The sequence below is a fragment of the Girardinichthys multiradiatus genome, chromosome 18, assembly GCF_021462225.1.
Source record: "Girardinichthys multiradiatus isolate DD_20200921_A chromosome 18, DD_fGirMul_XY1, whole genome shotgun sequence".
NCBI lineage: Eukaryota > Metazoa > Chordata > Actinopteri > Cyprinodontiformes > Goodeidae > Girardinichthys > Girardinichthys multiradiatus.
Genome location: NC_061810.1, coordinates 44,261,580 through 44,549,937, shown reverse-complemented (window position 1 = coordinate 44,549,937; position 288,358 = coordinate 44,261,580). Strand labels below are relative to the sequence as shown.

The 288,358-nt window shown below is 41.1% G+C and overlaps 5 protein-coding genes and 1 long non-coding RNA gene across 10 annotated transcripts; 4 read left to right on the top strand and 2 right to left on the bottom strand.

The window, feature by feature from the left end:
• The first annotated feature begins 63,111 nt into the window (after positions 1-63,111).
• Positions 63,112-106,929, top strand: cdon (cell adhesion associated, oncogene regulated). Its single transcript, XM_047391996.1, has 19 exons — positions 63,112-63,604; positions 82,440-82,578; positions 83,190-83,468; positions 83,962-84,108; positions 86,595-86,738; positions 86,826-87,110; positions 87,198-87,467; positions 91,120-91,391; positions 91,677-91,851; positions 93,706-93,825; positions 94,360-94,563; positions 94,667-94,848; positions 96,498-96,603; positions 99,541-99,663; positions 99,749-99,940; positions 101,790-102,082; positions 102,173-102,252; positions 103,985-104,214; positions 105,785-106,929. The coding sequence occupies exons 2-19, from the start codon at positions 82,506-82,508 to the stop codon at positions 105,922-105,924; spliced, it is 3,315 nt and encodes a 1,104-aa protein (XP_047247952.1). The 5' UTR covers positions 63,112-63,604; positions 82,440-82,505; the 3' UTR covers positions 105,925-106,929.
• A 37,809-nt stretch (positions 106,930-144,738) lies between these two features.
• bcl9l (bcl9 like) lies at positions 144,739-182,429 on the top strand. Of its 3 annotated transcripts, XM_047391315.1 has the most exons (10): positions 144,739-146,309; positions 155,788-155,925; positions 167,221-167,294; positions 167,365-167,748; positions 172,867-172,986; positions 173,250-173,400; positions 173,486-173,570; positions 176,136-178,473; positions 178,554-178,808; positions 180,846-182,429. In XM_047391315.1, the coding sequence occupies exons 4-10, from the start codon at positions 167,439-167,441 to the stop codon at positions 181,973-181,975; spliced, it is 4,389 nt and encodes a 1,462-aa protein (XP_047247271.1). In that variant the 5' UTR covers positions 144,739-146,309; positions 155,788-155,925; positions 167,221-167,294; positions 167,365-167,438; the 3' UTR covers positions 181,976-182,429. The 3 variants fall into 3 exon arrangements, with proteins under 3 accessions (XP_047247271.1, XP_047247270.1, XP_047247272.1); XM_047391314.1 differs by lacking the exon at positions 155,788-155,925; XM_047391316.1 differs by lacking the exon at positions 155,788-155,925 and having other exon boundaries at positions 144,739-146,354.
• On the bottom strand, positions 164,713-166,608 carry LOC124883878. Its single transcript, XR_007042343.1, has 2 exons — positions 166,033-166,608; positions 164,713-165,581 (listed from the first exon to the last, which is right to left on the bottom strand). It is a non-coding gene; the product is annotated as an uncharacterized LOC124883878 (long non-coding RNA).
• On the bottom strand, positions 182,244-187,734 carry LOC124883877 (C-X-C chemokine receptor type 5). The gene is made up of 2 exons (XM_047391317.1): positions 187,661-187,734; positions 182,244-184,570 (listed from the first exon to the last, which is right to left on the bottom strand). The coding sequence occupies exons 1-2, from the start codon at positions 187,691-187,693 to the stop codon at positions 183,527-183,529; spliced, it is 1,077 nt and encodes a 358-aa protein (XP_047247273.1). The 5' UTR covers positions 187,694-187,734; the 3' UTR covers positions 182,244-183,526.
• A 10,174-nt stretch (positions 187,735-197,908) lies between these two features.
• ddx6 (DEAD (Asp-Glu-Ala-Asp) box helicase 6) lies at positions 197,909-211,869 on the top strand. 3 transcript variants are annotated; one of them, XM_047391141.1, is made up of 14 exons: positions 197,909-198,060; positions 198,740-199,303; positions 199,727-199,790; positions 199,895-199,999; positions 202,290-202,419; positions 204,300-204,446; positions 204,725-204,819; positions 204,921-205,043; positions 205,136-205,264; positions 205,439-205,555; positions 206,235-206,298; positions 207,168-207,269; positions 207,354-207,533; positions 208,913-211,869. In XM_047391141.1, the coding sequence occupies exons 2-13, from the start codon at positions 199,107-199,109 to the stop codon at positions 207,527-207,529; spliced, it is 1,449 nt and encodes a 482-aa protein (XP_047247097.1). In that variant the 5' UTR covers positions 197,909-198,060; positions 198,740-199,106; the 3' UTR covers positions 207,530-207,533; positions 208,913-211,869. The 3 variants fall into 3 exon arrangements, with proteins under 3 accessions (XP_047247097.1, XP_047247099.1, XP_047247098.1); XM_047391143.1 differs by having other exon boundaries at positions 207,354-207,537; XM_047391142.1 differs by lacking the exon at positions 197,909-198,060 and adding an exon at positions 198,136-198,266.
• Positions 211,870-211,974: 105 nt separating this feature from the next.
• treh (trehalase (brush-border membrane glycoprotein)) lies at positions 211,975-232,306 on the top strand. Its single transcript, XM_047391144.1, has 15 exons — positions 211,975-212,102; positions 221,406-221,506; positions 221,586-221,733; positions 221,810-221,897; positions 222,800-222,900; positions 222,989-223,081; positions 223,224-223,340; positions 223,429-223,551; positions 225,951-226,000; positions 226,515-226,715; positions 226,802-227,019; positions 228,760-228,878; positions 229,513-229,624; positions 229,703-229,756; positions 231,897-232,306. Exons 1-15 carry the CDS (start codon positions 212,017-212,019, stop codon positions 232,032-232,034), a joined length of 1,749 nt encoding a protein of 582 aa, XP_047247100.1. The 5' UTR covers positions 211,975-212,016; the 3' UTR covers positions 232,035-232,306.
• The last annotated feature ends 56,052 nt before the right edge of the window (positions 232,307-288,358 follow it).

Sequence of the window (288,358 nt, the reverse complement as noted above, 5' to 3'; positions counted from 1 at the left end):
TCCCAGCTCGGAGTGTCAGTGAAATGTGTGGCACAAAGGAAGATGTGGGCGTCCATATGGAAATAAGCTGCGAGGCACAGTTTACACTGGCCAGCCTTCCCTCTCACCAGCAGCTTCCCGAGTTATTCCCTCCATCTTGCTACCGCTCCACGTTTTTGATGCACTGCATGTGGCTCATTTCTTGGACAAGAGAAACACTAAAGATTCCTGCCCCTCAAACTCTGCATCAGTAAAACACAAGCGTATTGAATGAAGTTTATTTGCTCTAGAAGTGGGTAATTTTTCTCTGAGAAGAGTAACAAATATCGTTCGTTCGTTCGTCGTCTTCCGCTTATCCAGGACCGGGTCGCGGGGGCAGCAGACTCAGCAGAGACGCCCAGACGTCCCTCTCTCCAGACACCTCCTCCAGCTCCTCCGGGGGGAGCCCAAGGCGTTGCCAGGCCAGCCGAGAGACATAGTCCCTCCAGCGTGTCCTGGGCCGTCCCCTGGGCCTCCTCCCGGTGGGACGTGCCTGGAACACCTCCCGAGGAAGGCGTCCAGGAGGCATCCGGTATAGATGCCCGAGCCACCTCAACTGGTTCCTCTCGATGTGGAGGAGCAGCGGCTCTACTCCGAGCCCCTCCCGGATGGCCGAGCTCCTCACCCTATCTCTAAGGGAGTGCCCGGCCACCCTACGGAGGAAGCTCATTTCAGCCGCTTGTATCCGTGATCTCGTTCTTTCGGTCATGACCCAAAGTTCATGGCCATAGGTGAGGGTAGGAACGTAGACCGACCAGTAAATTGAGAGCTTTGCTTTTCGGCTCAGCTCTCTCTTCACCACAATGGACCGGCACAGCACCCCCATTACTGTGGCAGCTGCACCGATCCGTCTGTCGATCTCCCGCTCCATTCTTCCCTCACTCGTGAACAAGACCCCGAGATACTTAAACTCCTCCACTTGAGGCAGGAACTCCCCTCCAACCTGAAGAGGACAAGCCACCCTTTTCCGGTCGAGTACCATGGCCTCGGACTTGGAGGAGCTGATCCTCATCCCAGCCGCTTCACACTCGGCTGCGAACCGCCACAAATATCGTAAACAATATAAATGAAAGATGTAGTTTATTATGGGGGCTGCATGGTGGTGCCGTTGGTAACACTGGTCTTGCAGCAAGAAGGTCCTCGGTTCGACTCCTGGCTAGGAGTCTTTCTGCAGTTTGCATGTTCTCCAGGTGCATTCGTGGGTTCCTTCCAGGTACTCCGGCTTCCTCCCACAGTCCAAAAACATGACTGTTAGGTTAATTGGTCTCTCTAAATTGCCCTTAGGTGTGGATGTGTGTGGGCATGGTTGATTGTCCTGTGTGTCTCTGCGATGAACTGGTGACTTGTCCAGGGTGGACCCCGCCTCTCGCAGTAGACTGCCAGAGATAGGCACCAGCTCTCCGTAACCCTGAACAGAAGAAGCGGGTATAGAAAATGGATAGATAGTTAATTATGGTTCATTGAAAGCAATTATGACATTTAAAGTGCATTACACTGGATTTCTCATCATAGCCGGTGGTGTTAGAATTAATGACGCTTGTAATGATTCGTCCTGACTGAAGGAATCAGAGTGTACAGGATGAAGGTTGAGGGCGCTTCGGTGGAACATACCGACATGATTTTTCTTGTCTCGTATTCCTTTTCAAATGATAGACGAACTTCAGAGGCAGAAATGCATTCCCAAACAAGAAAGACATTTTGTTAATTTTTCTAATAAAAATAAAAGGTACTTCAAAAGCATTCATATGTCCTGAACTTTTGCACATTTTGTCCAGTTACAACCACAAACTTCAGTGTATTTTAATGAGATTTTATTCTGTAAATGAATACAAAGTGCCAAATGCTACATTATTTCTGTGTATTACACCCCCTCTAATACCCATAAACAGAAACAAATACAACCAACTGGAGGCCTCAGAGGTTTATTTGGAGAACATGAGTGGAGAACACCAGACAGCTCAGGGATAAGGCTTTCAAGATGTTTAAAGCAGGCTTAGGTTATAAAACAACATCCCAAGCTCTGATCTTCTTACAAAGCACTTTTCACAGCTGAAAACATACCAAGACATGGCCGCCAACCTAAACTGATAGGCAGAGCACGGAGAGCATTAATCAGTGGAGCAGCCAGTTGGCCCATGGTAAGTCTGGAGACCAAAACAGAACTTTTTGTCAATCCAAAAGAATGTGTTTGGAGGAAAACTAATACTGCACATTACCCTAAAAACACCATCCCTGTTGTAAAACATGGTGATGGCAGAATCATGCTGTAGGGATGCTTTTCATCATAAAGGAAAAGGAAGCAGGTCATAGTTTTTAAGAAGGTGAATGGAATGCAATTCTAGAAAATCTAAATCCTCATTTGTTTAAAATAAAAAAATAAACTTCTTAAAACAGTTTTCTATTTGTCAAATTGGAGATAGTTGAAAATAAAGATTGAATTTCTCACGTTCAATAAGGAAAGTGGCTGAAAAAGACAGAGTGGGCATGCATAGAAGATGAAGGAAAATAAATTTAGTGCTTCAACTTCAAACTGAAATGTGTGAGAAACATTTTCTCCAAGCAGCTGTTTGCCTTTCAATTGATAAAAACATAATTTAAGTATGTCATATTTAGGCTCTATTTTGTACGGTGCAGCCAGAGGGTGTTGAGTCTGAGCGGTAGGTTCCTGAGTAGTTAGGTAGTGCACTTGCTGTAACAGGGTGTCACTGTGAAACATAGTGATTTTTGCCTCGGGGGACACCACATCATGGAAAATTGAGCACAGAACGCCGTCTGTGCATAAAGTTTTCAGCAGCCTTGTCGGAAATTAGTCAACAAATCGGGTTTGCCGCGCCCACCGTCGTGTCTGCACTCATGAGGTGCTCGGTCCTGTCATTACACCCTGCAGTGTGGGAGAATGCACAGGTGCAGCCTGCAGCTTCATGCTTTTGTTGCATTGCACAGAGCTGTGTTTCTAGTGCTCCTGCTGGGTTTGTTAACCAAGGATAAAATACAGATTTGTGGGGTAGGTTCTGGGCGGGGAAGGTCTGAGCCCCCCTGAAGAGAGAATACATGAGGGGGACAAACCTGCAGGCTGGATTACTATGCCCTTTCCTCCCCTGCCCTGTCTTAAGGTAGCGGATTATTGTCTGTATGAGCAGTGAAGCTGGTGAGACAGCATCTCATGAGTTGAGCCTGTAGAAATAAAGGTCATGCGAGAAAACACAAAGTCAGAGGGTTATTGTCCATGCTGCGTCTTTGCAAGTGGTTCAAATTATCCTCATCATGGTTGGCTGGGCCATGGTTGCCCAGATCCCTTCCTGTTCAGTGAACTGACTGAATCAAACATGAGCCTGAGCGGGTCAGATATGTCACGACAAGTTACAGAAGAAAGGGGAGGTTCTGCAGATTTTTTTCACCAATAATAGCAGCAAAACAGGAGACATGTGGTGATGTTGAATGCAGGTTTGTTAGAACCCCTCCAGCCCAGAACACCCCCCTTGCCCCCTCACACCGTCCCCGGTTCCCTCTGTTTCTGCTGGGCCTTTGTTTGTGAGTCCCCGTCTTCCGGCTGGGATTGAAGTATTCCTCGATGGCCGCAAACCGGATTAGGAGCTCCCATGGCTGTGGTCATTCTCTGTGGATTTGGGAGAGTTACTGCAGCTTGGCCAGGCTATGGTGCTTTAATTAACCTGCCACCAGGGGGCCTCAGAACAGCCCTGCGGGTAACAAGCTGGGAACGGCGGGGGGGGCCTTCTGTCTTTGCATGGGAATAATCTCAGAGACCCTCTCATCAGGTCAGCTCACACTAAGCTCTGACAACCATTTTAACCTTGACTGCACAGCTTTAATACCATTTGCGCTGCAATTTGTTCACTTGTTAAAGCAACTTTATTTCTACATATTTTTAAATCCTGTTTTGCATTATTTTCAACACAAAGATTCTATTACCACTTTTAGACCATATCGGGCAACATGGACTTCACTGATCAGCGGAATTCATGCACCTGGAAATATTCCTAGATCTTTACAGCCAACAGTTACGTCACAACCAAGTCAATTTAATACATTTTATGATGTATTTTTCATATACAACTAGGAGCGAAAGGAATAATATGGCCCAAAGCGCAAACATCTGGACTCAGCCTAATCCTCCTGATTGCCATGTGTGGGACTGCATTTGTGTGTCTCTGAGAGTGTGTGACGGCCGCTACAAAAATTAGAGAGTGTGTGTGTTTCTCGGAGAGCACGGGTACAGACAAAGGTAGGCCTGTGTGCCCCTTCCACTGACGACCTGTGGAAAATTCCCTGTCAGCAGCGTGCCAAGGCGCCTGGCCCTACGAGGCGGGACTCTGGAGGAATGCAAAAGGCAGACGTGATCGGGAGAGCCAACATTTATCCAAGGCCAGAGAGGGTATGAGGGGGTGTTGATCAGTGTATAAATTGCCAGGTTTTCTTTGCAGTTCATTTTGGAAAGAAAAAATGCAAAGCGAGTCTAAACTCCATTAAAAAGGCAGGTGGTAACATCTGGCTTTTGACTGCAATGCGTAAAGGAATGAAAGATGCCAATGTAACTTGTTGTACATGCTAATTGATGCCCTCTGGACCGCCTGAGCGGTCACAGCTCAATATATTTGCGCATAAACACACAGGTAGGCTCCGACATCAACAACAACATAGCATGACAACATTTACTGCTTTCTGAATGACATCTGGTAGATGACTCTGGCTTCCTGCTGTGTGGGCTGTCTCCTGTAGCTCAGGCAAAAATAATAAACCAGTCTAATTATCTCCAAAGTTTCCTGGAAGCAACTCAACTTCTGGAGTGGGAGAAACAGTTACAGGGTTTACCTGGTTTTGCTGGATGTACCTGCTCTGTCTTACTTTAGTTGCACAAAGATCAGTTTTAGCAACTTCTTATGAGTTTATCTAGCAAGTAATCCACTTTATTCTGTCCTGCATAGTTTCCTTAAGCAAACTGAAGAATCACAAATTCTTCAGTAGGTAACCAGTATATTTCCACAGACCTCCAGGTATTAGGTGTGTTTTAAACTGAGAATGTCATCATGAGGGTTGCACAGTGGACATGGGGAAGTGACAAATGGAAAACTTGTGCCCCCTCTTAAGAAACTAATCAATAACAGTTTACCAGCTTGAAACCGACCTCTTCTCTGTCCATTCTACCATTATGGCCTCATTTTAGCCACCTGTCCTGAGGCAATTCACCTGGTTGCCTGGCCTCAAGGTGTCATTCTAGACCAGGTGTCCTCGTCCTCCAACTGCCCCTCTGTTGAGGCATGTTTGACCCATGAGAAGTTGTCAAAATATCCAGCCCCACCTGCACTGGAGGCCTGCAATTCCTCCAATTCCTGCTGATGGCTTGGAGACACGCTACAGTGATTGTAAACATCCAGGAACGGAACTGCCGCAACGTGCAGCTCAGCTAACGAGAATGAATTATTGCCATGGATGGACATTAATAATGAGTAATGATCAATTATTATAGCAGCAGGGTGGCACAGTGATTAGGGAGCCTGTCAGAAGGCTGAAAATTGTCCTATCTGCTGCACTTCTGCAGAGACTCCACTGGAGGTTATCAAGCCTCCTTCAGTCAGGCCCGGGAGCTGGCCCTTTGCATCTGGTCCTGCTTAGAATGGCCCCCAGCCTCCTCCAAACCACCTAACAATCATTTAGTTCCAGGTTTCTGCTTTGGTGATGCTCCAGAAGGGTGCTAAGAAAAACTGCTAGGTGTGCTACTCTTTTGCACAAAAAACAGCCAGCGTTCGGAGGCAACACATGGTCAGATATGTAAATAAACACACTCATGTTCACAATAGCAAAGGAAACAGGTCAGCTCTGCATTATCGCCTCTCTTATAGACATTCCTGCAGCACCTGCACTCACTTAATACTTTGGCAAGAATGGAGAAAAAAAGCTCTTCTGCTCAGCGCCTGTCATGTTTGTTCACTGAAGGAAACAAGTTTGGTTTTAATTAGAATCCCTGCCAAGAGCTGAGATAATTGCCACACTGTATGTCTAGCTTTCTTTTTCAAGATCTCCTCTCTTTATTGTAGTTTCATATACTTTCAAACATAGCTGAACTTGACTCACGCCTCAACAAAAAACAAAAAGCTTTTTAATCTGAGAATGATTTCATGCTTGAAATGAAAATACAGGAAAAACAGAATGTTGGCAGAAATGCTGTGAGGACAAACTTGGATGGTCAGGACACCAAACATCTCATGAGCAACATGGTAATTTTGGATAATTGCTCTTGTGCAAGCCCACCTGCTTGCATCTGTATGGTTCTGACAAGATTTTATCCTGAAGGGGTCCAAGGATCTCAATTCCTTCTCACAGCCATGCATCCACCCAGCTTCTCCACACCTGGATTCCAGCTGTAGCTCTGAGCAGCTCATGAAAACTCCCACCAAATTATTCAGACAAAACTTCAACATCTGCTGCAGGGAAACACCCTCTACTTTTAACACATAAAGTCAGTCTGATTTAACTTCCAATTGAGTTGTTGGTGCACATTCAGATTTATTTATCAAAGGGATTATTTAGACAAAACCCAAAGCTTGGCCTATTATATTTGTTCTAATATTATTATAAACTAAGAACCTCTCTGCTGCTTCCATAGGGTTTTAATAGGGGGAGGGGCAGCCAGAGATTTCTCATTAAATGGATTTGATTAATGATTATCGATCTGGAACACAGTGGCAGGATGGAAAATCATCAGAAATTACCACAGCAAAAAAATTGTTGCTATTTATTCATCTATAGGCTGGGCATGTCCAGGCTACTTGAAGTCCATGGTTCTACAGTAAGAAAGATTACACACCACCAAAAACATTCAAGAAAGTTCTCCATCTTTCCAAGAGTGAATGTGCCAACAAACTCACCCCTAAGTCTGATACAAGAGCCCCATTATAAGAACGACAGATCATTCATGACAGGAGAATTTAAAGAAGACTTAACAAGTATGGTTTGTTTGGAAGGGCAGGGGGAAACCTCTTCTCTCTAAAACGAATATGGCAGATACATTTTACAAAGCTGCATCTGAATGAACCAAAGGGATTTGTAGAGCATTGCCATTTGGGCATCTGAGACCAAAGTAGAGATGTCATGTCATGCCTGGAGCACCATGTTTGAAAAATATAAACAAACACAACATTTTAGCACAAACAACTCATAAAACCGACCAGGCATGGTGGCGAAGGAGGGGTGATGTGGGCAGTGTTTTGCAGCTATCAAGTCCTTTCAGGAGTGGATGGCCCAGAAGATTTACACCGTGCAACACTCTTGAGAGAAAAAAGAGCTCCGGTTCAGATTCTACAGCCCTCTGTTAGCATGTTAAAAGCTCAGGTTCATAACAGGGCAGCAGGAAAAAGACTGAACAAGGTTGGGAGGGTTGTGAGGAAGAAGCCTCTTCCCTCTGAAAGGAACATGACAGCAAAACCTTTATACATCGGCAACTAAATGAACCACAACACATCTGGTACAATGTTCTTTGGACAAAAGATACCATACCACTTTATTTATAAAACACAAAAAAACTGCAACAAGGCCAACCAAAGTGATGTGAAATAAAATGAACAAGCTGATAACGAATTAGAGATGTTCAAACCAAATATCAAACACGGTGAAGAAGGGGTGATGATTTGGAGTTGTTGGGCAATTGTTAGGCTTGCTTTGCACAGTTAAAAGCAACTGTGGTTTTGTTGTAGCTTACAAAGCTTTAATGTGTTGATGTTTTATACTTTAATACAACAGTCATGCTTCATTGCACCTTCACCACCATGTAATTGAAGAAGTGTGCTTCATACAGTGTGGCAGTTTTGATTTGTCGACCTGTCAATATCTGGATGAACCTTGGGCCCGCAGTTTCTCTCGGTTTATTCTTGATAGAGCCTCGGATGATTTGAGCACATGCTGGGCCGTTCAGAAGGGCTTTTATTTTTTATTTGCACCAGCAGGGGATGGAATGGAGCCTGCTTGGTCTCCATCCAGGCCCCTACAGACCCATTAGAATGGATCTGCAGTCCACCGGTGAGACGCCACAGAGCTGATTTACTACTCAGAGGTTATTCATTGCCTGTGGATAAAAAAAAAAAAAACACAATTGAATTTGGCTGCTGGAATAGCAAAGGCTTGGCCAAAACTTTTCAGGAAGTAGGATCTGCCTGAACTGAGAGTGAAGAATGGAAAAAACAAAAAGAAGAGACAACTGATCAGTCTGATTGTTCTGCCTGGTTCCTGGTTTCTCTGATCGGGTTTCAGAGCAGATCAAAAACAGCTTTCAAGCCTGATGATTTTCTCTCAGATAGTGACGCAAAGCTCAAGGTCAAAGTGAAATCCGAGCTTCATCAGCATGATGGTGGTTCGGGTTTGGTCTACAGAATGTTTGTCTTGTAATGTCTGGTAACAAACAAGGTGAAAATGCATTAAAGTAAAAGTACAGTTTGACACTCATGTAATTTTATTGCAGGTATCTTTATTATCAGTTATTGTTAGTAATTGTACTAGTTACTTGGACAATTACTGCGCTCAAATCCTGAAAGCGATTGCAAACGACCCCCTCAGTGACCACTCTGGAGGGAAATGAAATAGAAGTGGTTCAGGAGGATAAATACCTTGGTTTATTTTGCACTGTAACAGCAACATTTTTAGCTGTACTGGATTATGAAGATCTCTTCTATATGGCTGCCTCTGCTCACCGTCTTCCTATGGTTGACACTGCTTATCATGCTTCTGCCAGGTTCTTCAGTGAGATTGTGATTGTAATGTGACGAAAAGTGAAAGGCACTGTAGCAATATTTCTTTAGATTAAGGTTTTGTTCCTCTATTTACTTTGTTTTATTAGTGCATTTAGATTTCACTTTTTGTAATTAGAAGTGTAGAAATGCGAAATGCAAAATCTTTTTAACTTTTCACCTAAGTTACTGTTGCTTTTTGCAAAGACTAGGTTTAGACGTGCCAACACGTTGCACACAGGCTGCTTATTTTCTGTTTACATGTCATTTTTGTAAGCTGTCCAACATATATACTGCGCTTGCTTCTGCAATGATGCAGGAATGACGTCAGGTCTGAAAACCTACAACGTGGGTTAAATGCCCAGCTTTAAAAGAGTTTCTTAGAGCCTTATAATGATGTCATAATGTCTGTGTTTTTTTTTTTTTTTTTGCTTAAATGAAGCAATAATTTGCAGCTCTACTTGTTTGTTCATGAGATGGGAGACAGTCAGTCTCTGCAGGATCTGTGACCTTATTCTCCAACTGCTGCAGAAATGTTTATGCCAGATGAACGGAGGTGTTGGCAGAACATCGCTCATCATTGAAGGACGGGGATGTTATACCCATTTCCCGTCACCTGCGTGAACTCTGTGATAATAAATTCAAAATGGACATTGAAATCGTGGGACACATGCAGGCTGCAAAACAAAAATTTTAAAACATCATCAAAATGGAAAAGCATTTAACAGCACAAACCTGTGTATCCAGAGTCCATTGGGTGGCCTTTTGCTTGGGGGTGGCCCACATTAGGAGCGTGGATCGTGTATGATGTGAGTATCAATTGTAACGCTCCTTGCTGAACATGACCCCCACCCTCCGCACCTCACATCCCAGGACACAGAAGGTGAGCTGGACACCAGCCCGTGTCAACGTGCTGTATGTTCCAGCTGGGGTTGTGTCAGGATCTCCTGGGCGGTGCAGAACAGGCTCTTCTTTGTCCTACGGGAGCTGCGTGTGGTTCACTATCTTAAGAGAGTCATAATCACATTGGTGATTGGAGTGTTAACAGGCCTCCACAGCTGTTGGGGAGCAGTGGACTATGGGAAAGCATGACCAACCGCTGGCCGGTTACAGTATGTGTTAATCTCTGCAAACATGCAGAAGGCTCATGTGTGTTTATGCCTTAGTTTCTTACTGCATTCTGACCTTTGGTTTGTACAGCGGAAATTTATAAAGTGGCCCTAGTCAAGGTTTGGCTGATTTTTAGTCCAGTCCAGTCCATTTCTTGTGGTTTGGGCGTTTCAGGTCTCAAAGACTGTCTCCTGCAGAGAGGATGCTTCTGAAAGTCATCTCTTCAAGAAATCCAGAACTGCATCCCACATTTCGAACTAATACTTAGAGTGCCTTCATTCATTAAGACTCCTTAACTTTTTCACTTTACAGCAACAAACTATGATGTATTTTGTCTGGATTTTAATTAACCCACTAACACCACGTTCTGTATAACAAAGATTTTATGTATATTTTTTACCTTTGGCTGCAGTTACATCTGCAAGTGTCAATTTCCATATCTTTTCTCAAATCAGACATAAAAAGCCAAAGGACTGCGGTCGATATTCGGCCCGTAACATATTTTCATCTTATTATTAATGGTCCCCCAGTATGGTGTTCACACCAACCACACCACATATCCCATAATGCACCAATAGTCAGACCCAGAAAAGAAACATATGGCTTACAGCACATTTTGCACAATACATTCAGACAGCACTTCATTGACTTTAAAGAGTAAACAATAAGCAGGAACTGTTCTGTCATCGTTCACTTTTTTAAGTAGAGAGAGCTACTCTAAAGATCTAGATGGAGCTTAACTGCAGGAGCCCAGTAAGGGCAAGGTATGACTCTCTAGGTCCCCTTCATTCCCGATATGATACCCCAACCTCAACTTCAGACCTCTGGAATGCTCTGCATGTTTGGTAGTATGTATTGTAACTGCAAGAAACTGTTTTCAGTGATGAAGTAGAGTGAGACGGCTTACAAAAACCGTCTTACGTCTGAGGCATTACAAGAGTTTCACACCAAACAATTAAAATTTTACTATTTATAAAAAAACATGCCAGGCATTCTCTTCAGACTATCACAGCAAAATTGTTACTGTTGCATTTCTTGCATTTTTCCTGCAAGATTGGGACATTTTTTTTTTTTTATCATTAAACACTTTCATGTTTTCTCCAACTGAAACCAAGAGGTATTTATTTGTAGAACACGAAAAAGGCATTTCCAAAATGTAGGGTTGTCGAGGTGAACCTCTGCCTCACTCTCAAGTCTTTTGGAGCCTCTAACAGGTTTTCTTCCAGGAGTACCCTGCATTTAGCTCCATTCATCTTCATAAAGCCTGGAAACACCTGATTAAGAAAAGATTACAGCATAGTCTGACTGCTTGGAAGGGAAGTACAAAAGAAACTCAAGCAAAAAGTATTTTCAGCTTCATTTCAGATTTTCAAGGTCTTTTGACTGATAAAAAATTAGCTGAGCAGATCTGGAGGCCGTTTTAGGGGACAATGTTCATGACTTGAGCTGAATTCATGAGCAGGGGTCGGCCCTTCAGAGTAAATATCAGGTTCTCAGTTTGTTGCTTTTAGCAGCTATTTATGTATTTAGAGGACCCAACAGTCTCACTGCATGCATGTAGGAAGGGGTTTATCCTAAAGAGCCCAAGTGAGGATGAGGAAGAGAAGGATCTTCACTGTGATGTCAAAGAGGTGATATGGCTTGGCCTGGCCCAGGCTGTTTCCAGGCTTGCTGGGGAGGCAGCGCAGGCTTGGTGGTCCAGCCATGTTTACCCCTCAAGCTGCACGCACAGGCTTGTTTAAACAAAGTGGGTGCCTTCCCTCGGCCCGCGGACGTCATCAGGGCCGCAGAGCGTTGATGTGGCCTTTCTCTGGAATACCCTCAACAGAGAGAGCAAGAGAGAGATGTTGGCAGCTGAGAAAATCAACTCTCAGCAGCCCTCTGTCCCAGTTGTTGGAACAGATAGATGTGGGCCAAAAAAGATGGTGGAGCTGCATCAAAATCCTCCTGGCAGGCCTGACCGGCATTTGGATCCCAGAGACGAATCCTGCTGCCAAGGATTCAGCATTCTTCCTTTCCACAGCTTCTTCTGTTTTTCTTGTAGATTTATCACCTGTTGCCTGCTCTGTGCGAGTAAACTAACTGAAACTCAGCTACACCACAGTTTATGAAAATCTCGCCCAGTCAAACTTCAGAAAAACATTTATTTTATAAGATAAATCTGTAAAATTGCTTAACAATATGTTAAACTGTCTCTTTAAATGGAAGAAATATCTATTCTGTTGCTATTACATTAAGTATTTCATCTTTGATTTGTGTCCTCTGAATTTTTCTTTTTGCATGACTTTGGTTGTGTCAATAGCACAAAATCCAGCTTGCTGATGAACTTTGGGGTAAATTCTTTTGTTTTTCAAATCTTTCATTTGCCTTTCAAACTAAATAGAGTAACCTGTATCCTTTCTGCATTTTTTTACCAGTGTATCCCATTCAAGATGCATTTTTAAACAGACTACTGTTACAATTGTTGGTACATTCTATATACATTCTATTTGTGGGGTAGGGTTAGGGTTAGCAGCAGCAGCAGACATATTGGATACTAAACTTGGGGCTGCTCGGTCAGCTTCGACTTTCCCAATCCGACCTTTGAGGGGCTGTTTTTGTTGTATTTATGACTGGTAAGTTGGGAACAACTTTCTTACCAGTACAAAGATAACACACCTTTATTCCAATTGAATTCTGTTTAGTCCAATCAAAAAACCTCCCATTAAAGTTTTCTACAACCCAGATAACCAAATAACTGATGGTAAACAGTTGCCTGCTTGAACAACCTAACAAATTAACATTGCTTTCCTCCTTTTGCTCCTCTAAAGCAGTGAATTGTTGTGATTTCAATCTCACCTTGAACTATGATCGCATGTCCTCTTTAAGGCATTTAACAAGGAATTTAACCTTCAGATAATCACCTTGCAGGCCTGTACTCTAACTGATACAGACCTCATCAATCATCAGTCGAGAGAGGTTGATTGACTTGTTAGTTGGTGCCATGAATGGCACTTAGCTTTACTCTGTCATTAATCAAAGTTCAGCTTCCCTTAATGGTGAGCAGCAGAGTGTAGCAAGCAGTGTTATCAGAGTGCTTTGATCAAGCATCTGCCTGTTGTCTATTACCCGTTTGGTCCCAGGTGACCCCATGTGGCCTGGTGGCCCTGGCCCAGTCAGGTCTAATGGGACTGGTTTTTAAAAAGGTGGATATCTCAGATGTTCTTCCCTCCTCCTGCTTCTCCAGCACATGAAAGCCAACAAAGGGCATGCTGGTCTTATCCCAGCCACTGACATGAATTTTTGATCAGTGGCTGGTGCCTCTGAAGGGCCTTTTCCAACACTGCTGCTCTCACCAGCCTCCCCCCACTTACTCCTTCCCATCTCTCACTCTAAAGCCCTAAAACTCCAAATGTCAGTGATGTTAGTTTAGCCATTGTACATGGCTGACCGCATCTGAATGGGTGACTTGTCCCCAGGCCAGCCCCCTACAATGGCCTCCTTTCTCAGGCTGACTTGTTCTCAGCATTTTTCCCCCTCCACGAGGAGAGGTCTCCCCCTCTGCTCTCATAGCTATTTGACTATCCTGAAGCTAAGGCGGAGGAGAAAGAGCTCAAGATCAAGAGAGAAAGCCCAGAAAGAGAGATGGAGAAGGTGTGACAGAGCTGAAAGAGTGGGGTGGACAGCAAACAAGCAAGGATTGCAGGGCCTTCTGACAATGATAAATCTGGCTTCCACACACAGGCAAAACCCAGTGTGCCTAACTGAAGATGAACAAGTAAAAACCATGTAGCAGGACATAAAATAAATAATCTGGTCTTCACTAGGTTTTAAAATTTAAACAATTTATTTAAACCTTGATTGTATAAAAAAAACAAAACGGACTCTTCACTGTCGCTATTTATTAAACAAAGAGGAGCCGAAGGGGAAAACCGTGTGTGGAAAAACTAACTACACCCCATGAATTAGCAGCTTTTAGAGCTACCTTCATTAGCAATAATGAAAAAGTTAATGGCTTCATCACTCTCTGACCTCTGCATAAAGGACGTTTTGGTCATTTTCGATTCCTTACATGTCGCTTTTGTAATCAAGCTTTAGCTTTATGAAGCTAAAATACTTTGCTATACTGAAGAATTCATGGTCGACAAAAGGGCTGCAAAACAAGCCCAAATCATCAATCCTTCACCGCCGTGTTTGACAGTTGGTATGAGCTGTTTATGCTGATATGCTTTGTTTGGTGTTTTCCAAACATGGCGCTGTACATCATAGTCAAACATCTCTTCTTTGGTCTCATCTATCCGAAGGATATTGCTCCAGAAGTTCTTACTAGTCTAAAAAGTGTTCTAAGAAGCAATGGTTGTTTTTTTTTTCAATTAATATATAATAATGCTTTGCAGCCATTGTCTGGTCGACTTTAACCATCTCCCACAGGTGGTATGAGGTGTATGTGCTGGTATTCTATTTGTTGGTTGAGGCAGATAGTCACTCATACTGTCTGAAACTGCTTCCAAAGCAGGAGGGATTGCTGCAAAGTAAATGACTTAGTGCAGTCCCGTAGTGTTCTTACAGAGATTTAGTTTTCCCATTTAGCATTCTAAATTGAATTTGACTGCACTGCATTACTTAATTTTATAACTGAACTTGAATCTGTCTATATGACAGGGTTGTATTGGACTAAAACATTTATGTAAATAAAATCCATATCTGGTTATCTTGAAAAGTGCCTTCCGATGATGTTTGTTGTGTATATAAAGAAATCGGATTCAATATGCTCTGTTTGGTTTCGACAAAGTCATTTGAGGTGATTGGGGCATCTGATCCGGATGTGTTCTGGGTGCATCCCTTCGGAGGTTTTCCGGGTTTGTCCCACTGGGAGGAGACTCTGGGAAAGAACCAGAACTCGCTGAAGGGATCATGTATTCTGAAGAGGGACGTCTGGGTTTCCCTCCTTGACTTGTGCCCCCGTGACCCGATCTCAGATAAGTGGCAGACAATGGATGGATGGATGGATGGATGGTTACTTCTCTCCCCTTCAAATCCAAGGAACGCAGAAAAAAATGTTCCACTGCTTTTACTTTGTGACTGAAACATTGCTTAATAAATACTGAAGTACAGTGTAGGATTTGTTGTGTTTCTGCATGCTTAAGGTTGTTTTAATTAATTGTAGATCCTGAGGAAGAATATGTTTTTATCTGACTTGTCAAACCCTAGAATTAAAAGGTGTACTTCATTTAAACACAACGTTAATAACAAGAGTTTAGAAAAGCACAACTCATCTAGTACGTTTTATACAAAGTGTTGATTCCACTTTGATTTTATGATAAAACATAACTTAGATTTATTGTTTCAGATGAGAAAAATATTCTCAGAAACCCTAAATCTACAGCTAATGAGCAGCTTTTGTATTTCTTTTTCGGAACATCTTGTCTGTGAAGTTATATTTTGTTCAACAACCATGTTTTTGCACTCTTTATTGTAACCACTGCTGTTTATCCCCTTTCTGTGCTACATCCCATAACAAGGATGGAGTTTACATATTCTGTTGCATGTACCAATGAGAAGTGATTTATGTACCAGTGACTTTTTCCCCTGACCCGGAAATCCCACTACATCATTATGCAGGAGCAAAAGAGAAATGAGGCCACTGGAAACAGTGCTGTGTTTCTCCTAGAATCTCCCTGGATGGTTTTAATTATCACAATGAGCCTCTTTGCCTCCTTCGCTCATCCCGTTCTATTGCATTTCAAGGCTTCACAAAGAAAACTGTTGAAGGGCTGTAACTTCTCTCTTTCAGCTCCTTCACAGGCACATTTTGGGATTTGGATGCTGCTTGAAAGGATATATTTTAGTGTCTGCTGTCACTACCAATTTAAAGATGTTGACAAAGCAAAACAAAACCTGAGGAATCAATCAATGAATCAATGAATTCAGTTTCAATTCAATTCAGTTTATTTATATAGCGCCAATTCACAACACATGTTGTCTCAAGGCACTTCACAAAAGTCAGGTACATACATTCCAATTAATCCTAATCATTGAACAGTGCAGTCAGATTCAGTTATTTATTCAAATTGGATAAAAAGTTTTTCTGTCTAAGGAAACCCAGCAGATTGCATCCAGTCAGTGACTTGCAGCATTCCCTCCTCCTGGATGAGCATGTAGAGACAGTGGACAGTCACTGGCGTTGACTTTGCAGCAATCCTTCATACTGAGCATGCATGTAGCGACAGTGGAGAGGAAAAACTCCCTTTTAACAGGAAGAAACCTCCAGCAGAACCAGGCTCAGTGTGAGCGGCCATCTGCCACGACCGACTGGGGGTTTGAGAGAACAGAGCAGAGACACAAAGAGAACAAAGAAGCACTGATACAGGAGTACTTTCTATGGGAAGGAAAAGTAAATGTTAATGGATGTAGTTCCTTTAGTCGTTTCACCTAGAGAGAAAGAACAGCTAAGAACAGATAAACTCAGTTTTCAAGGTTAGAGTCTGATAGAGAGCAAATAGAGTTAGTCACAGTAAAAGCTCAGTCAATCGCCTAGGAGAGAGAAAGGGTTAAAACACTGAAAGACAGGGCCATGTGGATCATCGGTAGAGGGTGAGCATTAAGTTGTTGCCAGCAGAAGCTCGGACGATGCCCCTCTCCAGAAAGGTAGACACAGAGCCAGGCCAGGTGTAGCTTCTAGGAAGAGAAAAGAGAGAACAAAGTTAAAAGCTGAAATAACAGCAAATAATGCAAAATTGGAAAGAAGTGTGAGAATGTAGCGAAGAGGGTGAAAGTGGTCATTATGTCCTCCAGCAGCTAAAGCCTATAGCAGCATAACTACAGAGATAGCTCAGGACAACTCAAGTCAATCCAACTATAAGCTTTATCAAAAGGGAAAGTTTTAAGCCTAGCCTTAAAAGTAGACAGGGTGTCTTCCTCACAGACTAAAACTGGGAGCTGGTTCCACAGGAGAGGAGCCTGATAACTAAAGGATCTGCCTCCCATTCTACTTCTAGAGACTCTAGGAACCACCAGTAAACCTGCAGTCTGAGAACGAAGTGCTCTGTTAGGAACATATGGAACAATCAGATCTCTGATGTATGATGGAGCTAGATCATTAAGGGCTTTATATGTGAGGAGGATAATTTTAAATTCTATTCTGGATTTAACAGGGAGCCAATGAAGGGAAGCTAAAATAGGAGAAATATAATCTCTCTTTTTAATTTTCATCAGAACTCTTGCTGCAGCATTTTGAATCAGCTGAAGGCTTTTAACTGCATTTTGTGGACATCCTGATAGTAAAGAATTACAATAGTCCAGCCTTGAAGTAACAAATGCATGGACTAGTTATTTAGCGTCACTTCTGGATAGGATATTTCTAATTATGGCAATGTTTCGGAGATGAAAGAAGGAAATCCTAGAAACCTGTTTAATATGGGATTTAAATGACATGTCCTGGTCAAAAATAACACCAAGGTTTTTTACTTTATTACCGGAGGTCAATGTAATGCCATCCAGGTTAAGTGATAGAGATAAGCCTTTATTTCTGAGGGAAATAAAGGCAATACTTTTTTTTAGCATTGGGACCAGCTCTAGCTCAAGAAAAGCCTATAAAGTGCAATAATACACTGAAGTAATGGACCTAATGGCGTTTTATCAGTCAGCCAAACTGGCTTCTAATAACAGCTAGTCTGAAGTGATCTCTGCATGTCTTTGATGACCAAATCAATCAGTCTTGGTTGTCCTCACGATTCACTTCCAATGCTTTCCATAAAATTCATTACCTGTTCTTGCATATTGCTCAGTGTTTTACTGTGGCTGCATGTCTACATAATAAAAGGCTAAATAGTTTAAAAAGAAAAAGGGGCATGCTCAGTAGTACTTTGATCAGCAGACTTCCACCTGTTTAAAGTTAAAGGTCTTCACCCAGCTATATTTTTCACCACAAAACAAATATAAATGATGTCATGGAATGACTAAACCTATGTTGCTTGCAAAGTGAGCTGCATGGAGGGGTTATGATTTGTTTCCTTACTATCTGGAAAAATATTTTTTTAGTTTGCTTGCTTGCTTCATTTATTGGGAAATAGGCTAAAACGTTCTGCTGCTGAGCTCTTGTCTGAACATTAAAATTGTTCTGAATAAACATGAACCCATTATCTGTCACACCTCCTGGTACAAATCCATGTTAAGCAGACAAACATGCTCCAACTCCTCTAACAGAGGCAAATAACCCTTCATGTTACCCTCCATTGAGTATGAAGGGACAGAGCAGCAAGTGACACAGAGCCACATTAGCAGGACAAAAAGCAGCGCTGTGCTCTTAATTGGCCAGCTAACAGCTATGTTATCAAGTACATTTGTTTACGATCACTTCAACAGAATTTATGAGCAGGCTCCAGGTGGCTTAACTATGGTTGTTTACATTAGCATGCATTGGTAAAAATTATCAATCAAAATAATAAGGAGGTCTCTAAACATAAACCCACCACAGAAAATAAATTGACCTTATAAAAGCCAGTAAGAAGCTCTTTCTGTTTCACATATTGACCAAAATTACTACAAATGACAACAAACATTAATCTGGGTAGCCAGGAGATGGCTGCTCATTCGGCTGCTCAGTAAGCTCGATATTCCTTTTTCTGTGGCTCATTCACCCCTTCATTTTTTTCAGACAACATTAACATCTTCTTTATTGCTCCCATGTCTCTGTAAAATATCCTTGTGGTACTCTGGTTGTAGTTAGCCTCATTGCTTACTTTCTAGTAGAAAACCATTTTATTCCCGTGGGCAAAGCGGAGCCTTCTTCCTCCCGTCATGGTGGCAACCTTGTGTACCAATGTTATTTGTTAATTTTTCTCCAGAACCAGTGAACTGACTGTTTAGATAGTATCACAATTGTATTTGTTGGTCAAAAATACACAAATATTGAAAGAGAAGATATTTATTTACAGCAAAATGGCTAAACAAATAGAAAAACTGGCCATGGCATGATGTGTTTTCAGAATTAAATTTGTTAAAGTGAGTTTGGTCACATAGCCCAGAAAGTCTGGTTTGTACCTTTAATGTTTAATGGTACATTTTATAATACATTAAAAGACATTTAGTTTTTTTTCCTTGTCTTTTAGATATTAGCACACCATTCAACATCAATCTGCATTTGTTTCTCTGTTATTCTGGTTACCTTGACAGAACCAGACCTGCACCAACCAGAGTGAACTTCTCAGTGAGGGCATAAATGTTGCCACCGAGGCTTTGGAGGAAGGACACCACTGTGACTAGTGTGGGAAGAGTTTCAGGGATCTTTCCACTCTGAATGCTTGCCCATGTAGGAAAAAGAGCTTTTTCTCTGTAACCATTGTGGAATTTCTTCCCTGTGAATTTAAAAGCTCCGAAGTCATACGTCTGTCCCCAATGTGGGAAATATTTTACTTGTAAAGCAAGTTGAACCGCCACCAACGTATCCACACTGAAACAAAAGACTCGTGTCTGTGCCCAGTGTTGGAAGAGTTTTGTTGGGAAGACAAAATGCCGCCACCTCATCTACACCGAAGAAAAGCCATACATCTGTGATCAGTGTAAGAAGAGTTTGAAGACTTCAACATCTGAAACCCTAAAGGAGGAACAGTGTAACAGCATTTCATAGAAATGGTCATGATATGGTTTCAATAAAGCTAAAGTGCATGCAAGTAAAAAGTTTTTTTTTTTAAATCACCAGAAATGATACAAAGAAACATCATTTATCGCAGCTACACTTGGTTACTGTCGTTTCTTCAGTCATATTCTAACTTTGTCATGATTTGGGGGTGTTTAGGTTTTGGGTTCTTTTCTGATTATGTTCTTCAAGTTGTATTTTGGATCTTGTTTCTGATCATATTCCAGGTTGTGCTTTTGTTCTTTCCTTAGGTTTAGTTTTTCATGATTATTGTATTCTGTTTTGAGTGCATTTAAGTTTATGTTCTGTTATAGCTTTGTTTCTTATGTTTGATTATGTCCTTGTATTCCTGTTTTAGTTCCAGCCATGTTTTGTGTTCACTCCTGCTACAGCCTGTAATCAGCTTCATCTGATCCACCTGTTTCATGCCAATCTGTTCCCTGTTTTCACCTGTATCTTCGCCATACATGCTCTGCTGTTCTCACGGAAACATTCAGTCTGTTTTAGTCTGCTGATGCCAGGCCTGGTCTACTAGACGTGTTCATTTTTTTATGCCTGCCTTTGCTACCACTTGTGAGTTTGTTAATTAAAACGTTTTACTCACCACCTCTGCTTGCTGCTGTCTGCATTTAGGGATCCACTCCGAACACCACGGCCGGACATTTGTTAGCAAAGAGAGTGGAGGTAGGAGAGTAGCATATTTCTTATTTCTGACTTGGCTAGTTTTTAATAAAATCGAAATGTTTATCTTTATGGGTCATTAAGAAAATGCTTCTCATTTACCAGGTTAGTATTTAGATAGCATCTAATGGTTGCTATGAAAACCTTCATGTCTCTTCCCATGCTGCTCTCTGTATGTGGTGGCCAGATAAATTTGGTTCTATTTGCTGGCTTGTTTGTTACAGTTGCAGTTGTTTTAAACCTGTGGTGCATTCAGGGACCACAAACATTAAAGGTTTTTTGACACATGGTCTTTTAATTAAATAAAATTGTATGATTTTTGTAGAATAGGGAACTGTAAATCATTGTAGATCCAGATGTTTTGAGTCGGTTGTTTTCTACCTCCTTGGTCTATAAAAGTTTTGGGTCTATTCTAAGCATCAACAAAAGGACATGGGTCACACTTTTTTTTCCCCCCGAAAACACTTATTTTAAAACGCTATGTTCAAAGAATGGGACGCCCAAGTCTGCTGAGTACAAGTACCTCAAACTTTGTGGTCCTATGAAGTTGGAAAAATTCCAAAAAACTGGGTTAATAGAAGATGAATACTTGTTTTGTCCCAAACATATTCAATCTAAATTTTTCTGCATCCTGGGGAACGTGTGTCATGATTGCTCTCACTGTACATATGGGCAGGTTAAGGGAAGTAGATATTTTCTTGTTGCCATTTCCTAATCTACCATTTTTTACACAATTGCCTTAATTAACTGCCATGTTCTCTTGTATTTCCCATTTTTACCTGTGGCCGAGAAAGACAGACCAGCCTGTCCTGTCAGATTTATACCCCAGGGAAATAGGAAGTTATAAATTACTCATCAGAAGTTCCTTGATGTTCATTCCTATATGGTGACACTGATCATTAAAATTTTGTTTAATCTTATTCCGTGTATGTACAGTACAGACCAAAAGTTTGGACACACCTTCTCATTCAAAGAGTTTTCTTTATTTTCATAACTGGACTGCAGAGTGAAGGCAAAAGGGCCAACAAGTGCTAAGCATCTGGGAACTCCTTCATGACTGTTGGAAAACCATTTCAGGTGACTACCTCTTGAACCTTATCAACAGAATGCCAAGAGTGTGCGGAGCAGTAATCAAAGCAAAAGGTGGCTTCTTTGAAGAACCTAGAATATAAGACATATTTTCAGTTGTTTCACACTTTTTTGTTCAGTATATAATTACACATGTGTTAATTCATAGTTTTGATGCCTTCAGTGTGAAGCTACAATATTCATAGTCATGAAAATAAAGACAACTCTTTGAATGAGAAGGCGTGTCCAAACTTTTGGTCTGTACTGTAAATAAACTGAATTTAATTGAATTATTATGTCATCTCAAGGCACTAGACAAATACAAATTCAATTACATACATTTTGATTAAAATCTAGATATAATAAAATAAAAGGCCAGTTATTGTGCCAACTGCCAGTTTTCTTTCAAACTATCCAAAATGACTATAGAGCCGTTCAGTCCATGTTTGCTCAATCAATTTTCTGAGCTTTACGTGCTTGTTTAAGTCCAATGGGATCTTAACGCTAAAGAAGCAGTGAAAATGTTACTTTTTACAAATACAATAAAATTTTTAGTTATATCTTAAAGAATCTATAGTCAACTTTAAACTGTTTAGTTGAGGTCTACTTAAAACTAGAGATGGTTAGATGCACCCCTTTAAAAAAAACAGAAAACAATGTTTTTTTCTTTGCATTGTTGTCCCCTCTGCCATCCCTCTGCCCTGTGGTACTGTCGCCCTGGCCAAGAGCCATATCAAATACATCTAAAAACCACTTCTGACTGCTTGGCCCCCTTCTCAAAATCCCCTCCTCCACTTTCTAATTCTAAGTTTTGTGACCTTCATCCCCAGGTGCAGAGGTGAGGGGTCAGGGCTTTTATGGTGCAACGGGAGAAGGTCGGGACCTCAGCTCTGAGGAATTCTTGTGTCACTATGGCAATTACAATAGAGCACTGAGGAGGACAGGTATCCCCCAGGGGCTGTATGTAGCAGATATACTCTCATACTTATGAGGGAGATAAGCAGGGGTTTGTTGATTCTCTGGTATGGCTTAAAACAGGAAATTAGCATATAAGGGAAAACAAAAACAGTCAAATGGGAAAAGATAATTGCATTTAAGGAAGAAAGGAATGCTACCAGCAGGGGATCAGAATCTCATATCCAACTCATAAAGTCCTGCTAAACCACCTAAAGTCAGACGTTTGCAGGGACATTAGCTTTCTGATAGTGTCTGGTTTTGTCTTATTAGTTTCTTGAACAATTTCACAGCTTCATAGAAAACTGTTGCACATTGAATAGATAGAAACACACATAATAAAAAGTTCAAGTGATTTTAACCGATCAGTCTTATCCCATCCACCCTTTGAAATCTGAACTCAAAGACAGGCTCTTGTCTGAAACTCTTCAGTCTTTCGACAATGAGAACAAGGTCTTCTCGGTCCCTCCAGGCATCTCATGGAGACACGGTCCTGACACAGAGCCAGCGGTACAGCAAACACATTGATGGTCTGGTTTGTTAAGAATGCAAAGAGAGGAGTGTGGAGAGAGAGCACGTTGTTTCAGAAACACAAGGACAAACCGAGACAGCAGCACTTTGAGCCAAGAGCAACAGAAAGTTCCACTGCATACAACAAAATATACAGTAGAGTAAAAAGGTTTTAAACTGCCTGAATGTTTTGTCCTATTTCTTTTTGCAAAATACTACAATCAGTTATGTTTGATACTTGGCATCTGTGAACATCATTTGATTCAGATTTATATTAAATTTAGGTCTGAACTTTGACTAGGCCATTCTAAAAAATGACTATGCATCAACCTCCAACCCAGTCTTAAGTTTTTTTGGAGTCTTTAACAAGCTTTCTTCCAGGATTCTCCTCATCATCTCTGCCCAGCTTCCATGTCCCTGCTGAAGAAACATCCCTGCAGTATGAAGCTGCCACCTCTATGCTTTACAGTAAAGATGGTGTGTTCCTGGTGATGTGCAGTGTTTCCTTCACATATATAGTTTTCCATGTTGGCCAAAAAGTTAGATTTTGGTCTGTTCTGACCATAGCTTCTTCTTCCACATCTGCACTTATATTGACCCACTTTACTCCAATAACCCTAAATAAAATCCATTGCAACTAATCGTCTTCACAAGTTATCTTATTAGTAAACAGAGTCCACCTGAGGGCTAATTTAGTTTTGGTGTTAATTCAGCTGTTCGGCGAGGGCTTCAGAGTAATTTTAGACAAAATGAATGAACAAACAGCATCACGAAGACCAAAGGAAACACGAGAAGGCAGAAATAAAGGTAGGGATAATGATTTAGAGACATTTAAAGCAGAGGTAGGTTTTACATATCTCAGGAAGCCCTGTTCAATCCATCATCTCAAAATGGGAAGAGTACAACTTCAAACCTACCAAGACATGGCCACCCACCTCAACTGATGGTAACTCTGGAGGAGCCAAGATCCACAGCATAGGGCAATCTGGCGACAGGACCACAAATAGTTGTACATTCGACAACTCTGGCCTTTGAGAGAGTGGCAAAAAGAAAGCCACGTTACACTTTTTGGCTTACATGTAAAATCCATTATGTTGCAAAAAAACAGCATTGCACATCACCTTGAACACACTTTCCGCACTGTCAAACATGGTGGTGGCAGCATCAAACAGTCATGCTGTGGGGATGCGGTTCTTCAGAGGGGACATGGACTATAAATACAGCCAACTATGTCCTAGTATGTCCTACTTTGTGTCTCTGTGTTGGTCTATCACATGAAAACCTAATAAAATACGATGTTTGTGGCAGTAATGAAACAAAATGAGAACAAGTTCAAGGAATATATAGGAATCACCTCTTGGGTGCTAATATAAATTTTTCATTTGCCAAATTGTTTTATCTTTAGTATTTTTCAAAAACGTAATTAATTCAAATTAAGACTGACAGGCCCCTGGTAACACTGGTTATGTTTTTAGTTCTGGAACCGTTTTATATCTGAATGACAAACAGATCATCACTACATGATTCAAAATGAAAATGTAGTAAAACAGGCAAGAAAAGCTCTGGAACCTCGGCAGAAAGCCCAGAAAACTAGTCTTGCTATTTGAAAGCAGATATTTAAAAAATGAGGGATGACTCAAGACTTTTGCACAGAATTGTACAAAGTTCTAGTACCATGGAGAGAGGAGGAAGGAGATTTGTTGAAGTTACTTTTGGGAATGAAAATGGCTTCTCCAACCTCATTTTAGTAACTATATTGCTCCAAAGGCAAAGAGATGAATCTTAGAAATGATTTTCTTTACATGGGTTTGAGTTGTGATACAAGATCAGACCTTTGAAAAACATTTCTAAAATGTTCCCAGTTTTTACCTTCCACCATCACAATGGATCCATGCAGCTTATTGATCCATCTTAAGGATCCAAAACAGAGGCGGAAACTGGATACAGGAGCTCTTTTATGCACTCTGTCAGACAATCCCGGAAGGAACAAGGGACTCAGGTGTATACAAAATAAAGAAATGGGCAGGCGCTTCCCATATCTTAAGGAGGGATATGAGGAAGGGGAGGATGGAGGTCCCGCAGTCACCCCTAGGGCAGGTCGAAGTCCCTGACCCTGTGACCTCTCCCTGAAAGAAGGGAATTTTAGGGAGGGAGACAGAAACATGTCTGAGCAGAGCGAGGAGCGGGGGGGGGGGGGGGGGGGGGGAGAAACGCTGCTCTCAAGCAGTATGCCATGTATATTTAAAATAATGATGACAATCCACAGACCAAGAGAACAAATAATTTTTCCATATACTGTGGATAACGCAGCACAGGGCAGCACAGATGAGCTACTTGGACTGGTTTTCTCTCTTTTTCCGCAAACATCCTGACCTGATAGCTGCAGATCAGACGCTCCTTCTTCCCTGGAGCCACTCCAGAAGTTTGTTCATGTCTGTTGTTCTTCACTTTTCATCTTCAATCTGGATTAAAGAACCAGGATGACCCATCACCCCTCATGCATCTGTCTTCACAAACCATGTGTCTTCCAGATGTGGAGGTATCTGGCCCCGCCGCTGCCAAAACTCAAACTGCTCAGTAGATGGCAGCACCCCAGGTTGACCCACACACCAGATGTGTTATCTGAAATACATCACAGTGAAGAAAATTCCTAAGAGTCATTAAATTACATTTTGAGCTTTATAATTAATCTAAATGAATACAGAGAAATGAGGAAATGCAGAGACAGATTTTTCTTTAGTGATACCCGGACTGGCCCATAAAAGCGACCCTAGGATCCCAGTCCAGGAGCACCACAAACAGGATCTGACCAGTAGCAGCTGAACCTGACTGCATTGCTTCATAACTAGGATCTAATTAAAATGCATGTAATTTTTGCTGGGAATTGCCTCAACCTACAGTACAGACCAAAAGTTTGGACACACCTTCTCATTCAAAGAGGTTTCTTTATTTTCATGACTATGAATATTGTAGCTTCACACTGAAGGCATCAAAACTATGAATTAACACATGTGGAATTATATACTGAACAAAAAAGTGTGAAACAACTGAAAATATGTCTTATATTCTAGGTTCTTCAAAGTAGCCACCTTTTGCTTTGATTACTGCTCCTCACACTCTTGGCATTCTGTTGATGAGCTTCAAGAGGTAGTCACTTGAAATGGTTTTCCAACAGTCTTGAAGGAGTTCCCAGAGATGCTTAGCACTTGTTGGCTCTTTTGCCTTCACTCTGCGGTCCAGCTCACCCCAAACCATCTCGATTGGGTTCAGGTCCGATGACTGTGGAGGCCAGGTCATCTGGCGCAGCACCCTATCACTCTCCTTCTTGGTCAAATAGCCCTTACACAGCCTGGAGGTGTGTTTGGGGTCATTGTCTTGTTGAAAAATAAATGATGGTCCAACTAAACTCAAACCGGATGGAATAGCATGCCGCTGCAAGATGCTGTGGTAGCCATGCTGGTTCAGTATGCCTTCAATTTTGAATAAATCCCCAACAGTGTCACCAGCAAAGCACCCCCACACCATCACACCTCCTCCATGATTCACGGTGGGAACCAGGCATGTAGAGTCCATCCGTTCACCTCTTCTGCACCGCACAAAGACACGGTGGTTGGAACCAAAGATCTCAAACTTGGACTCATCAGACCAAAGCACAGATTTCCATTGGTCTAATGTCCATTCCTTGTGTTCTTTAGCCCAAACAAGTCTCTTCTGCTTGTTGCCTGTCCTCAGCAGTGGTTTCCTAGCAGCTATTTTACCATGAAGGCCTGATTCACACAGTCTCCTCTTAACAGTTGTTCTAGAGATGTGTCTGCTGCTAGAACTCTGTGTGGCATTGACCTGTTCTCTAATCTGAGCTGCTGTTAACCTGCGATTTCTGAGGCTGGTGACTCAGATGAACTTATCGTCCGCAGCAGAGGTGACTCTTGGTCTTCCTTTCCTGGGGCGGTCCTCATGTGAGCCAGTTTCTTTGTAGCACTTGATGGTTTTTGCGACTGCACTTGGGGACTTTCAAAGTTTTCCCAATTGTTCAGACTGACTGACCTTCATTTCTTAAAGTAATGATGGCCACTCGTTTTTCTTTGCTTAGCTGCTTTTTTCTTGCCATAATACAAATTCTAACAGTCTATTCAGTAGGACTATCAGCTGTGTACTGTATCCACCTCCTGCACAACACAACTGATGGTCCCAACCCCATTTATAAAGCTTGAAATCCCACTTAATAAACCTGACAGGGCACACCTGTGAAGTGAAAACCATTTCAGGTGACTACCTCTTGAAGCTCAACAGAATGCCAAGAGTGTGCAGAGCAGTAATCAAAGCAAAAGGTGGCTACTTTGAAGAACCTAGAATATAAGACATATTTTCAGTTGTTTCACACTTTTTTGTTCAGTATATAATTCCACAAGTGTTAATTCATAGTTTTCATGCCTTCAGTGTGAAACGAGAAGGCGTGTCCAAACGTTTGGTCTGTACTGTATATGTATAGTGCCAATTCAAAACACATGTCATCTGAAGGCACTTTACAAAGTCAATATCAATCGAATCATATAGATTTCAAGTCGGGTTCATACATTCCAATTAATCCTAACCATCAAACAGTGTAGTCAGATTCAGTTTTTTATTCAAATTGGTTAAAAGGTTTTACTATTCATTGACCTCCAGCAGAATAAGGCTCAGTGTGAGCAGCCATCTGCCACGACTGCTGAGGGAATTGAAACAACACAAAACATCGATTCTTAAATTGCTCAAAAATATTGCCAAAAACAGTCTATCTACCCATCTGAATATCTTATTAGATAAACGTTTTAGTTATTAATGTTTTTGATAAGTGAGGTAGATGGAACCAGGGGCTTGCCCAGGGGCCTATTTCTGCAAGAACCACCACCACAAACAGACACATAAAAAATAATAGCCTGGAGACACAAATGTTCCTCACCTTCTTCATGTCATACTCACCAAACCTGTAAAAGCACTTAAAACAGTATCAGAGTTCTGAATACTGCATATCAATCCAAAAGAAGCTACATAGCTAAAAACAGACACTGATTCAAACTTTTTTGCTAAAACAAAATTCCCCAGCCATGAAGAACATCATCCGAAAACGTCTTGTTAACACAGCAGCAGATTGCCGTTTACCGTTTTGGTTCCTCCTATTTCTAAAACTGATCACATGCCTGGCTGTTATTATAGAAATAAAAACCTCTGCACTCTCAGTCATCGTGGAAGCAGACTTGCTTCCAGCTTCCTAAGCTGCTTAAATCCATAATTACATAGTTTTATGTTTTTATGCACATTTAGCCATGTAATGATCCAGCTGGTGTTTTAGTGTAACTGAAGAAGGTGATCTGTGTGTGCAGAGGGGAGGCCACCTTTTTAAACTGACTAGTGAGAACAGAACAAATGCATTTAAACTAGATTTCAGAGAGTAACCTGTATCAGTAAGGCCCTTTTGTTGTTTTTACTTCTCTTTAAATTCATCCATCAGATACTGGATTCGCTTTCATGAATTAAGAGCAATGATCTTGAGGCATTAATTATCACAATTTGAATTTCCCCTTTTTCTGACATTTACATTGTTAAATAGACACATATAGCGCCTTACAAAAGTATTTATACTCAAACTTTTTTTACATTTTTTCATGTAGTAACCATAAATATCTATGTATTGGGGCTTTTATATGATAGACCACAAAATTGTGCATAGTTGTGACATGAAAGGAAAAGGTTTTTAACTTAATTAGGGTTCACCCAAGAATCTTTTTATTCTGACATCCCTAAATACATAAAGTTAAATGCAACCAAAGCCTTCAGAAGTCAATTAAACAGTAAATAGAGAACAAATTCAGCTGTTTTGTGAAGACCTGAAAGGTTTATTTGACAACATTATTGGAGTTATGGAGAAGTTTAAAGCAGGATCAGGTGATAAAAGAATAACCAAAGCTTTGAACATCTCACAGAGCTCTGTTCACCCCATCATCTGAAAATGGAGAGGATGGTACAACTGCAAGCCTACCAAGACATGGCGGTCCACCTAAACTGACAGGCTGGGCAAAAAGAGCTTAAATCAGAGAAGCAACAGAGATGCCCATGGAAACTCTGGAGGAGTGGCAGAGATCCACAGCTCAGGTGGGATAATCGGTCAAATCTTGCACACCACAATTCTGGACTACATGGAAGAGTTAAAAGTAAAAAACCTTTGTGGATAAAAAGGTTTGCCACAAACCAAGTATGAAATATAGAAAATGTGTACAATTAAAATGCCGTGTTGAAAAAACTTAACGTATCATCAAACATACGGAGCCCAGCAAGTGTCAGCGGGTAAAAAATAACACGCTTTTACTAAACTGTGCGCTCAGTGCGCCCAGATTACTCAGTGACATCTGTCGAGAGTTCGGACGCATGGCCAACGCCTGCGAGGTAAGTTCAGTGGATCTGTTGTCATATATAAACTTAAAGCTCCGTAGAAACAGACCATTTCAGCAGCATCAACCTGTGGGAAGGCTTTTCTTCAGCAAGTACAGGGAAGCTGCTAGTAGTTGATGGGAAGCTGGATGGAGCTAAAAACAGGACAATCCTGGAAGAAAACATGTCAGAGGCTGCAAAAAACATGAGTCTGGGGCAGAGGTTCACCTTCCATCAGGACAACAACTCTAAACATACATAGAAAATCCCAATAAAGGGGACGGTTATGGTCGTAAAGCGACAACAATTTCAATAGGCATAAATAATTTTGATAGGGCACCATGAGGTCATCATAATGAAAATTAAAGACATAGTACTAAAGTTTGTGACATATACCATGGGAAACATATATTAATTTGCTATTACTATGTTTCACAAGACAGGCAGATCATGTTTGCATGATATACTTGTATATTCTTTGCATTAACAAACTTTCTGATTCCAAGCAGAAACATTTTAACGGCTTTCTCCTGACTGGTTGGCCTTCTGGTTTTCATCTAATGAAGCAGACGTTGTTTGCTTTGCACCAGTCGGACTTTATGTGCTCAGATGCCAGTTTGAACCCTCTGCTCCTGCTCTTCACCTGATTTTCTTCCTGGCAGGAGCAGCAGTCCTCTGAAACGCCCACCTGTCCATCACTGTTTATTTGCCTATCCTCTGGCCTGGTGGCTGTTGGGCCAAACCACACAACCATCTGCCCTCCGCCTGGCCCCCGGCCCATCTAACTGTTATTGAAGTGTAAACCACGGGAACCCCGGTGCTCTGGCACACTTATGCATTGTGTCGGAGATGTGAAAAGAGCTCAACTGGACCAAAGATTCTCTTGAAGGCTTCAGGGCAAGCAGGACTGTCAGGACAGACAGCCCTGAATGAATACCCCACTCTTCTTACAAGAAAGACAGGATCTGTATGTTTGTTGCTTATTCTTTTCCATACAGAACAGACTTCCACCTTGATAACATGAAAAAGGGGAGTGTTCTTTATTTTTGCACTGCTGTCATGGGATATAGCTGTGTGCTTAGGCTCGTCATCCTGCTGGAAGATGTACCTCTGCCTTAGTCTCAAGTCCTCTGCAGTCTCTAATCGGTCTTCTTCCATGATTGTCCGTCCATCTTCCCATCAACTCTGAGCAGCTTCTATGTCACTGCCGAAGAAAAGCGTTCCCACAGCATGATGCTGCCACCACCGTTTTTAAGGGTGTGAATGGTGTGTTTAGAGAATGAGGAGATGCGTGTGTTATTTAACCAGGAAAAAAAATCCTTGAGATTTAAAATCCTGAGTCAGAGTCGTATAGGAGGACACGATGCTGGAGCAAAACAGGGCTGATTGCTGATCACTACAGCAGCTGCAACAGAAATACTGCAGCAATGAACCAATAAGACATTAGTAAATCTCACGCTACATTATGAAAATTCAATCAGCTTGTCCCGACGACAGTCTGTTTGTCCATTTGCCCATATGAAGATTTCATATCAGTTTCAACAATACTAAAAAGTTCAAGTTATTTAATGAGAACCGAAGAAGACCTTTAATATTTAATGTAAAATTAAATAAAATGAGGCGACTGTGGCACAGAAGGTAACTGTCTTGCAATCTGAAAGTTGTGGATTTAATGCCAGCTTCCTCCTACCACATGCAGATGTGCCCCTGGGCAAGGCACTTAACCTCAAGCTGCGTACCAATCTGCATGAATGTATGTGCGTTTGTGAGTGTGACTGAGTGAATGTGGCTCAAGTGTAAAGCGCTTCGAGTGGTCGATATGACTGGAAAGGTGCTATAAAGGTTCAATCCATTTACCATTTATCAAATAAATTAGGACATGCCCACATTCATTTCTACTTAAAATGGTTCTAATTATATTTAGGCATGTGACATAAGGAGCATAAGATGAAACAGAGTTGCTGGGTTTAAATCCCAGACATTCAGTCTGGATTGCTTCTGACTGTTGAGGTGAGAGTAAACATCATGGTGAGATGGACAGAGCAGCCTGAGGCCTTTAAAAAAAAGATTGTACCATCCTATGAATCTGGTAAAGGATTTAAAAAGGTCTCAAAATAATTCTGAATCAGCTATTCCAAGGAATAGTCAAAATATGAATAATTCAAAATAACAGTCCACAGGCTAAGGTTATGTCATCCAAGCAAGTTCACCCAGAAAGCAGACTCCGAGATGCTCAAAGAAGTCTCCAAAAACCATTAAATGTCATCATGGGACCTACTGCAGGCTCTTGTTACTATTGGTATAAATGTGCATACCTGTTTAATCAGAAAGAAACTGCCCAAGTTTCACTTCTATAGGAGGTGTTCAAGGAGGAAACCTTTACTCTCTGAGGAAAACATGAAGGTCAGACTCCAGTTTGTCACAGAAAACCTAGAAAAAGTCCAGGATATCTGGAATTACGTACTATGGAGAGATTAAAATTGAATTCACCAGAACCAACCAAATTCAGCATTTCAGCAAAGGAACCTCATACCAACTGTAAAGCATGGAGATTGGAGTGTCATGGGTTTGTTGGTGCTTTGCAGCAGCAGGACAAGGGTAGCTCATCGTAGAATACAACATGTGTATTAGTGGTTGTTTGAGGAAAATGTGAGACAATCTGTAGAACATTTAAAGATGAAGTTGAACTGGACTCTGCAACATGACAATGAAAAAGATGAGCAGCTGAACTGCAGCAAAAGGTGGTTCTACAAAGTATTGACTCAGTAGGGCAGAACACATCTAAATGCCATATTTGTCAGATTTTTGAAGGTAAAAATATTTCAAGACTATGTCATCAGTTTCCTTTACAGTTGTACACTACTTTGGTTTGTCGTAAAACCCCAATAAAATCTCATAATTGAATACACAAACTGAGTGTTTAAAGACTAAATAACTCACTTTAATATGAGATGAGTTCTTTTTGTCTTTTCAGTCTTCCCCAAATATACGGTTAACAGCTAGAAAAGTTGAAAAGTTAATAAGTTGCTCCAAGTTTCCTCATGATAGGTGGTGATGAACCCAAAACTTTTATATGCAGTAGGTCCAAACTGGTTTTGGTTTATCAAAGCTTCTGTGAATTACTTCTTGGTGGAAAAGCAGTATATACATACAGAAGGCTGTATGTAGAGTTCCTTAAATCACTTGGATAAACTGTGAAAATAATTTTTCTATCCTAAAAATGCAAAAGCAAAGTTAGCCTTTTCTAACCTTAAACATTTCCAGCGCCATCCTTTCACAAACTCCTCAACTTGCCTCTATTCTTTTCTTTTCACAGAGCCTGTGCTCTTCTCTCCTCACTCGTCTTTGTTTGGAAACATCTTTCAATTTCCTGGGTAGCGGCCTTCAAAGGGAGCAGGCGGGAGGGTGCTGGGGGGCTAAGTGGGATGCCAGAGGCAGGGTGACAGCTGGGAGGCAGGAGACTCCAAGCCAAGATCAGAGGGTTTGAGTTTCTGACCGCCGCAGACACGCTGTCATTCTCTGGGCTGCTGCCGCTGCTGCTTTCAGACACACACACACACACACACACACACACACACACACACACACACACACACACACACACACACACTCTTGTTTTACTATATGTAGTGAGGACCATGTGTTGACTCCCATTGACTTCCATTGATTTTCAGTCATTTTCAACCCTTTCTATGCCCTAACCCTGACAATAACCCTAAACCTAACCATTACCAGTGCATGCCTAACCCTAACCTTAACCTAAAGTCAATTCATACCTTAGTCCTAAACCTAACCGTTAGCAAAATAGGTCGTGAGGACCAGCAAAATGTCCTCACTTTGGTACAAACGGTCCTCAATTTGATGGTGAAATCGGGAAAATGGTTCTCACTATGATGCCAAGACAGGAACACACACACACACACACACACATGCACAGAGAAAGTGAAGACAAACACAACTGAAATCATGTAGTGAAGATGATCAACTACAGTTAGTATTCTGCTGCAAGAACACAGATCCTTGGTTCTGTATATGCCATGTGCATGGAGAGCAAACCTAAACAATACGCACAATTTCCATACCTCCACGTCTGCTGTTTTTGCACAAATAAAAATCAACATAAAACAACATAATCTGCAAGCATCACTTTTGATGTGGGTGCGTGTTCATGACAAATCCTGATTTTTGTGTGTGGACTTAATGTAGTTACAGCCAGCATGCTTAATGAACATACCCACTGGCATTCATTGCTGATGCTAAGGACGGTGTATTTATGCGTCGTAAAAGTTGAACTTCATCCTGCAGCGGTTATGTACATAGATTACTGAAGTCAAAATCCTTCTGGATAGGGTCAACAACAAAGCGGAGTAGAAAGGTACGTTTGATAAGATGTAGCTAGCATGTGAAGCTATAAATGTAGAGATGGAAGAATAGACATATAAACTTCAATTTTTTCCAACTATCGGATATAAAATCACACTAATGTTTTCCTGTTTTAGGTCTGTTAGGATTACAAGATTTATTTTCATTTTCTAAATGCCAGAATGCTGTTTTACTATTTTCTTTAAAGTCCCACGTTAACATGCACCAAGATTTCTCTGCTGGTAGACCAGATGATGCCAAAATGTCATGGCCGTTTAAGCTGATTAACAATTAATTGGAGGCACACTTGTGGCAAAGCAGGAAAAGTAAAGGAAATCAGGCAAAACATCTTGGTGCTTGCATTAAGGAAGTCGGAATTAGGAAGTCTGAGTTTACGTCATCTCTAAGTTGTAGCGTTCCAGTTTCCTGCTTGTTTTAGTTCGTATTGCTTGCAACTGTAACAGCAGTCTTACAACAATTACATTAACACTGTTCTAAGCAGTATTTACTGCATATATACTGCGTTGAACAATCTTGTCTTATAAACACTGAAAAGTAGTACATGTATGACTGATTAAATGTTAGTGAGTCCTGTCCAGACATGGGCTGAAAGGCCACTCACGGGGGAAGAAGCCATTGTCCAATGCAACACAAAAAAAACAGATTACAGTTCGCACTTGTGCTCAGGGGCAAAGTTTTGTAGGCATGTCCTGTGGTCTGATGAAACTAAAATTTAAGTGTTTCTCCATAATGATCATCATTACATTTGAATAAAAATGTCAAACCTGAAAAACTCATCTCAACTGTGAAGTAACGGAGGTTGCACCATCATGTTGTGGGGATGTTTTACTGAAAGGGAAACTGGTGAACTTCATAAATTCCATGGTTTTGAAATAGCACACTGAATATGTGTTCATATTCAGTGTGAGACAACTTGACTCAAGTCAAATCCAGAACAGAATTTAAAATTCTCCTTCTCACATATGAAGCCCAGGAATGACGCTGAAAAACTAGTCCATGCATTTGTTACTTCAAGGCTGGACTATTGTAATTCGTTACTATCAGGATGTCCACAACATGCAGTTAAAAGCCTTCAGCTGATTCAAAATGCTGCAGCAAGAGTTCTGATGAAAATTAAAAAGAGAGATTATATTTCTCCTATTTTAGCTTCCCTTCATTGGCTCCCTGTTAAATCCAGAACAGAATTAAAAATTCTCCTCCACACATATAAAGCCCTTAATGATCTAGCTCCATCATACATCAGAGATCTGATTGTTCCATATGTTCCTAACAGAGCACTTTGTTCTCAGACTGCAGGTTTACTGGTGGTTCCTAGAGTCTCTAGAAGTAGAATGGGAGGCAGATCCTTTGGTTATCAGGCTCCTCTCCTGTGGAACCAGCTCCCAGTTTTAGTCCGTGAGGAAGACACCCTGTCTACTTTTAAGGCTAGGCTTAAAACTTTCCTTTTTGATAAAGCTTACAGTTAAAGTGGCTTAGGTTATCCTGAGGTATCTCTGTAGTTATGCTGCTATAGGCTGCTGGAGGACATAATAACCACTTCTACATTCTCACACTACTCTCCAATTGTGCATTATTTGCTGTTATTTCAGCTTTTAACTCTATGTTCTCTCTCTGTTTTGTCTCTTTCTAGAAGCTACATCTCACCTGGCTCTGTGTTTAGCTGTGGCACCTTCCTGGAGGGGGACACTGGCTCAGCTGCTGCTGCCAACAACTTAATGCTCACCTTATACACTTGGCCTTGTCTTTCAGTGTTAACCCTGTCTCTCCTAGACATCGCTACTGGCTGAGCTTCTACTGTGACTAACTGTATCTTTGTAACATACTCATAGGCGAGACTTGAAAACTGGCTCACAGTTCATCTGCTTAGCTGTCTTTCTCACCTAGATGAAGCCACTGAAGGAGCTAATATTGTCTTTAACATTTACTTGTTCTTTTACATAGAAGGTAATCATGTGTTCCTGCTTCTTTGTTCTCTTTGTGTCTCTGCTCTGTTCTCTCAAACCAACAGTCGGTCGTGGCAGATGGCCGCACACACTGAGCCTGGTTCTGCTGGAGGTTTCTTCCTGTTAAAAGGGAGTTTTTCCTCTCCACTGTCTCTACATGCATGCTCAGTATGAGGGATTGCTGCAAAGTCAATGCAAGTGACTGTCCACTGTCTCTACATGCTCATCCAGGAGGAGTGACTGCTGCAAGTCAGTGACTCGATGCAATCTGAAAAAACTTTTTAACCAATTTGAATAAATAATTTAATCTGACTGCACTGTTCAATGGTTAGGATTAATTGGAATGTATGAACCAGACTTGAAATTTGTATGATTCAACAGAATTGACATTGTAAAGTGCCTTGAGACGACGTGTTATGAATTGGCACTATATAAATAAAACTGAATTGAATTAAATTACTATGTTTGTTGCTTTTAAAAGACTGAGTAAATCATTCCATTTGATTATCTTTTTCAATGTGGGTTGCTTTGAAGTAGACCCTGGCAGTTCAGTCATATAAAATGCTGCTGAAATTTCAATAAAAGTCTTCATCAAGTCGTTCACACGACACAAAAACTTTCCCAAGCGCACCTGTCATGACTCCACTCCTTTCATCGCGCCGCCAAATTTATTCTGAGGCAGGGCTTACTTGCAACCTCGAGCATTTATTCCCAGCTGATGATGTAAGTGTTGAGAGAAGAGTGAAAATAATCTTATTCAATTTACATAATGTGTTGACTTTGGAAGCAAAACTGTTCTGCTGGAAGGGCCGCAGAACGTTCTTTCTGGCAGTGCTCTCTCTCAACACATTTTAGTAATTAATGTCCTCAAACAGACTTGAAACATCTGTCCAACTTTCCCATCCAACTGTGTTTGGCCGCTGCATGTGGCTCGCCAGCTTTAAAAAAGGTTCAGTGTGTTTGCGGTGCCCAGGCTTCAAAGCTGGAACAGGTGATGGCAGCTTTGGAAGGCACTGGAACCACATTGAAACAGTGTCTGTGCTATGCAGCTCAGACAAATACCATTAGCAGTGGGTAAAGTGATGCCAGGCTGTTCTAACCCTGCTGTAAAGTGACATCAGCAACCACCATGCTCCCGTTTGCACATGTGCAAGTGAGCCGGGATAAACTGAGGATCTGTTTGGAAAAGCTCAGTGACGCTCTCCTCGTCTTGCCTCAGAAACCTGTGTGTTGACTGCCCTCGTACTCCCAGTGCATCTCGCACTCTCAAGGAAAAATATGCAGGAGGAGAGAGACGGAGGGGAGGAGAGCTTGAGAGGAAGGAAGGAAGAAAGGAAGAAAAAAGTGAGTGAAAGAGGGAGAAGCAGAGGGACAGAAAGGGAGAAGGGGGGAATGGTCTTTGTTAAGCCCTCCACATCTGGCTTCTATTAAGTTGTGGGGGCCGCTAAAATAATGTTTTTCACCCGACAAGCCTTTCTGTGCTATAAATTACCCAGCAGCCACTGTGCCTTCCTGACTGAAACTCTTTCAGAGGGCCAGTTTTTGTTTCTCAGGCAATCCGCTCAGCTCCAGCTCCAGCTCCAGCTCCAGCTCCAGCTCCCTCTCCCCACACCGCCCCCACTCCACCCTTGTTCTTGCCCTCTAGGCTGACTCCATTTCTAAACTCCATCTCAGCTCCACCATGCTTCCTGTCTAGTTTTCAAACTTTACTGTTCTCATATTTTGGATTATTTACATCCTTGTAGGTTAGAAGGCTGAGTTTGGTCAGCAGTAAAGCAGAGAAATGCAGCATTTACTGTTTAACAAGATTCCCCTGGCTTGTCTTAGCAAATGAACAAGGGAGTGGTAAAATCCAATGTTGCAGATTAATCGCTGACAAACATCCAACAGGGTCTGATGAAAGAAAAACTGACGTTTTGGCCATAATGGCCATCAATAAAAAGAGGAAGTCTGAAAGGTTGAGAACATCATCCCAACTGTGAAGTACAGAGGTGGCAGCATCATGTTGTGGGGGTTTTGGTCACAGGACAGACTGGCGCACTTCACAAAATAGATGACAGCATGAGGAGAGACAGTTAGTGGGAAATACCGAAGAAACATTTCAAGACATCCGCTAGGAAATTTAAGCTTGGGGACAAATGGGTCTTCCGAATGGCCCATGACCCTATATAACCATGCCACCATATTAGTTATAAAGCGTCTTAAGGACAACAAAGTCAGTGTTCTGGAGTGGCTTTCACAAAGTCCTTATTTCAGTCCCGAAGAACATTTGTGAGCAGACTTGAAAGGTAAGACAGCCAACAAACCTGACCCAGTAAACCAGTTCTGTCAGGAGAAACGGGCCGAAACACTAACAAACTGTTGTGAGACGCGGAAGATATACAAAATTTGAGTAATGCTGTTTAAAAGGCCATTGCACCATATACTGAGGAAGTGTAGTTAAACTGCTGAAAATGAAGGAATCTCATTATTTTTGGCATTTAGCAAATAGAAATAACTCTGGTAAAGTTCACTGACCTAAAACAGGAAATGTTTGTGAAATATATTGAGAGAATGCATTCACAGAAAATGCATTTGTGTGCTCTGTTTTCTCTTGCTAGTCAGATTTCACTCATATAGATCTCATCATACATGAGTGTAGTTAGGCGTGCCTCCTGCTAATGGAGTGTCACCTTAACTCCTAGTTTGAACTTTTATCTTGCAGCATTTTTAATCTACAAGAGGATAAATAAGAGACTGAAGAAAAAAGAAACACTTCAATGACATCACACAGAATAAAAATACTCTAAATCTCCCTGCTTTCATCAGATTGAGTCGTATTTCACCATCGCAGTCTGTTCCTGTCGAGTCTGATGATTACCAGGGGTGAAGCAGAGTTCAGTGTGCAGAAACGCATAAAATTAGTGCAGGTATGGAGCTGGAGCCATGAGGTCTAAGGGCCACTGAGAGGGCCAAAGCGGGGCCTTGCAAAGGAGGGAAGAAGTTGAGAGGAAGGGGTTTGGGGGGGGGGGCGGGTCAGTGCTTCTTCACCAGTAAGACCAATTAGATGAATAGGAACTGACAGCTAGGGGATAAAAAAAGATGCCTTACTGATGTGCAAATTGAAGAAGTAGCACTGACCTTACCAAACTTGATTTTGCACCCATTAACCACCTGTTTTATGAAGGCAGCTGGCTCCACATTGAGGCAGAGGCTTCCTCAGGTGATCCCCTCACTGAGGGGCACATCTGCTCTGAAACCAGAGCCCATTAGGCTGTGGTAGCCTTTCTTTTTTTAAACACCAGAGGAGTAAACCACAAGCGCTCGAAGTTTCTGTACCTTTTTCATTTTACACAGGCAAAAACAATGTTAATTCAATTCATTTCAATTCAAAAATACTTTATTAATCCCAAAGGGAAATTAAATGTTGTTATAGCTCATATTATGAACGTTTCCTTAAAGAGCCATTGTAGATGCTGATGGCTGTGGGCAGGAAGGATCTCCTGTAGCGCTCCGTCTTACAGCAGATCTGAAGAAGCCTCTGACTGAAGACAATGTGTTGTTGTAGGACAGTCTCATGAAGAAGATGCTCAGGGTTCTCCATAATGTTCATCATTTTATGAAGAATCCTTCTTTCCACAATGATCTCCAGAGGTTCCAGAGGAGTCCCCATGACAGAGCCAACCTTCTTTATCAGCTTGTTGAGCTTTTTTAAGTCCCTGGTTCTGATGCTGCTTCCCCAGCAGATGATGGCAGAAGAGATCAGACTCTCCACAACAGACTTATAGAAGATATGCAGCATCTTGCTGCAAACACCAAAGGACCTAAGCTTCCTCAAGAAGTACAGTCTGCTCTGTCCCTTCTAGTAGATGGCTTCGCAGTTGCATCTCCACTCTAGTCTGTTGTCCAGGTGAACACCGAGGTATTTATACTCCTCCACCACCTCCACTTCTTCTCCCATGATAGAAATAGTTTTTGACTTATTCTTGTTTCTCTTAAAATCTACAATCATCTCCTTTGTTTTAGTTACGTTCAAAATGAGATGATTGTTTCCACACCATGCCACAAAGCGGTCCACCACCTTCCTGTACTCAGCTTCTTGTCCATCTCTGATCCACCTCACGACTGCAGAATCATCCGAGTATTTCTGCAGATGACAGGAGTCTGTCTTGTACTGGAAGTCTGAGGTGTACAGGGTGAAAAGGAATGGTGAGAGTACCGTCCCCTGTGGTGCTCCTGTGCTGCTGACTACCTGGTTAGACTCACAACCCTTCAGTCTCACAAACTGTGTTCTGTTTGTCAGGTAGTCTTTGATCCAGGAGATTGTTGAGGCCTCCACCTGAGTCTTCTGGAGTTACTGACAAAGAAAATCAGGTTAGGGTTACCTTAAAAGGCTTGTTCTGATTTAAAGGGCTGTGCTGATTATTTTTGGGTTGTCAGTATCTTCCCAGGAGTAGAAAGTAACCAGGTGATGAGATGAAGTTATATTTTTCAGCACTTACTGTAAGTTTTAAACATGGTGCTGTCTGTTGTTGTTCTACATGAGCCCCTGTCCTACAGTGGCTAACTATGGCAAGCTAAAAGGATCAGAAATCGGCCGTATATTAACGCGTTTTTTCGAATCCGTAAATAACGGGACTCGCCGTTTATTACATGCAAATGTGCTGCGAATCAGAACATGTGGTGGCGAAAAAAACTGCGCCGCCGTGTATGATTGCAACATTGTTTTTGTAGCGTTTTTCTGTTACATTTGTTTTTGTGTTTGTGTGTTTTGTGTACTGGAAATTTGCATCTTTTATGTGTTTGCTGTGCATTTTGCCGTTTGCTGCGCCCTTGCACCTGTCAGCCTCCAGCTGATAAATCCATGAAAGAACTAAGATTACAATGTCATGTTTCCCAATAAGTAAACACAGCCTTAGAAATTAGGTCATGGAAAATCCATCAAGCTGCTCTGCAGCATAAGATCTTGCTGCAGTAACGTTTGCAGGATTTTTTTCTCAAAAATACTAAATGACGATCATCATTTCATTAATCAACGAATGCAATAAAGATGTGTCTCCTATTAAGTCTTATTGACCAAGTAGAGTTTTCCATCTTCCCATCAACCCTGACTGACCTCCCTGTCCCTGCTGAATAAAAGCATCCCCACAGCAAGATGCTGCCATCACCGTGTTTGGGATGGTGGGTTCAGGGTGGTGGTTTTCCTTCTCACATATTGTTTTACTATGTTGGTCTCATCTTGACCTGGGTACTTTATTCTACTTGTTTGCTATGTCTCCTGTTTCTTTCAAAAATGGTTTTCTGTACGCCATTCCTCCATACATACAACATTAGTGTGAGTGTGAAAAAAGAGTAATCCTTTAAACAGATTCTCCAATCTGAGCTGAGGATTCCATCACCTGCTCCAGAGGTACCATTGGTCTCCTGGCTGCTACACTGATAAAAGCTCTCCCTGCCTGGCCTCATTTCAGGTGGGTGACCATCTTCACAACAATCTCCCAGACCTGTCTGCTATGTTCCTTGGTCTTCTCGATGCTGTTTGTTCCCTGATGTTCCCAAAAAACCTTTGAGGCCCTCACACAACATTTGGATTTACAATGAGATTAAACTTCCCTCAGCTGGACTCTATTTGCTAACATCTGAAGACAGTTGGTTGCACAGGATTTTATTTAGGCATAAAAATGTAAAGGAAGCTGAAAACAACATTGCTGGCAATGCATTCAAATTTCTATTTGTAAAGAAACTGAAAGCCTTGTATTACTTTCCTTCCACTTCGCAATTTTGCACCAGTTTGTGTTGGTCTTTATCTAAAATCTCTGTAAAATAAATTAAAGTTTGTATTTTTAACATGACCAAACGTTCACTGTAACTAAGCTTTAACAGGTCAATAAACCTTCACCCCATAAAGCGTAAGATAGTCTACAGCAGCTCATCTTGACTCGTTTAGTAATATAGACCTGTTTGTCAAAGTGAACTTCAGATATTCTGAGGTGAGCAACTGAATGAAATTAACCTGTGGACACATTTCAGCACATTGTTATTCTAGCATGTCACGGGCTGTTATCTGGGCCGAGGGGATGTCATCCCTATGCGGGCACCAATGCCTTCTGTCTTTTCTCCCTGTCTGTCTGTGTCTCTATTATTCCATCCCATAATTACCTTCTGAACTCCTGCCAGATGTTGAAAGAGAGCCGTGTCATCAGCGGTTCAGATGGGCCGACAGTCTGGAAGCTGGCTCTCACAGAGCCATCTGCTCCGGTCTTAGAAACTATTTTCCACAAGTGAAATGCCTCCAACTCATAACTTTACCAGCAGTGATTTATTATGTTACATATCTGTGGTGTCATAATCTGGCACAGGAAAACAGCCGTTGCTTTGGCTATCTGCTATCAGGACGCCTGTGTATCCTCAGGCTGCCAGAGTTTATCTCGGCTTAAAGCGGGAATGTCTAGATAACAGATGAGGAACGAGATGGACAGTTTGGATACTGAGCTATCTCCAAGATGCTGGCTCAGGATCATCCCAGTTTATCCAGTTAAAAAAATGACACAAACAACCTGTCAAAGACCAGCACAGACAAATGTGCCATTTATGCCCATAGTTCTGGAGCCCACGTTACTTTTCTGTCATGATGTATCGGCTCATTTGAATGAAGACAGGGTGTGTGGGTGGGTATGAGCAGGGAAAGCTACTCCTCCATGCAGGGGTCTAAGATATCAAAGCCTGAGGGCTGAAGAGGGTGGCTGCAGCGGGAGGTTTTTCTAGGTGGTGGGGGTGAGCTTTTGTCTCCAGGTCTTCACCAGGACGCCTTGAAAAGATCACCGAACAGGCGGATTCGTCGTGGCTCCGAGCTCTCACCTCTGATTGGCTGCAACAGATGTTGGAGCTACAGTAGGGGGTTCGGATGATTCCAGGTCCTCGCTCTCACACCGCAGGACGGTCATGCAGCACCAGCGTCTCTCTCTCTCTCTCTCTCTCAAGCACAACCTGCTGGAGCCGGAGGCCCGCGGGGCTCCCAACACACAACGCTCGCTTGAGTGACTCTCAAAGACAGACGCACATTTAACACTTCTTCTTCCTCACATCAAAGATGAACATAAACGCCTCACCCCAAAGCTAGTCTGCAGCTGAATTTTATTATGTGTGTTAACTGACCATGTGTGGAGCCACTTGAAGGTCCTATTGACAGACTAAACATGTTGTCATGGGGCCACAGCCCTGTGCTGTCCCAGAAAATAGATTACAACATTACATGGAGCTACTGCCTCTAATCTTAACCCTGGTTAGTTTTATCTGCAATAAACTTAAAATACATGTAGCTTTGATTTGGAAGTAGGAGTGCCAAGTGGAGTACTGTGCAAAAATTTTAAACCACCTGAGATATCTTTATACTTTTCCACCAAGAAACCAAACCTGCTTACAGTCCTTTAAGGTGGTTTTAATCAGTAGTTTTTCAGGTTTCTTAATGTCCCTTAAAGTTTTCTTTTACTTTTGGCATGTTTATCCCTCACAAGGACAACACATTGCACAATGAAGGACAAAAGAAGAAGTATAAAACATCAAAACTATCTACAGCACACAAAGGATAGTGTCTCTGGAAAAGAAAGGTAATAAGCCCAATGCAACTTTTATGGCCTCTTCTCAAAATCCATTCGGTATACTTCTCAGATAATTTTCCTGAAATGGTACCCAAAAAAATACCAATAAGAGAATTGCAATCTCTGACTTTTCTACTTGCTTGCATGTTTGCAGCAGCCTCACCTGCTCCAGGAAAACAACATTTCTTTGCAAGCTGATATAGGCTTTTGTTTCAGTGTTGCAACATAAAGGTTCTTCAGTGATGTATGGAAGATGGCTGACAGGTTGTTGTGTCAGAGAAGCTGCAAGGCCAGCAGCTATAAAGATGGCTCAGTAGGTCCCGAGAATGCACTGAATCTGGTGCGCTTGGAGAAATAGGCATTACTTTTAGCACTGAAATCAATCAGTAGAAAGTCTTTGCTTTCATGTTTTATCACAGCAGGTTTCATCAGAAAAGTATTTAAGTCAAACTTTACCATTGTTCTTGCAGTTAAGGAATATCAAAATGTTTTTTAGGAGAAATAAATAAGAAAGATTAATGATTGATTAAAGAATGATTGAGTTTTTTTGGGGGGTTTGTGTTATTCCCCTGACGACTAACGACTAACTGGCAGAGATTAAAGGAGAAAGGATGTCTCAAGGCTAATGCTCCTGACCTCACCTCTCTTTGAGTGAACTAATTGGTGTGATTAGTGCAGAGATTACTCCTCTGTGTGTCGTTGCAGTGATCCTGTCTCCCGTCTCAGCAGCCCTGTTGCTCTTAATGCCTATCTGTAGGGCTGCGGTGCAAGATAAGAGTACAGCACGTACATAGAGGTCTTGTGATGCGGAGTCGAACAGGAGAAGGAATTGTAATTACTCTGCTTTGCATCAATAGACTGATGCTTGCTGAAGGGTCTGGAACCTTGCAAAGCCATTCCGGCTGTTCAAGAGGCAGATACGCTATCTGGAAAATCTGCAGGCTCCTGGGTTGGAAAACAGTTTCCATTTTGTCCTTTGATTAGCAAAAGGTAGAGAATAAATTCACTTTTCTGTTGAATTAACCTGCTACAAGTCTAGGACAAAATTCATTAAACATTTGTAGATTAAATCATTCCTTTATTTTTTCATACTATGAAAGGAAACAGTTTCTGGTTGTTTCTCAGTCAGATCTCCAGTCACAGTTCTGGCCATTGCTCATAAATAAAAACCTGATTGTCTGAATGTGGGGCCAGTTATTGCACAACACAAATCACAAAGATTTGGAAATTCAACGCGGGCTTTATTAAATTAAACATCAAGAGCATTATTGATCAATACACAGTGTTGCGTTTTTCTTTTGCAGAAACAAAACAGATGTGAGGCTATCGTGATGGGAAGGGTTTTATTGACATCATAGCCCACCAAACCGAAAGTATTTCAGGCTGAACTTGAAATGAGGAGCAGTAGTTTGGCTCCTTGCAGCCGGAGCTTTTGACAGATATTCCCTCTGAGGTTGATGCATTTAAGGTCTTCTTTTACATTATGCTGCAAATTTTCTTCTGCAGTGATTTAAAGCAGGAGGTGCTCGCAAAAAGGAATTTAATAGTAATATAAATTGTTGTCACTGCTGAAGCTGTGGAGGTTAAAGGGCACCGCTTCACAAAAAACAGACAGCAGTTGTCTTATCGTGTGAGGATCAGCCTGCTGTGGCTCTGAAGTGTCTTTGAAGCATGGCGCTCCCGTAGGTTCAGCATGGCGTGACTCGAGCCAAACGGGGTGAGCAGAGCCATGAGGGGGGACGTTCTGGTTGTGGTTATCGGATGCCGGCACAGCATGTTGAAGAGATAACAAACCCGGAGGAGGGAGAGAAAGTCAAGCTGTTCGTCTTTTTAAACGCTCAGCGCTTGGGCCTCCACCCTTCTTGTGGACAATTGAGGTCTGAGCCAGTAATGCACATCTGTGCCTTATTTTATTGCTGTTCAGTTTTGCATCGGTATGTGCAGAGGGCAACAAACAAAGCCCAGTTCCACCATGTTCCCACCTCCACCCTTTGCTTTACCCCCACCCCTGTGTGGGAAACCCATGTGGACTCACATAGGCATGCATCAAGGAGAATGCAAAGGTACAGATCTTATATTGAAGCTGCATTCCAGTCTCGCCCCCACGGGGTACATGACAGGGCTTTCCTTAAAAGAAAAAAGGCAGGCAAGGGGAGACTTCAAGTCTGAAGAGGATATTAGAAAAATACATTGAAAAAAGTTGCCCGTGGCAATTTCTTTCACTTTCAGAAACAATTTTGTACCTTTCCTTCAGAGGGGAAAGTGCGTTCAGATGAGAAGGGGGAGGAAAAAAAGGAGAGTTAATGTAATGAAAACCAACTGGCAGGCCGTCACTATCTATCTATCCCAGTCCAGGGGTGCATTGACATGGAGAGAAAAAACAGGCCTTTTGCTAATCCAGACAAGACTGCACTTCTCTGTTGCTTTACTCTCATCATTTTAATTTCAACAGAGAAAACATTCATAAAACTAAGCCTATGTTGTTTTGTGGATCGCTGAGGTTCTCTGCCAGCTGTCAGCAATGTCCAAAATGTTTTACCAATATATGTTTCTACAAACTTAAAGTGGTCTCTTTGCTCTTCACAACCATTCATACCCCTTCAACCTTTTCACATATTATTACATTGAAACCACAAACATCAATGTGTTTTATTGGGATTTTATGTTTTACTGTGACATCCCAAACCAATATTGTGTAGAGGACACCTTTTCACTGCAAGTCGATTGGGGTGTATCTCCACCAGCTTTGCAGATCTAGAAACTCATTTTTAGCCTTCTTTTGGGGAACAGTGAGAGAACATTTGTGAACATCCATTTTCAAGTCTTGCAACAGATGGGTCTGACTGGACTTTGACTGGAGCATTTTCACATATCAATATGCTTTGATAAATCATTCTACTGTTTCTTTGCTGTATATTTAAGGTTATTGTCTTGCGGGATCAAGAACCTCTGCCCCAGTCTTGAGTTCTTTGCAGCCTCTAACTGTTTTTCTTCCAGGATTGTCCTGTATTTAGCTTCATCCATTGCCCTATCAACTTTGACCAGCTTCCCTGTCTCTGCAGAAGACAACCATTCCCTCAGCATAATACTCCTACCTCTATGTTTCACAGACGTGATGATGTGTTTAGGGGGATGCAGTGTTAGTGTTTTGCCGTCTCATCTGACTAGAGCACTTTCTTCCACATGTTTGCTGTTCCCTCTACATGACTTGTGGCAATCAGGATTTCTCACTACTTTCTTTTTGTCCCTCTTTCAAAAAGATCTGGAGTGCGCAGCTAAAAGTTGTCTTTTCAACAGATTCTTCAACCTGAGATGGATCTCTGCAGCTCCTTCGTGTTTAGTCTAATTAATGCTCTTCTTTCCTGGTTTGCCCATTGAGTTGGACGGCCATGTCTTGTAGATTTGCAGTTGCACTATACTCTTTCCATTTTCAGATGGAGTCAACAGTGCTTCATAAATGTTTAAAGCCCTGTTTGCAGTGTTACTTGGTTGATGCTGTTTGTTCACTATTGCTGTCCTCCTCTGAGGCCTTAATAAGATACTATTATAAACAGGAGGACTATGTTTATTGATTAGGTGATGAAGGGGCTAAAATTAATACAAATGCATGCCACAGGTTTCATTTTTGTGATACTTTGTGTTGATCTCTCACATAAAATCCCAATAAGATACATTGAAAGCTGCTGTTATAAGATGATAAGATGTAAAAAGTTCACATGATGATATGATTACTGCAAGGCATTACATAAGCCCTAACTGAAGGGGGTTACTTTATTTGTGGACTCCTCTGATACACTGCGTGACCTTGGCATTTCACTGAACGCCGTCATCTGTCTGACGCTGAAGGTGTTCTTGCATTTTGGGCGCTAGTCGCTGAGATGATAAGGCCCTGAAGAGAGCTCTTTCACACCCATGTTGCTGCCTAATCCACACTGCGCCACTCGGCCCACCAAGCCCAATATTAGCTTTTCTGCAGCTGGCCTGTCCACGAAATAAACATTGGAATGTTTGTTTCAGAGTTTAAGTTACTGAGCTTCAGAACGAAAGTGACTATGAACTCTAATGCTCATTTAAAGTTAGATAATGTTGTAAGAAAAACTTCCTGTTCATCTGACAAATTTCTCAAAAGTCTGCTGCTTCCTCTCTCTGTTAGCACAGAAAATCCAAAGCTAACTGCCTTGTCTTTGGGTATAGCATATTATTTACTTCACTCCACAGTTTTTGCATTCTTTGGTTTCATTCGTATTTCACTTACGTTTTATCTTAATGAGTCCAAATTCATAATGAAGCTGTTCTCATTCTTTTTTTTCTCTTTTTAATGTAAAAAATCATGAGGAAGGTTAAAACTGTGGTTGAAATGGAGGACATTAAAAATAACAATCAACTATATTTAGATTCTTACTTTTAAGTACAGTTTGTCCTCTGACAAAATTCCCACTTTTAAAATAAAAGCTGGTATTTCCACTAAAATCTGAACCATCTTGTTGGAAGGAGGACTAGATGCAGAACTGGCTCATGTACCCAATGACTACTGACATTAGGTACATGATCTAACTACTACCACAGTGGTCATTAGTTAATAGTTAGCCATTCTCTGACTAGTTCCTTATTAGCGTTTATTTAACTAAGCAGATTTTGTGGCCTGTACTGTTAAATGTTACCTATGAAAGTGTGATTATGAACACATCATACAAAGTCTTTTCAAACGGAAGGAAGCACTGAGATGTGTGTTGTTGCCGTTTAACATTTCTGACCGCTGCTCTGTAGTTAGATGGCCGCTAACAGGCCATCCACCTCCATCCCATTTTCATCACCTAATTCCAACACACTCCTCTCATTAACCAGTTGAGTTTGACAGGTAGGGAGAACCTTTCACTCTCACCACATTTATTATTGGCTGCCTTAATGAGCACTTTGGACCATCACCTTCATGCTGTGATTTACAGCTTCTTTAGGCGAGATCAGAGGCCCTGGCCCGTTGCCACGCCTGTGAAACCGGCAGCCCTTCCTGACACTTTGGGCTGGCCTGGACAGACTGGGGACACAGCTGGCCGCAACATGGTAAAAGGTGTGAAGACCTAGGCTTTAATGAGCTGATGGGAGAGGCGAAATACAGAGGGGATTATGAGTGCTGGGACCGGGGGCCTCACAGGCATAGCTTTGATATCCATAAACCAGATTAAAACAGAAGAATTGGCGTCCTTTAAAATATAATCTGAGCAACTTCGTCAAAATTAAAATTGGTCAGTTAATGAAAAACTGACTAAGTTTGACTGAAAATAATAGTGCAACACTAAAAAGAAAATACCACGTCATTTTCTCCTAAATTTGTCTGACTTTGTGGGATCATTCAGCGACAGGCACGTTTTTAATTATGCAAGTGGTACTTTAACTGTTTGCAAAATGTTTTCAATATTTTGGTGGCAATTAAAATAATAATTTTTTTCAGTTATATTCATTTGACATTCATTCCTGTGAAAAGTATTTGCACCCATACAGATTTCTTCCCTTTTGCTTTTTTGTCACACTTAAAGGGTTCAGATCATCAAACTAATTTAAATACAAGACAAAGGAAGCCTGAGGCAAGATTATTGCCTGACGTGGGAAATCAAATCACTTTCATAGAACCTGCCTGACAACATGAAGTGGGCTGAAAGATCTCAAAAAGCATCTCATTATGTCCTGATCTACCACCGAACAGTACTAAACCTTCCCAGGAGTGGCCGTCCTACCAGTATTACTGCTTGTATTCATCTTGGTGATCCCACAAGAGTTTTGGGAAAATATTCTGTGGACCGACTCATATGATTAGTAGTGGTTATTTGGTCCTGTTTCACGAATTGACTTTGGGTTTTGATGCACATATACAAAATGTAAAAGGTAGCACTGGAGTGTTAATTGAGACATCATCTGTGATGCTTTATGACATTTAAAGGTGTTGTAAACTCAACGATGACAAACCACCAAAATGAGATGGTTATGAGGGAAGAGAGCATCTCTCCCTTGTCAGGTCAGGGTCATGTTAGCCACGCTCATCTGCTGCCCTGACCCTGCAACCAGATCCACCCTGAGCACCTGGGGCGATCCATTAGTCACTATCAAACCATTTTAGAAAGCCAGTAAGATATACACCTGCAGTGGGAGTTGGTGCCCTGCTCTGGCCCTCCACCATAAACTGCAGCAGCATCAATCCACCATGAGAGCTGTCATTGTCAGTCAGTCAGTCATTTATTGTTTCACTCAATTTATCTCGGCTACTTTGGTTGCCTTCATTTCTAACAGTCAAAACATATGTCCTTCACCTTAGGTCATCTGATCTGTTCATAAATTGTGTTTATTATCTTCCTTAACCCTTGTGTGGTGTTTGGGTCTGTGGGACCCATTTTCATTATTTACTGAAGGAAAAATGATACAATTAATGTAAATTAATTGTAAATTTGCTTCCACTCATATCATTATTTTAATTAAGTGTTTGATTGTGAGGCATAAAAAAATCACAAAATGCAACGGGTCCACCAGACACAGAAACATTGGCTGAGTAAAAACAATATGAACACCACACAAGGGTTAAAGTCAGAAATGTATACGCTAACCCTAACCCTAAGATTTCTTTGCTTTGGGAAAGACCAGACGATGATATAATTTTGTAAGTGTCTGATAGGCTAATTCACAACATTTGAGTCATTTTGAAGCACACATGTAGATGTTTATTAAGGCATCAACTCAAACACGTTGCTTCCTTGTGTGACATCATAACAAAATCAAAGAAGTCAGTCAAGATCTCAGGACTTGTGTTGGTCCAAAATGTGCCAATCAACCCCAGAAAAAAGCCAAAGCTGCTAACTAAAGCTGGTACAATGGTGTGGTCCACTGGGAAATGAGTTCTGTACCAACAAAGGCTGAAAAGCCACTGAGAGGAAGAAGCAATTACTTCAAAAACAAATTAAAAGGCAAACTAAAGTTTTTAAATGCACACATGAAAGCCTTAATTTTTTGAAGACAGGTCGTGTGGTCTGATAAAGCTAAAATAAAAGTGTTTGGTCATAATGACCATCGCTACATTTGGAGGGAAAAGGAAAACCAGACAACATTATCTAAACAGTACAGGGATGGAAGCATCGTTGTTGGTCTTTTGGTGAATAGCACAAATAGAAATGGACAGCATCATGAGGAAAGAACATTATTGGATGTATTGAAGTAACTTCTCAAGATATTAGCTAGGAAGTTAAAGCTTGTGCATAAATGGTTATTCTAAATGGACAATCACACTTAAGATACCACCACAGTAGTAACAAACAGACCTAAAGGCAACAAAGCCAGTGTTTTGGAGTGGATATCACAAATCCCTGATCTCAGTCCTATAGAAAATCTTTTGGCAGAGCTGAAAGGGTGTGCAAGAACAAGGAGACCTAAAAAAAACTTACACCAGTTCTCTAACAAGAAATTAACCAAAATTCCAGCAAATTGTGGTGAGAAACGATAAATGAAATATATGAACCAACTCATGCATCTTAAACGGTAATTCTACAAAATACATATGGTCATATTCAACAAATTAGAAAAGTTTATTATCAGTAACTCAATTCACTAAGTGAAACATATTAAGATAATAATATTTATTACACCCAGATTGATGTTTTCAAGCCTTTTTTTCTTTATTATGATGATTTCACACTTAGAAGTCCTGACAATATTTAACCACCATTTAACATTTGAATATTACATCAGACACAGAAATGTGATCTTAATGAAAGTATGTGTAATACCTGCTTAAAGGCTGATTAGATAGATAGATAGATAGATAGATAGATAGATAGATAGATAGATAGATAGATAGATAGATAGATAGATAGATAGATAGATAGATAGATAGATAGATAGATAGATAGATAGATAGATAGATAGATAGATAGATAGATAGATAGATAGATAGATAGATAGATAGATAGATAGATAGATAGATAGATAGATAGATAGATAGATAGATAGATAGATAGATAGATAGATAGATAGATAGATAGATAGATAGATAGATAGATAGATAGATAGATAGATAGATAGATAGATAGATAGATAGATAGATAGATAGATTTTTCTTTAGCTTTTAAGGGCTATGGGAATGAATGAATGAATGAATGAATGAATGAATGAATGAAATCTTTACTTTGAACATATAAACAACAGATCATGTCATAACGTCAATTTGAAATTACCTACCTGCAGGCTATATTTTCCCTGCTAAATTCAGACATTTGTCAAAAGGGTCAATAAAAACGATGATGTATGATGTTTGTTAATGTCCATTAATAACCATTACATTAAAGGTGAATAGCTATAAAACCACATTTCTAGCCCATATCTACACCTATGTTCTCCAGTAAACTGTAGACTATTTCATGGTAAGTCTGCCTCTCAAAGGTGACATGAGTTTATTGAGTTCATCCGACAAAACAATGGAGGAAGTTCAGCAAACTCATGCTGTGCTGGGATATTAACGGGAGTAACACACATACCATTAAATATATGCCTCCTAAGAGAAAGGCTTCATTTACCTTTAACAGGGCTGTAAACTGCCGTTCTGATCAGCAGACCACAAGCGCACTGTCACCAGCTTCATCAGCTTTGACCAACCAGCTCTCATCAACTCTCCATACTTCTGGCCAAAAGAAGACACTGCAGTATTACCAAGTTTTAGCTTTGAGTTAAGTTTTGTCCACCAAATGTAACTTGAAACAGGTGACTTTTCTTCTCTCACTGGTGCTGTCTATCCTGCCTTCTAAGATTTATGGAGCCAGGAGGGATGAGGAGACCTGTGGGAATGAGGAGATTGTTCACGAGAAAAACGAGGAGGTGGGCAAAGCTGGACACGATAGCATAAGTGAGAAAAAAGGGGGAAAAATAGAAAGCTTATGGAAACATCTTAATTTTCTTAATCTTAATCACATTCTGTGGTGAAGAATAGAGGATTTTACTAAACTTAACAAACACCTTCTATCCCCATTCCCTCTGATGAGATGGCATAGATCAAAATAAACTACATGCACCTGATCAAATATAAAAACAGACATTTGAGAAAGAAGAGACCTGCACAGTAAGGGCCGTCCCAAAGCAGCATGAGACCCTAAAAAATTTTTATTCGCTTCCCATCACCTTTACTATGAACTTGTGTTAGAGAGATTTGGGAAAAGTTTGATGTTTTGTTCAAGAACAGCCACAGAAAAACATATTTAGAGATACATAGATAATCATTTTGTGGTTGATTTCCCCTCCAATATTCTTTTAGGGACTATGATATAAGCAGATACAGTGCCTTCCAAAAGTATTCGTCCCCCTTGAACTTTTCAACCTTTTGCAACATTTCAGGCTTCAAACATAAAGATATAAAATTCCAATATTTTGTGAAGAATCAACAACAAGTGGGACACAATCGTGAAGTGGAATGAAATTTATTGGATGTGTCAACTTTTTTAACAAAAAAAAAACTGAAAAGTGTGGCGTGCAATATTATTCCCCTTTACTTTCAGTGCAGCAAACGCACTCCAGAAGTTCAGTGAGTATCTCTGAATGATCCAATGTTGTCCCAAATGACTGATGATGATAAATAAAATCCACTTGTGTGTAATCAAGTCTCCGTATAAATGCACCTGCTCTGTGATAGTCTCAGGGTTCTGTTCAAAGCGCAGAGAGCATCATGAAGACCAAGGAACACACCAGGCAGGTCCGAGATATTGTTGTGGAGAAGTTTAAAGCCGGATTTGGATACAAAAAGATTTCCCAAGCTTTAAACATCCCAAGGAGCACTGTTCAAGCAATCATACTGAAATGGAAGGAGTATCAGACCACGGCAAATCTACCAAGACCCGGCCGTCCCTCTAAACTTTCATCTCAAACAAGGAAAAGACTGATCAGAGATGCAGCCAAGAGGCCCATGATCACTCTGGATGAACTGCAGAGATCTACAGCTGAGGTGAGAGAGTCTGTCCATAGGACAACAATCAGTCGTACACTGCACAAATCTGGCCTTTATGGAAGAGTGGCAAGAAGAAAGCCATTTCTCAAAGATATCCATAAAAGGTCTCGTTTAAAGTTTGCTACAAGCCACCTGGGAGACACACCAAACATGTGGAAGAAGGTGGTCTGGTCAGATGAAACCAAAATCCAACTGTTTGGCCACAATGCAAAACAATATGTTTGGTGTAAAAGCAACACAGCTCATCACCCTGAACACACCATCCCCACTGTCAAACATGGTGGTGGCAGCATCATGGTTTGGGCCTGCTTTTCGTCAGCAGGGACAGAGAAGATGGTCAAAATTGATGGGAAGATGGATGGGGCCAAATACAGGACCATTCTGGAAGAAATGGTCCAACAAGACAATGATCCAAAACATAAAGCCAAATCTACAATGGAATGGTTCACAAACAAACGTATCCAGGTGTTGGAATGGCCAAGTCAAAGTCCAGACCTGAATCCAATCGAGAATCTGTGGAAAGAGCTGAAGACTGCTGTTCACGAACGCTCTCCATCCAACCTCACTGAGCTCAAGCTGTTTTACAAGGAAGAATGGGCAAGAATTTCAGTCTCTTGATGTGAAAACTGATAGAGACAAACCCCCAGAGACTTGCAGCTGTAATTGCAGCAAAGGGTGGAGCTACAAAGTATTAACGCAAGGGGGCCGAATAATATTGCACGCCCCACTTTTCAGTTTTTTATTTGTTAAAAAAGTTTGACACATCCAATAAATTTGATTCCACTTCACGATTGTGTCCCACTTGTTGTTGATTCTTCACAAAAAATTAGAATTTTATATCTTTATGTTTGAATCCTGAAATGTGGCAAGAGGTTGAAAGGTTCAAGGGGGTCGAACACTTTTACAAGGCACTGTACTCCTCAACATACCCTGACCTGTAAATTACACAGTTTATGTTAAAAAGCTCACTGCATTTCTGTGCTTCATCTGAGTTCATTTTTAAACTTTACTGGTTATGAATTTGGCTAACTTTGCGTCTGCTTCTTACAGTAACATATTCCACACCAAACAGTGGTGTTATCTCAACCTGGTAGCGCTTAGATGATCAGAAAAAGATGGGATTTTCGAATTTTCAACTGTGGCCAAAAAGCTATTACTCATCGATCTACTAATAAACACAAACAATGTGCATGTAATATTTTCCTAAGTATAACTGGTGTGTATTTGTAAACCTGTTTTGTGTACATTCAGCCACTCTTGGGACCTGACCCACTTCAGAAGGTGGCTCTAAGCAGTCACAAAGATTGCTTATACCTCAGACCAGCCCTGTGGTACTGCCCAATAACTATGAGGCTCCATGAACTCGTGTAGATCTTAATGTAGTGTAAAAAAGGTAAAGCAATACTACTCACATGGTAACAGTGTAGTCAATGTCAGTTGAAGCAGTAAAAGAAATGAAAGCAGCTGGTACTCTATCACGTCCTGCCCTTCAGTAAATACCAGCCTGTTTATCTCTGCCCAAATCCCTGAAAACAAACAAGCCGAATGGCATGCTACAAAATGGTGCAGAGATTATGCCCGAAGCCTGGGACGGTTCCACACAGCTTTGTTCCTGGATTATTGTAGCACCTGTGGGAATGCCTGTCATTTCCAGAGGCCACAATGAGATAAGTTTAAACATTCAAACATTTTGGGCATGCGCTCAGCTTCAAGCTGACAAATGTGATCTTAAAAATCTGCTCGGAGGAATGCAACTTCATGCCCTTGTCTAAAACAGAGGCAACATGATGGATGATGCGTCCTTATTGACAATGTCAGCTGGAAGATGTTTGTGTATTTGTGCATTCTGACGTACTTTGATGCATTTGCGAATACAAATAAGTTGGGGTTCGTGTGTAGATGAATGGGATGAGTTTTAATGTTTTCTCTGGAGGAGAAAACATTAAAGGTGCAGTTGCACAGATGCAGTGAAAAATGTCTTTAATTGCTTGGCTAATTGACTTTTTGTGTTCTGCTGATTGATCATACTTCCAGTTTGATAACCCTGAAAACAAAACATCAGGAAGTGGTCACTGCACTCCGCCGGAGAAGAAACAAGCTGTTTGCTGCATTCAGGCTTAGCTTAAGTGTGTGAAGGTTATATGACCAGGCGGGGTGGGAGTGAAAGAGAGTGTGGTGACCTGGAACAGCTTCATGACTCCAGTCTGAGGGCTTTAAAAATCCACATGCCGGGGCTCTTGATTGAACCCCCAGCACACCCCACTTGAATACAGACAAGGCAGCCCCAATGGGAAAAGTGATTGTTTATTTAACAACTGTTATATGGAATACTTAGGGACTGGAAGTCCTTAAAACAGCAGAAGTTAGTATTTATACAGGCCCTTGTGGAGGTAAACACTCACAGCTCCTCCTCCTTGCAGCAGACACCCTGCCGTTGAGGAATGCACCCATTCACAAACTGCTGGCCATCTTGGAAGTTTGCTTCTTGTTTCCTGTTTCCATGGCTACACTCCAGTGCCACGGGAGACGATAAGGACTCAGAAGCTTAATCCACTTCATCTGGCTCATTTTCTACATCGCTTCATGCCACTTGGAGTGAACTGGAAAAGCCAGTTAGCTTTAACAAGTGTGCGTTTTTAATTCACAGACCGAATCAAATATAAAAAAAATGGGAAGAAATGTGGCTGCAGGCTGAAAACATTTAATCAAAGCCTCAGTGTCTATGAAATAGCTGAGGCTATGCATGGGTCTGGTAAAGATAGGGTGAAGTGGTAATCTGCAGCATGAATCAAAAGGTCACTATGAGCCTCTGGGAACAGAGGAAGGACTGGAGTTAAGGAGAAATGATGTTTCATCTTACTCTATTCCCCTAATCCTCATCGCCAAGTCATGAAACAAACTGTATAAAGTGACACAGCAAGTTGGGGCAATTTTAAAATGACTCTAAAATATTTAGAAGGCATTGAAATGATGCAAAATTAGCTGAGGAGACAAATACTATAGTTGGAAAATCCTTCCTCTTCTCATTAAACTACATTGATTTAAATTTTAAGGGTTATAAACCAATAAGTCTTATAATCTAACAAAATCAATTTGGAGTCAAATAACATTAAAGTTTTCTGACTATTGAGCTGAATGTTTATGGCCCGATTCTGAATCGTAGTCTGAGGGGCGATTTCCACAAAATCAAGAAACATCATCATAAAAAAAATCTTATTTCTATTTATTGATTCAGTCATCGACCAAAATGTATTTGAATTTACTCACTGTGTCAAACATTGATGTTTGCTAAAAGTGTGATTAACTGCAATAAAGTACTCACAAAGCCTCTTATTAATTTGAATATACGTTTTATTATACGTTTTAATCCTTTTCCACCGCTACTTCCCTGGTGTGCCTGAATGTTTCCCATTTTAAGTCAGGCTGACTGGAAATAATCTTTGAAAACACTCCTGAATTATTTTCTTAAAGTAGTTTTATAATAATTTTAAGTGATCCAAAGACAAAGAAATGTTACCTGGAATTACCAACAATTCACATGTAGAATGATTAAGATGAAACTGGAAATACATACATTAAATGAATATATATATATCCGCAATAACTTAAATGATTGGATAATGTATGAAATACGTAATTAAATAAGTGAATGTGAAAATGTTTTGTTGAGATTTGTATTCATTGTGTTTTTATGTTGGAGACATTAATATATGTCTAGATATTTGTTTTATTTAATTATGTCATAGTCTTGTGTTTGCTGTTGCAGTCACCTATCGAAGTCAGTGGGCGGGATTAATACTCCTACGACAAGGTGATTGGTCTACGGTTGAGTTGCGTCACAATTTAACCAATCAATTAGGGTCTATTTGATGAGTTATAAAAAAACGCACACAGTAGGATGAAATTAAGGTAATTATCTAAATATTCAATTGTATATGTAATAAATTATTTATACTTTGATATAATTATAAATACATTTATTTATGTACTCTATTTTAATTATTACATACATATATTTATTAAAAAATAATAATAATAAAATAATACATTTCTTATTAGATTGTGACAATTTTTGCTTTCGATAAAGGCCTAGTCTGGAGTACTTTTTAAGTTTAAAATTTTTTGACAGATAAGCCTGCTTTTTTTCCGAATAAATCTGTTGAATCAACAGTAACGTATGTCTCAAGCAGTTTGACAGAGTCACCTTATATGATGCGAGACTGATGTACAGATGGTCAGAGGGTGTGCCGGGTCGCCACAAAGTCAAGAGGGATTCGGAGTGATCTACTGTCTGTGGAAAAGTTTTGGGAGACGTTTGAATAAGTGAGACGTTACAGACTGATGGAATTCCCAGAGAGCCAACAGCGGATAACGTGATACCGCCAGTGATGCAGAAAACAGATGGAGAAGGGAGCCTTGTCTTTCACACATGAAATATACAAATGTTGGTGCACAGTGAAACATAAACACACACAGACTTACACACACACACACACACACACACGGGGAGACACACACCTGTCTCAGTTGTAAGATCTATGAGCCTCTGAGGGGAAATTTGTTTAACCTATCCTGTAAAATAATGTGATTTTTCTCACCCTTATATTTGTTTCCTCACCTGAACAAAGTTTCACTTATGAAAACATAAACACCGCATTTATAGGCAGCCCTGGTGAACATTTGTAAGGAGAACTAAAATAAATTAATCTCACATCAAATTGTTTTAGAAAATTTTCCTTTTTTACATACTTCGAGGATCCTCACTCATTCAGTCTTCTTTACAGTTAACCACAGGTTTAGGATTTAGGTCCGAGGAATATGTCAGGACAGGAACTAGGTCAGTTTTGCATCTGGTAAACCATTTTTGTGTTGATTTAGATCCTTGTCCTCTTAAAAGACCCAGTAATAATCCATTTAAAATTTTCTAGGAGATGCCACCGGATTTCTATCTAAAATGTTCTGGTATCTCAAAGAGATCATGATGCAGTGCACTCTAACAAGGTTCCCAAATCAACTTGGATTTTTCAGCAAAGAATTCCTCAGTGTGAATGTCTCAACTCTCAGAATCCATAAAGGCCACATATTTGTCCCAATGCTACACAATCAATGCAACTGCTAGTAAGATGCTACCTCAGTGACCTAATAATCACAATGCTTAATTTCATGCTATGCTATACAGACACTCTGTCTGCACGGATGAAAATTCAGTAACCTTGGGATGCTTGAAAGTGAAACTAACAGCACGATATAATAATTATCTGGCCAGCATTCAGTTTTCATTGCCAGACGGTCAGTTAATCTTTAAATTTGGACAAAATAAATATTCAAGTGACCATCAGTAGTTTATTCTGTCTTGATGCAGTTGAAAACACTGTTGATCCAAATACTGTCATACCCATCCTGTGACTGAGTGTTGGGTCTGTGTTTTTGTTTATCATACCTGGTCTGGATCTCTTTTTACCTTTAATTCTGTGTCTTGTCTTGTTAATTGGTTTCACTCCCTCTGTCTCCCAGTTGTGTCACCCGGAGCTGTTTTTTCCTGGATTACCTGGTCTTGCTGTTCATTGGTTCTCACTGCATTTCCTGTTTGTATTTAAGTTCCTTAGTTGCCTTAGTTCCCTGCTGGATCCTTGTTGTTTACGTCATTAATATCCTTGTGTTGTTTGATATCCTGTGTTGCACCTCGTTGTGCCTGGTTACTCTCAGTTCTGGCCTGGCTCTATTTCTGGATGCTCCTGGTTTCCCTGCCTGCCTCTGTGAGTCTGGAAATATTAAATTCTTCTTACCTTCATTCATCGTGCTCCTGGCCTCTTCTCTGCGATTTGGTCCTGCGACAAACCCAGCATTATGACAAATACACGCACACTATTTAGAATGAGAGCACATGGGTCACACCAGTGTCAGACACGTTTTTAAATATGATGACTTACATGCCAAAACAACAAAGACAACCGCTTTAGTCTCATCCAACCAGCAAGGTTGCAGTTGATATCTGCAAAGTGTTTAAGAAACTGAAAACATTTACGTTTGTTATGGTAGGACAGAGATGGCATTTTCTCAGGATGCCTTCCAAACCAGTTGGCATGTAGCAAGGCTCTAGAGTATGTTATGCAAACTTGGTGACCCCAACAAGCCACTCTTACCAACTGCTCTTTAACAGTACACTTTGCGGATTTTTTGGGCTCCCTGACTACCCTCCTCCTGTGTGGAGGCTAGATAAACTTGGGTCCTGGTCCAGTCACATTTGTCACAGTTCCAGTTGTGTTAAAGTTTTTAAATGTTGCTCTAACTGCAGATATGAACAGGTCAACGTATGTCATCCCACAGTGGCTGTGAGCAGGTGTTTGTGTTTTTGCTGTGTCTCTCTCTGCCTGCAGGGTGTGACCGGCAGGTGCAGCCAAAACAGGTGGTCCACGTTGGGCCCAATCACTGGGGCTTCTTAAGGAACAGGAACCTGGAAGGAGGCGGCAGTCCGTTGTCTCTGCTAGCATGGTGACCTGACCATGGTCTACGGTTCTCTGCATTTTCTAAGCCTGCTTTAATCGAGTTTCTTGAGCTGTTTACAGATCTGATCATCCTGTGACAGCATCCTGGATTCCAAGCTCCTGTTCTCTGTATCCATGCTCCAGGGAGTTCTGGAAAAGACTCCCTGCCGCTCCAACCTTGAGCCTCCCTTCCTTTCGTACCTCGAGTCCTGCAGCTCTGAGATCACCTCGTAGAAACACCAAACCATTGCTCACCTGCCTGTCCACCCTCCATCACCGCGTTCTCAGCTGAAGCACAGCTCCTAAAGGATCACAAAGAGAACGTCAGCACTGTGAGTCTCCATGCTACTCCTCCTGCCGAACTCAGCCTCTGTGGGGAAGACTTACCACCTCCAACAGTAAGCTTACCCCAACCCCATCCTGCACTACTCTCCATAACTTCCTCCGAACAGCAATAACCTCTCTCCTCTCCTCCTCAGTGCCAGTCCAGATCCCTCTGGCAGCTCCACTCCATCTTCTACCTTGTTTTAAACATATTCCAAATAAACTGTCATACTGTTGTTCTGTCTCCGTAATTGTGTCCACCAACATTATGACAAAGTATCAATTTTCTTCTTGCCCTTTTGAAATATCCGCACACATATTCCTCACTTTTATCGCACGTTGTCATGTCTTTTCCATTTTGAAGAGTGGATAAAACAAAAGGGCCCCTGTGTCCCATATTAATTCACCAGGTAAACAGGAGGTCACTGTAATAAAGTTAAGTTTAACATAAAAAATGCTTCACTTACATTTATTTTATTGTTTTTGTCTGAAGTGCCAATAGTGCCAAAAGTATAGCATCCTAGATTTTAATGAAAACAATTACTTCATTAGATTTTTTTCCCTGTGTGAATAAACGCACTCAATAAAAAGACTGGATTTTTCCTAAATTTTGCTTGTGCAGTTATGCTGCAGCTATACAAGATTAATTCATTTTAAGATTTTTTTTTTACATATCTTTCCCTGGAGCATGATTGTTGTGGAGAGGGTCTGATAATCTGTTTAATTTCATGTGAAGCATTCTGAATGCGTACTTTTATGATGATTCTGTCTTTAAATAAACACAGGCTTTCATGTAATTAATAGGATCGGAGACCATAACAGTTCAGCTTTATATTATGTTCCTTTGGGTAATTAATAAACCATGAGGGGCTCAGAAAGAAGGCTGCTTTTTGTCTTATCTGAAAGAGTCAAACGTCACTCAGACCCCTGCTGTCCAAGTCAACAGATGGAGCTGTGCTTCACAGGTCATAAACACTCTGGTGACAGTGGTCAGAGGCTTATTATCCTCACACCCAGGGACAACAAGCTGAATGTCCCTACTTGAAACAATCCCAGCCCACACAGCACAAATCCCTTGTTAGCGTGACTCTCAATCAGACTGCCAGGTGGAGAAAGTCAGTATTTTACTGTAAGCTGCTTTTGTCTTCCAGCCAGACATCGACAAGTAATCTCATATTGGCTAAATGTGTTGCAATCTGTTTGATCAGGACGGAGATGTTGGAAACAAGGTCCGTATCAGTTAAATGTAGGCCAGGGGTCACCGGTGCTTTGTGTGCCGAATGTTTCTGCTGCTATCCGAAGCTGCTGTGGCTCAGCGCTCCGGATAAGTGAGCATGTACCCCAGGGGGCCAGAGACAGCCGGACTCTGAGTGGATGAGAAGTGTCTGTGCTGTCAGCTCTGGTTCCCAGCATGGCCTTTCTCCCCTCCCGCCCCCACAGAGCCCCTCCGTTGGCCCTTTGTGTGCGGACCGTGCTCCCTGTGGACTCGTCACTCTCTCTGGCCTTTCACATGCGACTGTGTCCAATCACCCTGCACTCCCTCCTCCTCTGGGTCTGGAGCCTCTGTCTCCATCTCCAATCAGCTCCTGACCCTGAAGAAGGGGAGATATTAGAGAGCTGAATACCTGCCTGAAGAAAAATGACCCACAGGTATTATTGAAGGGGGCTGTATAGCTCATATAGAAAAACACACACCTCAGAGAAAGTTAATAATATACAAGAGATTTTCCAAATAACTAGTTTACATCATTTATCTATCATACTGAATTCTATTGTGTGAATCTGCTTTAATCTAATCCACTGGATTGTAGCTCTGGCTGTTTGTTTGGAGTCGTTGTCCTGCTGGAAGGTATACCTCATCCTCAGTCTAAAGTCTTCTGCAGCCTCTTATAGGTTTCTTCCAGGATTGCCCTTTATTTAACTTCATCCATCTTCTCATCAACTCTGACCGCTTTCCTTCTCCCTGCTGAAGAAAATCATCCATAACGCATTATGCTGCCACCACCATGTGTCATCATGGGGATGGTGTGCCCAGGGTGGAGCTGTTTTAGTTTTCACACATGTTTTGCGTGTATGGCAGAAATTTTAATATTGGAAAATTAAAACTTGGTCTTAGGTGTTGGATTTTATACACCTGCATTCAATAATGGGTGGATTTTTACAATATGGAAAAGCAAACTTCACCTTACAGGAGACTCATCTGTCAGATGGTGAGCTGCACCTGCCGCCTGCAGCAGGGTGGGCCCGTGTGGCCACCAAGCCAACACTGGAACACATAATTACTTCTTCAGAGCTGATTAGGCTGTTTACTCGTGCCCATACGCACAACAGATGACTGTTTGACTCCAACTGCTCCCTCTCTCCTGCATTTCTGAGCAGGCGTCTCTCCGAGGCAGGGGAACAGTTTGCAGAACATCCAGGCTGTCTAAACAGAAGAAGATTTTTAAGAAACACAGCTTACTTTGTTGAGCTGTTTTCTAAAAGAAACTGATTAATCCACATTAAATAAAGATGACAGCTATCTTTGATAGAATGTCTTTCAACTGTGCAGAAGTCTTGAGTCATCCATTTTTTTTTTCATTTTAAATTAAAATAACGAGGCTTTCTTTTGTTTTTATTGTTATCTTTTTGGATTTTAGCTCATTTTACATGTATTTTCTGATCAGGGCCAGACCAGTTTCAGATTAAAGCTTTATTTTGTTTTTTGGGTAACTTACCTAACTTTGACCTATGAGTTATTTAGGCCTAAAACAGTCTCCAAAGGTAAATGAATGAAATTGCTTACATGGTCTTGTTCAAGGACTGAACTGTGGCTGAAAACTGAAAAGCCTCCAAAAACCTTCAAGAACTATTGATCAATAACCCTTTACAAGATCATTATAAAGTTTCCCTTGAATAATTTTTGGCCAAACAATCTTAAAGACATATTTTCAAATTTCCAAACAGTTTGCATTTTTGTTGAATCCCAAGACGAGTTAGATTTTCTCCTAATATTTACTGACTTGTTTTTAATTTGGATATTGCTTTAAAGGTAGTTTTCTTTTCAAAATGTAATAATTTTCAGTGTTGTGCGAAGGAGAATTTTTAAAGGAATGGGAAAAAGTGGATAAATGGAGCACGATAAAAACATATCACAACAATTCTGTATCGGAATTGTTTACAAAGATGGAAAAATAAGAGAGAATGATTGAGAAAAAACTAAACAGAAGTATAATTCCTATTCATTATATTCTTATAATTGATCTTTTTTAAGGGTTAGGGTTTAGGTGGTTCCTCCTTTAACGATGTCCACACGTGTGCTCAGAGGGGGGAAGGAGGAAGTTATTTTCTCGTTAGATTGTAAAACTTGTTAATGCACAGCTCCCTGCTCCCTCCCTCCCCTCTCCAGGAGCCGTGCCGAGCTGCGGGGTTGGGACATTCCTGGTTTGACGAGCAGCCTGGCCGCTGCCATGATTTGCTGAGCAACTCGACACTGACTGCCTTCAAAGATGCGTGTGTGGAAGAGGCAGCAGTAGAGACGGAGACGGAGAGCTGGAGGAGTTGCACTAACGGGAGACAAACAACCGGGAGCGGACTCCAAACTTGAGTCCAGACCTAAAGGGGAAGTTGGCACACCTTGGCCCCCGAAGCCTACGTTTGCTTTACGGGTCTTAGAAAAAAAAAAAAAAAAACTTTCCACCTCCGAGTCTTCATGTTCCTGCCGTCACCTCGCACTTTGAGCCCGTTTCTAATGGAGGGCCCTGCACGGATTTGGGATCAGAATAATGCGTTTTCTCGCTGCTGAGGGACCCGTAGCGTCGCAGCTTTCGCCCTCCTGGAAGAGAGGTAAGGGAGGCGGAGAGGGCTCGGGAGAAGGCTCGGTGTGCGCACCGGGGCCAGCTGAGCTGGTGTGGGAATAACAAAAGAAAGGTGACGCTAAAAGGAGCTGTGATTGCGGTGTTTGGTTAACTCTGGTGAACTGCGGCGCCCCTGCACACGACTCTTCGTTAATACTCAGTTTGTGTATGAAGCCATGGTGCACATTATAGACTACCTCTGAATGCATGCATTATGCTATGAGCTGGCCTGATTTTATGCGTTATGTTTGGGTTTTGGCAAGGTTTGCAACAATTGCATTTAAAAAAAAATAAATCTTTGATCCTAAAAAAGAAATAGTAATGCTGATTGGTTTGAATAAAGGAATCACTGTTTAGCTCAGGAATAGGCATTCACTCATTATAGTAACTATGGCATTCCCGAAATGCAATAAAAAAAATAATACAAAATGTGTATAAATGTAATTGCAAATACTTAAAACAGAAAAGCAAGAGTGATAATTATAAAAAAACATCAAAGAATAAAAAGTTGATATTGAACATAAATTAGTCAGGCTATCTGCTCAGGTAGCCAGCCTTCATTCCACTTGTGGCTAGCCAGCTGGAGTTTTAAAACAGTGTCACATTAAGACTGATTGATGTTCCTCTGATAGTTTACACAATATGAATGTCCATCTTTTTTTTTTTACCATGGGAAATATTTCCAAACAGAAGATTTTGTTTTCTTTCAAGCAAAGGAAATGTGTAGTTGCCAGCTGACTAGCAGTGCACAGCAACAACTGGGGAATGGTGGGAAATCTTTCTATGCTCCATATAGATAGAGAAAAATCCATGCCATCTCTGGCATCTCATTAGAAGGACTTGGAACAATATAACAGAAAGATTCTGCTACTTTGAAATCGTAGCGTTTTACCTGGATATGTTCAGCCGACTCATGCCTGATTTAAACAGAAGTAGCAAGCCTAAAGAAATATTACAACTCATTAATTTTGTTTTGTTTGACCAAATTCAGAAAAGTTAACCTTTTAAAGTTTCACTGGGAGGCTCCAGTATACAGCTCATTGCTGCTGTCTCTGAGATCAACAGAAACAAAAGCTTAAATATTTGTTCGGTAAACAATCCCAAGCAGTCCCGGAGATTCACCTAACAACCCTGTTAAAAGCACATTCCCTGCAGGCTGCTTTTCTGTGTGAAAAGATGAAAGGCCATCTATTTAAAAAGGACAAATATGCTCCCACCTGAACACATTAGTGTTGCCTTTATAATGGATCACAACAGTCTTGAAATCGTCAAACTTTCACCAACATATATACCAAGTTAACATTTGGTTGTTTTTTTTACCTACCTTCCTGCAGAGGCAGAAAACCTTTTATTGTTTCAGTTAAATGTTTTAGCTGTCGTAAAAGGTGGTTTGACAAGTGCAAAACTCAGTGCGTTAAATAGTGAGTAACTTCTGCTCATCGTTTGCTGAGCAGGAATGTATCGATCATCAGAGGAAAGGGTCAAAGCACCAGAAAAAGATTTCAAAGGATAAGAAAGTCAATAAAACTTTACACAGAATCCCTAGATTTAAATGTAAAATTTTTGAAATATCTTACAGTCACTGCGTTCTTGGATTCCATGTCTAAACGTAATGCTGTTGTGTCCTGCCCCATTTATCAATATACACAGTGATTTCTGTCCCATATTGCTGGTATTTGGAGGAAATTCCAAAAAAGATGGACACTTCAAGAATTTATCAGGGGTGAATAAAGTTTGGAATCTCTCTCTCTTTCTCTCACGCATGTGCGACATGCAGTCAGTGGGACACACATGGCTGCTCTTGGATGAAAACCTCAAGTTCAAACAATTGCACATGCATTGTTGCATCGGGTGGGGGACAAGAAGACACTTCCGACGTCTTTCAGACCCTTGCGGTGCCTCCTGATGCTCTTGAACGACGCAGAAAGGCTTGCTCTTTGGCTTAGGCTTACGTGCAGAGTGCTTTTGTTTTTGTAGTAATTTGTGTTTTTTTTTCATTTCCTCTCCTTTAGTTTTTCTCACTTTAACATAATTAAGTTGATCATTTTGGTGAATTACTGAGCCTGTCTTCCTTTCAACAGTTTTTTTTCTCGTTTTTGTGTTCAAAGAAATAAGCTTTTACTCTTCTATTATGAAAGCCTGACAACAAATTGTGATGGTTTTTAGATGGTTTTTGGCACAGATATACGTCTACATACTGCTTTTCATTGTTTTACAGGATCAAAACTTTTCAACATCTCAGCAAAATTACATTTAATTATAAAATAAAGAAAGGATACATTTAAAAGCACAAATTAATCCTAAAATCTAGTTATTTCATCAATAGCTGCCTTATTTTAAACCCATCAGACCAGCTAGTTGAGTATTTTTGGTATAAAAGACAACATTGTTTCCTCTACAGTACATCTTGTTTTGGTGATGCTGATTGAATGAGAAATTAACGATTTATTTATTTTTTCCTTGGTTTTTCTTTTTCTTTTTTCAGGGGAATTAATAAACCATTAGTGGACCTGGCTCTTATCAGACCGACCCGCACAAAGCACAACTGCTCCATTAAGAGGGCCTGAATAATCTGAGCTATTAGGGCGCTCGTTAATGATGAACACATGTTTCTGTAGGAAAACTATGTTAAGTGGGCAATTTGAATGTAAGCATGTGTAATGAAACCAGCCCCTGCTCTCATAATGGCTCTCTTGATTTTTCAGTTTTTTGGGGTTTTTTTCTGATGCGACGTTGTGTTCACACAGCCACATGCGCACCAGCAGCGACAAATAATGTCTGAACACTAACAGCTGAGCTAAAACAAAAAAAACAGTCAGGTCCCTGAGTGAGTAGTTCTGGCTTTAAAATTAGGTGTTTTTCATTTATGTAAAAAAAGAGACAATTTTATCACCCAAGAGTACACTTTTGGGTAAAAAAAAAAAAGCATTTTAAGATGATTACAATGACTTGAAATTTTTAGTTTTCAGATTGAAAAGGCTAAGCTTTTTCTTCCTTTTATCTTCTGTGATGGATTAGTGGATGAAGGACGAGGTGGGAAAGGGTGTGTCTGTAAGCCAGCAGACACATCCGTACCCTGTGGGTGTAATAATACATCCAGCTCATGAGACTAAATAAGATTTTAGCAATATTTTAGGGAAAACTAAAAGTCCATATTTTGTGGTTTTCACAAATAGTGAACGTTTCACAAATGACAATGTGTTTAAATGTTTCCATCCAGGTTTGACCAGACTATATGTTACATTTTATTACTTGGTCCTAATGCTAACAAAGCATTATCAATGCTCCCTTTTTATATTTTCACAAACAGAATAAAGATTTAATGAATCTCAAACTGTTTTAAAGAATCTTAGCTCATTGCAGAGATTTACAGTTCAAGTTTGGCCAGTCTAAGTATTTATGTTGTTGAACTAGAGATGATTAAATGCAGTCCAGACTTCTAAGAAACTGTAAAATAACCCTTCAGATGCTTACTCTAAGCTGGTGTCAGTGTTTTTTATTCTTTTACCAGGTATCTAAAAGTTTGCCAGACAAATAATTTAAAAGTTATGGCAGCTTCATCCATGTGTCTGTAACAGAGTGTTGCCTGCCAGCTCTTTGACACAACAGCAAAATTCAGGAACTACCTCCTCTCTCGCTTCAATAATACGGGTGATCATAGATACAGGGCATTCATCTTAATGCATACACCTTCATACCTGGAGCTCAAAATAATAGCTGAACCTTTTAAGATTGTGAGATCTTGTTATATTCCCAGTGAACCCACTGAGCCCACTGTTTATTGCTTTAATCTTTTCTGTTTAGAGTGTCTCCACTGTCAATGGATAAAGACTTAAGGTGGAAATAAATTAGTCTGATTAAAGATTTATCTTAATTTTTAAGCCATTAGGCAAACCTGAATCCTCATCCCAAAGTGAATGGATGTGAATTTCCCAAATCATGTTTTGTTTCTTTATTTTATCATGGCGTCAAAAGCTCATCATATTAAAATGACCATTATTTTAGGCACTTCAACTGTTCTTCATGGAGATGCACCGATCAGGCTTTTCCTGGCTAATATTGGTTTCAGATTTTCTTTATGGTCTGACCTGCAGATTCCAATTTTGCCTCTAGGGACAGTAGCACATAAAAAGGAAAAAAAAAATGCTCAAATTTACTTGACAGAGGTAGTAGTTTTGAATCAACCGGAAAATTAAGATCTTGCAATTGTGTGCCCATTTGTGTACCATAGCACTTAAATTTACAAAAAGTGCATCAAAGTACATCCAGTTGATGCGTTTATGGACTGAAAATTGTTAGAGTTCTTAGTTTTGATGCATTTAATTAATAAGAGGGGAAAAAAAACTAGATTTGTTTTCAGGATTTAACCTGTAGGTCATGGAAAAAATTGATTCGGATGTCTGGTCGAATTATTGAATCTCTACTTTTTCATCATCCTCCCAGCAATTTGACTGCTGGATTATAGTCACTACTTTCCCCGGACCTCTCTGATAGCAACTGTTTTCAGCTCAAGTACAACAAAAAGGAATTTTAGAGGCTTGTTTTATGGTTGACATTTGACCTTCCAGGCAGCCATTCCCAAACTAAAAACCTGGCTTGTTTTGAACTCCTGACACCTCTCATTGCTCTAGGATTGAGTCATGCTGAAGTAGTTTCTAATGCTGGCTTTTATTCTGCAAGCTTCAGCTCCTGTTTGTCAGGAATACACGAGAACCCGAGGGCCATTTTAGATGGACACAGGGGCGCTTTGGGCAGCAGGCCAGTGAGCGGGTTGGTGCTGATTGACAACACCCAGCAGCCATGAGCAGGGGGTCGTTGGGAAAGCTTGGTTTGTGAGGTGCCCTCCAGACTTTACTTTCCACCTTCGGTTTCCTTCTGTGAATGCTTTCTGACACAAACTGTGTTAGGTTGAAGTAGCCATGAGGGTGAAAGCAGTGCCTGGACATCCCACTTCTTTGTATGTGACTCTGTCATTAGCACCTCTTATCAGCTCAGAACTTGCAATAATTAATGTAATTATTTTAACTACACAACACATATTTCTCTGTGGGACCCCATCTCCGTTCTTTCCCCCCCTCATCCGAGTCTCGTGCTCGTTACTCCATCAGCTTTTCAGACATGCTGTGTCCGACCCCTCCTGAATGTCAGAGGTGAGTTCAGCATAGCCCAGTGTGCGTCCGGCGGCTCTCAGAAGATGGCTGGATTGAGTTTCTGAAAGTCCGGAGCCGTAAAGGACCTGAAACCATATAACGACTTTTGAGAGATTGGAGAAATGAAATGAAAAACATCGGGGCCATAATTGGTAAGACAAACAAACAGTTTTTGGAGCAGCAGAAACAGATGTTGGAGGCAGCCACCAAAAGGCAGTGGAGGGAAACTGTTCTGCTTCTTCTCTGAAAGATGGGGCGGTTTCTGTTAATGTAATGGGAATACAGGCTCCAGCTAAATGTATATGTGTCTGTGTTCTCAATATGATAAAGGAATGTAAACCAGTACCACACACAGGGATGCTATGAGGAAGAATAAACTATCCAGGCAGCTTCAGATAATGAAAATGCATCAGGAACAGTTTATTTGACACAGTGGGGGATGCTTTTTTTCCCGGTAAGAAAATATTAAAATCATGGTAAAAAGAAAGTATGTCCTCTTTCAGATCTGGGGTTTTATGAATCAGTAGAGAATATTTGGTCTTATCTAATTTCTAAAAAATTTAAATTTAACTCAAACTGAACAAAAAACAAGATTCTTTACTGTCAGTATTTATTAAACAAAGATAAAGCCAACATGGAAAATCTGTCCTAAAAACTAAGTACACCCCTGGTGCTTCCATAGGGTTTAAGATTTAAACATTGCTGGCAATCAGCTACATTTGATAAATAAATCATCATCTGTGTGACGCTCTATAAAACAAACAGTTTTGACTTTTTTGCTGGTCTGAAAAATACAGGTTTGTGTTTTAGCACAATGCCAAGACAGAAAGACATTAGGCAATGACCTCAGAGAAACATCTGTTGCTGCCCATCAACCTGGAAAGGGTTATAAGGTCATTTAAAAACTATTTCTCAAGTCCATAATTTTACAGGGATATAGATTTATTCCCGAGTGGTTTACAAGGACTGGAATAATGCCTACTTTGGTCTAATCTTTGAACAGATGACACTGGATTAAAGATGTTTTGACCAAAATGCACAAACATTCCATCTGAGCTGTCAAGCACAGTGGTGGAGGGTTGATGATATGGGCTTAATATGCAGCTACAAGAGCTGGCCACACTTCAGTGATCAAGTCAACCATAAACTCCTCTGTGTAAGTATTCTAGAGTCAAATGTGAGCTAAAGCTTGACCAAACCTGGGCCATCAACAGGACAGTGATCCCAGAGATGGCAGGAGATTAACAACAGAATGGCTTAAAAAAAGAACAAGCAAGGTGTTGCTTTGGCCCAGTCAAAGTCCAGACCTCAACCTAATTGAAATCCTGTAGTGGGGCTTGAAGAGCTGAGCAGAAACAAATGTTAGTAATGCCTACATAGTGATGGGAGAGACTAATAAGGTTCTGTGGGAAATAGTTCAAGTTATTGGTGGTAAAGGTGGTTCTAAAAACGTAATCATTCAAAGGATGTAATTAGATTTTCCACACATAGAGCTTCCATTTTGGCTTTATCTTTGGTTAATTAATAAAAACAGTCCAGAATCAGTTGTGTTTTTTAAACACTTGGGGTTCGATTTACATAATTTTGGAACCTGATAAACATTTTAATATCTACCTATATGTGAAACCCTACGAACCAAAACAGGGTGTACTTTCTTTTTCCCATGCATTAATGTAGGTCAGATCTTATGCTGAATTTTGCGTTCCTGCCAGAATCAACTTGTAGTTGTCAAACAGAAGACTGATGACAACCATTGTTCTGCAGCTTCTTCTTTTGTTATCGTAATAATTTGTCTCCACCAGGAAGGAGAACCTCTGGCGCTGAACTTGTGAACCAAAGCCATGCTGACAAAGAAGATGTGAAGAGATTTTTTCTTTCTTGTACATTCTTTGCCTTTTCCTGTTTGCAGGATTCATTTCTGTTTTGCTTCCTGTAAGTGACCTCGCTCGGTCCGGTTCGGTCCGTCACCTCAGCGCCAAGGTCCCCTGGGAGTCCGACCTCCTTCTGGAAAGCTGCTAGCTACTGCAGCTTTTTACTCTCAAAACCAATGAGTCCCATCTGATGCGGGTTTTCTGCAGGGACAGGTATGCCTGCGCTGTTTTAGAAGCCGACGCACAGATCAGCGAGACTATATTAAGGCAAAAGTAGTGGCTGGCACTCCCCTTTCAGCTGACAAACAGGCTTCTTGTTTGAAGGGCTGTTTTTCTCCCAGATCAGAGCGTGAGGCAGCATGGAGACTGCTGCTGCTGCCTGCCTCTTGGCCTGTGGTTGCGGGTGCCATTTTGGGCCTTCCCTCCACCAACATGTGGCCCTTCAGGGAGCAGCAGAAACCCCTATTTATAAAACATATTTAAAGTGAGCAGAAGAATCTAATTCAGACTGGTTCTGGTTTTTTTTTCTGCCTTGTGGATGAAACTGTTTGGCCTCTGTTAGAAGTGCTGGCACACTTTAGCAAATGCAGAGGGACCTCGACGAAGTGTTTTATTGTTTTTGCTCTGTCTTCTTTTTCTCTTCATGTGGTTGTGTTCTCCCAGAAAGCTCCTCTCACATCTGATGCCTGCAGCAACAACTTTCAAAGGAGTTTCATCTTTATTTTAAGGGCCAGATGTGTGGATTTATCGCCCCGTGAGTTTTTTTTGCGATCGCCGCACAACAAGCAAGATGTGCTACAAATAGAGACGGATAAACATTTAGACAGCCTAAATAAAGCGATCACACTCTGTTTAGGAGCGAGTATTTATCTTGAGGTCCTCAGGCTTGTAAGACAGCTGGTTTGTTTGCAAAAGATTTGGGGATTTGGGGAAGAAGACTAATTATATTTTAATCTTTTTTTTTTGTATGTTTGTTTTGGTCGAGCCGTCCGCTTGTGGGGGTTCAGTTTTTTTTTGCAGGCGAGACTTTCTGTCACATAAATCCTCCCCTCCATGGATCTACTGCAATTGCTTTATCATACTTTCCGAGTCCATTCTTCACACAGAGGAATGAAAAAGTTCTCTCTTTCTCATGCCTCTCAGTCAACAAACAAAAAGGCGACACAAAAGCAAAGAGTTTTATCTCTGCATGTCTGTCTGTCTAAGCACTGTTTGGACATTTATGTCTTTGCTTTGCTGCACGTGTTCAAAACTGCTTTATTTAATATCTATTTAATGCAGTAAATTCTAAGGTTTCCACACACCACCTTTTCAGGTTTATTGTGTTTTTGGTTGGTTGAACGATGCATTTTTTTTGCATCCTGTTTCTACTTGGAGGTCAAAATTTGCACACATTTTTTTTATGTCAGCTATTGTGTCACTCAAAGGTTTCAAATCATTAAACTAGTTTTGATATTAACCTGAGTAAATGCAAAATGCAGTTTCCAAATGATTAATTGCTCCCTGAACCTAATAACTGGCCATATCACTCTTGGCTGTAACAACTGCTCTTAAGGGTTTGTATTGAATCTTTTACATCACTGTGGAGGAATTCTGACCCACTCTTCTTTACAGAATTGTCTAAATTCAGCCACATAAGAACTTTTTGTGCAAGGTCCTACTGCAGCATCTGATTTGGATTTACTACACCTCTGGATCTTTGACTATCGCCCTTTTAAAACCTTCATTTTGGGATTCTTAACCAAAGTGCACAAGAGTTTAGGCTTACAAACTGATGGCCAGACATTTTCCTGCCTGATCTTCGTGTTGAGAGCAGATTTTGTAGCTCCATTGGTAAAGCCAAGTCTTTAAGGTCCTGAAGCACCAAAGTAGCACCAGTTCATCACACTACCACCACCGTGTTTGTCTGTCTGTGTTGTGTTCTTTGTCTGAAATGCTGTTAGTTTAATGTCTGTTGTAATGGGTCTCACACCTAGAAAGTTCCACTTTTGTCTTGTAAGATCTCAGAAAATGTTCTCACATGTCTCGGGGACCATCATGATGTTTCTAGGAAAATGTGAGCAAGGCCTTTGCGTTCTTTTTGGTCAGCCATGGTTTTCTGCCTACCAAATCTCCCATGGATGTTATTTTCACCCAGTCTCTGTCCTACTGTTGAACCATGAACACTGACCTTAACTGGAAGATTAATCCTGCTGTGCTTAATAATTTTGTTTGACCACCCAGTTCTTGTGAAGGTTCACCACTGTTCCAAATGTTCTCCTTTTGTGGATAATGGCTCCAACTGTGGTTTGCTGGGGCCTAAATCCTTGGAAACCGATTTTGTAAGACTTTCAAATGGATCAATGTTAATGACTTTGTTTTTCATCTTGTCTTGAATGGTCTTAAATGATGTGTTGCTTTTTGAGATGTTTTGGCCTACCTCATGTTGTTGAACAAGTCCTATTTACACAGTTTCCTCATTCTATAGCTCTGGTAATAATCAGTTGTAGGTGCAGCGAGTATAGTGAGATTAAACTCAGCTTTCCACAAAACTGTGGTTTGCCACAGTTAGTTTGTAATTTAACAAGGGTGGAAACATTTAAGTGTGTAAAACAAAAAAAGAGAAGCACAAACAGTCATCAGGCAAATAGTTTTTGACAGCACTGTAGTGGTGATGCCAAAATATCTTTTTATCACCATTAAAGGCAACCCAAGTAACACTAGTGGTACTAGTACCGCAGTTTAAGAACTTTGGACTATATGTATGTTGTAGTTTTGCAGTGGTTTTGGTTGGAGAGTCTGGGACCCATCAGGAGGAACCTGAACAGAAATTATTGCTGTGGACACGAGCGGGGATGGCATCCAGGAGAGCTGGTAGGGTCGGACTTTGGGGCAGTTGGATCAGATCTCTGAATACCCGCACGACTTCTCCAGACCTGCCCACCCTAGAGAGATTGGACATTGTTGGGATATTTTTTTTTATTTTTTATTCCCACCCCTGCCTCACATCAGTGTTTTCCCATCATCTCTCTAATCAGGACTGATATTACGGAATGTGAGTCTGTGGCTTCCTGCCCCGGCTGCATAGCTCCCGTCCCTCTTCCTGGGATGAATAGGGCTCTTGGCACATGTGAGAGATCAGTGTTAGAACAGACCCTGCAGGCAAGAAGGGCAGTCTTGTGCATTCCTGCGATCCATCAGAATTACCTTTTCGTCTAGTAACGTTCCTCCGTGGGCTGAAAGGCCTGTGAAATCAGCTGGAAGGGCCCAGAGAGTGCAGACAATAGCAGAGGGTTGTTAGTTACATGCGCTTTGAAAAAGGTCTTGAGGTGGCCTTGTATGGCGTTGATACTCAGAGATCTGTTTCCAGTGTCCGAGGGTGCTATTGAGTTTCCTCCCTGTGGTTAATCCCGCTGTTCAGGACCTTGGGAAACAACCATGCCTCCTCTACCCTCCTGGGGCTCCCCCTCGCAGATTCCCAGGAAAAACAAGACGTTTCAGAACAATCGCCAATTAAGATGGGGTCTTACATACTGTACTATTCAGTCTCCACTCTCTTTCCCGTCTGTCTCAATCTTTCTGTCCCCTCCCTTTCTGTGTGCTCCCAGCTCTCCTGCTTGTCTCCTCGGCCAACATGCCTTAGGGTGGAATTAGCGCTGTCTCCCAGGTCCCGGCCCTGGCACTTGGGGAGAGTCGGGCTTTGGGTGAACTGAGGCGTTGTTGGGAGGAGGTGGGGGTGTGTGTGCGGCCTTGGTAAACAGGCCTTTGTGGGATGTGACTGTCTGATCCCTGAGGGCCTCTTCTTTCATTCCTCCACTAGTCAGATACCACTCCACGGCAGTGGAAGTTGGGACTCTGGCGTCAGCGAGCTCTGGGACCATCTTGGCCTCTTTGTCACCCTGCACCTCCAGGACTGCTGATGCTCTGTCCATCAGCGCTCTTGACAGATGTGTACGGAGAGGAAATGCAGTATAAGTTTAACACCCTGTAGGAGAGTGTTAATATTCAAATTCAATTCAAAAATACTTTATTAATCCCAAAGGGAAATTAAATGTTGTTGTAGCTCATTATGAAGGTTTCTTCAAAGAGCCGTTGTAGATGCTGATGGCTGTGGGCAGGAAGGAACTCCTGTAGCGTTCCGTCTTACAGCACATCTGAAGAAGCCTCTGACTGTAGACACTCTGTTGTTGTAGGACAGTCTCATGAAAAGGATGCTCAGAGTTCTCCATAATGTTCTTCATTTTATGAAGAATCCTTCTTTCCACAATGATCCCCAGAGGAGTCCCCAGAACAGAGCCAACCTTCTTTATCAGCTTGTTGAGCCTTTTTAAGTCCCTGGTTCTGATGCTGCTTCCCCAGCAGATGATGGCAGAAGAGATCACACTCTCCACAACAGACTTATAGAAGATATGCAGCATCTTGCTGCAAACACCAAAGGACCTAAGCTTCCTCAAGAAGTACAGTCTGCTCTGTCCCTTCTTGTAGATGGCTTCACAGTTGCATCTCCACTCTAGTCTGTTGTCCAGGTGAACACCGAGGTATTTATACTCCTCCACCACCTCCACTTATTCTCCCATGATAGAAATAGTTTTTGACTTATTCCTGTTTCTCTTAAAATCTACAATCATCTCCTTTGTTTTAGTCACGTTCAAAATAAGATGATTGTTTCCACACCATGCCACAAAGCGGTCCACCACCTTCCTGTACTCAGCTTCTTGTCCATCTCTGATCCACCCCACGACTGCAGAATCATCCGAGTATTTCTGCAGATGACAGCAGTCTGTCTTGTACTGGAAGTCTGAGGTGTACAGAGTGAAAAGGAATGGTGAGAGTACAGTCCCCTGTGGTGCTCCTGTGCTGCTGACTACCTGGTTAGACTCATAACCCTTCAGTCTCACAAACTGTGGTCTGTTTGTCACGTAGTCTTTGATCCAGGAGATTGTTGAGGTCTCCACCTGAGTCTTCTGGAGTTTCTGACAAAGCAAATCAGGTTGGATTGTATTAAATGCACTGGAGAAATCAAAGAACATGATCCTCACAGTGCTGCTGGCTTTGTCCAGATGACAGTGGGTTTGTTGAAGCAGGTGTATGATGGCATCTTCAACTCCAACTCCACAGCAATAAGCAAACTGAAGGGGTCCTGATGGTTTACTGTTTGCTTACTCAGGTGGGCCAACAGGAGTCTCTCTAGGACCTTCATGATGTGAGATGTCAGGGCAACAGGTCTATAGTCATTGAGGACTGATGGGTGAGTTTTCTTTGGTACCGGAACAAGACAGGAGGTCTTCCACAACACCGGAACCTTATTCTGGGCCAGGCTAAGGTTGAAGAGGTGCTGTAATTCAGTCATCGTAATTCAGTTTGTGGATTTCATCAGTCTTCAACCAACCTCAGGCAGTCAGCAAGTGTTTAAATGCAAGTGTTGGACAATCAGAAACTTTTAGATACCATGACTCATCGCTCATTTCTTTAAATGTTGCTTCCAAGAAGCCAGAGTGTCTTGTAATCTCTTAAGGTGGTCCAGATAAGTTCTCCAGCCTTTTTGCGGTTTGAATGTTTTTTTTTTTGGACTTGTTATTTATTTCCAGTCCTGTGTCTGTCAACAAATGGTGCTAAATAACACGAAGGATGAATTGGAGATAAATCGAGACACAGCAGAAAACTGGAATCTTTTGACCAACAGTTCATTGTGTCATTGATCTACAGTGAACTTGGAATGACCTGGAATGTCTAGGAATCCTTTGCTATTAATGCAGTAACCCGAATATCGAAATGTTTTTTTTTTGAGAGACTAACTTAAGATTAAACTTGGAAATTTATCAATAAAGACCAATTTATAAAGATTACATGAAAGTTTTTAGGTTTTAGTACAAAGTGCTCTACATTAATACCCATTCCAAGTCTTGCAAGTGAAAAAGAAACGGTTCTGAAGTACTTAAAGAGTGAGATAAAACCCAGAGGAAGTTGTACTTTATATACTCTTAACTGTTCCAGTTAAAAATGCAGGGACAGACAAAGCAGCTGGCTTGCATTGTGGATCATCTAAACCCCTTGAATGTGGTCTTTCTCCCTACCTCTCATAGTAAAACAAAAATGACCCCTCTTTCTTTTCCTAATTCCCTCTTTCCAAGCCATGCCGTCTTTCTATTCCTTTCTCCTCCCTCCCCTTCTGTCTCACTTTTCATAAAGTCTTAGTCTTTAATCAGAGTTGGGCCCGACCAGAATCTCCATGTCTCGACTCATTAGTTTGCTCTGTGGCCCCAGGTTGGTTGGCAGATTCACCCATATGGATTCAAGAAGTCCATAATGGTCCCTTCCATTGAGGAGGCCCATCCCGTGTGTCTGTGCCGAGCTGCGGTAATGGCACACGTGGACGCCTTTATCTGTACGACTCTACGACTGAGCCAACTTAAAAAAGAGAGGAGAAAGGAGTCGGGGCGTGGCTGTGAATGTTTCACCTCTTTATACCCCCATCTCTCTTTTTCCTCTGCTCCCCCCTTTGCCCCCCATCACTCAGTTTTGAATTATCTGCCATCTCTTTCAGTTTTCTCTCTGTCTTCTTGTGTGCGAGTCTGTTGTTGGCCCTCTCTGTGGAAAGGAGGAATGTGTGTGCTGCAGATCCTCCGTCAGTGAGATGTGGGGCAAGTGCAGACAGGTTTGGGGTATAGCATGTGAATCAGTTTTAGCGCACGGGTCAGATTAGACCATGGTACCAGAAAAGACTTGCTCTGTCTCTTCCACCCCACTGATATCCTTCCCCTGACGTCTCTGTTTAAGCTCTGCTTATTGAAAGCTACTCATTTTTGGTTGTTTTTTTTTACTCGGGTACCAATTGCCAGCTCAGTCCTGATCGTTGTCAGTTATCAAATTTGAGAGCTTCCTTATTCTGTTTACTTTCATTCATCTGTGCATTGTTGTGAAGCAAAGGGGCCCGGGCCCCCTGCTTCAGTCAGCAGCACCAAGTTGTGACCTGTTCTTCCTCTGCCCTCCTGCTCTTTGATGCTTTGCTGCGTTGCCTTTGTCCCTGTTTACCCAATATGACAGGGATATGGGCCTGCCCCACATGCTGGGGGTAAATGGGGTTTTAAGTAGTTCCTGCAGGGTGGAGGGTAAAAATTGCAGGTGCTACCCTCCTCAGCTCAGATCCCTTTGCCTTCCCTGAGGGGATCCAGTCACTGTGTTTATTTTCTCTTGTGTCATCACCAGGGATCCTGCTTGTCCTGCATGGGCTGAGATTGTTCTGTGTTCCTGTGTTTTGAGTTTTGGCTGACTTCCTAGGTGATTGAGTAAAGGTGCAGCATCTCAATGATGTTTCTCCATCAAACAAAAACTTTAGGATTGCTTTCAAACCTTTTAACCAGGTGTCAGTCAAACATTTCCCAAACAACCCCCATGCCCTGAATACAGGAACGTTTCTGCTTGAACTCACTGACCATCTGTCCATCTCGGTTATACGCTTTTCATTATATCAATAACTCTATTGAATATAAATATTGTCCAATAACAATAGATTAGACCGCTATAAATGTTAGCTAATTATTTAAGTACCATGCATTTTAGTGACACTATTTAAAGCAAAATAAAAAGCTTTAGGTGGTCAAGTCATTAAAAAAAAATTACAACCGGGGTCTTTTCTTTGCAATGCAATCTTGGAAATAAGATGGAAATAATGAATTAAATTTATTTCAACCAGCAGCTAGATAGATTACTCATTACCTGGAGTCGGTTTGCTATAAACCCGAAGCAGAAGAAGACCGCAACACTTTTAACCTTCTGTTGATTCTGTTGATCGCAAGTCATATCGTTATCACAAACTTCACCAATATTATCACGTTTCCAATCTTTTTGTTTTTCAACTACTTGTTAAGACAACTGATGGTGTTACCCAAGACTAAAAATCTGCATCTATTAAATTAACACTGTAGTTAAGATGAGGCAGAAAATGTGTCTGCTCTGTTCTCTCAAACCCCCAGTAGGTCATGGCAGATGGCCGCTCACACTGAGCCTGGTCCTGGTTCTGCTGGAGGTTTCTTCCTGTTAAAGGGGAGTTTTCCTCTGCATTCTCTCTACATGCATGATCATTATGAGGGATTGCTTCAAAGTCAAGCAACCGTCCACAATCACAACATGCTCATCCAGGAGTAGTGAATGCTGCAAGCCGCTGACTTGATGCCATCTTCTGGACGTCCTTGGACAGAAACCTTTTTACCCAATTTGAAGAGTAAACTGAACTTCACTGCATTGTTGGATTACTGTGATTGATTTGAATGTACCTGACTGATAATCTGTCTGAATTGAATAAACGTTTTATGCTTTGAGATGAGAGTTATTGTGAATTGGTGCTATGTAAATAAACTGAATTGAAAAGCTGAATAGAGGTTGGGTTAAGCAGTGACTGGGCTGTCGTTTGGGTTCCTTTATCAAAAATCTACTCTAACTTTTGTCTTCCAAAGTGGAAACAGGAGTTGCCTTTCGATACAGCAACTGTTGCCTTCAGAGGAACGAGTCTCTGTCTCCGCCAAGCAGGAGGCTTCATGGTGGCGGATGTCACAGGAAAAGCCAAACAGATAAGAACCAGGAATGATGCCCCTTTGTTTCCTCGTTGCGGCAGATCAATGGGCCAGATAAGGCAGCTGTGTGTGTTTACATAAGGGCATCCAGTTGGAACTTCATGGCCCAACGGATGTAAGAGCTGAGACGTGAATAGAAATAAAATGATAGACAGTGAGGCAGATACAGAATCATCTCCGGTGTCTCACTGTACCTTGTGCCAATGTGTCCATGCTTGGCTGTGCATTGTTACAGCACTGTTGGTATTATTGTAATTATATATCATTATTCCGGCAGAGGCAGAAAGATAGTTTCAAATGCTGACATGGGGCCAGCGTGCAGAGCCTGTTGCAACCTGTGAGATGGAGAAACGCCAGCCTGTGTGATATGGGTTGATGTGCCTGACTGAGCATGCTTATATTCAAACCTGAGCTTCAGATGCAAAGAACATACATCCTGATGTGTGATCCTAAACCCTAAAATCAAATTTCTAGACTCTTAGTCCCTGATGATATATCATCATGGACTGACCTGTCATGCTCAGTATATAAGGTGGATTTTGTGTCCTTTATTGCCAACTCTTTTGGTCGTTTCAATGCCTTTTTGAGTAAAATATTATGTACTGTTTTGAGATGCATTGAATTATTAAAATGTTGTTCCCAATTTCCGATCTTTGGTTTTTATAAAGCTTTTGCCTTACTAATACTAATTGTTACCGATTCAGATTTCTCTTTAAGAGCTATAAAAACATTAAAAACATTCAGTGTCATTTTTTTTCTGGCCTTCCTGAAGTTGGCAGTCTCTCATTTTTCCTCTGTTGAAAGAAAAGGTGATGTCAGACCATGTGTGTGAAGGAACATTTGCTAAAAAATGCTGTTTTTCTGATTTAAGACCAAGACAAAAGGATAATTGAGTGGACATTTTAATTCCATCCTTAGCTTCTTGTGGTTAGCACAGTTAGTGCAGCGAGCATTACTAAACCTGCTGCGTCATTGTGTATTTCCTAGAGGATGTATCTTATTTTAAGTCTTTCACATAGGCTGTCAACATCGACAGGTCTAATGTGTTCAATTAGAGACGGGTTGAAAGGTCAAATACATAAAACAGAGCAACTCAGATGTACACTCTTTAGCCTTCTTGTTATCTGCTGAAAGTATTGCGCTCTTTCTCAGTATCTCACAGCCCGAATGAATATCAACGTGTCGACATATTGTGGAAAATGCTGTGGTATGTGTTAAATTTACATACAAGTAAAAAGAGGAAAACAACACATTTAGTGTTTTTTTTTTTTTTTCTAAGAGCCGACAGTTTATCTTTTAGATGCTTTCCTTGTTCTGATTCTGATTCTATTCTATTAAAATTGTATACATTTACATATCCATCTGTCCATTCCCACACAAGATGCATGTTTGTAGTGGCTGTGATGCAAAAGCTCACGGAACATGGTTGGTAGGTTGTAAGGAAAAGGCAATGAGAGTCAGGGAAAATGTGGGTTTATTGCAATACATATCAACAAAATCAGATTTTCATTATGATGATGATGATTAGAGGTGCAACTAACGATTATTTTGCTAATTGATTAATCTGTCAACAATTTTTTCAATTAATCAGACAGCAAAAGGTGCTTAATAGGCGATTTTTTTATGGAATTTGGACCAGGTGAAGCTAAAGCTATGCCACTTGAGGAGTTCTGCATAGAGCATATTTACAGATAGAGGAGGTTTTCCATCTTATATACAAAATTTTTATATTTTTTGTATAATTGTGGCCTAATTACTCCTCTGAGTGGGTTGTTCTTTCAGCAAATTACATTTTTAGTCTGAATACTCCAGGTAACAATTATTCAATTACTAAATTAGCAGACAATTATTTCAATAATCGATTAATCACGATTTATCCAATTAATTGTTTCCTTCCTAATGATGATATGCTCCAACCTGGTCACAGGTTGGAGCATATCATAATAGTTGACAGATTTAGGTAACCAACCGATGTATTTGTGCTCAAAACAGCAAGAAACAGGCTGGTTTGTGACTGAAACAGTAAGAAGTGGGGGTGACCCGGGGCCGCCAGACACCCGCTGGTTCGTCCTCTCACTCCGCTCTTCCTTGACCCCCGACCTTGGAGTGAGAAGGGGGCGTGAGCCAAGAGCTGGAAGAGTTTATTATTTCCTGTCTCCTCTCTCCTTCTCCTTCTCCTCCCTGTCAGGATGCCCTCTGAGAGCACGATAAAGAGACAGACTGAATTGCAGCGTAGCAGCAAACTAATTAGCATTATAATTCAACTGTGCAGGCTTGGTAAATAATTTGACATGTTGTTCCTGGCTTGGATAAGGATTTATAGTAGAATCGCAAAGGCAAATTTCGAAGGATTTGCATGTGTAGTTTGCAAATAAAATGTAAAAAGGTTACCACCTAATTACACTATATTATCTTGCAAATGCATGAATTATGAGTTGAGTTCCCTCAGTCACACAATCAAGAACTGAAAATAAGCTCATACTATCCATTCTGCAGGCTTGAGAGGAGGGTAAGCAAACTGACCTGTTTGATTGTCAGGTGTTTGAAACCACTTCCTAACTTCAAGAGTAAGGGTTAGAAACCTGCTCACCTTCTGCTATCCCACCCAGGTGCGATGCTTTTTTCATTTGACCCACCCTTCAGCCTCGGTTGGCCCTTCCGTTAATGTCTGTGAGCCACCGAAGCACCAGTGTGAATATCACAGCTGGACAGCCATTGTCTCTCCAGCCCCAGGCTCCAAGCCTGGTTACCAACCAGGAACATGGGATCAAAGCCTGCCTGGGATTACTCTCAGAAGGAGGAGGAGGCGCTGCCTTCAGAGGGAAGGGGGGGTTGAGTTGAAAAGGATGGAGGAATGCTCCTAATTATGTGCCCTCCACTCCTCTTGTCTCCCCGTGTGTCTGGTCTGCACTTCAGGCCACAGTGAACCAATGAAGAGGCAATGCGGTGTGACAAGAGGGTAATATTAGAAGTGAGGTGATGCTTTATGGCTGAGGGTCCACTAGTAGAAAATCCCAGTGGCCCAGTAGGAGGCTCCTGTAAGGACACTACACAGTCAATGGAGGGAGGAGGAGATCAAGGATTGTAGTGCAAGATTAATTTAAAAAATAATATATTTCTGTCTTCCTGCTGTGATAAACCTCTAAATTCGTCCTCTTGTTCTGATTTTTATTTGGGTCGGTTTTAGGCTTGTAGACGCGGTGATTCCGCAACGCTAATGTGTTTCTCCTGCTGTCTGTCTGTGTGTGTTTCAGGTTTTCTTAGTGGGCGAGGGCGTGTGCTCCAGGCAACACGGCGGCTGGTTGGGGTCAAAGGCCGCCATGGACAGTGGCCTAAGGGTCCTCCTGTCCACTGTGCTGTGTCTCAGCCAGTTGCTGATTATCAGCTGCTCATGTAAGTTCCTCCACCACAGCCTCCACCATCATAAATGCACCAATTGTACGTTTGGAGATTAAAATCTAGCAAGTTCCTGTGACCGGTTCTGACCTGGCTCAGCCGGTCAGGTAGATAAATGAATCAATCCTGGAAACTCCCACTGATTTAGATCGATGAAAAGCTGTTTCTTTCAAGGCCGTTTTTTGAATAATCTGAATAATTAAAAATCGTTATCTGAAGATCAAACTGCAAAGAAAAATAGAAATCCGAGTAGATAGAGGAAACGTCTGATCAATGCATCAAATTTGGATTTTTCAGTGTCCGATCCTACGGTTGCCAGTACATCTATAGTTTATTTTTAACCATGCAACATCAGGAATATTATTCAGTGACTGAGAAAAAAGTAATGGCATATGTCCTTAAGATAATTTAAAAACTAACTGAACTTTAAATCATCTCCAGATTGCACCAAATATTTATATTTGTGAGGAAAATGCATGTTACAGAGTATTAGAGTGTCTGTACTATTATTTTGTAATATCTCAGAAATTATGTCATGTTGCAGTGCAATGAGCAATCAGATGATTCACACTTATGGGCTTGTTTCTCCTTTCATGTTTTCTCTCCAGCTCAGTATCCCTCTCTCCGCTCTGAGCCAACCTCTGTGGTTCAGACTCCAGGTTCTGCGGTTCATCTGCAGTGCTTAGTAAACCCTCCATCAGCGGCGGTTTCCTGGCGCTTCCGAGGCCTTCCCCTGGACCAGGACACACTGCCTGGGGTGGAACTCGGCCGGGGCTCCCTCATCATCTCCAGCCTCACGCCTGACCACGCCGGCATCTATCAGTGTGTGGCACGCTTGGGGCACGGGCCGGCAGTCGCCAGCCGCCTCGCCCGTGTGGCTTTAGCAGGTACGGATACAGAGAATGACCCACTCTGCACAATTCACTTCAAAGACTATTGAAGAAAGAGAGGAACTGCCTAGAGTGAAGGAAGTCCATTTTTGTGAGTGTTGAACACGTAGAAAGGATGCCTATCCTCAGCTGCCTGCTGCCATGTAGCGCAGGGGAAGGAAGGAGTTGGAGTTTTTACTCGGGCAACTTTCCAGATGCCTCTTGACTGCTATCCTTAATGAGCTTTGGACTTTCCTGTGTGGAAGCGTGTTATGTTCCTGCTGGGATGCTGCTTTCTCTTGGCCTCCACGTTAAGTGCTTGACCGTGATCTGAAGCTGCATCAGGCATGAACTGAATCACTCTCTGCAACAATAAACAAACCAAGCGATCCAACACAAACAGCTCAGTTCAAGTAGCGCTGATCATACTCGCTCTCAGCAGCGCTTTGACTCCAAGTACTTCCAATATTTCTCACAGTAAGAGGGTGCTTTTCTTTCTCTGTTCATGCAGAAATATCAAAATATGAAGTTGGCCGACGGCGGCCCTTATCGGCAGAGGAAGGCAGCACGGTTGTTATTGAGTGTCCTCTGCCGCACAGCAGTCCTCCGGCTCGACCCAGACTGAAGATCAGAGGCGACTGGATTGAAAAGTCCAGAGGTTTGTTTAAAACTTCGTAAAACTGGACAAAATGACTTCAACAATGATTTATTTAGTCAATTTCATAGTACTGATATAGACTCTTATATGACGATTATGCAGATATGTCTGCTTTAGTGTGAAATGCTTATACTAACACAATTAATTGGCAAATATGAGAGACTTAAGAGACCTCATTATAATGTACACAAATAGATTCCTGTTTGGACCAGCTTCAGTTTAAATCAGTCAAATTTATCCCAATTACGTTCAAATAGAGTCCAGTTCCATTCAAAGTACAATGCAGTACAAATTCAGTTGATCATTTTATGGCTGTTGGTAAAAATATGTGTCCAAGAAGGTCCAAATTATTGCTTTGAGTCACTGACTCTGTAGCAGTCCTGCAACCTGAGTCAGCATGTGGAGACAGTAGGGAGGAATCATTCTTTTTAAATGGGAAGATACCATCAGCAGAGCCAGGCTCAGTATGAGAGGTTATCTGTAGTAGCTAGGAGACAGAAATGAGTCCAGGAGTACTTTCTGTGGGAAAGAAAAGCAAAATGAGTAAGCAAAGTTAATGCAGCAATAGTTCTGTTTATGGCCCTGTCCAGGAAAGACACACAGCCAAGCACAGGAAAACTGGGCCAGGTGTAAAAAAACTGAGAAACAGAACATAGAATTAACTGCAGTAATAGTCAGTTACACCAAACCTGTGGAGCACTCTGTTCCATGCCAGAATCCAGTTTCTAGAGCCAATCATGCCGGTGTGAACCCATACTGGACCCAGAAATGGACCAGAGAACTGTACCCTGGCACGGTTACAACTTCCAGTCTCTGCACGGTTTATCCGGACCCTCGGGCGGTTTGCTTGCAGTGTGAATGCATGCTGGGCCAGCATATCAAAAGCAGGAAGAGAGGATGGTAACGTAAGAGCAGCGCATTTGAGTAGAAGAAGTAGATGAAAAACAAAGTAGGAGCGCAAATCTAAAGACCAAAAAGTTTGAAAGTGTCTCGTGGAGTAGTGAAGAGGTGCAGCCGCACAATTACATTTAAACAACAAAGTAGTGACAGAAACCCAGATGAGACGGACTTTCTTCTTCTTGCTTATTTTCTTCTCGAACAGCGCAATACTGCCCCTGAAATGATCTGTTACAACTGCAGGACTTGTTTGGTCAGGTCTTAAAAAATCTCTGTGTGAAAGCAGACCGGGCCAACTGAAGGTGTGAATTTTCTCGCTTTTACTGACTCCTGGACCAGACCAGCAGTATGAACACAGAAATACTGGAGCAGGTGTACCTTCTAGGGAATGAAAAACAAGGAGAATAGAGTTAATGATAACAAAAGGTCCGTACAACACTTAATTCTGGAAAGAGACAGAGCTAAGCACAAACACTGAACAAGGGTACTTTCTATGGGGAAGGAAAATCCAATGGTCACTTTCAATATTTTGAGAGAGGCTTTTGATGACATATTAAAATCTCGTACTCGTACTCGTCGTCTTCCGCTTTATCCGGGACCGGGTCACGGGGGCAGCAGTCTCAGCAGAGACGCCCAGACGTCCCTCTCTCCAGACACCTCCTCCAGCTCCTCCGGGGGGAGCCCAAGGCGTTCCGGGGCCAGCCGAGAGACATAGTCCCTCCAGTGTGTCTTGGGCCGTCCCCTGGGCCTCCTCCCGGTGGGACGTGCCTGGAACACCTCCCAAGGAAGGCGTCCAGGAGGCATCCGGTATAGATGCCCGAGCCACCTCAACTGGCTCCTCTCGATGTGGAGGAGTAGCGGCTCTACTCCGAGCCCCTCCCGGATGGCCGAGCTCCTCACCCTATCTCTAAGGGAGTGCCCGGCCACCCTACAGAGGAAGCTCATTTCAGCCGCTTGTATCCGGGATCTCGTTCTTTCGGTCATGACCCAAAGTTCATGGCCATAGGTGAGGGTAGAAACGTAGACCGACCGGTAAATCGAGAGCTTCTCTTTTCGGCTCAGCTCTCTCTTCACCACAACGGACCGGCACAGTGCCCCCATTACTGCGGCAGCCGCACCGATCCGTCTGTCGATCTCCCGCTCCATTCTTCCCTCACTCGTGAACAAGACCCCGAGATACTTAAACTCCTCCACTTGAGGCAGGAACTCCCCTCCAACCTGAAGAGGACAAGCCACCCTTTTCCGGTCGAGAACCATGGCCTCGGACTTGGAGGAGCTGATCTTCATCCCAGCCGCTTCACACTCGGCTGCGAACCGCCCCAGTGCATGCTGTAGGTCTTGGCTAGATGGGGCCAGCAGGACCACGTCATCTGCAAAAAGAAGAGACAAAATATTAAAATCTATAACAATCTATAACAATCAAAACTGGAAAAAAGAAAGGTATCCATCCGTTATCAAAGGAGCTGAAAGTTTATTTGTGTTGTGTTTCACGTCCAAAAAATAAGACATTTTTCAAGCTGCACTGTATTTTTGGTAACATAAACCCATTAAACTATAATGGGTTTATAACTGAGATTTTCTCTTTTCAGATAACTATTTAATACTCCCATCTGGCAACCTGCAGATTATCTCTGTGTCAGCCCAGCACCAGGGCATGTATAAATGTGGTGCAGTGAACCCTGTTACTGGGGAAGCTGTTGTTCAGTCTCATGGGGTGAAGCTTTCAGTTAGACGTGAGTAAAACGAGTTAATGTGCAGATTGTTTTTTACTACTTCCTGTTGCCATCTACTAATGTGCTTCATTACATGTTTGGATTCAGGGCCCTCCTCATCTGTTCGGATAGTTTATCCCTCCGCTCCGGTGACGATTTCAGTGCAGCATTCGCAGTCGCTGACGTTGGAGTGTGTCGTGTCTGGGAGTCCTGCACCTGCAGCTAAGTGGTTTAAGAATGGCAAGGAGGTCACCCTGGGGCCTTCTCACCAGACACAGCACAACAACCTGGCTTTTGTTCGGCTGATGAGGAGCGATGAAGGAAGGTACAGCTGCAGGGCTGAGACCGAGCGAGGGACTCTGATCAGCCCTGATTACACTGTGAATGTTCTTGGTAAGAAAAATAACACACATGATATTTCACACAAAGACTTTCTGCTGCAGATGATGACTTTGTGGCGTTAACGTTTCTCTAACACAGAGCCCGCCTCTGTGGTTGATGGCCTGGACAATCAGCTTGTCCCTTTTGGCTCTTCTGCTCATTTCACCTGCGCAGCAAGAGGAAACCCCTCCCCGAACATTACCTGGCTGTTTAATGCCGAGCCAGTCGCTCCATCGCAGCGCTGTCAAATCTCCGGATCCTCGCTCGTGATTGCAGATGTGACGGCGCAGGACGAAGGAGTGTACCAGTGTCTGCTGGACAACGGGATCGGCTCTGCGCAGTCCCATGGGATCCTCACCGTACAGTCAGGTATGAATGCATCAGCTGCTTAAACTGATTCTCTTTGTAAAGATCAAAATCTGGTGACTAAGTCCCACCACTGGTGTTTGTAGCACCTTGGCAGTAGATGATCACCTAAAGGTTGATGCATCTCTAAGGTCAGATCTTTGCTGGATTTTTTTTCATGATTATTACATACGTTTTTGAGACAGTTTATCTGCTGAAGATGTTTATCTTTGGCTGAACATTTTATTTTTCCTCCACTTCTCCCCTTATCTGAAACTGCTCGCTGTACCTGTCATGGTCAGGTACAAGAACTGGACTGTAAATGCATTCAAATAAAAGCTTGAATATTATTTTAGGCTCAGTAACATAAGGAATCAGCTTATTTGGTTTTGAAAAGCATCGTCATAAAGCTCGAAAACTGTTTATTTTTGTTAATTAGTCAGAGGGCTATGCTTTAAACTAATAAAAAGGACATCATTGTTTTCCAAGATGTGTAATCTGATCAACAGGTTGGATTAAGGGTTTAAACAAACATAAAGTTAAAAAATCAGCAACTCCTCACGTGTGGAGGGGAGGGTTGTTTCTGTCAGGACTGAAGATGTTATGAAACTTCCAGCAACGCAGCATCACTGTAAGTTTGAGTTGGTCGGGGTTAAGGCATCTTACCAGATGGGATCTCTGCAGGCCTGCACATACAGTATCTGCAGGGCGTCCTTGCTCTGTGTGACTCTGTGTTTCTTTGAGTGAGGGGGTGGGGAGGGAGGCAGGCCAAGGCTGCCCTCCTCCTGAGCCTTGAACTGAGCGTGAGAGTGAGCTTTGTGCGCACCGTTGGGGATAAGCCCTGGACGCTGGAATGTAAGGAGTAGTGGTGGAGGGTTATGACGAGGAGCAGACCACCCAGCTGTCAACATCGTACACAACTGCCTTTTATTTATTAACACATCACATCCCTCCTCCTCCTGAGCCTCCTATCCTCTTCCCCTCCTCTGACTGCTCTGTGCCAAGGCCCTTCTCCTTAACTCAGCCTGCTATCTGCGGAGTGATTAATGCCGAGACACGGGTTCAAATCAGACAGGATCAGGCGGGTTTGCTGCTTCCCCTCCACAAACCGCACCAGGAAGAGTTGGGATCAGTCTCTGCAGACAACCTTTTATACACAAAAGCAGTGGCTTAAAATCGGGAGATATAGTAAACACTCTGTGGTCAGTGACCGGTACCAAGCACAGAGCCTATCAGGCCCTTCATATTCAGAGTAAACTGTTATTGTAAAGCATCAGGAGAAATAATCTGAAAAATGCTGAATTTCAGAGTTTTGTGTGAATGTTTTCCATCACCTCCCTCAGTACCTTCCTGTAAAACAAAGTGCTCTAAAATGACAAATCGCACAGCCCTAATTCTGCCAGGACTCAAAATGATTTTGGTCGATCATCAGTGAAAGACAATTCCCTGTGACTCTATCGTTGCTTTGTCAGTTAAATTGTTAATTTATTTTTTCTCCAGAACTATAACGTACGAACCTCAACAAAATCATTCACTTATTTATTTATTTTGCTGACGTAGGCGATTGTTAAGTATTTCTATCTTGAGCAGAGGCGACGTCACACCGTGTGTGTGAAAGAGCAGTCGCTGCAATACAGGGTTTTACTAACATGTCAAAACCAAGATAAAATTATGGCTGTGTTTAAATGATAAAACAGAGCAACTTTGCTCCGGGAAACCCTTGTTGTAGAAAACGGTTTCCTTCAAGAAATCTTATTACATCTCTGTGCTTCAGTTGTTCTGAAAATATCAGAAAGACATCTGACCGCAGTATGGAAAAACAATCTTGAATTATAAAAGTAACAGATCTAATTGTGGAGGAGTGAACAAAATACAAATAAACTGGAGCATAAAACTGAAGAAAATGGCACGTTAAGCAGCGCTTCCTTGTGAGACCAGTTCGGTAAACAGTGAGGTAATAATTAAGCTCCTAAGGATCTGTATAGAAATAGATGATTACTAGGAAGGCGGGAGTGACGCACAGATTTAAACCATGTTTTATGCTGGGAGTGTAACATAACTGAAGCTCCCTGGTTCTGTCGGTAATCCTCTGGGATTTACCATCACATCCACTTCCAGGTGCTTCTCCCTAACTGACAGACCTGTTTTTCTGGTGAGAACCAGGCAGTGGATGTCTCTCCAGGATGCATCCCCCCCTGGTGTAGGATGGTGAGGCTGCCTGGCCTGACCCACCTCTTTCAGAGTGATTGCATTGGAGCAACAGGCCTGGTTGTGGTTTCAGCTCTGAGTGTTGCAGTGAATGCGGGAAGGAATGGACAGAAGAGAGGCTGGATGTGGGGCTGCTGAGGTCTGATTCTCTCCGGTATTTTAATGGTCGGTGTGTGGAATGTGCGGCAGCTGGCCGCAGTCCGGGGATCAGGTCTAATGTTACCAGCTTCAGGGCCGTTTGTTTTACAAAGTGGATTGGTGCGCTCGCAACAGCAGCTTGTTACAAGACCCTGAGCCCTGAAATGTGCCCCATGTGGAAAACCTCACTCTTCTCTGAGTTTGAATGTTCAGCTCTGATGTTGCTTGACCTCGTTTGGCAAATCTGCCAAGTTCGTGTCGACTGTTACGAGTCTCCAAGCTCACGCAGTTTGCCCAAGTGGACGTGGCTCTGCATCAACATTAAGACTCCAAATGAAACTTCTGATGATGTTAAAAGCTCAAGTTCAATAAAAAATGTTCTTTTTTTGTTATTTTTTCACTTTAAAAAAAAATGTTTTCATTTTCATTTTCTTGAGGTCCAGTGTTTCCAACCCTGGTCCTCAAGACACACTACCCTGCAGTTTTAGAGATATTTTAGAGATACCCCTGCTTTAACACACCGGATTCAGATGATTGCAGTTCAGCAAAACCTGGTAATCACCCATCAAATGAAATCAGGTGTGCTGAAGCAGGGAGACATCTAAAACATGCAGGACAGTGTGCTTGGAGGACCAGGGTTGAAAAATACTGATCTAAAGGACAAAAATCTAATAATTCTGTGGATCTTACTTCATTTATATTTATATGACTCGATTAATCTTGATCAGCCTCATCACAACATGATTTTAACATTTTATCTGTCAATATTTTGGTTTTTGACTTTCTGACAATCAGAAATAAAAAAAGGATACATTCCTTTTCTTTCTCTCTATACAACTTTGAATTTGGGCTTTAAAATTGCCATTGGGGTTTTTAAAAACAAGGTAAAGCTGCCAATGTTTACAAAGTGTGATTTGTTGAATCTGTTTTTGGTGCAGGATATTCCAACCCTAATTTAAAAATCCTTAATGTGCAAAAATAGTAGAATTGGAAATGGAGGGGATTTATTTTGGTCTAGATGCCAAAACCTACATTAAAATTCCTCCATAACTCACTCTAAAAATGAAAAGCATTATTTTGTTTCATGGTTTGTGGAACCTACAGATGATAAGACTTGATTACTGTTCAAGCAGCTAAACTTTAATATTCTGTACTAAAATGTCCAGGAATTTTAAAATTAAAAATGTTAAAATCATGCAAAATTCCTGAGAAAAATTCGGCCGAGAAAATCTGCTACGTCATCCTCCACATTGACCTCGGACAGTTATGCATCTGATTGATCTGAGATCTGGTCTCCTGTGACATATATTTGATATTCTTTCATTCACAGGTCCAGATCTGGGATCCACTGCCGGTGTGCTGCTTGAAGCTTCACCGTCGCTTCAACCGATTCAAAGCGACGAAGGCGACGATACCTTCCTGGCCGAAGACGACGACCTGTTTAACCCGCCGGCCGACAGGAGTGGTGACCGCTCCACTCCGGAGGCACCAATCATCATCAGCCCGCCGCAGACTCACAAGCCGGATGTTTACGACCTGGAGTGGAGGGCGGGTCGCGACGGAGGGAGTCCCATCAGCGCTTATTTTGTTAAATACCGCAAGGTGAGACCATTTCTACTGCCATTTTTCTTCCCTCTGTTTTAATACCTTTATTGGAGTCTTGACTGAACCAAGTGACTTAATTCTGTAAGGACTGCGAGGTTAGTTATGTCCCCCTTTTAAAAAAAACTCTATTTGCTTTGCTAATCATCTCACTCACTATAAAACCACTAAAGACTGCATTGACAGCAGGACTCGGACTTGACGAATTTGGAAAGCTATGACCTAAATCTCACAGGCACTGTTTCTGCAACGGCGGTTACAGGCGTCTGTGTGTTTCTGCATCAGGTTGACGACATGGGAACGCTGGTGGGAAGCTGGCACACGGTCAGAGTCCCCGGCAGCGAGAAAACCCTGCGGCTGTCGGAGCTCGAGCCCTCCAGCCTCTATGAGGTCCTGATGGTGGCTCGGAGCTCAGCAGGCGAGGGTCAGCCAGCCATGCTAACGTTCCGCACTGGAAAAGGTCAGTCCAACAAAACAAAAAACCCGTTTAACTTTGATTCTCTGAACTGGAAGTGGTTTATGTCAAGTTGGTTATAGTGGAAATTAATCAATTTGGAGACATAAATATAAGAAAAACGACTCATGATTAAAAACAGCAGTTGTGTACACAGACAAAACTTACAAAATTTTTCATGGTTGGAGACTTTTAAGGCATTCCCAAAACCACATCAATGACCTTATGAATATTCAGAACCATTAAAAAACAGTCTTAAACTTCTGCTTTTTTTGTTGTTCACATTATGTTTTTAAGTATTTGCATGAAAATCCTATGCATATAAAAAAAATGTAAGCTCTTACTGCGCAGCTTAAAAAAAAACCCCGAAAAACCAAAATTGTATTTAATTTGTGTTTTTCCTATTTTATTCTTAACTGTGCATTGGTCATCATAAGATTCTCGCCAGATGAGGGAATTTCTTTTCATTAAATAAGAGCAAACATTTTCAAATTAAGAGCTAGATTCCTCTATTTTCATTTTCACATACTGTTGTGCTCTTTCTCAAAACTCCACTCTTACACTCAGAATAATCTTTCTTGTTTACAAATATGCTCTGCTCCTGCTCAGAAATATTGTTCTGTGTTCAAATTTAATGTTATTCTGCTATTTGATTCCTGCGCCTCATGCTGTAACTTTCTCTGTGGGGATGAAACTTTGTCCGCTTGCAGATTTTCTTCGTTCTCTCTCTGGAACAAAGCGGTAACTCTGCCTGGTAACAGTTACAGCCTATAAAGTGACAGTGTGATTTTGACAGTACTGGCCAGTTGTTAACTCCAGCGAAGAGCATATTTTACCCACTAGGACGTTTGAGCATGAGCAGGACGTAAAGAAGAAGAAAAGATATTTGTGCAACAGGCATTAAATCTGCAGAAACCTAGGTTAAAGGGAGAGGAAAGGATATTTATAAGCTAGAAATGCCTTTTTTATGTGAGAGCACAGATTTGTGAGAGTTTAGATAATATCTGAGTTAAATAAGGGATCTTACGCTCATTAAAAATACATTCTCACTGTATGATAACTTTCAGTTTAGAAGTTTAAGAATTACATAATGAGCCATGGAAGGATCGTTTTGTGCCAATCTTAACATTAAACAAATTGCTGAAATGGTAGTGAAACGGCAACACAACACACTTCATTAGCTAACAATGGTAGTTTGAAGAAGCTGCTGCTATCAACACTGTAGCCTTACTGGGGTGTGAAATATTGTAAAGTTGTCTGAAAAGTTGCTACATTTTAACTATTTTCATTAGCGGTTTTAGCTATTAGCGTTGTTGGCTAAACTGTAGCAGAAGCCTCTCCGTTTATTTTCTGGAATGTATATTTTCCTACTCTATGCTCGATAGCTTGAAAGTCCAAAGTTATGAATAAAGCAATTTCTTAACTGCAGTCTGCATCATGTTGCTGCTGAAAATGAAAAGTGAAACTTCTGCTTGCCGATAGTGATAGTGTTGCTATTTGACCACTTAAAAGCATTCTTAGAACACTGAAATTTCATTCCCAGATGATCCGTTGATTATTATATATGAAAACACAATTAAAGAAAAAGCAATGGTTACTTTATAGTAACAGTAACCTGTTTTGATGCAGCAGAACACTGTGGATTACACACCCTTGCTCCCAATAAACATGCACTAATCAGAACGGGTGTGCATCAAAAGTGGCAAACACACTTCAAAGATGGGACAATACTTGATGGTTCAAAAAATCACATTCATTTCACCACATTGAGACCCACCTCACCTGTTTTTCAAAACGTCTGCTAGTTCCTGCTGTTACTGTTGTCTCATTCCAAGCTATTTATTTCATATTTGTTTCCAGAAAAGACCAGCTCTTCCAGTAATAAGAATTCTTCCAAGCCTTCCATCATCCCAATTCCACCCAAGGTTCCAGAAGACAAACCTACAAAGACAATCTATGGAGTTGTCCTGCACGACAGGGGTAGGTGTAGACTGGATCGCTGACTGTCTGCAGATTCATATCATTCTGGATTTAGCAGACCCTGACTGGAAAAGGGAGGCTGGGGTTTCTGAAAGCCAGCTGCATACATCTCAGGCCTTAATGTTTAAAAAAAAAAGAGGTCTGCTTTTTTTCTGCATTCATCGAAGCACAAACAGTGAACCAGCAGCTGACAGCATGTAACAACTCTTTGGAAGAGAAATGCTGTAAGCAGAAAATCTGTCAGACTGCACACAGCATTAGCGTGACATTGTCTGCATGTTTTACTCACTTTGCTACCAAGCTTTCTTTGCTTGAGGGTTCGTCTCTTTCTTCAGCTAACCCTCTTCTCTTTGCACCCCCCTGCTTCTATCTCTGTGACTAAGAGCCCTGATAGTGAGTATACGTCCTCCAGCTTCTCTGTGATCTGTTCTTTCCATGTAAACATCTTGCATGAATCTGCATGCAAATAGCAAATACTGCAAATCTGTGCCCTGAGTGAGTCCTAGCTTAAAGGTTTATTTGTTTCCATCACAGTTCCTGAGGCTCCCGACCGTCCAACCATCTCCACGGCCACTGACAGTTCGGTGTACGTGGCATGGATCCCGCGAGCCAACGGTGGCTCTCCGATCACATCATTCCGTGTGGAGTACAGGCTCGGACGCATCACGGAGTGGCACAAGGCGGCAGACAATATCTCACCTCTGAAGCTGTCTGTGGAAATCCGGAATCTGGAGCCTGGTGTGGTTTTTTTTTTTTTTAGATTTGTCAGGAAAATTTAATTAACTCCACCTGATTTTTTTTCTACATTAACAGCTTGTGGATCCTTGTTTTCGTCTGCCAGGGTCCACCTACAAGTTTCGAGTTCTGGCCTCAAACACATACGGCGACAGTCTCCCCAGCACTCCTTCGAAGCCGTACCAGGTACCCCCGGCCAGCCCTCGCAAGGCCGACCGTCCGGTGGTCGGACCTCACATCTTAGCGACAGACGCCATCAGTGACACACAGATCATGCTGCGCTGGACTGTGAGTTGGACAAACCAAACCTTTTAATTTGAAACCTTGAGAAACTGGCTGTGGAGTTTATTTTAGCTTTCCCTCTTGTTAATTTAGTGGTTATCCAAATATGCTGTTACGTTTGCCCGATTATAAAACATTTGATAAATGAGGACAGGATGGAAATCTTGCTTTTGGAGGTACAGTAAATAGTAAGAAATGAGCCTGCTCAAAACCTACCTGTTCATTCTTTAGTTGCATTAGTCAAAAATGAAATACTGAGCCCCCAAACTGTGATAAAGAGACATAAGCAGCTCACTAATGTAGAATAGGCCTGAGAACCTCTGTGTTATTTTAAAATGGCACCCAATAAGGCTGCACAATATCAGCGTGTACATTATCATTATCGCAAAAGACTGTTTGGAGTGCAGTAATTGCTGGCTAATATTTTGCAGGTGTTATGAACTTGTATTTTTCATGCTAATGTAAAATTTTGCCAGTTGGACAGAGTCTCACAGCAGCAAATTCTCACATTGGACACACATGATAATGTCCACAATGCCGAAGGTCACAGAGTGACCGAAGCGCAAATGAGAAAAAGAAGAAGTCCAAATTCACGCATGGATCAACAATGATCTGAACTTTTATGTAGTCAGCAAAGGAGAGATTCAAAGGTTGTCAGTTTGAATCCCAACCATCACTGGTGCTTAATACTGTTCAACTATTAGGATACGAGTTTGTTTAATATCTGAGTTTGTTTTATAAGATTATTAAGCATCAGAAATGCACCAATAAGCTTTGACCACCCGATACTGATTTTGGATTATGATTTCACAATTTTTCCACTTTAAATTATAAATGTAACTGTTTTAAAAGATCATTATAAACAATTTTTGATTAGAATAAATATTTAGCTGTAAACGTGGGAGTGACATGGCTAACTTTAAGTTATCTTCACTTATTTGCAACTTCCACACTGAAGAGTTTCATTGTTAGCGCCTAGATTTAGCGCTCTGATCTTAAAACTACCCAATCAGGGCTTAATTATATTGGCCCACTAGACTGTTTCTCTGTTTATTTCTATTTAAAATGTAAAATACGCTTAACTTTCATCCAATCAGATTTGAGGTGTCAGGCCTAAGCTCCACCCACTTCACCAAATATGGTCAAAAGCCGGACAAACCAACAGGTGACGTCACATGTTGCAGTCTGTGTTCCAAAAATAATTTAATGCAGTAGAGAAGCAAAATATTGAAACAAGAGTTAGAAACATGACGTATTTTAGCTCAGTTGGTTTCTCTCTGTGTAAAAATGTTCACTGTGACATCACCTAAACTGGGTGATTGCTTGTGTTTTACAGCAGCATTACCTGTTTGAGCTGCTTCCTGTTGCAACGAAGACTCAGATCGTTCAATAAGTGGCTTTGCTCATTAAAGAAGAAAATTCCCCCTTTGTTCTGGTTCTGCTGTTTGAGCTGCCGATGGAAGCAGATAGTTCCCCTCATTTTCTGCGCTTAACTTCACCCAGCCTCATTATTTCCCCGAGCTTCGGGCAGACAGTGCAATCACCATCTGCTGATAACGAGGCCCGCCATTAGCTGTGGGAGAAACTGTCCCCGCTTTGGGTTGTAATTGCCCTCTGATTTTCTGTAGTCTAACAAATCTGTTTTTTCCTTCCAGTACGACCCCTCAAGTAACAACAACACGCCGATCCAAGGCTTCTACATCTACTACAGACCAACAGACAGCGACAATGACAGCGACTACAAGCGAGATCTGGTGGAAGGTGAGAGAAACAGTGAGCTGAAAGCGCACTGCAGATTGAGTTCACAAAGTGTTTGTCGACAGCCTCGTCCTGACGTACATGTAACCTCGGAGTGGGCAGATAAACAGGGAGCTGGAAAGGTAACAGATACTGGGAGTAGTGAAAGAGGGGACATCTCTGCCCCTTTGATTTATAGAGACACGGTGTCTTCTGAGGTCAGTTTTTAATAAATGGTTGCCAGCTAATGGTACGGAGCTGTAACCAGAGCCTGTCCAGAGGAAAGGGGCTCCGGTTGCTGCCTGGAATGCTAACAGTTGAGCATGGTGCAGTAAGGGAAGGGAAGGGATCTATTTACTCAACACGATTCTGCAACATCTGAGCATTTGGATTTCCACTCAGTCATCGGTGTTGGGGACAAACCTGCAGCCTGGCTGGACTTCAAAATATCAAAACAGCTAAAAATGTCAGTCAGTAAAGTTTAGGACTAAACACTCACCAAATCATTTTAATCATAAAATTTTAATGCATAAAATTGAAAGGATTTCTTTCCAGCTTATGGATGATTTCACACTTCCTCTCACTAGAGACCTACATATATTCTTTAGTTTGAAATGCAGACAACATACCAGTTTCACCAGTTTAGAGAGTGTGCTGGTCATTTTGCCCCTTCACCCCTGCACTTTGGGTCATTTTTCACCCATCCTTTTTAGGTACAAAAAACAGTAGTCTACGTTGGGGTGTTTCACCTCCAGGCAGAGGTCTTTTTTAGCCCCAGTACCAACCTGGGTCATTTACTAGGAGATATTTGCTTGTACCTGATCTGAATATAAGCTAATAAAATCAATGCCAAATATAGATGCATGAAAACCCAGTAGCTTTAATGTGCAGTAAAATAACTACATTTAATCAAAATTACATGATCTGCATTTGTACTGTGATTGTGTCCTATTTAACTCACACAGCGATGATGTCCGGATCCTGAATCATCTATTTATTGTGACAGCAACATCAATTTTGTCACTAAACGGATTACGATGCTGCTCCAGCACAGGGTTAACCTGGCTCAGTAAAGACACAGAACTTTCTTTCCCAAAACTTTCATTTACCCTGCCCCCATTTTACTGTGAAGTCCTAAACAGGGTGAGTAGAAACTCATCCTACGGCCGCTGTGTTGAGCGTGGTCTTTCTCATGGGGTCAGTGCGGGCGTCAGTCTCCTATCATTAAAACTAAAAGCTAGTCACAGCAACTACATTTCAGAACTTACTTGGAGTCATCACAAAGTCTATGGAAAAGTGTAACTGTAACTTTACTAAAGGGATTTTGCTCTTTTGAGGCATCAGAAAAGGACAGACAGCTGCAGTTGGGATAAAATCCCGGTGAACAAAGCATTTCACAGCTTTTACACTGTGAAACAATATTAAAATCACTTTGGACTTACAGGAAGTTTGTCAAATCTACAGAACTATACTTTGTTTATCTCTTTATAAACTATAAAGTATGTCATTTGAAATATTTTGCTGAATTGATAACTGTCTTCATATTGAAATGCTAACAATAAAACTAAATACTAGAAATGAACCAAAACAGTTACAGAACTATGTCTCTCTTATTCTTTCCAAAGATAAATTGATAAAAAATAATAAATCCGATGTCAGAAGGATCTAACCCAAATGTTTACTCAGGTCTTGGTAAACCTGGATTTATATAAATAAATATGGGAGAAAAACTGAGTCTCAGCTGATCAGGCAAACTGATGCACCCAGTAGTAATTTCCCCACATAAACACAGTTGTTGTTGTTTGGATGGAAAATATGGCAACAACAAAAAAAAACTGTCTAATGCTAAATTTATAAATCTGCAATCTGAAAATTCATTGTTGCCTCACACTGGTTTAAGTTATTTTATGTTCGTGCATTTGGCAGATGCTGAAATCCAAAGCAACTTATACTCAAGAAAAAGCAAGTTTTAAATATTTATGCACAAACTATACGCAATATAAATAAATTTATATACAGATTTCATTTGTTCCATCTCATTTCCTCCTTTTTAAAAGTGATTTAAGATTAAAAAAAAAAATTGGTCTGAATACCACTAATTATTAACATACATAAATATTTCTTAACATCAAGACTTCCGTGTGTAAAAACATACGTTTAGGCAGTGACAGCACATTCAGTGGGTCACTATGCCCCACTCAGACCATAAACAGCAGCTTATTTCAGCCTCATTTGTTGGAAATGTAGCGTTTCCACACGTCTCGTGTGTGATTCCACAGCGCGTCGCGGTGTGACAGTGTGTGGTTGTGCAGCCATGGGGAATGTACGGAGTGGGAATACTGGAGGCAAGCCAGAGCAAACATGAAGCGGCCATATATGGAGCTGGACCAGAGTGAAACAACTGTCTGGGTCCTGCTTGGTCTATGGCAGTCTGCTGTTGTGGTTATGAACAGGGACTGGACCGAAAATGAGAGCAGCTAAAGACCAAAGAAAATCTCTCGATTAATAGATTCTGGCTCCTTGAAGGGAGAATATGCAGAAAATTATTTGTGGTTTAGACCTTCTCTAATATACTGTATAAGGTTCCTTTGGAGCCTGGAAGTCTGAAACTGTATGAAACTGTAAGATTTAACAATTTTCCAGAAGTATGAAAAAGGCATGTCCAGACTCCTTCCTTCCTTCCTGCCTGCCTGCCTGCCTTGCTTCCTTCCTTCCTTCCACTGCCGTTATTTATTTCATTCATTCCATCCTTTCCTTGTGTCCTTCTTTCATCTGAACCCTAGAAATATCTTCCATAATTCATTCCTTTTTTAATTTAACATTAAAAAATGGTCTAATATGACTGAAAATGCATTATATTTGAGTATGGAACAGTCTGGAATCTTTACATTACAACTGTGTTGGAACCATGACTTGATTGATATGTAACTCTGGCATTCGTCATTTATTTGGTTGTTTTAGGTGTGAAAACCTGGCACATGATTGGCCACCTGCAGCCAGAGACCTCTTATGACATTAAAATGCAGTGCTTCAACGGTGGTGGGGAGAGCGACTACAGCAACGTCATGATCTGTGAGACCAGAGGTAAGAACGAAGCGAGTTTCAGCCGAGCCTCTAACATTGATAATGTGTGATCTTTAAAAGCTTCTGTTCATCCTCTCCGCTGCAGCTCGTCAGTCTCCAGGCTCGCCCAGTCAGCACCCCTTCACCCCTCCTGGTCCGCACCCTCCAGACCCCCCGAGCCCCCCTGGAGGTCTGCTGTACCGGATTGTGGGCTGCGTGCTGGGAGTGATGGTGCTCATCCTGCTGTCCTTCATCGCCATGTGTCTGTGGAGGAATCGGCAGCAGAACAACATGAACAGTGAGACTTTTTGCTATTTTTTTAACATATCTGCCACAAAGCTATGTCCACACAACAATGGGTTCATTTCTTTTAATAAACGTTGGCTCCACGGAGGCTTGTGAGTCATATTCCAAGTGTTCGTTCCCAGTGCATGTACAGATCCCGAGGTGCTTGCAAAAATCTTGGCTTGGAATTCGGTACACTCGCTCCTTGACCGTTTGGATGTGGAAATAGTTGTGGGTTTTAAAGCTTGGGAGGAAATTTGAAAAAGAGTCAGAGGTCCACACTTTCTGTAGCCTGTTTCCCATCATTCATTGGGCCTTCTCAGGTGAAGGTAAGCTTATTTACTGGAAAACATAAACTTTGTGCAGTCAGAGTGAACAACTAGATGAGGAACCTTACCTTTCATTATAGATGAATCAGATAAATACGATTGTCATCTCTGTAAACCTACATTTCTGGCTGTTGGTATTAACAATTAATCAGATCATATTCTCCAGGTTGCATAGAATAAATCTTTGCTTGATAATCACATAAACCTCATGTTTGCTTAAAAATTAGCTCAGTTTCAGGAAAAATAAGGCAAACATCAACTTACATCAATAATCAATCATTTTTGGTGAACAATTATTATTCACAGTCCAGCTGTGAGAAACAAATACTGTCACATCAGATTCTGTCGGTCATTATGAGCAGTTTCTGCTAAACCTTTTTTACCAAAAAAGTTGCCACTCATTTTTTTTTAATGAGCTACGTTAGCATCTTTTTGTAGTTTTTCTATGTAGTTTCTGTGCTGTTAAATGTCAATGAGAAATACAGGTTACCCTGATAAATTTCAGCACACATTGAAAGAAGAAAGAAAGATGCAGATACTCACACAATTATCGAAAAAATGAGCTGGAAGTAGACCATCAAACTGACTTTCTTTTAAATCGAGTTAAATCGCAGGTTTTCTGGTGTAGTTGTCAGCAGTCAGTATCTTACCTCTAAAACAAGAGTCGTTAGAGTGAGCTCAGGGCTAAATTGTCACAGAGGAGTGAAGATAAAAGCAACACAGAGCAGGAAACACTAGGAGCTAATTTCCACCAACTGAAACAACTTCAAACTAAAACATTTTAGTTTGGATTTTTCCGTTGCATCGCTTTTGCATCAGTTGCCTATTCAGAGCGGGTAAGCTCAATAGGGTCTGCTCTGCTGCCAACTGCTAGGAAGTGTTTTGAAGTTTGAGATATGAGTTGAATTAACCTTTTAATTGGTCCTTTTAGAAGTTGCTATTAACTCAACTCAATAAGAAATGCTCCATGATTCTCCAAATGTCTGCTGTCTGCTGCAGGTGAGATACTGACTAGTCATAGATACTCTCACCAAACCTTTAAAAACCTGAAATATTCCTCCAAGGTCAACAATCTCTGCAACTGATGTTGATAGGTGGCCCTACTAGATACTGCAGCATTTCTACTGCACGTTTGCGAGTGAAATCTGTTCGTGTGTGGTGTGTTGTGCTAGCCATGTATCTGGACACCACACACTGTAGGACCACACCTGTTTTACCTACAATTTTTATCATCGTGTGTGGGGTCTTAGGTTGTGAAAATCAACCGACAATTAAAAATCCTGCCGTGTGAACCAGTCATTTGCTTCTAAGAATTAATGATGAACACCCAGCAAATGAAGGTTGCAAATAGTTTAGTGGAGTTTACCAACATCTCATTAATTACATTAAAGAAAAAAATCAAGTGAAAATCAGTAACAATAACTCATTGTAACAAATATTACATTTTCCACACACAATAATTTTGACCTTCTAATAATATTTGCTTTTAAACGTTGAAGAGGCCAAACTCTCTCCCTATGCCCCACCTTGCAGAATATGACCCTCCTGGTTACCTGTACCAGCCGGCAGACCTAAACGGCCACGTTCTTGAGTACACCACGCTGACGACAGGTGGTGGTCGCATGAACGGAGGCGTCCATGGGGGCTACAGTAGCCAGATGCTACCTCAGGGGTGCCATCACCTCCACCACAAAGTCCCCAACGGCTTGGCGCTTCTCAATGGGTCCAACGGCTTCATCTCACCTGGCCACCCACACGGCCACGAAGGCTCGCCGCCTCACAGTACCCACGACTGCGAGCACTCACACTCTCACCACCACCTGAATGTGAGTCCTCTGCTGCAAACCATAACTGACAGATTTATACATTTGTTTAGTTGGAATTGGCTAAATCAGACATTTGTGTTGTCTTGTAAGGGTGGAAACATGTACACAGCTCTTCCACAGAAGGAGACGTCGGATTGTATGAGCTGCCAGAACCTCTGCAACAACAACAGGTGGGAGAATATGTTGGTCATTTAATCAGGCACTGATGGCATTGAAGTTTTTTCTCTTAAATAAAACATCCAGTTCATGTGCAGTACCTTGAAAAAGTTTATACTAAATACCACTGCTAAGTGGTGTATTATTTAAATGTGAAATTAAAATGTTACGTACGTTTTTAAAGTCTTAAATAAAAAATCTGAAAAGTGTGGTGTGCATTTATTTCAGCTCCCTTTTTAAAGTACTAAATAAAATCCAGTGCCTTAGAGGTTTGTTAGAGACAATAAGAGAACAAACAGCATCTTGAAGACTAAGGATCACACTAGAGAGGTCAAGGGTTAGATCATGGAGAAGCTTAAGGCAGGGGTAGGTTGTAAAACTTTATCCCAGGCTTTGGACATCTTTCAGAGCTCTGTTCAACCCATCATCTGAAAATGGAAAGGGTATGGCACAACTGCAAACCTACCAAGGCATGTGCAAGACTGGTCCACCTAAACTGACAGGATGGGCAAGGGGAACATTAATCAGAGGAGGAGACCATGGTAAATGTAGAGTAGCTGCAGAGATCCACAGCTCACGTGGCAGACATCTACATGTGGTGGAAGCCTAACACCACCCTCACTCTGAAATATAGTGGTGGCAGCATAATATTGTGGGGATGCTTCTCTTCAGAACTGACAGGGAAGCTGGTAAGGGTTGAAGGGAAGATGGGTGGAGCTAATTACAGATTAGTGTTGGAGGGAACACCTGGTAGAGGCTGCAAAAGGTGAGAAGAGAAGAGTTGAAGTTCGTTTTCCAACAGGACAACCACCCTAAACATACAGCCAGAGCTACAATGTAGTGGTTTAAAGCAAAGCATATTTATGTGTTAGAATGGCCCAGTCAAAGTCCAGACCTACATCTAAGGATCTGTTGCAAAAACCAAGAAGATTAATATTGAAAGAGGCTCTCCATCCAGTCAGACTGGGTGCATAGAAGAAAGAGCAGAAGCCCAAAAGTCCTGCAGCTGTAATAGCAATCAAGGTGGTTCATCAAAGTACTAGTTCAGGAGGGCATGCCACACTTTTTAGATTTTATTTGTAAATAATTTTAAAATATGTATCTATTTCCATCCCTTTTGCAATAATGCACTACTTGGTGTTGGTCTGTAAAATTAAATCTCAATAAGATTCATTGAGATCTGCAGTTGAACAAGACAATATCATAAAAATGTAATGGATCTTTCAAATTAAAATTCTGCTGAAAATATTGAACATTCCTCACATTTTATCAGATGCAGGTGAAATCAAGCGCTTACGAGGCCCAAACAGACTCTCACACACAGGCACAGATGCAGCTTCGGCCTCCTGCTTGCCTTGTTTATGTATTTAAGGGTCCCCAGCATCACAGTTTACTCTGTGTGCATCCAGCCAGCAGACCTAATGAGCTCTCGTTTATTTACCTCCAGCTGCTGAGAAAGGGGTGGGGGGGGGGGGGGTGGGTCACAATCCCATCATGTACCGATGGAGTGACGTTGAGTTCGGGGAAACTTAAGAAAGCTTACTGCGTGCAACATTCTGCTATAAAACCACAACATGTCACAGTTCTTTCAGTCTATTTGAAACCATTCCTGCAGCTGTGCCAGAGTTCTAGGCTTATTGTTGTGTTCTCCATTGTTTCTGTCAGCATAAAAGTTTACCGTTTACGGAGAAAGCTCACTCTGCATCTTATTAATCTGCATCTCCATCTCATCCCGTCTCTGACCAGATGCTACAATAAGACCAACGCCGCTCTACCCTTAATGCACCGCATGGCTCCCTGCCAGCAGGATGGGCTGGAGATGGTTCCTTTAGGCCAGGTTTCCCCACAGTGCCACGTCTCGGATCCGGAGGCTGACGCAGGCTTCCAGACGCCTGACGGGAACAGGGAGTCCTTGCCCTCCCAGCATTCCTGCTGTCTGATCCGGAACAATGAAAACTCTCCAGGGGATAGCACTGGTGCCTGAGACGCTTTTCATTTTAACGCATGTTTGCTGCCCATCAGATTATTGCCGAAAGTTGCTTTGAATCAAAAACTCATCACATTGTGTTATGAAGCAAGATGTAAAACAAAAAAACACATTTTAATGTTTTAACTGAATCACCGGATGATCAATCTATCAGACAGATGCTTGTAGCTTTAAAAGCAACATAATGAGCCAGTTGAAGTCTCTTGTCCTGAGAGTGTTGCACGCCACAGACATTTTAGTTAAGAAGTGATTGGCCTGATTCCCCTGCTGCTTTAATGCAGCTTGTATGAATTCAACATGCCTGACTGAGCAACCAGTAGCAGATTAGTTTTATCTTCTTTTCTCCACGTCGTCTCCTAACTGCTGTCATGATACCTGGCGTTGCAGACACTTCCGTGTAGCTTTTATGCGCCTCAGTTTGTAACCTGTTGTGCTCTACGAGAGTGGCATGTTGTCAGTGCTTTGTAAATCCACCTTTTGCTGCAGTTGCAGCTGCAAGCTTTTTGGAATGTGCATTTACCAGCTTTGCACGTCCACAGCCTTACATTTTTAAGGTTGAAGGTCAGGTTTAATGGAGAGCATCTGGAAACAGCAATTTTCCAGACATGCTACAGATTCTTAATTTGATTTAGGCCTTGACTTTAACTAGACCAGTCTCACACCATTCCATTGTAGGTCTGGCTGAATGTTCAGGGTCCTGGAAGGTGAGTCTCAAGTCTTCTGCAGCCTAACAGGTTTTCTTCCAGGATTGTCCTGTTTCTAGCTCCATCCATCTTCCAGTCAACTCTGACTTGCTTCCCTGTCCGCCCTGAGGAAAAACATCTCAACAGCATGATGCTGCCACCGCCATATTTCACATTAGGGATGTTCAGAATTATGTGCAGTATTAGTTATAAACTACACATGACGTATGTACATATGTAGGCCACATGTTTGCTCTGTTGTCATCATGGCTTGCAGCTAAATTTAAGTGGGACCTTTTATGGCTCTCTTTCAATGGTTTTCTTCTTGCAACTTTTGTATAAAGGCCAGGTCTGTGGAGTGCCTTACCAACAATTGGTTTGCATTCAGATATTCCTACCTGAGATTTGGATCTCTGCAGCTTCTCCAGAGTAACCATGGACCACCTGTCTGCTTCTCATATTTTTGCGCTCCTTTTACTTCTCCACACATTTTTCCCTGACCTGTCTGTGGTATTCCTAGTCTTCATTAAGCTCTTTGGTCATTAATGTTCTCTTACATACCTACTGGGCTAGATTTATACTTACATTAAATGACACACATTGTGCCCTGGATTTTATTTACGGGTATCAGGGTAAAGGGGGGCTGAATGCAAGTGCACGCCACAGCTTTTAGCTCACATTGAAGCTTGTTCTGGAGAATTTCAGAAAAAGTTTAAGGGTGTAAATACTTTTGGTTTCATATCATCAGCATTTCTCGTGTTTGCATACAAACTTTGCAGCAAAGCCACAAATTACACTGGTTAGAGCTAGTCGTTTTTTCAAGTAAAAACTGCAAAACCGTCTCATCTCTGTCTCTTTTTCTCCATCTTTTTGCAGTCGAGGAGGAACAGGAGGATCGCGTGGTTTCCTGGGACGGGCTTGGCCTGCCGGACTTGGACTGCGACGAGAAGCCCGGGTGGATCTCCAAGACCAGCCTGGTTAGAGAGCTGATCCAGGCCGGGCCGCAGGAGGCCTGAGCACAACCCGGACACCAGTGAAGAAACCGGGAGGTGGGAGGACGGCGGTGGAGGACAGTCAGAGACACTGCATGTTACGGTGAAAAGGACTCAGAACTGTTGGACTGAGACGAGATGAGTGATGTCAAGGAGTGAAAAGACTCGGAGATGAAAAGGAAACAAAAAAAACAAAAAACTCTTCATCCCACTGGAGGGAAAACTCATGAAACATCAAGAACTTTTTAGATGACTTATTTATTTTTTGTAGTAGTGAAATATTATTTCATATGAATGTATCTGTTTAAAAAAAAAGTTTTCCTTTTATATTATTTATGCCTCTTGGATGAGAAATATTTTTTATTTTTGTTGTTTTGTCCCTTGGTGTCCCACTCCAGATGGAGATTAGCGACTGTCTGTGTAAAGTTTTGTAATAATATAAAAAGAAGATATGGGAGACAAGCGGCAGTCCCCTCAGAATGTCTTTCTTTCCCTCCTTCATGTGCAGGGCCCGCTGAATTTCCCAGCTGCGATCCAAACCCATCCATATTTCTGGCAGGCCTTTGATGTGGCTCGGCAATGGGCTGTTCCACTGCAGTGACCCCTGAACGCCGGGAACACTCCCTGTACTGTTCAGATCAGGCCGGCTGCTCCGTGCTTCGTTGGATACTCGATAGCTCATCACTTTCCACAAAATGCACGGTTGCTTTGAGAGCAGCGTTGACCTTTCTGGCCCCAATCTGTTGGAGAAGTGAAGCAGTTGCATTAACACTGAACCCCAATGTCCGACCTGCCCTCTGATACTAATCTGTGGATGCTAAAGGATGTAAAGTGTGTTCACACAGCAAATCTGCAACCAAACCATGAAAAAAGATTAGCAGCAAACGAAATATATGGATTTAGACATAAACTATTGACGTTTTTGGTCTTGAAATATTTTATGTGCTGATGCGAGATTGTGATATTGGGTGGAAAAACATGGTTTTCTGGTGTCAACACAAAGAATTAAAGAAAAGCTAAATAACGTTATTTGCTTATTTTAAAGCCATTTATTTTATCCTGTAGAGGATGTTCAGTAAACCCGTCAGCTTGTTGTGTAGTTCAAAATGGCAGTTTGTGAAGAATGAGGGTCTTTATAGTCTTTCCTTTTACCCAAAACACTGCATCACATTTTTTTACATAATCAGTGGCACTTTTTTGATTATGGGATATTTGGGCAGTTGCCCAGGGCAACATTAGAAAGCAGGTGCACAGAATTTACAAATACCCAGAAGTGTGCTTTTTTTAATCTCCCTTCCAACATTAGCAACAGAGGTTTATGCAACGTGAATGTTGTGACCCAGAGGCATCACCAATGCCATTTTACCTTGTCTTCTTTGCCCCAGTAAAATTGCCCTAGAAATTTCAACAAAACTCTGTGACTGTTAAACAGCAAAGACCCTCAAATCTGCTTTACAAGAATAAAGTTCAGAACATTTAGGAAATGTATATTCACGATAAATATAGTAGCCAAAGTGCACATTTCAACTTTAAATGAGAATATAGTTTTATAAAAAGATGATGTATAAAGAAGTCTTAAACCCAATGATTTAGACCAGAAATTCATTGGGATAGCAGGTAATATTTTAGTGTTCTTTTGGCAGTGGCAGCATCATGGTTCAGGAATCCTTTTCATCAACATCTATGAGGAATATAGATGGGACTTTCTGCTGAACATTTCAGCAGTGTGAAGAAGAAAATGCTTCTGCTAACATAAAAAGTCAAAAGCTTTTTGAATAGTTTCTGATTCATGAAACAGATTTTCTAACCCTGCTGTAAAAGCCCAATCCATGTATTTGCTTCAGAGTAATCTGCCTGCCATGCCGGGTGACTGCAGTGAGCAGATGAAAAGCTTTGCTATGCTGTGCTTCACTGAGGATGACTGCGGTGCAGGCCTTCCAAACGCTTGGTAATGTCTGCGCTCAGTTCTCAGGCCCGGACCTGCCTGACACCCTCTCCTCTGCGATGGTGCATACGGTATATTCCTGGATTGAGTCTCTGCTGAGAAGGGCCCTGCCTCTTCTGGCTGTTATTTTTAGATCTGATAGCGGCAGTAGTGCCATTAAGGTTGGCAGAAAATGTTCCTTTTCTTTCTCAGGAACAGGCAGGCTCAGTCCTCTGTACTTTTTTTTAAAGGTTTGAAACAAAAACAAGAAGTAACTAAAGGTCCACAGAACTGGCTTCTCTCTACAAGGTCTCGTTAAGCTTGCTTTCAACTTTAAGTTCAATGCAGTCTCCTGTTCTTTGAAATAAAGAGGAACACAACAATGGCGTTGAAAATGAAGCCAGAAGTGAAAGAAAAATGGTCCAGGGAAGGGAGGAGAGGGGATGCTGACAGATGCAGCCCGGCCTGATGAGACCGAGATAAGGGTTAAGGCTGTCTCTTAATTGAGCTTCTCCACATCTCACGTCCGTCAGTCGGCACTCTGCTTCTGCCTTGCCCTGCACCCCTCCACCCACACGGCTACACCCCTTTAGGAAGGAGCCCATGCGAACAAGAAAGCTCATTGTCCAGCATGGAATTTTACCCCTTTTTGCTGCATATCCGACCTGTTAACGCCAGTCCGCCCACCATTCTCTTCCTCTACAGCACACCATGAATGAATGAAACCCCATGAATCAGGCAGTGTGTTGTTAGCTTTCTCGATTCAGCCTCGAGTGTTTTTTTTTTTTTTTGAGATGTCCCAAACCACAAAAAGACCATGTTGTAGTTGGATGAAAGCCAACGACCCTGTAGTTATGTAGGCTTATGAAGTGCAAATATAGAGACAGGCTGATAAAAAGAATGCATAAAGCATAAAGGTGTATCTCAATAACATTTGATTAAGCGTTTCAGAATATATGACCAAAAATAACAGGATTGTTTTTGTACAGAAATGTTTTGTTTTAGCCTAAATAATCATGGGGAAGACGGTCATTGACACACTGCATAGGAGGATAACGTCTAAAAGTTGGCTACTTACACAGGGATGTATGCAAGCATATTAATGGGGAATTAAGTGTAAAAACCTTGTAGACAAAGGTATACAAGGAAACTTGAGAATATTATAAGTAAATTCCATCCAAGAGGGGAGAGGGTCACCTGGCATAGTCCTTTGCCCCTTTTCCACTAGTTCCTACTCAGCCCGGTTTCGTACGGCTCTACTTGATTTGTAGGCTTCTCCATTAGTAACGGTTACGTGGAATCCGTACCATTTTTAGTACCTGCTTGCTTCCAAGCAACCAGACCCATGCTAAAACTCGTACAAATAAGACAGAAGACTCTCAGTCACTGATTGGGTATGGGACAGCATCACTAATCACAGCATATTTTCATAACTAATATCTTTAACCATTAAATAGTTGTATGCCTGGCTTATTGCGTATGTGACCATGGTTATCAAATGAAAAACAAAAGTGGTTTTCCTTCCTCTGAAAAGTTGAGACGTACAAGTATCTGTGTGATAGTAGGATGGAACAGGAGATAGGGCCTCGGGAAGTGTCTGGAACACCTCCTGAGGAAGATGTCCAAGAGGCATCCAATATAGATGCGCGAGCCACCTCAACTGGCTCTTTTCGATGTGGAGGAGCAGCAGCTCTTCTCCGAGCCCCTCCCGGATGTATAAATATACATACATACATACATACAGATATATATATATATATAATATATATATATAGTGTCTCTACTGAGTCTACTGCGGCCGTGACCCGGTCCCAGATAAAGCGGAAGATGACGAGTACGAGTATGAGATGTATATACAGGGGTTGGACAATGAAACAAACACCAGGTTTTAGACCACAATAATTTATTAGTATGGTGTAGGGCCTCCTTTTGCGGCCAATACAGCATCAATTCGTCTTGGGAATGACATATACAAGTCATGCACAGTGGTCAAAGGGATTGTAAGCCATTCTTCTTGCAGGATAGTGGCCAGGTCACTACGTGATACTGGTGGAAGAAAACGTTTTCTGACTCGCTCCTCCAAAACACCCAAAGTGGCTCAATAATATTTAGATCTGGTGACTGTGCAGGCCATGGGAGATGTTCAACTTCACTTTCATGTTCATCAAACCAATCTTTCACCAGTCTTGCTGTGTGTATTGGTGCATTGTCATCCTGATACACGGCACCGCCTTCAGGATACAATGTTTGAACCATTGGATGCACATGGTCCTCAAGAATGGTTCGGTAGTCCTTGGCAGTGACGCACCCATCTAGCACAAGTTTTGGGCCAAGGGAATGCTATGATATGGCAGCCCAAACCATCACTGATCCACCCCCATGATTCACTCTGGTCATGCAACAGTCTGGGTGGTACGCTTCGTTGGGGCTTCTCCACACCGTAACTCTCCCGGATGTGGGGAAAACAGTAAAGGTGGACTCATCAGAGAGCAGCCCGGCCGTGTATATTGACCCTGTGGAGCTCCTGACAGACAGTTCTGGTGGAAACAGGAGAGTTGAGGTGCACATTTAATTCTGCCGTGATTCGGGCAGCCGTGGTTTTATGTGTTTTGGATACAATCCGGGTTAGCACCCGAACATCCCTTTCAGACAACTTCTTCTTGCGTCCACAGTTAATCCTGTTGGATGTGGTTCGTCCTTCTTGGTGGTATGCTGACATTACCCTGGATACCGTGGCTCTTGATATATCACAAAGACTTGCTGTCTTGGTCACAGATGCGCCAGCAAGACGTGCACCAACAATTTGTCCTCTTTTGAACTCTGGTATGTCACCCATAATGTTGTGTGCATTTCAATATTTTGAGCAAAACTGTGCTCTTACCCTGCTAATTGAACCTTCACACTCTGCTCTTACTGGTGCAATGTGCAATCAATGAAGACTGGCTACCAGGCTGGTCCAATTTAGCCATGAAACCTCCCACACTAAAATGACAGGTATTTCAGTTTCATTGTCCAACCCCTGTAGATATGTGTATATATGTATATATATAGAATTTTTATTATTATTATAATTTTTGTTCACTCACCACAAAAATCAGCAACAGTATGTTTATTTAAGACAGTCTAATTGCTCAGGAAAACATTTTTTGTTTGTTGTGCAGCGATATCTGTCGGTGCAGATTAACTAAAAGGTTCCTAGAATTTATTTAAGAGATGGTTTAGAGCCTGAAGCAATCACTTGATTCTTTTGGTCAGAGCTGCTACAGTTCCTACAAATACAATGAAGGTTACAACAAGCAGTCTAATGCACTTAAACACATGAAAAAAACAGCGCAATACCCTTTAGGATAAAAAAGACTAATGTATGCATGGAAAACCAGAGTCTTGTTTAAAGAGTCCACTATCCAGGTGGTTTCAATAGTCAGGACAGGGAAAGGCTTTGAAATTGAAACCACAACCTGCACGTCTACATGGCTGCCGTAGACAATGGTGCAGTCTTATTTGATCAAAGTGCATCAGTATGCATTAGGGTTCAGTTGGGGGGACATTAGCACAAGTCTTCTTTAATTTTACAGAACCAAACCCATCATTGTAACTGCTTTCAGCGGTTGTGTAGACATCCAGCAGTCAGAAACTGTCTTCAGATAATAATTCAGATGATCACTTTAAAGCAAAACTTGGTAGATTGTCCCAGATTGCTACCACACCCTTAAGGAGAGCTATTTGTGAAAAAAGGTCTGCTTCTTCAGGCTTCAAGATGGTCCAAGTAAAAAATAGCAAGAGGACACGAGGAGTGACATGTAATCATTGTGTTTGGTGTTGGTTTAGAATGAAGGTTTGAAGTCTTTCTGGCGCTTGTTTGGCTTTTGAGGCAGCAAAGGGGAGAGCTGATTTTGTGTGTTCAAACAATGATAGAGATTTAGTGATGGCAGCCCAATCCTTTCCAACTGAAGCTGAAGCAGGGTGGAGCCTCCTCTGTTTAGTTTGTGCAAATTAACTTCAGACTCTACCAGAAGCTGCTGTGACATACTATTACTTATACAGATAGCACCATTAATCATGTGTGTGTGTGCAAAGTGGGCGGGGTGTGGGATGCAGAGCTACAGCACAGCAGAGAGGGATGGGAGGAGCCAACGCGTTTTATATATTGAGAGAGTATGCAACTATGTTACTGTTCTTTGTGTCACCACTTATTGACGCCTCCAAAATATTCAATGTTTTGCATCGCTATTCATGAGATTGAAAGTATAACAACTAAATGTAATTGATGAAAGGCTGAGACCTGCAAAACCACAGGTCAGTCTGGATTTTTATTGAAACTATGTCCCTACATTGAGAACATTAACAAAGCAAAGCTTGATAGTATGTAGAAATAAATAGTTAGACTCAAAATATGGTTTTATCAACAATTTGAGGGTAACAGGAACTTTTTTGCAGGTTTTTTTTTTGCATTGGATTTTGCATTGTTCTGCAAGAGATGTTTAAAATGAACATATCTCAACTAGAGGTTGAGATTTGTTCATTTTAAACACATTTAAACAAACCACATTCACCATCACACTATTACCGTGTGCTATATCTCAACTGAGAAAACACCTTTTGGACCCAGTATATGGTAAACAGTTTTATTTCAAGTGCTATTCAGTGAGACTCTGCATGCTAATATTTGGAGAGTTGGATGCATTTTTGCTGCTGTTGACGACCAAACGTGATATAGATGCAAAATACTAACTGAGAATGGTAGGGACGTGGAGATGATGCAATATGAATTGCAATTACATGTTTCTCTAATATTGCAGCCTGATACTGCGGTCACTTTCTGTATAAATTTAATTTGTTATCCTGAAATTGAAACAATATGTACAAAGCTATATGTTTCATGTTTATTTTCCAAATAGTTGCTAACAAATACTGTACATTGCAGCTACATTAACCATAACTGGGAGCTGCTGAAGGTCTATCAGGTCTATAATTAATTAAAATATTGTAAAATCCCCCTTTTTAGCCTAAAATCTAACATCTACTTCCAATCCACATTTCTCTTTATGGATTTTTTCTTGTAATTGCAGATGCCCTTTTGGTATCTTAAGCTTTTTTGCTAAGGTGGATTACACAGCAGTTCTACCACATTTTAGTTTTCCATCTTTACAAACTGCTCTTCTTTGCCATTAAAATGGTGAAAGTTTAGATTGAGATATCTGCAGTCTTATCAAATGCATTACAAAATGACCAAGTTTTGCTTAAAAATTACATGTTGGGGAAACTTATTATTCATCCTCAACTTCCAGTCTGGTGAAGTAAAAGGTTATCCTGGCTCCTTTGTCTGTGTCATACAGAGCCTGGCAGGTGTACATCCCAGTTGCCTCCTTCTGCAGCTCCTCTATGACCAAAGTGGAGGTGTTGACCTGCAGCTTGATGCTGCCCAGGCTGCTGGACTGGGACTGGACCTTGGGGCCCTGTCCATAATTGTGCGCCACCGCGACATTGTTGTCGGTTCCTGGTTTGGTGAAGCCCCAGATGTAAATGGCAGGCATAACAGAGCCGCAGTCCAAGGTGACCGAGCCTCCTAGAGTCGCAGTGGCGTTGGAGCGAATGTATTCCACCTCCTCGGGGTCAAATATCTCCAAACCTGCAAGACAAGATGACTGGAGTCAATTACTGTAATTATCAACATAGAAAGACAAGAAAACTGCCTTGGGATTGACAGGTTTATTCACTTGTGTTTTTCAGGACAAACAACATGTACTTAAACACAGTTTTCAGCCTCTGGGATCCTTGATAGATCAAATTGTATGACTCTCCCCGGCTTCACTCAGCAGTCTGACAAAATAATAATACCAATCAGGGGAAAAAAACTACCAGCCTCAGCTTGTCTATCCTGAACCTCTTTGTTAAAACCCAATGAGCCTTTACCTTGTAGAGGAAGTGCCAGACAGCAGAGGAGGAAGCAAACATATGGAGTCATCCTCAGACCCTGTGCGGTGCTACAACTGGAAATCTCAAATCAGGAGCGCTGGTAGCGTGTCTCCTTTCTGCTCCACACTGCTGTTCACACTGAGAGTTACTGAGTGGGACTCAAGCACAGACGTGGAGAAATTCTGTCAAACTACCCTTTAAATTATTCATGGGTGTTTCCACCTCCTTGCTGTTGCTCCATTTGGCCCGTCTCTCTGCTCATGACCGGGCAACCGGCTGTTTCTGAGGGAGGAACATATAGGGTGTCAGGATGATGTCACTGCTTCATCTATTATTGAAGATGCTAACTGAGAAGAGCCTTTTCATAAATTCCATCACTTCCAAGAAAATTAAAACAAAGTCCAGGCAAGGCCAGGACGTCCGAGTTTCTAAGAAACACACCTACAGGTTGTTCTTAACTTTGGGAAAGGTATGAAAACAAGAACTGAAAATAAGAGCATCACAGCCAGCAAGAAGTCAAATTCAAAGTTAGGGGCCAGAAAGAATCAAATTATCACCCAGTTCTTGACATTTTGCTTCCAAGCTGTTCAATTTAGCATAATTTAAAACATTATCTACAATGCATGCAAAAGTAATTGGACCCCTTAAATGTTTTCACATCTTGACAAGATGGAACCACAAATTCCCATGTATTAAATCTCGATTTTATGTGATAGACCAAAACAAAGTAAAGCATAATTATAGAGCTGAAGGAGCAGGGCACATGGTTTTAAAAACTGAAAAGTGTGCCTTACATTTAGATTCAGCCCCCCTCAGTCAATACTTTGCAGAACTGCCTTTAGATGCATTTACTGTTACAAATCTTTTGGGGTATGTTACTACCAGCTTTGCAAATCTAGGGTCTAAAACATTTGTAAAACAGCTCAAACTCAACTGGATTGGGTCAAAAGCACCTGTGAACATTCATTTTCAAGTTTTGCCAAAGGTTCTCTGGACTTTGAATAGGGCATGGTAACACCTGAATATACTTATAAACTTATAAACTATACATGCTGAAAGGAGAATCTCTGCCCCAGTCTCAAGTCATTTACAACCTCTAACAGGTTTTCTTTATTTAGCTCCATCCATCTTCCCATCATTTCTGACCAGCCTTCCTCTTCCTGCTGAAGAAACCCATCCCCACAGCATAATGCTGCTACCCCTATGCTTAGCTGTGAGGGCTAGTGTGTTCAAGGTGATGAGCAGTGCTATGTGTTTTGTATCTCACAAGGCAATTTACATGTAGTCCAAAAAGTTAAATTCTGGTCTAATTTGACTAGAGCACCTTTTGCCATGTTTGCTGTGTCCCCTGCCTGGTCCACGTCAAACCTCCTGTGTCTTTCTTATAACAATGAATTTCTTCCAGCCATTCTTCTATAATCTACAGTAATTCTCCCACCTGACCAGTGGATATTTGCAGATACTTGAGAGTTCCCATGGACCTCTTGACTGCTTCTCAGATAATGCTTCCTTTGGCCTACCTCTCAGTTTAGATTAAATGTCTTGATTTATTTGCAGTTGTGCCATTGTTATTCTATCTTTGGATGATGGACTGAACAAAGCTCTGTTGGATGTTCAAAGATTAGCAAGTTTTTATAACCTAACCATGCTTTTAATTTCTTGATAACTTTATAGTTGTTTGCTGTGTTCCTTGGTGTTCATGATGCTGTTTGTTCACTAATCTTGTCTACCATACCTCTTAGACCTTCACAGAACAGCTGGATTGATAGTGAGATTAAATTACAGACAGGAGGACTCTGTTTGCTAATGTGTTGATGGGATCAGACAGCTACTTTCTTTGGGTCCTTCAAATAAAACCCTAACAAAATCCATTGACGTTTGTGGTGGTAATGCGACAATGTCCAGAAACCTTTTGCAAGGCATTGTAGGTCCCTTGTTTTTTCTTGGGTCTTTTTTTTGTTGTCATTTTTGTGTCTTTCTTGCATAAGTGAACCATTGATCAAAACAGTGTATATGCGTGAAAACTAGGCACCAGATGTGTAAAAGCACAGACCTGTATGACATTTAATGGAAAACGCTTCTGCAGTAAAATCTGGCAGATTTTCGGGCCTGCAGGCTGCACCATGAGAAGTAAAGGCTCAGCCCTGCCGTCATGCATACAGTCCATAAACCTACTCTTATACTGGAGGCAACCCCAGTCTGACGAGAAACCTCTAATTAGTAACAGCTTTAAATCTAGCTTGTTTTTTCCCTCGCTGAATCAGAGGAAAGAGCTAAATTTAGGCTTCTGCTGGAAGATGAACAGATGTGATAAAAACTGCAGAATAAGACAACATTAAGGGCAGAGTGAACTGATGTGTTAAATTAAAAGACCACAGCCAAAAAGTGTGTAACTTAAAAATCTTGTTTCATCGTTTCAAAAAGACGACAAGGGTCACACTGCTATGAGGATGTCATGTGGAGGTTCAGACTGTTTACATCATCTCATTCATTTCAATATTCAATGCAGCACAAAAGAACAAGTTTGTAAGACATTGAACCATCTTGTGTAATTTTTAACTTGATGTTTCTGGAAACCACAGCTTCTGTTGTGAACATTTATGCATATATTCTCTAATCTTTTAGAAAGAAAAAATTGTCTTTTGAGTTCTCTGCGTTGATCTCTTACTCGTACTCATACTCTCATACTCATCATCTTCCGCTTTATCCGGGACTGGATCACGGGGGCAGCAGACTTAGTAGAGACGCCCAGACTTCCCTCTCCCCAGACACCTCCTCCAGCTTCTCTGGGGGGAGCCCAAGGTGTTTTCAGGCCAGCTGAGAGACGTAGTTCCTCCACTGACCACCTCAACTGACTTCTCTCGATGTGGAGGATTAGTGGCTCTACTACGAGCCCCTCCTGGATGGCCAAGTTCCTCACCCTATCTCTAAGGGAGTGCCCTGCCACCCTGCGGAGGAAGCTCATTTCAGCCGCTAGTACCCAGGATTTCGTTTTTTTGGGTCATGATCCAAAGTTCATGCACATGGGTGAGACTAGGAACAAAGAGGAAAATTGAGAGCTTTGCTTTTTGGCTCAGCTCTCTCTTCACTACAACAGACCAGCACAGCGTCCTCATTACTGTGGCGGCTGCACCGATCCATCTGTTGATCTCCCGCTCCTTTCTCCCGTCACGCATGAACAAAACCCTGAACACTTAAACTCCTCCACTTGAAGCAGAAGCTTCTCTCCACCCTAAAGAGGGCAAGCCACCCTTTTCACAAATGGCAGCCCTGCCGGAGTCCAACATGCACTGGGAACAGGTCCAACTTAGTGTAGGCAATGCGAACCAAACTCCAGCTCCGCTTGTTCTGCTTTGTTATGTTTTTAGGACTTCTGTCCTGGTTTTGTATCATAATGGAGGAAGGGAGTTATTGTTTACATAGGATTTAAAAGGACCCCCCAAATGCTGCTAATAGGATGCACTCGACTGACTAGTCAACAGCAAGTGTGAGCACCTCCGTAATGGTGTCTGCTATCTTTGAGCAAGCAGAGGTGTTTTAACACAATGCCAGGGAGAAAAGACACTAGCAATGACTTTAGAGAAGCCCTTGGTACTGCCCATTGATCTAAGAAGGGTTTTTAGGCCATTTCTCAACATCTTGAAGTCCATTGTTCTACAGTGAGAAATATTATTGCCAAGTGAAAACAATATAGAAACCTGTCAATCTTCTATGGAGAAGAACTTTCTGCAAGTTCCTCATAGGTCTGCTTAAGCAGTGCTTCACAACATTGCAAGAAATTCAAGAACTCCATCTTAGACTCTACAGTCTTCAGTTAGCAAGTAAACTGACACCAGCAATGAGCAAAGAGAGTTAATGACAATTTGAAAAATGCTCAACAAGTATACTTGTTTGGAACTGTTGCCGGGAGATAGCCTTGTTTATTGAAAAATAATATGACAGCACAACAATAACCTAAGTGTGCAAAGTTGTATCTAAATGACCCTCACTTGTGGAACAATGTCCTTTGGACAGAGGAAACAATTTAGAGATGTTTGCCCATTATGCATAGCACAGACACCTGTCAAGCTGTCAAGCACAGCAGTGGAGGGGTAACAATATGGGCTTGTCTTGCAGCCCAATGACCTGGGTGCCTTTCAGCCACTGATTTGACTATAAATTTCAAAGACAATCTGTCTGATAGCTGAAGCTTGGCTGAAACTCATCAGTCATCAACATAGCAGCTATCGAGCTACAGCTACAATGGTCCATCCAAAGTTCAAAGCTGAACCTGACTGAAATGCTGTGGGAGGACTTTAAGATTGCACAGAAACTAATGTTTGCCAATCTCAACGAACTGTAGCGGAAGTGGACCAGAGTTTCTCCACAACAATGGATGAATAAAGTCAGACTGAAAACATCTGCTGAGAGTTATTTCTACTAACGATGGCTCTACAAACTCCTGAATCACCAGGTGGAGTGAGATTTTCCCATGTCTGTTAGACAGTGATGGAAACTTTTTTACCATGACTGTGTAAACTCTACTGTTGTCTGGTTGCATGGTTTGAATAAGTATAAATGTGTTGAACTGATCTGAAAAGAGCAAAAAAAGATATTGCTGTGGACATCTCAAACTTTGAAGAGGAACTAGGTCACTAATGTCTCAAAGTCATTCTCCTTCACACTACTGTATCGTAATTTGACAAACAGGAAAACAAGTAGAAAGTGTTGTGACTGAGACCAGTCAGAACTGTTCTGCTGGAGACAGAGTTGACCACATTTTTCTCTGGTGAAGCATATCCTCTCTGAAACTCTGCAGTCCTGCCACATCTACTGGCTGGCAGCCTGATTCTCCTCAAGGAAGAGGACCAAGCGGCTGGAAAATGTGAGATGTTTGAAAAATAAAATATTTTGGATAATTATTGAAGCACAAAAGACGTTTCATCTCTTATCTGGAGCACATTTGGTCCAGTAAAAGCCTTCAGGTGTCACACTCCATTCTGTGGATCCTGCCCGGGCCCACCTCTGGAAGTTTCTTCTTTGTCCTTGGCAGCAGATGAGAGAGCAGAATCAGACCCAGATAGCTGAGGCTGCACAGAGATCTGCGTTCCACATTACTGCCACCCCGACATGTGAACCCCCCCACCACCCACCCACCCAGTCTGTGAGCTCTTGGCAGGACTGGGTTTTATGTGCAAGCAAAGCTGGTAGAACAGGTGGGTCCTCTGAGCGTGCCTTGTGATTAGATCAGTCATTATTGCGCTGGCATTGTTGAAAGCAGAGCTAACCTCTCATTTCAGAGGACCACCAGTATTGGAATGTGTTGCTAAGGTTTTACAGAAGATGAGAAAAATAATCTGTGCTGGCTTTACAGTAAGGATGTGTGTTTCCACTTACGGTCTAACGAGATTCCGATTTTGCTCTATTTTTCCTCTCTGACAGAAACTGCTGTTCAACCTCTTTGTTTTTCTTTCTCATGAAAATGGTTTGGCCATTCTCCAGTAATGTAGACTTCCTCTGACTTTAAAGACTGCTGCAACTGAGTACCCACCCCCACCCCACTCGACTGCAGAGCGATGGACCACACATCGAACAGGTGAAGCCTGTTTTACTCCGCTGCACTGGCGCAGCACCTTGCATCCTGGCCAGCCTTCCATCATTTCAGTTGGGCAAACAGCCATGCAGAAGGTACTGTAGGTCTTGTATACAACACAGTAGCATCCCTCCAACACCCCCACTTTACCATGTTAGCCCTGACTGCAGAGGGCTCCTCACTGGGCCTCTGTCTGAATCACAGCAGAGCAAAGCCACAGCTGACTGGCCTTGGGACAAGGGAGGCAGGAAGGGGCCTCTTTCTTTAACTTGGCCCTAGGAGTACACAAGCACGATATATTGTTTAGGAGATATTCTACCCATCTCCGAGGTCCTGGTCCGACTTTAAAAGAAACAAAATGGAGTCCTGTACAAAGTAGGTGTAGACGATGGATGTTTAAACTGTTCTGGATGAGTTATGGAAGGAGACATTTTTGTAATTTTGAAAACTTATAAACTAGGCTAAGCTCAGCAGACTTCTTGCTGGCTATAATTGTCTTTAATATCAGTTTTGCTATAATAAAAGGTTGTTTCTTTTTACTTGAGGACAAATCGGGTTTTTCTGCCTTTGCTTTGCATGTTTACACCTAGTGCACCCTGAAACAAGAGAGCCCGATCTAATGAAACAAGAAAAGATTGAATTCACTTTGTTGAGCATCTGACTGGCATTTTTTACAGCGTTCTGGTTCAAACGTGGTTCACAGCAGGCCAGTTTGGGTATTTAAAAACCACAGGACAACACATGGTCTGGCTCTTTCCCCCTCTGCTGAAAATGAGACCGGGTCCATGTCAGGCAACGTTTGCATAGTCCTGGCTGAGCTGACCTGGAAAAAGCCAGATGAGGATCAGGGTTTAAGCACCACAGAGGCCTTCTGCAAACAACATGTGGAAAGGCTTTGGTGGCTAATGTAGCGTGGAGTATTTATATACTGAGCAAAGACTTGACCACAGTCCGTCAGGATCCAGGCAGCAGATATGCCGCATTCAGCTCTGACCTCTGCAATGATTTCCCCAAGAGCACCTCGTCCTGGACAAGTCCGCTACCTCCCCCATTCTTCAGCCTTTCTCCCAACGGGATGCTCAGGCTGCTCCTGGTTCAGCTGTCTAGTGTACAGTAGCTCAAACCAACAACCCTCTCAGAGCAGGTGGTCTGTCATAGGCCTCTTTGTTTTCCACATGGCAGGTGAGGCCCAGGAACATGAGAAACATGCAATAATCCAGGGTTTTAATCCCATCTCTGGTTTGATCCCTTTGATGAGAATCAAATTAGATGGACAGAGTCAGGATGCAGTTTTACTTTTGTGTTCCTATAGCTGACAGAGCAGCACTGAGGGAGGGAATGACTGTCGGAACGTCCATTTTACGTGTTACACCCTACAGAGAAAAAGACTACACTTAAATGTTAAAGATCCTCAAAAAAGTAGAATATACAAAAAACATAACCTGATTAAACATCCATCCATACCCACTTGTCCTTGCAGGGTCTCAGAAACCACACATTCAGAGAGAGAACATGCAAACTCCAAGCAGAAACATCCCAGGCTGGGATTTGAACCCAGGATCTTCTTGCTGCAAGGCAACAGTGCTACCAACTGTGCCACAGTGCAATACAACTTGCAGTTTTCAAATCATGATTTCATGTATTATTGTAACAAACAAAATATTAAAACCAACCAGGTCCTGCGTGAAAATAAAATTCCCCCAAACCCACCACCTGCCTTATGAAATTATGAATTAATTGTGAGTACCCACATTTCACTACCTACATCTATTCACGTTTATTGCCAGACTATAAAATCACTTAAATAGAACCTGTCTGACAACATGAAGTAGGTAAAAATACCTCAAAAAGCAACACATCATGCACGTGCAACCCATGTTCAGAGGCCTTAGTACTCAACACAGACCGTCACAGGTTCAAGTCCTGGCCCGTTGACCTTTGCTGCATGTCTTCCCCCCTCTCCAAACCCCTTTATTTAAAAAAAAAAATTATAAATGAAATCATGATTTTGAAACTGCTTTTGTATTTATTCAGGTCATCTTAGTCTGAAATTGAATTTTCTTTTATGATCTGAAAACTTTTAGCGGCCACAAAAGAAGCAACAAATCTTTAAGGGGGGAAAACAGTTTCACTGTTTTTATATTTGTGGTGCAGTAAGTGTAATAAGTAATAAAATGTATTGCAATAGATAAATCTATTTAAATATTTCTGTTAATACCTGAATTACAATTCAAATAAATAAGAACATTGTTCTTTAATGGATAAACTCAGAGTTGTGACTGCGTAGTATTACTTAGAATTAAAAAGAACATCTGCAAGTTTGTGGTGTTAAAAAAAGTTTTAAAAGCCAGAAACTATTGAATAATTTCAAAAATGACTCACAGTAATTTCCTAACAGATCACGGGGAAAACATAACGTTAACTGAATTTTATCTCTACAGTCAGTTGACTAATTTCACTGTCACCCTTGTTTTCCTATTCAAGATATCAATGCTGCTGCGTTTGATGATTGCTGTCTCTTATTATCCAATTTATCACCACATTTGCAACAATAAGCCCAGCACTGTGACATGTTGACAAGCTAAATGTTGTAACGTTTCCATTAAACCAAAAATTAGCCTAAAGAAACAGCTTCCAGTGTGATGGAGAAATTACTGTTTAGTTTTCCCAGTGGCGTAATGGGAATGTCAAACATAGTTTAACTCCTTCGTGTTCTTTGGATAACACATTCTTTGTGTAATTTACAACCACGCTTCTGAATTGTGCAATTGGAAATATACATAATACTTGTCTAGAGAGGTGATGTTTATTCAGATGACAGCTGTAGGAGTTTGGTCATGTTCCCATGAGGATGGATCATAAAATGTTGATATAAGAATAAAATAATTTAACCATTAAGGCAGGTTCCAGTTCATTGCAGATCCATCCCATGTTGGTTTCTGGGAGGTCATTTACCATCAGGATCAACTTTTCCTGAGCATAAGGTTTTAGTGAGATTGTCAAAATGTCCTCAGGTCCTTCATTTTACTTCCAGTGTTTGAAGTGACAGCGGTGGAGTCCACAGTTGTTTTGAAATTGTTCCAAGAGACATTCCTGGCTGTGTGGCAAAGGCCTGGGTAAATGATCCTCTTTGTAAGATATGCACTGAGCTCATTGGGCTGCGCCATTTTAATGTGTGTTGGTCAGTCATAGGGTTCTGTCAGACAAACTGTTTATGTTGGCAACCAAGAGCTACCAGCTGTGAAGAGGATGAAACAAAACTGAAGTTAAACCTTGACTATTAAGAACCACAGAAAATCTATTCAAATTTTACTCTCCAACAAATTCCCTTTTCTGCTAATGTCACAAAGGGAAAACCTTGCTAGAAGAAATAAATGTTGCCTAATACATGTCCAGGTAAAACAAAACAAAAATTGATTAACAAACCCGCTTCAATTATTGATCATGTTAAAAAACACATTTCACCAAAAAACAGTTTGGCCTTGACAAACGGTGTCCGTCCCCTCCCTGCTCTGCCGGCAGAGAGCCCCGAGAGCAGCCTATGATGGCGGAGAGAAAGACGTTATTCACAGTACCTGATAAGGACACGGCCGCATCATGTGTGCAGACAAGTAATTTGCTACTGTGAGAATGACCCTAAGTTACAGAAACCTATAATAACAGTTCACCCTCAACTCCGAGCTGCAAAAAAAGAAGAGGAAGGAAGAGGAGGAAGATCCCCCAACCAGATCCCGGCACAGAGACAGAGGTCTCTGGCTTTTCAGTCAAAAATCAGGAATATTCAGGTAATCTCCAGCATGAACAAATGCTTTCCACAGTATAACTGCTGATCAGAGACACAATTTTAGCATCCTGTTATCAACTATTATATTCAGCCAGTTGAAAAAAAATCTAAATTGTTTTTTTTAACTCAGAAATATGCACTTACATAAAGATATACAGCTTTACCATGAAATGTGAATATGGCTGAATATAATATTCCTTTGTGTTAACTGCTGAAGGAAAAATAATGTTCCTATTTAGGCTGCATGGAGATTACAGAGACTTAATTATCTTCATCATTTTGTTATTTCACCTAAATAATTCACAGAGTCATGGATTAGGGAATTATTTCAGTATTTTTGTACTATTACATTTGTTTATATTGATATAGTTAGTTAATAAAAACATGTTTATTTGCCTAAAATCTTTGTTCTTTGTTTTATGATAATAATAGATAACTAACTAAAGGGAAAATCATAAAATTATTAAAAGATTATGAAATTTTAAGTAAAATACCAGTTTATTTTGTTTTTTTTGTTTATTATTACGTACATCATGGCAGGCTAGAATGTATCATACTGGATATTAAATCTTTTTTTTTTTAAGGATATTTATGTATATTAAATCTTAGTAATCAGAACTAACTTTCTGACACTTCAGAGTATTAAAACTATAATTTGAACAATGACAAATGAATGTGCCCTGAAATGCAGAGGGTTACATTTTGAGACGGCTGTCATCAACTTGTGACCATCCTGACACTAAAAGGAAAGGGTTTGAACCTCAAAGCAAACTTAATCTCAGAGCTGCCTCTCAATTAAGTTCCACTTAGGTCACACATTCACATAACAGCTGTCAGAGTGACCCTTTACATTTCAGGGGAACGTTGGCTGTCAGCAAAATAAACATAAGTGCATTTATATAAAGTAAACGTTTTTGTCAAACTGAAGCCACATTAATTTCAAAAGCTTCTGCTTCTTGGGTCAATTGGATAAGCTTCAATTATGTGTTTGGCTAAATCTGTCTTTTATGAGATTAACCAGTTATTATCATTTGTATTTGAGTAATCTTACCCTGAAACATTTAATTAAATTTGAGAGCTCTGACTGTAAAACCTTGAAACATGATTTTCAGTGGAAGCTATAATGCTACCGGTAGCTACAGCTAACACAGCTAACATTAAAAGGCTTTGAAATACTTTATTATTGTACAATACAATTACATTACAAAACATTACATTGCAGACTTAAAAATGTGCTTTAGGGGTTGGTTTATGTTAAAACTCTACTATGAACTGATTTACTGATTTAATGGTAAACGTAAGCCAGCAGTTGCTAAGACAACTAGCTTTTCAGTCTGTTAATTGCATTATTTCCAGATCAAGTGGTAAATGTTGCTCTATACCACTTTTAGTTCCTTTCTAAACAAGATTACTCAAAAAATAATGTCAGTCAGTCATTTCTACCGCTTATTCCATAGTGGGTCGCGGGGGAGCTGGTGCCTATCTCCAGCAGTCTATGGGCGAGAGACGGGGTACACCCTGGACACGTCGCCAGTCCATCACAGGGCAACACACAAACAACCACACACACACTCATTCATACACCTAAGGACCCAGGACCTTCTTGCTGCAAGGCAACAGTGCTACCAACTGCCCCACCGTGCAGCCCTCAAAAAATAATGTTTTTAATTATAACAATTTTGCAAAGAGATAAGCAAGTCAAAATGTAATATTGATAACCTTTGTTTTAACTACTCTTTTCCAATTTACTTTGTTTAACTCAGCTAATGGCAGGTGTTGTGCAGATCGATTTTTGAGAACATTCGTATCTCATTTATTCATGTGTGTGACGCAGCATGTGGAAACAAAATAAAGGGAAATTATCACAAATGTATGACATGAAAGCAATCTGTGATGTTGCACAAGCTGTTTTCCACATAGTTTAAACCACAGCCGCTGTCACCAGTGTACAGAACATCCATTCACACTTACGGTGGCCACAGAAACAAACACTTACAAAGATAAACAAAGAAACGATCCACAGTAGGGTATCCAGTTTTCAAAGGGCTGCAGTTTGGCTGCAGGCTGTGTTTCACTCATGTTGGTTTCCATTTGCAGCGTGGTTTTTGCAAGGTAAAAGCATTAAAGCATTAGTTGTTGTTTTTTTTTCCAAATCAAACTTAAACCCCTGAATGCTTTCCCCATCTGGAAGCAGTAGAGGGCTTGTCTAAAAGATAAAAATGATATGACCGCTGCTGGCAACTCAAATGTCCAGTCTGGGATCAATTACATAGACAGGACAGAGAGAAAGAAGAGGAAGTACAGATTCTATATCATGGCTGGCTTCTAACACAGGCATGTAGACCACATATACCTACGCACACACAAACTTTAAAAACTGCTGTGTGATGTGCTGCTTGTGCACACAGTTCCTGGTGTCTGGTAAAGGATTGGCTGGGACCGCATGCTGCCACATTCCCACCCCACTCGCACACCGCATTTAACAAGCGACTGATGGCAGTTCCAGACGAGGCCACTGTCAGCCAGCTGCTCTGACGGGATTTCTGCAAGGATCAATAGACTAAAGTGGTTGTCTATTTTACAGGCCAGTGCAGTTTCGCACTGCAGCTAAACCTCCATACGAATTATTTCATTACATCCTATCCTTGTGTTTGGTATCTACTTATTTCGAACATCTCTACCGGATTGTTCCTGCACCACTAACACATCTGTCTTGCAGTCGCAACGAAATGCATTGTGGGACGCTTAAGGCATAGAAGGAGGAGGGTTGCACTAGAATGAATATGAATAACACAAAGTAAAAACAGACAGGCCAACCAGGAGGGGAGAGAGTGGAACAAGACAAAGGAATTTAATAAAATCCAGACCTCTTTGAGCTCTCACTGTTTTAAAAGACGGCTCTGCTGTATGTACAAGTATGCTTGCTGTCTCACTGTGGGACTGGAGCCAGCAGGACCCAACATTCACAGTTTTATAGAAGGTCACAACACCTCCAGTACCCATAACCTCTTTTAGGGTCAAACTTCCATTCATAAATGGTGCCGAACCTCACCTCATGTGGCCCTTGTACATTTCATAGACAGGGCCTACTCTGTGTCTGCCATTAACCAAACAAAAGTGAATACACAGTGGCAACTAGAATGGAGGTTATGTTTTAGTATACAGAGATTATTTTAAACAGATTATTAGGATGTGAATATAGAAATTACAATAAAAAATGACCTGCAAGTTTAATTTGTTAGAATAAAATGTTAATCCAACCTACAAAAGGATTTTTACTGTCCATAAATGTAAGGCTTCTGAAACAATTTTGGATTTGTAATAAAAATTGTCCTCTTAGTGTTTGTCCATTCTTCAGTACTGACATAGATTGATTGTTTTTTAGAAAAAAATGCAATTCATCTGTTTTTGTTGACTGATTTTAAAAGATATAAAACAGCACTTTCTATCATGTTAGAGTGGATTACTAATTCTGTGCCAAACTGAAAAACAAAAGTTCCTCATGCCTTGTTTTATCCAGCTTTAAGGAAAACATTAAAGTTATTTTTTTCCCTGCTTTTGTTTTCTGATGTTGTTTTGACTTGTGACTGTCACTGAATGACAGAAAAAGAGTGTCATTAAAATTCATCAGAGAAACTTTAACACCATCTACTGGTGGGTCCGTTGTTCTACAATGAAAAGTCTACAGTTCAGATTTTCTCTGCTCCCTTCTCCCTTCTATTGGTTAACATACACTATATTATTTGTTTCTTAAATATTTCTTTTATGTGCAAACTGTAAAACTTTACAAAGTAAAAAAAACAACAATTCCAAGATTTGCAAACCCCTGGAACATGTTTTCAAAGTATCATGTAGTGGAAAACAGACATTGTCCCTGAGAATAAAGGAAAGTTTTGACACCCTTCCTTTTTGGGAGTAACATCACACAAAGTCAAAATCTATTAAAATGCACAAAACATATATTTAAAAAGCCATCTACAGTTGACCCCAAACATTTTCATACACCTGGGAGATATTTAAATATTCATGTGAGAAGTTTGTTTGTGATAGGAAATACGATAATTTTTTAATGAAGAATATTTTGTGTCAGAAATTATTTTTTTTTACCCCACTGAATAATCAATGGAAACACCTTAAGAGTCATTTATAGCAATCAATTTTTATATTTTTATAATCACTGACCAACGTTTTGCATGTTTCCACTTGTGTTTTGATGATTCATCTTTGAGGGTGGAAGTTCTCATTATCATCACCCTCATCTTTACATAATATGTATAACAGCAAAACAGGAAATTAAGAAAATAAAACAAAATGATGTTAAATATCCAAGCTAATGATGTTTTACTATGCCATCAGGCTGTTTGTTCTATATGGCATAAAAACTATTACAACAATGACTGATGATAGAAAAGACAACCTTTCAGAAGTAAGAACCTGTGTGATTTCCGGTGCCTTGCTAAATTGTTGCCATCCTTTGAATTATTTCCATGTTTTGTCATGGTACATCTACAAACTTCAATATATTTCACTGGTGTTTCTTGGGATAGACCAACACAAAGTATGGCATGATTGTGAAGTGGAAAGGGAATGATACATGGTTTTCAACATTGTTTAAAAATACAAATCTGGAATTTGAGGGGTGTATAAAATTGGTGCTTTATATTTATAGAATTAAGGCTATCTCTTGACCAACATATCACATCAGATTGCAATGAGGCTGCCAGTTAAAGCTAACGTAACAGTAACTGGTTCCCATTCTGTCTACAATGCTGTAATAGTAACCTCAGTAACACTATATGTAGCATCATTAGGCTTTTTACGTATACAATTCTTGTTTAAATAAAATATTTACTGCAGACATCATCAACCAAAGTCTTTATCATATTATCACAAAGTCTCCTGGGATGTGGATAATCCAAGAATGTTTTACTATGGAAGTACAGCTGTGAACTGGGCAGAATGAGCAACATATAATTTGCAGGAGCAATATAATGTTATCTGCTTTTTAAGGACATACATTATTTCAAAAACTACATAGTTGTTTATAAGTCAGGCTATCTGTGTTTTTTTTAAATTATGAAATTGTTTTCCTCCTCATGATGAAAGAAAACCGGAACAATAGTCCTTATTCTGGGTGGTCTTATGATTTTGCGGTTGCTGCTTTCTGAGCAGTTCCTTGATCAAAGATTTTCATGCTTTATTCATCACCACACTGGCAGGCATCCAAACGAAGTCATCTGCTGTTGAGAGACTTCCTTTCATAATGTTATGGGTAGGACTCCGTGCAAGACTTCCACAATATTATACATGTTATTATGCAGACAGTGTTTCGTTGTATCTGCTGATGATCAGACCTCTATTTAACCAGCATCTTACTATTCCAGCATCTTAGAGAGAGGAAAACTCTCTGGACATCCACTGCAGAGGAAATCCTCCAACATGTTGGACTGTAGATCCTGATTGTTAAGTTATGTTGTGGTCATGTTGAATCTGTTACAATCACCTTTTAAATGTGTTTTGCCTTCCTTCCTTCCTTCCTTCCATCCATCCATCCATCCATCACCATTTTGGTAAACCTTGCAACAATGAGGACCCACAGCTAACTGTGCTGGCAGCATTCCTGTTCATCCTCTACACTGCAGACTTCTCCAACTCTTCTGTCATGTTTTAAAGGTGTTTGAGTTTTGTTTTGGGTTTTTCTCTTATTCTTATTATGTTCTCAAAGTTGTTGTTTTGGATCTTGTTTCTGATCATTGTTTTCCTAGGTTGTGCTTTAGTTCTTTGCTTAGGTTTAGTTTCTCGTGATTATTGTATTCTGTTCATAGTGCTTTCTAGTTTATTTCTGTGAGATTTTTTCCTCAGTAAGATTGTGTCCCTAGACTCCTGCTTTGTTCCAGCCATGCTTTGCTTTTCATTCTCTGCTTCTGCCATAGCAATCAGCTTCATTCGGTCCACCTGCACCATGTCCATGTCATGCCCATACCATTATTCTGTTTACTCCTCACGGAAACCTTCATAGTTCACAGTTCTCTGTTCAAACGTTCATGCCTAGTTTTACCTGCCTGCCCGTGCCTGCTTCTGCCACCACCTGTGAGTGAGTTTGTAATCAATAAAGCCGTTTACTCACCGCCACTCAGCCCATCTGTCTGTATTCTGGGGTCCACCACCACACCACATCGTGACATCTTCAGGCTGCCATCTACAAAAGTTCTCAGATGACTCTGCCAGTACAGACAGTGGACACAAGACTTTGCACAAACTGGTACCAGCGGAATCACCTCCTGATCAACACAAGAAAAGCCAGAAAGCTGGTGGTGGATTTCCACAGGCGCAGAGCCACCAATGAACATCCAGGTATTTGACATTGAGATAGTAGACTCTTACAGGTACCTGGGTGATCACCTGAGCAATAAACTGGACTGGAGTCACAACCCTGATGCTCTTTATAGAAAGGGTCATAGTTTACCTGCTACAAAGAATGAGATCTTTTGGAGTCCAGGGGGCACTCTTTAAGACCTTTTTTGACTGGTGGCATCAGCCATCCTCTATGGTGCTCTTTGCTGAAGCTGCAGCTTATCTACACCTGAAAGGGATCAGTTAGATAAGCTAACCAGGAAGGCCAGGGCTGTCCTAGGATGGCCCTTGACCCAGTACTGGTGGTGGGAGACAAAAGCACTCTAGCAAAAATAGCATCACTGTTGGAAAATGTCTCCCACCCCATGCATGAAACTGTTGCAGAAGTGAAAATCTCCTTCAGTGACGTACTGCTGCATCCTAGTTGCACAAAGGAGCGTTATCACAGATTCTTCCTCCCAGCAGCTGATAGACGTTATAACCATCACTGCTCCTAACAAACTCAATAAGTGTTCACACATCTGCTGTTTATTGCACATTTTTTTCTATTTCTAGTAAATAGTCTGTTGTTTTTATGCTTCAATTTAAATTTTGTAATTTTTTTAAATAATCAAACTCAGAAGTCCTTTTCTTTTAATCTGTCTGGAGTATGCTATTCCTGTAAAGTATTTTTTACTTCTACCTTCTACTTTCTAGAATTGCGCCACTTAAGCTGGCAGCAGGTTGGAGTAGCTCTGTTACTTTTGATTCTGATTTATTCTTTTTTGGGAACTATTCCTCTTGTGGTGGATACAGTTGATTTTTATTTTTTTTGGACGACTGTCCTCTCCTGTGTCAGATGCTGTGCAGCTTGGAGGATTTTTCCTAATACTAATATTTGTTATGATGCATTGCCATGGCAATGGGGTTGTTTCTTACAACCGGGAGCAGCTGATTAATATCTCAAAAGCTCAAATAATACTTCAACTACAACCCCAAATCCCTGATGAGTTGAAAAGGAGACGCTGTGGATGCAGAGCAGGAGCTGAGAGAAGAGAGAGAAGGAGGAAGTTTAAACCATTTCTTCCGTCGATTATGATGGGCGATGTGAGATCGTTGGGAAACAAGTTGGATGAACTCCAAGCCCTACAAAGGACCCAGCCAGAGTACCGGGCATGCAGTATTATGTGTTTTACTGAGACATGGCTGCAGGATCATATCCCTGACTCCAGCGTGTCTCTGCCGGGCTTTTTAACCATACGAGCAGACAGAGATTTAAAGAGGAGCGGCAAATGTAAAGGAGGTGGACTGGCAGTACTTGTGAACAACAGATGGTGTAATCCAGGACATGTTTCTGTGAAGTGTCATCTCTGCAGCCCAGATATTGAACTGTTGGCAGTACGTTTTCGTCCATATTATTTACCCATAGAGTTCACCAGTGTTATTTTGGTAACAGTTTACGTTCCACCTTCCGCTGTTGCTGACACTGCATGTGATGCCATCAGCTCAGTTGTTGCTAAGCTACAGACACAATACCCCGATGCTTTTGTGGCAATTTCTGGTGATTTACCATGCTTCACTCTCTGCTAGACTTCCAACGTTTCAACAGTTTGTCAGCTGCTCTACCAGAGAAAACAAAACATTGGATTTGTTTTATGCAAATGTCAAGGATTCATACACCTCTACAGCAAGACCTCCTCTAGGAAAATCAGATTACAATCTTGTTTTTCTCTGCTCGAAATATAAGTCCCTTGTTCAGAGGCAACCTGTAATAAAGAGGACTGTGAGAAAATGGTCACAGGAAGCTGAAGAAGCTCTGCAAGGTTGCTTTGAGGCTACAGAATGGGACGCACTGTGCCAGCTACATGGAGAGGACATCAATGCCACGACTGAGTGTATAACCGATAATATAAACTTCTGTGTGGATAACATCATCCCCACCAGAACCGTGAGATGCTTCCCCAATAACAAACCTTGGATCACCAGTGACCTGAAGGACCTGCTTAACAAGAAAAAAAGAGTCTTCAGAGAGGGAGACAGAGAATTATTGAGGAGTATACAGAAGCAACTTAAGGTCAAGATAAGAGACAGCAAGGAGGTGTACAAGAAGATGCTGGAGAGCAAGCTCCAGCAAAACAATATCAGAGATGTGTGGACAGGGATGAAGAAGATCACAGGCTTCAAGCAGAAGGATGATCAGACCAATGAAGGTCTGGACAGAACCAATGAACTGAACACATTCTTCAATAGGTTCAGTTCAGAAACAAGCTTCGCATCCTCCTCTCCTGCTCACAGCCAAACAGACATTCCACCTTCCTTTGACCCACAGGACCCACAGCTGTCCAGTAACACCTCACATTTTTTATCTTCCACCTCAGCCCTAGACCCTTCTGCTTCTACATGTTTGCCTTCAACCATATCAGAAGATGCTGATGCTTCCTTTGCTTCCCCCTTCCACCTGTGTGTCTCAAGAAGTCAAGTGAAGAGACAACTGGAGAGACTGAATCGGAATAAGGCTGCAGTTCCAGATCATGTCAGCCCTAGAGTCCTGAAGGCCTGTGCAGAGCAGCTCTGTGGGATTCTGCAGCACGTCTTCAACCTTAGCCTGGCCCAGAAGAAGGTTCCGGTGTTGTGGAAGACCTCCTGTCTTGTTCCGGTACCAAAGAAAACTCACCCATCAGTCCTCAATGACTATAGACCTGTTACCCTGACATCTCACATCGTGAAGGTCCTAGAGAGACTCCTGTTGGCCCACCTGAGTAAGCAAACAGTAAAGCATCAGGACCCCCTTCAGTTTGCTTATCGCTGTGGAGTTGGAGTTGAAGATGCCCACCTAACCCTTAATCAGTCATTTAAACAGAACTTTTTGAGATGAAACTGGAAACAGTCAAGTAGTGTGAATGGGTTACCAACCCAACAGTAAGATCTTTTTTAATTACCACCCACACTAGAATTTTAGTTGGTTTTAGTTGGTGACTGTGATCCCTCAGTTGGTGCAGCTTTTAAGCTTGTGATCCCTTTCCGTTGTCCTAGACAAATCTGCTGAAACCAGCCTGTTAGTTTAAACTCCACATCTTTTTGAAATCTGCAAAGACTGAAAGTTTAATAGTCAGTCCCCAGCTTAAAGGGGATGGCAAAGAATATAAGATAGTACTTGCTCGCATACATACAGTATTTCTTCAGTTTTTGCTTTTATATCACACTAAAACTGTTCAGGACATCAGACAAATTTTAAGGTCAGACAAAGACAAGCTGAGTAAATGCAAAGTGTAGTTTTTATAAAAAGCTTTCATTTATTATTCAATCTATTCAAAGCAACCTGGACCTATGGAAAAAGTGATCACTACCTAAACCTAATAACTGGTTGTTCAACCTTCGCATCAAAAACCACCATCAAGCCTGGGAACGAGTCTTTTACATCTTTTAAATTTTGGCCCACCCTGCTTTGCATAATTGTTTTAATTCAGTTAAACTGGAGAGTTTCCAAGCAGGAATGCTCAGCTTCAGTTCATGCCACTGCACCTCAGTCGGATTTAGCCATCTGGGTCCCAAAGCAGCCCCAGACCATCACCCTTCCACCACGATGTTCCACTTCTGTCTCATCACGAAAAAGTCTTGGAGGTTCATAAAGAAACTGATTCATCCCTTTGTGTTCTTTTTGATCAGCAGTGTTTTCGGCCTTGGAACTCTCCCACGGATGCCGTTTTTGGCCTAGTGTCTTTCTTATAAGTGGATCATGAACTCTGACCTGAACTGAGGTGAGTGAAGCCTGCAGTGCTTGTTCAGGGTACTTTTGTGACCTCCTGGATGAGTGACTGATGCACCATCGCAGTAAATTTGCTAGTCTGGACACACCTGGGGAGTTTCACCAATGTTCCATAATTTCTATTTTTGTGGATAATGACTGTTGTGACTATGAATATAGTATTTAATATTAATACTTTAATATTTATCAAATAATATTTCGGTCTGTTAAGGGTTGTCCTGTGAATACCAGCCCAGTAAGGCGATGGTATTAAGGACAAAATAGAAAGGTGTGAGACGAGCTCTGACATTATTGAACAGCATAAACTCTGCACATATATGGAATGAATTCACATAATTTCTTAAAATACAAGAATTTATTAACAAAAATAAGTCAACTCAAAGTCAAACATATTTCAATCAACAAACTCTGTGTTTATGTTTGAGAACCAAGGTTTATCTTGAAGAATCTGGAAACGAAGAGGGTCCGGGTGGAAGAGATCGATTCGTTGGAAAGGTGGGGGTTTTATACAGCCAGTGACCTCACGGGAAGTTCGCTGTTACACCCGCTTCCTAAGTTGTGCTGGAAGTCGTTTAATGCAATTTATTTTGAAAGTTCCAGAAAAATTTGAACCGGACTTTAATCCATGGCTGTGGGTCCCAACATGACTGGGATTATTTATAGTCTGATTGATGTCCATGAGTTTGTTTCTCATCTGTTTTTTAAATTAATTGAGATTAGGGCATGATGGGTTGCTTTTCGAGATCTTTTATTTTACTTCATGATGTCAGACAAGCTATGTTTTAAATATTTCTGAATTCTTCAGGTTTCTGGCAGTAATCAGGGATGGGTGTGACTGCTGAGGTTGTAGTTTGTCTAATCATGAACAAATTAGAATTAGATCATGACTTAACAACCCAGGGCAGTTACCTTTTCAAGGAGGGCTAGGTTGGTTGGAACAGATTTTTTTCCATAAATGAAAGTATCACTGTAAAAGAGCATTTAGTATTTATTCAAGGTATCTTTGTATGATATGAAAAATGTGTTTGATGATCTAAAACATTTAAGTGTGACAAAAAACCAAAACCAGACGTGATCTGTAAATATTTTGTCACAGCACTGAACGTGTCCGACGTGATTCTTCATCACCATAGGAAGCTTTGGATAGTTTCTTGGCAACATCCTCTAGTATCTCTCAGGCTAATCAAATCCAACGGATTGATCATAGAAGAATGGTACCGAGCAATGGGTTGGTGAAGGTGAATGGAGTGTAGAAATGCTTGCATGGGAAAGGAAGAATAATAAGGCATAGAAAGGTTCTTCCAGGACTCCTTCCATTCACTTCTCGAACCTCCTGACAGGGATTCTATGTAACTGAAAACAAGATATTGAGGTCAGTGTCCTGGGAACAGTTACGCTCTCAGATGATGAGCTCTAGAGGCCCTTCAGGCATCACCATCATAAAAAGTGTCAACCTATTAAAATAAAATAACGTGCTGGCATGCAGCAGCAGTACTTAAAGCACAATTTGTTCAGCCATATTAGTAATTCACCCACTCAGACTGACCTGTGCGCCTCCCAAGCTGATGCCTTTTTAAATTATTCATTTGTAAGTAACTGCAGACTGAAGAGATGCTACAACTACTAGACGCTTGAAGGCTGTGCATTATGCCCCTGCGTTTAAACATGCAACACTTTGTCATCATTACTGCTATTAATTCCTTTTACAGCCTCACAATGGCATTTAATGTTAGACAAAGTTCCCTGTTAAGTACATCTCATTGCTTATTTTTCTCGGTTGCACCTTCACATTCCCTGAGGATAAACCAATTTACATTCTTATTTTCCTCCTCAGATCCATGCCAGTTTCCATGACAACATAGTTTCACTTTCTCATCCTCTCTGTGTCTGCCCCTCACTCCTGTTTTCTCATTTCCCACTGTGCCTTTCTTCTGTTCTCTTGACCTTCCTCCAGCATTTCGTTCTTCCTTTTATTCCCTACAAATACCAGGGTCCAAATCCTCCTCTCCTCATTTTCCTCACCTAATTGAGCTCATTCCTCTGCTACACCACACAGCAGCGGAGGATAATAGACTCGGACAACGCATGCCTTGGAGGGAGGGATGTGGAGGGTGGAATTCAGAGCATCTTTCTGCATTTTCTTCATAATAAACGAACGCAGCACACTCCGCCTGCAGGGTCCTGTTTTATTCACTCTCAGATCTCTCTGGCTGGTCTGCTTGGCACCAATCAACATCTCCAATGTAAAATGACTGAATAAACAACAATGTGCAGCTCCATATTATACAATTTATGTGCCTATAAAGTTTAGCATTTATATTAAACAGAGAACAATAAGTGTAACAACATGAATCAGGCACAGACCCTTGTGTTTTAATGTAATTATGCAACTAAACAGAATAATGCTTTCATCCTGATAAACTCTATGAGAGTTTTCATCCTAGATTGGAATATAAAGACTTTACTCATTTGGCACTAATAAACTCTTAAGCAACACAATTACCTCAGTCAGTCAGTCATTTTCTACCACTTATTCCATAGTGGGTCGCGGGGGAGCTGGTGCCTATCTCCAGCAGTCTATGGGCGAGATACACCCTGGACAGGTCACCAGTCCATCGCAGGGCAACACACAAACAACCATGCACACACCTAAGGGCAATTTAGAGTGACCAATTAACCTAACAGGCATGTCTTTGGACTGTGGGAGGAAGCCTTTTTTTTTTTTTTTTTTTACTTAGGTAACACAATTACCTAAGTAAAAAAAAATGGCTGCTGGCAACAGGTGTGATGGTGGGCTTTTTTGGCTAAATGAAAGCAATTATTTCTCACTTGTCAAACAGAAAGCGTTTCAACTCTGGCACAAGCTCTCGCTCCAAGTCTGCTGATCCAGAAGAAGCAGCCGCAACAAGTTTATATCCTCTAATTTCACTGAATGCAGGTACACTATATAGCCAAACGTATTGGGTTACTCATCCAAATCACTGAATTCAGGTGTTCCAACCACTTCCATCACCACATGAGTGAAAAAAAAAAAAAACAAGCACCTAGGCATGTAGACTGCAATGTGTTAAAACCACTTGAAATCTTAAAGTGAGGTCAGTGGATGCAGGGGCACATAATAAGCAGAGTTAGCCAACTTTCTGCAGGGGCGACAGTAACTGACCTCCAAGCTTTATGTGGCCTTCGGATAAGCTGTGGTCTGTCTGCAGATGTAGAGGTGTAAAGCACGCCACCGCTGGACTCTAGAGAAGTGGAGATGTTCTCTCTGGAGTGAATTATGCCTCTGTCTGGCAATGGACAAGTCTGGGCTTAGCCTTTGCGAGGAGAACAACACTTGCCTGACTGCACTGTGTCAAGTGTAACTTAGTGCAGAGAGCTTTATGGTGTCATAGCACTGTCCAGGAGAAGGACTTGGCCTCTTAGTTTGAGTAAAAATAACTCTTAATGATTCAGCATACCAAGACATTTTGGTCACTTTCTTCCTCGCCACATGTGGAAACAGTTTTGAAATGACCCTGTCCTGTTCCACCAGTGCACAAAGCAAGGTCCATGAGAAATGAAAAGAGTGTATTTCCTGACCCAAGGGAACACCTCTGGGATGATTTAGAGCAGAGACTCATAGAGAGGCCTTCTCATCTAACATCAGTGTCTGACCTCACAAATAAGCTTCTGAAAGAATGGTCAGATATTTCCATTAACACACACCATATTAAATCCTGTGGTTAAGAATGGGATGCCAAACAAGTTCATATGTGTGTGAAGGCAGAAATGTCTTTGAGTAACAACACTTACTGACAAAACAGTTAATTAATCAAATGTCCAATTTGAAAGTAATTTGCTGTGTATGCAGAACAGTGAAGCATGTGTAAATGAGCAGATTTACATGAAGCTGTTACATGTACTCTTTATAACCTAGTGCAGGATAACACAACCTGTTTGGGTGCCCTCATGTAGCCATTTTCCCCACAAAGAGATCTGAATGTCTAACTCAGAATGTAACCACCTTCAAACCACCTTTTTTTATTCCACTTCCGCCTCTCTGCCTGCTCAGACGCTTTTCTCCTAAGCTCCCTGCTTGCTTGCATTCTTTTACTCCTAACTTTTTATCTCTTAGCCAAAATTACGGAAATATTGGACTAAAACAACTTCTTACCAGCGACTCCCAGGGATTATTATTATTATTTTCTTTTTTTAAAGGACTTTGATGTTTTTATAATCAAACTCAAAAGCAGGACAAGTTGACGCCAGCTAATCAGCACAAAATGCCTCCCTGCACCACAGAGGACTTCGACAAACTTTTACAGAAATTGGCTGTTTTGGAGATGAAAATCCATCGACTAGAAGTGAATGTGGAGGTGAATATGGGGTACAGCGATGATTCAACTCTGCCTGTGATCCCAAACAGTGACAGCCAGCTCAACAACTCAGCCAGCAATCAGAACACTGAGAATAAACCTACCGGCAAACCGCCCTGGCATGTTTTAGGCGCATGCCCAAAAAATCAAGGTGGACGACTCACTGGAAGATCTCAGCAATTAAATAAATTAGAATGGCCAGAATTACAGAGAAATGCCCCCGTTTCCCCTGGGAAAAGGAGACTTCGACAGCGAGCTGCTGTCACAACAACTGATAGGAGTGAGACAGTTGGAAATAATGTAATTCCCCTCCAAAACAGATTTGCTTCACTACAGAATGAAAACCAGGAAAATGATCCATCCTCTGAGAACAATAAAAGGTTTGAGAATAACCTTCATTCTAAACAGTCTTCTCCTAAGCTGGAGAAAAAACGCCCCACCGGACCAAGAACCCTAATAGTGGGCAACACAGCTGTGGATGAGATTAAAAACCTCTGCAACAAGAAAAACACAGAAGTTATGATTAGTACCAGTAACGTCGTGTCCGATATCTCAGAGAATATTCTTGCAATCACAGAAAAGCGCCCGTCTCTAGAAAACCTTATTATACACTGTGGAGCCATGGATGACGAGGCTAAGAAAAAATCAGAAGGCCTGAAGGAGGATTTCACTCATCTTCTGAATATTGTTGGAGGTCTCAATATCAAGGTGTTTCTCAGTGGACCCTTTGCACCGATTTTAAGTGGAGATGAGATTTTTTCCAGACTTCTGATGATTAATAAGTGGTTGAAAAAAACATGTGCCACCACACCTGTGAACTTCATCGACAACTTTAATATTTTTTGGGAAAAAAGACAACTCTTCAAGCAAGATGGTTTCTGTTGAAGAAGCCAGGAGCCAGACGTCTCACATCTAATCTCTTCTATTCAGTAAATAATCTGCCAGCAGCTTCGACCTTCAGCAGAGAACATGGAGCATCAACAACAATGATAACGCTGCCTCCAACAGCTCCAGCAGAAACAATCAGCCAGTTGGCCGAGAAAGAGAGGTCATCACAAAAGGTCTCCCCGTCGAAATCCACAGGAGAGGTGGAACCCCCCATTATACCCCCATCCCCCCAAACCCAGACCGACACCCCTGGTAAACCCCCTCACCCCAGACCCCGACCCAGACCGCACAGAACTCTCCCTTCTCCCCACTGAGCCCGCTTTTTGCTTTACTGGATTCTGATAACATGAAAAGAGCTCTTAAAATTGGGACCCAAATGGCTCTGACATCTTCTCCATTCAACAACCCCGTGGCCGAGGCCCTGCTACTAAACCAACATCTTCCAAATGCCACAGACCTCCACCACCTCCTAATCTATCTCTTCCTAATCAGGACCTTCAAATCACTTCTCTGTGATACAGTCTGGGCCCCAGTGGTAACTCTATCAGAAATGAACATGTCCAGGAAAAACTTGGGCCCCTAATAGGATATAGTTGTAAAATCTCTGTGCTTCTACGTGACAGAAAGAACAAAGCCAAAAGGATAAGAGACAGAAATAAACAATCAAAAAAAGCCATAAACTGTCAAGTTCAACCAGACACAGAGTTAATATCAGCAACTTAGTCATATAAACTGGCTTTATTGAACATTAGATCTCTGTCAGGAAAATCCTTTTTAATCAATGACTTCATTACTGACCACAATCTTGATGTTATGTTTTTAACAGAAACATGATTACATGAATTTAATGAAGCTCCCATTCTGATAGAGGCGACACCTCCGAACTACAATTTTCTTTGTGAGAGCAGACAGCAAAGAAAAGGTGGAGGAGTGGCCACTTTGTTTAAAGATTTATTAGAGTGTAAAACAGTATTTCTGGGCAAATTTGACTCTTTTGAATACTTGGCTCTCCAGGTAAAGAGCCCGGTCCGAACAATGTTCTTGAATATTTACAGGCCTCCTAAGACCAAAACAAACTTTATCAGTGATTTTAATTAGCTTTTATCTGTGATATGTGTTGATTATGACTGTTTAATTATTGTGGGAGACTTCAACATTCACATGGACAATCCTGAAGACAGAAGTGCAATAGATCTATGTGACACTCTTAGAAATGTTGGTTTGACTCAACATGTTAAACAGCAAACGCACAAACAGGGACATATTTTGGACTTGATCATCACTAAACATCTCTAAACATTTCCAAGGTGTCTGTAACTGATGCTGCTCTATCTGACCACTTTTCTGTTATTTTTGAAAGCATCATCTCCAATGGCTCAGTTTGCCAAAGAGACATTATAAGAAAACGCATCTTTAAGGACGATGCTGCTGAAACCTTTAACCAGATTTACTCTTCTACCTCCCCTTTGCCCTGTAACACTGTAGATGAGCTGGTAGATAACTTTCAATCTCAGACATCATTGATTCAATTGCTCCAATTAAAGTAAAAGTCGTTTCTGGGAAGAAAATGTCTCCATGGAGAAGTGCTCCACCAGTCAGAAGAGAAAAAAAGGAGTGTCGAAAAGCTGAACGCAGGTGGCGAAAGACTGGACTCCAGGTTCACTATATTATCTATAAAGAGAGACAATATATAGATATAACCTGCAACTGAAAAATGCAAGGGAATCTTTCTTTTCTGAGATCATCAGCAAAAACATTAACAATGCTGGTGCATTATTTGCCACAGTCGACAGGTTAACAAACCCTCCTGTAACTGTAGCATCTGAACTCCACTCTACCAGGTCCTGCAATGAATTTGCTAAATTCTTTACTGAAAAAACCCAAAAGATCAGAGCGGCAGTCAGCACATCCACATCAACTCCAGTACCAATGTTGTCTCCAACTAGAACTGATTTTGACAAAATTTCCCAATTTCACCAAATAAACTACAAAAACTTAGAAGAAATCATACACCAACTAAGCTCTTCTTCCTGCTGTCTCGATGTTTTACCCACAGCTTTCCTTAAGAAAGTTTTGCCTGTAATAACATCTGATTTCACACAAATAATAAACACGTCCATTTTGTCAGGTGTTTTCCCCCAGGCCCTAAAAACAGCAATTATCAAACCTCTATTGAAAAACAGCAACTTGGACAAGCTGCTACTACAGAACTACAGGCCTATATCAAACCTCCCCTTCATCAGTAAGATTATTGAAAAGGCTGTTTTTCAGCATTTAAACAACTTCCTAACAACGACCAATCGCTTTGATGTCTTCCAGTCAGGCTTCCTGCTCACCACGGTACAGAGATTGCTCTTGTCAAGGTGTTCAATGACATCCGTATAAATGCAGACTGTGGAAGAACCACAGTGCTGGTATTATTGGACCTTAGTGCAGCATTCGACACTGTTGATCACTCCATTTTATTAGAGCGCCTGGAAAACTGGGTCGGCCTTTCTGGTACAGCACTCAATTGGTTTAAATCATACTTGAAGGACAGGGACTTTTTTGTGTCAGTAGGTAACTTTACATCAGAGAACACAAAAATCACATGTGGCGTTCCCCAAGGGTCCATCTTAGGGCCCTTCCTATTCAATATCTACATGCTCCCCCTAACTCAGAAGAGTGTTTAAAAGTTAGCACACAGCTTCAGTTAATACAGCTAGGAACCACCAGTCAGGCTCAAAACCTGGGTGTAGTGATGGACTCAGACCTGAACCTTCAGAGGCACATTAAGGTAGTAACTAGGTCGGCCTTCTATCACCTAAAGAACATCTCCAGGATTAAAGGACTAATGTCTCAGCAGGACCTTGAAAAACTAATTCATGCATTCATCTTTAGTAGAATTGATTACTGCAACGGTGTCTTCACAGGTCTACCTAAAAAGTCGATCAGACAGCTGCAGTTGATCCAGAACGCTGCTGCCCGCGTCCTCACTAGAACTAAGAAAGTGGAGCACATCACCCCGGTTCTAAAGTCCTTACACTGGCTCCCTGTAGCTCAGAGAATAGATTTTAAAATACTTCTGTTAGTCTATAAATCACTGAATGGCTTAGCACCAAAATACATTACAGACTTGTTGTCAGTGTACCAACCACCCAGACCTCTCAGGTCATCTGGCTCAAATCTACTCTGCAGAACCAGAACCAGAACCAAACATGGAGAAGCAGCTTTTAGTTCTTATGCTCCACTAATCTGGAATAAACTGCCAGAAAACTGTAAAAGCGCCAAAACCCTAAATTGCTTTAAATCAAGATTAAAAACTTATTTGTTTAGAGTGGCCTTGGACTGGGCCATCTAAACATTATTAGTTAAGTTTTCAGTCCAATTTTCCTTTCATTTTCTTATCCATCATTCTATTCTCTTTATTTTTTAAATTACCTCTGTTGTTTGATTATATCATTTGATTTGTTTTTCTGTGTCTGTATTTGTGTTTATTTGCTTTGTGATTGTATTGTAATTGTATGTACAGCGCTTTGAGTGTCTCGTTGCTGAAAAGCGCTATATAAATAAACTTACCTTACCTTCAAACTGTGCTAAGTGCTATTTACACAGTCTCATGCATTCACGTCACTCCCTCTGTGTCTGGTCACCTTTACTCACTATTTTGACTGACTGTCAGACACTCCAATGACTGCCTGTAACACAATCAGTCCACTAATGATGCCACCACTTACACCTTGGGGACATTTCAGCTCTATGCAGATCCAGTAGTTTCCAGTACAAATAAAAAAAATGTAAATGTACACTCCCCCGTTAAATTGCTAGATTTTTGTGATGCAAAACTTTTTTCATCTTTAATTTTACATATGTCCTGAATAATTCTACTGAAAATTTCATTCATTTTATGGACCTTGCTTTGTGCACTGGTGCACAGTCATGTTGGAACAGGAAGAGGTTATCCCCAAACCATTCCCACAAAGCTGGAATATCAAATTGTCCAAATGTGTTGACAACTAAAGCATTAAGAGTTCATTTCACAGTAACTAAGGGGCTGAGCCCAACTCCTGAAAACCAGGCCCAAACCTTTATCCTCTCCGCACCAAACTTTGACAAAATACAGTCAAGTCTCCTGGCAACTGCCATTAGATTGGCAGACAGAAAGGCATGATTTGTCAATCTAGAGAACATACCTCCACTGCTCGAGAATCCAGTGCTGGTTTGCTTTAAACCACTACATCTGATACTTTTCATCGCACTTGGTGACATAAGGCTTAGATGCAGCTCCTGGGCCATGGAAACTTAAGCTCTTGAGCTAATCAGAAGGCCACATGAAGCATGGAGGTCTGTAGTCATTGACTCCAGGAATTCGGTAACCTCTGCACACTATATGCCTCTGCATATGCTGACCCCACTCTGTGATTTTGCGTGGTCTCCTGCTTTGTGGCTGAGTTGCTGTTTTTCCCAATTGCTTCCACTAGCAGTTGTCCGCAGAGAATGTAGTTCAAAGGAAATATATTGATGGGAAATATTGCACCGAGGGCATCTCATGCAGTAAATCACTGAGCTCCTGAGAGTGACCCATTCTTTCACTAATGCTTGTAGAAACATGTCTGCATGATGCCTAGGGGCTGGAGGCCATGATGGGAATGCCTTTATTCAACAATTCAGAGGTGTGAGCAAATACTTTTAGCAAGATAGTTTTCATATTCCTGTGGATTTCTTTGTATAGTCTTCTCCTGACTGATACCTTTGTACAATGAGACCCTTTTGATTCTTTGTAATTTCTGCACAAAATATAGTTTTATCTAAAGGATGCAAAAAAGCAAATGTCAGAAAAATCCTACCAGGACAACTGAACTCTATTTACGTTTAGTCAAATTATCAATAGCTGACAGCAGGTGTGTACATAAGAAAAATGAATGTTGGAACTGAATCAACAGTGGTTCAGCAGAGTATTAGCTGCTTATGCAACCAGGATATTACAGCTTTTAATTATTATTTTTTTTTTTTACATTTTTTAGAAGTGTACAGAACATTTATTCAATTAAAGGTGGACAAAGTTTCTGAACGAATTTATCTAAATTTTGCATCACAAAACCCTGGACTTCTCACTGGGGTGTGTAGATTTTTCTAACCATTCAACGTATGCATCACTGATGTGAATATGTACTAAATTACATCCAAATGCAACCATTCCTTCTGAGTGCTTAGCTTGTTTTCTCCGGGAATGAAGTTTGTATTAGATGAATCCTTATAAATGGAGAAAATGATTTTGTCACTGAAGACTTTTTAGGAATAAAGATTACCCTTATAAGGAAGGGAAGTCTAGATAAATTAATTCAATTTAAATTCAATTTAGTTTTATTTATATAGCGGCAATTCACTACACGTCATCTCAAGGCACTTTGCAAAGTCAATTCAATTGAATCATACATATTTCAAGTCAGGTACATAAATTCCAATTAATCCTAACTATCAAACAGTGCAGTCGGATTAAATTTATTATTCAAATAATAGATTGCATCAAGTTAGTGGCTTGCAGCATTCACTCCTCCTGGATGAGCATGTGCACGCATGTAGCAACAGTGGAGAGAAAAACTCAATTTTTAACTCCAATATTATGAAGCTAACGCTATTTAAGGTCCCCTGAAGTAGTCTTACCTGTATGTGTGGTACCAAAAGTACCTAAATGACAAAGTTCCCTTCATTTCCTCATTGGAGATGTTACGAAACGCGGCTGTTACGAAATGCCCAGGCCACCAGGGGGAGTACTTTTCTGAGCAAAACAGCAAAGTTGGATCATAACTAAGTTTATAATGGAGTCCTCTAATCATTAAATGTGTCTGAGTTTGTTTGCTTGTGTAGGTGACTGAATAAAATCACCATCTGGATGGTGTCCATTGGATATTGGATAACTTGATCAAAACATCATTCAAGGTGGCTCTGAGTACTTTTTTCAAATTCCCAAACTAAAGGAGTGTATTTTAGTGCATTGAGTAAAATGATTATTTAAAATAGGAATTTGTAATACAAGTGTTACATAAACGTATACCTTTAGAGCTGTACATACTCTGTAATATTTACATTAATTCACTTAAATCCTGTTGAAATCTCCAGAATATTTTAAGGCCTATTTACTAATCCTGAGAACACAGAACCAAGTGTCAAGCATGGTGGTGGCAGCATTATGCTGTGGGACTGTTTTGCTCTACTTGTACTTTATTGCAACGTGTTTGGAGTAATAAAGAAAAGGGACTACCTCCAAATTATTCAGGTTCATCTTTATTTAACAGTTAGGTGGATAAAACTTGGAAACAAATGATTTTTTTCAACACAACAAATCAATTCTTGGAATGTCTCTACCAAACACCGACCCTAACTCTATTGAAAAACGTGTTAACTATGGAGTCAAATATCCAGCCAGAATTATGCAAGATGCTTGTTGGCAGCTAAAAAACCAGGTGGTCATGGTGTAGCTCAAAAGATATTTAAAAAAAATATTAGTGTGCCTGTGTGTACTGTAAACTTTTACTCAGTGTGAATTAAAGAAAATCTAAAATAATATAAACTTCTGCACCTAATAATTATTTTTAAATACAATCAAAGGTAATTAATGATATCCTGGAAAAAGAAGCATGAAAATACATCACGAAAAATCCCACATTCTTAAATGCCCAGAATATCTGTAATGCAAATATTGAAAAAGTACTCTGTCACAAATTACTTACACATTTGCCCTTCAGGCATCACCAACATAAAAAGTGCTCCTTTTGCACACATATTACTTTGCGAGGAAAATCTAAAATATGTGTATTAAAAATAAAGAAAAACATAAAATTAAACCATTTTAGTCTAAAAATTTTTGTATTTTCTAACATCAAAGTATTTATGAAACATTTATTTAGCAATGTAAATTAGCTTATTTTCATTTACGTCTTTCTTAAAATGTGTCAGTTGTAGTTTTCTTCCGTAACCTCTAAGCACGCACAGAATGTCTGCTTCTAAAACTAACATCCAACTGTTCTAGATCTAGTAAATCTGGACAAGATGAGTTCATGTCAACCTTTAATCAGAACTGCATGTTTCAGTTCAGGAAACCCTATAAGCAGTTTCAGTATGGAGACATGGGGGCGAGTTACATTAGATTACTTTTTTTTCTTTCTGCTCCTTTTTCAGTCATATAATGAGAATATACAGTATAGTAATATATTTTGGTATAATAAAACTCTAATTTAAAATATGAATATTGCTTTTGTTTGTGTTCTGTATTTGCAATAAATAAAATAGACATGAAAATATACAATATAATTAATTATATAGTTTATCGTGGGATGAAAATTGGTGTAGATATTTAGAGAAGTAGATGAAGTAGTATATAGTAGAGTGCAATAAAATATATCTAAAAAGCATTTTCTGGCTGTTGCGTGATCTGAATATTAGTATTTATATTAGTTTGTCCACTGAAATGACTGAAATAAAAAAGCAGAAGTGTTCAGCACTGAAGTCCAGCCCGACATTTCAGCTGTGACATACGGATACCCGTGTGGCCACACTGATTATTGTCAGCGCCTGGGAGTGATACGGACTTGTCCTTCCACATCTTTAACAGTGGGAGTCATGAACCGCAGCAAGGTGACGCGTCCTCTGATTTCAAGCGAAAAATCAGCGCAGACCTGCCGATATTATTAATCAGCATCTGCGCCTCGGTGAGAAGGGCAAGCGGCAGCTCCTTTCTCTTATCAAACGACAAATCGGGACCATCTTTGCGCAGTGATACTGAGAGCGGAGCGAGCAGCAGCGGCGGCCACTCCGGGGAATGTGGACTGGACCCGGGGCCGTCAGTCCTGACATGAACGGCCTCTTCTGAACCCAGACAGCCGCCGAATGGGGTAAAGTACAGCCGCGTTTCTGAACGCTGTCACCGCGGAAGCCTTGTAGGTTTGCGCTCATTTCATAGCCGCTTGTGTGTACGTGTTGAAGCGCGTAACTTTCTTTTCTTTTTAGGAAGTCGGCGAGCCCAATAACAAAGTTGAAATCCCATTAGCTAGCGCTGCTTCGCCTGCAGATGTGTGTGAGGGAGAGAACGAGGGAGCTACGGCGACGTCAGCTTAGCGGAGACATGAATTAGCATGCTAAGTTAGCTCCGTAGATCTGGCTGGCGCAGCGGGTCTCTCAGGAGGCGCCGTGGGGTTCACGTCAGGGGCATGTGTCCTCAGTTTCTCCCGATGGGAATGTCGTGCTGGGCCGAACCCCACCGCTCCCTGTCTGTGGAGGACGGTGCTTTCAATCCAGATGTGTTTACTTCTGATGTTAGCTTGTCAGCTAGCTGGTGTGAGCGGCGTTTAAACAGCCGAAGCTGAGCAGGTGACAGACTGTCAGAGCCACCGTGGGTATGTGGAAGCAGGTGCTGGTTGAATTATATCAGCTTTCACGCCGTTTCTTAATGGTCTGCAAGGTAGAAACGATGCATTTACTTTAAATATTTCATCAAAACAAGCAGTTTCACGCAAACAGGTGTGAAAAAGAAAGTACACCCATTTTAAATTCCTGGATTCTATATTGCAGAAAATAATAAACATAATCTGATCTTTATTAGGTTCCGAGATTCTTTAACTTCAAGTGTACAAAACCCCACAACATACATACACACTGTCATTATTTACTAAACAAAAATCAAAGTAAAAAATAAAACCTGTGCGTTGAAAAAAATATTACATCATTCCTGCATCTGTTGGATGTAAGGGTGCAAGTACTGACCCAATGGTTCTTATTAACATTTTTGATTAAGTGAGCATCAGCAGTTATAAAACCTAAGGGGTTTTAACAGCCTTGTGTTATCACAGCGCCAGGGTGGGAAGACATTGGCAATCAGCAAGCAACTGTTGCAGCCCATCAATCTCAGAAGGGTCATAGGGCCATTTCCAAACCACAGACCATTATTCTGCAGAGGGAAAGATTATTCACAACTGGGAAAATATTTAAGGCTGTTGTAGATCTTCCCAGGAGTGGACTTCCCGGACAATTCACCCCAAGGTCAGACCGCTAGTACTTGGCAGAAATAGGTAAAAACCCACAAACTCCACTCAGACTCCACTTGTACCAATAAGCATGTTACATGCTAACACATTATGACAGGAAAGTATTGCCAGAGGAATGTTTCTGCGCTCCGTAAACAATATGGCTGCTAGACTGACGTTTGCAAAGTTCCACTTCAACAAAATGTGTTGAGGAACAATGAGACCAAAGATATGCTCGGAGAAAACGAAGACCTTGTCCCAACTGTGAGGCATGGTGGTGGATGGTTTATGTTTTGGGCACCTTTCAGCTATCGAACAGACATCGAACTCTGCTGTAAACCAAAATATTTTGGATTCGGAAAGTCAAATAGTGAAAAAAATGTTTTTTTTTCTCCCAGTCATTAAAGGTTTCAGAACCAATAACTCCCTCCATTTTTGGTCTATATACACATCAACTAATAATATTTTTAATAAAAATCAGTTAAAGATTAGGGACATATGCTTTCCTACATTTTTCAATGGACTTAAAGAACCTGCCAGACTGTTATAGCCCTAGAAATCGGTTTCGGCCAGGAACAACTCAAACGGTCTTTCTCTAATTTGTTTTTTTACCTTATGTTTAACACATACAGGTCCTTCTCAAAATATTAGCATATTGTGATAAAGTTCATTAATTTCCATGTCATGATGAAAATTTAACATTCATATATTTTAGATTCATTGCACACTAACTGAAATATTTCAGGTCTTTTATTGTCTTAATACGGATGATTTTGGCATACAGCTCATGAAAACCCAAAATTCCTATCTCACAAAATTAGCATATCATTAAAAGAGTCTCTAAACGAGCTATGAACCTAATCATCTGAATCAACAAGTTAACTCTAAACACCTGCAAAAGATTGCTGAGGCCTTTAAAACTCCCAGCCTGGTTCATCACTCAAAACCCCAATCATGGGTAAGACTGCCGACCTGACTGCTGTCCAGAAGGCCACTATTGACACCCTCAAGCAAGAGGGTAAGACACAGAAAGACATTTCTGAACGAATAGGCTGTTCCCAGAGTGCTGTATCAAGGCACCTCAGTGGGAAGTCTGTGGGAAGGAAAAAGTGTGGCAGAAAACGCTGCACAACGAGAAGAGGTGACCGGACCCTGAGGAAGATTGTGGAGAAGGGCCGATTCCAGACCTTGGGGAACCTGCGGAAGCAGTGGACTGAGTCTGGAGTAGAAACATCCAGAGCCACCGTGCACAGGCGTGTGCAGGAAATGGGCTACAGGTGCCGCATTCCCCAGGTCAAGCCACTTTTGAACCAGAAACAGCGGCAGAAGCGCCTGACCTGGTCTACAGAGAAGCAGCACTGGACTGTTGCTCAGTGGTCCAAAGTACTTTTTTCGGATGAAAGCAAATTCTGCATGTCATTCGGAAATCAAGGTGCCAGAGTCTGGAGGAAGACTGGGGAGAAGGAAATGCCAAAATGCCAGAAGTCCAGTGTCAAGTACCCACAGTCAGTGATGGTCTGGGGTGCCGTGTCAGCTGCTGGTGTTGGTCCACTGTGTTTTATCAAGGGCAGGGTCAATGCAGCTAGCTATCAGGAGATTTTGGAGCACTTCATGCTTCCATCTGCTGAAAAGCTTTATGGAGATGAAGATTTCATTTTTCAGCACGACCTGGCACCTGCTCACAGTGCCAAAACCACTGGTAAATGGTTTACTGACCATGGTATCACTGTGCTCAATTGGCCTGCCAACTCTCCTGACCTGAACCCCATAGAGAATCTGTGGGATATTGTGAAGAGAACGTTGAGAGACTCAAGACCCAACACTCTGGATGAGCTAAAGGCCACTATCGAAGCATCCTGGGCCTCCATAAGACCTCAGCAGTGCCACAGGCTGATTGCCTCCATGCCACGCCGCATTGAAGCAGTCATTTCTGTAAAAGGATTCCCGACCAAGTATTGAGTGCATAACTGTACATGATTATTTGAAGGTTGACGTTTTTTGTATTAAAAACACTTTTCTTTTATTGGTCGGATGAAATATGCTAATTTTGTGAGATAGGAATTTTGGGTTTTCATGAGCTGTATGCCAAAATCATCCGTATTAAGACAATAAAAGACCTGAAATATTTCAGTTAGTGTGCAATGAATCTAAAATATATGAATGTTAAATTTTCATCATGACATTATGGAAAATAATAAACTTTATCACAATATGCTAATATTTTGAGAAGGACCTGTATTGAAAATAAAGCTTGACCTCTACAGTTAATCTCTGTACTCAAAAGGCAGGAAAAAATGGGGCAGAAATGGAAAAAGTGTAGAAACCCTGATCCGATTAAAGCTCTATTACACCTGTAGATATATTTGTACAGCAAAGCGCTTATGTGTTACTTCTGAAAACTGGTGTCGTGTTTATTTAAGGCCCGTCTTTTCCTGTTACTTTCTTCCTCTTTGTATTCATTTATTTATACATGGATGTTCGGCTTCTGCCTGCTGCTAACCCGCCATCAGCCTGTTGAATGCACTGTGATGATGCTTTGATGCGTTACCTACACAAGTTTTAGTTAAGCATGTTTTCTCTCTTTGTGCACAACCTTTCTGCCTGCGTGTGCACATTTGCACTTGATGCTGTGTGTGTATCTATAATATCCTGGTGGACTATATTTAGCTCCTAACAGAGTTTGCAACTTGATCCAAATTGTCTCTCAGGGCTACTGAGAGCTGCACATTTCTTTCCTCTGGAGGTGAAATGTCTCACTTTCTAAGAGCTGCAAGCATCTTCCTTGCTTTTGTATGTTTTTATCTGCTGTATGAAAGTAAATTTCAACATCTATTTGTAGGCGTGGTTTTTACGTGTCTTAAAGCAGGTTGGTCAGACTTCACTAGACAGCAAGGGAAACATGATGCATTCATTTTGCGTTCATAAAATATGTACTTATCTGCTTTTTTCCAGCTCAGGCATGGATATATTGGCTTTTGCCAGAGTCTGATGTGTGTCTTTTAAATGCAGCTGCAGTATACAGTGCTAACCTCTCCACTGTAGGTCCACACAGATTTGTAGAGCTACTGACAAAGTGTTTCTTATCTGGTTAAGTGATCTGAGAAGTTTGGGGTGAGCTACAGGGAGTGCCGCTAAGGTGAGCTATGAAAGAATAATGCAATACTGAGAACGTTTCCTAACAACAGAACACACCAAGACACTGAAGTACGGGTATAATGAAATAAAAACTAAGACCTCAAATTCCCCAAAGATAAAGCCTATCTGACACCTGCATTGTGTTGCTTGTTTTCATACCATCGCTGTTGTGCTTATCTTTTGCATGTTTTGCATACAGGGCTGTCAACGGAAACTGCTCCTAATATATATTTATTAACAGCAGGCAGATTCAGAGCTCAGAACCCAGGCCGGCTCTTTAACTTGATTTTGTGCAGTCAGGTGAGAATAACACAAATTTGAGCCACAGTCGACTCCCAGTGAGCTCCCATGCTGCATCCTTTTTTCCATGCAAACTGAAAGATCCTGCTTGCATGGAAGTGGGTATGTAATTTTAACCATCCGCTACAGAACCGAGTCCTGGATTCAGTACAGCGAGCAGCAGATGTTAAGATCAGATGAACCTGAGCTCGGAAATCTCAGAACAGATTTAGTTTCAGTTCATACTTGTATTAAAATATTTCTACATGGGAACACAAGGCCATAGACAGACCTATAGTGCCTTGTAAAAGTATTGGTACATTGAACTTTTCAACATTTTGTCACATTTATAAACCAATTATACACTGTAGAGTCAGTGTATAATTGTAAAGTAGGGGGAGAAGGAAGGTGTTTTTTTTTAGTTTTTCTCTTTACAGTTTCAAGTAATTCCAGATAAATAATAATATTAGGTGACATGTTCTTGTGTACTGCCCCCCTGAGTTCGTTCTTTGTAGAACAATCTTTTATTCTAATAACATCTGCGAGTCTTTTTGGGGTATATTTCAACCAGTATTTCACACCTAGAGACCACAAAGTTTGCTCATTATTCTTTGCTAAACAGTCAGATTGGCTGCAGAGCAGCTCTGTACATTGTTTTCCATTGGACTTAGGTCCGGACTTTGGGCCAATTTAACATAATGGGTATGCTTTGATCTAAACCGCTTTATTGTACACACTCCTTCTTTGTAATTGTCTTTGATCACAAAGGTCAAATATGAAATAGACTCCAGGTAAAATTAACCATATTTTAATGTAAACAGACAGCTCTCTCTGCTCTGCTGTGACGTCAGTTGAGGTGACGTTCAGACCCAAGTTTTGGTCTCAGTTGTTGCGTAATGCCTTGTGCAACTTCTAATGATTTACAGAGGAACAACATTTAGATCAGTTTGGTTTTGGCACTTTGCTCTAATTAGACAATGTTGAAATGTCAATATTTACTATGCATTCCTGTTTCTGAAATGGTTTCCATACAGCACAGAAAGAAGTGATGTGGAAAGCACAGGAAAGACTATATTTACTTAAAGTGGTGCACATAGCATGAAATATCCAACCTAAACCTTTTTTGTAACTGCTGCGTCTGTTTGCAGGCTGGTTCTCCTCTCTTAAATCGACAGCGAGGTGTTTTCATCTTAAAGCTGAAAGGGCTTTTGCCCATCAGTCTTGTTTTACAGCTGCTTCTGTGCCATAATGCCTGCCTTTAGTCCGTAATGAAGCTGCAGTTAAGTCATTTTCCTTGCTCCATTTGGATGTCTTCCCAGAATGACTTGGATAGGATACAACCCTTAACCCTCTGCAAAACAAACCCAGGTCTTCCCTGTTCCTGAGCTGAGCTGAAACCATTCATTGGGTTCCTGAAAGCTTCTTTACGCTTTATTTCCATCCAGTTATTGCCAGAGTTGGTTTGGAACAGCCAACAGATCATAATGTGGAAAATGCCAAGACTTTCTTTCCTCCTTTCGCTCCTTCCACAACAACAAGACTCACTCATTGTGCTTAACTCGCCTCTTTCTCTATGTCGTTCTGTGTTTTCCTTATGTGTCAAAGAAAGGTCCGTCTCAGGTCACGTTTCCTGCTGTCACTGCTCTCTGAAGCAATGTTACATGAAGCTGCTGGCTGAAAGATCATGTAACATACAGGAAGTAAGAGGAACAGGAAACGCATTAAAGCCTAATAAAGTACATTTTAAGTTTAAAGTTCAGAATCAGCTTTATTTATCAAGCTTGTGCACACAAACAAGGAATTTGGCTTTGCTTCCACTGAATGAGGACATATTTCTTCCCAGAAATATAAAATGGTAATAAAAATATTTTTGTAAAGCTGTATATATACAAGGTTTTTACAAATAACAAAGACATGGTTGAATTGTGCAAATATGCACAGTATCGATCTGGGCAGTTTAAGTGTTCATCAGAGAGACTTCCTGTGAGGTCTGCGGAGATGTTAGCCGCCCCTTTCCTGTCACTAGAGCTGTACAAGGCATGGATGGAGGGAAGGTCAGCCCTGATGATCCTCTCTGCAGACCTAATTCTTCGTTGTAGTTCCAGCATCGCCTGTGGAAAGTTATACTACTTGAGTTGCTCCAAGAAGTACGGTTGGTGTGAGGACCTTCTCAGGTCCTGATAAAGCGGGGTTTCTAGGAACCAGAAGTGATCCACATTAGACACAGTGTTGTTAAGGATGGTGATGGGAGGAAGTACAGGGGTTCTTGTCTGGAAGTCCACAATTATCTTCACTGTCTTGAGTGGGTTAAGCTCTTGGTGATTCTGACCGGTAGACCAGCCGATCCACCTCCTGTCTTTATGCAGACTTCAGGAGATTTACAGATGGGTCCGCTAAGGTGCACTCTAGGGGTGCACCGATTGCAGTTTTCTGGCCAATCACTGATCTTCAAAAAGCCTGACCTGCCGATTTTGATTTTTACCGATACTGATTTTTATTTTTATAACTGACACTGTCAGGTGTTATAAGGTCACATTACACCTTCAATGTTTCAATATTATATTGGCAACAGTGGGGTGATTATTGTTAAACACGGATATGCAGACGTGACCTGGTGGGCAGGTCTGTCAGTCAGTCCTCCCTCATGGCAGAGCAAAAGGGGACAGTGGCTGATTTTCAGACCTTTGTGGAGGTTGATGAGATTGGTGGATAAGAACGGTTTCACATGTAAGTATCGGCCGATCACCCAAAATAAACAAAATCAGGGCTGATTGATTGGTGCAGGCCTAGTGCAGTCGTTTGTGTACAGGGAGAAGAGGAGTGCAGAGAGAACACAACCCTGGGGGGTGCAAGCAGTACATTAAAACAGTTCCTAACTGAATTTCCTCTGTCTATAGTTGCAATTTGAATGTCTTGAAAATTTGGGAAAGGTAATAGGTCCAGGACGCCTAAAAGACAGGAGAAAAAAAACCCTTTAAAAAGGCGTGCATGATATTAGGAAATTAAATAGTTGCGATGTAGTCGTTGCAAGCTGCGGTGACCGTATCAGGTGTGTTTAGCCCATGTTTTCCATGATCATCCCTGGTTCCCCACCAGTTTATCATTTTAAGCATTGACTGTTGACTGACTGTTTTGGGCATTAAGGGCACTGGAAATCCATTGAGCTGGCCAAATAAACTATATGCATGAAGAGTCAATACCAGTCGATGCATGATCCTTTAAATATAATAACCTACCAAAATTGCATCCAAGCAGTCCCCAGTATTTGCAATTATGAACACACTGATTTTGTGAGGACAACTGCTATGCAGCTCTACTTTTTACTGATGTGTTTGCCGTCTGTACTTCGCCTTCTAACTTATTTGCTTCCCATTATTTCCCCTAGAGCTTTGGGTTATGGACCATCTTGCAGTGTGTTCACATAGTTGTACGTATACATTTGAGTTTTTAAATACATGCAGATACCTGCACATGCTAAGTTTTGAAGGTAGACATATTTGACTCTTTACCTTTCTCTTTTTCCTCTGTGGTTACTCTGTGTAGGGTTGATGCCAATACTAAGAAAAAAAAATACATAATTGAAAGCATAGGGTTTTTTCTAAGAAAGATCAGAAAAATATAACCAATTACATTACAGTATGACAATATTTTCACTGTCTTAATCTGTTAACCCCTGAGGGGTTTTAGAGCAAATTCTGCCTAAAACTACATAACCGAAATAAATCAACTATAGCTCCACAGTTATAAGGTCTACATGTAAACTTTTGGTACCTGTGTAAAGGTAAGACATAAAATAATATTTTTCAGGTCCACTGTTACTATATCTGATTTATTTGTGATTAAACAAATAAAAAATACATTTTCTTTAAGCCTCACATAACGTTTTTTCTAAATGAACATTGCAAAACACCATGAAAATCCTTTGGAAATCCTAGGAAAACCTCCAAGTTGTATTCGTCAACATCTTCACTATAACTGCAGCAATGGGATTTCGGCACAATTTAGCAGAATGTGCCAAAACTGCTGGATGTGTTTTTAATCTCATAAAAGGAATCTGGTCAAACAAAAGTGCAGATTTCCATTGTAGGATGACATAGCCTTTGTTCAAGACATTGTTAAATAAATTGTATCCTTTTGTCTCCAACTGGAGCAATTTTATTGAAGAAAAAGAATTAGCAGTGAAAATCAATGTAAACAAATGTGGAAGAACAATTAGCAATAAAAACTATATATATAAACATGGTGTCCACTGGAATTTCTGGCCAGCTAAAATTGTCCTTTGCGCATTCGAATTGGTATTATTGGTTATGGTCCGGATGGTGCTCGCACTATAAAACAGCTTCTCCAGGGTCAGCGATGACCATGATTTTGTAGTGTCAAGTCTAGGTCCTAGAGGATGCCTCGGGATAAATGTAGGAGCCTGTGCCTCAATGTCAGGCTTACCTGGAGAGTGCCACTTGTCATCATTGTCATCACCAGGTGTAGAGGTAGCCTGACTTGCCTGACTCGAGAGTTGTTTACCTTTCTTTGTTGGCTTGGATGATCCTTTTTCTTGGGACAGAAGCTACCTTCATGGGTCTTGAGGCACCACGTAGCCTCAAGGCCTGGTGTGGGCCTGTTTTTCAAGATTTGTCCTTATTCCCTTTAACTCCTGTTGAAGCAATTTTTAATCCTTTTAGTATACCGAGACTTTTGGACAATTTTATACACCCAGCTTTGTGGCATGAAATTGGGGATGGCCCCTTCCTGTTCCAACATGACTGTGCACCTTTGCACAAACCATCGTCCATATAGACAGATGTGCAAGCATCCCAGCATCTCAATGAGATCTTAACATTTGTTTAATTGTCAGTCAGGCCTTGGTGGATTTACTGGTATGTTTTGGGTTGTTGTGTTACAAAGTCAATGTCGTTTCTAGCTTTATTTTTTTTTCCAGATGCTCTCATGTTTTCCTCAACCACTTTCTGAACCAAGACAGAATATATGATGGACTCCATGATGCTGAGCTGGCCTGGTCTTGCTGCAACATAGCCTCCTCAATCCAAGATGCTTCCACCTCCATTTTTTTCTATTGGTATGAGGTTCTTTTCCTGGAATACTGTATTGGGTTTATGTCAAACATGTCCCTTGTTCTGTTGACCAAATAATTAAATTTTAGACTTAAAGAAAGCCAAAGACTGTTATTTCAAAAGTCCTGAACTTAAATTCTCTCTGGCTAATTGTAGTCTGGCCTTCATGTTTTCCCTAAAGCAGCAAAGCTTTCCTCCTTGCACACCACTTATAGTAGTTCAACTTGGGCAGTCTCTTTCTGATTGTACTGGCACGCAGTTTAATACATTAGCAAGAGCCTGGTTTAGATCCCATGATGACATTTTATGGTTTGTGGCAACTAAGGTTGGGCGATTGAACGAATATATCAACAATCGTCGATAGGCTGAGCCCTTCAACGGTTGTTTTTGTTTTTCGATATTTTGCAACGTTTTTTTTTTTGGCCTACAGATTAATGGCAAAACGTAGTCTGGCGTAGCATACTTGACTCAATGGACGTGTGCGCATCGTCCGCGCGGACTCAAAGGGGACGTCCGCCGGACATTTACAACCACGTACGCGGTGTCACACAATAAACTGCTCAGCGGGAAAAAGTCTCTGCATTGAACTGTTTTATATGTCACACTGCTCTGAGCAGCTGGCAGTGAGTATGCGAGTGATAACATGGCATACTCAGCTGGATGGTGAACACGAAAATGCTCATGCAAGTTCGTTGTGTTTGAGGCCTTTGCTGGCACTATACGTCTGCACAAGCGGCTCACCGCTTTAGTTACATCCTGTGGTTTACCTCTTTTATCCGATTTAAAGCGAAAGTAATCCCAAACAGAAGACGTGGTGTTTTTTGATAACTACTTCCTCCATTTTTGGACATTTGTGTTCTAATCTGGCAAATCAGTCGCCTGCGCAAATATTTAACAAATAATTTATAGCCTTGCACTCATAACGCTCTATTTAGAGGAAATATTTTCATTGTAGTTCTAATCAGCCCTTCCTCTTCAACTTCTCGTACCTTCTAAAAGGTATTGAGACTTCCTTTTCTCTTAGTATGAAGAGTTAGGAGTTGAATTAGCACAAAGAAGCAAGAACACATACCTCCAGCGTTAAAATCTCTTCCTTGGGTTCCTGTCTGTCATTGCATTGCCTTTAAAATGTCATTGCTCACTTGTAAAGTTTTAAATAGTCTAGCCCTATCTACTCTACGTGATGTCCTCAACATCCACACACCTTTGCGAGCACTCTGTTCAACAAGCCAGTTTCTCCTCGGTGTTTCGAGACCAAACTTCAAATGTAGAGGCGATGGAGCAATTGCTGTGGCCGGCCCAAGACTGGAAAACCTTACCTCTACAGGTCCGCACCACTCAGAGATTAGAAACATTTAAATGTCTTTTTAAAAGCTAAACTCTTTTTCCTGGTATTTTACCGATTGAGCAGGAGACAGTAAATAGTTCTTAGAAATCTTTACCTATTTTCATTACAATCTTTTTCTATTCGCAACTCTATGATTGACTGCTCAAATAGTGAATCAAATGATTTTTCCTATTCACGAAATATATCAAAACCAAGAACTTGCACCATTTTCTGTCATCAACCAACAACATGTACTTTGATGTACTTTTTTTAGTTTAAGAAAAATCATATAAAGGTTAGGGACATAAGCTCTGATACGTAAATGGGGAGAACATTATAATATCGGAATAGGTTAAAATTGTTGTGTAGTTGTACAGCAGGCGCCCCATAGAGGCTATAGTCCTAGACACAGCCGTCCTGGCTTCAACTCCAGACTTTGAGACCTGCATGTCTCCCCCCGCCTTCTCTCTGCCCATTTCCTGTCTAGTAACTGTCCAAAATATATATATATATTATATATACATACATGAAATAAGGTCAAAATGAAGCTCTGCAGGTCAGAAAAATCTGAAAATTGGAAAACACCATCAGCGAGTAAAGGTTTTGTCGTTGCCTTTATTTTTTGCCCAATAGTCATTCTGGTGGATGGTGACTAGCAATTTAGATGATGTATCGAAATATTTTTTGAGTGGAATCTCTCTCATTAAAAATAAGAAGTCAAGTTTAGAGAAAATGTTGCAAAGTTCCCTGCAAATGTTCAAACAGAAGAAACGGGAGCCTTGAAAATGTATTTTCAGTAAATGTTCACCAATCCACTGGAGAAATCCCAGTAAAACTTCTACAGCAGTGGAGACGGTTTCAGTCCTTCACTGGGGAATTATTTTATCAGTCACACATGTTTTGTTAGCGATGGCCTTTTCCTAACAGACACACCACATTTAGTCTATTTTCCTCCTCTCTGACTGGCGCCTCGTAGAGATGCAGTTTGCTAACGATCTGATGTCACAAGCGTCTCAGCTTTGCCTCCGTGTAACCGTATGAGATCCTGCGTCACGTCATTCATTTTTAATTCGTCAGCGCTGTTAAACACTTTGGCCTCTGTGTTTTCCTGTGTTGTTGATCCACGCTGCAGCAGAAGCCACCTTGGCTTCATGTTTTCTTCTCTCTGGTGGCCCTGACTTTCCAGGACTCTCTGCGTCTATTAATACCAACTCTGCATGACCCACTGGGACTAAACAGAAGCTCTTATGTGCGTCCTTCTCATGGATACACAGCAAATACATTTGCTTAAATCCTATTTCTGTCGAAACACAGATGTAATGTCTTATAAAAGTATTTACACCCCTGGAACTGTTTCATGTTGTGTTAAATGACAGCCACCAACTCCCTATATATTTTATTAGGTTTTACGTCAAAGAGCAGTGGTGTCCAAGGTTTTTGCCACATAGGCCAAAATTTTCATCTGAAAAGTGCTAATGGGTCACAAAAACTTTATTTTATTTTTTTTATGCAAAATATTTACCAAACCTTTAAATGTTGGCCTGCATATAGTATGCTCACCATCATGACTGTACATGACTTGTTTTAACACATGACTATCATGTTATTTGACACCTTTAAAGCCACTAAATTATTTCCACGTATTTGGTTAGAACCCATCTTGACAAGATCCCATTTTTAAATGTAATTTTCTCAGGAAGCAACTTGCATGAATGTCAGGGAAGCTTTTCCAGCTGCTGCGTCGTAAGACCTCATCTTTGGAGAAGTTTATTCCCAGCTGACTGCTGTATTAAAACCAGCAGCAGGTTTGGTGGCATGTTTAATAAAAGACGGATTAAAAACACAATAAAGCAAAACAATATAGAAGAAAAACATCAATCCTGTAGAGCCAGACTACAATTACATTTTCATTTTCTTTACCAGCTTCCTGTTTCACAGAGGAAATAGACTCATGCATTTTTATGCAAAGAAACTGTCTTTTTATTTAAGTTTTTATAATAGCTTTGGTATTTTAGTGCCACTATATGCACAATATGTTGATTAACTCACAGATAAAGATTTATTAACAAGAATGCAATGTTTGAGCATTGTATAATTGGGGTCCCTTTTTAAAATGTTTTTAAATCTGAGATTGCTCAGTATGTCTGTTCCTCAAAGCGGCAGTTTGAAAGTAAAACCGCTTCTGTTTGAAGGCCTCATGTTAGAACGGATTAACAGATCTAACATGAGTCGGTGGTGGTCACTTTGCCGTTTGGCAGTTTCTGCCTTTTCATGCCCAGCTTTTGTAGAGGTAGCATCATGCTGTGCAACACTGGAAGTAAACCTTTTAGATTCTGCAGAAGAGTTGAGAACGAGGTGGAGGTTCACCTTCCATCAGGACAACAAATCAAAATCAAAAAGCCAGAGCTTCAATAGAATGGTTTGGAGCAAAGCATATTCATGTCATGTCCAGACCTCAATCCAATAGTGAAGCTTAGGTAAGAGTATTTGTGTGAGAAAAGGAGGAATAAACAGTTTAATGCTTTTGTGTTCTTCAGGTAAAGCCCTTATGGCATCTTTCATTCAGTCCAGATCATTCAGGTGGAAGTTAAAAGAAGCCTCTTGAGTTTCCCACAGACACTTGAATTGCACGTTTCCAGTTGTCTCCTTGCAAAAGGTACGTTCCCGTCAGATATCAAAGCAGTTTTCCAGTTCAGAGATCCCTTGTTGAACATCGTCACATGGTTGCAGTAAAAATGTGTCTCTGTTGCAAACAGAAGCAAAGAGTTATAGTTTGTTCATATCAGTCATTCACACAAACCTACCAGAGAAAATGGATCCCAGTGTGAAAGGCAGTTAGGAAACTGCTGATGCAAGTTAGCAAAACATGAAAGCACCGACTGTGACTGGACTGTAGCTGTGCTTCAGAACCATTAAAGGCAATGGATCATTGAGTTAAAAACTGACCCAGTTTGAATCCATGTTGGAAACGCAGCATCTGGAGACATACCTCCACATTATAAATCCTTCCCAGTTCAGTTGGATTGTCCTAAAGCAGAAACCTTTTGATCAGACTTGGTAAGTTGATTTTCTGCTCCACATTAATATAGAAATGATCAATAAATGTTTGCAGTGCATTTTGTGTGGTAATTGCACATGTCCTGATTTGTTCATACTAATTGTTACATCCACAGGCAGCTCCCGCCCTGAGCTGTTTTGATCCTCGCAGACAGTAATTATCTCTAGTTTCAGTTGGAGATGTTTCCTAGGTTGGATCTGTCTTCATGCATTCAGTGCAGCAAAACGATCTTCTTGTTTGTCCTGCTGGTATTTATTACCAGAGGTAGTGGTTAGATTAAAGGTATAAAGTTTTGATTATATAACGGGTGTGTCCAACTCCAGTCCTCAAGGGCCGGTGCTGTGCAAGTTTTAGAAGTGTTCTTGCTCCAACAAGACTGGTTCAGATAGTTGAATTACCTCCTCGGCATGTCCCCTGACCTCTGCAGAGACCTACTAATGAACCATTCATCTGATTCAGGTATGTTGAACTTGAGTCAGGGCAACATCTAAAAGCAGGACACCAGCCTTTAAAGACTGACTGGACACAAATGCTATAAAAGGTTCAAAGGTCTGTCATTCTCTTCTTCTTGAACGTGGTCAGTTTTGTCCTGCTGGCAGTGGCGGTTCTTCCATAAATGGTGCCAGGGGCAAGTTTAAGGAAATTGTATTTTTAATCTTCATTGTTCATTGTAGAATAATCTATTCGAACGCTAGGTAATCTAAATATTTTAGACTTTGAACTCGGGATGATTAAATGCAATCTAGATCCCTTAAAATAAATAAAACATCCTTTTAATTTAGTGCTGAATTTGAAGCTGAATCAGATTTGACTTTAAGCCTCACTAGCAAGCTGCAGTGTACATCATTATTTTGTTATAATGTTAACACAGCGCAGAACATGGTAGGTTGCTCCGTATTGACTGGATTTGTAAATAGGGCAGGTGGAAAGTTTTTCAGAAAATTATACATGTGTATATATATAATTTTTTGGATTGCTTAAGATGTCCCACTGTCCATATTGCCCATATCTAACACTCTCTGCCTTAGTTGTGTATGTAGCATCCATATCTTAGCAGTCAGTATCTTGCTTGACTGACAGCAGTCAGAGTAATTTAAGATCTGTGAATTGGGAGAAATTCTCATTGGAAAGTCAAGCTAACTGCTACTCAGAGCAGTGACAAAAAAGCTAATGTTTCCAACCTAATGTACTTTTGTATCAGACATTTGTTCAGTTTTGTCACAATTTTTCCAACCTGACAACATTCTTGGTGACTTAACCATCACCTACCTCAGGTTACAAACTTGTCATCTTTGCTTTTGTAATAACTTGTGCTCAGCGTCTCATGGTTAATTTATTAGTATTAAAGAGTAAAAACTAACACACAGCCAATCAGTCACTCCTTCCTGATTCTACAAACTGAGATTGTTCTAACTGCTACCTATTGTAGGTAAGCTACTGACCTATCATACATACTCCACAGATCCCCATGATCTAAAACCTTTCTATCTAAAGAAACACCAGTACGGACAGAACGGATTTTTAAAGATCATCATTACGTAGTAAAAGACATTGCCTTCAGTTGTTCCAAAAATAAAGACAAGTGATGCACGTTATAATTACAAAATATAAAACACGTCTTTGCTGGGCGGCTATTATTTACTGTAATACTTTAAGATTGTTTAAGGAAACAAAAATAGAGATGCTTTTCCACTCAAGTCATTTTCAGTCCTCTTGATATGTTTTCTGTTTAAATAGCTGCTAGATTTGTTAGTGGGGCGGAAGCCTGAATGAAAAGGAGGATTTTAGCTGGATATCCTATAATTGCAGACAGTCGACAGCAGGCGGTTGTGCTAACAGAGAAGTACTGTTTTGAAATATTTGTAGTTTTTTTCATGTTACGGGTTATAGGAGCAGAAATCACAGACTGAGGAACCAGCGACCACTGAAACTCTGACTTTGCTCTGATATTTTATTTCTTAATGCCTGAGTGTTTTGTCTTCTGGTGTCAATAATATGTGTGAATGTCTTCTAAAGTTTAGTTTTAGTTGAGTTGTCAGATTAGACTGCATGGGTTACATAATGCATGACTTGTAAATCAACTGAGTTTAAAGCAGATTTTTGTTTAGTTGAGCTAAGATATATTCATGTAATTTAGTTGCAAGTGGCTGAGCATACTTTTGTCCTCAAAATGTATTGTGAATGACAGTAAGTGAATTATGAGAGTGCAGATTACTCAATCTTCCTTGGAAAATCCACCTCAGATAAATGTTGAGATCCCAGAGCAGCTCTGTTTTCTTTAGTTCAAGTGCCAAATTTAATGGAGGATCTGGATTTAACTTCGTTAGCCTGACAGCACTGTGTAATGTATCCTCCTACTATATTGTTTTTCTTTGGCATTTGCATGTGAAGCCCATCAGTACAATGTACTGATGCTGGGCTCTGGATCCCTCTCAGTGACGGTAAACAGACTTTAACCACAAATGTCCTCTTCATTGGCTCTGATTTAATGTGAAGAGGGCAGCAAAGTTAATCAAGCATCAGCGATCATCTCATTGACATAAAAGGGACTTTTTAATTTGCTTTATCAGAGCCACAGACTTTTAACCAAGTTTATATTTTTGACATAGTTTCTATAAAACTGTTCTAACATACAGTATTAAAGTTAAAATCTGATTTTTACATTTCCTGTATAAACAGCCATTTTTTGTCAATGTCAGACTAAACCAAGTGGGATTACAAGATTTATTTTTCTATTTGTTAAATGCCAGAATAATGAGAAAGAGATTGTTGTATTTAAGTGTTAATGTCTTCTGATTATAAAATGTTAATGTACATTTCCTTAATATTTGGTCGAATTGCCTTTAACTTTATGAATCGGATGAATGTGAACATTTTGGATTTTCTTCCACAGGCTTAAAACAACATTTTACTAGAATTTGGCTCATTCCTCGAGACAGGACTGGTGTAACTGGGTCAGGATTGTGGGCCTCCTTGCTCTCGTACCTTTTCAGCTGATGGCCACTCCAGAACATTGAATTTGTTGTCGTTACGCCACATTTTAAGTAATCTGGCCGTATGCTTATGGTCATTGTCCTTTTAGAAGACCTACTATAAATCGGGCTTTAACTTCCTGGCTGATGTTATGAGATGTTGCTTCAGTATTTCTATATATCGTATATATACCGTATTTTCCCGACTATAGAGTGCACCTCAATATAAGCCGCACCGAGCTAAAAGCCGCTGATATCGATTGAACTGATTACATAGTTTAACTGAACATAACTGAACTGATTAGTTTCCAAATGGTGCCTGTAGCATAAAAGTGAAATCGCTAATCAAACAAATCAGAAAAGTTATTGATTGGTTTATTCATCGTCCTCCTGAGCACTGAAACCACTGAAATCATCTTCTTCAGTGTCGGAGTTGAACAGCCTCAGAAGAGCTTCGTCACATACCTTTTCTGTGTCGATGTCAGTGTTGTTCAGTGTCCCACCTGTCTCGTTTTTATCACTTTCTGCTAAAGCGCCCCCTGGCGGGTGAAGAAAAATCCACAGAAAAACCGCACCTCGTTATAAGCCGCATGGTTCAAAGCATGGGAAAAAAGTAGCGGCTTATAGTCGGAAAAAATATGGTATTTTTCTTTCCTCATGATACCACATATTTTGTGAAGTGCACCAGTCCCTTCTGCTTCTAAATACCCACATAGCATAATCCTGCCACCCCCGTGCTCTGCCCCTTTTCTTGAGATGTTACCATGCCCTTGGTGGCTAAACATTTATTTTAGTTTTATCAGACCACAGGACATTTTTTTTCAAAAACTAAGGTGTTTTTCCCTGAGTGCATTTGAAAACTGTGAATAGGATTTTTCTGTGCTTTTGGAGTAATGGCTTCTTCATCTCTGAGTGGCCTTTCAGCCTATGTTGGTAGATGGCTCATTTGCTCTTGTTTTGGGGTTGATCTGCACACTTGCACCCAAACGGGTTCATCTCTGGGACTTAGAACCTGTCTCCTTAGTGAGCGATGTGATGGCTAAACATTCCCATGCCGTTTATACTTGAGTGCAATAGTTTGTACAGATGAATGTGGCTCCTTCACACATCTGGAAATCGTATCCAAGAATGAACCAGACCTGTGGAGGTCCACAATTATCTTTCAGATATCTTACCTGATTTCTTGAGATGTTCCATGATGTCAAACGAGGCATCAGTGGGTTTGAGGTGTCAACCTAAAATACATCCACAGATGTGCCTCAAATTAAACAAAATTAAAAAGTTGTGAATTAAACAGCCTATATAGTCATGACATCATCAAACCGTTTAAAGGCATATTAATCTTGGGGTATGTAGACTTATGAACGTGATGAAAGCAATAATGCTGGGCTTTGAAAAATAAAAATAAATTGTTAAAACTGGCTTACAAACAAGAAAGGTTTTATTAGATTTATTATCTGTGATATATTTTTTATTTTCATGCAGCTTATGTAAAAATGTCCAGTTTCATCTGTATTGTCTGCATCAATGGGCCGTGGCGTGTAGACGACCAGGCTGTGGTTCTGCTGGGGCGTTCAGGAAGTCCAGGTTACCTTAATAGTGGCTTTCATCTCGTCTCCATTGCTGACTCTAGTGTTTCATCTTCTTCTGGACAGTACATGGATTACCTGAGGTTTAGGTCAGGCCAGTTTGGCCAGTTAAGCACTGTGATACCATGGTCATTAAATGAGGTACTGGTGCCTTTGGCAATGTGGGCAGGTATCAAGTCCTGCTGGAAGATAAAAATCAGCATCGCTATAAAGCTTGTCTGCAGAAGGAAGCATGGAGGGTTCTGAAGCTTCCTGGTGGATGGCTGCGTTGACTTTGGACTTGATGAAAGGCAAATCATCACTGACTATGGAAACTTTACCCTGGACTTCAAGCGACATGGATTCTGTGCTTCTGAAGTAGTCCCTGGTTCTGGAGTATCTTAACACAAGGGATGCAGCATTTGAAGCTTCTGTCCTGAACATGTGTATAATTGGTGGCTCTTGAAGCTGTGACTCCAACTGCAGTCCACGCCTTGTGAACCTTCACCCAAACTCTTGAATGGGCTTTGCTTTGCAATCCTCTCAAGACTGCTGTTTAACTTGTTGCTTGTGCAACTTTCCCTACCACACTTTTTCCTTCCACTCAGCTTTCCAGGAATATGCTTAGATAAAGCACTCTTTGAACACTCTGTTAGCAGTGCCTTTTCCCTTCTTCTCAAGGGTGTTGTTGACTGTCTGCTGGTTAACTGTCAAGTCAGCAGTCTTCCTCCAGCTCCTAAAATAGGCAAAACATAACATTTGTGTGTTAACAGTTTTTTTGTTATAGCAAGTTCAAAATGTTGACTGTAAGCGTGAATCATCAGAATTACCGGAAAATAATTATTGAAATATATTCCTTTGAGTGTAATGAATGGATGCACTGTTACATAGTTTCACCTTTAGAATGGAAGTGCTGAGGTAAAATAACTAAACAATACTCTAATCTGTCGAGATTCATCCGTATATCCAAACATTTAAATTTGTGTAAATGAGGGTTAGTAAACTTGTTTCAGTTAAGCATCTCGTCACTGACTTTAAGCCAAAGGAAACGGTGTGATGAAAAGTTTTATAAACCATTTTATTCCTGTATATTAGAGAAAAGTCCATGCCTGGCCTGAAGTCCTTTAACATTTCAAACTAAAATTTAGTTCATCAAAATTTCTTGTGTTTTTCCCGTTTTGCGTCACCTTGAATCCCGTTATCATGTCGGCTGCAGCAGACCTGGCCGTGAACCTGATCCACAGCCACACGTCTGGCATTTGTCTTACCACGGCCTATCTTTTCATAAGCATCCACTCGAAGGTCAGCGTATCCTCTCCTGATTAGTCTGCCTCTCTCCTCTTGTTGCACAAAGCAAGTGAGTCACACTTTGTCAACAGGAGCGTCGTCTGATTGTCCCCGCCTGAGTTAATGAGTGATGAAGCCTTAGGCCAACCAACCGGCCGGCCGCCCCTTCGAGCTGAATCCAGCCGGTGTTAGTTAATGACTAAAACAGCTCCATGTTTACCGACGCCCGTCAAGGTTAGCAAGCGGTGCGGGCGAAGCCAGTGGAAATGTTTACAGGAGGTTTGGATTATGTCAGCCGAGTCTCTGAGCTAGATGAGGTAACTGTTTTGACCCGCTATTGTTTGCCAGAAACAGGTGTGGGAGGGTCTTGTTGAGACCTGCAGATGTTAGTAAATGGTTTCGTGCTGTTTTTTTCCTTGACACGCAGCTGAAGTTTTCTGGGATGGACTCCAACAAGGAAGAAAGTCTGTGCAACTAGTTTCTGCATGTAAGTTTTTTGTAAGGCGAAGGTTAAAATTGGAAGCGCGAGGTTAAGCACACAGACAGGTGGTGGTTCTCCTGAATTCTGCTCACTGTTGTTATTATTATACCTTTTGCCTATCTGGGAAAGCTAGAAAAAAATAGCTGAGGGCTGGAGGGGGAAATCCTTATCATCTGGCCTCTCCATGCAGGCAGAATAGATTAAAAGCAAACGTAGATACTGCTGATGAGGTCTGTAGGCTCAGCTGAGTGAGTCAAGTCAAATCTGTCACAATAAGACTCTCAATTTGTGCTTGGTGTGGGGAAACAGAGCATCAGACGGAGGAAGGAAAGCCTCGGCAGTAGACGGCTGCTGTAGAACGCTCACTGGAGTTTTTGTGGTTTGTAGAGTGTTCGGCAGAGGGGTGGGACTTTTGGCTCAGTTTCCCTTAAAGGGCCAGTCGCCTCGCAGCGTCTCCTCGGCCTTGCTGTCTTATCGCTTCTCTCTCTCTTGTCTTCACACATAAAGCTGATGTTGACCTTCAGGCTGAGGACACAGACAGATTGCAGCGACTGTAAAGGTTGCTATCTGCCTCATCTGATGACACTACTCTCCTGTTGTCCTCCAGGTGTGTGTGCGGTCAGTAAGCCGCCCTGCAGAGCAACATGGCAGTATGTCAGCTGAGCGTCTAGGTGACATGAGGTGAGTAAAAAAAGTTTGACTTCTGTAATCCCTCAGGTTGAAGTGTGTTGATTTTCTCTTCTCCTTTCAGTGTTGCCTGTGAGTGATGTGAGCTCCACTAGGCGCTGCAGCTCTCCTCACCAAGCGTCCAACTCGGCCATTCAGATGCTCACGGACAATAAAGTGGCCAACCATGGCAAGCAGGTCAGCAGCGACGGCCGATCCCAAATCCCAGGTGTGCAGCAGCAGCAGGGAGCTGCGGCGCTCCCGAGTTCGAAGGGTGGCCTTCCCGGCATCCATGGAGCCAAATCCAGCCAGGTTTCCCATGGCAACCTGGGCCCGAAGGCCTCTGGCCAGTCGGGGAGCGGAGGGATGCTGAAAACCAAATCCAAGCGGGAGCGAAGCATCTCCATCGACTCCGGCGAATCCAGGAGTGCTGCTCCGACTCCGGCGCTAGAGCCAGATGCCAAAGGGGGTAGGTTGTGTAAAATGAATCTCGTCGGCACCTGAGACTTTATAGACTGCTCAGTTAGCTCAGTTCTAAATTTACACTTCCTTTAACTTCCTATCAGCCACGTCTTTACCCAAAATACCAGATTACGTGCATTTGCCTCCTCCACAGCAGGAAGTGAGTGTAAGGACTGAGAAGACGGATGAATTTGTTTTCTCTCTCTCTGAAATGCCCTGACCTTTCACTGAAGCATCAGAATTTCCCCCTGGCTTTTAACTCTTTCTGGTGTGTTTCACATTTAACACATTCAATTCGTTTTCGTTTGTGTGTAGGAATTTGCTCATTGTACATGTTGTTAGAAAAGTGTCTGATTTGCCTTTGTTTGCTGTTGTTTGTTCAGGTCTGTATGTGAGTGTTTGGCTGCAGATCACATTAGTGTGTTTAATGAAACTCCTCTGAGCTTTCTATGCAGCACACACTCATGCACACCCATGCTTTCATCACCACAGAGGACATCAATTCGCATTGTTTTCCTCGATGGCTGCTCTAATCATTGCCTTTATAACAACATCATGTTAATTTGTGGTGACCTTTGTCTCCAAACTGGAGGCGAGTCCTCGCAAACTGTGACTGTGAAAACAGATTTGAGTGCTACATGCAAATCCTCATTCTGAGAAAAAACCCACTCAGGAGGAGGCGTGGCCTCAGCGCTTAGAGGTTGATAGATGAGGTTGCTCATTTGAAAATAAAAGCTCCCTCTCAGATGTGCTCAACATCAGATTCACCTTAAACCTGCAGAATGTTGCTGTAGATAAGCCTGAGTTTGACCTTCCTAAATAGACCTTTTATATCTGCTGATAGCAGAAACACAAAAGGTCATAATCTCTCTCTGACAGTGTAGAAGTCCTCTTGCTTTCATCAGTAATGGCAACTTCCTTCTTTACTGTAAATTTGCACGCTGTGGTTGCACAAACTCACTGAGTTTGTCCTGGCTCAGTGTACAGAGCTGCTGAGTCTGTTGTGGAGGGTTGCTACCTTTCTAAACACAAACGGTACCCACCCTAAACTTTTTCACATTTTGCCACATTGCAATCACAAATTTCAATGGTTTTAGTTTGGATTTTATAAAAAGACCAACACAGAGTTCATAATTGGGAAATGAAAATAAAACGATGCAAGGTTTTTAAAGAAATCGAAAAAGCGTGGCATACTTTTGTATTCATCCCTCTTTAAACTTGTGCTACTAAATAAAATCCAGTGCAGCCACTTGCCTTCAGACATCCCCTAATTAGTAAACATAGTCCGCCCTGTGTTTAATTTAATCCCACTATAAATTCAACTGTTCTGTGAAGGCCTCAGAGGTTTTTTAAAGAACATAAAACAGCATCATGAAGACTGAGGAACACAGCTGACAGGTCAAGGAGAGGGTTATGGAGAGGTTTACAGCAGGGTTAGGTTATGAAACAATATCCCAGAAAGATTACGGCACAACTGCAAACTGCTTTTCTTCAGCAGAGACAGGGAAGCTCTCATGTGTTGATGAGAGGCCAGACAGAGTTAAATACAAGTAAATCATTGTAGATAACCTGTTAGTGGCTGCAAAAGGCTTTATAAGGTTCGCCATCCCGCAGGTCAGTGACCCTAAACATACAACCAGAGCTACAGTGTAATGGGTTAGGGTTAAGAGTTGCACAATATAGTGAATCACAATAGCCATTATAAGTTCAATGTGAGCTAAATCACTGTTGGATAGGATCCATGGATGCAATGTTTGTTTGGCTATAACAGTCCAGGTGCCCTGTGTTCAAACTCTACTGGCCAATAATATATTTTGGCATTTGAATAGAATTTCCTGTCTTTTATGCCCAATCCTAGGGAGTGGTGGGGCCGTTCGAAAGTTGAAAAAGAGAAAAAAGAGTGATGAGAATGTGGGTTAATTGAAAATGATAGTCATCACAATGTTCAAAAATACTATAAGTTTGTGTTTTTCTAATATTGTGCAGCGTTTGTTTACACCAAAGGATATATATGTGTTAGAGTGGCCCAGTCAAAGTCCATACCTAAATCCAACTGAGATCCTGGGGAAAGGCTTTGATGTTAACTCACACTCTCCATTCATTTTGACTGAGCTTCAGCTGCTTTGCAGAGAAGGATGTGCAAAGCTGGTAGAGAAATACTAGAGACTTGCAGCTGTAACTGTAGAGAAATCTGTTTCTATAAAGTGTTAACTCAGGGGGGCTGAATACAGGTGTACACCACACTTTTGAGATTTTTACTTAAAAAACGGTGTCATTTTCCTTTCGCTTCACAATTATGAACCACTTCTGACTCATAAAATACACTTAAGTTGTACCGTGAGAAAACGTGAAACAGGGAGAATAAATACTTTTGCCAACATTATAGATTATTATCTGCATTGGTTTAATTGTTTACAGTATTACAAATAAGCCGTGCATCATCTCAAATCTTTTTATACATTGCTTCCAATGAGGCATTCACGAGTTTTTCTTCGGACTTTTTTCGCTGTTTTTCAGTCATGCTTGGAGCCAGTCAGCTGGAAAGTGTTAGAAATCATTTCATTTTCCCTTTGATTGACTCAGATTTTTAATCCACAGGCCAAAGACTAAAGAAGAAGCAAAACAATGAGTGAACGCGTCAACAAACATGCTCGTTGATGCCATTTGTTTCGTTTTGAGTGTAATAAAACTCTGATAAAGATGTTTCTTCTAGCTATGCACAAAACATTCCTATTAACGTTGGCGAATTCTTGTAAATTTTAGCTTATCGGTGTCGGCCCGAAAGGTGAAACTGGGCCGATTATGTTTATTCCGATCTTTTCTTTGTTGGAGGGGAGGGAGTTGGCCATGAGGGTATTTGTTTGGTCATGTGACTGTGAGAGTGATACAGTGAAGGATTGTGGGGTGTTTAACTGAAGCAGAGAAGCATGTCAGTAGTGTGGTAATTTTTTCATTGTGTCAAACATGTAAGAAAACGAATATAATATCTATAAATATTGGTTATCAACCATAACACCAATACTAATATCGGATATTGATATTAGCCAATATGTTCATATTGGTGAATCCTTAGTTTCTTCTGTTATGTGTTGAATTAAAGCAAAGAGTTCGTATGAGTTAGAATGAAAACTGCATATGATGTAATGGTCTGGTTAAAGAACTGGACAAAAAATAAATGAAAAGAAAGATTAAGTCTAAAGAAAAACTTTGAACAACCTGTAGAAAGTCTAAAAAAACTATTTAAGCTCAGTTGCTTTAAAACTTTTGGGAAGGTTGAACACCTCTGTATAAGATGTAAATGTCTTACATGGATACATTTCAATGTTTTTAAACATTGTGTATTTCCCTGCTGCGCCACCGTACAGTCAGGCTGCATAAAACAAAGTTGGGGGAAATCCCCTGCTTTAGAAATGACACCCTATACTTCCACCACGTGGTCTCCTTCCAGTTTGATGTCTGGAATGACTCTCCTTCAAGGTCTTTTGGTTCTGTCTTCAAACCACCTCAGATGATCTCTTTTTAGCCTTGTATTTTATTTTCTTTGTACATTAACAGAGCAATGTCTTCCACTGCTCATTTAACAAGAATGAGGAAAGTGTCTTAAGCTTGTTGTAATTTTATTCTAGAGAGTAGGGGGATATCTGCAAAAAACACGTCGAGCCCTGGCTGTTAATCAAACGTTTCCATAGCAGTTTCACTGGAAACTACTGACAATTGAATATCTTTAAGGACATCTATGCACTATTTTTACAACTTTTCCTTTTCAGTTGGTTTCAGGCTTGCTGCTCATGACAGTTCTTTAAAATATATAGAAAAGCATGGAGAAAAAACAACCAGTGGGCTGACAAGAATGCAGTTGAAAGGTGCAGAACAGAGATGAAGTTGCATTTGGAATACTCAACTTTGGCATCAGTGCATAACACAATAGCCACCTAATTCTGCATCTCAAATGTGAGCTCATGAAGTGAGGATTTATAGGATGATAACCAGTGAGGAAAGTAAAGTCAAGAGAAAAGTTGTCTAAGAGCAGCTTTTAGACTTAAAGTGTCAGTACTTTCATTCTTTCTGTCACCAAAATACGTTTAATTAACGAGCCATCCAGTCATTGTAAGTCTCACTTCACTCCACATAAGCTCATTTTTTACTCTTGAGGGGTAAACTAAAGGGGAATGTTGGTGTCAAAAGGTTACAATGACACTGAAACTCCATCTGTCCGTCTCCAATTAGTTCCCCTCCTCTCAGACAACAGCTGCAGTCAAACGTGCTCAAGTTCATTTGGCTCAGACACAGAAAATAAAAAGGTGAGGCTAAAGCTAATCACAGAGGGGTCATTAATTTAATGAGATCTGGAGACATCAATCAGAATCAGAAAAGCTTTATTGCCAAGTACGTTTTTGGACATACAAGGAATTTGTTTTGGCGTAGTCGGTGCAATACAATACAAATTAAACAGTATAAACATATCTACAATATAATATAAATATATGTGCACAGTTTTAAGTGAGTGAGAGTAAATATAGAGCAGTATAAGATGCAAGAGCAATACAACAGTGCAGGTGATCATTGTGCAAGTAAAGCAGGAGTCCAAGCTGAGCGTTAATGTAACGCATAGAGTTACAAGTTACAGGTGTCCTGTCAGCAAAAAAAAAAAAAAAGGGGGGGGGGAGGGAGAGTGTCAGGGTGGTTTCCGGGCTTTGTTAACCAGCAAATGTTTTGAACTGACAGAAATTGCACTACATCTTATTCAATATGTGGACGTTGTTCCTGTTTTTGTGACATAAAAGATCTATTTTGTGTGAAAGAAATGTGTTTTAAATTATTTGTCTGCTTTAAATAATAATGCAAAGGCGAATTAATTGTTTTGTAATTTGAAGATTTTTAGATTTTCTGTCTCTAAAATATGACAGCATTTCCCTTTTAACAAAACTTTGTAATGAAATGAAAACATTACCTTTGAGATCTCTTGTAGATTTAAAGTAATGTTTCACTTTAAGCTGAGATTGTCTGGTTTGTTACTTACCTAAACAAAGAATGTTGGTGGTTATCAACATTATTAACCAAGCTAGAATAACATTAGCAATGAAATCCAGAAGATGTTAACAGGAGTCTGTGTGTTATTCTCCAGAGGGTGTTATGCGCAGCAAACGGCGCTGTGTTCTGACCAAAAAACAGCCTTACAGTGGAGATGAATGGTGTTCTGGACCAGACACAGATGACGAAGACAAGCCGCACACTGGCTCCCAGCGTAAGTCCGTCTACTTTCATGTAAAATCCTCACTAACACAGGGTGAATGTTACCTAATCTTCATAAAGAAATCCCCTTACAGGTCTTATTTAGATGTTCTCTACATGCAGAATCCATGTCAGCTTGAAAGGATACCCTTTACCTCTGATTTGGTTTTAGCTCCATCTGGTGTTAAAGGGTTGTAACTGAATGGACCTGCTGATGCTTCAACTGAGATTAACACACTACAGGAAAGTTAAGTCCCAGTTTTGTTGACTTCTTAGGTCCTATCCAGGGACACTCGGAACGCCTGCCTGCAGGACACATGCCTGAATCCGGGGCTGCGGTTGTGGGATCGGCACAAGGCCTGAAAGCTGAGCTGCTGCAGCATTCACAGCAGCGGGTCTATGTTTTCACAACCAACCTAGCCAACAGGTAAGAATGATGTTCATGCATGTTCTTTTTCTTATTTTTTTTGTAAAGATCAGCTAATTTGCATCTGTGCTGATTTCTTTGACAGTGCTGCTGAGGCAGTGATGAAAGGACAGAGTGATTCCATCCTCCTGTTTCACCAGCAAAATGTTCCAAACTCCAAGTTGGACCAGGTCAGACACTCAGTGTAAAGCTTTTCTTTTTCTCAGAATGTGAATGGGTAAATGGGTCATAAGAAAGCGTCTAGCCGCTGCATCCTCCAGTGCTGCCACCATGATTGATTCATTGCCGGATCCATTGTGTAGGAAGGATGACCGGTGTAGCTATGTTTATCACTTATACCTCTTTGTTCCTGTTTACATTTTTTTTTTACTGTTTTTGGCCACTAGGAGTTAAGTGAGAAAAGGAAGACCACTTTCTTTTTTTTTTTTTTGCTAAATAGTTATTGTGCTTGTGGCAGTATTTAATCGCCACAGAATTTCTTTACGGTGAAGGGCTTTCTGAAAGTGAGTTCTTTAAGCTTCACTCCCTGTTTTGTTCATAGTTGAAAGTCCTGGTTTGAAGCACTTTTAACGACTAACATTATTTCATATTAAGCAAATAAACACTTTTGGCACCTGTTCAGCCGCTGATGCTCCAAAGGCCAACGCCCTGCACACGTTTTCTATACTGTTCTATTTAGAAGCATTGATGCTGCAAATGAAAGTACCCACTGCTAAAGTCCCTTAATCTGTCATGTCTTTGCGCACTTCAGCACTACAGAAAGTGTGTTACAGGCACCAAATGACTCTCACTGCGGTGCTCCCAATGTGTTTTAATACTCGCTAGTCCATTAAGACCAGAATAGCAAAATCATCTAACATTCTAAACCATAAGCATGTTTATAAAGAAAGCTACTAAATTTAGCGAGTGTGTAATCTTAATCTTTTTTTAAATCAAAGTAGCATCATTATGGCTGTATGATCAATATTTTATATTGGTTCAGCAGCAGTTGGAATAATGTTTCTTTTTCTGTTATAATGAAAAGTAATTTGATCATGTTGTACCTTTTTTTTTTTTTTTTTTAGTTAGCATAGGGAATGTCATACTGACCATGCCTAGCTTCAAATCTAAAATACTTTCAACTTGAACTGGATAACTCCATACTCAATTTAAAATTGCTTGATACACAATTTCTGAAACCTTTATTCTGTTTGTAAAAACACAAAAAAGTGAAATTTCCTATGCCATTTGGCCATTAGGACTACCTGAGATTAAGACAAGTATAAAACCTTCATTTGAACATCAACCCTAGAATTAGATTCTTTAAAACGGTTTGTGAAACTTTTATTCCAATGTGAAAACAAACAATGGAGATTCTTAATGTTCCTCAGAATACTGAATTCAAATACCGTATTTTCCGCACTATAAGGCGCACCGGATTATAAGGCGCACCTTCGATGAATGGCCTATTTTAGAACTGTTTTCATATATAGGGCGCACCGGATTATAAGGCGCATAGAATAGAAGCTACTGCAGTCAAACGTTTGACTGGAGTTGCGTTATGCATCCACTAGATGGAGCTGTGCTAAAGAGAATGTCAACAAAACAGTCAGATAAGTCAGTCAGTCAAACTTTATTAATACACTACAAACCAGCGTTCTGATAACTCCATTCACTCTCATGGTAAGGTCTCCTCTACATAGAATTCTATTGAATAAAGCCAACCGCACGTTAGGAATGCATTGGAGTCTATGAAGTTGAAGTTGAAATCAAACGTTAGTTAAAACGTGAAAGGGAACTTTTCCCTGATTCAGTGAACACGTAAAAGAAACAGTTTGATGCACTAAATCAAACGTTAGTACATTCACAATATAGTAGCGTTAACTGTTGAATTATCTCGCTGCTGCTCTATTCCCATGTTCGACTGCGTAGCTGACAGCCTTGAGTTTGAACTCAGCATCGTAAGCGTGTCTCTTGAAAGGTGCCATTTTGGGGTCGTTATACACACACAAGTGGTGTTGGACTAGGAGTAAGCACAGTACAGGTGTTTACCGCTATTACTTTGGCGACACCCCTGACTACGGTAGCCGTAATGCTGCAAGCGGTGCGGCTTTGTAGTTTACCAGTCGTACTGAAACATTTTGACAGAGCGCCGTGTACAACCAGTATGGATCAACCAATTAACCAATTGATCCATATATAAGGCGCTCCGGATTACAAGGCGCACTGTCATTTTTTGAGAAAATTAATGGTTTTTAAGTGCGCCTTATAGTGCGGAAAAGACGGTAATCTGATTTATAAAACACCCCAATCATATAATCTCAAGGCACTTTACAAGAGAAACGGGTCTGAATTGTATCTAGAAATATTTAATGAAATCAAAGCAATAAAACCCAGTTATGAAGATGGATTAAAATTTGATCACATAAATTTAAGTTCCAAAAATCAAATTCGTCTTATAAAACCAACTGGTAAAAAGTTTTAAATCTAAGTAAGCCGGGCTGGTTTCATCTTGACTTCCTTTTTTACGGGAAGAAATGTCCAGCAAAACCAAGCTCAGTATGCAGCGTTCTGTTGTGACCAACTGGTACCCCTCGTCTCTTTCTCTGGAACCCAATAAAGTAGATTGCTTCATTTCGTGAACAGGAGCTATCTTCAGATCTGTATTAAAGTTAAAATATTTGATATTCATATGGTTTGTATTCCAGTTCGATAGGTTTAAATGGTTTTTTTGTTGTTGTTTTTTTTTGCTACAGGGCTACCCACAAGGAAAGCTTCCTAACCTCCCTGAGAAGGTCAGTTCCAGCGGCTCTCCACTAACTGGAACCCCTAAATCCCAAAGCGGAACTCCACGGCCAGCTTCTGCCGGAGTTGGAGGTCCATTACCTCCAGCAGGAACGCCATCATCAGCTGGGCATTCTGACAGTGAATCTAGTCAGGCCAGACCTGCCGGGGCTCCCAGCAATTACAACGGGGCCCCACAAAGGACAGATGGAGGATTCAAAGCCACGCCTGCGGGCTCAGATCCTGGTAGTGGAAATGCGACAGGAGCTATGGGTCTTCCAGGTGCTGCTGCTTCCCCATCTGGAAGTTCCAGCATCCTGTCTGCTCATCTACAGAGTGATGCAGTCCAGAGGAGTGGCAGCAGGAGCATAGATTGTCTATCCAAAGAGCAGCTTGAACACAGAGAGCGTTCTTTGCAGACTCTGAGAGACATAGAGAGACTGTTTCTGCGCACTGGAGATCCAAGAGCCTCCAACAGCAGCAGTGGTCCGAATAACTCATCTAATTTAAATAATAGTACTGAGAGGAGTGGTACTGAGGACACTGAGATTGGTACGAACACCTCTGGGAATTGTGGTAGCATGTTGCCTTCAGCTCCTCTGGGAGTGATGAAAAAATATGAAGAGCCCCTCCAGTCTATGATTTCCCAAACACAGTCTCTTGGTGGGCCTGTTCTAGACAACCCCCATATGGACTCCCACTTTAACCTTCTGCCGCACCCGCATCACCAAATGCCGTCACCTAGAGACACCATGAGCCCCTTAATCGGACAAGAGGGACTCACACGTGAGCAAATGGCTTGGAGGAAGCTTAAAGAAGAATACTACCAGGAAAAGAGACGGCAGCAGGAAATTGAGCATCCTGGGCCCCCCCAACACTTTAGAATGATTCCTGAGGTGGCCATGCATAGTGGTCCAATCATAATGAGAGGACCCCCCCCTCCCTATCACAGTAAGCTTGGAGACCAGCAATGGGGTTCTGGCAATATGATGCGAAGGGAAGTTGGTGGAAATGGAAAACTGTTTGACCTGCACCAAGAGGGGCCGCGTGGCCCTCGGTTCCTTGGTCAGATCCAAAGAGGGCAGCCTGGAGGAGGGGGCTTTCCTGGATCAATGGAAGGTCTAGGACCTCAGAGGACCATCCGTCCTGGGGTGATATGGCTTGAAGACATGCCTAACAACATCAGCAGTGGTGGAACCTTTCATGGATGTTACCCTGGTGGAGCTTCTCAACATTTCCAAGATGATTCTGAGCTGTTAACACGTGAGGAGATGTTTAGGATCATGGAAAAACGACAGATGCAGGCTGTTTCTAGGTATGAACTGGACAGGTTAGCTAAACAGCAGCAACAGGGAAACATGGGGTCAAGAATAATAGACAGTTTTGGGGGCCCAGACTTTCCCAACTTAGGAATAGGCCGAGGTCCACCCTCTGGTCGGGTTGATCCCATGGACTTTCCTGGTTCAAGGGACATCATGGTCTCTCCTGGAGCATGTCATCCGATGAGAGACTTGGTTGATTCCCCTTTAGGGAGCAATATCCCAATGAGCATGAACCCACAGATGAATCTTCAGCAACAGCAGCAGATGATGTTGTCACAGAGGCTCAGAGGTGGCCCTGGAGGTGGAGGGCCTTTAGGTGACATGTTTGGACCTGGAGACATAAGTGCTTCACAAAGTGGAAGAGGTGGAAATAAGGGAATGATGCCTGGGCCTGATGGACCCTTCCAGTTTCCTGGCCAAGGTTCCTTCTCTGGTGGACAGGTAGATGGGCCTTTTCTTCCACAACCCGGCCCTGAGATGTTCGGACCTGGCCAACCTGGACCCAATCAACTTGGAGCTACGTCACGACTTAGCCATTTGCCTCAGACCGAAGGCCTTAGAGGAGCAGATCTTGGTTCCAGAAATGCCCCTGAAATGTCAGGCAGCGTTAACCCTCTTACCTCTCCAGCAGTGCCTCCTCCTCATCAACTTAAGTCCCCATCCCTCAATCAAGAGCCGTCTCCTCTTTTGCCTTCTCCATCTGCTCCAGGACTGAAGTCCCCACTCTCCTCCGCTGGGCATCACCCCAGTTTTCCCCCAACATCTGGAGCAGGAACTCCCTGCTCTTCTTCATTAAAATCTCCTCAAATGATGGGATCTTCCAACCTTGGGTTGCACTCTCCATCCGCTTCTCCAGGACAGCTCAAGTCTCCTGCCATGACTGTGAGTTCTCCCGGGTGGGCATCACCTAAGGCAGCTCTTCCAAGTCCAGGTGCTCCTACCAGTGGGAAACCTGTCGGCAATGGAGGAAGTAGCTCCGCTGAAAGAGGTACACTTTAGTGGAAGACAAAGATCTTACCAACACCATCTGTTGCTTTTATACTAATAGCTTTTTTGTATTCCTTACAGGCCAGCCCCATCCCCCAAGAAGTTCCAGTTCAACCCCCCTTAGCCAACCACCTACTATGAATGCCACTATGCCCTTTACCTCCTCCCCTGGTGCACCATCATCTCAGAATCCTTTATCCCTCATCATGTCTCAGATGTCTAAGTATGCTGTTCCCAGTTCCACCCCTCTATACCACGATGCAATCAAAACAATTGCCACTTCTGATGACGAGATGCTGCCAGATCGACCTCTTCTGTCTGGTGTCACCATTGGAGGTATGATCCAAAATTTGATCTCAAAATTTGAATATGAAAAGGCGGATAAAGAAAAGCATTTTAAAAACAAAAATCTTATATTATGGCCTACACAATCCTGGGGAAGACTTCTGACTCGACGGTTTTGCAGCAGGCAGTTACTAAATTTATCAATAGGTAGGTTAAGCATCAAAGGATCTCTGCTGGCTGTATCCAATCATATTACTGGAAGGTTTGGTGGAAAGAAAAAGTGTGGAAGAAAATGATGCACAAGCAGCAAGGAGGACGGCATCGTTGACAGGATTGTAAAGAGAGGATTGTGGCTCAAACTGCAGCTGGAGTCGGTGCTTAAAGAGCCACCGCACACAGACGTACCCAAGACATGGGCTGCAACTGTTGCATTACTTATGTTGACATACTCCTGAACTAGAGACAATGTCAAAAGTTACTTACCTGGGTTAAGGCGAGGAGACTAGATAGTTGCTCTGAAAGAAAATCCTACATTTCATTTAGAAATCAAGGTTTCAGACTCTGGAGGAACAGTGGAGAGGCTCAGAAGTCCAGTGTAAACCTTCTTTAATCAGTGATGATTTGGGGAGACATTTTGGTCCACTGTGTTTCTACCAGCACATTTTAGAGCACTTTTCATGCTTCTCTCTACTGATAAGTTTTATGGGGACACTGATTTCATTTTTCCACTTGCCCACACTATCAAAAGTACTAAAACTTGCTTTAATGACCATCGTGCCACTGTGCTGGACTGGCCAGTAAACTTGATTGACCTCAACCTCATGAAGAATCTATGGAGTATTGTCGAGAAGAAACTGAGAAACAGCAGAGACAACAATACAGACAAACTAGAGACTGCTATTAAGGTAGCCTTCCTTAACTCCTTAGAGGTGGCTTACAAAAGTTTGTACTAAAGTTTTACACATTGGAGCCACAACCTTCAATGTATTATACTTTCATTTTATGTGATAAACCAACATAAAGCAGAACATAATAATGAAATGGATTGAAAGTAAAGCATGATTTTCAGTGTTTTACAAATAAAAATCTGAAGGTGTGTTGTGCATATGTATTCAGCTCCCCCTCAGTCAGTACTTCGTTCAGCCACTTTTTGCTGCAAATAGAGAGTTCTCTACCAGCTTTGCTTTTTGCAAAATAGATCAGATTGGATGGAGAGCATCTGGTAACATACATTTTTAATTCATGCCAAAGAATCTCAATTGAATTTATGTCAGAACTTTGACTAGGCCATTCTAACGCATAAATATGCTTCGGTTTAAACCATTTCCTTGTAGCTCTAGCTAGACGGCGAGGGTTGTTCCTGCTGAAAAGTAAACCTCAACTCCCATTTGCAATATCTAGCAGGTTTTTCTCCAGTATCGTCCTGTATTTAGCTCCATTTATCTATCTAACTCCCCGTCAACTCTGACCCGCTTACCGGTCTTTGCTGAGTAACAACATCCCCCACAAAGTGATGCTGCTGCCATGTATCACCATGGGGATGGTGTATTCTGTTTAATGTGCAGTGTTAGTTATCTGCTACACATTGTGCTTTGCATGTACGCCAGAAAGTTCCATTATGGTCCACTCTGAGCAAAGCAACTTCATCAGCATGTTTTCTGGGTCCACTACGTGTCTTGTACCAAGCAGGACTTCTTATGGCTTTCTTTCAAAAACTGCTTTTTATGACCAATCTTCCATAAGAGCCAGATTTGTGAAGTGCACCCAGAATGGTTGTCCTGTGAACAGATTCTGTAACTTGAGGTGTGGATCTCAGCAGCTCCTCCAGAGTTACTTGGCTGCCTCTTTGATTGATGCTCTTCTTTTCCAGCCATTCAGGTCATGTCTTGTCAAGGTTTGCAGTGTCTTTCAGATGACCAAGTGAACAGGCCTGGGTTGGTCTATCGCACAAAATCTCAATGTGAAAAAAGCTAAAGAAATTTCAAGATTAGAAATACTTTTGGAGGTTGCATATAATATGCTGCATATAATATATATAAAATAGCTTGTTGATTTTATTGTTCATGTTTTTTCCTTTTTTGTCTCTAGGAAACATGGGGAATACCCAGATGTCACAGATACTTAATTGTCAAGGCTCCATTGGTTCCCAAAATGAGCCTCAAAGCCCAATGGGACTGGTCAGCCAAAATCAGCAGCATCTGTCCCATGATGCCTCAGGGCCTGAACTGGGCATGCCGGCCATGAGTTCTGTCATTATGAGAGGAGGAGCACCGGATGGGATGGGGCCCAGCAGTGTCTCACCGTTATCGGCTGCTTTCCCTCGCATGCAGCCGACATCACATGGGCCCATGCACTCTCCTATCGGAGGAATGCCACAGAACTTTCCTCAGTCTAACGACGATATTCTGCCACATCAGCAATTACAAATGCTTAACAAAGGCCATCATCACCAACGTGTGTCTCACCCGTCTGACTCCTTCCCATCTCTCCCTCTGGGTGACGGTCCGGATTTAAGTGAGGTGATACGACCCACTCACACGGGAATCCCGGAGTTCGATCTGTCTCGCATCATTCCTTCCGACAAGCCTAGCAGCACTCTTCAGTACTTCCCCAAGAGCGAGCCTCATCAGAATCGCCATCATGGCCCCCGTTCCCAGCAACATACTCCACAGCAGCTTCTCAAACAGCTGTCTTCCTCCGGCCCCCAACACAGCGGCGGTCCCTCATGCAACCCACATTTAGCCAGCCTGCAGAGCATGGCCGAACAGCAGCTTCCACTTCACCCCTCACACGGAGGACTCCGACAAAGTATGGGCGTTCCTCAGGGCGGGTCAAGGGCTATGATGTCTGGTGGTGGCATTGCCCCCATGTGTCCCCCTGGACATGTGATGGGAAGGACAGGAATGATGCCACAGCAGCAACAGCAAACCATGATGGCCAATAATCTTCTCCACCATCCCTCTGGTCCATACCCTGGCATGATGCCGCCACAGCAGCACCCACACAACTTAATGACGCAGCAGAACATTATGATGATGCAGGCTAAACAGAGAAGCATGTCGATTCCCGGCGAACCGTTTGGACACCAGGGACCCATGGTGGGCCCTCCCCACCCTCAGGCTGGCATGATGGGCCAGCAGTCACTCAGACAGCGGGGAATGTCTCTGGACAGTCCGATTAGCTACGGCTCTGGCGGTATGGCCAATATGCCTTTCTGACCCAGCTTCACCTTTACAGAAACGTCCCAAATTGTCCAGTTTTTGTTTACTGTTATTCCCGTATATGTTTGAGTGATAATCTCCATGTTTTGGGTTGAAGCTAATTTTAAGAAATGTACAATTTTAAAGCACTGTAACACTGTTCAATAAATTTGAAGCCATTTTCTAAAAAATACTGTAAATTGTGTACATTTCAACAAAATCTGTGTATTTGCTTGGTGACGGTCAAGAGAGGAGTGCCTCAGATTTCTATTTGTTTCAATATTGATTTATTTTTTTTCTCCAATTTAAAAAAAAAAAAAACCCAAAAAAAACCAAAACCTTGTGGAAATAAATTATATATAAATATATAATATATAGTTGCTGTATATGAGATGCAATTTGTGATTGTTTGCAGTTGTTCTGTCTAACTGTGTTTTAATAGACGTCTACAAATAGAAGGATAATCTCTGGAGTTGATTTGGTTATTGTGTTTATTCTTTAGGACGAGGCAACAGATTTTATGCAATATAAGAAATCTTTATTGAATTCAGTTTTTAGCTACAATACAAGCAAATGATACAGTACATTTCAGCCAGTTACCTTATGTCAGCAAAGTAAATACAAGATTTTAAATACAGAGGGGAAACGATGGGTATGTTGTCAGAGCGCTGGATGAAACTGAAACAATTTTCACCTCTTTAAATAAACTTGATTAGGTATGGAGGGCCAAACGTCCGATATTAACTGCTGTAACAGAGCATTTCTTCAGAAATATCAGTTCAAATGATTTTTACCTTTTGCCATTCATACCCTCATAGTCTAGGTCTATTTGTAGTTTGGGTTTATTTTTACCCAAACAGAGCCATCTGCTTCAGGTCGTTTCAGACCAACCGTTTGTCAATTCGTATCCACCTGGAGGGCAAATTTCACCTGATGAAGTAATTTTCTGTTTTTCTCGAAGAATATGTGGTATTTTGTCATGTTCCATACAAGTCAACTGGTCTAAAGGACAGAATACATTTTCATATCAAAATTTCACATGAAATTTGAGCATTTTTGAGTATTTCAATAATTCATGAAAATACCTGACTAAAAATAAAACGGAAGAGAAATGCAATGGTTTGACAACAGGGTAGGATATTGCTGCACGAAGGGGCAGATTGGCCCGAAGCTCCCCACAGATTTTATTTATTTTCAACATTTTTTTTTATTCTCCCCTGTTTGAATAATTATGTGATGTTTTATTTATATAGTTCATTTAAACAATGTATGGGGGGGCATAAGAACTTTGTTTTGGCTGGGCCTGGGTTCACAATAGGCTTCTCATATGGGACCCAGTTTGGTTGACGAAATACAACTTATAGTTGACCACCATGTGTATATCTTAACTAGGTCTCAAATGGGAGCCATATAATCCCAAAACTTTTACACAGTTTCCTGCAAACCTATAAACAGTTTTATAGCCTTACAGGGCCCATTTTTCAGCTGATTTCCTATGTGGGCCCCATATCGAAATGTTGGGCTAGAATTAGACTGTATGACTTTTGACCCTTGATAAATTTGAGTTGGTTAGTACATGATGGTGCTGTTTGATGTCGTTCCATCAGAAACAGACGGTCTGTAATCTTGAGCTCCGATAAAACCTGAGCAGCAACGCCTGCAGCCCAGACGACACAGAAGATGCAAAAGCTCGTTGCGAAACTGCACCCCAACAAACGCGTAGAGGAACGGGTTGAGGCAGCAGTGTGAGATACCCAGACTCTCTGTCACCGCATCGACCTGGTTGAGGAGGGCCCGGGACCGACAGGAGACATCCGGCGGGATGTCCAGGTCCTCCAGAGTTTTCAGCAGCGAGGTGATGTTGTGGGGCAGCCAGCAGAAACAAAACACGACTGTGACGAGCAAAGCCAGTCGGATGGCTCCTTTTTTTGCTTGGCTTTTCTGACTTATCAACAAAGTGGTGACAAGTGCGGTGTAACAATAACACATGACAGCCAGAGACACGAAAAAGCTCGCATGATGCAGGACCCTGTTGGCCAAAACCCAGTTGTGCGAATGAATGTCAAAACGATAATAATAACAATCAGACTTTGACTCGTTTGTGTACTTTGTGACCGAGAGAAAGACGGCGTTGGGCAGTGACAACAGCAAACAGATGAGCCAAAGCGATCCGCACATTAGGTGCACTCTTTTCGGGCGTCGACTTCGCATGCTGGGGATTGCGTGGACAATGGCCAAATACCGATCGAATCCAATGCAAGCCAGGAGGGAACTTCCGCACAGGAGGTTCAGATTTCTCAACACGCCGGTGAGCATGCAGAAAAAGTCTCCGAATATCCAGCTGGTGATGCTCTCGACCAGATGAAAAGGCAGCGTGAATATCAGCATGAGGTCAGCCAGGGCGAGGTGCAGCAGGTAGATCTCTGAGATGCGCAGCCGACGGCGACGCCGCAGGAGGACGGCGACCATCAAGCCGTTTCCTGCCAAACCCAGGAGGAAGATGAGGCTGTAGAGCACCGGGCGGAACACGGTGTAAAAACCCTGCAACCACAACTCTTCCTCATCGCAGGGTTGTGTTGTGTTATCATAGCTGAAATATCCATAGTCTGACTCCTATAAAACAAAAACAAAAAAACAAAGATTGTTTGTATGACAGAGCATCACCATTCATCAGTCTACTGTACAGATACATCGTGAAAAAAAACTATATTTTTGTCACGCATTTCAGAAAGGGAAACTTGTATATTGCACAGATTCATTACACAGAGTCAAATATTTCAAGCCTTTTTTTCTTGTAATTTTGATGATTATGGCTTAAAGATCATGAAACCCCAAATTCAGTGTCTCAGAAAATATTAAACTATATTTATTATACTATATTTATTCCTGCAGAGGTTTTCAGAGCCTCTAAATGGCCTCTCCGTCTGGGTCAGTAGACGACACAATCACGGGGGGAGACTGCTAGCTGGACAGATGTCCAGAAGACAGTCATTGACACCCCCACAAGGAGGGTAAGCCACAAAAGGTCATTTCTAAAGAAGCTGGTTGTTCACAGAGTGCTGTGTCCAATCATATTCATAGGAAGTGGAGTGGGTGGAAAAAGTTTGGTAGGAAAAGGTGCACCAGCAACAGAGATAACCACAGCCCTGAGAGGATTGTCAAGCAAAATCAGGTGAAGAATTTGGGGGAGCTGCACAAAGAGTGGACTGAATCTGGAGAGACACCATACCCAACAATGCCTGGACTTCCTTTACACTTCAGCAGAACCACAGGCTTTATGCAAAAGGAGCCCCAACCAAGTATTGAGTGCATATAAATGAACATATTTAACAGAAGCATTACATTTCTGTTTAAAATTCATTTGTTTTATTAATCTTATTAATATTCAAACTTTCTGAGGTTTCCAACTTGGGTTTTTCATTAAAGGCTAAGTGTGTAATAAATATATGAAAAATATATAAGTTTCACTTTCTGAAATGAGTGACAACAAATATTGAACTTCATGATATTCAACTTTCTTGAGATGTGCCTCTATATAAAATTAGCTTTACCCTAAATATAGTAGTTTTGTTTCAGAAGTGAAATAAGAATTAACACATAACTGATAAAACAGACTTGCACCCACCGGTTTTCTCAGTCAAAGCAGGTGCAGGAAACTGAATGCGCCAGATTGTTTGCACTTCCTCTTTACAGACCTCAGAGATGTTTTGAAAGCAAATACATACTACTGACTGGAGCATCTGAAGAACAACTACTTTGTCAGTCACCTACTCTGGATTTTATTCACTTGGCCTGCAGTATTAATGTAAAGAACCTTGGAGTCATCTTTAACCAGGGCATAAATCCCATACTAAACAGGATACTGGAAGATTCTTCTTTCACCTCTGCAAAAACTCCCAGAGAGATGGCAACAAAACTAGTCCATGCATCTCATATTCAAGACTGTACTATTATAATTCATTACTATCAAGAAGCCCAGAGAATTCAGTTAAACGCCCTCAGCTGATCCAAAACACAGCAGCAAGAGAGTTCATACTGCTCGATTTTGTATCTTCTTTTATTGGTTCCTTGTTAAATTCAGAATAGAGTTTCAAATTCCTGTTAAACATAAAGCCTTTAATAGCTGTTATAGGCCTAGGCTGCTGGAGGTAATACTGACTCCTTACCTGCACTGTGGTGCATTCACCTACTACTCTCCACTTATCCCGTATTGCTACAGCTAACTTTATGTTCTCTCTGTTTTTCTCTCCATATAAGGTGTACCTGGCCTGTGGTTTCTATGTTTAGTTGTGTCTCCTTACTGAGGGTGCACAAATTGTCTTCCCACTATAGATGATACACTTGGCCCTGCCATTATATTTAACCTATTCTCACTCGTAGACAATCTTTTTGACTTGGCTACTGCTACAAGTAACTATATTTATTGTGTTTTCTTCATTCCATAGATCCCACCACTGGTTCATTCTGTTTAGTTGTGTTTCTCCCCCGAATGAAGCTTGCTGCAAAGTCAACAACTCGATGCAACCAGCTGGGCCTTGGAGATAAAAAAAAACCTTTTACCAACTGGCATAATAGACTGAATTTAATTGTACTGTCTAATAACTAGGTCTATATTGGAAGGTGTGAGATTGAATGTTTTTCTGTCATTGGATTGATCGGGTTTCTGTAAATTCATTTGACCTGTTAATCTTCTAAAGTGAGACGACTATATAAATAAACTGAATTGAATTGCTTATTGAGTTACATTAATAAAAAATACACAGTGAAGATTGTTCCACAAATCAACAATTCAATTGAAATATCTGAGGAAGTTAGTGCAGCTTGGCAAATTTTAATGAACATCTACCTAGACTAATAGGAACCTTTGTCAACCTAAAGTTGTATAAAATCTAAATAGTCAACCTCCTAAAATCAACCTGATCTCCTCTCTAATGTAATTTATTTTTGACTCAACCATATGCTACCTTTAAATTCAATTCCGTTTACTTATATCTCTGCAAATTACAACAGATGGGATGTCAATAATGTGTAAAGGTATCTGATTACACCCTTTAAATTATCATCACAGCTATTTCCTGTTTCAGCTTCACACATCCAACGTATGTATTCAAAGCAATGCTGAACAACCTGCTTATTAAAATGAATCATTTCATGTTAGAAAGTCTAAAACGTGGATGCTACTTCTCCAACTTTTTCCACTGCAGTAGAAAATAAAACCCAGCAGCACTTTTTTTTTATTAGGCCCGCTCTAACAGGAAACAAGCAGTGCAAAACTAATTTGAATAATTCACATATTTTAAGATATGTGTCTGGTGTGTCATTTATAGGATTTAAATTTTGTTCAGTTTTGGTCTGATTTTAACATTAAAAATATGAAATCTAAAAGCTGAATCTTAGTAAAAACTTTAATTCTCTTGTGCTATGTCGGCTTACCTTAAAATGTATTACTGAAAGATGAAAATATTGAATGAATACATAAATATATGCTAAATCACAGTCAGACATGCTTTTCTTGCTTGTTTGATGCAGTTTTTTTTTAAATACAGAAATTGTCAATTTAACATACAAAATTCCAAATCTGGACTCACTTTAACTTTAAAATGGCATGCATCTCAATTTATACAAGCAAGCAGAAGAAAAGCATCCCAGAAAAGCACTTTTAAAGATCATCAAGATAATTTTAAGCTTTCATTTTAGTCTTACCGTGACCGCCATGTTGGTAACTGTGAAATCCATAACGGAAATATTTAACGAACTGGATGAGCGTTTCACGCTTCTACACCAAAATGTGTATACACTTCCTCTTATGCTTCTCTTTTATATTTGCCTTGTTAAGTTTTCTGTTGGGTGGAGATATGGGTCATTTCTGAAGGGAATTACAGCTAAAAAGAGAAACAACCATGAGAGCAGGTTTCTGCAACAGTCATACAAGAGCAATGATGCAAGTCTATGCACATCTACTTTACAGCTTTGCAAACACAGTGTGAGTCAGATCCATTTCTGTAATTATGAAAAGTTTCAGATATATAGCTATTTTCCACCAGTCTCTGCCACATGCAGAGGAGTTGAAGGAGGTTAGTGTCTCTTAAATGAATGATGGTGCGATGCAGCTGGAGGTGGATAGATGAATTCAGTGCCTTGTCAACAGTAATGTGGGCACGGCTGCACTTGGTTGTGGTGAAGAAAAATATACCGGTCTATCTATGTTCTAACCCTCACATATGGTCATAAAATAGGATTGTGACCTAAAAAAAGAAACAGTGGAGAGGGGTATAAATACACTCACCCCTGATCTGGAGGTGTGATCCCATGTACAAACGGCTAGGTTGAAGGTGGCAAAAGAACCATTCCATCTGCAAAAAGCAAAGACGACACTCTGAGGTTTTGAAACCAGACTCATTGATTGCCATAAACAGCACAAACCTGTTGAATCCTACTTTTGAAAAATCTTCCCCCGGTGAGGATTTCTTGAGCTAGCACAGGGTAGAGGGTATAATATGCTGATTCAACTAATTTAAGAAGGATGAGCTAGCATGTAAAGGAATCAAACGTTTCTTGTGAGGCAAGAAGGAGAAATATGCTGGAGTTTCTTGTCCTTGCAAAATAAAATAAGATATGAAGCTGCTAATATGTTTTTCAATGTAACCATAAATACTGCATCAGATAGAGTGAGTTCAAATAGCCCTAAAAACATTTAGCCTGACTTTGATCATTTATGCGGAGAGCTTTCCTGTCATCTGCTTGGTACCAATGAAAGCCTGCTTTCACTTCACATTATAAATGCCCACAGTTTGCTTCTTTCTTTTGCTCCCATGCTCATTTTAAAACATGGTGGTAAAAACGTGTTCACCAGAAACCGAGTGAATAAATGGAGAGAGGAGAAATTATAGTGTCTCAGTTCACCTCTAACAGGTAACATGAGTCTCCATCTAATGGTTGTACAACTGGATCTGTTGGAGCGGCATGCAAAACAACACTTACTAATTGTTTCCTGTTGATTTATGTAAGTCAATAAAACTAAATACCTGTTACAACAAAAACATATATAGGTTTGGATTGGAAACCCATGTAGACCTTGGAGTCATCGCTGCACTATAAACCTACGGATATCCAAAAAAGAAACAAGAAACAAATTCAAAGGTTATTGTCAAATCAACTCAAACTTACTCAGAATTATGAACATTGTAAAAGAAAATAATTCAAGATTTTAAAAATGACCCACATTGAGTTACAGTAATACAAAAATGGAAATTCTTAAAATTCACTGTTAGGATTTTTTAAATTTATTTTCTTCAGTAAAAAATACAGGAAGAAAGAAAAATAGAGGAAACCAAACTCCAAAGAAATTATTTCATATTATCATAAATCAGAATGGAGTGAAAAATACAAAACCAATATCAATATCTTACAGTACAAACTGGATGAACATTATCAAAATAAAGCTCACTGAGCTTACATACGATCAAGAGCTAAGTGGCTGGAAGAAGGTAAAAAAAAGTCATATTTTTTCAGTATAGAAAAAAAGAGACAGGAGAAAAATTCAATCAACAGCCTCATAATTAATGCTGTTGATTGTAAAGAGCTAAAACCAAATCCAAAGAAGTTAAGGAATTTTACAATAATCTGTTTACATCCTCATATTTAAAACAGAACCAAGAATCCTTTTTTGAAAAAATCAGAAACGTTATTCCTACCATTGATGAGAAATATGAACCTCAAAGAGGTTTTGCATATAGAAAAATGTGATTGTGCTAATAAAGCCCCTGGCTCAGGTGGTATAAGTCCAAACTTTTTATAAATTCTTCTGAGAAGACATAAAAATGTTGTTGTGCAATGGTGACCCCAACCTGACATGCAATCAGACTGATATTAGCACATAAATCTATGTGAACAAAAAATAACTTGTGGTGTGTGTGTTTAAATTTCACACACGCTCGTAGCACACGCTGAACTCTGACTCTGCTGCTCCGTCAGCTCTGTGCTTGCGCTTGGCTCGGCCTCTGCGCTCTCGACTTGACAAAGTGTAAGCAAATGAACCACACCGCAAGCCAATCGCACACAGGTCGTTTTGATCCAGTCAAGGTTGTCATTGCAAATACCGCATTCGTTGGAATGAATAACAACTAGTCCCAACCAGCAAATCAAAATATTGCAGCAAGCTGCAGAAATTACAAAACAAAAGGATTTAAGAAAAACACAAGAGAACATTATGAAATAAACACTTAAACTATGTAGCCTGAGAATATTTTATGAAATATACAAATATGCTTTCTTACATTGTGCATCTTATCATATTTCTAACTTTCCTGAGCTACGAAGAACGTGTATAAAAAGGCTTTTGTCCCATTTTCAGGATTTTATTTCTTCCAGCTCCTGGGTATGGAAGCAAATCGTTACCATATTTCAAATGAAAAAGCATTTTCAGAAATGCTTTTTCATTTTAAGAATGTGGCTGCATTGTTTGACTCATAAATAAAATTAGTAATCATCCTATTTGCATTTTCTTCTTAACGACTGCACATTTTATGCCATAATCAAAAAGAAAACAAAGCAGACATTGCTTTTTCGTTTTCGTGGTCTGCTCGCAAAGTCCTGCCCACAACTCGAAAACGAAAAATCATTCCGAGCGGCGGGCGCAGCAGAGTGACGTCAGCAGCCGCTCTTCCCCAGCTCCCTGCTGACCGAGCTACCCATCTTGTTCGGCAGGGGGCGCTGTGGACGTCTGCATTGCATTACATTGCAAACGTGCCGAGAAATTGATTGAATTGCAGCAGGGCCGAGCTCAATTTGTGGCAAGCTGTGGCGGAACTGCCACAGCTTGCCACCGGAACTGCCAGTTCTTCCTGCCACTGCCACAAATTGAGCTCGGTCCTGCTGCAATTCAATCAATTTCTCGGCACGTTTGCAATGTAATGCAATGCAGACGTCCACAGCGCCCCCTGCCGAACAAGATGGGTAGCTCGGTCAGCAGGGAGCTGAGGAACATCGGCTGCTGACGTCACTCTGCTGCGCCCGCCGCTCGGAATGATTTTTCGTTTTCGAGTTCTGGGCAGTATTTTGCGGGCAGACCACGAAAACGAAAAAGCAATGTCTGCTTTGTTTTCTATTTGATTATGGCATAAAATGTGCAGTCATGAAGAAGAAAATTAAAATGCAAATAGGATGATTGATTACTAATTTCATTTATGAGTCAAAAAATGCAGCCACATTCTTAAAATGAAAAAGCATTTCTGGAAATGCTTTTTCATTTTCAAATTTTACATTTCAAATTGAATTTTGGTATCTATTTGCTGGGGCATATTTTGAAAAATAAATCTCAAATGTCTTTTTCATTTTAATTAAGTGAAAGAATGAGCAGTCTTGAAGAAGAAAATTAAAATGCAAATAGGATTATTGATAACTAATTTCATTTATGAGTCAAAATAGCCTAAATAGATTTTTTGTCATTTTCTTACTATCAAAATAGGTATAAAACGAGCAAGAACTTCACTATAGCACGTTGCAGTGCCACTAAACCCACAGCACACATAGAGCATAAACATAACATTGTCTTTATTGATGCAGACATGCTTATACTGATAATAACTCTGTATTACAACCGAAGAATATTTAACTTTTCCTTTACTGTTTGCATTGTGTCACAACATGAGATCAGACACCATTGCATGAGCACACAAAAGAGACCCTGCTCCATAGCTTCTGAATTGTAAGGTAAGGTAAGGTACTTTCTCTTGCTCTCGGTGGAAGACACACGTGTTTTCTCTCCCTCCCTGCTGATCCCTGCTTCTGCTTTTTGTCTGTATTTTTCTCAGAGCCTCGCTTTGCATATCCTCCAAACTTTTAAATTATGGATTTGGTCAGCTGGACTCTCAACGTAATTGATCAAATTTTTTTCTTTTCAATGGGAAGACAGGGTAAAGGAGACCCTCTTGTCCAGATGGGACGTTCTTCTTTGGATACACAATGGATTCTTGGCAGCAGTGGAAGATTGTGTGCCTGACTACGATGTCGGTCGAGGACATAGAAAATGTGTACATATTTGGACTTTTGATAACAGGATTTCTGCTTTTTGGAGTTGGTGGTTACCTGGCTTATCGAGTGGTTCGCAAAATGTGGGTGGCTGTTCAAAGCATTCCAAAGTGGCCTGTGATGTTAGATGGAGTCTGTAGAGCGATCAACACTCAGACTGAAATGTTGAGAGCAGAATCGCAAGCTGGACACGATACTTGAACAGAATCGCAGCCTGGCAGCGGTTGGACTCAGAGGTTAAAGGATATAATCTTGGAGAAGTTGTATGCTCCAGATCTGTGGAAAGTACCAGAAATTTGGCAATTGAGACATACCAGTAAAACTCTTAAGGTAGCTGGAAATTCACAACTGCCTGAACCACAACATTTATTGTTTTCTAAATCTGGCGTCCCATGTGGTCTTGGCAACTTCTGCCAACTGGCTTTCGACAAAATATCTCCTGGATGTTATATAAACATGACGCTCTTCCCCAGTACTCCCCTACCAGCTGTGTGCTGATAGGACAATGTGGCCGATTGATAAAACTTCCACCTTTCTTCTCAAGGACAATGGCGCTTCTATCAGTGTTGACAGTCTAATTCTTGCAAACACACTCAGACTTACCGTACCCTTGCTGAATCTTTACTTATGTGTGTGTTGCTCACCCCTGCTGAGGTTTTTGTACTACTTCAGACACTATTCTGCTAAGAATAGAGTCTGAAATATGATTTTTTTCCCCTCCTATCTTACTTTACCTAAATGTGTGATTTCATTACTTTTCACAGATTTTCAGTTTTATCAGAAGGATTACCAACAAAAGCCAAATATTATTAGTAATTTGGACTTTAGCTGCTCTTACACCAATGACCCAGCTTTCTTAATTAGGCTACAATGAACTGTTATTACTTAGTTCAGCTTCAGTACCAGTAAAAGCAATATATCCTTAGCACCTGAAAATGAGGATTAAAGCTGTTTTGTACCAGTGACTCAGCTTCCCTAGTTAGAATTCAGTGGAATGATGAGACTATTAGATTTCTCAGAAGGATTCATAGATTTTTAGATTTCTTAGAAGGATTGTAGTATCATTTGATTTGTTTTTCTGTGTCTGTATCTGTGTTTATTTTCTTTGTGATTGTATTGTAATTGTATGTACAGCGCTTTGAGTGTAACCTTACCTTACCTTACCTTACCTTATTACCTTACCATTTCTGTTGGTTTTCAGTGATTCATCAGTGCTTTTGGATCGTTTTTTTATATGGCATCTTGAGATCTAATTGAATCTTTGACGAATCTCAGGCTCTGAAATGTTGGACCACTTGTTGCTGAATATTGGACCATTTGCATGTTGTTGGACGTCACTGTGCCTTTCCAACGGCATCGGCCATTTTGTATCCAGGACAGTCCGTTCCTACAGATCCCGTCGGACATTGCGACTGATATGATGGGGCGCCCCAAGTCCGACGTCACAAGACGCTATATAGGAAGGCGCCCATTTTAAGGGCTCGCCTTCAGCTGGAGACCGTGACACAGTTACCAACATCTGAAGCATCACCTGGAGAAGAGTCCCGAGTGGATTTAATTTATTCTCCTTCGTTGGCCAGCGAAAAATTCATAACTGAGGTTTCTGGAATAAGAAGGCCAGAAATTTCACTTTGTCGATCGAAGACGTGAGTTTAACACGTAACTAAAAAAAACACGGAGTTTCAAGGAGACGAATCGCCACCGTGTTTGGTTCTAGTCGACTGTGATGGTCAGATCATATTTTCACCTTTCGCCAAGGAAGCCAGAGGACGAGGATTGACCGCTTTTCGCAAAGTTAACTGTGGACGCACATTAACTTCCAACTTCCACCCCACTCTCTCTCAACCCTGCTCAGAAGGAAGACAACGACAAGTAAAACCCATCCTTTATTTTATTTCTTTCTTGGAAAGTCTGGGCAGGGTACAGGAGGTTTTAGTGCGATGAGATTCGCTATTTAATCTAATGTGTTCTGAATGATATGTGCATGTAACCTTTTTATTGAAACTTTGATGTGCCGTGTTTGACGTCTGGAGGCCGCTGCGCTACCCAGCTTTGTGTGTGTTTTGCGGGGTTGGTGAACACCTGAGAGCAAGCGCGGGTGCGCTGTGTAACTGGACTGTTATAATAACCTCATGGTGAAATTCACCATTTTCTTTGTCTTCAACCTTACTGCTTACTAGCTTGCCGGCAAAAGTTTTATAACCCTTTGTCTGCTCACCTCGCCCAGAGTTGGGGGAGGTTTTATGACTGAGTATAACTGAGTTACAGTTTGAGCTGCGCTCCAACCTCCACTCATTACCACACCATATTATCATTTTTGCCATAACTGCTGGTTTGATCCCAAACGCACCCACTGCTGTTTTGCTTTATTTTGTTTAGTTAGATATTTTACCCCTTTTGTGTAGAACTTTGCATGTTTGAGTAGGTGAAGATTATTAAATCGGAAGAGCGGATGTATCAGGCTGTGATTTAATAAATGTTCACATAGATAAACAGAAGGCGTTTCTGTGTTTATTTTGTGCAAGAGTGACTCGTCAGTCAAGATAAGGTTGAAGTTCCACACGTTTCGGCAGAAACGGTCGATTAAACAGTGACATCTCTGGTAATAGTTATTAATTATTACTGAGTACTTATTGTAAATATCAAAGGCATTGAGCCATAATTACAACACCAGAAGACATTTCTAGTCTCGATTCATAAATGAGGATTTTGGTTAAGAAATTAATTTAGTCAAATTATGATTTTTAATTATAATTATTGATAAAGATTAGTTAATCAATAATCATAAATCTAACAGAAACAAGCAAGCAGCACAAGTTCTGCATAATTTACAAGCTGTATGTCAGCGGATTTGCAAGTATTATTAAAAATACAATACTACAGAAACAAAATTAATTTCTATTGAGTATTTCCTAAGATCTAAGTAGACATGTTACGGAATCAGATTTGCAATAATTTGTAGTTCTTTCAGCTGAACACGCCTCAATTATTTTCTGGTTCGGTAAAGGGGTCCTGAAAAGCCTCGCCCACCAAATATTCTGCCCCTGCCAGGTACCACCAGAGGTTGATCTCTGCCACTTGATAATCTGTCAGATCAGGGGATGAGGAGGGGTCAGATAGTGGGTGGGTTTGGATGCAAGAAGGAGATCTGAATTACTTTCTTTGTTGTGGAAAGCAAGTTATAATTGGAGGAGACATAATACTGTATTTTGGAAGAAAGAGCAAACAATTCAAAGCCTGACTGACACCAGCTGCTAGACTGAGTAAAGATGTCATAGTTATGTCTTTTTCAACATATAAAGATCCTTGCACGGCAAACAGTACACAAATGTTTATCTACCAGAGCGCTTCATTTAAAGATAAATTACACAGAGAGTCCACAATGCCTGAGAATAAGTTGTGGGGACGATGAAGCTGTGGATCGTTTGACTGGAGATGTACTTTTGCCTCAGTAGTGTGTTGGTTACTGTCCCCTTGGTTGAATAATTATGTAGCTGTCAGGTATTGTATTAAATTGTTGTTTATGGATTGTTAGAGGAAAACTGTGCAAGGAATGAATATTGGGGGTAAGCCTTGGTTAATTGTGCCAAAGATGTGTTGAGGAAAGCAATAAACCAGGAAAAACAGTTGTTAAAACTATTGTAACTCTGGTGAATAATTATATTTTATTGCACTTTTCTGACCCTTTCAATGTGCTCTAACAAGTACCTTATTACCTCCTCTGTAACAGTTTTTTTCCGCTTTATTCTATTTACTTGACCCCTTGAATATACTGTAACATAATATAAATTGTAAAAAAACAAATCAAAAGTATGCTAAAAAGTGACTCCACTCTCAAACCATTTAAATCGGATAGTTTTTCCTTCCAAATGTTTTACTTTTGCAGTCAAATTAGTTTTAAGTTGGATATTCAACAGCCATTCTCTCAACTGAGAGAAGGACCTGTCTCCTAACTGTATTAACTGTACTTTATGGATGCTCTCTTTCTTATTAAAAAGAACATCGCTCGCAGGTCAGCAAGCGCCGCCGTCTCGCTACCACACTTTCCATTCGTGTTGTGTAACGTCCACTGTTAATGACTCATTCTTGGTTCCTAAAACTGGAGGAAACACAAGTTGGTGCTCAACAAAAAAACAATGTTTGAAGGCTCCTGAACTGAACCGGTTCAAGAACAAGAGTTCTTTTGGTGGAAAAGGGCTAAAAAGGACCCCCTAAAATTCAGTAGCTTCCAGGTGACCCAAACACAGAGAATCCCTTCTGAATTGTGTTGCACTAGACTAATGACAGACACACAAGATGCCATGAGATTGTTATTGATCTCCTACATTATGTTAATATTTTATGGAAAATTATGAAACCTCTTTTTTTCAGAGGAAACACGTGACAGCAGTATGAAATCACATTTGGGAATCAGAACCGGCTTCAAACTGCATTGGTGGTAAAGGGATAAGTGTGGTCTGCTGCCGCTGTAGCTCATCAGCTTCATGGTTTGACATGTTGAGCATTTAGAGAAGGTAGTTTGCAAACCTCGGTTGTAAAGAGAGGTTGTTTAGGCTATTTTAGCTTTCTATGATCTCGCACCAGTCTGCCTATTCCTCTTTGACTTTTGTCATCAACAAGGGATTTTCTTTTACACAAACGCTGCTCACTGGATCTTTTGTTTTTTAAATAATTCTCTGTAAGCCTGAAAGAAAATCCTTGTAGTTCTGAACTACTCAGAGCATACCACCAACAGCCCCAACAGCCATGCCACATTCACAGTCACTGAATTTGAAATTTAGCTAGTCATCTTTAGCACGTCGAGATGCCTAAATGCATGAAGTTGCTGCCATGTGATTGGCTGATTCGATGCTTTTATTGTGCAAGCATGAAAGCATTAGCAGGTAGATAACCTGTTTTTATAAAGGATCTCAGTCACATGTTACTTACTTTTTTCAAACACTTAATTTTTCTTGGAAAAAACTGTTTAAAGACTAGGTCTTTAGATGTGGTTCTTAATTTTAGACTTATCTGCCCATGCAACATTACTCCATAGCTGCTTTGTTTACATTCTGTGTGTCAAACCTTAGTCTGAACATCCCGTTTTTCATTGAAAACAAAGATTTCCTACTTTAAATCGCACCCATGCAGTCTTTTTCTGATTGCACAGGCTACACTTTCACATCAACAGTAGTTAGAGGCTGCTGTAGGTGCTGTGATGACTTATTTTAGCGTCATACAAAGCACTCTATGGGAGAACTTACTTGGACGACCAGACCTGGGCTTGTTGGGAGTTGCTTTGAATTTGCTCCATATGCAAACTATTTTCAAAAAAATCTCTTTAGACCTTCCGAGACTCAATGGCTGTTACATTCATCTTTCTGAACACCTCAGAAAGCTCTTTCTTTTTCACCATGGTGTTCACTCTCACGTTAGCGGTCAGGAGCACACCAAATTAATTCAATCATTAAAACAGGGCTTCAAAATTTTGAGTAATGATATTCTCATCCTGTTCATCTGATGTTATATGCCTATCTGGAATTTCATCCATTTTAAGTGGGAAAAATGTGAGCTCTCCTAATTTAATCCTCACCTGATTTGTTTTTTATTTGGAATATTTACATTTTTAGCATAGTTAAAGCTGATATTATAAATCCATTTGTCCAAACAGAATACACAGTCTTTCATATGGTGTTTTAATTTTTCACATGGCTGTATTTTAGTCTCTGATTTTTAGGATGAGGAGGTGACATGTTGGTAGAGAGCAAAACAGTAAAAATGATGAATGACATCAGGCAATTTAGAGGGAATACTTGAGATGTTGTAGCTTTGAGGAAGAAATAAAAAAATACACTAGAATTTACAATGTTATAAGATTAAAATTTAAATCTGTGGTCTTCTTCGTGAGGACACCTTAAATGATAATTTGTTGATTTGAAATGGAATCAGCTGATTTGTTGGCTGAGGACGGCTTCAAATACGGCTGGGAGCCATCTTGAATCCTTGTTTGACAAGACTCTTTCGTAGTCAGCTAAAGAAATCGAGTACACTGTACAAATACCACAAACGGGACGGCTTTGTTTCTGTTATACAAGGTAAATACGCATGTTTTCGACGTGATACAACCTATTGACAAGTAGTCGACTGATTTTTGTTTTTTGTGACGGCTTTTACGTTTAACGGTGAACGTTATTTCGAGTCCATTAGCCAGTTAGCTTGTAGTTACCCAGACTATCACCGTTCGAGAGGCGTTAGTATGTAGAAGAGAACGAAGCATTCGGACTGTAGAATCTTATTGCAGGTAAAATCAAAGGTTTGGCGTCCTAAATAGATCAGAAAATGTCAATTAAGCGTATTAGTTCAATAGAGTATATCTAAATGCGGAATCCTCTTTGCTGGCGCAAACCTTTAGTGTCGTGCGCTAGCAGAAAGCTAACTAGCCTAGTTGGATGTTGGTTTAACAAGTTGGATTAAACGGAAAATACATTTACGTATTATTTAACACACACGCATGTAATGGTGAAACCATTAAATGTGTTTAAGGTGGCATATTCCGTGAATGTGTTTCACTCAGACGCTTTATCTTACTGTTGGCATCTAGCAACGGTCACCGCAGGGTCGGGTAACTTTTGACTTTACGCCAACGTCTTACTATCGCTGCTTATAATAAAATAACTGTTCCATTTTCAGGCCTAAATATAACAGATCACTTACTTAATCAACCCAGTTTTTAGTTAAGTGTTTCTGTTTTGTGTTTTTTTTTTTATGTTTCAGGGTTGGGCAGACTTGAAAGGACACAGAGGCCCAGTTATGCTAACGGGATGGCTAACTGAGCAGTTTGCCAACGTTTGAAAGCTAACTAAGCCTTCCTGGTGTGTTGAATTCCTGATAAAGTTGGAAGATTAACCCTATGCTAAGCCCTTATTTAATTTCCATGCTCAGATGTCTTAGTAGATTTAATACGACATATTCATTTCTTGACACTTGATGCCCCATTCGTTTTGATGAGTAATAAAATAAATTGATTTGTTTAAAAGCCAAGGGCCGCTTTGAGTTTGAGTAGTCTCAGCAGAGTGGACTCACTTTGTTTAGAGACCGTTAAAGATTTAATTGGTGTTGGAGTAAAATAAAATAAGTTGACATGAGCACCACCAGGACAGAGAACCCAGTGATTTTGGGCTTGTCCAACCAGAACGGACAGCTGAGAGGCTCAGGGAAACCTGCAGGAGCTCCAGGCGGAGGTGGAGGGGGTCCTCAACAGCCGCAGTTGAACCAGATGATAAAAGGCACAATTAATGGCAATTCCCAGCCAACCCCTCCAACAAATGCTGTTATCAAGTAAGTCTTGCAGTTGTATCGGAGATGCTTTAGTCAATCATCAAAATTTGTTTATTTAATTTGATTGCTTCTGGTCAGTGATCAACAGGACAGATACTGAAAGAGACACCCCGCCCCCTTTCATTAAATGTATCAAAGCTAAGAACTGCCTCTCAATTTAGGCCACAAACAAGCTGCATGAAAGCATGCACTCTGATTAATTTTTCTGAGGTTAATACATTTTTGTATAAAGGTTAAGGACAGATGCTTTGATGTCTATTTCTATCAAAGAACCTGCAGCACATCTGTGTTACAGTTCTTAGGAGAATCTGTTGCCATCAGTCTTGAAAAGCATGATTGGTGCATTTTTAATGTTCATCCTTTTCATGTTTATGAAGGTTTCCTTGTATTTTGGTGTAATTTCTTGCTTCTTTACCCTCACAGGCCTGGAGATGACTGGAAGAAGAATTTGAAATTGCCCCCAAAGGACACGAGGATCAAAACTTCGGTCAGTTCAAAGAAATAAAAAAAATATTTAAGGGCAGAAAAGATGGCTTTACTACCCATTAGCCTACTGCTGACGTTGATGTTGTCATTCTGCATTGATCACAGGATGTGACTGCAACTAAAGGCAATGAGTTTGAAGATTATTGCCTGAAGAGGGAGCTACTTATGGGAATCTTTGAGATGGGCTGGGAAAAGCCATCTCCAATTCAGGTACAGTCTGATACCAGTTAAATTACTAAATTACTTTAGTATACTATTAAATTACTTTTTTTCTCTTCAAGCACGTGCTTAGAATAATTAACCACTTGTTTGTTGCACAGTGAGTTCGCAGGGATGAAATTTAAAACTGTTCATTAGAAACACATTAAATGTTTCTAGAAAAATGATCAACTTAAGTGTGAACTAATTTTTTGTTTAAATAAACTCTTAAATTAGCTACGGTCTTACATAAAATGTTCTGTTATTTGCTGGCTGTTTGTTGCTTGTACTCGTACTCGTCGTCTTCCGCTTTATCCGGGACCGGGTCGCGGGGGCAGCAGACTCAGCAGAGACGCCCAGACGTCCCTCTCCCCAGACACCTCCTCCAGCTCCTCCAGGGGGAGCCCAAGGCGTTCCCAGGCCAGCCGAGAGACATAGTCCCTCCAGCGTGTCCTGGGCCGTCCCCTGGGCCTCCTCCCGGTGGGACGTGCCTGGAACACCTCCCGAGGAAGGCGTCCAGGAGGCATCCGGTATAGATGCCCGAGCCACCTCAACTGGCTCCTCTCGATGTGGAGGAGCAGCGGCTCTACTCCGAGCCCCTCCCGGATGGCCGAGCTCCTCACCCTATCTCTAAGGGAGTGCCCGGCCACCCTACGGAGGAAGCTCATTTCAGCCGCTTGTATCCGGGATCTCGTTCTTTCGGTCATGACCCAAAGTTCATGGCCATAGGTGAGGGTAGGAACGTAGACCGACCGGTAAATTGAGAGCTTTGCTTTTCAGCTCAGCTCTCTCTTCACCACAATGGACCGGCACAGCGCCCCCATTACTGCGGCAGCCGCACCGATCCGTCTGTCGATCTCCCGCTCCATTCTTCCCTCACTCGTGAACAAGACCCCGAGATACTTAAACTCCTCCACTTGAGGCAGGAACTCCCCTCCAACCTGTTTGTTGCCCTTGTGTTAATTTCCATGTCTAGTTCAAGTCTAATCCTAACAGTGGATATCTGTAGGTTTAGATTTCTAGAACGGATAGACTTGAGTGAAACCGCAGACAAGAAAGTGAACCCTTACATTTGAAGTTGCACTACTTTTATCCCTGCTAGGAATATGGCTCTAGGGCTTAGTAATGCCTTTCAGCTTTTTTCTTTACTTGTTTGATTCAGGTGGAAGTATTATAACCGTTCAACTAGTTGTCATGTTGAACACAGCCCTACTTGGACTGTAACATACGCAATACTTTTGCATTACCATGCAATACCTTTGTGTTCCCTTGCAAAAGTTGTTAATCACCTTGAGAAAGTTGTGCATTTTGGAACAGCAGCACATGACAAACTGCTCACAAAACAAACAGCGCTGATATGGCATTGCTATGGTTTATTTGTCATATGCAGGTTAAAAGACAGTCAACAATGCAATGAAATGCTTGGGATAAGAAGAACCTTTCAACTCAGTATAAAAACAAAAGCACTAATGGCGGGCAATAAAAAAAAAAGTACACATCGTGCAGCAGCAATAAGCTAATAAAGTGTTGCAAATGTGGTTTAGTACAGTATTATTGTCCAGAGTTCAGTAGTCTGACAGCTTGTGTGGATAATAACTCCTTCAGTCTGATTGAATAGCCTTTTATTTAAGGCCGATTTAAAAAAAAACTCAAATCTTAAAAACGGGTGTAGTGTTCCATTTTTACAGTTGTCTGGTTTGGAAACTAACCCACAAAGTATTATGATTTAGGACGCAAAAAAAAAAAAAAAAAAAAAATCCCCCCCATGTCCCGTTGCGGGCTCCGGAGTAACAAATGAAATTTTGAAAGTTTAACCTTAATCTTCTGTCATGCTGTCTGTTGACGGATACAATTTAGAATTTTTCAGTTTCATATGCTTCACTCATGAATAACGACGAAGAATTAAAAGATTTTATTTAACCGGTGAATATAAGTTTTGATCTTGCTGTTTATCCATTAGTGATGTGCTGGTCACGAACAAAACAGTTCTTGGAGCCGGACGACAGGATTCGGCTCCCGATTGGGAGACGTTTTTTTTCCCAGCTTCTGTCTCTCACTTTTCTCTTCAAACCGCACGTGATTGGTCAATATGTGTGTCGTCGTCTTTGTCTGCAGTAATGGGGCTGGGGGGCCGGCAGTTATTCACATTGGCTATTTGTCTTCCTCCTGTTAGCAGGAAATTATTACTAGGAAGACTATTGCATTGAATGGTAAAAATGTTTTTCACCCTTCTGGGAATGTTCTTATTGTAAGGCATAAAGAGGAGAGGAGATGGGTGTTTTTATCAGTTGTTTTTGTGCAGGAGGAAAGTATTCCCATTGCACTGTCAGGAAGGGATATTTTGGCCAGAGCCAAGAATGGCACAGGAAAGAGTGGAGCCTACCTCATTCCCCTTCTTGAACGCATTGACCTGAAGAGAGATTTTTTACAAGGTGAGTTTCTTACTCGTTTAATTGCAGTGGATAGGATTTGTTTAATGAGTATGATTAGAGAAGCAAGTTTTGTTTTTTGAGTTTTATACATATAACAAAATGGGAAACCTGTAAGCTGTCTCTCTGGTGGCAGTTCATAATTTGTTTGTGAAGGTTTAATTAATGATCCAAAGATTGAAATTTTGTGGCCAATATCCAATCTTTGATTTTTGTTGATTAGGGCTGCAGCTAACGATTATTTTAGTCAAGTATTCTACTGATCATTCTGACGATTAATCGAGAGAAAATTTGGCAGATTCAGCAGCTTTAACTACCCAGACTTATTTTATGAGTAATTTAAATAAATGAACGAGAAAATGCAAGTAAATAATTATATTCCTTTTTTAAATGAACTGATTTTTTTGGTGAAAAGGCAATTAATACAGCGTGTCTTTTGTGTACACTTGAACATTTGTAGCGAAGGCTACATCACACAACACGTCTGATAGCACAGTCACTGTAGAACATGATTTTAAAGCCAAAATGGTCACGAAGCTGACGTTTTAAACTTGTTAGCACCTTATATTAGTGTATATTCCACATCCGTCTTGTGCTAAACAGGAAGAGGTTAAAAGGTTTAAAGAGTAAAATGGCACCTTTGCTGTTCTTTATTTAGCCTTCCTGTTATCTGTTTTATGTCCCACTCTCTCGTTGCCTGAATAAACAGCAGACATGTCATAGAAAATGGTTTCCTTCTACAGTATCTCACAACTTTTGTAAATATTTTATCTTCTAATGGCACAATACGGAAGATAATGAGGCATTGAAAACCTTGTGGACTTGGTTGTGCCTAGTGTGATGCCTTCAGGAATCCCAAAAAAGTCAGATTTTTGACTTTGACTGGCACATGAATAGTCGAGGCTGATCAAACTGAAAATTTGAAAACTTTGGTCAGTAGCAGAAACTAAATGCATTCACATTTTGATGTACCGTATTTTCCGCACTATAAGGCGCACTTAAAAACCTTTAATTTTCTCAAAAAATGACTCCAGAGCGCCTTATATATGGATCAATTGGTTAATTGGTTGATCCATACTGGTTGTACACGGCGCTCTGTCAAAATGTTTCAGTACGACTGGTAAACTACAAAGCCGCACCGCTCGCAGCATTACGGCTACCGTAGTCAGGGGCGTCGCCAAAGTAATAGCGGTAAACACCTGTACTGTGCTTACTCCTAGTCCAACACCACTTGTGTGTGTATAACGACCCCAAAATGGCACCTTTCAAGAGACACGCTTACGATGCGGAGTTCAAACTCAAGGCTGTCAGCTACGCAGTCGAACATGGGAATAGAGCAGCAGCGAGAGAATTCAACGTTAATGAATCAATGGTACGGAAGTGGAGGAAGCAAGAAGATGACCTGTGCCAAGTAAAGAAGACTAAAAAGAGTTTCCGAGGGAATAAAGTGAGATGACCACAGTTAGAGGACAAACTCGAACAGTGGGTTGTTGAACAGAGAGCAGCAAGTAGAAACGTCTCTACAGTCACTATTCGTATGAAGGCAACAGCGCCCCACTAGTGGATGCATAACGCAACCCCAGTCAAACGTTTGACTGCAGTAGCTTCTATTCTATGCGCCTTATAATCCTATAGTGCGGAAAATACGGTAAGCAATAATTTCTAGGCTTATGATCAGAGATGTTTTTGCACAAAACAGAAGAAACCTGCAGAGCTGTAGGACCTGATGATTATCCCCACTGAATGAAGTTCAATTATCGACACTGCAGTCTTCATGGAAACGTGACCCAGTTTGAGCCGCTGCTTCATTTTATTCCTGACGTTAGTGTGATAAATGTTGGCTTTAACACACTTGTCTCTAAAAGGATGTTCTTTGTTTCTAGCTTTAGTCATAGTGCCCACCAGAGAACTGGCACTGCAAGTAAGCCAAATATGTATCCAGGTCAGTAAACACATGGGCGGAGTGAAGGTGATGGCGACCACAGGTGGAACCAACCTCCGCGATGACATCATGAGGCTCGATGAAACGGGTAATCTTTGCAGCTTACATACAATTAGTGTATGGTTGGTTAGGGTGCAATTGTGTTTTTTAAAGTATACAGATGCTTTTGAGGGGCCGTGTTGTGCTGTCGGCAAACTGTGATCTGCTCAAATCATTCTGTGACCTAAAGAAACTTCCTTTTGTAAAATACAAGGTTTTCCATCAAGTCATGACAGCTTTCTTCAGACCTTTAAATATGACCTTGTGACAAAGTTCGTTAAAATTCAGTGCAAAATGTGTTTACTCGATTTTTATTTTATTTTCCAGTACATGTGGTTATTGCTACTCCTGGGAGGATTTTAGACCTAATCAAGAAAGGAGTTGCCAAAGTCAGCCAAGTACAGATGATTGTTTTGGATGAAGTGAGTACTTTTGGTTTCAAGCTGGTGCTTCTCTTCAAAATGACTCGGTAAATTGTTCTGCTTAAAACAAAATGTTCCTCTGTTTGTTTCTCTACTTAAAGGCAGACAAGCTCCTGTCTCAGGACTTTGTGGTTATGATGGAGGAGATGCTGGGCTTCCTGCCCAAACAGAGGCAGATTTTACTTTACTCTGCCACCTTCCCTCTCAGTGTGCAGAAGTTTATGGTACAACCTCATCATATTTGAGGCATATTTTATGGTAAATCAAACTTTGATCTGTAGAATAAGCCAAATAATTTGTTTTACTCCCATTTTAGAATGCACACTTGCAAAAACCTTATGAGATCAACCTAATGGAGGAACTAACACTGAAGGGGGTGACTCAGTATTATGCTTATGTAACAGAAAGGCAAAAGGTCCATTGCCTCAACACCTTATTCTCCAGGGTAAGTTTTGGCTTTGCTCCACTCTTTAATCCTGTTTCAAGAACTGTCATCGGTTACTTCATAGTGTTCTGCAAAGATTGCCAGAAATATTCTCTACAGTAGTTTCTCGTATGCATGTGAAGATCTTCTGCTTTCTAAACCCTGATTTCTTGCTTGTTTTCTTCTTGTCTTCAGCTCCAGATTAACCAGTCTATAATCTTCTGTAACTCCTCTCAGAGAGTGGAGCTTCTTGCCAAGAAGATTTCCCAGCTTGGTTATTCATGTTTCTACATTCATGCCAAGATGAGACAGGTTAGCTGGAATACTACGCATGAGTAAAAGGTTTAACTAAAGTAAAGTAAAGTGGTGGGATTTTAATGAATGATACTCTGATCATGCATTAAATGCATAATCAGATGCAACTTTTTTGCTCGGGGTTCAAAAAACAAAACGCACCAATAAGTTAATTTCATCTCATCACAGATTAACAGTCTGCACTTTAACCAGAGATGTTACGTTGGCTCCATTTTCTCAGCTAAGCAACTTCTGTTTTAATGCACTTGTGTTGTCAAAGGGAGCTGGCTGCATCAGCTGATCATCGGCGCCACACCCAACCATCCACATTACCCTGGTCTTGGTAGGCAGCCAGATGCCTCTCAAAGCGTAGTAACAGAACTTGTTTGCCTGCTAAACGTAATATCTGCAGCTAACCTAATATCTTGTGAAAGTATAGGTGGTTGGTAATGTAGCACTGTTAACCGCTCGTTTAAATATTAGTTTTAGGTGTTTTTTAATGATTAAAGTCAGTCCAGTTCAGCCCAATACGACCTACTCATATAGACAGATTCAGTTGGAAATGTTTTAGTTAAATCATTGTTTTATTACAAGACATTAAGATTCACTTCATTTAATACCAGTTGGTAAAAAGTTACCAACTGTTTTACTTTTAAGCACCAAATCTGTGGTTTAAATGATTTCATTTGTTTTTCAGGAACATCGCAACCGTGTTTTCCATGACTTTAGAAATGGGCTGTGCCGAAACCTTGTCTGCACTGGTAAGTGTTGTTGAGAGCTGCTTGATGCTCTGCTTACATGTTGAAACGTCTCGTCCTGATCGATTTTACTCACCTTTTTAGAGCAGCTTCAGTCCCATTCTGAGCCTTGGATCGCATTTAAAGCATCTTTTGTTGATGGAGTTATGATTTTCCGAGGTTGGAAATGACAGCTTAGTTAGCTGCTGCAGCTTGAAAAGGGTCAAAGCCATTTTCACACATGCGCTACGGTCCTAGACCCGTATTGCCGGTGCCCATTTAACACTCAGTGTTTCCTGAAAGCATTCAGTAATTACCCAGACAGATACCTTGTAATTTCCTGAAGATTGCTCTGAACATGCATGTAAGTGCTGCAGGTAATCTTCCTGGTGTTTGTGATAATAGTTATTTTCCGATACCCCGTATTTTCACTTTCACTCGTTTATACTGCAGAGTCGGTTGAGCACATCTCTTATAAATACATTCATTGGGAGCAATTTCAACAGCACCACATGCTAATAACATCCTGCCTCGTGTGAATTCTGCCTGGGCGTCATCCTGCAGTGTTTGAAGGATCTCATGCTCTGCAGTTCAAACAGCATCTGCAGAATATTTTCATGTGTGGTCTCCAGATACCGTCTGCAGCTAATGTAAATAATAGGGGATCTACAGTTGCCTCTGATTGTGTGGAGCTTTTCTCTTATAATAGAGCTGTGGGTTGTAATGCGGCAAAACGAAAGTAGCAAATCTCTTTCGATATGACTCACTTAGTAGGTGTGTTTGTCATGTGGTTGAAAAACCGAACTGTTTAGTTGTTTTGTACTTGTTACTGTTAGACAAATTATTTTCCATATTGAATATATACTTTAGTAATACTTGTCATCCTTTTTTAGATCTCTTCACGAGAGGGATTGACATTCAAGCTGTGAATGTTGTGATCAACTTTGATTTTCCCAAGCTGGGAGAAACGTACCTCCATCGCATTGGAAGATCTGGTAAGAGCCTGGAAAGATCATTCCCAGAGCAGATGCTTTATTGTGCCAGTAACCTGATAAAGATTTGAACTCGCTAATTCCCAGGACGCTTTGGCCACCTTGGCTTGGCCATCAACCTCATCACCTACGACGATCGCTTCAACCTTAAAGCGATTGAGGAGCAGCTTGGAACAGAGATCAAGCCCATCCCCGGCATCATTGACAAGAGCTTGTATGTGGCGGAGTACCACAGTGAGAGTGGTGAAGAAGTCAAGCAGTGAGCCCGTAGGTACCTTCAGCAGCAAACAACTATACTGCAGTGCCTTGCAGAAGTATTCATTACAACCATGAACTCGAACTATTTTTTATAAGGTTTTCATGTGATTAAGTAAAAATGTCACATAATTGTGATGTGGTAAAACAATCGGTGGTTTCTATAAATGTTCATAAATGACAGTTAAGTGTGTGGTGCATTTTTCTTCAGCCCTGATGAGTTGATACCTTTCTTGTGTGCAGCTGGAAATCTTGTGTATGTCTCTCACCGCTTTAACATTTACACACCAAGTCTTCAATAACAAATAAATGTTGAAATTCTATTCAGTGTTTGCTCAAGTTGTATGCTTGGGGTGGTGTTCCTGCTGGATTCCATGCTGGTTTCGTTCTGTATTTTCTATTTTCTTTTAACTAAATTCATCTTCCCATCAACTCTGACTGACTTCCCTGTTCCTGCTGAGGAAAAGGTTCCCCATGGCAGGTTGCCACCAGTGTTTCTCTGTGCAGATGGAGTTTTCAGGCTGATCCACTATTATTTTTCCATGCATAGTGTTTTCCATTGGGTTGGGAAAAATCTTCCCTACACGTGTTTGCCATGACCCCTTCATGACTTAAACTGGACATTTTGTGGCTTTTAGTAGTTCCCTTCGTCTTGCCTACCCTAAAGGATAGATTTGTTGAGTGCACCATAAATCATTGTCCTTTCAGCACTTCCTCCCACCAGAGTTGTGGATTTCTGCAGCTCCTCCAGAGTTACCATGAGCCTCTTGGCTGCTTCTGATTATTGCTGTCCTTTTCTTGCCTGTTTTAGCTGGAACCCCAAGTCTTGGTAGGTTGGAGGTTGGTAGTGCTGCACAATATTGGAATAAAATGATCAGATTTTTATTGAAGGAGAGAGATGGAGCAGCTCTACAATGAAGTTGTGCTATGGTCAGTTGATTCTGCTTCTCCACAACTCTCTCCCTTTCCTTGGTCTTCATGGTGCCGTTTGTTCACAAATGTTCTGCTAGGCCTTCACAGAACAGCTGGATTTAAACTCGGATTAAGTTGAACACAGAACTATCTACCGTTTGGGTAATTTAGGAGTATCAGGGTAAATAATAAACATATTCTGTGCTTGTGTTGGTCCATGACTCAAAATATCTACAGAATGCGTTGATGTTCGAGGTTATATTGTGACAAAAGGTGCAAAGTTCGAGGGGTATGAATATTTTTGGAAGGAACTTCGTTTTTAAAAAATATTTACGTTTCTAATTTTCTGTCCGACTGGCCATGATACCGATTTTTGTGATTATAACAGGTTAAAATCTGTGTTCAAAGTATTTATTGTTCATCACCAAAGTTATTTGAATGTGGCCATTTTGTAATTTGGTTTCTTTTGTTTTCCACAGATCAGCCCAATCTCCACTCCTTCAAACCCTTTTCACCCCCTGCTTGTCTTGGATTGTTTTCTTTTTTTTTACCCTTGTGTGTACAGTTTTTCTTTCGGACGCCACCTTCAGGAATGCATTTTGAGACGGACACTTTTTGGAAGAACTCATCTGCCTTGTTTAAAGGCTTTGTGCTGCATTGCAACATACTGAAGACATGAGCACGAAGAGGAAAGCACTGGACCAAATGGAGCGATATCGGTGCACATGGACGACGACTAATTCATATCCATGACTGACACAAAGCCGGGCCCAGACAGACCCTAAAAGGACACCATCCATTCTGCACGTTTTCTTTTCAAACTTTTAACCAATTTGTAACAAGTGCCTTAACAAGCAGTTCGACATGTTCTGAAGTAATAACCCGTCATTGTCCTCCTCTCTACTCACTCAGCACCACGTATTCATGTTCACATAATTGAGAATTTGTTACAGTCATTGTCTGACCATAGGGGTAAATTCATAACTAGTTTTGGTGGGTCGGGTCGTCCTATTTGTGAGGAAAGCTGGTCTGATTTAACTTTTTATTGCTGTCTGAGTGGAATTTGAGTCTGGCTGATAAATGAGGGCAAACCTGGATTTTCACTGAGCAGAGACTGGATTTTTTTTTTTTTTTCTTTCTCCAAGAGACAGCCAGACTGCTCGGTTGCTTGTGAAGAAGCTCGTGCTTCTCTAGAGACCCTGATCCTTTCCTCTGTCTTCAGCTTCAGAACACTAAAAGTCAAAGAGCAGCCTGAAAACACCGATTCATGAGGATTCCTGTTCCAGTGGCGTTTCTTTGAAGAGAACGTTTAGTTTTTCATTGTTGTCCTGTTTCACCCTCCTATGGATGGCCATACCTTATTCTGCAAGACAGGAAGCCAACATGTGGGGTTCAACTTTCACCTTCTGTACATACTTTCATTTTAAAATTGTTTTAAAGAAAATTATAACTGGCTGGCAAACTAGAAAGCTGCCCGCCCCTTCTCTTGTTAGCACTGGAGATCTTTTCCTCAACTGCCAGTTTCTGTCCTGCAATATTGGCCATGGAGTTTATTTATAATTTTAGAGAATGTAAAAACATTTGGTGATAGTGTTCATGAAATGTTTTTGGGGCAATCAGAATTTATTTTATTTTTTCTAGTACTGCAGTTTGACGGTGCAATTCTTAAAATGTGCACTTCGTGTTTAAACGTTGCCCTGATTCTCTCCTGCTACCAGTGTTGACAAGCACAGGCCCAACAGATGGCTTCCCTAGACTGTATTTAGATTAATGATTTTTTTTTTTTTTTTTTGTGCCACCAGCCCAGATCTGTGAAACGGACTCAAAGACTGATTTATCAGAGCGAGCGCTGGTGTTTAAAGAGAAATAATAATCTATCGCATAGTCGCTCTTCTCGCTGCAGTGCAGCTTAATTGGCTGTTGATTTGTTTTCTGAAGGGAAGCTGTTGGCTGTTACGTTGATTTATGCCATGTCTGAGCTTGGCTACATAAATTCCTGTTGGGCAGAAGCTGTTTTGTCCTCCACCCCTTTGTTTTATTTTTATTTTTTTAAAGCCAAATGCATCAAATGAACCATCTGGCTTAAAATGTAGCAGGAATTTAATCAAAATCACCTCAGCAGGTTGAGTTGCACTTAAAACACACAGAGGGTTGGTTGTAACCATCTGCTCTGACCTGGACTGCTTTATTTACATCTATGATGAGAGAAATGTATCGTAGTGCAGAACTGCTGAATAATTGGCCTAAAAAAAAGAAGTGGGACTGCTTGTTGGAAATCGTCCTGGGCAGCTCGGCCTGCTGAGTCCAGGCCCTCTGTTCTCTGCCCGTTGTTGCTTTACGTTCTGGGATTTTGGGGTTAGGTTTGACATTACTTTAAGGTTTGCTGAACTTTGTGTTCAGCTGGAACCTTTTAGGTCCCCTTTATTTCTGGTGAGATGCTCTCAACGGTTCCAATCAATGAGAATCATTCCTCCATTCAAAGCTCAATTAAGATTTCTCATGTTTCTCATTGGTTTTGAGCTCTGATCCCTGTTCCCGCGGTTCTGGCGTCCCAGAAATTGTCGCACGTTTGCTTTATTTGGCTGATTTTGGGGGGGGGGTGGGAGGGATCTTATTTTATTATTTTTGTACAAGAACTAAAAATCCAAAACAACCCAAGCACTGCCGAGCGAACAGGGATCACGTTGTTCAGACACGTGGCAGCTGTCTGTTTGTTGGCGGTATTCTGGCAGTAATTGCACCAGCCTGTGGTTCCAAAACTAACGTGTTTCAGTGTGGTTGTTGGTTGAAAAGCAGCCTTACTGCCAGAGGCCGTCACATGTTCAACCATAAAGACTGAGACAAGAGCATCTTACCGTGGATTGGGTGACTAATTGAGTAAATTTTGCATCCATATTGTCTCAGTCTTTAAGGTCTCCTTTAAAAGAAATGTGGGGTGGGTAATTTGGCGCCTTTGCTGCCCTGATGCATTTGTTAGTTGTTTTTGTAGCTGGAAAAAAAAATGACAACACAGCTTTGTGTAAATCGCGGCCAACGTCTCACTTGGCTGACGAGAAAACACGAGTCCTTTTAAGGATGTCCTTCCCGACAACAAATGCATCAGTGAAAATGTGGGAGGGGCAAGTGGGCACTTAAAGAAAAATGTCAATATTATGGGGAATAAATCCAAAGTTTAGGTAAAGGGCATAAAAATATTTGATTGAGTTGCCCCTTTAATTTGTTTTCTCATGGAGTGTTCAAATGGAGTATACCTCAACTTCAAGTCTCCAAATTTAAGTAAATTTAAAGCCTGTGTTCCTTTTTTTTTCTTTTAAATTTGATGAAGTAATTGGCCGTTTTCAGTGAGGCAAATTTTACAAGTTTAGAAGTCATTGACATTATTGGATATTGAATTAAAAGTTTTGTTTGGGGAAAAATAAATCTCACTGAAATTTAATGTCTGAAGTGTATTTTTTTTGAAGTACTGTTATCTTGCCACACAAAAGCTAGGGGGCAGTGTGCCGCCCTTCTGATTAGATTCTGGCCCGTGTTTATAAACTGACCTGGAGGCAGTTCTGAGCAGTTTTGCTTCAGCTCGCCACTCATGATGGTTGATCCTCCGGTCTTCTGTTTTTCATTCATAACTCTGTTTGCTTGTGTGAGATGTTCACTGCCTCCTCCGTGTGACAGGTAAGGAATTTAACTTGCTTCATGACGAGTTCCCGCTGTAGGTGTATATTTAACTTCTGTTTTATGCAACAAACATTTTAAAGTTCTAAACTTTGTAATTTAAAAGTCAACGTGTCTCCTTGTTAAATCGAGATGCCAGAGTGTCTCTTGGCTGTGTTAAAGGAGGTTATGGGTTATACGTTTCAATCCCTTTCCGCAAATGTGCTTCTGTTGGTCAAAACGGACCTTTTTATTTTAAGGTTTTTGCATGATTACCACTAGGTGAGAGCAAAATAATCTGACTTCTCTGTCAAATGGAAAAGCTTTGACCTTGTCTGCTTATTTTTAAAAGAACAAAATTAGAACGTTCTCATGCGGACTTCATATCCATTAATGATTTGCAGCACTTAATATCACTTCAAAGTCCATTCTGATACGTTTGAGATGGTTTTTACAAGCTGAGGAGTCATTTCATTATTCCAGCGTGGAAATATTGCACAAAGCCTAAATGTTGGTGAGAAGATTTAAATGCAGACTGCAGAAAAGAACGTTTGATGGCTCGGTACTACAACTTAAAACAGATTCAAACTCTCAAAGCCATTTTTACTACATAACCTAGACTAATTTCTCTTTATTAAAAAAAACAAAACAATGGAGTGTTTGTTATGCAGAGGCATCTCAATAAATAGATTATTGTAGAAGGATATGGGAAATGAATTGCTGGAAGTCAATTTTAGTGTTTATTTTAATGAATTTGCTGTAATTGAAACCATTTTTTTCTCATAAACCTCCAATATTGCATGATTGCCAAAAATGTTTTTTTTACTTACATCAGTCTACTGATCATTGTCTCACTGTACAGTTTATGCATTCATTACTTGGTCTGGGCTCCTTTTGCATGAATTACTGCAGTGATGCATTGAGGTGTAGAGGAAGCCCAGGTTCCTGTAATGGCCTTCAGCCCGTCTGAACTGTTGGTTCTGCTGTCCCCTCTGCTTCTGGGCAGTACTCCAAAGATTCTCTGTGGGGTTTAGGTCTTAGGAAAAATTGTGAAGTTTGTCAGCAAAACGAAGCATGACGTGATCCAAAATCTGGTTGTAAGCTTTGGTGACTTTGGACCTGATAAAACACAGTTGACCAATGCAAGGAGATGACATGTCTCCCTCAATGATCACCGACTGTGGGAACTTCTACGTGGACCTCAAGCAACTTATGTGCTTCTCCACTCCTGACTCCAAGTCAGGACCAAGTTTAGGAGGAAGTGGGCTCCTGCCCACACCAGTTCTTTTACACATTCAACAGGTTGATGGTTACATACACATAAACTAGAATTTTCCCTCGGTAAGATAAGTTATTCACAAAGCATCTCGGGCCTTAAGAGAGCTCCTAATGTGAACAAATGTTAAGAGTAGTGAGGAGGACTTTTAGTGAGCCTAGCAGTGTCTGAAGCAGAGAAGATGGAGGAAAGACAGAGAAAGGAGAGATGCTCTCCAAACAATGAAGAACAGCGAATTAAAACGCTCAACTGCACAGGGATTCTCCCCCTTAATAGACGAGTACAGGTCCTTCTCAAAAAATTAGCATATTGTGATAAAGTTCATTATTTTCCATAATGTCATGATGAAAATTTAACATTCATATATTTTAGATTCATTGCACACTAACTGAAATATTTCAGGTCTTTTATTGTCTTAATACGGATGATTTTGGCATACAGCTCATGAAAACCCAAAATTCCTATCTCACAAAATTAGCATATCATTAAAAGGGTCTCTAAACGAGCTATGAACCTAATCATCTGAATCAATGAGTTAACTCTAAACACCTGCAAAAGATTCCTGAGGCCTTTAAAACTCCCAGCCTGGTTCATCACTCAAAACCCCAATCATGGGTAAGACTGCCGACCTGACTGCTGTCCAGAAGGCCACTATTGACACCCTCAAGCAAGAGGGTAAGACACAGAAAGAAATTTCTGAACAAATAGGCTGTTCCCAGAGTGCTGTATCAAGGCACCTCAGTGGGAAGTCGGTGGGAAGGAAAATGTGTGGCAGAAAACGCTGCACAACGAGAAGAGGTGACCGGACCCTGAGGAAGATTGTGGAGAAGGGCCAATTCCAGACCTTGGGGGACCTGCGGAACCAGTGGACTGAGTCTGGAGTAGAAACATCCAGAGCCACCGTGCACAGGCGTGTGCAGGAAATGGGCTACAGGTGCCGCATTCCCCAGACCTGGGCTACAGAGAAGCAGCACTGGACTGTTGCTCAGTGGTCCAAAGTACTTTTTTCGGATGAAAGCAAATTCTGCATGTCATTCGGAAATCAAGGTGCCAGAGTCTGGAGGAAGACTGGGGAGAAGGAAATGCCAAAATGCCAGAAGTCCAGTGTCAAGTACCCACAGTCAGTGATGGTCTGGGGTGCTGTGCCAGCTGCTGGTGTTGGTCCACTGTGTTTTATCAAGGGCAGGGTCAATGCAGCTAGCTATCAGGAGATTTTGGAGCACTTCATGCTTCCATCTGCTGAAAAGCTTTATGGAGATGAAGATTTCATTTTTCAGCATGACCTGGCACCTGCTCACAGTGCCAAAACCACTGGTAAATGGTTTACTGACCATGGTATCACTGTGCTCAATTGGCCTGCCAACTCTCCTGACCTGAACCCCATAGAGAATCTGTGGGATATTGTGAAGAGAACGTTGAGAGACTCAAGACCCAACACTCTGGATGAGCTAAAGGCCGCTATCGAAGCATCCTGGGCCTCCATAAGACCTCAGTGCCACAGGCTAATTGCCTCCATGCCACGCCGCATTGAAGCAGTCATTTCTGCAAAAGGATTCCCGACCAAGTATTGAGTGCATAACTGTACATGATTATTTGAAGGTTGACGTTTTTTGTATTAAAAACACTTTTTTTTTATTGGTCGGATGAAATATGCTAATTTTGTGAGATAGGAATTTTGGGTTTTCATGAGCTGTATGCCAAAATCATCTGTATTAAGACAATAAAAGACCTGAAATATTTCAGTTAGTGTGCAATGAATCTAAAATATATGAATGTTAAATTTTCATCATTACATTATAGAAAATAATGAACTTTATCACAATATGCTAATTTTTTGAGAAGGACCTGTACAGTTATGCACTCAATACTTGGTCGGGAATCCTTTTGCAGAAATGACTGCTTCAATGCGGCGTGACCTGGAGGCAATCAGCCTGTGGCACTGAGGTCTTATGGAGGCCCAGGATGCTTCGATAGCGGCCTTTAGCTCATCTAGAGTGTTGGGTCTTGAGTCTCTCAACGTTCTCTTCACAATATCCCACAGATTCTCTATGGGGTTCAGGTCAGGAGAGTTGGCAGGCCAATTGAGCACAGTGATACCATGGTCAGTAAACCATTTACCAGTGGTTTTGGCACTGTGAGCAGGTGCCAGGTCGTGCTGAAAAATGAAATCTTCATCTCCATAAAGCTTTTCAGCAGATGGAAGCATGAAGTGCTCCAAAATCTCCTGATAGCTAGCTGCATTGACCCTGCCCTTGATAAAACACAGTGGACCAACACCAGCAGCTGACACGGCACCCCAGACCATCACTGACTGTGGATACTTGACACTGGACTTCTGGCATTTTGGCATTTCCTTCTCCCAGGTCTTCCTCCAGACTCTGGCACCTTGATTTCCGAATGACATACAGAATTTGCTTTCATCCGAAAAACGTACTTTGGACCACTGAGCAACAGTCCAGTGCTGCTTCTCTGTAGCCCAGGTCTGGGGAATGCGGCACCTGTAGCCCATTTCCTGCACACGCCTGTGCACGGTGGCTCTGGATGTTTCTACTCCAGACTCAGTCCACTGCTTCCGCAGGTCCCCCAAGGTCTGGAATCGGCCCTTCTCCACAATCTTCCTCAGGGTCCGGTCACCTCTTCTCGTTGTGCAGCGTTTTCTGCCACACTTTTTCCTTCCCACAGACTTCCCACTGAGGTGCCTTGATACAGCACTCTGGGAACAGCCTATTCGTTCAGAAATTTCTTTCTGTGTCTTACCTTCTTGCTTGAGGGTGTCAATAGTGGCCTTCTGGACAGCAGTCAGGTCGGCAGTCTTACCCATGATTGGGGTTTTGAGTGATGAACCAGGCTGGGAGTTTTAAAGGCCTCAGGAATCTTTTGCAGGAGTTTAGAGTTAACTCGTTGATTCAGATGATTAGGTTCATAGCTTGTTTAGAGACCCTTTTAATTATATGCTAATTTTGTGAGAGGAATTTTGGGTTTTCATGAGCTGTATGCCAAAATCATCCGTATTAAGACAATAAAAGACCTGAAATATTTCAGTTAGTGTGCAATGAATCTAAAATATATGAATGTTAAATTTTCATCATTACATTATGGAAAAATAATTAACTTTATCACAATATGCTAATATTTTGAGAAGGACCTGTAAGTGAGCAAATAAACGTTTTTAACAATCATACAGCTAATATAGAGATAAGATTAACTTTATCATCCCCCTAGGGGGAAATTTGTTTCAGCAGCAGGATCGGTTAAAGGTCAACCTCTAGTTAGGTAATGTTAGGAAGGATAAATAATGGCAACAATAATAAACTGAACTGAAACTATCTGTGTAGTTATGCTGTTATAGGCTTAGGCTGCTGGAGGACATAATGACCACTTTCACCCTCTTCGCTACATTCTCACACTACTCTCCAATTTTGGATGATTTGCTGTTATTTCAGCTTTTAACCTTGTTCTCTCTTTTCTCTTCCTAGAAGCTACACCTGGCCTGACTGTGTCTACCTGTGACACCTTTTTGGAGAGGGGAATCGTCCAAGCTTCTGCTGGCAACAACTTAATGCTCACCCTCTACCGATGATCCACATGGCCCTGTCTTTCAGTGTTTAACCCTTTCTCTCTCCTAGACATGGCTACTGACTGAGCTTTTACTGTGACTAACTCTATGTGCTCTCTTTCAGACTCTAACCTTGAAAACTGGCTCAGAGTTTATCTGTTCTTTCTTTCTAGGTGAAATGACTAAAGGAGCTACATCCATTAACATTTACTTTTCCTTCCCATAGAAAGTACTCCTGGATCAGTGCTTCTGTGTTCTTTTTGTGTCTCTGCTCTTTTCTCTCAAACCCCCAGTGGGTCGTGGCAGATGGCCGCTCACACTGAGCCTGGTTCTGGTTCTGTTGGAGGTTTCTTCCTGTTAAAAGGGAGTTTTTCCTCTCCACTGTCGCTACATGCATGCTCAGTATGAGGGATTGCTGCAAACTCAACGCCAGTGACTGTCCACTGTCTCTACATGCTCATCCGGGAGGAGTGAATGCTGCAAGTCACTGACTGGATGCAATCTGCTGGGTTTCCTTAGATAGAAAAACTTTTTATCCAATTTGAATAAAAAGCTAACTCCGACTGCACTGTTCAATGGTTAGGATTAATTGGAATGTATGAACCTGACTGTTGTGAAGAGCCTTGAGACAACATGTGTTGTGAATTGGCGCAATATAAATAAAATTGAATTGAATTGAATTAATTAATAACCATGAATACAAAGTCAACATTACAAACAATATAGTACAGAATTATTTAAATATTTATAGACTATAAAATGCTTTCAAAAATCAATTTGGAAAAACGTGGGATATGTAGATATGTATATAAACTCTGGACAACAGTACAAAAATCTAAGCTCAATAAACATAGAAGGAATATGAAAATGAGGTGAATAAGTATTTGCTGTATTGTACATGATGTCAGCAGCCTAAATGGTCATCTCCAACGCTCCCCGTTTGTAGAGAAGTTCTCTGGCTTGCTGCTATCTCCTCTCTAGCTTCTGATTGCAGCAGGTACCAGAGCTGCTCACATTCCAGCCTGATGCTGGAAGCAGAGGCAACGACTGGGAATGCCAGTTTGTTTCCACCGTGATCCCAGGACCAAATCTACCTTTCAACACTCCTCTCTTCTCCTCCACCAGCAGGCTCTGCTCCTCGGTTCAGTTCGGGTTTCTCCAGCTTTTTTTCTCCGCTTTGTTTTGGTCATTTTACAAGAAGGAGATCACAGTAAAATGCTGAATTTTAGTATTAACATGAAATGAATTAATATGAAACAGATGCAGAGTAAAAACAACCAACATGGAAAGTAAACATAAGCAAATCAAAATAGTGATGAGCATGTAAATAAGCTACTTTCAAACATTTGGATGCTGTGTGAGAATTAATTTTACTATGTTTTATCATGATTTACACATTTCAGTATCCGGTCTAAATTATATGGTAAATGGCCTTTACTTGTACAAAACGGATTCCAAAAAAGTTGGGACACTAAATAACAAACAATAAATAAAAACTGAATGCAATGATGTGGAGGTGCCAACATCTAATATTTTATTCAGAATAGAACACAAATCACAGATCAAAAGTTTAAACTGAGAGAATGAATCATTTTAAGGGAAAAATATGTTGCAAAATTACATGGCGTCAACAAATCCCAAACAAATTGAGACAAGGCAATTTTTACCACTGTGTGGCATCCCCCCGTCTTCTTACAACACTCAACAGACGTCTGGGGACAGAGGAGACCAGTTTCTCAAGTTTAGAAATAGGAATGCTCTCCCATTCATGTCTAATACAGGTCTCTAACTGTTCAATCGTCTTGGGCCTTCTTTGTCACACCTTCCTCTTTATGATGCGCCAAATGTTCTCTATAGGTGAAAGATCTGGACTGCAGGCTGGCCATTTCAGTACCCGGATCCTTCTCCTACGTAGCCATGATGTTGTGATTGCTGCAGAATGTAGTCTGGCATTATCTTGTTGAAAAATGCAGAGTCTTCCCTGAAAGAGATGACGTCTAGATGGGAGCATATGTTGTTCTAGAACCTGAACATAGTTCTCTGCATTAATGGTGCCTTTCCAGACATGCAAGCTGCCCATGCCACAAGCACTCATGCAACCCCGTACCATCAGTGATGCAGGCTTCTGAACGGAGCGTTGATAACAACTTGGGTTATCCTTGTCCTCTCTGGTCCGGATGACATGGCGTCCCAGTGTTCCATAAAGAACTTCAAATTGTGACTCATCTGACCACAGAACAGTCTTCCATTTTGCCACACTCCATTGTAAAAGACCCCTGGCCCAGTGCAAACATCTGAGCTTGTGGAGCTCGCTTAGAAATGGCTTCCTCTTTGCACTGTAGAGTTTCAGCTGGCAACGGCGGATGGCACGGTGGATTGTGTTAACTGACAATGCTTTCTGGAAGTATTCCTGAGCCCATTCTGTTATTTCCTTGACAGTGGCATTCCTGTTTGAAGTGCAGTGACGTTTAAGGGCCCGGAGATCACGAGCATCCGGTAGAGTTTTACGGCCTTGACCCTTACGCACAGCGATTGTTCCAGATTCTCTGTATCTTTTGATGATGTTATGCACGGTTGATGATGATAACTTGAAAGTCTTTGCTATTTTACGCTGGGTGACACCATTCTGGTATTGCTGCACTATCTTTCTGTGCAGCAATGGTGGAATTGGTGATCCTCTTACCATCTTGGCTTCTGAGAGACACTGACACTCTGAGAAGCTCTTTTTATATCCAACCATGTTGTCAATTGACCTAATTAGTGTTCATTGGTCTTCCAGCTGTTGGTTATATGCTCAATTTCCTCTTTCCAGCCACTTATTGCTACTTGTCCCAACTTTTTTGGGATTTGTTGATGCCATATAATTTTGAAACAACATATCTTTCCCTTAAAATGATACATTCTCTCAGTTTCAACTGTTGATCTGTGATTTGTCTTCTATTCTGAATAACATATTTGATGTTGGCACCTCCACATCATTCCATTCAGTTTTTGTTCACAATTTGTTTAGTGTCCCAACTTTTTTGTAATCCGGTTTGTAGCTTTATCAAGTCCCCAGTGACCCCAAAGCGCTTCACACTACATTCAGTCATCCACCCATTCAGACAGAAGTGAGCCTGCCATACACAGGTGCCACCGAGCCCTCTGACCACCATCAGTAGGCAAAGCGGGTGAAGTGTCTTGCCCAAGCACACAACGACTGAAACAGACATTGCGGGGCTCAAACCGGCAACCCACCAGTTACAAGATGGACCCCTGCCACTATCGCCATGGTCGTCCCTCATTGTTTAATTTCTCTCTATTAATTACTAGGAGCGCATTAGTTCTTTGTTTTAGTTTTTAGTTGTTTTTTAACAACCAATCACAGCTCTTAGGGGACACTGTTACACCTAGCAACGGGGTCAACCACACCTCCTAACTAAGTCAGGAATTTCTTTCATCTCTTGCTTAGAGTCGCTCTCAGCAGCAAAGTGAATCACACCTAAGCTGGGAGTCCTTGGCAGGACTTTTTAGGCTAAGATAGAAGCTCTCTGAGGACTCTGAGTGTCTTTGTGAATACGGGCCTTGATGTGATTTTGGGTCATTGGTTAGGTGAGCTGTGGACCAATGGCATCATTTTCATATAGCAGGTAAGGTTTAGCACCTTTTACAGAGAAGTCACAAAATTAAAGTAAATACTCGCCTAATGGTTATCTACATGAAACACCAACACACTGAAACCCATCACTGACTCTGAAATGACACTTATTTAGAAATTTATAGCATGCTATCCTTGCAAAACTTCTATTTGGTTTAAAAAAGAAATATTAACACTTGGTCCCTGGACTCCCTTGCCAAATACTTTGATTTCTAAATGAAAAACAGATTTTCTTTCATCTGAAAAGAGGATTGAGGACAACAGAGCATCAGTCAACTGCTGTTCTCTTTGAATCTGCCCCAAACTCTTGAATGTGCTTATCCTTGTTGGTTCAGCATTGTTTTAAACCACACTTTTTCCATTTACTTAACTTTCCGTTAAAATGGTTGGATACTCTGTGAACTGCCCGTTTCTTTAGCACTGACATTTTGTGGCTTTCCCACCTTGGTATGGGTGTCATTGACTGCTCGACAACAATTATCTGATCTGAATTTAAGGTATTGTTTTACTGTAAGCCAAAATGTAAGAGAGCCTAAAAACACATGCTAGATTTTTAAATATTTTTATTTGTAAAAGATGTTAACGGTATTTTTCTCTCCTTATAATTCCATAGTGTGTTGGTCTAACACATAAAATCCCAATAAAATATAGTAGAACTCTTAGGTTGTAACTTAGCAAAATATAAAAACGTGAGAAAATTTACTTGAAATGGAAAGTTTTAGCCAATTTGGATTCAACCTACTGTTTTGTTACCGCTACCTTTACCCATGTTTGCTTGTTGATAGCACCACTGATAGGGGTTCATTACTTTCCAGTTGGCCTCTCTGATGATTAATTCCCACCTCCTTGTTTCAGTGAAATCTACTGCTCAGGGCCCATCCTACAACAGGTCCAAGAAGCTAAGCTGTTCGATGATGACAAGTACTTTGTTGATATGAAGCTGAGGTCAGCTCCTGGTGAGTCTTAGCTCACTAAACATGCTTTGATTATGCACAACCGTCTTCTGCTAACCGCCGTTTGTTAAATCTTCTACAGATGTCGTTTTGGCGGCTTTTCAAAACCTCTCAAATGAGTGGCCAAACTCCACCATCCCGACCATGAAGCTCCAAGAGTTTCTCACAGCAAACTTTGAGAAACCAGGGACAGAGTTTGAGACGTGGACGCCAACAGACTGGCACGAAAAGTGAGCTCAAGCCTCCTGCTTAGATCAGTGGCTTTATAACAGTGGCTGATTGAGAATAGCTGGCTTGTTCATGCAGCCCCAAGTTCCTGAGTGGAATAGCAGATGAGAAGCTGCGAAGGTGGGGGGAACACATTCACAGCCTGTGGAAGTCTCTCGGCAGAAAGGTTCTGATCTCAGATGAGTTATAGTAACCAGCAGTTACCCCCCTACTAAGGCTTTCAGGGGTCTGCAAACGTTTTCCACTTTGCTTCAGCCAAACTTACAGCAGCCTGCAAACATTTTCATTCCCCTTTAACCTGTTTACATTTTGCCACATTACAGCCACACACTGAAATGTATTAGATTAGGATTAGATAAATTCAACTGACACAAAGTAACACGAAAAGAAAATGACAAATGCTTTTTAAATTTTTCTTTGCAAATAAAAATCTAACTTGCATTTGTGTTCACCCTCTTCTGGTCTGATACCCCTAAATGAAATCATAACATAAAACATCTGCTCACTAATGTTCTCTAGAGGCCTTCATAGAACAGCAGGATTTATACTGAGATTAAATCACACACAGGTGGGCAGTTTTTACTAACTGGGTGAACTCTGAAGGCAATTGGTTGTACTGAATTTTATTTCGAGGTATCAGAGTAAAGGGGGCAGAATACAAATGCACAGCACTCTTTTCATGCTTCTATTTGTCAAAAACAAAATGACAGCCACGTTATTTTCCTTCCACTTTACAGTTATGTGCTACTTTGTGTTGGTCTATTGCATAATATCCCAATAAAAGCAGCGAACATTGTGGCTGTAAAGTTCAAGTAGCATTAATATATATTTGTTAAGGCAGAGCACAAAGTTTTCTGGGCGTTCTCACAGTCTTCTAAAATGTTTGGGGGATTTTTTCTGTTTCTTTTTAACACATTTCCTTTAATTAGAAATAATTTAAAGAGTGAAAAAGCAGCATTAACCCCAAGACAGACAGTGAAGTTGCTTGGGAGTAAAATCTAAAGAAATGACAATTCAAGACTTTCTTTCTTCTCAGTGCTGTAGATGTATAACGAGTCTCTCCTCCAGATCCAAACCAGTGTCAGAGATCATCCAGAGCTCTACTCTCAGATTTACACTCCACATCCTGTCGTCGTGCCGGGGGGCCGCTTCAGGGAACTCTACTATTGGTGAGCCAACAGCTGGACCTTTCATCTCTCTCAGTCTGATAGTTCTCACCCCATCAGGCAATCAGGACGCTCCTCTTAAACCCAACAGGGACTCCTATTGGGTCATCAATGGGCTCCTTCTGTCCGAGATGACCGAAACGGCCTACGGTATGATTCAGAACTTCCTCTTCCTCGTCAGCAGGTAAAACTTTTTAATTGTTTGCACCACACAAAAAAGACCAGAGGAATTTCATTCAGGAGTGGAATTTCCATGGAAACAAGGTTCTCCAGAGGGATTTTTTAAAGATTTACAGAATTAAAGATTTTCTGTCACCCTCCCACAGATACGGCTTTGTTCCAAACGGTGGGCGGATTTACTATGAGAGGCGCAGCCAGCCTCCGTTCCTCACACTGATGGTGGAGAGCTACTATGAAGCGACCAATGACCAGCAGTTCCTCAGGTGATGAACCCATAAAAACCATAAAATGCTTTTGGGTCTCTGTGCACTTACTGTTCCACATTTAAAAATCGCCTCCCGTTGATTTTAGGGAAGCTCTACCAGTTCTGGAGAAGGAGTACCAGTTCTGGATGCAGAACCGTTCTGTGGTAGTGGAAGTAAGCGGGTCAGAACATGTTCTGAACCGGTATAACGTGGAGGCGGATTTGCCCAGGTATGGCAGAAACAAATGTTGTGGCAAAAAGGTTAGAGGCTGACCGAGATCTGATTTCCACAAACTTCCCTGCTTCAGGTTTTATTGTGTGGTTTTGCCTCGTTCTAGGTTACTATCAAGAATGAACAGTCAGTCATTTTCTACCGCTTATACCATAGTGGGTCGCGGGGAAGCTGGTGCCTATCTCCAGCAGTCTATGGGTGGGGGACAAGTCGCCAGTCCATCGCAGGGCAACACACAAACAACCATGCACACACTCATTCATACACCTAAGGGCAATTTTTAGAGTGACCAATTAACCTAACAGGCACGTCTTTGGACTGTGGGAGGAAGCCGGAGTACCTGGTGAGAACCTATGCATGCACGGGGAGAACATGCAAACTCCATGCAGAAAGACCCCCGGCTGGGAATCAAACCCAGGACCTTCTTGCTGCAAGGCAACAGTGCTACCAACTGTGCCACCGTGCAGCCCTCAAGAAAGAACACGTAATACTTAATTCTAATATTAATGGAAAAAGCTAATTTGCTGTTTTACCATTATACCTGTCTGATTGAGTTCAAAGAGCAGGATGGTTGATGCTTGAAATCGTTCTGCTTTTGCCAACCATGGTTACCTCCATCGAAATATCTGCTGTAATCATCGCTTTGCATCGAAAGGGCTTTACAGAGGAGGAAATGGCTGCTAGTGAAATAGCGCCACATTCGTCAATTAATCGAATCAGAAAGAACTTCAAGGTGAAGGTTAAGTTGCTTTAAAAAGGTGTTTAGGTGTCTAAGAAAGTCCAAATGTTGCCACCAGCGTAGAGCTTTCGTCAGGTATGGCAGCAGGCAGGTTGTTTCTGCATACACAGTTAGGTGGAGATTTTTTGGGTGAATGCTGCCCTGGTTTCCAGAAGAGCAGCACAGTAATAGTTTCACTATAAGAAAAACATCAAGGACCGACATACTTTCTACAAGAACCAAGCTTGGACTGCCGAGGACTGGGATACAATAACTGTTTCCAAAGAAGACCCCGTTAAACAAGAAAAACAAGAAGAAGGACTGTGAAGAGAAAGCATTGTAAGACCATTCCTGTTTGGGGTTGCCTCTTGTCCAAAATAGTGGACCCCCCCTTAAAAACAAGACCATAAATATGAAAACGTCCTCCAAATACATCTTTGCCATGCTTCTGCCAGCTCACTGGAGGACCATGTCACAAGACAAAAGTGAAAACTAGGTGGCTGATGATCTCAATACCATTGAGAACCTTTGTAACTTATTAAATGTATGAAAAGTATTAAACTTTGCTTCAGCCACACTTACAACACTTTGCAAAAGTATTCCCACTTCTTGAACTTCTTCACCTTTAGTCCCTTGACTTTAACGTATTTTATCGTGATTTATGTGATAAATATGGTGGATGACTTTCAAACATTTTTACAATTAAAAATCTGAAAGGTTCGGTGTGTGAATTCAGCCCCCTTTATTTTGATACCCCTAAGTCGAATCCAGTGCAACAAACAGGCTGCAGAAGTCGCATAATTAGTAAATTAATCCATCTGTGTGTAACTTACAAATGCAGCTGCTTGGTGGAGGTTGGTTAGAGAAGATCAGGGAACAAACCACATCTTGAAGACCAAGAAACACAGCTAACAGGTCAGGGAGAAAAATGTGGAAAACATCAAAGCATTGTTAGGTTATAAAACAATGTCTCAGGCTTTGAACATCTCACAGAGGTCTGTTCAATCTATCATCTGAACATGGAGAGAGTTTAGCACAAATCCAAACCTACCAAGACGTGGCCATACACCTAGACAAACAGTCTGGGTTAGGCATTAATCAGACCAGCAGCCAAGACAGTTGTGGTGACTCTGGAGGAGCTGTAGAGATCCAAATGTCAGTTGGGAGAATCTGTCAACAGTGCAACCATTAGTGATGCACTCCACATAGCAGGCTTTTATGGAAGAGTGGGATTAAATAAAGCTATAGGAAGTCTTTTTAGGTGTTAGTCACAAACCATGTAGGAAACATAGCAAATGTGAAAAAATGCTCTGGTCAGATGAACGTTTTGGCCTTCGTGCAGAAAAAGCTATGTACGGCAGAAAATTAACAGTGTGCGCCACCCTGAGGACATCATCACCATGATGAAACATGGTGGCGGCTGCAACATCCTGTTGGAATGCTCTTCTTCAGCACGTACAGAGACGCTGGCCAGAGTTTAAAGGAAGAGAGGCTTTGATACTGTAGAATCAGTCAGTTTCAGAATATAAAAAGATCTACCAACACTGAAGCGGTAAGGTTTGAGTGAAAAACAAAAATGGTCTCAGTCTCAAAACGTTTGGCCATGACTGCAGAAACAAACAGAAGAGGAGAGTATATTAGAGCACATCTTTACCCATTAATCTCATCTTTGCTTCCAGGCCTGAGTCCTACACAGATGATCTGGAATTAGCTGAAGGACTCTCTGATGGTAATGGATTATTAAAATTATTTTTCTGTCTGGCTGACTGAATCCTCCTCTGACGTTGAGATAAATTGTCCTTGATGCTCAGCAGCCTTAGAAATGCACCACTTTAGAAAGCTGTAACACATTCCTGTGGATTTAAAAATGGTCTGAGTAAAACAAATGTGTCCTGATAATTCATGTTGGTATAAAACCATCCATTCTCTGAGCCATCTTTGGGATATAAATGCAGTTTAAAGGGTTATTGTTTGTTAGAATATCAGCTTTTTCTTGCCACCAGAGAGTCTTTGCTCTATTACAAATATTCAAATTCATCTTGTCTTCTTCCTCACAAGAGATGTTTTTGCTTTTTGTCCCCAAAGCTCATAAGAGCTGCTGCAGAACAGAGGTAAACATGTTTCAGCGTGAGACCGCATATTTCATTTCTTTGGTTTCCTCTAAAGAGCAGAACTGTGCATGAATAAGTGCCCAGGATGTGTTAATATTTCAACGTGGTTCTGGTATTCTCCTCTGGCCTCAGAGCTCAAACAGCAGCTGTGGATGGATCTGAAAGCAGGTGCAGAGTCTGGCTGGGACTTCACTTCCCGTTGGTACATAAACGGTACCGGCCATAACGACGGGACACTCAGAGAGACCCGCACCAGCCAGATCCTGCCCACTGATCTCAACGCCCTGCTATGTCGCAACGAGAGAACCCTGGCCTCATTCCACCGGCTGCTGGGTGAACCTCCGACCTTGGATGCAGCTTCAGTCTGCTTTTAGCTCCTAACTGGTGTTACATAACGATGATGTTCTGTATCCTGACAGGTAATGGTGACTCAGCTGCTCGGTACGACCAGGCTGCAGCCTGCAGGACCGAGGCGATGGAGGCACTGCTATGGGACGCTGAGAGGGGAGCGTGGTTTGACTACAGCCTGGTGACGCACTCCAAACACTTTGAGTTCTACCCCTCCAACCTGGCTCCTGTTTGGGCTCGATGCTATTCTCAGCCTGAGATGAGAGAGAAGGCAATTCAATACCTGAAGGTGGGTGCATGAAGGAAGCTTCACCCTGCATTAGATTCAACAGAAGAAATGTTGGTTGGAATAAAATAAGATGCACTTATATAGTAGTGTTCATCCTACAACCACAGACTTACAACACAAAGTAGTGAATCATTAAGGACAATGAATCATTGATTTGTGCATTTGTATTCAGCCCCCCTGAGTCAACGCTTTGTAGAACCAGCTGTCGCTGCAGATGTTTGCCTCTACCAGCTTTGCACCTCTTGAGTGACATGTTTGCTCATTTTTGTCTGTAAAATGTCTTTTAAGCTTTGATTGGATTTAGCGCAACTGCACACAGTTTTTAAGTCTTGTCAAAAATTCTCAATTAAACTTAAGTCTTGACTTTGACTGAGCCATTCTAACATGAGTATGATTTAATAAAAATCATTCTCTTTCCATCAACTCTGCTCAGATCTACCTAGTATGTTTCTTCCCTTTGTCTGCTTAAGAAAAGCGTTTCTACGGCAAGATGCTGCCGACACCATGGCGAAGGCGTGTTCCAGCTGTTATGCAGTGTTTTCTAAAACATAGAGGTTTGCATGTAGGTTAAAAGATTCCCCCGCATGGATTTTGGCAAACGTGGTTTCTGTGATGTAAAACAAATAAAACCAAGACTGACTGGTATTTGGAATCATCAGTTCCCCCCACCTTGACTAAGTTCCCAATTCCAGCTGAAAGAACAGCCTCAAAGCATGATGCAGCCACCACCATGCTTCACTGTGGGTTTGGTGTTCTTTGGTTTTGAGCAGTCATTTTTTCCACCAGACATAAATTTCAGAGTTATGGACCAAAAGTCCATGCCTGGTTTTAATAAACCATACCAAATTTATCCCACATGCCTTCAGGAGACTTCGAATGTGCTTTTTAAAAACCTTTTACTGGGATTAGATGCGTTTCCACCCTAAAGCCCAGACATAGGAAGATTGTCACATGTACAACACAGCCAGTTCCTGCAGCTCCTTTAAAGTTGTTGTAAGCCTCCTGGCAACCCTCCCTGAACATTTTATTTCGGATCTTTTCATCAAATTTGGTGAGATGTTCCGTTCTTGGTGAGGTCACCGATGAGCCACTTTTTCTCCTCATGATGATAATGACTTCACTCTCTTTCCCATGAGATATCTGATGCTTTAGAAATTATTTGATAGCCTTCTCCTGACAAATACCTTTTGGTAGTAAAATCTGTCTGATACTTCAGAAGCTGAGCATGATATTAGTTGTTAGATGCAGCTAAGCAAATGTCAGAAAAGCCTCATTAGAGTCACTTTAAGTGATGGGAGGTGTGTACTGACTCCTATTCAACATGAGTTTGAATGTGGTGGTTAATTCTGCACACAGCCACATCCCCAGTTATATAATGTTGATCACACTTAATACCACATTTTTTATTTTTTTAATTTTATTTCTCACCCTAGACTATTTAATGTATTTTCAATTGAGATTTACAGGTCATGGGTCGGATTAAAGGTGGAAAATTGTTTGTATCACTAAAACCTGCAATTAACAGTGGTGTGTAGACTTTTTACACATTTTCAGTATATAAAAAGACACCTTGAAAAGGTGCTTGATGATGACTGAGGGAGAAAAGGATTGTTTCCTGATCCACTGAGCTGTTGCTATGTTGCTTTCTGAGCAATGCTCTGTTGCACCAGCAGATGGCACACACACACTTCATAGCTTTCACCCATGCATTGCTTCTTGTTTCTTTCTGTTTTTGCACAGGGGAGCGGCGCTCTCAACTTCCCCAACGGAGTGCCGACGTCACTGAGGGAGTCTGGGCAGCAGTGGGACTATCCCAACGCCTGGCCTCCTTTGCAGCACATGCTCAACGAAGGTGGAAAGCACAAAAAAACACAACAAAACTTCCTGAAACCCAGGGACGATTCAGCCCAAGCTTTGCATAAGGAGTCATGAAGATGTAAAGCAAATTCAGACTAGGCGACATATTTTCTCTGGATTTGTGCTAGACCACAAGACCCTGTTGAAAAACAGAAGTTAAATATCTTTGTAAGCTCATCTGGAACTTCTGTGACCAAACTTCCCAATTTTAGGCTTGTGTCTCATATTACTCTCAATGCATCACACTTGGTTTCCATTTAATGGTGTTTATTACATCCAAATCAGACACACAGCTGGAGGGATCGCTTCCTGTCATTTTTTTTATCTGGCATCTTCCTCGGTGATGCTCTGATGGGCCTGTGTAGCAGCTCTCTCTATTTTCTTCTTGCTTCAGGGGGTTCTTTCCTTTCTGTTTGGTGTTCATGAAGTGAAATACATGCTCAGCTGCATTAGAATCAGGTAACAGATTGGATCAGTAAAAAAAAAAAAAAAAAAAAATCACCTGCTGTCTTGTATTCTGTGAGATTTTGCTGTGGTAAAAAAGAAAAAAACTAACAATTCAACAACCAGAACAGGAAATTAAATTTAAGGCTTCGATCGTGGTCATGTTGAAAAGGAGACTTTTGATTTTCCAAGTTTGTCCAAACTGTCTTCAGAGGACGCCAAGAAGGTCTCTTCTGATTTGGCGCAGCGCTGGATCAAAACAAACTGGCTGGCCTATGAAAAATATGAAGCCATGTTCGAAAAGGTGAGTGTGTTGTCAGGGCTTTTTGCTGCTTCAAAGCTGAGATAACAGAATGTGAAATCTGCCTTCTTGCCTTAACAGTACAATGTGAACGGAGACGGAAAACCAGGTGGTGGTGGCGAATATGAAGTTCAGGTAATTACGTTTTTATGTCATAAATAAACAAAACCTGCATGCAGGTATAAATAAAGTACATCCCTTTTCAATTTGACATTCACTTAATTTTACATGAATTTTGTGTGTCAGACCAACACGATGTAGTGCATAAGGCAAGAAAAGGCAAGTTTATTCATATAGCACATTTCAGTAGCAAGACAATTCATAATGTTTATAAGAGGGAATGGAAGGAAAATGACCCATGGATTAAAACATTTTTGCAAACAAAAATAAGAACATTTAAATTGACTTAAAAATTCACATGCATAAATATTTATCTTGTAAAAAAGTCAAGTAGTAGGAGTATCCCCACAGCATGATGGTTCCACCCCCATGTTTCACTGTAGGGATGGTGTCTTCAGGCCATATGTACAGTGTTGGTTTTTCTCCTTTATAAGAGTTTTGCATTAAGACCAAACGGTTCAGCTTTGGTCTCATCTTACCAGAGCACCTTCTCCCAGATGTCTGATGTGTCCACTACGTGACATGTAGCGTGACTTCCTTCGTTTGTTCATTATTACACACTGATGAACTCCATTTACTAATTATGGGACTTGGGTTTTATTTAGGGTCACAGAGTAAAAGAAGACACTGAATACATATGCATAACAGACTTTTGTTTGTAAAGAAAATGGAAAAACATGTTTCCTTTATCTTCCATTTCACGTTTATGCTCTACTTATTGTTGTTCTATCACATAACACCATGTACAAAATTGCATTGATATTTGTTCCTGTAATGTCATATAATTTTAGTAGTTTGCTTCTTTGAGGGCTTATAGGTGTGTGACAATACACTGCCAAGAAGGAAAGGAGCAATGATCTCAGAGAAGCAACTGTTTCAGCCTGCCAATCCGACATGGTTTTCAAGGAATATCAGCTGCTAGTGTTCTCAGGAGTGGTCATCCCAGCAGATCCACTCCAGGTTTAGACCATGCAATGCTCAAAGAAACTGTAAAATACCTAGGAACTCAATCACAGACTCTGAAGGCCTCGTGTAGCATGTTAAACTAGAGGTTTATGAGAGGAGAATTAGAAAAACACAGAAATTGTGGGTTTATTTGGAAGAGTTGCAGAGAGAAAGCTTTCTCTCCCTAAATAGAATATGTCAGCAAAACTTAGGCTTTCAATGTTGCGTTTGTAAGAACCACAAGACTTTTGGGACAGTGTTCTTTGATGAGACCAAAGTAGAGATGTTTGGCCCTACATACCATGTTAGTCCCACATACCAACTGTCAAGCACCGTGCTGCAGGGGTGATGGTTTAGACCGGTTCTGCTGCCATAGGAGCTATAGTCATTCAGTCGACTATAATCTTCTCTGTGTTTTAAAGTATTCTACAGTCAAATGCGAGGCCAAATGTCCAACAGCAGAAACTTGGTCCAAACTGGGTCTTTAATAAGAAAAGCATCCCAAACACAGCAGTATGTCCACAAAACAATTTGCTGAAAGAGTAAAGAATCAAGGTTTTACAATGGCCCAGTCAAAGTTCAGACCTCTTCCTGACTAAAATGAATTGGTGGGACCTTGAGAGAGCTGAGAAGAAACAAATGTCAGCGAAACAATGAACTGAAGTAACATTATAGAGTGGGCCCTAAATTCCCCTGAAATGATAAGAGAAACTGATGATGTCACAGAGAAGTATTACTTCAAGGTATCGCAGCCAAAAACTGTTTTTTTTTCACACATCTATTCCATTTTAGCTAGTTTTTGTTTACTAAATAATGATAGTGTGATCTGTATGTGTTGTTTGCGTACTTGAGGCTGGATTTAACATTTTAGAACCTGGTAAAGACCAGATCATTTTATGATGCACTGGTTCCAACCATTGAATTAACGCTTTCTTTTTATTAAGACTGTGTATGTTTTAACAATAACATAAACCTTTTCATTTCAAACAGCGAATGTTCTCCTTCTGCTTCTTCTTCCTAACTCAAACACAATGCCAGCTTCTCCTCTCTCTCCTCCCTGTATTGAGTTAATGAAAGCAGTTAGAAAACCACAAGTCGTGTTTCAGGTGTTCATGACTGAACCGCATGTTCATGGCTGGTTGCCTGATACATTGTATAAAAATAGAAGCAACACTAACACGCTGCTGCTGTGTCCTCCTCCCCGTTGCAGCTGGGCTTTGGTTGGACCAACGGTGTGGCCCTGCAGCTCCTGGATCAGTATGGGGCGACTCTCACCTCGGGAGGGAGACGTGTGTGCTCTGACCTCCTGCTGCCTCTGGTCATCTCCATCGCTCTCATGCTCCAGTAAATCAGAGGTGTCAGAAGCGCACCGGCTGAGGATTGGATTGTATTTTTTCCCCCTCTGTCCACGGACAAGAATAAAGAGACTAACGAGGGTATTTTTACCTCAGCTAAACCTTGAAATAGCATCAACTTAAAATCACCACTGATAATTTCTTTCAGTCCTCTGAGGTGAATAATGGTTGGTTTCATGAGAAGATTTAACGTGAAGATATAATGTTTTTTGGCCACTGAAGCTCACAACTTTCTAAGATATAGAATTAAAAATATTTGATGGTATATTTGATGGATTGAAAATATTTATTGTACTAATTTCGTTCTCATATTTATTGCTGTAATGAAGCTTAAACACCACTGAGCCTTTGGGTTTTCATAAAAATAATATCAACTTAAATGACTTATTTTAACTTATATAAAAAAGAAGCAATGATTTAAATATACGCAGAAATGCTTTTCACTGCTTTAAATTTTTTAACATACTGTTGTTCTGTCAATGCCAGCCTACAAGGATGAATTGCTGGATAACTGTGGTGTTAAAATATGGTAAATGGCCTGCACTTGTATAGAGCTTTATCAAATCTGAGGACCCCAAAGTGCTTACACTGCAATCAGTCATCCACCCATTCATTAACACACTGACAGTCGTAAGCTACATTGTAGCCATTGCTGCCTTGGGGCAGATTGACAGAAGAAAATAAGTGAATACTCGATGTCTTCCACTTTATCCGGGACCGGGTCGCAGGGGCAGCAGTCTCAGGAAGAGACACCCAGACTTCCCTCTCCCCAGACACCACCTCCAGCTCCTCTAAAGGGAAGCCCTGATGCATTTCCAGGCCAGCTGAGAGACATAGTCCCTCCAGCGTGTCCTGGGCCGTCCCCTGGGCCTCCTCTAGATGGGACGCTCCTGGAACACCTCCTGAGGTAGACGTCCTGGGGGAACGCGGAACAGATGCCCAAGTCACCTCAGATGACTCCTCTCGGTGTGGAGGAGCAGCGGCTCTACTCCGAGCTCCTCCTGGATGGCCTTGCTCCTCACCCTATCTCTAAGGGAGATCCCGGTCTCCCTGCAGGATCTCTCTCTTTCGGTCATGACCCAGAGTTCATGCCCATAGGTGAGGATAGGAACGGCACAGCTCTCTCTTCACCACAACGGACCGGCTCAGGGTCTGCATTACCGCGGTGTCCGCACCAATCTGTCTGTCGATCTCCCGCTCCATTTTCTTCTCTCTAATGAACAAGACCCAGAGATACTGGAAGTCCTTATACTACATTTATTGAAGCCTTTTTCATTAAATGTGGTATATGGAGTGCGTGGGAATTAATTTCCCTGCAACCTTTTCTCCCGGCTGTGCATCTAAAAAGCGCATATAGAAGTCACCTTTTGGTCTTTTTACAGATACACATAACAAGTGTACAGACGGATCCCTGGGTTGGAAAACATGACATGGAAGACCTCCATGCATATGCTGCTTTTATATGTGCTAATGTTTAAATCCAGTAAGGGATTTATGGTGGATCCTTCGAGTTGGATTTCTGGGGAAATAAACACACTGCTAATTGTGTACAGTTTTAGATGACATCATTCTGTCCCCTCACTGAATACCAACATGTTCCTGTTTTCCCTATTTGTTTAAATTATTGATGTCAAGATGAAGCTCACTAAAACTTTTCACCAAATTGTTTCCAAAAAGTTTTTTTTCTTTATCAAGGCTTTGGATGCTTAAATGTGCCCCCTGCTTAAGGCAACAAATGAGGTGGTCAATATTATTCAATATTTAAATACAGCTAAAAGTAGATATTTTTTTTGTCATTGATATTAAATCAAAATCCTTTAGGCATCACTGTGCCTTTAAACATGTTGGAAAAAGCCAAGATGGTGATGTCATGTGAGATTCTGATAAGTTCATTCCTAGCATTTGATTTAACAGGAGGTGATCTGTGGATCCATTTTAAGGCAACACCTCAAACACACTGCTTCAATGTGTGACATCATGGAAGAGGACTTCCACAGGTCTGGTTCATGCTTGGGTGCAGTTTTCAGATGTCTGAAGGTCCCACGCTAATCTTTTCAAACAATTATATGTAAGTATAAATACCATGGGAATGTCCAGCAGTCATTCGGTTCAGGAGGGAGATGGGTTCTGTGTCCCTGAGATGAGCATGTTTTGGTGCAAAATGTTCAACCCCAGGACAGAAGCAGACGACCTTGTGAAGATGCTGGCTGAAGCTGGTAGGAGAGCGTCATTATTCACAGTGAAATATAGGCTGAAATGTACATATGAAAATATATATATACAAATAAAATATACAAAGTTTTTGTTTTATAATTATCTCATTTATATTGCTGGGCATTTCTTTAGTCTTCCTTTTTTCTCTGAAGGTTTTGGCATCACATTTTTTTAAAAGCTGCAAATCAGAATGATATGTATGTTTAAAATTGACACGCAGTCACCATGACCACAGACTGACCCACCAAATCTCTCCTAACTAAGGGAAGTTATTAATGAGACTGACACCCAGTCAGTTAAACCTAGAGGAGGATTCAATCATTGTTATGTATGATTCCTTTCTCCCATTGCTGAGAACTTGGAAGACATGGACAGCAGGATGCTACAGTCTTATGATCCACACAAGGTGCATCACTGAAAAGAAGAGGTTACACCTTGTGTGCAGAATATCATTTTGCGCTAGTAATTGGGGGATGTTTCAGCCGATTTGTGTTGTTTCTGCATATAGAAAAGCTCCTGTTCTACTGACCAGAGCAGAGAAGGAGGATTTAACACTCACTAATCATGGGCTTTGCAGCTTAGTTCATAATTCATAGCAAACGTCTTTCAATATAAAATCATATTCATGGGTTGTGACTGTTGGTTGAATATGGGAAACCATTCTGTTTTTATGTATTTTTCATTAGTTGTTTTCCTGCTTTTATGGCCACACTGTCTCAGGAAAATATTCTTCCTGCTCTTGTTTTACTCATGACATGTTTTCATCGAATAGGAAATACAGTTAAAAATAATAGTGTGAATAGTGTAAAATATACAATGCTTTTCTCATTTAATGGTTTTCGTTATGTTTATGACTGTTAACAATGTACGCAGACTCTCACTGAAGGCCTTAAAGCATTGAATGAGCACATATGCAATTATGTAGCAAATGAAATATTGAAAAATAACTTTAAATATGTTTTATATTTTAGATTCCCTAACAGAGCCGCCCTTTGCTGTAATGACTGAAATATTAACCTTTGGCCGTCTCCCAATGAACCTCTGGGAAGTTCTTTCAAGACTCTTTGGAAAACCATTTCATGTGACCACCTCATGAAGCTCGTGGAGAGGATGCCAAGAGAGCAAAGCAGTCATCAAAGCAAAGGGTGGCTGTTTGGAAGAGTCTAAAATATATAATAACATTGAGGGGGATTTCACACTTTTACTACATAATTCCATGTGTGTTCATTCATAGTTTTGTTGCCTTTGGTTAGAATCTACAATTTAAATAGTCATTAAGATGAAGAGACTCATTAAGTAAGAAAGTATATTAAAAACCTTTGATTGGTAATGTACGAGAAGAAACCATGTTAAAGTGTATAAAGTCCTGACTTGGTCTGATCTGAACTTTATTTGGCAATGGGTTTGAGCAGAACATATGAACATAATGAGTAGAACAACTGTGCAATCAGTCAGTTGCAGGCCCATCAAATAGACAGTCATAACGATGAGGGAAGGTCAGCAAACACAGTAGATGCCTGGTAGATGGATTAGACGGCACTGGCAAACCTCCATACTCCTAAGTCTTTTTATAGCAGGGTTTAACCTCAAAAATAACCCCTGTGGTGCTGTTTCTATGAATGATGATATCCACCGCTGGGTCTCATGTGCACCAACTTATATCTGAATCGGATCATTCCTTCTGGGTCCCTCTTCAAATTTTGTGTCAGTTTGTGTAAAGTGAAGGAGCTAATTTGTTGGTTTCAGAGTGTTTTTTCAAAATTGGTGCTAAGAAATTGTAAAAAAAAAAAAAATGTAGGGGAGAAAAGAAAAACAAAATTTCATCAAGAGATGAATAAGGAAAAAACATTAAGGAAAAACACATAAATTACGAAAGAAACAGAAATACTAAAGCCTAATAGAACAAGATAAACATATTTATTTCTGCATTGATTATATATTTTTTTACAGTATTTAAAATGCAGTATTATCTAATTATTAATGTTTTTTACACAAGTTATTTGTTTTGACATTCCGTGCATTTGCCGTCTCCTAAAATAAACAGATATATTAAGCTATTTTCTAGCATCTGCAGCACTTGTAGAAGGTGTGAAAGCAAAGGAGGCGCTTCAAACATCTTCTCTTCAAATGAAACAAAAACAAGCCAACATCTGACACATCCACCTGTCGTTTCTGCTTACATCTGTGTTGACACTGTGGTCAACCATGAAATTATGTTTATACAAATATGCAAATTCTTAAACTAAAAAGTAATGAGATATTTACCTTTAGAAGGAGATTGTTCATCCTCATTGATGCTGAAGATAGGATGACTAACTAAAGGATTTCTGTGCAGTTCTCTTTTTAGCATGAGTGGACACAAAAGATTGACTGTTCGATTTAAATCAGCAACAGGCCACCAGGGGCAGCGGAGCATACAACCTCAGAGATCATGCTCTTTAATACACTATCTCCATTTACAAGTCACTTCACTGACTTTTTCTGTGCATAATTGACACCTATGCAGCTGCAGTCATGCATATTATGCTGTGTTTGGAAGTGTTTGAGCAGCAGGCGGCTGTCGCTGAGTTCTCTGCCCACGTCGACAGCAGGAGCTTCCATAGAACCTGCTCACACATAACACTGCTGCTTTAGCAGAAACGTCCTGTGCCGAGTTAATGAGATCAAGCTGCAAAGTGTGGAAGAAGTCCTCCGGTAGTTAGGCGGTGATGAGGGGAGACTGCAGTGATTGTGTGCGTGCAAGTCTCCTTAATTACCCAAATGTGATGGCATTATTCTGAGAAGCGCATTTAATGGGCAAGCCATGAAGTGTAAAGCAGCAGCAACAACTGCATAGCATGTTGTCATGGAAGTAAAGGTCAGAGTGTCTCACCCTCACCTACTGTACAGTAAGCAGTGCTGCATACAGATGAGCATCCATTCTAGTATTCTGCCCGAGCCAGGTGTAGAAAAGAAATAGTGCCTGTAGAAAGCCCTTCCTTCTCTCTATTGAGCTGAGCATCGATTTGCAATCCTTTCTGCTTAGCAAACCAGACTGATTTACAAGAACATTAGTGTCTGTGTGCAGCAAGAGTTGGGTTTCATAGTGGGCGGATATAAACATCTACATTAACTCTGTTACCCAGACCTATTTTGGCATTTGTGTTTGATATTTTCAATGGTGGTTTTTGATATGGGCCAAATGGGCAGTTGCCCGGGGTGCCATGAGAAGAGGGTGGGAGGGTCGTCGCAAAAGCACCATATAGAAACATAAAAACCTCTGTCATGTACACCCTTATAAACTTTTATAATGCCTTTATGCATGTGTAGTCAGCAGGGAGTGGGCACCACATGTGTTGAGTAGGTGCCAACTGCATTCTGCTTCTGTTTGCTGTCAATTACAATGAGCACAAATGAAGTGATGTGCAAATTACCCTGCAGGTTCTCTTTTCCAGCTGAATTTACCTATTTTTAGCTATGCCCAACCAGTAAATCTGAAGAAATTACTTGAAATTACTTCATTTTCATGAATTGCACTGTAGAGGGGATTAGGGAAGCAAGGTCTATAAGGACATGAATGAGCAAGTGTGGGGTGGAGAACCTTGACTTAGCAGCACAGAGCATTGACTTTAACCTGATAGAAAACCTTAGGATATTAATTCATTTAAGTTGTATTTTGTATAATCATTCCAGTCTGGAAATAATAGCTTCAGATGGATCATTAAAAGATCGTAACATTATTGACATTAATGCACACAATGAATGCATGTGACCTCTATACATGTTGCAGAATTAAGTCCTTTAGTGGATTTGTAGACATAGTTCCCACAACAATTTAAAGTTATAGAATTCCATAATTTTTATTTTATTTTAGTGCCTGGCATTTGCTGCATTCCATATAAATATACAATGTGCACACTATATCATAATCAGAAATTATTCGGTTTAGGAGGGATTTGAATCAATGTGTGTCCTAAACCCTATAATTTGACCTCTGTTAAACAGAAACCAGAGAGACAACAGTATCTACAGCAAGATGCCGGATTACATGCAGATACAACCGAAATTCTATCAAGCAGTAGTGAACAGGAAGATAACAGTTGGATTTATATCTCCTTGAATCTGCAAGGCTGCAGACAGACACCTGTGCTTCATTACTGCTACCTGGCGCAGCCTTTCATGAGACCCTGCAGCATACATCACAAATGTGCTCATTATCCACTGAGTCATCGTGGCACTTACAGAGCACTGCAGAACCCTGCTATGCACTGCCAGGATAATCCCCACCCCCAGCCTCCACACATCCCTGCAATCTCTAAAGGCCACAGGGGTGAGAGGTTTGCTGGCGGTTTGTCCTGTGACAGGAAATCAGACAAGCAGATGCAGTGTGATGGCTCCCAATCAGCATGCTCTAATCAATAACTCACTCCCAAGTTATCACAGCTGCTTCTGCAAAAATAACATAGCCAAATGTCTCTCGATTAGCAGCTAAAATGTTTGGAGACGACCTCTAAACTGCAAGGATTAGCTAAGTGAAGGTTTTTATACAAAAGGATATTTGATAGCTTAGAGATATCGATCACACACTGTCCAGAGAAAGAAGGTGTTTCAGGATCAATATAGCTTGAGGAATCAGTCCTATTGGATTTTTCCTGCTTAAGAGGACATTTTAAAATCTAATGGATGGAAGGGGCCACCAGCCGGCCAGGACATAATATTGTCCCTGCCTTTTAACTTGAAACCGGGATGATTCTGAGTCACAAACAAATTGAGCATGCAGCTCTCATATTTTATAATAAACCATCTTAGATGGCTGAGATTTTATCATGCAGAGTTGGCTAGCAATTTGTTGGACTTAGGCATCCTACCCTCCCTGCATACACAGATCGGGCAGAACAATATGACCAACTGCCTAATAGTGTTCTGGTTACACCATTGATGGTGTTTGTCCTGATTATCTTGGTAGCATTTGTTTATATAAAGCTGCACCGACACTGGGATCTCTTATATGAGACAAAATACGAGGTCACGAATGTTACATTTCTTCTTTTATTTGGAATATTTCAGAGTTATTCTTCACGTGGCAGCAAGTCCAATGCTAAAAAAAAAACAACTGTGTAGACATTTTCTAAACAGTGTTTGAGTTCAGAAGATATTCAGAAGATTAGTATTTAAGTATTCACATTCATGTGACTGGACCATAACAAATAGAATAGGAGGATTATTGAAATGCACAATTAAACCTAAACAGGCTGTTTTAAAGAATAAAAATGGCCTCAGTCAACTTTGTGTATGCATGCTTGATGTCACTGTTCCCAGTTAGCTGGTGAAAGTGTTGCTCCATATGGATGGTTTTACAAAGGGCATCTGCGGTCTGCAACTTGCCATCCATTTCCATGTGGTTTCAAAGGGATTAGGTTCAGGGTCCAAAAGAGGGAAGTTGTTCTTCTGGAAGGAATCATTTGTCCTGTTTAATGGAAGCTTTGTTGTTTCATGGAAGGGAAAAAGTTCCTAGATCATGATAAAGCCTCCTCCACCATTCCGAGTAGAAAACATTTCCAGTGGCATATCCTTGTAATTCTAGTAATGCTGGCAGCCATCAGAACCCTCTAGAAAATGTTGTTTTCTCATGAAATAATAAGGCTTCCTTCCACCTTTTGGTATCTGAAGTTTGATGCTTTCTTGCAAAGCCCATAGGGGCAAGTTTGAGGCAGAGGAGGAGACGCAGCCTCTGAAAACACGTTTCCCCTTTAAGCCGTTCTCTCCCCAATGCCACCTCATGGTTAGAAGATCCTTACTTATCAGTAAGTGTGTTAATTTGGGTTGAAGATCTTCTTGTGTGTTCTCTGGCTCAGTAGAGGTGAATTTGTCATCACAATTTTGGCTCTAGTCAAACTCTTTCAGATCCACTTCCCATTTTTTGGCCTCTACATCAGCTTTTAGGCGTAATGTTCACCTGCTGCCTAATATATTCCAAACACTAACAGCACTGATGAAGAAGAGATAATCAGTGTTGGCTTTACTTGGCAGTAGTCACAATCCTATTCCTGATTATTTTAATCTCATAAACAAGCGCTTTAAATATACCATGTAGTTACACAGTCAAACTGCAACACACGTTTGTCATCTGCAATTACTCAAACCTTAACACTCAGAAATGTTGCTGTTTTCTTTTTACTGTGACAGTGAAGCATGATTGGAATTTTTTTTCAGCTTCTGTGCACGCATGCAACCATGATTTTGTGCATAGAAGCATAAATGTCTTGTGTAGAAAAGTTTCTTTGTTACCATTATTATTTCAAAACGATGTTACTAGAGATTTGATATCCTCCTTAAGGACACTTTGCCAGACCTTTAGTGGCTCTGCTATACTTTTTATGACCTGCACAACCTCTTAAAACATGATGGACCTCTTTTAGTGCAAAGGAAATCGGTAAGATGCATTTCCCATCTTACCAAGATGCCCTCCAGCGAGACCTTTCCACTATGACACCACAACAATCTCACAATGGCTGAGGCCATGACCTGGGAAGACTGTCTCAGATCTATTCAGGATGCAGTAATGCACAGGAAGATCACGCCATGCTAGCATGATGCTACCACATAAATGGGGTTTCAGATTCTATGGTCTGGCTCATTTTTTTACTCTGAGCCAGGGTGAGAAGGCACCCTTAAGTGTGTCTACAGCTAACAAAATGTAGCTTGATAAAGGCAGTAAACATCAAGATCCGTTTGACCTGCTCATGCAGTAGTATTTGGTTTATCTGTCTAAATATGAGCAAACACAACAGAAAACATTCTACTTAGAGATCCACTAATTAGGCATTTATGGACTGATGCCAATTTCTGGTTCTGTTTGTCGCCTGACCAGCTGATTCTGCTGAAATTGCTCTGTGCAAACTATTAGTTCATCAATTAAATATAATAAACATTGACCATGAAAGGAAAAAAAGTCCTTTTGTTTTTGACCGTGTCCTGTCCAGCAGGGTAGTGCTCAGACTTGTCTGAGTGCCAAGAAAAAGCCCAACAGATTTACTTTTACAAGTGGAGCATTACAGCTAACACTTTAAAGCACTGCTTGATATTTATAAAAGAAACTTTACTAGAAACTGCTTTGGGATTATTTCAGTTGCTACGGAGACGGAGACAGGAATGAAAAGGAAGAAAATAAGAAACAGTGTTGTTGAGGATGGTGAGGGTGTGTGTGGGGGTGGTGTTCTCCGAAAGTCCACCATCATCTCCACAGTCTTGAGTGGGTTAAGTTCCAGGTGGTTCTGACTACACCAGTGTACCAGCCGTTCCACCTCCTGTCTGTATGCAGACTCATCACTGTCCTGGATCAGACCAATCAGTTAAGTGTGTAAATTGATGCATCTGCTGGGTTTCCTTAGATAGAAACACTTATTAACCAATTTAAATAATAAATTGAGTCCGACTGCACTGTTTGATAGTTAGGATCAATTGGGATGTATGAAACCGACTTGAAATCTGTATGATTCGATTGAATTTACGTTATAAAGTGCCTTGAGAATACATGTGTTGTGAATTGGCAGTATATAAATAAATCTGAATTGAAATGAAATCTTACACCTGTTAATGAACAACAAAATTACAACAAACTAAATTAACTTTTATTTTTTTAGGTTAGTTAGGATTACTTAAATTATTACAGAATGACAGAAAAATCAGTGGGAGGTGATTTTAGAGATTTTGTTTTACAGTTTTCTTACAGCATTACTAAGCCTTTAAACAGTTTTGGAAATCCTAGACGTTTATATCTTCACTTCTGGAGCTTCTGTTAATTCACAACATTTAATTTCACAAGTGTTCTTCCAAAGAACACCTGTTGATGTAATTTAGCGCACTTCCTATATATTTTCTTCTTCTGCTACCAATTGAATAGAGGCAGATTTGATCCACAGTGACCTCCACTGTTTAAAATAAGAACTGCAGTGAATGCCCTTGGCCTCAAGTGAGAGTATGTGGAGGCTTTACTCCCTCTCAGATTAGCAGTTAACTTTAGCCTCCAGGTCCACATCTTCAAGATTCATACAAAAGGAAGGCTCCAAGGGTTTTGTACTGCAGGTTAACTACACATAACTTTTATACACCTATTCAGCTATTTTGAACTATCCCTGTAAGCCCATAGTTTCATATTTGCCCATTGTTGCTTAAGTTGTGCCAGTCTGGGCCGGCTGAACTCTTTACTGTACTGGATAATATTCCCACGTTTATTACGCGGCTTTACAGTCAGCCTCTGTAATAGGGACACAGAGTCCTTTCCAGGTGCAGAGAGGATTTCACTGGGAGCCTTTTGCTGAAACCAAAAACTCTGAATGTCTTTGAAGACTTTTTATTATTTATTTTATTTTTTTTGCTGCGTATGAAACATAAGCCTAGAGGTTTTTATTCCATCATCCCCATTTTTCATCATCCGGCTGAGTGCAGTGTCAGTGCTGTTACTGGCTCAGATCGATACTCTGCTGTTGGTGAGGACTGGAAATTGTTAGATCTGGGCAGCACACTCCACTCTGAGATAGTTTGTTGGCGACGCAGAGGCGCATTGTGTGCGTGTCACAAATAAAGCATGTGTATGGTCACCTCGTGTCTGCCAGCGATGGGTTCTCACCCACAGATAAAAAGCAGAGCTGTGCTAACTGGACCTTGTGTGATGACAGGGATGGTGAGTGTCGCAAAACAGTCTGAGGCATTTCTGCATACGCCGAATTTGACTGCTCCATTGTGCAGAGCCAAACAAGTCAAACAGACAAGCAGGGTGAAGCTTTGCCTGGAGAGGAGTTGGAATCAAGGGAGCCCATGAGGAGTCCTGCTTATTACAGCTGCACAGATGGTGCAGCAGATGAGATGGTAGGGGGAGATGGATAAAGAGTCAGGCGTATGACAGGAAAAGAGAGAAATGGCGGAGGACTTCTCTAACAGTGGACATAAGGAGCTCTTGATTGGAGAACTTCCAAAGAAAACACTTAAATATTCAGTGTTCTGCCGCTAATTGAACTTGTTCTCTGCACCTCCAGCTCGTCAGCAAGAAAAATGGCTCAGAAGCCATCAGTGAAATATTAATTCCTTCAGAGAAGCACAATGCTGAAGGTAGAAAAGCATGGAGCAGCATATGGTGCAACATCCTGGGGGGAAGAACAGCAGGCTTCTAAACTCAGCCGAGAGTGGGTCGAGGCAGTGAGGACAAGCGAGATGGAGGGGAATTAAATTACTGGGAGGAGGATTCAACAGATCTCATGAGTCTGCAACTGCAAGGAAGATATATTTGAATAGCCCAGATTTTGTGCTTCGCAAGCTATTATTATTAAAGCCTTAGTCAATATTCATTCTGTCTGCCTGCCTGTGATAAATGCAGAAGTAATAAGAGGGAAATTACATTTCATACTGGCATTATAAGGCAACCCTAACTGGTCCAGCTCTCCTCCTCTTTAGCTTTGTTTTGATAAGGGATATTTGCAGAAGATTTTAGATTAGAAATTACATTTCAATCAGCAGAGGGAAGAGGAGAGTTAGCTGTCGCTTTGACATTAATGCAGAGACATAAATATAAGCTCCTCTTTGGGGAGATTAAACCCCACCGAGAATTTATAATGCCCTCCTACAGGAAATCCATATGGCTGACATGCAAAAGTTCTGAGGGTGAGACAGTTCAGTATTTCTGAAACACACAGTACCTTGCAAAAGTAATCATACCTCTTTAACTTTTTCACTTTGTTAGATTACAACCACACAATTCAATGCATTGTATCTGGGGTTTAACTCAAAGTAGCCCTTAGTTAAGAATGGTAAGAAAAATCTCAAAGATTTTTAGAAAACCGGGGCAGATGTGGACCAATGGGAAGAGTATACTTCTTCCAATTGGAAGGCTGTGAGTTTGATTCCAGCTTTCTGAATCTGGGGTATGGTGGGCACTGGAGGACATGTTTCACTGAGCATTTATGTGGGAGCACCAAAGTACATACAATCATACATTGAGACTGGTGCACAATTGTTTGCTCCTATTATTTGGCATGCATGCACCAATCTCAACTAACATAACCCTTTGTTGCATAGTAAAAATTATTTAATCAAAAAATGTCAAAATAACAACTTCAGAAAAAGAGGGAGAAGAAGAGCAGAGATAGGGATGCATGAGATGTGCAACCTGGAGAGCTGCATATAAATATGCAACATCTCTTTCTATTAACTGATGCTATCAACCTGTGTATCCCCTTGATATCAGTTATTGTTACCAGGGAATACAAACCAGTGCATTAAGCAACATGCAGCCCATCCGTTTAACATTTCAACACAGCTATCTGTATACAGAAACATGTATCTAAATTAAACCACATAAAATAATGTAAGCATTTTGTCAGGGACGCGATGATATAAAGAGAGCTTTTCACACATCAGTCCTACTTCAAATAAAAGTTAAGAAACTAACATTAGCCTCACTATGGCTGTCTGTTGTTTTACTAGTGTGGGTGCGTTTTACCTGAACTTTAATTTAATGCAGGCAACACAAGAACTAACATCAAAGAGGCTGTCTATCTGCATCCATTTTAATTGCACTTCAACAGTTTGCACTGCCGCAAATAACAGGACAGGTACGACAACACGGGATTCAGAGGCAGAACAGAACCATGACTATCTGTGTTCTAAACGGAGCAAAACTAAGCAAATTTGCTGCCTGATGTGAGTTATTTTTGTCAGCTACGCTTTGGGTTTTTATGCTGCTTTAAACTGCCAAAATCATTGTAATATGCCTTTAGTTAGACAATTAGACACACTGTCATGTTAAAAGTTTGTTTTTTAAATAGCCTAGTACCTACCCCGCCTTGAAGTCACTGTGCCCCTGGGCAAGGCACTTAACCTACCAAGGACCTTAGCCTACTGATCTGATATCATTGTGGGAATAAGTGTTGAGAGTGTGCCTGGGTAAATGTGGCTCTAATGTGAAAGTGCTTTGAGTGGTCAGTATGACTAGAAAGGGGCCATATTTATTAATTAATGTATCAATTTTAAGTCCAATGCATTTACAAATTACAAATATTAAAGCGTAGCATACATGGTCCTTCACTCGCACGCCCCCTTTCACTCCAATACACCAAAACAGCAGCAAGGTTATTTACAAAACAATTTTCCAAGCTCTGAAAATCTCACACTGTTTAATCCATCATCTGAAAATAGAAACAGGGAGAAGCAGGTGGAAAAAGGTCAGAAAGGTCTTTCTTTGTAATGTTCTAAGAATAAACTGATGAACATGTAGAAGTCCTAGAACCTTTTGCCCCACATACAAAACACTACAGTAGGACATGGTGGTGGCAGCATCATATTTTTCTTCAGTATGGAGAGGGGAGCTGGTAGGAATTGATGGGACGATAAGTGAAGCTAAATTCACGATAATCCTAAACGAAAACCTGGTAGACCAAGGCAAAGGGTACAACTTTCAGCAGGACGCTAAACATAACAGAACTGATAATTAGTGGTAAGCCTCCAAATTTGATATGTACGGATGTGGTCTATCCATACTGACTGACCTTGAGCCAGTTTGTGGAAATATGGTTAGAAAGGTTTAATCTTTAGATGTGCAAAACTGGACTAAAGATATCCCAAAAAAACGTACAGGTGTGAAAGCAGCAAATAGTGGTGTATCAACCTAGATAATAGATATGCAATTCAATACATATTACATGGGACCACAGAGCAACACAGACACCCGCAGAACAGATTATTATGCACACACAGTAATACTTAGGGGACCTTTGGGGGACCAATTAGCCTAATGTGCATGCTTTTGGAGGAAGCCGGAGTACCCACAGAGAACGCATGCATTAAAGGGGAGAACATGCAAACTCCATGCAGCAAGGCCCTGATCTGGATACTTACACATTAAAGTTGCTTGTAAATGAATTTTCTAAAAAAAATATTTTACTTGCTCATCCCATTCTGTGGTGAGCAAGTACGAATTTGACTGTTTGAAACTGTTTCCACACAGATCAAAACTGTTTAGCCTCTCAAGCATGGATGAGCTGATGGTCTATCAAAGCCTGTTTCCTTGTGAAACTCTTCTCACATGTGTCGCAGGTGAAAGGCTTTTCTCCAATGTGGATGCGCTGATGAACTACGAATTTCCACAGATATCTAAAAATTTACCACACTGGGCACAGCCATATGGTTTCTCTACAGTGTGGATTATCTAAAACGTGCGGGAATGAGCTGATTCTAAGATGCATGAGAAGCATGTTAAACTCTTTCCACTCTGATCACTGTAGTGTGGATTTTCTATGGAAGCATGAAGCACATTTGGGTTGGTGGAAGTCGGGTTCTGTGAAGGTAAACAGATTACCAGAGAAACAAATGATGAAAGATGTTAAATGTCAGTATAAAAAACAAACAAACAAAAAAAAAAAAACATTAGGTGTACCCACTTCTGGTAGAGGAAGAATTTTTTTATTTCTTTAATAGTTGACATTTTAATAAACTAATATCCCAAATTATGGGCTTCTTTTACAGCAACCCAAAAACAGGTGTACAAAATTGTTTCTCTATTCAGTCCAGCAATGATTTGATTTGATGTGATCGGAACATTTTTAAAGTCTTTGAACCATTCGAGACTCCTAAAATAAAAAACGCCACATTGGTCTACACGGTTGGTGTCCCAGAAAGAAGCCTCCTCCAAAAATGATGCACAAGAAAGCCCGCAAACAGTTTTCTGAAGACAAGCAGGCTAAGGACATGGATTACTGGAACCGTGTCCTGCAGTCTGAACGTATTTGGTTCAGATGGTGCCAAGCATGCGTGACAGAAACCAGGTGAGGAATAGAAACACAAGAGTTTTGCCTACAGTCAAGCATGGTGGTGGGAGTTTCATGGTTTGGGGCTGCATGCTAGCTGTGGGGAGCTACAGTTCACTGAGGGAACCATGAATGCTGACATGTACTGTGACATACTGAAGCAGAGCACAATCCCTTTGCTTCAGAAATTGGGCCCCAGGGCAGTATTCCAACATGATAACCCCAAAATGACCACTGCCCTGCTAAACAAACTGAAGGTAAAAGGTGCTGGACTGGCCTAGCATGTCTCCAAACCTAGACTCTATCGAGCATCTGTGGGGCATCCTTAAACAGAAGGTGGAGGAGCACAAGGTCTCCAACATCCATGATCTTCTCATTCCAGTGGCAACCTGTGAAGCTCTAGTGAACTCCATGTACAAGAGAATTAAGGGGCTGCTGGAAAATAATGGTGGCCACACAAAATATTGAATGTATGGAGTTATTTTGAGACACAGCAAATTAACACTGATATACAATCTGTACCCTGATTACTTTACATTGAATCAAAGTGTCATATCTTCAGTGCTGTCCCATGAGAAGATCTAATAGAAACAAAAATGTGTAGGGTTGTGCTTTTGAGAGATAATGTATAATACTGGTCAATATTTTATGGTTCCTACATATTTTGTTTATTCTAAAACATTTGGGATAGGCCTATGGGCTGTACAAAACGTGTTAATTACATTTTTTGCACAAAATCATTCTCAGATAATGAAATTTCACCTCCTTAGTTTCCCCTTTTTTGAGCTCCTTTCAGAATTAGCCGTTTTAGGGCTCTGTCACTTTTATGCAAGTTAGCTGTATCTGGCCGCACTCCCAACCAGCACTTCGTATGTGAAAATTCATCCGAAACTTAAACAATAAGTACTTACATTTCTGTCATTTGCAGATTTGCCACCAACAGTAGGGACTGAATTTTTTTTCAGTCTCTTTCCTGACGTGTACTAATGTGAGTTCTCAAAGCAGTCCGTGGTGAAGTAATTCACTCAAACTAGTACTGGCCCTCAAAAATAAACTGAAGCCACGAATCTCTGTAATCCGACAGCGGGAGAATGTGCAGGGACACATGGGGGTCTTTGCAGCCAACAACAGAACATCTGCCTTTGATGGTAATCATTGTAAAGCGCATGCAAATTAAAACCAGCCGGCGAGACGTGACCCTTTACTAAAAATCAAGAGGAAGGAGCTTCGTGTCAATGGCTAGTCAGGGGTGGGACTCAGGTAACGTTGCTAGGTGCCAGTATAATTGTGACATCACAATTACACAGCTTTTGAAACGTTCTTTTGAAAAAATAAAACATTTATAGCCCCTCCCCAAAATAAAAACTCCACAGAAAGTTTTTGTTTTTGCGTTTGGACTGTTTGTAGAAGCATTAGAGACCCAACTTGTCATTCCTTGTCCAGATGTGTTTAAATGTAAACATGAAGAACTTTCAGTTTTAAAGCGGCCGTGACACGCTTTTCCCACAAATGCAGAAATTGAAAGAAAATATCTCAATATTGAAGGAACTGGGCAGTAATTGACATGATAATAGGATTAAAGACATGATAAAAGACAATTGTGATATAAGAAAAGCATATTTCGATGTTAAATTTTGCAAGTCCAAAGTCACCCGGAAGTGACGTCTAGGGGGAAGTCTCTGGTCATTCTTTGTGTGAGCGTCAATGATAAACAGTTCAGGTAGAAGCCAAGTTGTGTTAAAAGCAGCATTAACATACTGAAACAGTACTTTGCTGGTTGTGGCAGGAATACTACGACAGCAACTATTTTCCTATAGCGAAGAGGATCAGAGCTGCCTGGATCAGAGCTGGAAAACTGATATCTTCCAGACGAAGGAGAATGTTGAAAGAAGATGCTATATTTTTGATGGGAAAAGATTGCCAAAAAAAAGGTTGTTGTTGCTGTTTTGTTCCTTGTTGCAAAAATACATTTAGATATCCGCAGTTACTGTTAATAATTAAAAATCTGAAATTATTATTATTAAAATAAGATAAATTACACGTGCATACTATATATTTAAATAAATGTTTCTCTAAAGATTCTGAAGCTCTAAAAAACTGTCTTCAGATCTTCAATCATGCCTTGTGTCTACTGCTGCTGCTCCATGTTGCTTAGCTTAGTCTCCGATTGTTTGAAAGTTAAACCAGTAAAACTGCTTAATTTTATGTTTAATGCATCCAGATATTTTGTGCAGTGAAGCTATATTTGTTGCTTAATTTGGTGCATTTAATGTTTAATTGCTCGGTTTATAATATCTCAGTTAACCCAATAACTGCTCTAATTGATCTAATGCTAACAACTGCTAATATATACACGTATATATATATATATAAATATATATGTGCATTTATTGATATAGCGAGATCTAGTCTGTCTTTAGTGAATTATTTTGAAAATCTAGGTGTTGTGCTCGTTCTGCTTCCTGGTGGTATGGTATGATTCATGCATATTTACTCCGGCAAAAATACACTCCGGCCGAACTAGATGGCCGTCAGCACGCTGCCATCTCATGAAAACTAACTTTCTTCTCCTGATTCTGCTGTGTCTCTGTGTGATAGTGACTGAAATATATCAAAAGAAATATCAGATTATTCACTGCTGTCTGTGTTGCTGGCCACTGTAGCAGCAGTTTACATGGGGGGTTCCCCTCTGATGTCATAAAAGAGCGCAACAAAATAGCAAAGGTGTAGTCTGGAAATGCCTTTTTAGTGAAATGTATGACCATATATCTTAACAACTGTTCATTTCAGTGGCATGAATATACTTTTCAAATATTTTATCAATGTTTCCATAAATGTAATTGGATTTATCATGAAAATTCGAAGTCAGAGGCAGGTAAAACACCCTATGCTTAAAAGAAAAAGGAAAAAGGGAAAAAACAAAACAAAAAAGAAATAAAAACAAACAAAACAAAAACAATTTCCACTGAAAGCATACAGTTAGTATTAAAAGTCTACATACCCCTGAGAAAAAAATGAACAAAAAATGTAACCCCCATGATAAAACATGGTGGTAGTAGAATCATGCTGTGGGGATGAATCTGCTACCTGATTTACATCAGCAGGAACAGAGAAACTGGTTCGAGTTGATAGGAAGATGGATGGAGCTAAATGATAAGAAAAACCTATTACAGTGCTTTCACACCAAACCTTTGGAACAGTTTGCACCTTGCCAGAGTCCAGTTTCAGGAGCGGATCACACTGGTGTGAACCCATTTTGGACCGTAGAACCGTACCCTGGCACGGTTACAACTGCTTGTCTGGCATAGAAGAAATAGAGAAAAACCATAGTAAGAGGAAGATGAAAGAACAAAATGTCTTGTGGGGCTACGTTGAGTAGTGAAGAGGTGCACAACTACGTTTAAACACCAAAGTAGCAACAGAAACCCTGATGACGACTTTCTTCTTCATGCTTGCTTTCTTCTCAATCAGCGCAATACTGCCTCTGAAACAATCCATCGCATCTGCATGACATTGTTCAATCTGGTCTGAAAAATCTCTGTGTGATAGCAAACTTGGCCAACTTAAAGTGTAAATTTTCCCAGTTTTACCGATCCCTGAACCCAGCAGTGTGAATGCGCCTTTAAGGCTGCAAGGGAGGCTTCCAGCAGGACAAACAACAACGCCCTTATCATACAGTCAAAGTCAAGTAATATTTATGTTAGAGAACGGCCCAGTCAAGATCAAGACTGAAATCCAATTGAAAAATCTGTTTCGAGACTTTAAATGTATGTTCACAGACTCTCTCTAATCAAATACTATTTAGCAAAGAAGAATGGGTACAAATTTCACTCTCTATGTGTGGAAAACTGGTAAAGACATGTCCTGAAATAGTCTTAAACCTACATTTTTGAAAAAAGTGGATCTGTTGACTCTAGAGCACTTGATACAAATATATACTAGGCTCTTTATTAGTAAAAGACTTTGGTATCAATTTTCCCAAAATTTTGCAATTATCCAGTACTTGCATAAGAAAATCTAGTGTGTTGGTCGATAACATCTTAAAATACATGCATTTCAAGTAGTATATTTACTTTTTTAAGGCTGTATGCATAATAGATCACATCTGGCAACAATCTGAAAATGACAGCGGCCGTATCATCTGGGTTTGGTTGTTTTAGATGGCAGAAGTTAGGTAGTCAAACTGCCTCTTGAAATGAGCACATGCAACTGATAATGTGGCCCCTTTTCTCTGAAATAAAATAAAAATGTTTCCATTAAAAGACAAATGTCTTCTGTCAAGGTAATCAATACCCAATCACTCCAGGAGCTCTTGTTTGTGTTTTTGAGCACCCTGGGTTTCTGTGTTTGAGTGCAGCTCAGGCCATCCTGTAATTAACGTGCACACCTTGGAGAAATCTATATTTGATGAAAGAGCAAATCCATTCCTTTTCCAAGAAAAGACAACAGAGGAAGAGCTGAGGCACCCTCTGCCACTCCTCCTATTTCATGTCCCTCATTAGGAGCGTTGGAATATTAACAAAGGTCTGGTCAAGATCATTGTTGCCCAGTGGAGATCTGTTGTGTCCTGTTAGTGAGGAATAATGATTGGAAACCAATTTCCTCCTTTGTCAGAGATGAGTGAGGCATGTAATCTGCGAGTCCAGCCAAAAAACCTTCAGCGGGGAAAGAAAATGGGATTTCATTTTAAGGAAACATCAGAACTTAACAGCCCTTATTGTGTTTGATTGTCATTGACTTTAAATGAAATTTCACCAGGTTTTATGACATATTATCACAGAGAATACTTTTCAGGGGTAATTTTTCCAACTGGATACAAGGAAACAGCCCATGGTTCCTTTCATCTACTTTAATAACTAATATGAGTCAGATGGGAGGGGAAAAAGTCATTTTCTTATCAAATGTCACCTTTTACTCTTTGCATCTCAAAATGGAGGGGCATGAAAACGAATTTTGGTGATTAACAGCTCATAATGATAGAGGGAGCCTTTATAAGTTTTACGGAGCACGAGTTTCTCCTGGTGTTGGCTCGAGGATGAGTGAAAGCCTCCCTCCCAGGTGTGGCCCCAGCAGATGGGCTAAGGATGCAGGCTGTAATGTATTCCTCGGAGCGTTGCCTCTGTCTTTGAGAGAAAAAAAACACCAAAAAATCCTGGTGCCGGGAGAAGATGGCCTTTGTGCGGTTTGAAAGGCGAGCCGCAGGGGGGACAGATGCTCTGATATCCCAGCAGGAGCACCGCTGCGGGGCCTTGAGGTTGTTCTCTGCCCCGCGGGGGGAAGTTCGTTTTTGAGTCATGCCTACGTGCCACAGCGGGAGTGCCAGGGAAAATAGTAGGCAAGGAGCAGCGCTGTGCCTCTTGGGTCACGTTGCTGCATTGTGGGCATGAGAGAAGATCTGATTACCACCTTCTACCTCGTAATTTACATAGCCAGGGAGTCAGTGTCTTGCTTAAATATTCAACATCAAGTATTGTTTTTTTTTGTGGCTTTTGACCTTCACAAAACAACTAAGTGATTAGTTTTGCACACAGCCTGATGGTCTGTTGGATGTGAATAAACATGATGAGCATAAATAGACTGAAAGCTTGCTTGTTAATGATTTCTGCCATTGCTGACATTAAACAATCCAACCAGTTTTAAATGGTTTAAAGGCAAGGCAAGCCAAGCTTATTTGTACAGCACATTTTAGCAACAAGACAATTCAAAGTCCTTTACATGATGAAAAAAAACATTAAAAAAACATTAAAAAAAGTACATTGCTGTGGCAGGGCTGCACGGTGGCGCAGTTGGTAGCACTGTTGCCTTGCAGCAAGAAGGTCCTGGGTTCGATTCCCGGCCGGGGGTCTTTCTGCATGGAGTTTGCATGTTCTCCCCGTGCATGCGTGGGTTCTCACCGGGTACTCCGGCTTCCTCCCACAGTCCAAAGACATGCCAGTTAGGTTAATTGGTCACTCTAAATTGCCCTTAGGTGTATGAATGAGTTTGTGTATGTGTGCTGCCCTGTGATGGACTGGCGACCTGTCCAGGGTGTACCCCGCCTCTTGCCCATAGACTGCTGGAGATAGGCAACAGCTTCCCCGCGACCCACTATGGAATACACGGTAGAAAATGACTGACTGACTTTGCTGTGGCATGATAAAGGTAACTAAAGAAAAGTGAAGAGAAGTTGGACTTCAGATTAAAATTAATTACCTCAACTTTTTTGTGAAACCGTAAGACTAAATGAACCCTCTGCAGGAAAATGTACATCTTTAACCCATTCACTGATGCACTTGGTGCCTTTTGGTCCATATCTTTTCACCATTAAATCAAATGTTTTTTTCCTGGGGAGGAGGTAATTCCTTAGAACTCTTCTGGCTGTCACGATGTGGTTTGCGAGCGGACCAAAGTGCAGACAAGAGCTCGGCAGGATCATCTTTGTAATTCAAAGATTTATTTACCAGGTCAAAAACATAGCAAAATCACTGCAGGTTTCCCAAGGCAAGGTAATGCAAAAAAACAAAGCATAATCATGGACGAGAACGAGGTGTGACAAACACTAGGAACCAGCCACGAACAAAGACACAAAACCAACTTATATACTGTGAGATAACAAAGGCAGATAATCAACGGAACAGGGAACAGGTGTGACAAGGAGGCAGGGAAGCAGAAGGAACAGGTGAAACAAATACAGAGGCTGAGGATGGGCAAAGTAACTAATAAACAATAAACAGAAACACAGACCAAGCAAACCTATACACAAAGATAAGTAATCAAATGGGGAATAAGAAAACTAGAATAATCATGAACTAAAGTAAACAGAGAAACTAGAGGGAACATAGGAACAACAATAAGAACCTGAGAACAAACAAAGAATCCATAAAGAAAACCTGAATACAAAAGTAAACAAACCTAACCACACTGACTGAATTAACTGGAAAGGAAACAGAAAATAAACCAGTAAACAAGAAGAGTGCAAAGGAACAAATAATAAAACACAATTAACCACAGAGATACTAAAGAGAAATACAACTAGAGAATCCAGGGAAGACCAAGAACTATACTAATTACAACAATAATAATAATAATAATAATAATAAACCATACAAAGTCATAAGAAAACAACCATAAAACTAGAAACCTGCAAGCAGCTTTGAAGGCCCTCGCACCCCTCAGCGCAACTCGGGCTGTTGAGCGACCACGGGAGCCTGGCATCTCCTCATACACGCCACCGACGATGACACTGCTTCACTTCAACACGTCGTCACTAAGTAGTACTGTGAGCAACATGTCATATGATCTTCGGTCATGCAGAGTTTCGGTCTGGCAAAAAGCATTCAAGATTTTGAGTAAATCGGACCTTCCAGAAGGACGCTGCAGTCGCTTGTTTGTTTGTGGGTGGGGCAAAAACGACATCATCAATTGACTGTGTCAAAATGTCTATCATTAACTCATGATCATGTATACTACATTTTAAGTGGATCCGATGATGTATGAGGGAGATATAGCCCTTGAAGTGTCCTAGGGGGCGCTATTGATCCAATTTTAAATGTAATCCAATAGAGCTGTTTAGGGGCTGACAAAGATCAACCATATTCAGTTTGGAGTGAATCGGACCTTCCATATGGAAGCTACAGTCATTTGTTTATTAGTGGGCGGGGCTAGAGTGATGTAATGTATTGACTGTGTCAACATGTCCAGCATTGATACATGATGATGTACAGGAAGTTTGAAGTGGATCCGATCGGGCATGAGGGAGCTAGAGCACTTGAAGTGTCGTAGGGGGCGCTGTTGAGCCAAATTCATATGTAATCCAATAGAGCTGTTTAGGGGCTGACAAGGATCAATCATATTGAGTTTGGAGTAAATTGGACCCTGCATGTGTAATTTAGAGGCAAACGTATCGCCATGGCGTCACATCAGATTTTGCCACGCCACCACGGTCACACCCTCCAGCCAAACCTGTCAGTACTGGAGATGAAGTTAGACCATCGTGTTATCTGTCATTGGAGACAGTTTCATGTTGATTAGTTGAAGGAGATCAAATATGGCCCACACTAAGTGAAACATGACACTTCCTGTTCTGAGGGGGCGGGGCTTCGATGATGTCAGCATCTGATCAGTGAATATTGTTCAGGGCCAGAGGCAGATCAATCCCAGAAGGTTTAATTTGTCTGTGACTTTCCTTGTAGGAGCTATATTAATTTAGTGTTTTATGGCGAGAAGTCATATTTTGTGGCGTGGCCACGCCCACACGCTTTCATGTATCAAAAAGCTTTTGATAACTTTTGATCCCCAATCCCTTAAGAGTATACTGAGTGATTTTGAAATCTCTAAGTCAAAAGCTGTAGGAGGAGTTCGCTCAGATATGCGGGCTAAAAACGGCCAAAAGAGGGTAAAAATGGCAACTTCAATCCAAAATGGCCGACTTCCTGTGGGGTTTAGACCAATGCTCCAAGAGACATTTTTGTAGGTCCAGAGAAGATACATAAGTGTATCAAATTTCAGATTCCTTGGTCAAAGCATGGCTTGGGGCTGTTTTTTTTTAATTGTCTAGGGGGCGCTGTGGACGAATTAGGCCACGCCCACCAAATATGTCATCAGATCTCTGTTGGGGACTGGACAAGGATCAATCACATTGAATTTGGTGCAGATCAGATGATCTATGTGGAAATTAGAGCCAAACGTATGGCCATGGCGTGACGTCTGACTTCGCCGCGCCACCATGGCTATGCCCTTTTCTAAAAAGTTACTGTGCTTCAAACGAAGTTAGACCCACTAGTTGTCTGTCTTCTGACACACTTTCAAGTTGATTGGGTCAAGAGGGTCAGAGAGGCACCTTTCCAAGTGAAAAAAGTGACTTCCGGCCTGCAGCAGCAAACTGTCCCAGAGAAGTTCCCTACAGAGACGCGGTCTCTAGGCGGTTTTCCCTGCCTGAGAGAAGGACAACAGGAGCCGCATCACCGAGTTAACGTGCAGTGTGGTTGGTGGACACAACGAGCCATCTTTCATCCACAACTACAGAGGTTTGTTCACACAGCGGCCGCACCTTGGACAACGTTCCTCACCACAGTTCATGAGGTTAAGTGTTTGGGCAGAATAATATGATGTCAGAATATGACCCCATAGGATCATCGGGAACCCAAAGGTCCTCCTTCATGCCAACTTTGGTTTGATTTGTCGTTTCTTTGACTTCCTGTGCATTTTAGGGCATACCCCCAAGAGACTTTTTTTCTTGGTTTGAGGAGTTCTAGCATTGTGCCAAATTTCAGATCTGTACGACTTACGGTTTGGCCTATCTCACGTTTGGGGGCGTGGCTAAGTGGTTTGGCCACACCCACTGACGACGACATTAAAGAACAAAAATTTCACGCGGTGGACAATTGTGGGTAAAATTTGGTGAGTTTTGGGATATGGCAAAGTCCCCATATTGCCCCGCCAAAAGTCCCCGGAATAATAATAAGAATTCGAGCGATTACAATAGGCCCTTGCAGTTTTCCTGCTCGGGCCTAATAACTTAAGTAGTAAACACTAGGAGGCGGAAGAGGGAGAAAAGAAAACATGATACAAAAACCAAAATAGAAAAATCTAAGCAAAAGGTAAACAAACACAAAGCTACAAACAGAGTCCAAAAATGTCACTCTGTGACACTGGCCCATTACGCGTCTGGGTAATGTGGGAATATTCCTTTAAAACGTGCCCAGCTCAACCACGGTCAGTCCGGGAGGGGTCTTCTGCAGTGAAATGCTTCTCACTGCACACAGTAAGGTCCACCTCGCTCAGTACAAGAACAAATTTCAATAAAATAGATAATTTCAATAATTCATTGTTTTAAATGGCAAACAGAGACTGATGAGCAAAAAAAGAGAGATTTTCTAACATCTGATCATTATATGAAGATGAAAGAGGTTCCAGAATGTCTTTTCTTGTAATGGTTACATCATGTTGGTCACAGTTCATCCCTTTGCTTCCTCTGAAATATCAGCTTACATTTTCATTACACTGAGAGGAGAGAATGGTTAAAATGTGACCAGAGTTGGAGAAGTTTGAGCAAATATACTCCAGTGAAGGATTTTCAGAATCAGTTAAGCAGGACAGCTTCCTGCAGCCTGTAGCCTGAATCTGTCTCAGAGGAAGATGACTAATTGCTGTTATTAACATCTGCCTAACAAGAATACAAGCCTCTGAGATAGCCAATTAACTGAAGGTGCCTGAATACAAGGCACTGACAGAATAATGGATTTACCCAAGTGGGTATGACATGTTTGAAATAAAACTAAAAGCAGGAATGGTACACTGCTCAAAAAAATAAAGGGAACACTTAAACAACACAATATACAGGTCCTTCTCAAAATATTAGCATATTGTGATAAAGTTCATTATTTTCCATAATGTCATGATGAAAATTTTACATTCATATATTTTAGATTCATTGCACACTAACTGAAATATTTCAGGTCTTTTATTGTCTAAATACGGATGATTTTGGCATACAACTCATGAAGACCCAAAATTCCTATCTCACAAAATTAGCATATCATTAAAAGGGTCTCTAAACGAGCTATGAACCTAATCATCTGAATCAACGAGTTAACTCTAAACACCTGCAAAAGATTCCTGAGGCCTTTAAAACTCCCAGCCTGGTTCATCACTCAAAACCCCAATCATGGGTAAGACTGCTGACCTGACTGCTGTCCAGAAGGCCACTATTGACACCCTCAAGCAAGAGGGTAAGACACAGAAAGAAATTTCTGAACGAATAGGCTGTTCCCAGAGTGCTGTATCAAGGCACCTCAGTGGGAAGTCTGTGGGAAGGAAAAAGTGTGGCAGAAAACGCTGCACAACGAGAAGAGGTGAACGGACCCTGAGGAAGATTGTGGAGAAGGGCCGATTCCAGACCTTGGGGGACCTGCGGAAGCAGTGGACTGAGTCTGGAGTAGAAACATCCAGAGCCACCGTGCACAGGCGTGTGCAGGAAATGGGCTACAGGTGCCGCATTCCCCAGGTCAAGCCACTTTTGAACCAGAAACAGTGGCAGAAGTGCCTGACCTGGGCTACAGAGAAGCAGCACTGGACTGTTGCTCAGTGGTCCAAAGTACTTTTTTCGGATGAAAGCAAATTCTGCATGTCATTCGGAAATCAAGGTGCCAGAGTCTGGAGGAAGACTGGGGAGAAGGAAATGCCAAAATGCCAGAAGTCCAGTGTCAAGTACCCACAGTCAGTGATGGTCTGGGGTGCCGTGTCAGCTGCTGGTGTTGGTCCACTGTGTTTTATCAAGGGCAGGGTCAATGCAGCTAGCTATCAGGAGATTTTGGAGCACTTCATGCTTCCATCTGCTGAAAAGCTTTATGGAGATGAAGATTTCATTTTTCAGCACGACCTGGCACCTGCTCACAGTGCCAAAACCACTGGTGAATGGTTTACTGACCATGGTATCACTGTGCTCAATTGGCCTGCCAACTCTCCTGACCTGAACCCCATAGAGAATCTGTGAGATATTGTGAAGAGAACGTTGAGAGACTCAAGACCCAACACTCTGGATGAGCTAAAGGCCGCTATCAAAGCATCCTGGGCCTCCATAAGACCTCAGCAGTGCCACAGGCTGATGGCCTCCATGCCACGCCGCATTGAAGCAGTCATTTCTGCCAAAGGATTCTCGACCAAGTATTGAGTGCATAACTGTACATGATTATTTGAAGGTTGACGTTTTTTGTATTAAAAACACTTTTCTTTTATTGGTCGGATGAAATATGCTAATTTTGTGAGATAGGAATTTTGGGTTTTCATGAGCTGTATGCCACAATCATCCGTATTAAGACAATAAAAGACCTGAAATATTTCAGTTAGTGTGCAATGAATCTAAAATATATGAATGTTAAATTTTCATCATTACATTATGGAAAATAATGAACTTTTTCACAATATGCTAATATTTTGAGAAGGACCTGCACTCGTCTTGTCGTCTTCCGCTTATCCGGGACCGGGTCGCGGGGGCAGCAGACTCAGCAGAGACGCCCAGACGTCCCTCTCCCCAGACACCTCCTCCAGTTCCTCCAGGGGGAGCCCAAGGCGTTCCCAGGCCAGCCGAGAGACATAGTCCCTCCAGCGTGTCCTGGGCCGTCCCCTGGGCCTCCTCCCAGTGGGACGTGCCTGGAACACCTCCCGAGGAAGGTGTCCAGGAGGCATCAAGTATAGATGTCCGAGCCACCTCAACTGGCTCCTCTCGATGTGGAGGAGCAGTGGCTCTACTCCGAGCTCCTCCCAGATGGCCGAGCTCCTCACCCTATCTCTAAGGGAGTGCCCGGCCACCCTACGGAGGAAGCTCATTTCAGCCGCTTGTATCCGTGATCTCGTTCTTTCGGTCATGACCCAAAGTTCATGGCCATAGCTGAGGGTAGGAACGTGGACCGACCGGTAAATTGAGAGCTTCGCTTTTCAGCTCAGCTCTCTCTTCACCACAACGGACCGGCACAGTGCCGGTCACAATATAACTCCAAGTAAATCAAACTTCTGTGAAATCAAACTGTCCACTTAGGAACACTGATTGACAATCAATTTCACATTCTGTTGTGCAAATGGAATAGACAACAGGGGGAAATCTTATGCGATTAGCAAGACACACTCAATAAAGGAGTGGTTCTGCAGGTGGGGACCACAGACCACTTCTCAGTACCGATGCTTTCTGGCTGATGTTTTGGTCACTTTTGAATGTTGGTGGTGCTTTCACACTCGTGGTAGCATGAGACGGACTCTACAACCCACACAAGTGAAGTCAAGTTTATTTATATAGCGCTTTTCAGCAACAAGGCACTCAAGGCGCTGTACATACGGAAAAACATTACAATGATACAGAAAATCAAACAACAGAGGTAATTAAAAAAAATAAATAAATAAAAGTGGCTCAGGTAGTGCAGCTCATCCAGGATGGCACATCAATGCGAGCTGTGGCAAGAAGGTTTGCTGTGTCTGTCAGCGTGGTGTCCAGAGCCTGGAGGCGCTACCAGGAGACAGGCCAGTACACCAGTAGACGTGGAGGAGGCCGTAGGAGGGCAACAACCCAGCAGCAGGACCGCTACCTCCACCTTTATGCAAGGAGGAACAGGAGGAGCACTGCCAGAGCCCTGCAAAATGACCTCCAGCAGGCCACAAATGTGCATGTGTCTGCACAAACGGTTAGAAACAGACTCCATGAGGATGGTATGAGGGCCCGACATCCACAAATGGGTGTTGTGCTCACAGCCCAACACCCTGCAGGACGCTTGGCATTTTCCAGAGAACACCAGAATTGGCAAATTCGCCACTGGCGCCCTGTGCTCTTCACAGATGAAAGCAGGTTCACACTGAGCACATGTGACAGACGTGACAGACGAGTCTGGAGACACCGTAGAGAGTGATCTGCTGCCTGCAACATCCTTCAGTATGGCTGGTTTGGCAGTGGGTCTCAATGTTCGGTTGTTGGGTGTATTAACCCACACAATTCATTACACCGTTCCCCCACCATCAGAACCTCTTCAAAGTGCGTGGTTAAAGTTTATTTTTCATGGAAATGTTCTCACATCAGTGGGGAAATTTCTTTTTCTTCGTGTGAAGCACTGCAAGGACAACTGCTTCAGCATCCGCTAGTATTGAACAGGATTTGCCAGGTGCTCGCTTTTAGCTCCTTGAGGACATAAACATACTGTGTGTTTTGAAAAGTATTTTTACATAAACAGTTTTGCGTTGTTTTTGCCATTTTTTGTTTGTTTCTGCACTGCTAGATAATTGTATCTCTGTTATCAAACTACAAAAATGGCTGAAAAATGGAGTGGAACTCTCTTTGACCTGGAGGGGGGCAGGGTGGGATTTTCTGTTTCCTTAGAATATCGAAATGATATGAAACAGATGACAATTTCTTTTAGCCACTGACCAGTAGACCAGACAAAGGGCCATTTTAATCCTGCATGGTGAGCAGGATATTAACTGAGCTTACTGAACTGCAGGAGTGGTCTTGGGGTCACAACATTCATTTGACACCATTTACATGCCAACCAGGATTAATGTCTGGAAAAAGCATATTCTGTCCCACCATCACAAACATAAACATGTGAGGTTTGCTAAACTTTAATGGGACTTTAACTGGAACCATGTGCTTTGGTCAGAGGAAGAATACATTTAAACTTTTACTTAACAAATTCTTCAGTTAAGTTTAGTATGAAACAAAGGATGGGAAAAACTACCTAATGCCCAATGGTAAATACAGAGGAGGATCTGTTATGCTGTAGGCCTGTTTCTACTCCAGTCCCTGGGAAACTTGTTAGAGTGCATGGCATCAAGAAATACCACACTACAACTACTCAGAAATACTACTATAAATAAATGTCCTGGTGAACTCTGCCAGAAAATAGAAAAAGGGTCATCATTGGGTCTTTCAGCAAAATAATGATGCAAACAATAAGGCCAAGTCGACTTAGAAATCACCCTTCCTCCGTGCTCTTCACAGTCACCAAACCTAAATCCTACAAGTATGTTTTTTGACTTCTTCAGTACTTCCAACACAAACAACTACCTCACAGCCAGGCCATAGTACAGTATGTGAAGCTTCACGGCTGCATGTCAGATGTGTTAGTCTGCAGCACAGGGGCTCCTGAGGGAACTGTCCTCCTGCCGTTCCTCTCCACTCTTCACACCTCAGACACAACACTACCAGTTGTCACCTCCAGAAATTATGCTACAACATGGCCATTCAGGGCTCTGTCTCTGAGGGGATGGGTCTGGCATTCAGGGATTTCATCACATACTTTGTCAGCTGGTGCGCATGGAACCATCTTCGCAACAACAAGACTGAGGAGATGGTGATTGATTCTGAAGAAAGGACACTCCCACCTCATTGGTAAACATCTAGGGCTTGGACATTGAGTCTGTGGTGGAGTAGTACCTGGATGTTCACCTCAACTATCAGCTGGACTGGTCCACACACACCAATGTCCTGTACAAGAAGGATCATAGTTGCCTCGCCTCTACCTTTTAAGGAGGCTCAGATCTTTTAATGTGTGCAGGGCTCTGCTCAGGGCGCTCTACGAGACTGTAGTAGCCTCTGCAGTGTTGCAGTGTGCTATAGTCTGCTGGGGGAGCGACTGCACAGAGTGGAACGGGAGTAGACTGGACAAACTGGTCAGGAGGGCCAGTTCAGTTCTGGCCTGTACCCCGGACTCCACAGGGGAGGTGGGGGAGAGGAGGATGTTGGCCAAGTTGAAATCCATCATGAACAATGCCTATCACACCCTCTGTGGGCTCTCTGAGCAGCTCCCAGCAGCTCCCAGCAGGCTCCGGCTGCCACAGAGCAGCAAGGAACACTTCAGAGAATCCGTCTTCCCTTCAGCAATAAGACTACAATAAAAACCTATAAACGTACAATACTGCCAATCCATACATGTTTCACCTCATTATATCTCTTCTTTCTGTGTATACATTCTACATATCTGTTGCAACTTCATTTCAGATATAGCATTTATTCTTTTGTTGCATTCTTGCATTATTTGAATTTGTTTTTATCAATAAAATTATCTTCCTAGATGTCCACTTTTTTTCTCTGTATTACTGCTGTGACAATTCAGTTTCCCCCAGGGGGATGAATTAAATCTTATCTTATCTTATCTTATCTTATCTTATCTTATCTTTTCTTATCTTTTCCAGGCAGGCCAATAAATGTGGCAGAGCATGGTCTTTGAAATTTAAAAGTTGAACCTTGTTGCTACAATTACAATAAACTCTTATTCTGATACATTAGGAAGTAAACTCATGGAAATATCTAGATAAAAATTTGATATATGATTTTGATTTTTAGTTAAGGAACTTAACTAAAGAATAAAAATCTAGCAAGTAATAGACAGGGTATTTGTTGTTGAAATCTGGTGTTTGAGGACTAGAAATTGTTAATTTATACATTAAAACAAGTAGAAAAAAAATAAACAAAATGTTCCTTAAAGGATCTTGCTATTTTATTAAAATGTAATACTAAAGCTTTTAATCCTGTTAATGAACTTAGTGAAAATGATCAGATTAGGTTCTGCTCAGTTCTACAGAGCTGCCCGGGAACATCAGAGCTCAAGGTTCATCTGTGGTGACAGAATCACTGTTGCCAACAGCTTTCAGTGAAAAGATGCTAAAACCGGCTTGAATAGTTATAGAATGCTGCCTGATGATGTGAATTTGCATATCCATGACTTGATTAAGTCATATTTGGATTCTGCTGGTGTTGTTTTTTTTCATCTGTTCGCTTCACTTCTCCCTTTGCACACAAGTTCTATATTTTGATACAACTGAATTTCCATCAAAACTCGTGTTATTTACATTCTCCTCCCCTTATTCTGAGAAAAAAGAACAACAGTAGAACTGTGAAGCAGCTTTTAATTTCTGTATGCATTTTTCTTCGACCAAAGTTTATTAGATGAGAACAGAAATTGTAATGTAACTTGATTTGATGTCACAAGCCTTGTTTCTTCTGTAAAACTGTGATCATGTTGCATCTCTCCTTGTCAGGCTGAATCTGTTTAACGGCAGGTTATTTTTAGGTGATCTGGTTTAACTAACAATAAACGTTGTTTTAAAGGGTGGGTTATTAGTCAGTAACAGCTGACATGTCCAAGTATCCAGAGAAAGCCTGCTCATGCACAAAGAGCACCATCTAGTTCCACTCAGAAAGGCCCAGTAAATGAAGATTAGCCCCAAAGGTTTTGTGTAAAGGGGCTCTGCGGTAAAATGTTATGGAACATAAAATGTTGGCTGTAAGTGGAGAAAATTTTATCTGGGTTTCTTTTAGGTTGATTTAAGTACATTGCAAATTACATTTTATATTGTCAAAAATTAAAATGTTATTTTGGGTAAAATCTGCACATAATAACATAATGGTAAAACATGACTGTTTTAAAGCCAATCCGATAACTTTATATCATGTGTAAAATATTTATTAAACCATTTAATTAATTGGTTTAATTTTAGCATTTTATGTGTTTTTTTTCTTTTCTGACATTTGTGACATATTGAAAAGGTTTCCCCAAATTATTTTTTTTAGTTCTTTTCAAATGATCAGAGATGGTTTTGTTCTGCCTAGTTCAAGGTGAAAAGTGGCCGATAATAATTACAGCTGTTTGAGAGTTCTTAGAAAATGCTCCTTCCTGACCTGTTCCTGTCCAGCCAAGCCGGATTGTGAAGAGGCCTTGGATGCAACTACTGAGTTTATCACATTTAATGAGAGACTCTGCAGTGGGCAACACTCCATTACGCATGAGCCAGATGATAAATTACATCGCCTTCCACGACTCCGTGACCCCCCAGGGGATGTTTAATTAATCAGAGGCTGGACACGGCCACCGTTTGTCGAATAAACAAGCGGCTGGAGCTGCCCTGGACACACACTCACTCCCACACATCATTATTCGCCTTCCAGCTACCTCACCTTGAAGCCATGTGTAAAAACAAGGAGTCAAAACAGAGAGAGGGACGGACGGTCATCTTTAGGGTCCCAATGGGCTGTTACCAAGAAAAATCTCAGCACGGGTTTACAATAAGATTACATTTAGAAAAGACCTATGAATCTTATATGCGGTTTATAATGAGTTTTTATCCCAATAATTAATGTCTTAACTATTTATCTGTTTATTTTAAGGTTAGTCTTGTCGTAAGCCAGTATCATTAACTGCAATTAGGATGTAAAATACAGTTTTTAAATTAGTCGTGACTACATTTCACACATTCAATATGTTGCTGCTCAGGATTAGCACTAGTTGTGGTGTAAAGCCAAAATATTGAAAAGGCAAGAACAGTATACATAGTTTGTTGTGTATGGTTTTTCATGTATCTATAAAATAATCTGTCTGTGTTATGTGACCTGCTCCGCCTTTGCTCAGGTATCTCCAGCTAGCTCAGGATTAAGACATCACCAGCCGGAGCAAGATCTGAGTTTGTTGAAGACTGTAGCTTATTGTGTCATCTGTAATAACACATTATCTTTAGGGTCACTTGTTGTTCAGGTGACTTGTTGTAAATCCTATCGGTCAGTATACATGAAATGGCCACGAAATTATGGGTTGTACACAGGTAGCTGCAGAGGAACTGGAAGAATAAATCTCCAGCTGTCAGTCCTTAACAGAAAGGTCTATAATTGTTTGAGGAGTGAAGTCTGGATCAGCAGTGTTTGGATGCTGAATGAGACCTGCTCGCCCACACACTGAGCACCTACGGTTCAGAAAGGTGAATTTGAGTTCCTAAGAGTTCAGCAGCATAAATCCGCTGAATCTCTCTGATCTCTCTCCTGTAGATACAGGATCCATACAGATTCAAGAAAATATTTATCTAAAAGGAAAGTTTTAGGTCTAGTCTTAAAAGTAGCGTCTGACTCGCAGACAAAAACAGGGCGCTGGTTCCGCAGCTTACTGAGAGCGAACAAACAGAGCAGTAAATTATTTTACATAAAACGGAGTGTGGTAAATTGCTAGATTATTCTGTGCTGAAGTGTTTTTGTTCATCCAATCAGGATTGGTGGTTGAGAAACGCCCTGATTGGGAACGTCCACTTCGTCTGCAGAGACCCCTACATTTCTTTACATTTAGGCACCTTGGTGGACAGCTATAGGGTCCTTCAGGACATGGTGTTCATGGCAGTCGTTCCTTTGTTGATGCTTCTCTGCGTTTGTGGTAAAGGTGGGTTTTAACGAGCTGTTAACGGTCGCAAATGAAGCGGCGAATTTCGGTGCCATTATACGCTAATGCTACTTGTGTGAAAGTGTTTTAGTGTTGTTTTTGTCTGTTTTTAGATGTTAAAGCCAGGTCAGAACAGGACCTTAGAGCAAATTTTATATTAGCTAAAATGCATTTTTATACGCTTTGGGACTAATTCTATTTCAGCACAAAATTATTATAAAGATTGAAATCCTTCAATTTGTTTCTGGTATCAAGGGTAAAAGGTGGAAGAAGGAAAAACAACAGGCCCAAACACAGAGTTGAAATGCATGTTTTTCCACAATTAGCATTTACACTGGCAAAAGGTTGCTTGAAACTGGATTGTTGTTGTTTTACGTGAAAGCGGAATATTCCAACCATCCATGCTAATTTCTGGTCATTGATGGCCATCTTGGAGGTATCTGCAAGTTCACTGGTCAAGTATTATACAACAACAAGAATAGGTGTTGTAAAGCAAAATATTTCACTTTAAAAAGAGTCTAAATGAAATAAACACCCTTAGGCCTTTGCATTGCAGGCTCTAAACTGATTTGAGATGAGGAGATTCAAAGGAAAATACGGCCGACTGATTTATCAGAGCATGGTCAGTTAATAAAAAGTAAATGTGAGAGTTGTTTAGACAAATGTTAATTTCTACTTCAAGTTTTAGTCTAAACCAGAAAATAAAGGCACATTCTAGAGATTTAGAAGCTGGTTTCTGAGGAATGGAACTCTGTTGCAAAGGTAACCACACCTTCTTGTGCTGTGGGACTCCACAAAGTAAATGACATGGGGATCAGGGAGTGGCTTCCTTTTCAAACTATAAATATAGGCCTTTAGGGTTCCCCTTTTTTACAGTTTTTTCTGATCTGCATAGAACATTGTCTCTGTCCTGCATGTTTTTGACATTTGTGGCTTTGCTCATTTCAGGAAACTTTCCAACAACATGGCTTCCCACCAGTAAGTATATGCGCCTACTTTACTCCCTTGTTACCATGTTTGTAGTCATTGTTATTTTACCACAGGGAACAATATCCGGATCGTTGCATCACCCACTGCCTCTTGTGCCAAGAGCCTCAGGAATGCATTGCTGTTCACCTTGCTCGGGTTTGCATGAAGAATGAGACCCCCCAAAAACGCAAGAAAGAAGAGTGGAGGGCCAAGAAGTCCATGAAGGCCTGGCTCGAAACGAGCAGAGTCTGGGACTACAATGATATCTGCAACATTTTACCTGATCTTACTTCCAGGCGGCATTTTGTCAAAAAACTGAAGGAGATGGGAGGGATTGTTCTAAATGTACCCACTGAAGAAGCTGCAAACCCTCTTCAAGAGTCGTCTACAACCTCAACTGTGACTCTAAGAGTACCACAGATGTCATCATCTCAAACAGAGGCTCATGGTTTCCAAACTGAGACCGAGCTCAAGGACAGGTCCACCAATGGATCCAGTGAGCATGCTGACCAAACCGATCCTGCTTGGTTAACGTAAGCTTCACAGATTGCTCAACAAATGACCCAGAGTGGGACTCTGACGACACTCCCACTGTGGTGTTTTATTTTCTGTTCTTCTTAACAGACCACATCAGACGTCCAGTAACCCACGTCGTCGAAGGAAGAAGTCATGGAGAAAGTAACTGGCCCAACAAGGAGGAGGAACCTGCATTTGAAGTTACAGCCTGACATTTATCACAGTGCTCCTAGCTTTGCTATATTTCTAAGAAGATTTTGGTAGTAAATGTCTTGAGTCAGTATTATCTGTTCAACTCCATTCAGCCTTAAGTTTTAGTCAAAATGTTTGATTTTTATTGCAGGAAAATATGGGGTGAAGCCTTTCTATTGGAGAACACGGAGCTATGTTAAAATTAAGTTGTTACATTCTTAACAGGATCACTGGACTCCTAATTGTGTGTTTTCTTTATCTAAAAGAGTTCTGAACAGAGTAATTTTAGTTATTTACCAGGTGGATGGAGGTTTAATATCTTCTGTCAATAACCAGGTCGCAGGAAATAAATATTTGTCTTTAAAAAGTTTATGAATATCTGTTTAGTCCATATTAAACCAATTTTATTAACAATTTGTAGCGAATGATTGCCATTATAACAAAACATATGATTATGACTGTTAGTTTATGTGAATAAGGGTAATCAGTTTATCTGTTTAATTGCATTTTATTGTTATTAATTAGAGTTCTATAATTGATACTGATGGCAGACATTATGTCAGAACAAGAAAACCTCTGAAAGATTGCATGACATCCGTTTACTGAAGTACATTTCTGTATTCTGTCCACTTTCACCGTGTTGAAAAAAGATTCAACACCTCCCTTATCGCCCTGCTCTAATTTGCACCCTGCGTTTTGGTTTGTGCTGAAGTGTGCGGTGACCCTGCAGTCAAAGCTTCACAGCTGTCATGGAACTCTCTTTATTTTCTTTTCGATGCATGTTTTTGCATGTTCTCTGGATACAGAACAAATGTTTATGACAGAAAAATTCCTTCAACTTGCTGTCAAGATTTTTCTTGTCTTTGCAGGATTCCTAACATCTCTTTCTCTCACATTCTAATCTGTCATGCTTGGATGCAGCAGTTAAATTTCATCAGACTCAACAACTTGAGTGACGCATTTCCCCCCTGCTTGCTCGGAGACCCTCAACAGCTCATCGTGCTGTTGTATGAAGCTGCCTTCCTCTTTTTCTCTCCCTGTTCTTTGCATCTGTTTGAATAACCTGGCTTACAGTGAGTCAGGAATGCTCATGTTGGGATTTAACATTCATGGGGACAAAAAGGTTGCACGAACATCCATCTTATACATCTTGGTGTAGAAAATAGTTGGGCAGTAATTTAGTTCCAGAATTTCTCTTTCTGTCTTTTAAAGTGAAATTTGAACTCTTGAAATGTGTCAAATAGAGAATAAGGAATATGAGTGCAGGCCTGACAATTGGTGCTACGTTTCAAATGGAGCTCCATTAAAAGCTAAGTGACATTTTACTGAGCATACATTACATTTTATGTTCGATAGAACTGCATTTTCATTTGATTATTTTTCCTAAAAGTTACAGCTATACTGCACATGCAGCTACTCGGCTCTTACAGCAAGTTTCTAAATTCTAAATGACATAAAAATGGACTGAAAATGACTGACCACAGATTTATGTAGCAGGGAGCTGCTGCTGGAGTGTGAGTTACGGCCTCTGAGTGGCACTGTGCCCTTCCCAGACTTTTCAGGTTTAGCTCCCTCTGCAAGGACAGCCCTCCTGGATCCTCTGCTCGTCTCATCTGCTCTCTGCATGCTGAGCATCTTCCAATCTGGCCGCAAGCGATGGACAGACTTGCACTCTCGGTGTCAGCTCTCCTCAGAATTGTCAGAAGTCCTCTGTCAAATCCCCCTACTGGCTAGCCCTGCAGGCTCTGAGGAAATTAACCAGAAGGAGAGGCTGAGGAGGGGCCACACTCTTTATGCTGCAACACTATTACTCTTTCACAAAAGACGCACTTGGTGATCTCTGCCAGTGGTCATTTCATTTGGGGAATATGAGGAGCAGCAGAAGAGTGCAGCAGAAATGAAACTGGGTTCTTTATGTGGCTCTAAAGCAACAGATCTCGTCACTTCTTAGTTTTATTTTTTTGGTGCCTCACATAGAACTTGAACCCTTCATGACTCACTGCAAAAACACATGGAAATTCCCATCAAGCATTAATGCTTTTTACTGACAAGCCAAAAAAGCTTTTAGATTTCTGAATTCAAAAGCAAAGGGTAAACTTTTAGATTAAAATAAACTTCCTGGTTGGGTGCGAGCCAAAGTGGCTGAGGTAAATAAACCTCAACCAGTGCCAGACTACATCCGCATTAGACTGGAGAGTTTATTTCACATCCTGATTAACAACAAATAATCTACTGACTGGCATCAAATGGATTCTGGGAGAGGTCAGGCTGAAAGGAGATATTGTTTTAATGTGTAGCTCAGACACCTGATAATAATTTTAGTCATACTTTATTTATAGGCACCTGTCATTACACAAAATTTAGATAATCTTATTTATTGATTTATATTTCATTTTTGTTCCCTTAATTTCTATCGACCTTTAACACTTTATTTTAGATATCATTTAAAACGTATGGTTGAAAAAAATCATCAAGATGATAGAAGCACATCTACACAGAATGATTTCCACCAGCTGTCAATATGTCACAAATATGGCTTGAACATAAAATCAGGCCTCTTGGTAAATTATCCTCCTTTCTAAAATGACCTTGTATAGTTTTTTCGGTTTTATAATAAATGCACCAGTGAGTTTCCAGCTTTTTAGACAGAAAACTGCCTTGATCTAGTCAGAGGCTGGAATATGTAGTTTGCATTAATGCATTTAACTGTAATGAAAACTGCAAAAAGTACAGTTACAGCTAATAAAACTCCCAATCATTTTTGGTATGGGCTGCCTACTACAGTGTTTAATATGGTGAAGCATTGCAAACGAGAATTTAGATGTCAACTTTTTCTTCTTTCCATTCTTTATGCCTCAAAAAACAAAGTAAATCGAGTGGTGACTCTTCACTCTTTTCCCCATCGTATTTCGTATTTTGCTTTTTTGACACTAGTGACCTTTATTGAAAAGTAATCCGACAGGAAAGAAGGTGGAGAGAGAAAGGAAGACATGCAGCAAATGGCCTGAGACCAGGAACCGAACCCAGGGCTATAGCTTCTGCACATGGTGCACATGGCGCAAGGCTCTCATTTTCCGTTTCACTCCAAAATATTTCACATAAAGCAAGGTTTTATAAATAAATGCTTCAATGTATTTTTTCTGCTTGAGATGACAATTGATCAATCATTAATCACTTTTATAAGGAAGGAATTTAGAGTGACATTAAGGATTATATCAACAGAGATTCAATTAACCATAACCCCCAGGTTCACCATCAATTATATCTGAACATTGCTCCCATTTTGTCTTTGATCCGATCTACTGGTAAGCCTGGAGAAGGGTAAGTCAGCCAAATGAGAGCAGGATTTTGGTTTGTTCCTTGTTTAATCTGCTAAGAAAACATTGGGAAGCTCTTTGACTACCTTCTTTGGATCATCTATTGTTTGTAACAAGCTACTTTTGCTAAGTAGTTTGTTACACCTTTACTGATCTCTCCACATTGCCTTCCATTTCGAAACAAAATTCAGTTTATAGCTCTAATCTGGAATTTTAAGGCTCTGCATGGTGAATGCTTGCCTTGTCATGCACAAACTTTGATAATGTCTTCTTCTTCATTCATATGCCGTGGTGTGGACCTGTTGCTGTTACAACTGTTTCAACCCTTCTAGGACAACTGCCTGCAATATTTAACTTACAATAATTTATTGGAATAACTGACACTGATGCTGAATGAGAAAACCCGGCTCACAGTGTGGAAGAGTGCGGCCTTACTACTGAGCTAAAAGCAATTAACACAAAACTCAGAGTCTTCTCTCTTCCCAGCCTTCACGGGGGGAACTTTATTTCTTACAACGCACAAAACATCTTTATCAAAAATTCCCGAAGTTCCCTACTTTGAGTTCTTACCGGGCGTTTTTTATACAGATACAAAGCACTGGTATGTATGGGGTCCTCTTGACCAATTGAAATCATCATACTCATTTACGTAAAACCTTTGGCATCCACATTGATTCTCAATCACAGTTCCCGGAATACAAATCCAGCAAACATCTGCAGGAGATCAGATTGGCCTACGTGACCGTTTCACAAAATCAATCTCATCATTTTGGTCAACTCCTCATTCCTGAGCTAAACTGGACTGCTGAACTAATGTCAAAGTGACCTGGCAGGAGTCAGGGTATCATGAGATTTCCAGCTGAACTGTTCCATCCAGCATTTGAGTTCACTTGTACAATAACAAGACCATTAATCATTCCTCACGCCAATAACTTTTCCCCAATGTAATCTGTTCCCAGACAGGCCTTGCGTGCTGCTTAGAGTGACACTCGCTTATGCCCAGAACAATTCTTCGCAGAATTCATTTTACATATGGTAAAAACAATAATAACTCTTTTAATCTAACAAACAAAGCTTTAAGCTTCCACAACAGTCACTGCTCCAAATTCATCAAAACATGCTCTATCGCAGTTGTTCTCAATGCTGGTCCTCAGGTCCCCACTGTCCTTCATTTTTTAGGTGTATCTCTGCACCAACACACTTGATTCAAATGATTGCATTATGTCCTCAGGATTCCTTCAAGTATTAATCACCCATTAATGTATGCCTGGTGAGTGTGAATAGAGAAACACCAAACAAATGCATGCTAGTGGGTCCTCAGGACCAGGATTGAGCACCACTGCTCTGTCAAGTCTGCTCTATGTGCAGACCAGTGAAGTTTCTTCACACTAAACTAGCTCATCCTCCTTGCTTTGTCCACTGGTTTGCAGTCATGTAGCAAATGTTCAATGTATTTTATATGCCCAATCAGCATAGAAATTACATGACAGAATTACATTAACATACGGCACCCAGAAACTGACATGGGAAAAAAAATATATATATAGCGTGCGCACGAAATACTATTTCGTTCCCACAAAATACTAATTCATTCCCACGACATAGGTATAACGCACGCATGAAATACTAAAACTGCGCACTTTCTCAAACATACGGAGAAACAAAACAACTGGAAGGACTGGGATAGTCTTATCAAGTTTTATTTTAGGCTGGGCAGGAGCTACAAAGAGATTCTGAAAAGCCTGACATCGCAAGGAATTCTCACATTTAAATAAAATATTGAGGGCCAATGTTAACCCCTCCTGCTTCCTTTTCCTGACCGTGGTCAGGAAACACAGGGGAGATGCTTCCTCCAGGGCCGAAATGGTTGATCACTTCGGGGTTACCTCCCTGTACTTGGGTGTCACGGGGGGTGAGATGTCTATAATAATGAAGGGACCGGATTGCTGAAGCAGTGGAATTTCTAATAACCGTACTGCACACTGATTGCACGTTAAATGTACCGTGGCCAGCTTAACTCCATCCCCCCCCTCGCCATCGTACATACTGCCAAAACACAAAACCACACGCACACTCTTCTTCTCTCTCTGCACTCGTCTTCATGGTCCCAGTGTGACAGCGCACAGCGCCACCGCACGTATGCACACATACACATTTACACACCCACGTACACTGAGCTCCATCACTTATGAGTTACACATCTCCTGCATCACAGGTCAATTGATGCCTACTTTGTGAGAACGAATCAGCACTTCGTGGGTACAAAGTAGTATTTGGTGCGCACGCTATATATTTCTTCCCCCCCTGGCAGTTCCCGGGCGCCAAATTAACATCATCATAAAAATTTTTTTTGTTCTGGATTTTTTGTCATTGGGCCACAAAATGCATGCTTTTTTTCCATCTTTTTCTATAATGTTCCATTTAAGAAAATGTTTCCACTCTGGGTCATGTGGAGTGTTTATCATGTTTGGCTAGTTAAGTTTCTTGCATTTATAGTTGCCTTTGGTTTGTCATTAGTAGCTTCCTGTTTATTTTGGTTCATTTGACTCTTACTATTTTTTGTTCTCTTTACTTCATGTTTTCTTACTATTTCTGAATTTCCAAATCTCCTGTTGGTTTTGAGTCTTTCATCTATCTAGTTGTGTTCTGTTTGTGTACCACTTATTAGTGTCTGGTTTGTGTTTAGTTCCTGTTTTGCCATCCATTCTCTTTTGGCCCTTGCAGTTGAAGAAGAGAAAGCGGAAGTGCCAGACCAGACGGAAGGCTAAAAAAAACCATCAGAACAAACTCGGTACTGCTCGTTAACAATGTTTGGATTTTGGAAAAGGCGGATTTAATCTGTTATGTAAATGGTTCGGACGGAGGCACAGGTAGGAGACGAGGAAGATATGGATTTTGGGGGATGGATGCGGATGGTAGAGGGAGAGGAAGACAACATGGAAGAAGGATGGAAAAATGGTGAGGGACAGTAATTAATTTCAAAATCAATTTGAAAATACTTTATTAATCCTAAAGGAAAATTAAATGTTGTTGTAGCTCATATTCTGCAGGTTTCTTCAAAGAGCTGTTGTAGATGCTGATGGCTGTGGGCAGGAAGGATCTCCTGTAGAGGTCTGTCTTACAGCAGATCAGAAGAAGCCTCTGAATGAAAACACTCTGTTGTTGTAGGACAGTCTGATGAAGAGGATGCTCAGGGTTCTCCATAATGTTCCTTATTTTATGAAGAATCCTTCTTTGCACAATGAGAAGTTCCCAGAACAGAGCCAGCCTTCTTTATCAGATTGATGAGTTTTAAGTCCCTGGCTCTGATGCAGCCCCAGCAGATGATGACTCAACCCTTCAGTCTCACAAACTGTGGTCTGTTTATCAGGTAGTCTTTGATCCAGGAGATGGTTGAGGTTAAAGTAATATTAATAATAAGGAAAGGAAAGGTAGAGAAGCAACAAAACTGAAATATCAACATTTCTTAAAGAATACTGAAGGAGCAACTTAATAAATGAACTGTTTACAAAAGCAGAACTGAACTCTTTACTCAGGAACACAAAGAATACAGAACCTGTTAGACATCTGATCTGGTCCACAACAATAGAACACCTAAAAAAAAACCAGCAAAAGACATAATAATATAAAACAAATTTATAAATTATACAATAAAGTCTGGGAGGAGGGGAGCTGCTGCAGAGCTGGAAGGAGTCAGTCATCTTTCCAATAGTCAAACCAGGAAAAGAGAACAAAAAAACAGAAAATTATAGACTGATTGCTTTAAAATCAAATATATGCCAAATAATTGAAAAAAAATTAAAAGTACATTAACATTTTATTTAAATATTAAATGGTATGTATCTAAATATCGTGTTTTTCAAAAAGGGAGAAATACTAATAACCCAACATTATGTTTAGAGGGTGAAATCAGGAGAGCACAAGTACATAAGGAAAATGTAGTTGCTGTATTTTTTGATATAGAAAAAGCAAGTGACATAATGTGGGTGGAAAGAGGATTAATTAAATAAAATAGAATGGGTATTACTGGAAAAACTGGATTCAAAACCTTTTATCAAACAAGTTAGAAATGGACAAGAATAGTCAGGAAAGTATGTAGTAGAAAATGGACCTCCTCAAGAAAGCATTATAAGTCCATTATTGTTTTCTATAATGATAGATGATATATTTAAAGACATTGAAAAAGAAATGGGATGTTCCCCTTTTGCAGATGATGGAGCCAAATGGAAAAGGGGTTGAAATATAGAATTTACTTTAAAGGAAATACAAGCTGAGATTATTGGAGCAGTGAAATGTTGGGAAAAACAAAACAAAAAAAGAAACAAGAAGTTTTGTAAGGTTATTAGAAACATTACAGAAAAATGTCAAGTACAAAGTTTTGAAATAAGTCCTACACTACCTCAATCAGTTATACCTCACTGGAGTTTACCATAAGCAACTCTAGATATCGCATTAATGGAAAAAAAAACAATAAGTCATGCAATTTAGATTCAAATAAAATAAAGTTATCTATAAGCAATTTTTATCAGTACATTCAGATTTATGCTTAAAAAACAAATAAAATACAAAAAGCTTTCATAGTACCAGAATTTAAGATAAAAACAGGAAAAGGAATCACAAACGGATCATCTGTTTTATTATCAGTAATGTGGGTGAAGGACATAAATCCATTTAAAACAATAATTTGCTCAGAATCAGGTTCAGTATCATTGAGTATAAAACACAACCATCCAGACAGCAGGACAGACATTTTTAGGAATACTGCTTACATTATACAGAATACTAAGGATGGGTTTAACAATAGTATTTTTATGGGTAGCAGCTCTTATTGGAATAAAAGGAAACATGACGGCAGATAGGATGGCAAAGCCGGAAACTCAAAATATATTAACTTTACAGTAAGTAATAGTAAATCAGAGGCAAGGAGTATCATCAAACAAAAACTGAAAAATGGCAAAAAACGTGGAATGGGGAAAGAAAAGGAAGATGGTTTTATGGGATTAGAAAGGCAGTCGGAGAAATAAAAACTTCATTTTCAGGCTTTTTGCACATGTTTATCAGGGTGTCAGGAGGGTGCTGTGTGTATTGATTAGTTTAGAGGAACGTCGCCTCAGAAATACTGAAATTTTAATTTATTCATGATGTCAAACAATAATGTCCTGCTCTCCAAAGCCTAATTTCTAAACTCTGTAATCTACCTGAAACATTTACAGTCTAAGACTTAGCTTAGTTTTAAAGCTGTTTAAGCCATTTCTGCCACTGGAGAAGTTTTACCCCAAGAAGAGCTAATGTTCCTGGGGAGTATATGGTCACATTGTTATGACTAACCAGGTATTAGCAAGGCCCTGCATTTTGGATACTATGTAAATTATACAGAATCCCACATGTAATGGGGTCTGAGAAGCAAAGAAGATTGGAACAAGCACAATAACTGGATACATGGAAATGACTATGTTTAAGTGCGTCCTTACTCTGCTGGGCGTATTGTTAGCACAGGGAGTAAAAAGCTCTTTGACTGAGCTTCTCTTCAACATAATGACTGAGTGTAAGATATATGATAAAAGGCTTTTTAAAAAACAGACTAAAGCCTAACAAAAGGAGCTGCTAATGCATTTGCACAAGACATTTCATGCTGGAAACAGAAATTCAATGTGCAGATAAAAGTGGAAACATTGCCTGGCGGCATGTATTCCACTGTGTCCTCCTGTTATGTCAGGCTGAATCCTGAATAAAGTTTGGGTCATATACTTCCTAATGTGCAGTTATTTCCAGCTGTTAAGAGGTTCTTTTATCACGAACCCTAATGAAGAGGAATTTCTAGGGGGAGGCTGAGGAGAGACGGGAGGGATGTAGGAGAATTGCATTTGATCTTGAGGCGAGGAAAGGGGTGCAGCAGCCCCTAAGGGCTCGGCCCCTTAAAGTGCTGTTAGCTTCCAGGGAAGATGCTTGCTAACGCTGTCCCTCTCAGCCTTATCATTGCATCCCACCACCCTTGCTACTGAAGATCAATTATGATTGACAAGTGCTCTGTTTAAGCTGAAATGGCGAGATACCAGCCAGCCTCACTCTTACCTGCTTCTCACTTTGAAACACACAAACCCTCCTTTCTTTTTATTCCCAGTCCTTTCCCTTGTCTGTAATCAGACCTGGTGTGTACACAGACGTCCTTGGAGAATGTTATTCACTGCACTCTCATGACGTCTTTCAGTCATTTGTGCAGCATTTGTTAATTTAAGTGAGATCACTGCTCCAGTTTCACAAACTAGAAGCTGTGTGATGCGAGGCTGCAAATTGATACTATGAGCTTGAAGAACTTCCTCAGGCGTGTCCAGTCGTTATTTTCAAACAAAGCGTCAGAAATATGGATTATACCCACCATCTCTGTAAAGTTGCTGTGACACATAACAACCACAACATAACATCTGTTATCATTCAGCTACAAACAGCTGTCTGTACTTAGGATTTGCCTAAGCCATCCCACATAAGCGCGATGATGAGATCTGTGTACAATGCGCTGTGCAATGCATCGAGTCAGACACAACAAAGTAATTTAATATCACCACAGCCCGCTCTGGCTGGTTCCCTTCGGATTCAAAGATCGACACTGAATCAACTAGTTTAATTTGAAATAGAATATCACATCAAGACGAGCAGCAGCGGCATCGATTTTATGCTGAGGACAGTATCTGTGAGGCTCATTCTGCTCTAAAACCAATACGTTTGGTCACATTCTTCAGCTGGGCATGTGGGCATCCTTTGAAATTTCTGGTTACAGATTGGAAAGGGATGCGATTTATATCAATAATATCCCAAAGATTTCCTCTGGTTTATTTACATCACATTAAAATTTGGATTTTCTCCTGGGAAGTTTCAAACAGATATTTAAAGTGCAAGAGGATTCTTCTGCAGCAGTTAATCCATAATCAATCCATAATTATCATTAGAACTATAAATTCATAACTTTCTGTTTCCTAGGGTGTAAATGTGACACAGAGAGAATAATGTTTGTAAGAAATTGCCCGCTTGGCTGGATGCACATGTGAAAAAGTTATCAAAGACCTAGTTTTAGAGAGGTCCAGCAAAGGGTATCCTGCTGGAGGTCTTCAAGTCTCCATGTTCACCATTAGATGCTATCTATATGCCAATCTCTTCTTTGGGAAGAAGGCAGTGTAAAAGCTGTTTCTGTCCTACCATAACAAATGTAAACGTGGAACTTGCTAAATTCAACTGGGACTTTCTGGAGCTCTGTGCTTCAAGCAGATGAGACTAAGATTGAGCTTTTCAGCAACAAACAAACACAGATGGGTTTATTGTAAAACAAAGGATGAAGATGTAGAAGTACCTCATGCCCACTGTAAGGTATAGTGGAGGATCGGTGATGCTGTGGGACTGACTCGGTTACAAAGACGATGGAAACCTTGTAAGAATACATTGCATCACAAACTACTTGAAATATAACCACATTTTAAATAAGAATCTGGTGGATTTTACAGAAAACTGGTTGTCAATGTCCCTTAGCAGGATAATGATCCAAGATGTATGGCCAGATCAATCAGAAATTGTTTGCAGGACACAAAAGCAAACTTCTTCCATGGCCATCTCAGACTTAAATCCTTAGGAAAACGTGTCGATGGAGCTGAAGAGAAAAGATCATAAGAGAGAAATGGTCAAACATCCCTCTCACGGTATGCTCCAACCTTGTTTAAAAGAAGGCTAATCGATGTCCTGTTGCCTGAAGGAGGCTGTAAAAAGGATCAACAGCAGAGGTGCTAAACATTGTGGCCCTGGTGATCTGTTAATACATATTTCTTAACATGAAATAGTTTTTCCTCTACATTTGAAGAGAACATCAGTGTAAGAATGTGCTACAATAAAAGGCAGATTGTAATTGTTTTAAACATCTTCACTAGTAAGCAATATCTTTTGCAGGTATTGTATGTTTCTGAAGGACAAAATCTCATGTATTAAAAGCAATCTCTTGAAATATAACCCAGTTTCTTAGCTTCTTAGCCTTACCTAAACATTTTGTGTAGAGTCAGAATTAGCTTGATTGGACAGAATTGTGATTGTGATGAAGGAAGTTGATTTCGGTTCCATGCTCTTACAGCAAACAGACATTAAGTATAAGTATATAAAAATTAGAGGAAATAAAGTAAAGGATAAAATGAACCTTATAAACAAGTATGTGTATGTAGAGCCAATGTTTTATTTAATAAAAACAAAGGCAGGTTGTGGTAGAGTAGGTATGCTTATTTTGTTTCACAGCGAAGTGCCTGACTTCTTGGGCTGTAAGGTGTTCATTGTGTTCATCAGAGAGACAGCCTGGGGGAGGAAACTATCTTTGTGGCAGCTGGCTTTGTCATAGTTTGCAGTGGTGGAGGACCTAAGCATCAGCAGGACATCAGCAGGCGCATGGTAGATGGACATATTTTAATAAATGAAAGCAAAGGGATGAAGGAAACACAGGAACCTGAGAGACAGCACAAAGTGACCACAACAGCAATGACAACAGACAACCCAACAATAAAGGAACAGAAAACAGGAACTTTATTACACTGAGGTGAAAAAAACTAAAGGTAAAAGTCTAAACAGTATTCCTAAACAAAGATTATCTTAAGTACAACCAGGGTCAGCTGTGAGAGAAACTGCGTAGTGAAGCATCCTTTACAAACAGGAGTCCATCATTACAAGGCTCTGCGTGGGTGATTAAGTCAGAATCTCCAGATTTTAGAAACAGTTTGAATGATATCACTTTGATGCTATTGTGATCCCACCAACTTTTTGGATTTCAAGTTTAAAATAAAACCTCATCTAACAAAATAAATGTATCATAAAAAGTTAACAAATCTCTAAAAACATTTAGTAAAGACAGTTTTGACTAAGCCTGCCAAAGAGATAAAGACATTTTAGTTACTGTATGAAACACTTATTTGGATATTTTCTCTGTAATATGGGGCTTTTATTGTAAATAGAATGAATTGTAAACCCTTTTCAACCTTTATGCAAGTGAATACGCTACAAAGACATGATAATGTTCAAACTGATAAAGTTTGTTTTTTTGCAAATATTCACTCATTTTGAATTTGATGCTTGAGACATGTTCTAAAAAAGCTGGGGCAGGGGCAAAAATAAGACTGGGAAAGTTGAGGAATGCTAAGAACGGGTTAAGTGGAAACAGGTGAGTGTGATGATTGGCTATAAAAGGAGCATCCCTGAAAGGCTCAGTCATGCACAAGCAAGGATGCATGGCAAAACAGTTTAAGAACAATGTTTCTGAAAGTACAATTCATGGATTTTATCCTCTACAGTCTATAATATCATAAGAATATTCAGAGTATCAGGAGAAATCTCAGCATGTAAGCAGCAAGGCTGGAAACCAACACTGAATGCAGGTGACCTTCGATGCTTCAGGAAGCACTGTATTTAAAATCTGTAACAGATATTACCTGTTACAGGAACACTTCAGAAAACCATTGTCAGTTATCACAGTTCATTGCAACATCTACAAGTTAAAAGTCTACCATGCAAAGTGAATGTCATATATCAACAACACCCGGAAAGCCGCTAGCTTCTCTGGGCCCCAGCTCATTTGAGATGGACTGACGCAAGGTGGAAAAGTGTGCTATGATCTGACAAGTCCACATTTCAAATTGTTTTTGGAAATCATGGACGTTCTGTCTTCTCTGGCCAAAGAGGAAAAGGACTATCCGGATTGTTAACAGCGCAAAGTTTGAAAGCCAGCCACTGTGAAGGTATGGGGGTGTTGGTGCCCATGGCATGGGTAACCTGTGCCCCCTTTCCACAGGCTCTACTTAGGCCTGGTACCTGCTTTTTAGCACCAGAAGTTGTGATAAAGCAAGAATGCGAAAGAAGTCCGCCTCCAAAGCTTCGACAATTAGTGTCCAGAGTCCCCAAGCGCTTATTGAGGGTTGTTAAATGGAAAGGTGATGTAACACTGTGGTAAACATGACCCTGTCCCAGCTTTGTTGGAATGTGTTGTGCATCAAATTCAAAATGACCAACCAAACTTCATGAAAAACGTTCAGATCATTTCATCCTAAATATCTCTCTATTACTCTTTGCCCAAAACCAAACCTCATGAACCGTGCTGAGAAGTTGTCCGGGTGACGACGAAGTTTGAAGAGAGCTCTGTGAACAATGGATTAGCTTCCAGCTGACCTCCGGAGCAGTGGCTGGGCGGCCGCTTTGTCAGGCCGACCAAACTGTATGTTACCACGGTGATGCGGATACCTGTTGTCCTTCTCTCAGGCAGGGAAAACCGCTTCGCTCGGCTTGTAGAGACAGCTTCTCTACTGGGGACTTCTCTGGGACAGTTTGCTTCTGTAGGCCTCAGAGAGAAAGTAAGCAATGCTTATACCTTAATTTACCCCTAACCCTAACCCTAACCCTTTCAACAGTAATTCATCAGTACTTAACTTAGTGCATATGATCGATGATCGTATGACACCCTTGGATCCAATTTGAAGAGTTTATGTCTGTTTGCCAGCAAAGAGACATTAGCGCGCTGGGCCTCCTCTATCCCGGTCCCGCAGAGGAGCAGTGGAAGAGATCGGACCATTGGAAAGGGGGGTGCTTTTATACAGCCAGTGGCATCATGGGAAGTCCGCTGCTACCCCCCTCCTCAGTTGCTGGAAGTTGGTTAAATGCTATTTACTTTGAAAATTCCAGAAAAGCTTGTACTGGAGTTTTAATGTTGTTTCCATGGCTGTGGGTCCCAACAGTTGTTTTTATTTACCTTTTACACAACATCCTAACTTCATTGGAGTAGGGGTTGTACAACAGTCGAGAGAACTTTCTCAACAATCAAGCATTCTCTGTACTGGAGTGGCTAGGTTTTTTTGTATTGTGTGCCCAGCTGGAAATTAATGGATATGGCATTGTTTATTATGTTTTAATGTTATAAAAATAACTTTTTTTGCTAATTAATGTCAGTGTTTCCGTTCATTTGGTGGGCTTTTTGTACCAACTTGCAGTCACTGAGTCGACCACGAACTTCTCTGTATACCAAAGTGTTTTACAGTCAAGCGTACGGCCTTCTGACTGAAAGCTGAACCTTGGCCAGGCTGGGTCATCCACAGGACAATAATCCCAAACACAGCAGCAAATTTAAAACAGTACAAATGTCAGACTGAAATGCTCTGTGCAGAGCTGTGCAGAAGTGAATGGCTTAAACCTCAATGAACTGAAGCAAGGTGTTAGGATTACTGGGTCAAATGTGAGAGACTGATAAAGTCATACAGAAAATGACTATTGATAGTTATTGCTTCTCAAGGTGGTTTTACAAAATGTTGAATCACATGTACTTAGTTTAATGCATGTAAAAGTAATTTGACCCCTTTTGGACAAGTGTTGCATAAATCCTGTTACAGCCTGAAAACAGCCAAGTTGGTGTATGTATGCCATAAATGCTGGTTAAGAGGGACACAAATGCCACCCAAAACTAAGGACGCCATTAGACATTTTTTGCCACCATCTAATGGTCAGGGTGTGAACTACATTTGGTTTATGAAAGCGGAAGTATGCACTCAGCAGACCGCATGGATTCTGTCTGATAAACTGTTAATTTACCAATTCTGAGGTAGTTTGAGCATTAAAAAAGTATCTACCTTCTTATTGACCTCGTCTACTACTGATATATCCGAATAGTCAAAATTTGGCAAAACAAATCTTGACGTTAATTATACGGCCTGTTGCGATTTCACGACATTAGACAATTGTCGAATGCAAATGGATAAAATTAGTATTAAGCAAATTTATATGTAATCTTTATACTCTTCTCTATACTTTGTAATAAAATTGGAATATCTGTGCATTTATTTTAAGAACGCAATGTTGAATTTATTGATTACTTTAAGTCACAAACAAATAATAACAAATAAATAATTAGATACTCAGTTAACTACACTAATAAACTATTTTCTTGCTCCAAATAAGGGGTTAGAAGTCTCTGAGATGAAGCAGAAAAAGTAATTTTAAAGTATTTATTATTTAGTTCAAGTCTGAGGCCATGGTCTTGAGCAGGAAAAGGGGTAGAGTGCCATCTCCGAGTCGGGGGGAGGAGGGCTAGTAGGTAGTAAAATTCATTTATCCAATGACTGCTGGTGCCCATCTCCAGCAGTCATTGGGCGGGTGGGTACACCCTGGACAGGTCCTCAGTCCATCACAGAAACACATGAACACTGACCTGATGCTTTCATGGTTGTTCTGGGTTCTTTTATGACCTCCTGGATGAGTGGTTGATGCACTCTTCCTGTAATTTTGGTAGGCCTGCTACTCCTGGCAAGGTTCATAACTGACCATGCTTTTTTCCATTTGTGAATAATGGCTCTCACTGTGCTTCTCTGAAGTCCCAAAGCCATTTAAATGGCTTTGTAACAATTTCCACACTGATAGATGTCAGTGGCTTTGTTTCCAATGGGTTCCTACATTCCTCTCAGATCACATTAGATTAGATTAGATTAGATTAGATTCAACAGAATGATTATCATGATAAAACTGCTGATGCTGCTGTCCGTAGCTGCGGCCGTAAGGTCTGCGGTGCCTGTCGCGGCGGCAATCCCAGAACCCGGTGGTGGACACCGGCAGTAAGGGATGCTGTCAAGCTGAAGGAGTCCTTTCGGCTGTGGTTGGCTTGTGGGACTCCTGAGGCGGCTGACAGGTACCGTGGGGCTAAGCGTGCCACGGCCCGGGCGGTGGCAGAGGAAAAAACTCGGACCTGGGAGGAGTTCGGTGAGGCCATGGAGAAGGACTACCGGTTGGCCCCAAAGCGATTCTGGCAAACGGTCCGGCGCCTCAGGAGGGGGAAGCAGTGCTTCGCCAACACTGTTTACAGTGTGGGTGGGGAGCTGCTGACCTTGACTGGGGACATTATCGGCCGGTGGAAGGAGTACTTCGAGGATCTCCTCAATCCTGGCATCACGCATTCCCTGGTGGAAACAGAGGCTGGGGACTCGGGGTTGGACTCTTTCATCACCCAGGCTGAAGTCACCGAGGTGGTTAAAAAGCTCCGCGGTGGCAAGGCTTCGGGGTTGGATGAGATCCGCCCTGAGTACCTCAAGTCTTTAGATGTTGTCACGCCTCTTCAACATTGCGTGGCGAACGGGGACAGTGCCTTTGGATTGGCAGACTGGAGTGGTGGTCCCCCTACATAAAAAGGGTGACTGGAGGGTGTGTTCCAACTACAGGGGGATCACACTCCTCAGCCTCCCTGGTAAGGCCTACACCAGGGTATTGGAGAGGAGAGTCCGGCCGATAGTCGAACCCCGGCTTCAGGAGGAGCAGTGTGGTTTTCGTCCCGGCCGTGGAACACTGGACCAGCTCTATACCCTCTACAGGGTACTCGAGGGTTCATGGGAGTTTGCCCAACCGGTCCACATGTGTTTTGTGGACCTGGAGAAAGCATTCGACTGTGTCCCTCGTGATGCCCTGTGGGGGGTGCTCCAGGAGTATGGAATCGGTGGCTCTTTACTAGGGGCTTCTTTTTGCAGATGACGTGGTCCTGCTGGCCCCCTCTAGCCAAGACCTACAGCATGCACTGGGGTGGTTCGCAGCCAAGTGTGAAGCAGCTGGGATGAAGATCAGCTCCTCCAAGTCCGAGGCCATGGTTCTCGACCGGAAAAGGGTGGCTTGTCCTCTTCAGGTTGGAGGGGAGTTCCTGCCTCAAGTGGAGGAGTTTAAGTTTCTCGGGGTCGCTCACGAGTGAGGGAAGAATGGAGCGGGAGATTGACAGAAGGATCGGTGAAGCTGCCACAGTAATGGGGGCGCTGTGCCGGTCCGTTGTGGTGAAGAGAGAGCTGAGCCAAAAAGCAAAGCTCTTGATTTACTGGTCGGTCTACGTTCCTACCCTCACCTATGGCCATGAACTTTGGGTCATGACCGAAAGAACGAGATCCGGGATACAAGCGGCTGAATTGAGCTTCCTCCGTAGGGTGGCCGGGCACTCCCTTAGAGATAGGGTGAGGAGCTCGGCCATCCGGGAGGGGCTCGGAGTAGAGCCGCTGCTCCTCCACATCGAGAGGAGCCAGTTGAGGTGGCTCGGGCATCTATACCGGATGCCTCCTGGATGCCTTCCTCGGGAGGTGTTCCAGGCACGTCCCACCGGGAGGATGCCCAGGGGACGGCCCAGGACACGCTAGAGGGACTATGTCTCTCGGCTGGCCTGGGAACGCCTTGGAGGTGTCTGGGGAGAGGGACGTCTGGGTGTCTCTGCTGAGTCTGCTGCCCCCGCGACCCGGTCCCGGATAAGCGGAAGACGACGGGTACGAGTACGAGTTATTATTACTGTAATGTACTGGCGACCTGAATGTGGAACGCGCTCTATAAATTCAACCTATTTACAATTATTCGTTCTATGTGACCCTGTCCAGGGTGTAACCCGCCTCCCGCCCACAGACTGCTGAAGATAGGCACAAGCTTCCCCGTGACCCTGTATGGAAGAAGAAGGTAGAAAGTGACTGACTGGGAAGAGGGAAGTCTGGTCTCTCTGCTTAGGCTGTTGCCCCCGCGACCCGAACCCAGATAAGCTGAAGAGAATGGATGGATGGATGGATGGATAGAAGTATTTAGCTGTTTTTGAAACACTGTGATGATAAAAAAAAACAATGGCTATTTGAAAGCAAATGCTATAATTCAATTTTAAAGACCAGTTTAAGCAAAAGCTGCACCAAAAAACTCAACAGAAAAATTGCTCTTATTCCTATGTTTCTAATGTCACTAGTTTACATCATACCTAATTGTACACAAATTGTAGGTGTAATATTCAAATAGCTATCACTTGTTAATTTAGAATCTGATAAACAGTAAAGACGAAATTTTTTATTCCATGTAACTGGATACAATTTTAGGCATTAAAAAGTGAAACATATTTTACAACATCAGAAGGCATTTGAAACTTGGCTGCTGCACAGTAATACAGAAGTAGGAAAGAAATGTGTTTTGGTTACTTTGTAGACAATGTTAAATGGAAACATTACCCATCATCCAAGTTACAGGTCAATGATTTCTTATGGATTTATGTTCGCTTTTAAATTTTTCTGAGCAGCCTGACATTGGACACCATGTTTTAAACTCAAATCAAATGCATTATTCATCCATTGTCTATACCCACCCTATGCAGGGTGGTAATTCAGTTTTAATTGAGCATGAGGGAGGATACACCCTGGAAAGGACCTAATGCGTACAGAAGATGACAGTTTTAGGGAAGTGAGATATAGACTATAATGGGAGAAATGATCACAAAACAAAAATAACAAATCAGGAATAAAATGCACACTGGACATGCCCAAGGAAGGTTTTTTGCAACAAATCATATGCTTGTTAACCCTCTATTTTGCTCTGCAACAATAGTGAACACAGGTACACGATTGCCACCTTTTTATGCAGCTGCTGTATTGTGACTAAACTATTTTTTAAATCTGCTACTCTATTATTTTGTTCTAATCATCTGGACATTTTCATTTTAAATTACTTGCCTATTTCACTCCAGTCTGCAGACTGATTATGTTCCTATTGAAATGAGTTGTTCAGCTCTGACTAATACTGTGTATACCATTCAGAATTGATTACATTAGGTTATTGTTTCAGTGTAAACAAACACAGTGCCCCCCATGGCACACACACCCTGCTCACCCACATGCAGACCATCATGTAATTTAAGTTGTGTAGAATTTCCTCTGAAGTGATCAGTGTGAAATTCACTGTGATAAGCACCGCTAAGACTTGTTTCTGAAGCTCCTGTGAACAGATTTCTGTCCAGAGAGCTCATTATTTCCCCTTCCCACTGCTTTGAATGTGGACTTGTGTTACTGGATGGCAGTTTTGGGAAAACAAGGCTGGGAATTTCTTAATTAAGCCAAACAAAAATGCAGTGCCCACTATGTGGGGGGCACTATTAAAAGCAATGACAGTTTGGACACATTTGAAGAAAATCTCATTCAAAGCTTTTTGGTCAGTATCTGGTTCCACTCAGCTCAGCTTGAAATTCAGGAATTTGAGGAATAACTTGGAGTAATTAGAGTATATTAAAATGCTATTAAGATTTCTTATCAATGTGAAGTCTTTCTTACAAAGTAAGTGTAAGCCATTGTTATAGGCCCTGAAAATGAAAGTCGGTGCTTTAAGTTTGGCATCTTGTATCTATGTGTAGCCGGGTGAAATAAATAATTATTACTTCTAAAACTGAAGTCGCTGTTATTCCCTCTTTTTGCCATGTGTGGTTTTCAAGGGGTCCACCAGGTGGCCCTGTTGCTTCAGGTAGAATGGCAGTGTTTCCTGCCTAAGTTTTGTTTTTTTAAAGATATTTTTTTCGGCACTAGTGGCCTTTATTTTTTAATTTTTTGACAGTAGGCAGACAGGAAAGAGGGGTAGAGAGAGGGGGAGACATTTGGCAAATGTCGCCAGGTCCAGCACTCAAACCCTGGACAGCCGCTTTGAGGACTATAGCCTCTGCATATGGTCGCACGCTTTCGCCCCTACACCATCAGCACCACACCTCTCCTGCCTAAGTTAACAGCATCATCTGCCAACCTGTTTGCTCGGTAAGCAAACTGCAGGGGGTCCAGCAGGGGGCCTGTGATGTCTTTCAGGTGCTTCAACACCAGCCGCTCAAAGGATTTCATGACCACAGATTTCAGGGCTACAGGCCTGTAGTCATTTAATCCTACGATGGTGGGTTTCTTGGGCACTGGGATGATGGTGGATCATTTGAAGCAGGAGGGGACCTCACATGTCTCCAGTGACTTGTTGAAGATCGGGGTGAAGATCGGGGCGAGTTTATTTGCACAGGCTTTCAGGCATGATGAGGAGACGTTATCAGGTCATCCAGCTTTCTTTGTTTTCATGTGCCGAAAGAGCCTATTTAAAAACCAAAACGCAGACACAACTGCTAAAGTCATACTAAAGGAGTGCTTCTTGAAGTACGGTGTTCCAGAACGCTTGCACTCCGACCAAGGTAGACATTTTTAAAGCGCTGTGATTGCAGAACTGTGCAGGCTGTATGGAGTAAATAAAACCCGCACTACCCCTCTTCACTCCCAAGGAATCCCCCAGTGTGAGAGGTTTAACAGAACCTTGCATGACCTTCTGAGAACACTGCCTCCGGAGAAAAAACGACGCTGGCCTAAACACCTCACGGAGCTTGTGTATGCTTACAATGTGACACCACACTCCTCCACAGGTTACTCTCCCTATTACTTGCTGTTTGGCGTACACCCTCACTTGCCGGTTGATGCTCTGTTAGGACAGGACCAAGCAAAACATGATGGCTCTGATTGGCTTACAGCACATCGGGAGCGTCTCCAAGATGCACATGGGTAAGCCAGAGAATTTGCAGAAAAGAAAGCTGCCGAAAGGATGGCCCACCACAATGCAAAAGTACAATATCCGCCTTTGGAAATAGGACAGTATGTCTATCCTCGTTATCGTCCCATCGGCAGAAATAAGATTCAAGATGCATGGTCATCCACAGTGTATAAAGTTATGGATGTTCAAGGAACAATACACACTGTCGCACCAGTGAAGGGAGGGCCAATAAAGAGTGTACGTAGGTCCAATCTACGCCTGTGTGTAGGGCCTATACCACCTTTGAGAAAGAACCACAAAGCAACTACCCCTGTGAGTGAACCTCAAACAGAAGTAGAGTCTGAGTCTGAGTGTATTG

Bases quoted from the DNA above. Each gene is read 5' to 3' on its own strand.
- cdon (XM_047391996.1), top strand. From the start codon at position 82,506: ATGGACAGTGGCCTAAGGGTCCTCCTGTCCACTGTGCTGTGTCTCAGC. The intron at 91,392-91,676 runs GTGAGACCATTT...TTTCTGCATCAG, and splicing joins ATTTTGTTAAATACCGCAAG to GTTGACGACATGGGAACGCT. The intron at 93,826-94,359 runs GTAGGTGTAGAC...TTTCCATCACAG, and splicing joins AGTTGTCCTGCACGACAGGG to TTCCTGAGGCTCCCGACCGT.
- bcl9l (XM_047391314.1), top strand. From the start codon at position 167,439: ATGCTCACGGACAATAAAGTGGCCAACCATGGCAAGCAGGTCAGCAGC. The intron at 173,401-173,485 runs GTAAGAATGATG...TTTCTTTGACAG, and splicing joins ACAACCAACCTAGCCAACAG to TGCTGCTGAGGCAGTGATGA. The intron at 173,571-176,135 runs GTCAGACACTCA...TTTTTGCTACAG, and splicing joins CAAACTCCAAGTTGGACCAG to GGCTACCCACAAGGAAAGCT.
- LOC124883877 (XM_047391317.1), bottom strand. From the start codon at position 187,693: ATGGATTTCACAGTTACCAACATGGCGGTCACG. The intron at 184,571-187,660 runs GTAAGACTAAAA...TTTGTTTTATAG, and splicing joins TTACCAACATGGCGGTCACG to GAGTCAGACTATGGATATTT.
- ddx6 (XM_047391141.1), top strand. From the start codon at position 199,107: ATGAGCACCACCAGGACAGAGAACCCAGTGATTTTGGGCTTGTCCAAC. The intron at 199,791-199,894 runs GTCAGTTCAAAG...CATTGATCACAG, and splicing joins ACACGAGGATCAAAACTTCG to GATGTGACTGCAACTAAAGG. The intron at 205,556-206,234 runs GTTAGCTGGAAT...TTTGTTTTTCAG, and splicing joins TTCATGCCAAGATGAGACAG to GAACATCGCAACCGTGTTTT.
- treh (XM_047391144.1), top strand. From the start codon at position 212,017: ATGATGGTTGATCCTCCGGTCTTCTGTTTTTCATTCATAACTCTGTTT. The intron at 223,082-223,223 runs GTAAAACTTTTT...ACCCTCCCACAG, and splicing joins TTCCTCTTCCTCGTCAGCAG to ATACGGCTTTGTTCCAAACG. The intron at 228,879-229,512 runs GCACAAAAAAAC...TGATTTTCCAAG, and splicing joins ATGCTCAACGAAGGTGGAAA to TTTGTCCAAACTGTCTTCAG.